Source organism: Sturnira hondurensis, unplaced genomic scaffold, assembly GCF_014824575.4.
Source record: "Sturnira hondurensis isolate 20B ecotype Veracruz unplaced genomic scaffold, ASM1482457v3 Scaffold0014854, whole genome shotgun sequence".
Taxonomy (NCBI): domain Eukaryota; kingdom Metazoa; phylum Chordata; class Mammalia; order Chiroptera; family Phyllostomidae; genus Sturnira; species Sturnira hondurensis.
Window position 1 is genome coordinate 10643389 of NW_028087485.1, and position 282203 is coordinate 10925591.

Below are 282203 nucleotides of genomic sequence, written 5' to 3' on the forward strand. Positions count from 1 at the left end.
AAAGTACAGAGTTATCCAGCCCCTTCCACTCCGACGATTTGGAACGGGTTTGCACTTTGAGAGGAGAGCTATAGGGAGCGCCAAGCAGGACTGTATCTCCAGCCAGATCCCTTTCCTTCCCCAGGAGGTCCAGAGTTCTGAAAAAATACTTGCTCAGCTCAGCCCTCCAGGAGTACTGCTTCTTTGTTGGGCTGGGGGGGTTAGCTGTAGGGTCTGGGTCTGAGCCGCCCGGGCGCAGTGACGCCCCTGAGCTCTGGGCTCAGACTATGGACTGCCCTCTCACCGGGTCCCCAGATTCTAGTTCCAGGATCCGTTCCCCGTAACTCTTGAATCAGTGCTTTCTCTGTCTCCCATTGGTGGTGAAGGTGTGAAGGACGCCGAGAGCTACTGTTGTCGCTGAAAGCTGCCCCCAGCGGGGTTGCACTCTCGGTGCAGCCGCTTCACCTGTCCTTTTATAAAGAAAACTGCTTCCCATTCATTATCTCACCAGGCTTCGGTCACCTCTGCAAGGTGGGCAGGTCTGTGCTGTCACTCCACTTTAAAGATGAAACCAAAACCCTGAGGAGGAAGCGCCTTGTCCAGGGTCAAGAGAGTTGGAATAAAAAAAAACTAAAGCATCCTGGTTTTCCCAGAATTCTTTCCACACTCTCTCATCCCCCAATGCAGCAAGAAGATAGAGGCAGGCAGCAAGGAAGGACCAAAGCGGGTCAGCTTGGGTGAGGGCCTTCTTCTTCCTCAGCCTGCTTGGGGAGGAGATAGCTGGAAGGATCCACCTCTGCTAATAGAGCCACGTGGCTACGCGCCACCTCGGACCGCGCTCGCTCTCCCCCTCCCCGCTTTGTTAGCGCCTCTGCGCCTGCGCAGTGCGACAAATCTGGCGCTGTCCCCTTCAGCACCACGCGGAGCCGGCGCCGCCCCTCCCCGCGGTGAGCCCTGCGCGTCCCCCGACCACCCAAACAGACCCCTTCTTCCTTCCGAGGTCACCATCTGCCTGCCCTGGCTTTCTCTAGGAGAGCAGTTGCCATAGTAACTCTAGTGGCCCGTTCTTAAAAATAGATGGGCCTCCTCTTACCTTGGCCAAGGGCACAAGGGTTGCCTGTTCCCTTCTACCTTCAGTTCTGGCGTCATCCTCTCCAACATCTTACCCTTAGATGGGCAGGACACCTAACTCAGGCATCAAGGAAGTTCTTCCTGAAGTCTGACTAACATTCTTCCTACTGCATCCTGGGCGAGCGGTCAGGGTTGCGTCCCATGGACCCAAGACTCAGAACCCCTGAGGGTTTGAGGCGTTGTACCCTAAATCTGTCTTCCATTAACTGATGGTCTCCTGGATTTAGGGGGCGGGTCCCGTCTACACCCATACCGTGTGCTTGGCGCGGCCGCGTGCTCGTGGGGGCGGGAGAGCGTGTGGCATGTAACAGGTCATGTGGCAACCTCCCAGGGACACGCGTGGGGTCTGGAGCAGGACATGCGTGTGAAGCTGGGTCCTGCGTGAGACTCAGGGGGCCGTGGGGTGAAAGGGACGTGGACACGATTGGGGCGGGGCACGTGAGGGTTGGGGAGCAGAACCAGGGGTTCCATACGTCCTCCCCCTCGTCAGGAGCGGGTCTCAGGTTGGCGGGAGAGCCCAGCGGGGATCCAACGTCCCGAGCGGGGGTCAGCCTCCTGGGCTCAGGGCCCTGGGAGAGGGCGGGGGTTGGAGGGGTGGGATTAGCTCTGCCAGAGCTGCGCTTAGGAAGGAGGAGGGGGGACTGGGAGGCGGGCGGGCGGGCCTGGAGAAAGCGGGAGCAGGCGAGAGCTGCGCTACCTTCACAGCTGAGCTGGGCCCAGCCTCTCCCCTGCCTCTCCTCGGCCCCAGCTCCAGGCGAGCAGCGGTGAGTACTGAGGCAGCCTGAGCCCCGGCTGCGCTGGGGATATGCTGGGGCCCCACCGAGCTTTAGTAACCTGAACCGCAGGGTTGCTTCTCCTGACCTCTGCCCTTACCCTGCATTACCACCAGAGGCCCCTTTACCCCTTTATGGTCCTTCCTGGGCTGGACAAAATCGCACCCCTGGGGGAAGAAGGGGAGGAGAGGGGTCTGGTGCAGCCTCCCCTCCAGAGACCATGGATTGGTGGGGGTTGGGAGAGAGGGTGTGTGTCCCTCCTTAAGCATGGGTGTGAGTGTGCGTCTGTATCTGTGGCTGTGACCAGCAGGTCTCTGTGTGCCTGTGACCATTGGAGAGTGAGGGCCCCTGCATGTATATTTGGGTATCTCTTTGTGTGTTCCAGTTTGATGACAATGTGTGTGTAAATCAAGCATGTGCCTTTCCATTACACACATATTTGTTATGACAGTGAGAGTGTGTGAGGGTGTGTCTTCGAGCAGTGTGTGCCTGTGTCTGTGTGTACTGGAAGGTGTAGCCTGTACATGTGTATTTGTCCCTACACATGTGTGTGCATGACTGTGTGTGTACCTGTATTAAGGACAAAAATGTCCCTTTCCCATTTATCATGTATGTATCAGAGGTAGTGGCCTCTGCTCAGGTCTTTTTCCTCCCCTTTACCCTATGCCTCTCAGCCCCTTATGGTCCCTAGATAATCCCCCCCCAATTCTCCTTCCCTCTCTTTCTGGGGACCTGGATTGGGGCCTCCACGGAGGAACTGCAGGGGGCTCATGGCTGAGTGACAGTGCTGGCTGGCTGACACTCCTGGGCCAGAGGGTGGGGGTGCTAGCCTTTCCCTTCCCCCACCACAAGTAGCTCCAAAATGCCACAGGGACTCTGGGCTCACTCGACTTCTGAAATAGCTTCTTCTCTCCTCCCAGGGTGATGCTCAGGGCCCCCAAGCAAAAGGAGAGGATCCAGGGGCCTATTGTGTGTGGGGGGGCAATTTTTTCTTCTCAGGCCTCCATGAAAGTAGCCCAAGCAGGAGGCTTGATCATCCCCAGGGGTGGGATCAAGGATGCCATCAAGGTGGGCTAGGCCCCTGGTGTTCAGTGGCCCAGGGCAGCTTTCCCCTCCGTGTCTCTGCTCTCCTGCCCATCCAACTCCCCAGCAGTTCACCCCCTGCACCCCTTCCTCTCTTGCAGGCCTCTCTGAAGAGCATGCTGCCCCCTCACTCCCCGCCTGGCCTCGCCATCCCCGCCCCCCCAGCCTGACCCCCGGCCCCAGCATGGCCCAGGGTGCCATGCGCTTCTGCTCGGAAGGTGACTGTGCCATCTCCCCGCCACGATGCCCCCGCCGCTGGCTCCCCGAAGGCCCTGTGCCCCAGAGTCCCCCAGCCAGCATGTATGGCAGCACAGGCTCCCTGCTACGGCGGGTGACAGGTTCAGGTCCCCAAGGCCGGGAACTGGGACGTGTGACAGCACCCTGTACACCTCTGCGTGGCCCCCCTTCACCCCATGTTGCTCCCTCACCCTGGGCACCCTCTTCACCCACTGGGCAACCTCCTCCAGGGGCCCGGAGCTCTGTGGTCATATTTCGCTTTGTGGAGAAGGCCAGCGTGAGGCCACTGAATGGGCTACCTGCTCCTGGAGGCTTGAGTCGGAGCTGGGACCTGGGTGGGCTCTCTCCTCCCAGGCCCACTCCAGCCCTTGGGCCTGGCTCCAACCGGAAGTTGCGGCTGGAGGCATCCACTTCAGACCCACTCCCAGCTGGAAGAGGCTCAGCTCTGCCTGGCAGCCAGGGCCTTTCACACGGGCCACCAGCCCAACCTCAGGTTGGGGCAGATGGCCTTTACTCCTCCCTCCCCAATGGGCTGGGAGGGCCCTCTGAGCACCTGGCCACATTGTTCCGAGGACCTGCTGACACTGGACTCCTGAACCAGGTACGCGACCTCCCTTGGGCTCCTTGGAACCCCAGAGACCCAGTGAAGGGACCAGACTTGGCTCCTTGGCAGTTTGGGGCCCATGGGCTGTTCATCGAACCCTTCAGTCTACTCTAAGTCTGTCCCTTTCTTGCCCTCTGTCTCTGCACCTCCATCTCTGTCCCTGTGTGTTTTCTTTGTTTCTGTCCCATGTTCTTGTGTCTTTGTACATCTGCCTTTATCTCTGGGTGTCTGTGTCTACCTCTTCCTCCTCGGCTTAGGTGGACACCTGGCCCTCGCCCCGGGAAGTCTCCTCTCATGCCCAGAGAATCGCCCGAGCCAAATGGGAATTTTTCTATGGCTCCTTGGGCCCCCCCAGTTCAGGTAAGGCCAGGGCCTGAGGTAAGGGGGACAGGACAGGCCTTCTCCACAGCAGCTGAGGTGTGGTGGGGAGCCTTCCTTCAAACCTCCCCCTACCCCTTCCTGTACTCCTGAGTCAGCTAATGCCTCTCCAGGCTGCGATCTTTCCATCTGTGTTAGGATGGTGGGGAGGGTTTGGGGAATGGCAGCTGGGCTGGGCACCTGCAGGAAGCTAAGCAATGGAGGGATGGGATGGCAGGATATGAAGAACAGAGAAGAGGCTGATCTCCCTCAGGCCCCTTAAAATTGTCTGACAAGAAGTTGATTTGAAATGAGCTCCACTGGTACCGGGAACAAGCTGAGTCTGTAGCAGGAGCAATGGCGGCCCGGACAGTGAAAGGACTTCTTGCCAGTGTGAGGCAGTGGGGCGAGTTCCTTCCTAGGACAGAGTCAGGACAGGAAGCTGACCTGGGTCACCTCCTGATTGGGATGCCTGTGTATACTGCAGGTGCTAAGCCCCCAGAGCAGGCCCCCCCATCTCCACTTGGGGTGGGCTCAGGGCAGGGCTCTGGGGTGGCTGTGGGGCCAGCAACCAAATACTCCGAGACCGACCTGGACACGGTGCCTCTGAGGTGCTACCGAGAGACCAACATCGACGAAGTGCTAGCTGAGCGGGAAGAGGCTGACTCAGCCATCGAGAGTCAGCCCAGCTCTGAGGGCCTGCCTGGCACTGCCCGCCCACCTGTCCCGCGTCCGGGTCCATGCCTCGGTCCTTGTCCCAGCCTGGGCAGTGGCAATGAGGACGAGGATGAGGCAGGTGGAGAAGAGGATGTGGATGACGAGGTGTTTGAGGCCTCGGAGGGGGCCCGGTGAGTGGGGGAGCGGGAGACGAAAGTGGCTTGCTCCTTCCTACTGGCCCGGAGGCAGAGCTGGGGTCAAAGGGACCATGAGAGAGATGAGGGTGGGGTTAGGTGGGTCAGGGCAGCCAGGTGCCAATTGGCTGGTGCCAATAGGGCAGCACAGCAGGAGTTTCTGGACAGAGGCCTGGCAGAATATTGGCGCTGTGGGGGCATCAGCAGGAACCCAGGAGATTAGAGGCAGCCAGGAGAAAGGAGAAAGGGGGTTCTAAGGAAGGATGGGGCTGAGTGAAAGACCAGAGGCCAGAATCAAGCCTCTGGGGGTGTGGGAGCGTCAATCCAGATCCTAGGTCTCGGTGGGAGAGTGGGGAGAGTGGGGGCTTCCCTCTCCATCTCACACCCCGCTGCAGCTTGGAGCCTCATCTTCTTCTCCTAAGACGCTGCCAGAAATAGAAATGGGATGGCAGGAGGGGAGAGGATCAGGGAGAAGGAGGGGAAAGGGAGATTAGCAGGGAGGGAGAGAGAAAGGGGATAGGGTGCTGAGGATGTGCAGAGATGGAGTACCCCACGGGGCACCAATAGCTTGGAGAACCTGTGGTAGGGAGCCCCTACCCAGGCGGCTGTTTTTTAGGGAGGGGGCCTGTAAAAAGGAGATGATAATCCCCCTCACAGAGTCAATATAAAAGTCGAATGAAATGCTACCTGAGAGCTGTCTGTAGGGCCCCCGATAAGAGATTCTTCCTGTCCCTACAGGCCAGGCACCCAGATGCCTCACCCAGGGCCTCTCAAGTCACCTCTGCCCTTCCTTCCTGGGACCAGCCCTTCGGCTGATGGGCCTGACTCTTTCAGTTGTGTGTTCGAAGCCATCTTGGAGTCACACCGGGCCAAGGGCACCTCCTACACCAGCCTTGCCTCCCTGGAGGCCCTGGCCTCACCTGGCCCAACCCGGAGCCCCTTCTTCACCTTTGAGCTGCCGCCCCAACCCCCCGTGCCCCGGCCTGACCCCCCTGCTCCTGCCCCACTTGCCCCTCTTGAACCAGATTCTGGTACCAGCTCTGCTGCAGATGGGCCTTGGACCCAGAGAGGGGAAGAAGAGGAGGCGGAGGCTGCAGCCAAGCAGGCCTCAGGGAGGGAGCCCCCTAGTCCCTGCCGCTCAGAGGACAGCTTTGGGCTGGGGGTGCCACCCCTGGGCAGGTGAGTGATTCCTTTGGTTTCTCAGACCTAAGACCTCCAGGGCTTCAGCAGCAGCTGTTCAAAGGAACAGAGCCTGAGTGTAAAGATGTAGTTTGTATTACTGACCCCTGGAAGGGGTGGTTAGGGGATGCAAATGTCCTGTTTTCCCACTTGGAGGACTTTCCACTGGCTATGGGGAGGGGGCTTACAGCCTGCCCCCTTGGTCTTGGATCCAGTGACTTGAGAAACCATGATTCAGAATTAAAGAATACCCAAGGAACACCCTCCTCTCTCTCCAGGAGGGTGCTTCCCTCCCCAAACATAGCCTCCAACCTGCTTAGAATTCTTGTGACCTTTCCCCCACCCAATTGAGGCTTCTCCCAAAGATGCTGCCGCCAGCCTCCTAACACCTCCCTCCTATGCCACCTCCCCCTCCAATCAGGAGTCTCTCACCCTTCTCCAGGAAGTCCATTCATCAGTCTAACCTTTCTGTTCTCCCTTCTGCCAGCTACCCTCTCAGTCATGGAAGCCATGGCAACAGGAGGGGGTGGCCAGGGAGACAGGGTTGCCTAGCAACAGGAGTTTCCGGCCTCTGTCTCTGGGTGACAGGTGGCTATGCAAGGAGAGCAGCTGGGGTGGGAAGGGAAGGAGAGGAGGAGATGGGAGATGAGGGGGAGCCCTGTGACCCCCAGTCCCCTCTACCCCAGAGCCTCCGTCTTTGTGCGCAGCGGAGGGCCAAAGAGGAGGCTTCTTTCCCGAAAAGGCGGGAGGAGGAAAGACACAAGAGCAGTAAGGCGTCCCCACTGCCCTCAGATCCGTGCCTGTCTACTGTTCCTCCCTGACAGCCTCTCTGTGCCACCCTTGTCCATGTTCTTAGAGACAGAAGACTATGTTCTGAGTAGGGTCAGTGTGGTGATGGGAAATCTGTGGCTAACAACAAACTTAGGGAGCTTTGGGGAAGCAGCCAGATCTCTCACAGTAGTAAGATGGGTGTGGGTTAGACTTGAGACAGGACTCGACACAGAGAGGTGGCAATGATGGAGGGAACCTGTACAGTCTTCTCTCTGGAGAAAATGTCCTCCCCGCGTTCCAGTCTCCCCTTCTCTGTCCTTCTGCCCTGGGGACAGAGGAAGGGGCTAGATGGCCCCTGAGAACCTGTGCACCTCAGAGCTGATGTTCCGCCCTGGCAGTGAACCACCCTTGAGCCAGCTGGTGTCTGACTCGGACTCAGAGCTGGACAGCACGGAGCGGCTAGCCCTGGGAAGCACAGACACCTTGTCTAACGGGCAGAAAGCAGACCTGGAGGCTGCACAGCGCCTGGCTAAGAGGCTCTACCGACTAGACGGCTTCAGGAAGGCTGATGTGGCTCGGCACCTGGGCAAGAAGTAAAGCCGCTGGGCTGGGACTGAGGAAGGGGGAAGGGAGACACATCTGTGGGCAGCACCTCTACAACCCCTCTACCTAATGGCCCAGGTTTTGAGGTAATCCCCCACTTGGCCCCCCTGACATATCCCCTTGAGATGCCACCTGTCTCTCTGCCCTGCCCACAGCAATGACTTCAGCAAACTTGTGGCTGGAGAGTACCTCAAGTTCTTTGTCTTCACGGGCATGACTCTGGACCAAGCTCTCAGGTGGGTGTTGAGCCATCTAAGGGCAGCCCCAGCTCTCCAGGCCTGCTGTGCAGGGCCTCACCTCTGCCTCCTCCAGGCCCCTGCACCTCCCTAAGCTGCCCTGACACCACCCTTCCCAAGCTGGCTGGGCATGCATGGTCAAGAGCCAGAGCTACCTGGTAAGGGGACCTTGTGTGGGGTGACATGCTCCTTCCCTCCTCTCCAGGGTGTTTCTGAAGGAGCTGGCCTTAATGGGTGAGACCCAGGAACGGGAGCGTGTGCTGGCCCACTTCTCCCAGAGATACTTCCAGTGCAATCCCGGAGCCCTGTCCTCAGAGGGTGAGGAGGCCAGGGGCAGGGCTTTCCCAGCTGGTCGCCGAGGCCAATGGGTGCTGTGTGTGTGGATGAGGATGTATGCAGGAAGGAACGAATGCGTGAGCTTGCAGGCCCGTGAGCAAGCCTGTGAGCAGACAGTGCTGACACAGCTGCATGGACATGGGAGTGCGCCTGTGGGCAGGTGTCCTGTTAGGGTCTAGCCAGCATGTGTTGTGAAGAGGCAGGTGACAGGTATGTTTGCATACCAGTGGTCACATGTGTGTGCAAAACAATGCTTGACTTGAGTAGGGATTCTTTTTGGCCACACTGGTCTGCATAACTGCGTGAGGCCGACTTGTTTGTGTTCATGCAGAGATACAGGCATGCGGGTGTTGTGGGGCAAGCAGTGGGCAGCCCCCAGCACCTGAGAAAGCTAGGGAAGGTGGCCTAGAAAGAGAGTGAGGTCCCTTCTGAGAGAGCTGCTGAAACAGAAGTCTTTAGTTGGGGAACCATTCACTAATGGGCTTACGAAAATGTGGTTACGGCACCAGGGGTTCGGAAAGCGGGGAGGAGTTGGGAGTCTGGAAGAGGCAGCTGGGATAAAAGCCCCTCAGAGATGGTGGGGCCTGAATGTCAACTCTGCTCTAGACGGCGCGCACACGCTGACCTGTGCCCTCATGCTACTCAACACGGATCTCCACGGCCATGTGAGTGGGGTCTGGCGGGAGGGAGTTTGGAAAACAGACCCTGTCCAAAGACTTCCAGGTTTACCGGCCTCTCTCTGTTCCCTCACTTAGAACATTGGGAAGCGCATGACCTGCGGAGATTTCATCGGGAACCTGGAGGGGCTCAACGAAGGCGGCGACTTCCCCAGGGAGCTGCTCAAGGTGGGGGGCGGGGCAGGGTACAGGGAGCTGGAGGGGAGAATGGGGCACTTGGCGGCGGTGTCCGAGGAAAGTGAGGTGAGGGGCCTGCCCGGCCCCCAGCTCACACCTTGGGACTCTGGACTCTCGGGACTCAAGTCTGGGTACCTCCCCTTCCCCGTAGCCACACCGGCAGGCTCTCCGGAACATGCGCACTGGCGTGCAGTCGCGGCTGCGCATAGCTGGGGGAGGGGAGGCGGCTCTCGAAAACGCGTGATCTGGCAGCCCCGGACACTGCATTTGTCTTCATCACTACCCCTCCTCCTGTGTTCGCTGAGGACGGGAGGGGTCCCTGCGTGGGGTGGGGGGCACACAGGTATACCACTTGCCTCCTTTGCCTCCACTCCCCTGCCTCAGGGGTCACAGTCACAGAGGCCATCCTGGTACCACAAGAGACACCAGAGGAGGTATAGGGGCCTGAGAGGGACAGAGGCTTTTCCAAGTTGTGGCAGAAAGCTAGCGCCAAACTGGGACTAGATACTGTACTTCCGGCTCCCTCCTACGCAGACTCAAGCCCAGGCCCCTTGAGGCGTTGGTTACCGTGGGGATGGTAGGATGCAAGGAGGAGGGGCTTCTGGGTCCTGTGGGTTCTCTCCTTGACAGGTGATGGTTTCATTCAGGGAGCTGGACTCACTTGAAACCTTCAGGGCTGGCAAAGGGGTCTGTGGGCCACCACATAAAAATGGCTGCATAGGAGTGTCCGTGGGCTTGTCTGTGAGCTTGGGCTGTGTTGGATTGCTGAGTTTGGAGGTGTATCTGACTGGGCAGTCCACTGTGAGTTGGGGGTATGCCTGATTTGGGTCATATATGTATGATTTAGGTTGTGGGCAAACCAGGGGAGTTTGTCTGTGCTTGGTGTGCTTGTGCTTTAGGGCTGTGATTTAGAGTGAGTCTGAGTTGGGGTGTAGGTTGGTTGTTTCTGTGGTTGTGGTGTACATCTAAGAATTGGTTGTCTTATGGCTTGTGTCTGTGAGCCGAGTGTATGTGAATTAAAGACTGACTTTCGAGGTGTGCATCTGGATTCGTAGTGTCCACGAGCTGGGGCGAATGTGGATTGGTGCATCTGGTTAGTTGGGGTGTATGTTAGTAAACTGGGGTGTGCGAACAGGAGTTGGGGAGGTAGAAGCGGTTCAATGAGTTGGATGAGACCATGCTATTCCAAGGCTTTCTCCGTCCTGCGCCGCCGTCTAGCCTCGTGGCAGATCCTGGTTCAGTAAAAAAGGGCCGCCAGGAGGCGTTCCGGCCTCTACTCAGCCTTCCCCCCGTAACCCTGACGAGGAAGGAGGGAGCTCTAGACCCTACAGGGTCCGCCTACCTTCACAGCACCCGCCTCCCCCGCGGAGGGGCTCCCGGCGCCAAGCCCCAGCGCAGCCCGCCCCCACACAGGTGCTCCTCGCCAGCCTCTCTGGGCCCCTCCCCCGTGGCGGCGCGCCCGCCAGCGCCGCCGAAGGGGGCCCCTTCTCGGTCCGACGCCTCCATTTTGCGCCGTCCCCGCCCCAGCCTTCGCCCTCCCCTCCCCTCCCCTCCCCTCCGGTCGGCGCCCCCCTCCCGCTCGCCGAGCTGCAGAGCCGCCAGAGACCACAGCGCCGCCGCTGCCGCGCGGTGCTGCGTTGGTGGGAGCCCGGCCGGGCTGCTCGCTCGGGCTGTCGGGGAAGCCGTCCGCGGGCCCTCCGGGCCGAGGGCGGGCGGGGGCATGGCCGGGGGCCGCGGCGCGCCGGGCGGGCCAGCATGATCAGCGTCAACAGCATCCACAGCAGCGCCGGGCGGCTGCGCTCGCGCTCGCTGTGTTCTGTGCGCTACGGGCGCACCCACCGCGGCGCCGAGACCCTGTGCTACGGCTGGCCGCAGCGCTCGCGCAGTCTCAAGCCCGTGCTCTACACTGACCTGGTGGTCAGCCGCCTGCAGAGCCGCAAGAAGAAAAAGGCGGTGAGGGCGTTGGGGCTGCGGCCCACGCCAGGCTGTGGGGGGACGGAGGAGGTTGCCGAGGGTGGCGAGGCTGAGGGGGCGGCTGGAGGGAGGCACCTTAGGCTGCATGAGCAGAGGGGGACATCGCTGGGTCTGAGGGGGGAGCCCATCAGGGACGGAGCCCATGGGTAGCCAGGGGTGGGCATGGACTGGAGCGGGGAAAGCACAGATCCTCTGACCAAGGTGCGCATCTCGAACCGAAGGGCCTTTGGGTCTTCTAGATGGGTGCATGACTTTGGGCTCACGGATGGGGTTCAGGACTTTGAAAGGAAGCTGTGGTCGGGGGCCACAAGGGGTGCACTGGAAGGCTGGAGACAAGGATTGCAGGTTGGGTGTCGGTGGCCACTTCAGCCTCCTGGCCAGAGTTGAAGAGTGAGGGTTTAGAGTCCAAGCTTTGCTGGGTGTGTGCTGGGTGTGTGCTGGGAAGCTGAGTGTGCACAAGCCTGGGTTACGCTGTGTGTGTGTATGGGGTGGTGGTGGTGGAGGCTGTGGGGTGTACTCAACCCTGGACAGGGTGTGCCCATGTGGTCTGTTTGGCATGGCGGCGGCTGGGAGAGAGTGAGACCTTGGTGTGTTGGGGGTGGCTGTGTCCCATCACAGAGAAGGCACCGACGTCACCACTTCACCCAGCTCACACGCAGACAGCATCACATGCCATACGCTTAGCCCAACACTCACATGCTGGGGACACACCCACTCACAGATGGGGCTTTGGGAAGCACCCCCACAGTGGGAAGTACTGGTGTGGACCCGTGTTGCAGGCCACTCCCAAGAAGAGGGGTACCCTATGCTACTAGCCCCCTTCTCTCCTCTGACCACCCCCCAAACCCAGGCTGTCTGTACTGAGGGGTAGTGACTGGTTCAGGAACACAGGAGGAGTTTGGGTGTGTAGGGTTTGGAAGCTAAAACTACTGTTTAAAAGAAAACTTTAAAAATTTTTAATGATTTTTAGAGAAGGAGAAGAAGTGGGAGAGAAAGAGAAACAAGCATCGATTTGTTGTTCCACTCACGTATGCAGTCATTGGGTGGTTTTTGTATGTGCCCTGAGGGGGGATGAAAGCTGCAACCTTGGCGTGTGGGGTGATGCTGCAAACAACTGAGCTCCCCAGCCTTTCAAACTAATGCTCACAGCCCACTGACATGAAGTTTGGGCGTGGGCTGGGGGCCGGACCACCCTGATGTTTGGCCAGGCCATCTGGGTTAGGGGTGGGTCTCAGCCTGTCCCGAGGTTGGGAGCCAGAGTATGTCCTCATTAGCCAAGGAAGGTGGGGGTGACAGAGTGAGTTCCCATTCCTGGGCCTCAGTTTCACCGTATGCTCTGTGTGGTTTCATCCTGGGAACAAGCATCTGTGTGGGAAAAGGAGTGTCTTAGGCTGCTCATTTCCATTTTCTCCAGAGCTGTACTTCTCCCACCTGAGATCTGAGCTGGACTGCCTCTTAACGATAACAACAGTAGACGGCAGTAGTGGCTGCCATTTACTGCGCAGTGGTCACGTGCCAGGATGCCCTGTGCTGGTTGCTTGCCTTTCGTTAGACCCGTGTTGCCGTGTCTCTTCTTCCCCATGGATACTTGCTTAGAGCCCTGGAGCTGCAGTGGCGGAGCTGGGCCTGGGTCTCAGGACTCTGCTCCAGATCCTGTGTTCTCCGTGATCGCAGCCTGCTGCCCTCTCCCCCAGTTCTGTCTCCTCCCCCAGGTTGAGAGGGAGGGCTCCGAGCTCTGGCACTGGGGTACCTGGGGTGCACCTTCCTCCAGGACTGACCCACACTGCCCTGATTTGTTCCTCCCTCCCCAGGCCTTGTACAGCTCCATCAAGAATGAAAAATTGCAGTGGGCCATGTGAGTCCCGGGGCTGTGTGGTGGGGGGCAGGGCTGTGGGGAAGGGCTGCCTGGGGAAGCGGAGGGAGTGGCGGTGGTGAGCTCTGTGTCCTGGGACTGTGGGGCAGGGGCGGTAGGTGAGGCTGTGAGAGGCAGTGCAGCAGCCTCACTTCCTTCTTTGGAGATGCCTGCTCGGACTTGGAGCTCTGTGTCTTGTCTCTGGGTGGGTTGTTATGACAAGCTGGGTTGGGGTGAGTAGTCACTGTCATCCTGCCTGAGAGGAGGGGCGCTGAAAGGGAGGTGCCTTGGCAACCCTGTGGGAAAGCAGAAGTCTCTGGCGGCAGGGCCCTGAACCAGTAGCGTGAGAGTAGCATGAGAGCCACCTCTTGGGTCCTAGAGAGCCCATAGCGTCACAGAACAAGGGACTGCGTTATCTACTCTTACAGCATCAGCGGAGACAACTCAGTCAGTCTTGGAAGAGTCCAGGCTGAGAGAGAAGGTCCAATTTTAGCCTTGGTCCCCTGGTCTGAGGGTAGAGCCCTCATCCCAACAGTCTGTAGATCGCTCATGCTTCTGGTATGTGCGAGAGTCCAGTCACTGCTGGAGCTCCCAGAGGGTCGGGGCGCTCCCAGCGGAGGCAGAGCTTAGCACCAGGGCAGCGTGCAAGAGCCTTCTTGGAGGATTGGGACTTGCGGGCAAGCCTTGAAAGAGGGGGAGCATTTGTTTGGGAAAAGAAAGTGGGAAGTTGGTATTTGGGAGGTAAACACGTGGTGGCTGAAATGAGTGTGGGATGGGGCGACCAATAGAGGCGGGCCTGGTTGGAATGGAGGGTGGAAGGAGAGCGTGTTGGCGGGGATGGATCATGGGCTGCGTGTGGGAGGCACTAGGGAGCTTGCAGGTTCTTGAGCAAGGAGTGACCAGACAGAATCACACTTTTTAGATGACACGTGACAGAGCCTGCTGACCAGGATGTACTAGGGGACCACCAGGAAGCAGCTGCGTCTGCCACCCTTTAGCCAGCAAGCTGTGAGCTGCTGCTGGGTGAGGCTGAGGCAGCTGAGTCAGACGTGGGTCTGTCCTGGTGGAGGAAGGTGTGAGGTTTAGGGGAGGGGTGTGTGTTCAGAAATGGAGAGGATGGGGCTGGTTCCAGGGGAGGGGAGGAAGGGACAGACGTGGCACTGCCCTTGGAACTCTAACCTTCGGGAGAGGCCGTGCTGCTTCAAGGAGCCCTGGTCTGAGTCAGGACACACAGCTACCTTCTGGGGGGCCCTGGTCTGAGGTGGGAGCCATGGCTCCAGGTGCCTCAGGTGGGGAGCCACACCCTTCAAGAGTGGCAGTTCCCCTACCTCCAGCTCTGCAAACACTGGAGGAATTTTCCTGGGTGGGCAGAGGCCAGGATCGAAAGGGGGGTGTGTGGCTTCATAGCCAGCCCCTTCTGAGGTGATCACACCTGCAGAGACGAGGAGGAGCTGAGACGCTCTCTGTCTGAGTTGGCCGACCCCAACCCCAAGGTCATCAAGAGGGTCAGCGGGGGCAGTGGCAGCGGCTCCAGCCCTTTCCTGGACCTGACTCCCGAGCCTGGGGCTGCTGTCTACAAGCACGGGGCCCTGGTGCGAAAGGTGCACGCAGACCCTGACTGCAGGAAGAGTACGTGGCCTGATGGGTCTGGGGAATGGGTGGGAGCGGGACTGTGCAGGTCCTCCTGTGACCTGTCTTCCTTCCCCGCAGCACCTCGGGGCAAGCGGGGCTGGAAGAGCTTCCACGGGATCCTCAAGGGCATGATCCTCTACCTGCAGAAGGTCCGGGGCCAGCCCAAGGGGTGGGGGTGAGCTGGCTCGGGGCAGTGTGGCTGGGTTGGGCAAGGCCAGGCTGGGGCTGTGGCTGTGGCCACAAAAAAAGGTGCACCCCCACAGGAGGAGTACCAGCCAGGGAAGGCCCTGTCGGAGGCTGAGCTGAAGAATGCCATCAGCATCCACCACGCGCTGGCCACTCGCGCCAGTGACTACAGCAAGAGGCCCCATGTCTTCTACCTGCGCACAGCCGACTGGCGGGTGTTCCTCTTCCAGGCTCAGTGAGTGCCTTCCTCCTGCCCACTCCAGACCCCTCCTGTCCACTCCCAACTTGCTCCCCCTTGTCCCAGGACTGATTTTTCCTTCTCAGGCCAAATCCCAAGCCAGGACTGGCAGTCCTGGAAGGAACCCTGGTCCCAGGTCCCAAGTAGCTGTGCTGTCTCCTCAGGAGCCTGGAGCAGATGCAGTCCTGGATCACTCGCATCAATGTGGTGGCCGCCATGTTCTCTGCACCCCCCTTCCCAGCCGCTGTTAGTTCCCAGAAGAAATTCAGCCGCCCTCTGCTGCCTAGCGCTGCTACTCGCCTCTCTCAGGTACTCCCAGCTCTGGCTACCTGGCCAGGGCGATAGCACGGGGCAGGCCAGGCAGAAAGCACTCAGGGCTTCAAGCTACAATTATGCAGATGTCCCTGCACCAGGACACTGGTCAGGTGTGGCGGTGGTGGCAACTGGAGGCTGAGCCTCCACTCCACAGGCACTTCATTCATCTTAAGGAAGGGACACCTTTTAAATAAAATTTGCACAGAAGTACTCTGTGTGCTAGAGAAACCCTGACCATGCTCCCCCTGGCCTCCAGGAGGAGCAAGTGCGGACCCACGAGGCCAAGCTGAAGGCCATGGCAAGTGAGTTGCGAGAGCACCGGGCTGCCCTACTGGGCAAGAAGGCCCGGGGCAAGGAGGCTGAGGAGCAGCGGCAGAAGGAGGTCTACCTGGAGTTTGAGGTGAGTCTCCTGGGGCACCTCTCTCCATTGGCAGGACCTGTGTCCCAGCAGAGGCTCAGACTAGTGGCTGAGGGTGTGGACTCCCGAGAGGGGGACCAGCTGGGTGACCAGGGCAGGTTATTTACCGTATTTTGCCGTGTATAATGCACACTCTTTTTGCCCAAATTTTTGAGGGAAAAATAAGAATGCGTATTATATGTGGGTAGTACTATTTCTGTATCTATATACATGTTTTTAATTCTTTTATTTATGCTTATGCATTAAAGTGTAACCCTAAAAAATAATGGTATCCATACACAAAACAATACCCTGGAATATGATAACCGGTTTTGTTTGTAAATATACATAAATAAGAAAATTGAATGGAAAATTAAAACAAAAGACTTTTTTCCTGAAAAGTTTGGGCCAAAAACGCAGGTGCTCTTTGTATGTGGGAGCACGTTATACGCGGCAAAATACAGTGCCCCCTCTCAGCGTTCGTTTCTCCTCGCGGGACAGCGAGAATATTCTGCACTCACAGGGGTAATGAAGTGAGAGGTCTGTCGAGTGCTGTTTTCCCAGCTCTGGTAAAGGCTTGAGAAACGTGGGCTGTTAACACTGGCAGCCTTGAGAGGGCCTGCAGAGGGCCACCACACCTACTAGGGCGCTGTGTCACAGTCTTTGGGGCTTGGGTGGCTTCAGAAGCAGGCCAGAAGCTGTCATCTCCCAGCCTTCTTCAGAGTCCCTCCCCGGTCCGGGTGGGGTAGACACGGGGTGGGAGGGGCAGGGGGTGCAGGGCTGGCTCATTGCCCCCGCCCCTCTGCCTCAGAAATCCCGCTACGGCACATACGCAGCACTGCTTCGGGTCAAGCTGAAGGCAGGCAGTGAGGAGCTGGACGTGGTAGAGGCAGCACTGGCCCAGGCCGGGAGCACGGAGGACAGAGCACCCCCACTTCACTCCAGTCCCTCCCTGCAGCCCAATACCTCCAGTCAGCCCCGGGCTCAGTGTCATGGTTCAGAGCCTCGGGCAGGGGCAGGCAGTGGACGGCGGAAGCCCTGAGTTGGGAGTGGGAATGTGTGGGGGTGCCCACTGGACACCTGCATGACATGGCCTTGCCTGAGCCCGGGCCGGCCTCGGGCCACCCGAGGGCCCCTTGGCCCAGGGCCCTACCGCGCCGGACGCGGTGTCCGGGGCAGTGCAGGGCTAGGGCATGGGCCTCGGGAGCCTAGGATGAGGGCCCCTCTGAGACCCCCTTTTTGTGATAATGTTTTGCACTTTTTCCTACTAGGGGCTGGGGAACAGGGGCCAGGGCCTCTGGACTTTTGATGCTTTTTTTTTGTGGGGGAGGCCTGACAACATTTCTGCTTTCTGCTGAGACCACCCTCACCCCTGACACCAGCAATCCCCCTCCGTCCTGGGCCCTGGCTCAGACACAGGCCAGGAGTTGGGGCTGAGCTGGCTTTCCTTCCTCCCTCTCTGAGGGCTCACCTCTCTCCTTCCAGAGGCGGAGGAATGTGTCCATGCCTAGGCCCCTATACACAGGCCAGGACAGCATGGCCTTGCTTTCCCTCCTTCAGTGGGCCCTGCCCTTTGTACAGCCTCCACCCCCATTAAAACTGCTCTGGACTTGCTGGCTGGACTTCCTTTTCTCTCCAGTGCCTAGCTTGGGGCCAGCGTAGGACAAGTCATGGAAGGGCTGCCATAAGTTGGGGAGGGGGTGAGGCTCCCCCCTTTCCCATGAAAATCCTTTATTTATCCCAACTGAGGGGTGGACACGGGGTGTTAAATAAGGACTAGAGTAGGTAGGGATGCTGTACAGAGGGGCCCAGGATGCGGGCTGGTAGACAGACGGCAGTTCAGTGCACCTGAGGCTGGGGGTGCCCATGGCAGAGCCCTTCTGGAGGCTCAGGGGGTGAGCCTAGCTTCTCGGCCTCCTGTTCCACTGACTGGCTCCCGTACGCACTGTCCACTTTCACTTCTGTTGGGGGAATGGACACAAGGAGCGGGACAGGGAAGAGTCAAGGCCTCGGGTCGCCCACCCCGTAGGCCCAGATGATCTTCTAGGTAGGACCCCTTTTACCTGTGCTGGGCAGTTTGTCTCGAGCCTCAGGACCCCTCAGCAGCCTTACTCCCTCCTCTAGGCCCATGTCAGACAGAGCTTCCAGCAGGCCTCCCAAGTTCCCACCAGCCAGCTAGAGAGGAGGAAAAAGCATGAGAACCAGTTACAGTTAGGTGTGGGGTCAGGAGCCCTGGGGCCAAGGAAGCACCTGGGATCTGAGATGGGGAAAGCAGCCAGGGGACAGGTCCAACTGACCTTGTAACTGCGCAGGAGGCTGCCACTGGGCGAGGCTGTCTTTCGATATGTGTCCACCAGACTGCGCAGCCCGAGCCGTTCTGCCAGCTCAGCCCAGCTGCCCTGAGCTTCTGGCCCATCTAGCAGATGCTCCAGGTTCTGTAGGACTGTGTCCTCGAGTGGCAGCTCTGGCCCTGAGGGGGACACACACAGAGATGTGCCCGTCACCTCCGGAGGTGGGTACGGGCACCACTCTTCCCCCACAGTAACTTGCAGACAGGGCAGGTCCCTTCCCATGTGAGCAGGGGGCTGGGAGCAGGCATGAATGAAGAGATCTCACCTGCACAGCTGGGCGGGGTCAGGGGGCGTGCCACGGTGTCCTGAGCAGCATTTAGCAGCAAGGTCTTCACCTGGAGAGACAGTCTCAGCCTTGACTCCTCCCACCCATACTTAAGCCCAGGTACCAGAAACTTTGGTCCCCACCCCTAAGCCCAGATGCCCGGTTCCCAGGTACTTCTAGTCCCAGGCTGGCCTCACCTTGGAGCTGCGAGTGAGGTCAACAGGCGTGTGGCCCCGGAAGCTGCTTCGGGTGCCCCTCTCAGGCTCCTCAGAATCTGAGTCGCTACCGGAGGTGGGAGGTGAAGGCAGGGGGCACAGGGGCTCCTCGTTCTCTGCATGGATGTCAGCACCTAGGGGATGGAGGTACCACGGGGCCTCGAGTTCAAGACTGAAAAGTGGGGGCCCTGGGAGGTACCTCTTTTCTCCTCCCCGTCTTGTTCACATGCCCCTGAGGGTGAGACTAACCAGCCTTCAGAAGGAGGCGGGTGAGGGTTGGGGATCCCAGTCCAGCTGCCAGGTGTAGGGGTGTGTTTCCCGCAAAGGTGCGAGCATTCACGTTGGCATGGAGCTGCGGGTACAAGGGAGCGGTTGGTCACAGCGCCGCCTGCCACTGCCCTACTGCCTTTGTCCTCGGCCCCTCCGCAGTCCTCATTCTCACCTTGGTGACCAGATGGGTGACCAACCGCAGCTCCTCCATCTCTGTGGCTAGATGCAGGGCTGTTCGCCCCCCCTGCCGCTCTGCAGCCTCCACTTCAGCCCCATTGTCCACCAGCAGATCCAGGCACTCAGGGCTTCGGGCACGTACCGCCAGGTGTATTGGGTACAGCCCTGAGGACACAGGATACTCTCCTTACAGCTGTGACCCCCCTAACCAGCTGATATCCACACCCTATGTCCACTCCGGGCTCTCACCAGTTACCCTCCCTGGTCCCTACCCTTGCCCCTGACCCAGATGAGGTGAAGAACTCACCCTCAAAGTCTGGCATGTGCAACAGCTGGGACATGGTGGGAACCCCGCTCTGCAGTAGTGCACCCAGCAGGTCCGGGGCGCTGGCACCTGCCCGCAGCGCCAGGTGCATCGCTGAGTCTCCATGCCGGTCCAGTAGTGCTGGGTCTGCACCTACCTGCAGCAGGAAGCTCACCACGCTGGTCTGCCCAGTGATCACGGCCAAGTGCAAGGGTGTCTGGGGATGTATGCAAAGTGAGCCAGGACCACCCACGGCTTAGACCCATTTGTCTTCCAATCCCCAGCCCCTTGCCAACAGGGGCCCCTAACCTGGTGCAGGTGGTTGGTGAGGTTGACCACACCGAGGTGCCGAGCATGGTAGATGACATGGGCTATCTGCTCGATGACACTGGTCTGCCCGTGAATAATGGCCAGGTGCAGTGGCCTGTGGGTTGGGGAGGGGCACTCTGCTTTAGCACACCCAGCTGGTCAGAGCATCTTCTACCCTGAAAACCTCACAGCCTTCACTGTCTGCTTGGAGGGGCCTGCTGAGCCTAGACGTCTTCAAAGGCAATGCGGCATCTGAACTTTATCCTTTCTGAGCACATTTTGAGGTAGATAAACACGATTATTGTGCCCCTTTAACACTTGACAAAGCTGAAGTATAAAGATATCAAGTACCTTGAACAGTACTAGTACATCACGAGCCCGGACTTGAAAGTGGGTTTGTTCAACTCCAGAGCACCCCACGACCTTCCATGAATCACCGAACCTGAGTCACTAAACCTCAGACCCGGACCCTGGGAGCCTGTTTCCCCCACCGCCCGCCCACCTACGTGTCTCCGTTCTCGTCCTGCGCTGTCAGCAGGTGGCGCTGTCCCGCCAGCAGCGCACGCGCATCTGCTGTGACGCCGTAGTCAAGCAGGGCTTGGGCACTGCGCCGTGCCAGGCCGAACAGGCGCGCGTTGTACTCTCGGGCTGTGGGCGACAGGGGACGTGGGGCACGGGTAGGTCCTCCTCCACCAGTAGGTCCTCCCTCCCCTGAATTCCGGGGGCTATACCTTGTTGTAGCAGCTCCGGAGTATGCGGTTTGCTCTGGGAGGTCTCGGGGGACGCGCAGGGCTCTGCTGCTTCCTCCCCAGCATCCCCGGGCGACCTGGCGGCCATCTGTGCCCCACCCCCGCCTCCCGGGTAGCAGCCCATTGGGGCCGAGCCGGACTGGTAGGGGCTGTAGGCCAAGGAGGAGGGGAAAAAGCCGAGGCTGCCACCTGTGGAGACAAGCAGTCAGTGGGTAGGAGGCATCCAGAACTCTCCCAGATCACCTCTCCCACTTCTCCTTTTACCCCTCCGTCCTCTATCATCCTTCTCACCACCAGCCCTCTCACCTCCTCCTCCAGCTCCTCCATAACCCCCTGCTGAGCCTCCAGAGCCTCCACCCATGTGGGAGCCACCACCAAAGGGCTGGGAGAAGGTGGGCAAGGCTTTCCTCCGCTTCCGCTGCACCTCCTCCTTGTCTGGAGGCAGAGGGAAATGAGATGTTAGAACCCCAAGTCGCGGGTCATTTAAGAACCCTGTCCCCAGGTTGGTATACATCCTTTCCCCCAAAATCTTCAGGCTAGCTCTTAGAGACCACCTCTTTCTGGGACCTTCCCTACTCCTAACTTGACTCATGGGTGCCCTGATCTAGTTCTTGGGACTTTCCAGCCCAGCCCCCATCTTACAGCCCCCCTGGGATCTTTAGGCCAACTCCACCTTCCACCAGAGGGTAATAGGTGAACTGTTTGGAGTCAGAGACGTCCCCGCCACGCTTGCGCTTCAGTTGCAGGAACACAGTCACAGGGCGCTCAATCTTCATCTTGTGATAGGGAGGTGTCCGGAACACAATAGCATACTGAGAGGGAGGACATAAGGTGTCATCAAGGCCTTGGCCTAGATGGCCCCCCCAGCCCTGGCCGTGTCCCTAGGGTACCTGTTTATGAACATCTGTGGGAGAGAAGTCCCCAAAGGCCTGCCATCCATTCTCGTCATCCTCATAGAACCGAACCTCAATGTCATCTGCAGGGAAAACTGAAGTTTGGCCACAGCACCTAGTGGAGTCTCCAAGGCCTTGTGTCCTGAAGTTGCCCTGGTTCCCAGTCCTGACACCCAGCACTCCCAGCTCCCAGCACTGGCTCCAACCTCACCTTTCTGCACCTTGTCGCAAAGCAGATAAACCTCATCTCCACCCCGCACAGAGCCGGCTGTCTTGTCCATTCGAGAAATCTTCAGATTTGAGGCCCCAGGAGACTCTGTGGGGGGGGGAGAGATCAATTACTTGAGATGATATAAGAGTCATGGCCCAGCAACAGAGATAGGTGCTTTCAGGCGTCATCTGAACAACGCTAAGAGGTAAATAAGCCACTAGTACTGTCATTTACCCAAGACAGAAGAAGCCATACTCAGAGAGGGAACATGACTTGCTTGAGATCCTTCAGCTCATACGTGGTGAGGCCAAGTTCCAACCCAGGCCTAACTGACTCCACAGCTTGAGGTTGCTTTTCATGTTCCCTCTGACACCCAGGTATCATGCCCCAGGTCATCAAGGTACTCACTGCTATCGTGGATGGGCTGGGAGATCACGGGCTTCAGGGGCAGGGAGAAGGAGCCGTCACTGGCCCGAAGGAAGGCAGAAAAGCGCAGCCGCACAATACTCAGATCCATCACCTTTTTCAACTCCTTGGCCTCCTGCTCCAGCTCCCGCCGCTCGGCCTCTGTGTGGTGGGCATGGTGTGACCTCTGGATTCTTCCTCCTTCTCTACTCCTTCCATGACCACCTCCCGGGACTTCCTCCCTGCCCACCATACCCGTAAGGCCCTGGGGCCTGGAGCGGAGTCTCTGCCTCTGAAGTTTTTGTATCATAATCTCCATCATGTTCTTCTTGGTCACATGCAGGACGCCTAGGTTGTTAAATCTGGGTGGGGGAGGGAGAGTCAGAAGTATTGCAGGCAGTTCTTTCCTCCTGAGGCACCCGCCCCACTGCTCTACTTCCTCTAGGAAGTTTTTCTGGTTTTCACTTGGGGCCTTGGGTTCTGGGGCCAACTTAAGTCTCTCCCTTGGGTGAGATGCTAGGCTCAGAGAGGTAGGCTGGAGCCTAGGACTGGCAGACAATGAGGGGCATGCCAGTGGGAGCCAGGGGTAGGGGGCACCTACTGGGCAGTCATGTCCTTGGGCCCCACAGACACGGCGCAGACCCCCAGTTCCGAGCACTGCTTGCCCACCAGGCTGTGGGCGTGAGCACGAGGTGGGTCACTGTGTGTTACCAGGTCCACTTCGATCTTGGCTGGTCCCTCGTAGTTACAGATCTGGGAGGGTAGAGGGTTGTCAATAGGACCCCTGGTACACTGTCCACTATCCCACCCTCAGGCACCATCCTTGCTCACCTTCACGGTGGGATAAGTCTTCCGGCCCTTTTCACTGGAGGCACCTGGCAATCCTCCATGGGAGGGGCCTTCACAGCCATATCGAAATCGGAAGCCTCGCTGAAGGTCCCAGGGTAGAGTGACAGTGTGACCAGGAGAGATTCCCCCCACCCCTACCCCAGAGCCAGCTACCCCCTCTGCCAGCAGTGAGCGTAATGACTGGTTAGTGTCCATCTTGAATCATGGCTATCCCAACCCAAAGTGGCTTCTGTGGTCAGTGACCCTCCCCATGGCCACCCAGCTACAACAACCCCATTTGCCTCCAAAGCTGAGCAGCCCCATACCATCCCTTCCACTCACTCACCTGCTTAGGCTGTTCCACAATCACCAGGTAGGGTCCATCAGCTGAGGACAGAGGGGCCTTGCTGATCCAGGATCTCTGAACCCCTCCCCAAGGCAGAAGGCACATGCTCCTCCCTCTCCCACCCTCTAAGGCAAGGGGAGGTTAGAAGATTTACTTACTTGTCTCTGGGGCCGGCTCCTTGGGCTCCATCATGGACTGGTTGAATTTGAAATCATCATATTCAATAATGCCATCCAGACCCTAGTTTGGAGGCAGATGGGGCTGTCGGCTGATTCTGAGCCACCCCCAGGGCCCTCCAACTCCCAGCTCTCTCAGTCTCGGTAATCACCCCCTCTCCTCCTCAAGCCCAGAGCTCCCATTAGAAGCAGTCTGCAGACAGAGAAATTGACTAACAGGCAGGCCGAGATCATCTGAGGGCATCACAGGTGTAGGGGAGCAGAGAGGGGACTCCGGCCCATCGGCAGACAAGCAGACAAACACAGTGGTGGGGCAGCCGACTGGCTCTGGGGCCAGAAGTGACTCACTGGGCCGTAGCAATTCTCCATGTCTGTGGGCTAGGCCCAGTGCTGTCCGGTGGCTCCGGCCGGGTTCTCTTTCCCAGAGTTTCAGGCGTCCGCCTTAGGTAGGAGGGAGTGGCGGGAGAGAAACAGATCAGGTCCGGAGTGGGGGGAGAGGGGGCCCAGATTTGGGGGAGGGTCGGATCTCCTCCAGCCACCCGTCCGGGTGTGGCGGGAGAGATCCGGTGGAGGGCGAGACCCGAAGCTGGGCTGGGCCGGGGAAGGGGCAGGAAAGTTAGAACAGCTTAGGAAAGTCCCGAAAATACCAAGGGGAGGCGGGGCCGGAGGGGGCGGGCCTGGAAATGACGCAACTGTCCACGCCCCTGCGGCGGGAGGGGCGCCAGGTCGGCAGTGGTCGGTGGACACCCTGAGTCTTTGCGGGAAGAGGGGCATCCAGACCCAGGGAAGCGCCGGTGGAAGTTAGGCCCCCCTCCTCCCTCCAGGGCAGGTGTCCGGGACTAGAGGGTCTTTCGAGGCCCGGGGAGGCTCCTAGTCGTGGACGAGTCCCGCCTCCTACCCTCTTCCCCTCCCCCACCCAGGAGCAACCTTGGGATTTTCTACCCAGAGGGAGGCCATGGCTGATTCACCCGGGGGCTTTTGAGGGGACATTCCTGCTGTAAGATGGCCTTCTCCCCGAAGGCCTGTAGGCGGGGGCTCTTCCTATTGGGGGGCCCCGGGGTTCTGCCCCAAGAGCCAGTCTCTTGGGGCCTGGGGCGGCGTGGGGGGCGGGGAGGAAAGGTGTTTCTCCTTCTTGGGATGGACCCTTCTCCCCAAAACACATCGACACTGGTTGATTCCCACACGCCTCTACCCCAGTCCCAGTGTGTAGTACACGTGTATCTCTATCACAGGTTTACAAATGTATTTCGGCCCATGTGCTGGCGTGCGTGTGGTGTGTGCGTGGCATCAACATGCGTGTGCTACAGGCGAGCTTGATCTTCTCAGTGTGAACACGTTTGAGTTAGTCTTGATAAGTAAGGGCACAGGTGAATATCTTTGAAGTTTGTACGTGAACACTATGGGTCCAGGCACCTGTGAACGGGTGAGCATGTTTGTGTGTGTACGTGTGTACGTGTGTGCGAGTGTGAATACATGGACGATGCTGTGCATTCGGCGACCACGTTCGGGCCCGCGTGTCTTTGTACAAGAATGTCGAGCTGTGTATCCTGGTATCTTGTTCGTGTGCATCCCCTGCGTGTGTGTTCATTTGCCGCTCTCCAGTCCTGGGGCTCCGTCAGTTACCGGCCCTCCCGCCCTTCCCGGTGTCTCGGCCACCCAGGGGTTTGAACCCGGCCACTCACCGCGGCGGCGGCTCCGGTTCCGGCTTCTCTCCCGGCCCGACCCACCTCGGACGGGTCGTGACACCTCTTGGGTCACTCAGGCTCCAGTGGGGAAATCCCCATTTCCGCCCCCGGGAGGGGGGAATTCCCGTGACGTTTCCTACGTCACGCCCCCTGCCCTTTCTCTTTGGCTGAAAGTTTAACTCCGTACGCCCACAGCCAATCAGGAGCGACTAAGGCGTGTCCTTTAGGGGAAAGTATTCACCGGGCGCGGGGAGTGGAGGTGACTGTCAGAAGGCGCGGGCTCTCGCGGGGAGAACAGCTGAAGGTGGGATAAGCTAAAAGAGCGCAACCCCCGGCCCAGGGCCCCGACTCCAGTGTCCTTACTCATCCAGGCCTGCTTCTAACAGCTGGCAGCCCCCACTGCTACTCGGCTTATGCTGTGCCTAACGCTTGGTCACTTCTGAAGCCGGGGAACCCCAAGAGGAAGCTGTTGGACCCTAACCCTCCGATCCCCCGCCTGGAGCAGGGCCCAGCTACCGGGAAGAATTAGGGGAAGAGGAAGGAAGTTGTCGTTGCAGTCGTGCCAGAGCGCCACCTGGCGGCCTCTCTGGAGCCGCAAGGAGACTCCGTAATCATCCTGCTTCTTTTTCTTTATGTGTGTGTGTGTGTGTATTATATGTTATATATATAATTGATTATGCTATTACAATTGTCCGTTTATTCCCCTGCACCCTGCATACCTCCTCCCACCTGCTTTCCCCCACCTTTAGTTCATGTACGTGGGTCATACTTATAAGTTATTTGGCTTCTCCATTTCCTATACCATTCTTAACCTCCCCCTATTTTCTACCTACCATTTATGCTACTCATTCCCTGTACCTTTTCGCCCCCACCTCCCTCCCACTCCCCTGCTGATAACCCTCCATGTAATCTCCACTTCTGTGATTCTGTTCCTATTCTAGCTGTTTGTTTTTGTATTTTTTAGCTTTGGTTGTTAATAGTTGTGAGTTTGTTGTCATTTTACTGTTCATATTTTTATCTTTTTCTTAGATAAGTCCCTTTAACAGTTCATGGGCTTGGTGATGGCGAACTCCTTTCACTTGACCATATCTGGGAAGCACTTTATCTGCCCTTCCATCTAAATGATAGCTTTGCTGGATAGATTTATCTTGGATGGAGCTCCTTGCTTTTCATGGCTTGGAATACTTTTTTCCAGCCCCTTCTTGCCTGTCAAGTTTCTTTTGAGAAATCAGCTGATACTCTTATGGGCACTCCTTTGTAGGTAACTGTCTCCTTTTTTCTTGCTGCTTTTAAGATTCTCTCCCTATCTTTAATTTTGGGTAATGTAATTATGATGTGCCTTGGTGTGTTTCTCTTTGGGTCCAATTTCATTGGGACTCTCTGAGCTTTCTGGACTTCCAGGAAGTCTATTTCCTTTGCCAGATTGAGAAAGTTCTCCTCCATTATTTTTTTCAAATAAATTTTCAATTTGTTGCTCTTCCTCTTCTCCTCTGGCACCCCTATAATTTGGATGTTGGAACGTTTAAAGTTGTCCTGGAGCTTCCTAAGCCTCTCCTCATTTTATTTGAATTCTTGTTACTTCATTTTTTTGATTGTTTATTTCTTCCTTCTGGTCCAAACCATTGATTTGAGTCCCACTTTTCTTCCCATCACTATTGGTTCACTATATATTTTCCTTTATTTGACTTTTCATAGCCTTCATTTTTTCCCCTATTTTTGTGACCACACTCAACCATTTTTGTGAGCATCCTGATCACCAGTGTTTTGAAATGTGCATCTGAGAGGTTGGCTATGTCTTCATTGCTTAGTTCTTTTTCTGGAGCTTTGATCTGTTCTTTCATTTGGGCCATTGTTTTTTTTTTTTAATTGTCTCAGCCTGCCTGCTATGTATAAGGAGTGGAGCCTTAGGTGTTCACCAGGGCGGGGCCACCCCCATGGCTGCCTCATGGAGCTGTTTGTGGGGGAGGGGTTGAGAGGGAACGCCGGACCTTGCTCTGCTCTCTGCCAGTTTTCAGTCAGTTCCCCTGCTTCGCACAAGCAAAGTGAGCCCCTTCTGGTGCTGATTCCTGGATGGTTGGGTTTGTGTGCATTCTAGGACCCTGTAGGTCTCTCATATGAACTCTTCTGTAAGGCTGGGAGTTTCTCCTGCTGCCTCCTCAACCCCCACAGGTGTTTTCAGTCAGAGGTTTGAGGCTTCATTTCCCCATGCTGGAGCCCTCAGTTGAGAGGTCTGTCTCGCTCCCCAGTTGTTCCTCCCGGTTTATCCGCACGCAAACATGGGACCACCTGCTCTGTCAGTTGCCACCTTGCCTGCCCTTCCTTCAGCCTCTGCCTAGTGGAGAGTCCTTGCAGAGAGTCCTCCCCACCTGGCCGCTCATCTCCATCCCTCCTACCAGTCTGGATGCATGTTCTTTCTTTAGCTCCTTGGTTGTCAGACTTCCACGCAGTTCAATTTTTTGGCAGTTCTGGTTGTTTTTAAATTTGTTGTCCTTCTTTTGGTTGTGTGGGGAGGCAAAGTGTACTAACCTAAGCCTCCATCTTGGCTGGAAGTCCTGATTTCTGCCTCATCCTCAATTTCTAACTCCTGTGGAAGAGACAATCTGGATCTAAAACTTATTCTATAAATGGCAGGTTCACAGCAAGCCAGACTTTCAGACTTGACTGAGCCGAGGGGTTTAGGAGCTCTGCACCTGGAAAGGCTTTGCTCATCCATTACAGAGATTTGGAATATTAGAATTGAAAAGGCATCCATAACCTTAATAGTTCAAATCTTGTTTGATGCAGGAGATTGCCTTTTGTTTAGGAGTGCCCAGTGTCTGCTTGTACACTTCTAGTGACAACAAGGTCAGTGCAGGATTTTAAAAAGCACTGACTCCAAGTCTAGGCATCTCTGCTTAGCAGAGTTTCTCTTCAGGAGGTGCCATGAGTAACCCCCATTCCTGGAGTCAACCTACTCTGGACTCCAATCCAACCCAGGATGTTGTTTTAGATCTTTTCTGCAACTTTCCCCGACCTTCTTAATAATGAAATTATAGGTTATAGGTCTACACTAGCTCTGCATAAAGGGAGACTATTACGGCCCTGGACTTGACCTCTCTAATTCCTATTACTTCCCCTTCCTCTTCATCTTGCCCACAGATGGAATGCGACAGGTTCTATATTACGGTAGTTTAGTATAAGTTTTTGTTCTTCCTCCCAACAACCTTAAGAGATAAATATTACCTTCTTTACTGATGAAGAAATTAAGTCTCGAAGAGGTGAAGTAATATAGCTAAGAAAGAGAACAAGAATTCAAAGGTAGTCTGTTAACTCTAGGATGAGAAGTTTTTTCCCTACAAATTTGTATAAAACACAAAGAACCGAGAGAATAGTATAATGAAGCCCCTTGTCAATCCATAAGTCAGCTCCAACAATTCCCAATGTTGGCCTGGAAATTTTAACTGACTCAAAATTTATTATCAGTTGCTATAGCCTCAACTATCTGGACTTAAGAAAACTTTTCCTTGTTTGTTCCAGTAATTCCCAACCTCATGATCATGTTTTCATATGTAGCCCTACCAGTTGGCCCACAGCAGAGGCACCGTAAACTCACTCTGTTCATTCACCAAGTGTTGAGGGCCTACTCCAGAAAACAATGTCCTTATCTGCAGATAAAAATCAAGGTATAGTATGTCCACTGGTGATAAGTGCTATGAAGAAAAATAAAGTAGGTAAGGGGGTAAAGAGTGAGATGGATTTTGTGTGTAGCAGGCGGGGAAGGTTTTTCTGGTTAACATTTGAAAAGTGCAGGAGGGAATTACGTGGGTACCTGGGGGAAGAACATCCAGGCGGAGAAACTAGCAGTGTAAAGGGCTGATACAAATGTCTGGCATATTTGAGGAACAGCAAGAAAACTAGGTAGGTGGGACAAAGAAAGGAATTTGGATTTTATTCTGAATGAGATGAAAAGCCATTAGCAGATTTTGAGCAAAGAGGGACAATGATATGACATGTTTTAAAAAGAGATATTTGGTTTCAGTGTGGAGACTAGAATTCAGGAGGGTGACTGGTAGGCCTGTGGTGGCTTAGACTTGGGTGGTAGTGGATGAGGATAGTGGTAAGTAGTCACATGTTCTAGGTACATTTGAAAGATGGAAACAACCAGATTTGCTGAGCAACTGAATGTCTAATGTGAGAAAACAGGGGGTCGATTTGGCATAAGAACCTAGAAGAATGGAGTTGTCTTTTAGGTATATGAGGCAGACGGGGGCAGGAGCAGATTTGTAGGGAGGTAATCAAGAATTTTTCCTTTTAAGTTTGTGTGGCAGGCTATGAGGCATACAAGTGGAAACCAAGGGGGTAGCTGGACATGAAGTCAGTGTGATGAATGCTATTTCAAGTCTTGACAGTGAACAGCAATACCCAGCAATTGAGTGCAGAGAAAGGACTTGCAGACCAGGACTCAGCCCTGGGGCGTTCTAATGTTCAGAGGCTGGAGATAAGGAGGAGCCAACACAGGAAATTAAAAAGGCATAGCTAGTGAGGTAGGGGAGAACCAAGGAAAACCAGTGTCTCAGAAGCCAAGTGAAGAATATTTCAAGGAGGGGGTGATAAATTGTTTACTTGAACTGAAGTTTTTTCTCAACTGAAGCTCAGGGGCTCAGAGATTCTGCTTCCTTAAGGCCAATGGCCTCCCAGGCAGTGAGCCCTAAGCAAAGGTAAATACCCAAGAGCTGATATAACCATACTTTTTGATGTTCCTATTTATTTTTTGGTGGGGCAGGGGGAGGGGAGGCGTGTGTCCATTGTAGCTAATTCTGTGTGGTTGGCCCTTGAACGATGCAGGGGTTAGGGACACCAGCACCCCCCAGTAGAAAACCATGTGTACCTTTTGACTCCCACAAAACCTAATGATTCATTCACTCTTCCTGATATTCTTCTTATGTGCGTAGAAAATTCACATTTTCTATTCATATAATCTATTCTTGGTTGTGTGCATCTCTTTCCATTTTCTAATGAATTCTTAGTTCACTAGGTAATATAGCTTGTTTCTTCAGATGTTAAACCCTTCTATTTCTCCTGAGGCTACAAAAAAATGTATGTATCGATGTTCCCGACTTACAATGGTTCAACTTAAGATTTTCCAACTTTATAATACTGTGAAAGTGATATGCATTCAGTAGATATCATACTTTGAATTTTGCGTTTTCTTCTATTCCCAGGCTAGGGACATGCTTGCTAGGGACATGTATGACACTTGCTGCTGCACAACAGCAGCAAGTCCCAGCCCCCATCAGCCACGTGAGAATGAGGGTATGCAACTGATACTCTACAGTGCATTCCTTGCGTCAAATGATTTTGCCCAACTGTAGGCCAAGGTAAGTGTTCTCAACATGTTTTAAAATATGAGGTTTAGTAGCCTGTGTGTGTGTATTTAAAGATTTATTTTTAGAGAGAGGGGAAGGGAGGGAGAAAGAGAGGAAGAGAAACATCAATGTGTGGCCACCTCCCACATGACCCCCACTGGGGACCTGGCCTGAAACCCAGGCATGTGCCCTGACTGGGAATTGAACCAGTGGTTTGCAGCTGGAGCTCAATCTACTGAGCTAGACCAGCCAGGCTTTTTTATTCCTTAAGCTCCATTTATTTATTTTCAGGGAGGGAGAAGGAGAGAAACGTCAATGTGTGGTTTCCCCTCATACACCCCCAAGTGGTGATCTGGCCCACAACCCAGTTTGAATACCATGTGCAGACTGGTATTCAAACTGGCGACCCTTTGGTTTGCAGGCCAGCGTTCAATCCACTGAGCCGCACCAGCCAGGGCCCAAGGCATCCTTTTCTATTGATATACCTGAGGGAGGCCCAGAGGTCCAAACTCCCAGCAACATCCACGTGGTTGTGCTGAGCAAAGGGAAGCCCCAGGTGCTGAATGATCACAAAGCCACCTGGGGCCCAAATGAAGAGGGTGAGTGCTCCTAACTCTCTATGAGGAGGTCAGCTGGTAGTACAACAGGGTACCACTCTCTGCCCAGCCTTCACCCACATGGGGGTGGGGCCATTATGGAGGAGGAGCCAAGATGATGTAGATGCTTTAACTGGGAAAGCTTAGTATATAGCATTCTGCATCCCAGCCATAGTACCGAAGCCCTGCAGGGGCCATATGTACACTCCCACCTCACCTGATGCAAAGGGAAGGAAGGGGAGGGGTTTTCCAATCACACTTCAGTGACTGAGATGGATGGAGGCTGTGGGCTGGAAAAAATAGTCCCTTCTCAGTTTGGGGCCAAAATGAATGCCCAGTGCCCAGATACACATGATCACAGCTGTGGGCAAGATGGCCTACCTCCTAAGCCCCACAGGCTGTGCTCCTGGACCCTGAGGCACATCAGAGGGGAGACTGCTGAATTAACTACAGCTTGGCTCAGGTTTCCCTTTGACCTCAGCCTGTGTTGTCTCAGGTGTCGCCCTTGGAGCAGTTGAGAAGAGGACCACTGCCCAAACGCCTGGCACATCCCTGGTGACAAGGGAACACTGCTGAGCTGATGGTGGTGGTTGGGCAGCAGCAGTGGGAAAGGGATCCTGACCTCAGCCTCCTGGTGGCCAGGGGCCACATGGGCCAGACTGTTGCTAGGTTCAAGAGTGTCACTTCTGGTCATGCAGGGTCCAAGGCCTGGGGATCCTAATAACACAGGGCCCACAAGTTCAAGAAAGAAACCAGAGGGAAAGGCATTGATGATGGTACTAAGACATTTATTACATCATAAAAAGTCCATTGTTGTCCTGTTTTTTCCATATGTACATGCTCCTGTGGGCAGTCCCCCGTCCAGCCCCATCTGCCCACCTTCCATGGTGCCAATCATCTCTCCAAACTGACCAACTAATTAATAAAAAAGGAAGAATTGGAGGAGGTGGCCCAGGGCTGATGGGAGTGGTGATGGGAGAGGGAAACAAAGTGCAGAGTGGTTAGCTTGGCTCTCAATGCCTGACCACGGGGAGAGGGGAGGAGGGCACGAGGACAGGCACGGCAGGGCTGGCACAGTGATGCCTCCCCAGAGCTGCCAGGCTGCAGGCGATACCTGAGTGTGCTCTCAGGTTGGACTCCCAAGAATGGAGAGCAGAAAAGAAGGTCCTGCAGCCTGATCGTGGGTCCCAGGAAGGGTTACAAAAGTTTTTTCCAGATCCTCATACTAGTAGCAGCGATATCTTGGGCTGGGCCTGAAGAGTTTGTGGCCCCTGGGACAGCTGGAGGTGGGGGGCAGGGACAGCCTGGTAGTCCTGGTCCTGATTTCTGAGGGGCCTGTTTTAGTTGACCTCGGAGGTGGTCATGGGGTCTGTAGGGCGGGGTGTGGCCAGGAGGGGCACTGGTGAGGTGGCTTCAATAAGAGCAGGGTTGAGGATAATGGGCAGAGTCATGGGTGGCACGCCCACCTGTAGTGGGGAGGCCAAGGGCTGCAGGATCAGTGGGGGCTGAGCCAGGGGTGAAGGCCCATCTGGGGTAGGGCTCAGCCTGCTGGGGCTACACGCCACTGGTGATCCAGAGGAGCTGCTGTTGCCAGGTCGGGGGCCCTCGGGCTTCTCAAAGTCTACAGGGAGAGTAAGGTGGCTGCAGTCACTCTCTCATCCCAACCTGTACTCCTCCCTGTTGCCGTGAGTGAAATAGTTGGGAGTCTCCCTTGAAAGTCATCTGAATGCCCAGCTACCTTATCTCTACCCTTCTTTGCTGTACTTCTAATCAAGTTAGTTTTGGTCTGGTCTTTATTTTCAGCATCCCTGAATGGCAACCTCTGCATATTCTTCAAGTCCCAGACCCAGCCTCCTTTTCCCAAGCCTGAGACATCTCAAGCAGCTAGCTCATCATGGCTTATTTGGTCCTGCCATTTATGAAAGGAAGAGGCAGCAAACAGGATTCCCTGGTTCCCCTCTTTCCCTGGCTCACAGTCCATGCTCAGCAGCAATTCCACACTACTCTGGGCCTCTTAGGCTCCCCGTTTCCTGCTCAACACCCAGCAGGCTGGACCAGAGGGACTCACCACAGGCCCCCAGTTCAGAGGGCATCTCTGGGGGAGGTGGATGGCCAGGTATCCTGGTGTCCCCAGCAGCAGGAGTCAGGTGGGCTGAGGCCAGAGGTTTCTGGCCATGAGGCTCCATAGGCATGGGGTCTGGGGATGGCAAAGAATAGAGATAGCAACTCGAAGTGCTTTTTTTCAGGCAAAACCCTGACTACCCACCAGTTTTCCCACCCACATAGAACCCAGAGAACTAGTGAGCTCCAGACTTTGAGGAAGTTGGGCTGAGCCCCCTACCCTGGATGACAGTCTGCTTGAAGAGCTCATCTCTTAGGTGGGGCAGAAAATAGTCAATCCGCTCCCAGGTGATTTCCCAGAGGGCTGAGGGGCTGCCTCCTCGGGTATCTGCACTGTGGAAAATCTCTGCTGTGTCCATCACCAGGAGCATGTTCTTCAGAGACTCAGGGATGGCCTCTGACTACAGGTGGCAGTGGGTCCATGAGAACAGGAAAGAGGGCATGGGGGAATATGGTTAAGAAGGATGTAGCCAAAAAGGGGGAAACAGTAAGTCTTCCCAGCAGGTGGGAGAGAAAGCAGGCAGCAGAGGTCAAGATGAGGTAGAACGTACCAGTAAGTCACTGGAACCTGCGTGCATGTACTTGTCCATGAAGTCCAAGATGGTCAGCCACAGGGCAGCAAAGGTAGAGAGTGACAGCAGTGGAGACAGGTGCTGCAGGAAGACCTATGGCCCACCGGCCCCTTTCAGCCAAGGGTAAGGCAGGAGCCTTCGATACTCCTCTCCAGGGCTGGGAGACAAGCCTGCCCTATCTTGTATGGGAATCTTAGATCAGATCCCTCTGAATCCCAGAATCCTCCCAGTTGCTTAAGTATTGCTAAGTCTCATCAGCTGGGGTCCTAAACACCTACTTGCATCTCTTATGTCCTACCAAAAGCCTTGGCTTCCTTCCTTGTGAAAAGGCAGGAGAGTGAGTGGGTACACGGTGGTAAGGAGTACCTTAGAGAGCAGCGTGCAGGCCCTCATCCGGGTCTCCTCCATCCCACCCACATCTGCAGGGCTGATGTTCTCCAACAGCTTGGTCAGTAGAGGAAACAGCACCTGGTGGGTAAATTGCCAATATCTTCTAGAAGGGTCAGCTAGCAGCCTTGCCCCAAGGAAGCCAAGGGCTGGGGTGGATGGGTACTGAGCAGAAGGGAAGGTATGATACAGGCTGAGGGTTGACATTAGGGGCTCTTCAGGCTGTCTTACTTGCCTTGTCTTAAGGATCTAAACTTGACCTTAAGACTAGAGGGAAGTCCTACCTTGTTGAAACAGGCCTCCCACTCCAGGGCGTCTAGCTTTTGCAGATCATGTACCAGTAGTGCTCGCTGCAGGTAGGTCAGTGCCTGCATTCGCACTTGGCGCCGGGCATCACAGCACAGGCAGGCAATACCTGAGAGCAAGAACAGGCTCAGGATCCTTCAGGCATCCTGGCCCTGGTACTTCCCAAGCTCCAGGCCCACCTCTGCCCCTGCCCTGCCTGCTCCCCCAAGGTTTACCCTGCAATAAAGGGCACCAGCAGTGGGCCCAGAGGGTGCGAGAATCTGCTTCGATTTTCTGGCCGCATGTCTCCAGGTGGCGCTGCTCCTCCGCCCATGAGCTGTAGATAGAGGCCGCCCGAGTGTGCAGGGTGTGCATCAGGTCTAGCAGCTGGGGTCACAGAAAGGGCAGGACACGAGTGGGGTCAGGTCTGGTGAAACTCCCTACCTGCACTGTCCCTGACTGAGTCCTTGAGGGAGCTCCTAGTACCAATGGCACCATACTCTCCACTCCCTTCTTGACTCCATGAGCTAAGTGCCCGCCCAGTCCTGGCCACTGTTTACTTAAGTTGGGTATTACTCCTAATTGAGGAGACTTGAGGAGGGGTACAGGCTAAGTATTGAATAACACTGAATTACATGATGAGAAATATACTTCCTTTTCAATTCTTTCACACCTGATTATAGATAAAACCTCATCAAGTTAATCTCATTTTAAAAATAGAACGAAGGCCTGACGGGCGTAACTCAGTTAGTTGGAGCATCACCTAGCACACCAAAAGGTTGTGAGTCAGGTCCTGGTTGGTTGGTTGGGGTGTGTATGAAAGACAATCAATTGATGTTTCTCTCTCACATCACTGTTTCTCTCTTTCCCTTTCTCCTTCCCTCCCCCTCCCTCTAAGATCAAATAAGAAAAAACAACTAAAGAAACCAGAAGCACACCTCAGGCTCAGAGGCTTTCATGGGAAATAGTGTCTGGCTAGAGTTAATACTTTTCATCATTTTTCTAAGGCTATTTTCTATGCCTTAAATAGACACAGGATAACTCTGGGAGTATTTGGCTCCACTCAGGGTGCAAGTCCCTGAGTGGAAAGTGGAAAGTTTTCCACCCTGGTGGCAGTGGAAACTGGTGGCAGTGGTTGCCTATGGTAATTTAGTGGCTCAAGGACAGGAATAGAATGGACTGACTTATCTGTTTACCCTTTTGTGTGTTTTGAACTTTGTATCATGTGCATATATTACCTACTCAAAAAAAACCTGTTTAAAAACTAAGCAAATAAAGACTTATAAGCGGGGAAAGTGTGGAGGGGGTGCCGGAGGACCTGGGCCCTTCCTCTCAGTCCTGGCTGTCCCTGGCCCGTCCATGCTCATGGTCATGTGCAAGGAAAGAAGAGGAAGTAAAGGGTGCCATACTTACGTCCTGACTGACCTGTAAAGACACCGTGTGGTAGCTGGCAGGCACGCCTTCATCCTCCTCATCGTCGCTATGCCCGCCTCGAGTGGCATGCTGGCTAGAGGTTCGAGGCCGCCGAAGCACTGAGCCCTCCTTGGATTTCTTCTTGAATCGGTTCCCTTTGCTGTCATATTTGTGACTCTTGCCACGTTTCTCTTGGGACTTGCACCCTGAGTGGAGCCAGATCCAGGTCACATTTCCACATCCATGGGCACAGATGGCCCGACTTTTCCTCCCTGTCCCCTGTATATGGGCATAGCTATTCCCCAGTTGCCCCTCCATTGGGTGACCCACCGCCATTGAGACTGGCCTCCACAAAGATGCGGAGAGTCTTGATGCAGAGCTCAAAGTTGTCGGGTGTGATGTGGGCAGCATCACGTACGATGAAGGACAGCGATTCCACACACTTAAGCAGGGACTTAGTGTCATGTGGTCCCAGGTCCAGCCCCACTGTTAGACTGTACTGATTGACCAGGGGTGAAGGGCCTGGCTGGCTGGGCCCAGTCCTGGGCGCTGGCCCTGGCTTGGAGTTATCGATGTCATCCTTCCCCACCTGTAAAGTACACAGACGGCTGGGAACCCAGGCTTGACCTGGATCTTCCCCTGGATGCCCTCTCAGAGGACCAGGAAGCTTTCCCACAGGCCAAAGAAGGAACTCTCGTCCTCTGTCCCTATGGTCACTCACCACTAACCAGCCGCTGTTAACCATGTCAGCATCTGTGGCTGATCGGTGGATCTTGCCAGGCCTGCCATGGTCAGTGTAAACCTCCGAGTCGGAAGTGTACCCTCGGTCCAGGTTCACATCATTTTGGTGGTAGGACGGGAGCTCACTGTCTGACTGGGCCCCTGAGCCAGCAGGGAGAAAGGCACAGTCACAGTGAGGATGGGATGTGGGACTGAGGACATAATCTCAGCTCTCAGAAGTAAGGTGCTGACGATGCCTGCCCTCTCCTGTCTCTTGGTCTGGCCTAGTTTCAGCCCTGTCACTAGAGGGCTGAAGGATGGTCTGGACAGTTTCTCTCTTGACCAAATAGGGCAGCAGGCTAATTTGGGTCCCTGATGGCCCTTAGTAGCAGCTGTCAGGGGAGGGAGGCAGTTTCTCACAGTCTCTGAGAAAACAGTCCTCAGGACAGTAGTAAAGCCCAGAGCCTTCTCTGCGCTTACTGGCCTTCACGCTGTTTAACCTGAGTATGTGCTAGGGAGAGGCCAGTGGGCAAAGAAGGCTCTGGAAGCTGCAGGCAGAAGCCCTGGGTATTTAATCTGCTGAACACAGTAACCTGTTTTGTTTTCCTGTTTCAACCCCTGGAGCCATAATGGTTCGTCTGGCACTGTGGGTCTCCCTGGGAAAGGGCTTACCAGCGTCAGGTGCATCCACCCTCGCTGTGGCCTGCAGGGCAGCCGGAGGCTTTACGCCGGAGCCGATGCACTCCAGCAGCGTGAAGATGGTGGCCCAGTCATCACCTGAGTGGATGTTGGCTGCGTTGGTCTTAAGGAGTTCATGGAGCCCAAAGGCTACCTGGTGACTGACTCGGGACAGCACGTTGGGCTTCATTAGTAGCAAAATGCGCAGGGAGAGCAATACCTGGGGCAGGGCAGAAAGTGGGAAGTGGCGACTCTTGTGTAGTCTCCTTTCCCACCAGTCTTCTTAGGCCAGTGAAGACAGTATGACTAGGACTCAACTTAGGGTACAGCCACTGGCCTTTTCTTTTTTTCAATGTATTTTTTTAAATGAATTTATTGAGATAATTAGACTTTGGTATGTTTTATAAGAAATAACACAAAGAAATCCTTTATACATTCTGTCCAGTTTACCCCCCAATGGCAACATTATGCAAAACTATAGTATAATACCATAACCAGAATACTGACATTGATACAATCCACTGATCGTATCAGGTTTCCTCAGTTTCACTTCTATTCATGTGTGTATTAGGCTCTACACAATGCAATCGCCTGTGTAGGTCTGTGTCCACCACTAGTCAAGAGGCTGAATAGTTCTAACACCACAGACCTCTCCTGGTCTCCCATTACAACTACACCTGACTCTTTCCTGTGCCCATCTGTAATGCCTGGCAATCTGTCCACAACTTCTAAAACTGTTATTTTAAAACACTATATAAATAGAATCAGATAGTATATAACCTTTCAGGACTGGCATTTTCCACTCAGCATAATTCCAAGTTGTTGCATGTATCAATAGTTTGTTGCTCTTAATTGCTGAGCATTAAGTACTCCACGGTATATACGTACTGAAAACCATCTGAGCCAATTCCAGTTTTTGGCTAATACAGTGAAAGCTTCTATGAAAGTTCATATATAGATTTTATGAGAATGTAAACTTCCATTTTTCTGGGACAAATGCCAAGAAAGCAATTGCTTGACTGTGTAGTAATTACATAGTTTTATAAGAACCTGCCAATAGAGTAGTTGTACCATTTATATTCCCACCAGCAATGTGTGAATGACCCACAACCTAGCCAGCATTTGATATTTTCACTTTAGCCATTTTGATAGGTGTATAGTGATATATCATGGCAGTTTAATTTGCATATCCCTACTAGTTAATGATGTTGAGCATCATGTAATACCTTCACATGTGTATGAAGTGGGAACCAAAAAAACCCAGAATTTATTAAAAATTGTGTATCTAGGCCTGGCTGGTGTGGCTCAGTGGACTGCACGCTGGCCTGTGAACCAAAGGATCATTGGTTCAATTCCCAGTCAGGGCATATGCCTGGGTTGCGGGCCAGGTCCCTAGTAGGGGGCATGTGAGAGGCAACCACACACTGATGTTTCTCTCCTTCTCTTTCTCCCTCTCTTCCCCTCTCTAAAAATAAATAACATCTTTTAAAAAATTGTGTATTTATTCTTACATGTTTAAACTTTAGTGACCTTCAAAGTAGTTTCCATTTGATGGAAAAACAGTTTTGAGTTTTAGCAGTTCCACTGCTCAAAACAGTTCTGAACTTTTCGTTTTTGATGCCTTTTATTATTTCTGCCATTTTTTAAAAGATTTTATTTATTTATTTATATTTAGAGGGGAAGGAGAGAGGGAGAGAAACATCAGTGTATGGTTGCCTTTCGTGCGTCCCCTGCTGGTAGTTGGCCTGCAAGGAACCAGCCTGCAACCCAGGCATGTGCCCTGACTGGGAATCGAACCGCGATCCTCTGGTTCGCAGGCCTGCGCTCAATCCACTGAGCTACACCAGCCAGGGCATTTCTGCCATTTTTTGTTTGTTTGTTTGTTTCATCTCTTCCACATTGTAAAACATTTCCCTTTGAGGACTTTTTTGAACCAGGGAAAAAAAACAAACAAAAAAGTTGCTTAGGGAGAGATTGGGTGAATGGGGGAGCGGGCACTGCTGAACACTTAGCACAATGTGGGCAGATGTGCTGGTAAATCACCCATCATGAAATGGGCAAACACGTGTTGAAGAGCCTTAAAAAAATTTACTATTGAGTGCGGGCCTGCGAACCAGACGATTGCGGTTCGATTCCCAGTCAGGGCACATGCCTGGGTTGCCGGCCAGTTCCCCGCAGGGGCCAGTTCTCAGCAGGGGATGCACGAGAAGCAACCATACATTAATGTTTCTCTTCCTCTCTCCTTCCCTCCCCCTCTAAAGATAAATAAACAAAATATTAAAAAAAAATTTACTGAAGCCAAACACAGCCTCTCACAACACGCCAGCTGGTACACTGATACAGATGGGTTCCTAGAACATTCACTTAGCCAGGGAAGCCTGTACTACAAGGGTCTGCCCTCTAGAAGATAATTCTGTGGTGTTTTTTTATTGTTGCCCCTTGTACTTACCATCTGTATACCTTCTTCAGTGAAATGTCTGTTTAGATCTTTTGACCATTTTCTAATTTGCTTTATTGCTGTTGTGTTTTGAGTTCTTTTATATTTTATTTTTTAAAGATGTTACTTATTTATCTTTAGAGGGGACCCCCTTTAGAGGGGAAGGACAGGAGAGAAATATCAATGTATGGTTACTTCTCGTGCGTCCCCTGCGGGGAACTGGCCTGCAACCCAGGCATGTGCCCTGACTGGGGATCGAACCTCGATTGTCTGATTCACAGGCCTGTGTTCAATCCACTGAGCTATACCAGCCAGGGCTTATATTTTAGATACTAGTCTTTTTTCAAATACGTGATTTGCAAACACATGTTCCTTGTCTTTAAAAAATTTTTTTTACTTATTTTTTAGAGAGAAAAAGAAACATTAACTTATTGTTCCACTTATTTATGTATTCATTGGTTGATTCTTGGCAGAACAGACCCAAATGAAGCAGGTCCCTTGGGCTCTTACAGAGCACCACAGTCACTGGTTGATTCTTACATGTACCCTGACTGGGGAATCGAACCTGCAACCTTGATATATCGGGACAATGCTCTAACCAACTGAGCTACCTGGTCAAGGCTGTTCTTTGTCTTTTCATCCTTTTCACATGGGCTGTCATAGAGTAGAAGTTTTTACTTCTCCTTCATATTGATGAAGTCTAATTTATCAGTTTCCTTTTATAGATTGTTCTATTGGTGTCAATTCTAAGAACTATTTGCCTAGCTCCTGAAGATATCCACCTATCTTTCCTCCTAAAGGTTTGACAGTTTTACATTTAAATCCATGATCTACTAGTAGGGACCCAAAAAATCCAGAATTATTTCTGGAAGATGGGTCCCCTGTAGTACAGGCTTCCCCTGCTAGGTGAGTGTTCTAGGAACCCATCTGCATCAGTGTAACAGCTGGCGTGTTGTGAGAGGCTGGGTTTGGGATCAGTAAATGTTTTTTAAGACTCTTTCAACATGCGTTTGCCCATTTCATGATGGGTGTTTTACTTGCACACCTGCCCACGCCATGCTGAGTGTTTAGCAGTTTTTGACCAAAAATGACATGACCCCATGCCCCACCTTCCTTGTTCACCCAATCTTGCCCTGAGCAACTTTTTTTTTGTTTCCTTGGATGAAAAAAAATGTCCTCAGAGGGAAACTTTTTACCAATGTGTAAGAGGTGAAATAGGGCAGAAACACTAAAAGGCATCAAAGTCGACAAAATTCAACAACTGTCTTGAGCAGTGGAAAAAAGACTCCATCGGTGTACTGTATCAAATGAAGACTGCTTCGAAGAGGACTAAAGTTTAAACATGTAAGAATAAACACACAATTTTTAATAAAGTCTGTTGTTTTGGGGTCACCCCTCATATTTTGAGTTAATTTTTTAAGAAATGTATTTATTTTTCAGCTGGGGAGGGGGAGAGAGAGAGAGACATACTGATGTGAGAGAAACATCCATTGGTTGCTTCTTACACGCCCCCAACTGGGTACCTGGCCTGCAACCTGGGCATGTGCCCTGATTGGAATTGAACCAGTGACCTTTTGGTTCTCAGGCCAGTGCTCAATCCACTGAGCCACACCAGCCAGGGCTGAGTTAATTTTTTTATAAGGTATGAAGCTTTAGTCAAGATTTATTTGATTTTCCTCATTATGGATTTCAAATTATTCTGGCAACTGAAAAAGGTATCCTTCCTCACTTGTTTTTTGTACTGTTTTGTATTGTTTTTTAAAAATTTGTTTTTGTACCTTTTTCAAAAAAATTAGTTGAGCATCTTTGTGTGGGTCTATTTCTGGGTTCTCTCTTCTGTTCCAATGATTTATATGTCTATCCTTCCATCAATACCATACAGTTTTGATTATTGTAGCAATATAGTAAGCCTTAATATCACTTTCTTCTTTCTCAAGATGTTTGGCTATTCTAGGGCCTGTTCTTTTCCACCTAAATTTTAGAATAAGCATGTTTGTGTCTACAAAAACTCCTGCTGGCATTTTCACAGGAGTTGCATTAAACTTATAGTTCAATTAGGGGAGAATTGACATCTTTACTACACTGAATCTTCTAATCTATGAACATGGTATGCCCTTTCATTTATTTGATTTCTTTCATTAGCTTTTTGTAATTTTCAGCATACAGATCCTGTACATGTTTTATTAGGTGTATTTCTAAGTATTTCATTTTCTTGGAAGCACTTATAAATAGTATTGTGTTTCTGGTTTTATTTTCCATATGTTCACTGTCAGTCTATAAAATGTGATTAGTTTTTATGCGTTCATTTTATATCCTGGAACCTTGCTAAACTCACTTATTAGTTCTATGCTGGTTATCTTTATCGTTGGGCCAGGAGAGTTCAGGAGAGTCCTAAGCATGAGAGAAAACCAGGTATAGGGCTGGGACTGCACAAAGCAGTGCCATGCAACACTCAGAGCAGATTTATAGGAGCCAGTAAAGGTGCTGAGCACCGACTTCATAACTAAAGGCCATTCCAGACTCATCCCTAATGCTGCCTGTTAGACGGCCCCAGCCCTAGCTGGTAACTGGGCTCATGCTATGGGAACTAAATGTACTCCCTGTGCCAGGCCATATCTACACTGACACTGTGACTTTAGTCCCTTGTATGTCTTCCTGCCCTACCAGCTGTACTCTGCTTACCTGGCCACTGATTTCTTCTCTCCGGAGTAGCCGAATGGCCAGGCGTAATAGCCCCACCACTGCCCGATCCACAAGAAAGCAGAAATCTTGTGCCTGGACACACAGGTGGTAGAGATGGTCTCGAACAGTCTGCCACACACAGCCCACACGGTCCCTGAGGAACATAAAGGATGAGGATAGTCTCAGCTAGAGAGGCCACTGGGCAATGAGTCTCCATTTCTGGTTCAGGCTAGGCCTTTTAGGGCTCATTATACCCTAGGCAGACTGGTAGAATGAGCAAGCTTCTCCACTGCCTACAGCTTCATGTGCTTCTTGCCCCTGGAGCCCACTCAGCAAGATAGCCCTGGGTTTCCATTCTTTTGGAGTAAGCCCAGTGTGAAGCCTGCCTAAAGATGACCTTCTACCTGTTCTCCAGCACAATCCTCAGCAGCATCTCCAGGCAGAAAGCAGCATCCTCCTCATCATATGTCTCTTCATCTGGTGTCACTGAGACAAGAGCCTAGAGAAGAACGACAGGAAAGCAGGCAGCCCACTGGCCCTGCCCTGACAGAGACTGAAGTGTATACTACTGTGCCCGTCTCCCCTCACAGACTCAGCCAGCCCTTCCCTCTCCTCTTCATTCTGTACCTTCATGAGCTCCTGCAGTGACTCCAGCTGGAGAAACTTGCTCTCTGTGATCATCTTTTCTGGGTCACATTGCTGGGGCACAGAAGAAAAGGAAGGGGTCAGTGATAAGGGCTGGAGTGAAGAGAACTTTCCCAAGAACCGGGGAGAGAAAGCAAAAGGAGTCAATTCTGGTCACAAGACCTTAATGATTCTGTTCTTCAGTTCACAGGGCATCTGTCCAGTAGGAAGGGGCCTAAGGCTCAGTCATCAGCGGGTAGGCAGGCAGTTACCTTGATACAGTCCAAGGCCACTCTCTTAGCCTCCTGGTTCTCAGTAGAAGGGCCCCGTACACTAGACTGCTCGGTACCACTTAGTGTCAGCCAGCTCACAAAGCTCAGCACAGTCGATTCTCCTCTGTAGAAAGAGAGTACAAATTCTGGTGAGCTCCAGAGTCCTGACCCTCTCTCCCCAAGGCCTCTAGCCTCTGATCTGCCCTCACCGGTTTGATGGTGTCTCTTCCCGCAGTAGAGAGATCTTGCCATTTGGATCCACGAAATCTTCTACCTGGAAAAGCAGGTCAAGAGTAATTTCTTTCTACATGCCCTTTGCGTTTCCTGCTTCCCCATACAAAGTGGCTTTCTTCTTATAGCTCTCTTCCCTACCCCACTGAGTGGCCCCTCCATATGGTGAGTCTTCCTCGACAGCTATATCCCCACTCAAGATCTGTTCCCGGTAAGCTTCAGCAGGCAGCAGGCCTAGTGCGACACTCAACCAGTTCTATATATCAACAGCATACACTCTTGCAGCTCTTGCCTTGTTACTGTTGATTAGGATCCTACCAAGAATTACCTCCACCATAGCCTTTGGCAGCAGCTGGGCTCGGAAGAGCTGCAGCATGGCCTCCATGATATTTTTCCAGCCCTCCCGAAGGATGTCTCCATGACGATGGGCCAAATGGAATACTGTCTTGGCTGCAATGTGAGCTTTAGGGTTGCTTCCAAACACACTGGGCAGGTTCTCAATAGACTGGAAAAAAAAGATCAGAAGGTGCTAAGGGTCTGGCAAATGTCCGAAAAGGAGAGCCTCTTAGGCCTCAACCTGTGGTTCCCTGAGGGTCCTTCTGCTGGCTCTGCTTCAATCCCCCATGCTAGTGGGAAGGGCCAACCTGGATGAGGCCTTCCCCACTACTGCATCTCTTCTCCCATTCCCATTGCACGAGGCGATGCTATTCTCATCATAGGGTGTGCAAGACAGAAATGACCTAAGCTCCCAAGCTCTACTGCAGTCAAGGGGGGGGAGTGGAGAAATATGCTGAGGGAAACCAGCACTGAAGATGAGAGTAATCCATGGTTAAAAGAGAGGTCTTCCTTTCCAACTCCAGGTACATAGTTCCTACCCCTGCTCACCTCACTGCTGAGCGCTGTGAATTTGCACAGAGAGATGATGAGATTGTCAAACACATCGCTGAGGCCATAGTGGGCGGAGATCATGGCGCACTTCCTGTAATGTCACCCCATCCCAGAAAGAGAGTCAGTGGGAGGCCAGGCAGTCCTTCCAAGTGCCTGAGGAGGCTTGCTTGGGGTTCTTCCCCCATCAGTCCCAGGAAGAAACTTTTTACTCTTAAGCTTGTTTAAGACTGGGCTTTACCAAGCTTTAGCCTCCCTCCCCAAACTCAGGAAAAACCCACTCTAAGGAAAATAAGAATAGGTTAAGGTGCAGGGGTGGTTAGGGGGTGGAGGGATTGTGCCAAAAGCAAAAAGGACTCATGGACATGGACAACAGCGTAGTGATTGTGGGGGGAGGGGGTTTGAAGGGACTAAATGGAAATGAAAAAATATATAATATTTTTTAAAAAAAGAAAATAAGAGCAGGATTCAAAGAGGTATGGAGGCAACCGTGTTAGCTCAGAGAGGTGGAAAGAAGTCAATTCTAAGGCCAGAGGTGGGCTACCTGAAGCCTGAGATGGCTTTCTGGATGATTGTCTCCTCAAGGCTTTTGTCAAAGACATAAGAGAGAGCAGCAATAGTGGGGCCCCAGGTCATGGTGAAGAGGTCAAGATCGTAGCTGCCAGGAGGCACACGTAGGAATATGCCCTCTGGGGTGGCGCCTCGATGGAGCAGTACATTCCACACATAGTTCTCCCGGACCCAGCCTGTCTGCTCCTCCGGCATCACAATTTCCTCGTTCCTGTCGGGAGGTAAGGTAAGGAGTATGTGCACTGCTGTGAACCTGACCGCTCACAAACTAGGACAAGGACTTTGCTGTGGTGCTCTCCATCAGTGAGAGGTCATTGAAACTAAAGTTCAGGGGTCTGCTTCTCACCCACCACGGAGAAGAGAAGAGGCATCCCATAACTCCCCGTGATCTCAAGGACCTATCTCTAAGTGGTGGGTGGCCTTTAGTTCTGTGGTAAGATGTCACATTCTATCTCAGCATGAGAGAATGAGCAATGCTCTCTACCTTTTCTGATCTGTAGTAAAGAACTAAGTGTCCCATCTCTGACCTCTGATCCAAGCCTCACTCTCCGGTGCCCACACTGAGTTCTCTACCAGCCCCAAAACACAACTTGGGAGCTAGACAGGAAAACCCAGCTGCTCTGGCTTCGGGAAATGAGGACATGATGCTCCACGTAGCAGGAGCCATTTGGGTCCTTAAAGTACTAGAGTCCCAATATTGTTTAGGCTTGAGGAAAAAATGAGTTGGGAGAGACAGCGCTGCCCAACTAAGTCCCAAGGCCCAACAGAGGGCATGAGTCACTGCAGTCTAATGTAGCTCTAAAAATCTGGGAAAGGGAGAGGTGTGTTTCCACTTAACAGAGATGCTGCACCACCCTCCACACATACTCACTTGATGGCATGGTACATATCCTCCAAAATGTCTTGTTCAAAGTCCTTGCCTCCATTCACACCTTTTAGGTTTTTGCGAAACTCCTAGAGACAGACCAATAAGCTTTCCCCAGCAGGTGTCAATGCTAAAGCCCCACCCAAGGAATTCCCGAGTCTGCAGTAAATAGGACTTAGGGAACAATTAGTGAAAGAACCCACCTCCCCACCCCCAGTTCCTCTTCTGGACTGGCCAGCCCTCCCTGATTCCCATGGATAGAACCCTGTTGACCATGCCCACTGGATAGCTGTCATCTCTGCTATCTCCAAAGCTTGGTGGATCTTCTCTGCTGTGGCCGGAATCCAAACTTACCTCCAGAGTCATGGGTGCATTCTGTTTGCGAACATTGTGGTTGTGCTGGTCAGTATTAAGCATGATAACAGCATAGGCCAGGGCAAAGCAGGCATCACTATTGGCAAATGGGGAGCCATTACAATTCTGAAAAAGCAAAGACCCCACCTGTGTCAGTACCCTTCTCTGGCCAATTAAACCCTCACCACCAACCCATGGGTCAATGCTGACACAGAGGGGAGGTACCACCCAAAAAGCAGATAACCTCTTGCCAACTCCTAACGAAAGCTGGACTCTCTATGGAAAACTCACTGATGATACTCTTAGCCTTTTAGGAGACAGTAGCTGGGTCCTTTAGTTGAAGCCCTAGAATCCCTCAGTCAAATTAGCTTGGGAGGCTGGGCTCAGCCCCAGGCACTCCAACTCACCCTCCAATGCTCTGTGAATGCCTCCAGCAACCTCTGGATGACTGGCGCTTCCCCAGGCAAGCGGAAGGCTTCCAGATAGAGGCGAAGAGCTTCGTCCAGCCTAAGACCCTGGAAGCTGAAGGTGCTACAAGGAGGGGAAGAAGGATGAAGATGCTGAATATATGTAAGCTGCAAATGTTGGGCTCTCTATTAGCCACAGTTCTTCTAACCTTTTCCTACTGGAATTGAGCAGGCTGAGGGCTCTCGCAAAGGAGAGGTATCTCCTGGCCATTTCTAACACGAATCAGGACTTGACAACTCTTAACCTTAGTACTTTTCACAGCACACTCTTGCCTTTCTTAGAAACCTCATCCCCTGAAACCCAGAACCTACCCTGTGCTCAGGGACTCTGCTCCACCCTGGCTCCCAAAGCTATCCTGATGGAGACTCTTCAGGTTCAACAGATAAAAGTGATGAGAAGCGGAAGAGTATGCGACCTGGCCACCAGCAGGAACTGACTGAGAATGCTTTGAGGGAAGGATGCTCTCCTCAAATGATCCCCAACTATATCCCACATTTCTTGCAGCTGCTTTACCTCACAAAGCTCTCCAGCAGGTCAATGTTTTTGCGGTCACTCACAAACTCTCCAATCATCTTCTTGTCCAACCGAGGGTTTTCTCGAAGCCACTGGGCTACCTCTGTGTTGTCCATTGGGATGGTGAGCAGGCCTTTCTCCTGCAGAAACTGGATCCCTTTCTTTGGTTTCTGGTTGAACTGCTCTGTGCCAGTGATCAGAAGCTGGAAAAGAAATACAAGACATGTCAGAAGCTGCTCTGCCCCTAAACCAGACAAGGACAGGCTGGACTTCATCACAGTCCACAGCCTGTCACCTAACAGGCTCCTAGAATGTGGGAATGTGGTTCTAAGTGACTCCAGAACCAAGGCTGGATCATACTGCACCTGGCTTTCCTCTATCTTCATGTCTTACTAGAATAGGCTGAAGAGCTCCTTTTGAGTGCTCAAGATGCATAGGGCAGCCTTGGACAAGGTGAACTAACTGTGATGATAACTTTTTGTCTCTCTAGTTATAGCCCTGCAATCAAGGGCACACATAAACCGAAGTCATTTAGGTTAGCAATGAGAGGAATAAAGAGTGAAATGGAAGGTGTTAAGAACCCGCCCTGGCTGGTGTGGCTCAGTGGATTGAGCACGGGCCTGCGAACCATACGATCGCGGTTCGATTCCCAGTCAGGGCACATGCCTGGGTTGTAGGCCTGTTCCCAGCAGGGGACTCATGAGAGGCAACCATACATTGATATTTCTCTCCTTCTCTCCTTCCCTTTCTCTCTAAAGATAAATAAATAAAATCTTAAAAAACAAAACAAAAAACCTTAAAAAAAAGAACATAGAGACAACTGTAATTGAACAATAAAATAATTTTAAAAAAAGAATCACCACCCCCTCAAATAAAAACAATAACAAAAAAACACAGTTATTTAAACTTTACTAAAGCACCAGAATTAATGTCAATTTCCCTTTATTGCCAATCATCACCCCACAGCTTGAGATGACCAGACCACTAACCTTCAGTGGGCCACACAGTACCAGCTCCCGAGGCCCCTGTGACCACCAGTAATACTTGGCTCTTAGTTACAACAGCAGTTGTCCAGGAGTGTACAGTAGGGTATGGACTAAGAACCAACCCGCCCCCCAAAAACCAAAAAAAACCCCAACAAAAAACCAGTTACTTGAACTTTATGAACTAAGGTCACAGTTATAACTTAGTCCATACAGTAGGACTAAATGAACTACATGGCTTTGGAGTAAGGGAAGGGCTTCAAAGGAAACCGGGGGATTGCTGAAGTCCCAACAAGCCCAAAGATTAGCCTTAGGAAGCAAGCAGTACAATGAATGAGCCACTAGTCTGTCCATCGTCCCATTGGAAAGAAACCCTACAAAGAACACTCAGACTCAGTATGTACCTTCTTTTTGTTTTTAATTTGAATTAGTTCCCGTGGATCTGGCAGGAAACAGGAAAATCGAGGTGGCTTCCGGGTAAACTTTATGTCAGCTAGAAATGGGAGAAAGAGAGGGAAAACCCCATAAGACCTCTTTTACCAGGAAGTGACTTTTGCAAATTGCTGATATATTCTACAGTGAGAAAGAAGAATGCCTCAGAAATTTGCTTGTCCTCATCAGTCTTCCACTTCCCTAGAGGACCTATCTTGTCGAACCCCAAACATCTTCTTTCCTCTCTCTGGGTCTGAAGGCATGGTGAGCAGCTAAGGTTCACTCATGTACTACCCCCAGCAGCTAAGGTTCACTCATGTACTACCCCAGAAGAGATTCTGCTACTCCACCTCTGCTCTCCACCAGGCCTACCAGTGAAGGGGGCTTAGGATCACAGACCCCCAGTACCCACCCCCAGAGTCACCAGCTTCCTCCAGATCACTGCCTCCTGGCTTCCCATGCTCTGCTGGCCGCCGCCCTCCGCCTGAGCCTGGAAGAAGCAGGCCTGGGGTGTCTGGGGCCGTGCCTGCAGCTTTCCCATCGCTGGCTGTTCTCCCAGCTGGCAAGAGAGAAGAAGATAAGTGAAGACTAATGGAGTAGGAAGCCAAGTAGAGCTGCAGGAGAAGTCCAGTCCCTGGCTAAGCAGACTGCTCCCACATAGGCTGCCAGTCCTAAACAGAACAAACTCAAGCCCAAACAAGTAGTCACTATCCCAGGTCAGCCAAGCATTAGATTATATAATTTAATAAATTTTATCCAGTCACTTTCCTCGATCTTTTGTAACCCCAGTCTCCAGGGGAAATTTGAGAAGATGAATTAGAATGGAGTCAGATACTGGGGCTTGGGGAAGGTAGGACCTGGAACTTCTAGGGACAGAAGTCCTATATCCTTTCATCTATGTTTTCTTTTCTCTCCATAAGCAATTCCGTGAAAAAGCCAAAGTGTAGAGGAGGAGAAGGTCCACGAGTCCTGCTAACCTGCCTGCCTGGCCTGTAATTCAAAACACCAAAGCTTAAAAACACAGAATTGGGAGTATGCCAGAGGAAGTGATATAAGAGCAGGAAAAGGATTCAGAGTAGAGAAAGGATAAGCATAGAACCCTGAGATCCTCAAAGAAGGAAATGCCTCTTACTATTGCTGACTTCTCGGGTACCATCTACTGCCTCATAGCTGGGCCTGGCTGCCTCTTTCTTCTCTTGCTGGATAAGGTTGTTGAGGACTTTAGCCTGACAGTGGGCCTCTGTGCTATCAATCACTGTCAAGAGGGCATCAAGAGACAGTAGGTGCGTCGTATAGAGCTGACCAGACACAGGAAAGGCATTCTGTAAAGTAAACAGGTCCAGTAGACTTGAGGTTAGAATACTTTACCCTTAACTGACCCCTTCCCCGAAATCCCCAACTTCCTATAACTCCTAAATTGCCCTGAGAAAATGCCTTTCTTCCTCCTGTTCCCCAATTCTCAAGTGATTCCCCTCCCTGTATGTAGCATCCTTACTACCATCAGAGAGATTTCTTTAATACAGCCTTGTTACTACTAGCCCGTCATAAGGCTCAGCACCTTGGACAGCAGCTTGGTGAGGTCTTCAAAAAGGTTGGAACAGTAGTAGTCACAATCATAGTTGATATACAGCTCAGTGACAAAGCTGGGGATGTGCCAGAGCTGCACAATGGCCTCCAGTGCCATCTCTTTCATCTCGTAAGGCATCTTGGGGTTCTCCACAGTGATGATCTCCATGAGCTTTTTAATGTACATCTGGCAATAACCCATTAATTGCCATTTGGGCAGGGAAAGGATTCAAAATAGGAAGAGACAAAATTGGACAAAAGAAAAATGTTAAATAAGAGGCAGAAGCCCTGATAAGAGCATGAATTAAGAGACAGTTTACAGATATTCTATCCCCTAAATACTTCCCCTCTTTGGCCTCCATGTCAGGGGATAAGGCCTGGCTCTCTATCTCATGCCTGATCCAAACCCAGTCACCAGTTGCCCTTTTTGTACTCTCTATGTGAGCCTGACCTGGCCCTACCTAGGGTCCTTTTTGCCCGTTAGTGGTAAAGTCAGCCTGACCTGCCTGCCAGTGCTGCAGAGGAGAGCTGTCAGGCAGAAGAGCTGCACCAACTCACGGTGAGACACCCTGCCAGTCCTCGTATTTGGGTTCTCCCACTTTATAGCCAGTCGATTCTCTCTAGGGTCCTTTTAACTTCAACTAAAGAGGCTGGCCAATGAACCAAACTAGGGCAGCCAGAAGCATCCTCCTACAGCAGCCCCTAAATCCCCTCCCGCAGCATAACAGAGCTGGCCCCACTGAAGATGGCACGCACCTTCCTGTATTTTTTATTCTTCTTCCAAAGTTGAGAAACTCACCTCCAACTGGAACTTGAGGTGTTCCCTCATGCTCTCAAACAGTAGGAAGCATACTCGCAGGGAAGCAGCATAAAGGTTCAGTCGCTCTATGCTGAGTAGCTGGAGACCAGAGTAGGACAGGCCATTAGGTTTCTGAACCTGACTATGGCCTGACCAAGAGAAAAGCAGGGGAGTACACTGTGTGAAGTTTCCACTAAGGTCCTGTGCTCTGAGGGGATTTTATATTTAGCCATTCCTAAATTTCCCTTTGGCTACAACAGGCCCCAGGAATGAATGGAGTCATCTTGACCATGGCTACTGGACAAATGGGGAGGAAGGGTACTTCCTGGATCCTACACTCTTTTTGTGAATCAGCCAAACCTCCACACCTCCCTATGCTCCCCTGCCCTTGAGAGACCCAGAGAAACAGCCAGGGGCTCTCAGCCCCTCTAGAAATCCAGTCTTACCTGGAATAAGTTGCGGCACATCTCATCCTTGATGAGGCCCAGGAGGGTTTGGCATTGGGCTACAGGGGCTGACTCGAGAGCCACTGTCAGCAGATGCAGTCCCATGTGGATCATGACCTCCGAGTTGTGGCGGTCATGCAAGTTGGTGAGGGAGATAAGGAAGCGGAAGAGTTCGCGGATGCAGGGAAGACCATAGGGGACCAGAGCTGTACCTGGGGAAGGCCGGGAGGGAAGTGGGACTCCTAAGAAATGACTGGTTTAATAGCTTGACCTAACTTGCCTTGCATTTTACAAGGCAATTTCAGATTAGAAAACAAAATGTTTTCTTTTGGAAAATTTAGGAGACTGGCCTCATTTACTGAAAGGGATTAGACGTGATGATCCTACCTTTTCGTTAAAAGCTTTCTATTTTCCCCCTCAATTCTTATTGTCCCTCTCTGTATAAGAGAGCGAAGGGCTCTGTCCATGCCAATAGCCCTCAGGCTTGATTCCATTTCCTGACTAGAACTAGCAGCGGGTCCCAGTCTAGGCTCAGGCAGCTTAGTGGATTGGATAGGAGAGGTGAACAGGCAGAGCCTGCCTGAGAGCACTCACCTTCTTTCTGGGAGGACTGTGTAAAGCGCACACCCCGGGGATTGACGTAATCCATGTCATGGACTGAGGCAGAATCAGAGTGGTCAGCTGGGGATGTGCACTCCTCCAACACTTCAGGGATGGACTCCATTGATGCTGATTGGGTCTTTTCCACCTGGGCCCCTTCCTGCTATGACCAGTAGCAGGGCAATATAGGAAGAGGGATGAAGCAAGAACAACTTGGAACTTACTACTTTGAAATATCTGTCCTCCAAGTGTCTCTAGTGGACTGTAGCTGTAGGGCCAGCTCAGTGGGCTATGAATCAATGGGAAGAGTATGATGAAGGACTCCGAAAACATCTCCTGAGGCATCATTGACCTATAATGACTCAAACCCTAGAGGCAACAGAGGCTCTCAGATGCTTGGGATTTAGATCATCACCTTCCAGAAAAAGTCATGGCCAGCTCCCTTACCTTTGCTAAGGACTTTCTACCTATATGTATAACTTGAGAAATTCTATGAGCTACCTCTCAGGAGTCACATCCTAGGTTTTTTAGGCAGCATAGCAAATTCTAGAAACAGGAAAGAACTGTGCTCCCTACCCTAACCTGCTTTTGAGTTATAGCCTAAATAAAGGAGCCAAAGGATCAAGCCAACTCCCACAGTGGAAGACTAGAGAGGGACCTTTAGAAATTAAGGCCATACCTGGGGGTCAGGCTGCTCAGAAACCCCTAGCTCACTGCTGCCAGGTTCTGTAGCTGTGCTGTACCCGGAAGAACCAGGTTGCTCTAGGTCAGTGAGGTCTTCTTTCGAAGTGGTCTGGGAGGAGAGCTCCAGCCCACTGTCTGTAGATGGGCTGACCACTGCTGAGGCAGCTTCGGAACTTGCAGAGGAGATGGGAGTGGGAACATCGATGAATGGCATGCCACCTGCCAAGCAAAGTGAGACTTGATGAAGAGACTCTGTGAGAACACCTACCCTTTGTGGTACCAGAACTGTTTCCTGAACTGTATACTAATCCTGGAGAGAGGAAGAAGCTTTTCTTCTTCTTCTTCCTCTTTAAAAAAATATTTTATTTACTTTTTAGAGAGAGAGGGAGGGCGGGAGAAAGAGCAGGAGAAGAACATTAGTTGGTACGCCCCCACCTTGGGACCTGGCCTGAAACCAGGCATGTGCCCTAAGAACCCACGACTTTTCAGTTCGCAGGCTAGCACTCAACCCACTGAGCCACAAGAGCCAAGGCTCTTCTCTATCCTAATCAGAGAAAGCAACCAAGGGTACTCACCAGTGAGGTTAGAGGATAAGGTGGTTCCATTAGAGGTGGGCAGCTCTGAACCTGGTATAACTTTGGTCACATGGCGTGGGGGACGGGGGGATCTCTTCTGTTTCTTCCACTTGGATGAATCACTCATGCCTCCTGCTCTCATTTTCAGCTGGAAATATCACACCTCATTAGCACTGGTATTCAAACTAAAACTCTATCCCTAGAAATCTCCCTTCTTTTAGTTCTACTCATCCCTAGGAACAGCCTATACCCTGCATCTGTTCTAAAGGAAGAATCTAGACCATCAGAGCGCATTCCTACCCCTCTAACTCGGCTTCTACACTGGCCACTTTACAGCCTGATATCCTCCACGTGGAAGGTTACACTCTCCTATTAGGTTGGTCACTCATAGTGCCAGCCCTCACACATTGGTCTGCTTCCCTGAGTTCTGGGTGGCAATCCTGAGACCTATAAATGATGCCCAACCCCCTTGCAGAAAGGGTAAGGGGCAGGGACTCCTCTACCTGGAGCTTTAAATCTGCAAGTCGTGCACTCTTGGGCTTTCCTCCTCTACTACCTGTGGAGAAGCCTCCTACTCCTAGTTCTTATCCCACTATGAGGACCTACTCCTTCCCAGCCAGACTCTTAGCTTTCCTATTGCTTCACGAACAGAGTCTAAATCTTAAAATACACCCTTTACTCCCTAGATTTTCTGCATCAAATTGGCCAAAGGCTCATTCTTCGAAGTAAAAGAAAGAGTGGCAACTCGGTTGGTTTGTGGAATTAAGGAGGAGGGTCACGTCATGCTGTTGTGCTGCTCTCTGCTGCTCCAATATTTTTATATGTCAGTAGGACTTCCTGTCCTTCTCACTGCAGGGTCTTTCTAGAAGCAATTTATGTTTTCAGATAAAGCTACCAATTTCTTAGACCCTTTCTCCATTCCATTTCCCTCTGTCTTGCTGAATTTCTGGTCTTCCTATAGCTTTCTTTTAGTCACAAAGGAAAATCTCTATCACCTATTGACTACCCTAGGATATAAGTTTTTATGCATTTTTCTCCACCCTAAGTTCACAGTAACTTTGACTAGGCACACATTGTTTTCCTAGTCCTGATGCCTTTTCAGTGAGGATTGGAAACCAGTCCTTCTACAGAGTTGCACCAAACTATTCCTAGACTGCTGGACCATTCCTGCAGTTGCTGCACTGGGCAACAGCAACTCTCTTCCAGGAACCATTGGAATGACTCTAAAGATGGTGGAAATGCTTTTCCTTACTGTGTCTTTCTAAAGGCTGAATATACCTATATCATCCTTGGCCTGTTTAGTTTCTTCTGATATTTGGGGGATAGGCTTCCTTCCTCAACCTCCCCCAAGTCCTCCAGAACCTGGATAACCTTTGATCCCTTACTTAGAAACTACATAATTCTTCCTCCCCTACCCATAAAGGAAAGACAGTCCAGGGGCTGAGCTCTGCCCCTAGCTTTTAATAACACAGCAACAGCCTTTGATGGCCACTTCTTATCTGTCCATCTCCAAAATGCCTATAGTCATATGCCTAGAATGGAGCTTCAAATACTCTGAGCACTGTGGCTAAGCAGGAAATAGGACACTATCTCCAGGCTCATCTGGGTCAAGTTCATGATAAAAAATGTTCTGGAGGCAAGAGTCAGCCAAACATAGACAGGTAAGAAGCCCAATGAGAGAAAACAAGAACTTCCTGGCTTTATTGGCAATTGTCACTGAGCTCCAAAAAGTACTAACTTCTGGATCTACTTTTATGAGATATCCTTTCTCTCCAGGCAACCCCTCTTACCCATTTCAGGGGCTCTAAGTAGTCCTACTTCCACTGAGAAGCCAGTCACTCATTAAGATTCCTTCCCATGATAGAATCAGTCTTTCCTGTTTTCTTCTCTAGCCTCAGCAAAGATAGTTCCAACCTGATCATTTCAGTGAGTGTTCTCTGCCCCCTGGCTGGACTAGGGGCCAAAAGGCTGCCAGCGCTCACATATGTCTCAGTCCTTAAAAAGTATAGCTGTACTACCAGTTCTAAGGTCGTAAGGTGGGGACAGGGTGGGCAGTAGATGTTCACAGAACCCTTATCACCATATGCGTGTAATTGTATTTCCAAAGGACAGTATAAGTTTTATAAAAGGGGAGGTCCTAGATTAATAATCATGGCAAAATGCTGGGTAGCCAATGAAGAGACCTACAACTTGAGATTAGGCAAGCACACAAATGGAACCTGTGGCAACGCATGCAAAGAGAACATAGGCCTATGGACCACTCAGCTAGGTGTACACACATACGCACACTTCTTTTTATCTTCAATGACCTGGATGTCCAAAACCATATTGCTAGCATGCACACTACTGCGATAGATAGCCTAGAGACCCCATACCTTCTTCTCTCTCTCTTCCTTCTAAGGCAGGGCTATGGGTCTTAGAGTAATCTTTAGCTTGGACCTTTCCCTAAGCTCCTCTACATCTTGACTTTTAAAAGATAGAGAGCATCTTTGCAGATTCCAAAAATTTCCCAGTGCCCTGGGCTATTCTGGACCTGGCTCCTTTCCATTCATGTAGTTTTAAATGTTGGAGTGACCACTTTAATGGTAACACCCTCCCCACAAAAGACCCCAACTAGATGAACTACCCTTTCCCCCCAAACCCAGTTCAAGTGTTCAGATAGAGTTGGAGACTGTGCTTAAGCTCTCTATGCTACCTGTGAGACAGATAGCAGAAAAAGGGTAGAAGAGGGAAGGATCTTGCTTGGAGGTCCCTCATAGCTGCCCTAGAAATAGTAGATATGAAGCCTACGCATAATACATCAGTAGGACCCAGTGTCACTATCTGGGCTCACTATATGGTATACTACCAATTCAAGGATTCCTTCTGCCTCCAGGCAACTAGATGCCCCAGGAAAATGATCAACACTGCAAAGCTATAACTATATGCAACTCTTCCAAAGCCATGCTGTGTTACTAGGGAGGGGTAAGTATACTCTACACAATGGAAATGGAACCCAGATGTTACGTACAAAAAAGAAAATAAACACTTAAGTAAATAAATAAAAAGGGAGGAAGGAGGGAGAGGGAGAGAGACCTTGAGGTTCTTAAAGAGTAGTACCCTCTCTAACTGGTTCAAGGCTTTGGTCTGCTCCCCACTATTTAGCTCCAGTTTGTTGAGGAGACATGGAGAAATCTGTGAAAGACAGGCAAACGAGCGATTTAAACAGAGTGAAATAAACTCAGACACACGCCAACAGGGCACAGGGCAGGAATGGGGATGGATGGCAGGGGAGAGGGGAGGGTCAGGTGCATGCACCAAGCAGCCAAGGGTCATCTCCATGGGCAGAACCTCTTAGGGCCGAAAGCAGAATCTTCATGGGTGGCCTGTGAAGTCCAGGGCTTCTGTTCAAGATAGAAAGAGGCCATTCTTCTGACCACCATTCTTCTAGCAGTTTGAGAACCTTCTGGAGTCAGGCTTGATTTGCTTGTCAACAGAGACTAGCCCAAGCATGAGCCCAGTCCAATCCAGCATTTGGATGGGATTTGGGTCATAGACTCTCCAGGCCTCCTACCTGCTGACAAAGCTGGGCCTTGAGAAGACGGAAGGTCTTTCATCTTTATCAATATACATTTTTAGCCCAACCTGATGAGCCTCATCCAGTTTTTTAGGAAGGACTGGCTTACCAGCTTATGTAGTGGGCCAACAAGATAGGTTGGACAGAAAAGATTGGGGAAGGAGAGGTATCTGGGAAAGAATACATTTCTCACTAAAGTTGTGATAGCTATTTCTAGATTCTGAACAGACCTGTCTAAGCAAAAGTATGTTTTTGCTACGCAAGGATATCCAGGAAAATCCCCATAGCACTGACGTTGGGAGATCAAGGTTTGGATGATGAAACACAGGTCATACCTTCTTCATGTTGGTCCCCGCAAAGTTCTTGGGTTCTTCTTTAAACTGAGGTAACCTATAGTACAGAGAATCCCATGGACTATCAACAGGAATATTAACCAAACTCTCCCCTCCATGCCAACCACAGCCCAAAGATGCTCTGGAGCAGCCCAAGAGCATGCCTGCCTCTTAGAAACAGCAAGAAGGGAAGGAAGGGAGGAAACAGGCTAATTTCAACCTTTTCAGAGCTTCATCAAAGAGCTACAGGAATTGGGGAAGGTATGACACAGACACTTTCTTAAAAAGAAGGTAGTCATCAGGGCAAAGTAACTATGTGCCCTTGGAGTGTGGAGGCTCTTTTCATCCTTAAACTGACTGCTTCCTGTTTCACAGAGCAAGCAAGTATCGCTGAAAGCCACAAGATGGGGAGAGGGCAGTTCATCAAAACCCCAGGAGACTGGGCATGGAATGAGAAGTAAAAGGCAGGTTGAAGTTTCAAAACCAGGAAATTTGAACCAGAGAAGTAAGAAACTCTTTGCAGCAGAGTTCAGGGGCAGATTTAGTCTGTAGATAATAAGGATTATTATTTATAGATCTAAGAGCAAAAAGAAATCCCGGGAAGAGGCCTTTTTTAAAAAAACTTTTTTAGAGCAATTTTAGGTTCACAGCAAAATCAAGTGGAAGTTACACTGATTTCTCACATAACCCCTGTCCCACACTTGCACAACCTCTCCCATTCTCAATATCCCCTGAGGGGTGGGGGTGGGCTTTAAAGCCCTTACCTCAGCTCTTCTCACAGTCTATTGAAAGGAGGTGCAGGAAACAGAGTTAGGCATAGTACAAAAAGACCTCCTATGTCCTAAAGTTGAGGGCCTTAACTAGGTAACCAACAGTCTTGGTTTGCCTAAGACTGAAAGGTTTGAGGGTAATATGGGACTCACGGTGTTAAAATCAGAATAATCTGGGCAAACCAGGATTGCTGGTAACCCTAGCCTTGGTCTTTCCTCACAGAAATGGGGTTGAGCTCTAGGAACCTAGCAACCTGTTCTAGGCTCCCTTGATTCTGGCTTCCTCTCTGGGTTCCCTTTCCCAGCTGCTACCTATACAGAGGCAGACCAAAGTCTGGGAAACAGAATGAGGTCTGTCAGCCTAGATCAAATAACTCTCTGCCTCCTCCAGGGGCCAAGCTGGTTCCCTCCTCCTTCTCCCTTGATTGGTAACCCTGGGCCCAGAGAAATACCCCCATCCAAATTCCATTGGCCTCTCAGGTGGCTGTAGGGTTGGCCAGGTCCCTGAAGTGGCTGTGTGGAAGCAGGCAGGCTCAAGAGGCCTGGGCAGCAGGGCTGAAGCAAACAACAGCAGGTTTACCTTGTGAAGAGCAGCTGCACCATGTCTACGAGAGTGTGCTCTGCGGATTTTCTCAATAACTCTGCACAGGCAAAACAAATAACACAGGTGTCATTACTTGCCGTGCTATTATCAGGAGGCTTCTCAGAGCAGACTCCCCTCCAAACCTTGTTTACCAAGGATTATGCCAAACTTATTAAAACCAGCTCTATCCAGCACAACCTGGCAGCCATAACTTCACTGACCCACTAGGTGGCACTACTGAGTCAAAAAAGGGGTGCAAAGATGTGTTCTCAGAGGTTGTAGGTGGGCAATCCCAGAAACCCGAAGGGAAGGAGATTTGGTGCCTTGGCTGGGTTACTCAGAGATATATTCTAATTCTTGCCCTGGTACAATGGGCTAAGTTCTCTATTCTAGTTGCACAACAAACAGCCAAGTACAGACAGACTTCTAAACCCCTATAGTTTCACAAGATAGGTGATGGAGAAATCCCAAGTTTTCCATCTCTCTGGGTTCAGGGACAGCATCCTCTATGCATACTCACAATATCCCCAGAAATGGTGAAGGGCCCAATATTCAAGCACCTACCACTGAGCCTCATTTCAAAGCAGATCCGGAAGCAAGACTGCATAATCTCACATACAGATTCATTAGTCAGGTGGGCACCTACTGGCGTCAGCAAGAGAGTCCGCAGCACCTATCAGGAAGAAAGAGGAGATACTATGATAACTAAGGCAGGCAAGGTGAAGAAGGGTGTACCTGAGGGGGGCAAAGCTGCCTCCTCTTCCTCTACTCTCTTACAGAAGCACTTGGGGTGAGAAAGAGAGGTTAGCGAGAATGCTGACCTTACTTTTAGTCTGGCAGGGGGATGTCTCCAGAAGCTTGTCTTGGGAACTGTGTCTTTCCTCTGCATGACCCTGACACAATTCATCCTCCTTCCCAGCCCTAGCCCAAGAGCCCAACAGATGGATGGCGCAGATACAGGCTGCCAGAGGTACAAGTGTATTAAGGGCTTCCGGTATTTTGATATTGGTTCATTTAAAGCTTTTAATTATTTTCCTTACAAAGAGCTCTTACTTTGGGTACCTGAGCTGCTTGACTGGAAACAAAGTAGCTCCCTAAGCCCCAGTGGAGTCAAAACATAGCTTCACACTGCCCACAGACTACCAGATCGGGGTGAGGAGAGCCGGTGGCATCAGCTCCTGGCAGCTAGCCCGATTGCTCTTCCCCTCCATTTACCTGAAGGATTTTCATCAGGACAACCTCATCGCTGGCAGGATCCGTGCCCACAAAACGGGCGTGGGTGACAGCATCTGCCATGTTCTCCATGCCCTCTGCTGTGCCCTCATGAGTGGGATCTGCTCCAGTGAAAAAGGAAAGACTGACTAAATGATATGGAGAGGAGAGAGAAAAAGCAAGATATCCTGTCTAGGGACAGCTTTCAGAGACTGTGGTTTTCTCCTCTTCAATTTCATAACCTGTGGTTCCTTGAGCCACCTGAGAATTTTTGCCTACAAACGACTTAAATGAGCTCCTTAGCATAAACTCCACTGCGTAACAGAGTGGTTCTCAAACTTAAGCATATATCACATCACTTGGAGGGTCTGCTAATAATACAAATTGCTGGACCCACTTTCAGTATGTTTGAGTTAGCAGGTCTAGAGCGAGGCCTGAGAATCTGCATTAGTAACAAGATCCCAGGTGACACTAACACTGCTGGTCAAGGGATCACACTTTGGTAATCACTGGTGTAAAGCTACTCATTTCATAGAAAAGGGGCCTGGAAATATGAGTTTTGGGCCTAGGGCAAGGACTGAGTAGGGCAAGACCTTTGAATGCCAAGGTATCAGCCTTTCTCTTCTCATGTGTTCTTCTACACATCCATCTCTGGTTGTTTGTGGAGTTTTATGTTCATATGCCACCGAGGTAGGGAAGTAGAGGGAAGAAATGGACAGTCCCTGCTGCCAATGCTCATATTTGGGTGCCACATTACATCAAATCAGAGACCTCTTCATTCTTATGTAAAACAATATGACACAGAGCAAGAATCCTGTTTGACCAGCTTAACTAAACAGGCCTTAGGAGAGAAAAGGATCAAATTTAACAGGACTGGGAGCTGGCTACTCGGAGAATAGGAGGGAGGGAGAATTTTAACAGTGAATAGGAAAAAGGGAGAAGCTAGAGGTCAGACAACCTGCACAAGGCTAGAACCTAACACAAATGCTGCCAAGAGGGGAACTGCTTTACTCATATGTTAAATATCCACAAGGAAGAGCCACAGAAGTGGCCTCCCTTCTACAAGGGTCCTCAGAACTATCTGGATTGTCTTTAAAAAGGGGAGCACAAGTAGGGAAAGAGGGGGTAGGGACATGATGAAGCTTTTTGAATGACAGAAGTGGCTTTAGAGGTAGCATGGTATAATGCAGGAGCACCTTCTAGTTTTAAGTGGTGGGGATTTTAAGAAATTCTTAACATTTTCTTTTTCCTGTTACCTGAAATTAGTAGAGTTCTTGATCCCAAAGCTCAGGGAATGGCTGAGAAACTAGAACATTTCTCTTGCAACAATAAGCCAGAAGACTTTCCTTAATTGTGAGCTGTTATCTTTTCTGTCTCGGTTGGTCTCTGACACTTAGACTGTTTTGGTCCTATTTATTGGGTTTGCCAAAAAGTCTATATGGCTTTTTTCTGTACGATAAAAGACCCATTTTTCATTTTCATCAATAACTTGGTTGATTTGGATATTTTGAGTATGTCGGCTACCTCTTCTGTGGTATAACACTGATTGTTCTCAATTAATGTCTTGATTTGATCGCTATCAACTTCAACTGGTCTACCCAACCATGGAGCACCGTCCAGCGAGAAATCTCCAACACCAAACTTGGCAAACCACTTCCGACACACTAGATCAGTCACAGCACCTTTTCCATACACTGTACAAATCTTTCTTTCGCATTTCAGTTGCATTTTTACCTTTCTTGAAATACTAAAGCATAATATGCCAAAAATGTTGAGTATTTTCTTCCATCTTCAATATTAAATGGCCACAAAAAATTCACCAATTTTTATAAGTTTTTAAAAAAAAATACACGCTGATATGATGGCTGTCACAGTATGATCTAACAAAATTGTTCTGAATGAAGTTAAAGACAATTAAGTACTATTAGAGTCATCTTATGGAAAAAAAACAAACCAAATTTTTTGGTCAACCCTATACAAAATGCCTCTACTCAGCATTAGGAGTGGCTACTTTAGAGGCCATGCAAAAGGAACCCAATTTCATGATGATGGTGAACCAGCTCCTTCCAGTCACCTCAACTCTCCTTGTTTCTCCCAATTAACATAGAACATCCTACAGAGGCATAACTTGCCTTACTATATTTCTCTTCATTGCACTTCACATATGTTGCATTTTGTAGAAAGGCAAGACCCTCCACCAGCAAAAAGATTACGACTCACTTCATTGCAGTGGTCTGGAACTGAACACAGTATCTCTCAAGGCTCTTGCTGGAATCTTCTCTCTCAGCCCTGCCTGACAGTCCTTTTTCAGCCTTCCAGAGACCTTTCCTGGACAGGAAATCCAGGTCCGTCTCACTGTTGCATGGGGTTTCCGAGCTCAGTGAATGACAGTCTTGTTCCCATTGCACAAGGCTCCTGAGGGCCCACTTCTTCCCCTCCTTCAAGTATCTTTCTTATTAAAGTAATTTAAGGTCTACCAAATCTTTTGGTAGCTCTTATTCTCTGAGCTTGAATGAAATAGCAAAGTTAATTTTCTAAAAAGGCAAATAAGAGTGACAGGTCTTTAGAGCCATGTGCATGGCCTACCAGCAAGCCAGGCAATCAATGCCACAAATCCTGGTTGGGCAGCTGTGTGGAGCCAAATGAAAAGTTGGTTCTTGGAGTAAAACCTAAAATAATCCTAAGAAGGCTTAGGCCATAGGATGGAGGTGTAGGGGGTAGTTTCTTTTAGAAAGACACCTCAAACAAAGTAGTGTTTGGCTTGGGCTCACTTAGCAGACCTTAGAATTGGTCTGCTACCCCCCAGGACCCCTTAGAATGTCCTTTCTTGGCCACTCTGGAGCACACTAATCTCATCTCCTTTGCATTCTGGCTTTCATACACTCCTTCCTGCTCCTTTTCTCATGCCCACTGCAATCACCACCTCCAGCATTTTCTTTTCCCACCACAGGAAACTCCAATGACCAGCTGGCTTGAGGTCTCCAATGACCAGCTTGTCTGCCAAGTCCAGGAAGGGGAAAGTGTTACATCAACAGGACAACAGAGGGAAAAGACACAGAGGGCAGCTGCTGGAGGCTGTGAAGAGAGATGACCTGCAGGTGGTGCTCAGGACAAGGCTGGAAGTAGCTGGGCCTGATTTTGGCTTAGGAAAAGTACCAAGCTAGGACCAGGGGTCTGGAGAAGCTGGTGTACCTACTCAGAAACTAGCTGGTACCCAGGATTCCTGTTCAGGAGGTATTCAGGAATACCTCAGCCAAGCAAACCCAACTTTCTCGAAAAGATAAACAGTTTTCTTGCTCTAAACTGAAGGCCCTTTTTCTCTCTGGCCAGCTTCTGTCTGAGTGCCTCTTTTCTAGTCTCCCTACTTAGAACAAAGACAGCTGCCTGTTTCTATGTTCCTTACCCTTGCACAAGGGCTGTCAATAGGGGAAAAGAAATTCAGGGTCCTGAGAGACAAGACCAACTAAAAAGGAATCCAAAAGAGACACCCTAAACAAATTCGGAGATAAACAATAGACAGGATAAAATATTCAGGCTACATTGGAAAAAATATTTGTAGTACTGATAGAGGCAATGGGTTAGTATCCCCACTATGCAAAAACCTCCTATAAATTGATAAGAAAAACTCAGTAAAAAATAGGCAAAAGAGAAGAAATTCAAATGTTCAACCTGAAGGAAATAAAAACAACCAAATACCAGTTCTCACCCACCAAATTAGCACAAATAAAGCATACTGATAGTATTCAGTGCTGGTGACAGTGTGGGGAAATGGGAACACTCCAACATCACTGTTGGAAGTGCGAATGCTGTAATCTTTTGGGAAAGTAACCTGGTAGTATCTATGAAAATGTAGTAAGCACCTGGCCTTTTAATCCAGAAATTTCAAGTGTAGGAATGTCATACAAAAGGAAAATTAATAAATAGGATATATAAACAAGGATTTATTTCAGCATTTATAATGGCTCAAAATAGGAAACAACCTGAAGAGTAAGTATTAGTCAATAAGACAATGATTGAATGGACTGTATTATATTTGTACTATGGAAATTATATGGCTACTGAAAAGAAAAAATTTGATTCAGGGGCTGAGGAAAAGAGAAAATGGCATATTACTGCTTAATGATTAGAGGGGTTTTGGAGTGAAAAAGTTTAGGAAATAGATGGTACTGATGGTTGCACAACATTGTGAACGTAATTAATGCCACTTAATAATATACTTAAAATGATTTTAAAATGACAGTCTTTTGACTGTCATTGTATTTTGTATTAAAATATATACAATAAATACTTCTTTGTATTTTTTGTCTTAAAATATATACAATATTATATTGTATATATTTTAAGACAAAAAATATACAAATTTCCAACTGCAAAAGTAATAGGTTCTGGGGATGTAATGTACAGCCTGGTTCACTATAGTCAACAATGCTGTATATTGTATTTGAAAGAAGCTAAGACAGATCTTAAAAGTTCCTGTCATAAGAACAAATTTGTAATTATATGAGGTGATAAATATTAACTAAATTTATTGTGGTAATCATTTCACAATGTATGCATATATCAGATCCTTACGTTGTATACCTTAAACTAATACAATGCTATATGTCAGTTATCTCAATAAAACCAAGGGGGGGGGGATCAGATAGACAACTATATAGTGCACATTTTTCTAAGTTAATACTATTAAGTAAAAAGAGATATGTAGCACATAATCCTACTTTATTTTTATTTTATTTATTTATTTTTAAAATTTTATTTATCTTCAGAGGGAAGAGGAGAGAGGGAGAGAAATATCAATGTATGGGCCCTGGCTGGTGTAGCTCAGTGGATTGAGCGTGGGCCTGCGAACCACACTATTGTGGTTCGATTCCCAATCAGGGCACATGCCTGGGTTGCAGGCCAGTTCCCAGTATGAGAGGCAACCATACATTGATATTTCTCTCCTTCTCTCCTTCCCTTCCCCTCTAAAAATAAAAAAATTAAAAATTAAACAAAAAGAAATATCAATGTATGGTTGCCTCTCGTGGGTCCCCTGCTGGGAACTGGCCTGCAACCCAGGCATGTGCCCTGACTGAGAATTGAACCGCAATCCTCTGGTTCCCAGGCCTGCGTTCAATCCACTGAGCTACACCAGCCAGGGCAATTTTTGTTTTGTTTTTTAAATGGTACTCTGTATTTTTATAGATTTAAAATTTTTTATTTTTATTTTTAGAGAGAAGGGAAGGGAGGGAGAAAGAGGTGGAGAGAAACATCAATGCGTGGTTACCCTTTATGTGACCCCCTACTGGGGACCTGGCCCACAACTCAGGCATGTGCCCTGACTGGGAAATGAATGGGAAACCTGTTGGTTCACAGGCCAGCACTCAATCCACTGAGCAATACCAGCCTGGGCTATTCTCTATATATTTATACACATGTAGAGACAGGTATAGAAAGATTCAAACCAGTCTATTAACATTATTTACCTAAAGAAGAAGTAGCATTGAGAAAGACAGAAAAAAAGTCCATTAAATTTTCTTTTAGATACCTCTTATTATTTATCTTCTTTAAATAAGCAAGCATTACATTTAAAAAATAACTTTAAAAAGAAACCAAACCAAACCGCCTATGGCACCCACCATATCCTTCGCTCCCTCCAAAGCCTAAATAAATTAAGAGTCCCAAGAAACCTCCTTCCTTCCCACCCTGCAAAACCTGAGTCAATTAGCATGACGAGCAATCAATACTCCTATTTTTCTTCTACAAGGAAGCAGATGACTGAGAAAAGAACTTTCCAGTATCACCAGCTCATTGCCTAAAGCCTGACCAGCCCAGGAAAGGCAGGAAATGAAGTGCTGCAGTCATCCAAAAAGCCAGAGTTCTCACCTATAAGCGCATAGGACAGGAACTTGTTGACGGAGGTGAGCGCCAGTCCAGTGATAGGGCCAGTGGTATCTTCAGAGCGAATCACTTCCAGAAATGGACGAAGGAACACATTGGGCTCAACTTCTGAGAGTTCTGCAAGAAAAGAAACAGGAATGAACAGGAGCCATAGACTGTAAAGCTAAACCCTAGAAAAAGGTCCTTTCTATCTGTGTCATGAGGCTCCAGTTCTTCACTGCTGGATCAAACTCCCTCCCTCTGTTTTACCTTGAGTGAAATCAGACACGGTATCATTTAATTTGTAAAAATTTTAGTATGTAGATCTAAAAGATTAAAAAGCTTAAGAAACCAGAGTATTATTATCATGGTTTAAAAATTATCAATAAAATGACAGCGGACTTTATGTTATGTATATAATACAACAATTAAAAAATAACAGTTATTTAATATCATCAAATATTGCTGGGTCAATTTTTCATTGCTGAGTCCATTTCCACACTCACCCTCCCTAGTGATATGCAGGTAAACCTCATTTTGGGTACAGCTAATGTGGTCAAAGAGATTCCACGGTGAGCTTCCTGTCTTTGTTTTCTGCTGTTATGATCCCAGTCACTTCTCTGAGAGATAGAGAATGTAGTGCCTCCCAGGAAGGTGAGGGGTAATGCTGAGGTTTATAGAACCTTGCTAAAAAAAAAAAAAAAAAACACAAACAAACAAAAAACCTAAAAAGAACAAAAGGCTGCACAGCACCTAACTAGGGAGGCGGTTTGTAATTTTAAGGTCCTAACAATCCTTCAGCTTTCTTTCTGCCTAGAGCAAGCAGAGGGCTAACTGCCCAGAGATGAAGGACAATTCATAATCTTTATTTTACAGATAAGAAAAGCAAGGCTCAGATAAAAATACATGATTGGCCCCAAATTACACAGCTGATAAAAAGCAAAGCTGGGACTTGAACTTAGCCTATACAGTATATGGTTCCCAAACTTGTACAACCATTACATGTGTTCTACCTAATTAACAGCATATACTCCTGAATTTAGAAGGTCTTGCTCCCTATCCTACTTTGCCCACAGTTTAATTAGTTTTTCTAGAGTATGCTATGCTTTTATCGTTCAGAGTCCAGCCTTTTGGAAAGGCTTCGCAAATAGGCCACAAAGATTTAGGGACAAGATCAAGGCTGCTCACCTTTAGAGACAAAAGGAAGCTAGCTTTCCTAAGCACCTTCATTTTCATGTAAATACAGGGAGCTTCCCACTTAATTCCTACTACCACCCACCCCTGGGTAAACATTCCCTGGGCCCCGGCTGCTTCTTAGATTAATGCTTTAATTAATTGGCAGGTTGAATAGCATTTTCCAAGCTTGTCTGCACAGTGATCACATCAGCTGTATAAAACCTGCTTCTTATCCCCCACTAGCCCCACCTAGAGCTGTTCAATTTGCAGGGGGAAAAAAAAAAACAGAGAAAAACCTTTGTGTGTCAGGAGACAGAGGATTGAGATGTAAAGAATAGAAATATTTGGAAAAACCAAAAATTATAAAATATTTTTATCTTAATAGTTTTAACATCTTAAATACTTTTTAAAAAGCACATTAAAACATTTGAAATCATCTAGTGTTGCTGCTTTAGGAACACAACTGCATTACATACAATTTGGTCTGTCATTCAAGAAATGGTCATACAAAGGGTAGACCCCAAAATCCAGAATTTATTTATAAAAAATTACGTATTTATTCTTACATGTTCCACACTTCAGTCACCTTCAAAGTACTCGCCATTTGATATAATATATCTGTTGAGACATTTTTTCTACCACTCAAAACAGTTTTTGAACTCATTTAATGCCTTTTAATGCTTCTGCCATTTTTTGTTTCACCTCTTCCACATTTGCAAGATATTTCCCTTTGAGGACTTTATTCATCTGGGGAAACAAAGAAAAGTTGCTCAGGGAAAGGTTGAGTGAAATGGCAGGGGGGTCATGCCACTTTCAGTCAAACACCATTGAACACTGAGCACGGTGTGGGCAGGTGCACTGGTAAATCCTCCATTATGAAATGGGCAAGTATGTTGAAAGTCTTATAAAAAAATCACTGAGGCCGAAAGCAGCCTCTCACAACAATACCAGCTGGCACACTGATACAGATGGGCTCCTAGAACACTCACCTAGCAGAGGAAGCCTCTATGTACTACAGGGGGTCTACATGCCAGAAGATAATTCCAGGTTTTCTGGGGGAGTCCCACCAGTATTTGGTATATTTGAGATATAAAAGTCTACATGGAAAAAAAATTAACTGAGAGGTGGGAAAGGGTACAGATCTTCTGACCTTTCATACAATTGCTATTACTATACTTGTATCATGTCTTCTTTCATGTTGAGAGACCAGGGCACTTTTATAGGCATAGCTTGATACTTTTAGAGTAAGTGCATTCTGCCTTTTTAATGAAAAAATTTTTTAACTGCCTCTTTTGGTATAGAGAGGTCAATAAATTTTAACACATACATAGATCCCTGTAACCACTGTGGCCATCAGGACGCCGAACAGTTTCATCACCCCAGAAAACTCCTATTATCCCTTAGTCACACCCACCAAAACTGTCAACCACTGCCCTTTTCTCCATCACCATAGTTTTATCAAGAAGGTCATAAAAGTAGAATCATACAGTATGCAACCTTTTGAGACTTTCTTCTTTAATTCAGCATGATGACTTAAAGATTTTGTCTAAACTGTTGCATAGATCAATAGTTCTGTTTTTATTGCTAGGTAGTATTTTTTGCATGTATGTACCCCAGTTTGTTTATCCATTCACTAGCTGAAGGACATTTGGCTTTGCCAGTTTGAGGCAACTATGAATAGAGCTGCTATAAGCATTGGTGTACAGGTTTTTGTGTGAAAAACACTGGTAGCTCTACGTGGTTTAAATTTGCATTTCTCTAATAGCTAGTAACATCAAGCATCTTTTTTATATGCTTATTTGCTATTCATGCATCTTTTTTGGTGATATGTCTGTTCAAGTCTTTTGTCCATTTTTAAAAAAAATATTTTATTTATTTATTTTTAGAGGGGAAGGGGAGGAGAGAGAAAGAAAAACATCAATGTACGGTTGCTTCTTGTGCATCTCCTGCTGGGAACTGGCCCCTGTGGGGAACTGGCCTGCAACCCAGGTATGTGCCCTTACTGGGAATCGAACCTCGATTGTCTGGTTCACAGGCCCGCACTCAATCCACTGAGCTACACCAGGCAGGGCCTTTTGTCCATTTTTTAACTGAATTGTTTCCTTCCTGTTGAGTTTAGAGACTTCTTTATTTATTCTGGATTCAAGTTTTTTAGTGGCAATACAATTATTTACAAATATTCCTCCCAATCTGTAGCTTATCTTTTCAATTTATTTTTTAAGATTTTATTTATTTATTTTTAGAGAGAAGGGGAGGGAGGAGGAAGAGAGAGAGAGAGAAACATTAATGTGTGGGTGCCTCTCATGTGCCCCCTACTGGGGACCTGGCCAACAATCCAGGCATGTGCCCTGACTGGGAATTGAACCAGCAACCCCTTGGTTCTCAGGCTGTTGCTTAATCCACTGAGCCACACCAGCCAAGACTAGTATTTTCAATTTCTTAAGAGCCAGTATCTATCCACAGAGTAGACATTTTTACCATATTGTATACTATGTAGTTTCACCGTAGTGTATAATATGCACTTTTTTGCCCAAATTTTTGAGGGGGAAAAAAGGATGCACGTTATATGCAGGTAGTACTAATTCCATATCTATATAAATATTTTTAATTCTTTTATTTATGCTTAAGCATTACAAGTGTTACTCTACAAAGCAACAATGATATCCATAGGCAAAATAATACACTGGGATACGATGACCAGTTTTGTTTCTAAATATAAATAAATAAATAAATGATTAAAAAATTAAAATGAGAGGACTTCTGGTCAAAATGGAGGTGTAGGTGGAAACACTGTATCTCTTCCCACGACTAAATTTAAGAACAACAAAGATTTAGAAACAAAAACATAACCAAAGCAAACAGAAAATTAAACTGTACCAAAGTCTGACAACAACAAATTGTTCATCTAGACCTGTAAGAGGGGTGGAGTCTGAGGCTGGCAGAGAGGGGTCCCGGCAGGAAGAGGCAGTAGCTGGCAGAACTGGGTGCGGGGAGGAAACAAGCAAACCCAGTGAGGTGCGCAAGGTGGTTGTCACAAGGCAGTTGACCTCGGACACACTTTCGCACACAGATAAACCAGGCAGGTTTAAAAACGGTCAGTGAAATAGACCCTGCAATCCAGGGCCCCAGTGACAGGAAATAAAGCCTAAAAGCACTGACTGGAAAAACTTTCGGGCACTGAGGTGCTGGGAGAGGCACCCAGCCTCACAGGAGAGTTTGTTGGAACCCAAAGGATCCTAGAATGTACACAAGCCCACACACCCGGGAACCAGCACCAGAAGGGTCCAATTTACTTGTGGGAAGCTGTAGAGGGGACCAAAATCCGAGAAAGTGCAGAACAAAAGCCACTGCTCCCTCCCTGACCACACCCCCACACACAGCATCACAACCCAGTGACCTGGGTTGACCCTAAGCCTTTGCCCCTCATACATAACAGGCCCAAACAAACCAAAACATTATGGCTCAAGCAGAAGAACAGCTCAAAGCCCCAGAGCCAATACTTCTAAGCGACCAGGAGATGGCCAACCTATCAAATGCACAGTTCAAAACACTGGCGATCAGGATGCTCACAGAACTGGTTGATTTTAGTCACAAATTGGATGAAAAAATGAAGGCTACACTAAGTTAAATGAAGCAAAATGCACAGGGAACCAATAGTGATGGAAACAAAACTGGGACTAAAATCAATGGAGTGGACAAGAAGAAAGGAAGAAACAACCAAACAGAAAAGAATGAAGAAACAAGAATTCAAAAAATGAGGACAGGCTTAGGAACCTCCAGAACATCTTTAAACATTCCAATATCCGAATTATATAGGGGTACCAGAAGGGAAGAGGAACAGCAACAAATGGAAAACTGATTTGAACAAATAATAAAGGAGAACTTCCCCAATATGGCAAAGGAAATAGACTTCCAGGAAATCCAGGAAGCTCAGAGAGTCCCAAAGAAGCTGGACCCAAGAAGGAACACACCAAGGCACATCACCATTACATTAGCCAAGATTAGAATGAAGGAGAGAATCCTAGAAGCAGCAAGAGATAAGGAACAGTCACCTACAAAGGAGTTCCCATCAGACTGTCAGCTGATTTCTCCAAAGAGACCTTACAGGCAAGAAGGGGCTGGAAAGAAGTATTCCAAGTCATGAAATCCAAAGACCTATAACCCAGATTGCTCTATCCAGCAAAGCTCTCATTTAGAATGGAAGGTCAGATAAAGTGCTTCTCAGATAAGGTCGAGTTCAAAGAGTTCATCATCACCAAGCCCTTATTATATGAAATGTTAAAGGGACTTATCTAAGGAAAAGAAGATTAAAAAAATGAACAGTGAAAGGACAGCAAACTCACAGTTATTAACAACCACACCTAAAAAAAAAAAAGAAGCAAACTAAGAGGACAGCTAGATCAGGTGCGGAGCCACAGAAATGGAGATCAAATGGAGGGATAGCAACAGGGGTGTGGGAGGAGGAGAAGGGGGGAGAAGGTACAGAGAATAAGTAGCATAGATGGTAGGTAGAAAATAGATAGGGGGAGGGCAAGAATGGTAGGGGAAATAGAGAATCTAAAGAACTTGTGACACATGGACATGAACGAAAGGGGGGGAATGTGGGGGGAGGGGTGTGCAGGGTGGAGGGGAATGAAAGGGGGAAATGGGACAACTGTAATAGCATAATCAATAAAATATATTTAAAAAGTGAATTAAAAAAAGAAATTATTCCAAAAAAAAATTCTAAATGAAAGATTTTTTTCCCTGAACGTTTGCACCAGAAACATGGCTGCACATTACACACGGCAAAACATAGTATTTTCGATGAAGTTCAGCATATCAATCTTTTTCTTTAGTGCATTGTACTTTTGGTATCTAAATATTCTTTGTCCAACCCCAGGTGACAGATTTTTCTGGGTGTTTTTTCCCTAAAAGGTAAACAAATTTATGCTTTCCATTTATATCTATGATAATCTACTCTACTTTGAGTTAATTTTTATATAATGTGTGAAGTTTAATTCAAGGGTTTTTTTTTTTTTGCATGTGGATGTCCAATTTTTCCAATGCCATTTATTGAAAAAAATGATTCTTTCTTAGTTGAGTTGTCTTTGCACCTTTGTCAAAAATTAGTTGCTACATTTGTGTGATGCTATTCCTGGGTTCTCTATTCTGTTCCATTGATCTTTATGTCTAACTCTGTGGTATCACCACACTGTCTTGATTACTATAGCTATATTCTTTCTTTTTTTTAATTTATTGATTTCAGGAAGTGAGAAGAAGGGCGAAAGAGAGAGAAACATTGATTTGTTGTACCACTATTGACGCATTCTTCTACATTGGTTGATTCTTGTACGTGCTAACTGGGGAACCAACCTGCAAACTTGGTGTATCGAGATGATGTTGTAACCAACTGAACTACCTGGCCAGGGCTACATAGCTTTATTCTACTTCTTAAAGTCAGGTAGTATGATTACTCCAACTTTATTCCTCTTTTTTTTTAATACTGTTTTCTATATCCTTTCCCTTTCAATTTTACGATAAACTTCTTTATAAGAAATATTGTTGGTCATTTGAAAGGAATTGCACTGAGTCTATGGATCAGTTTGGGGAGGATGACACCTTTCCTAAGTTGTGCCCACCAATTCATGCATGGTATGTCTCCATTTATTTAAATCTTGATTTCTTCACCAGTGTGGGCAATGCAGTTGCCCTGTGACTTCTGGCTTTTATGTATTTTGGCAGTCAAAGATTCCAACTACCTAATTTGACAGATGAGCTTGGGTATCATATGCCTGGCTATTAGCAGGAGTGAGACTAATGATCCCTTGTTCACTGACTGGATTGTATACTGTGTGAGGCTCCAGAGAGTTCTCTATGGGACTTTCTCCAAGTCTCTGTATGATATCACACCTGTCTCTTCAAGCCTCGTGACAACATATTGAGCTCTTTCATCTTAAAGAGTCGATTAGAAAATTAAACCTACCAATATATAAGAATAATAATAAAGGTCTGTCCAGAAAGTATCCAGTCATGTAATATGAAAAAATAGAGACATTTATTGAAGAAGATATAAGATATGAGAAACACTGAAGATAGGATAATGACGCCTCAGTTCACTTCAAAGTAGGTACCTTGGGACCTCCCAGAGTTCACCCAGCATCCCTTCCATTGTTCAAAACAATCTACGAAATCCTTTGTTGGAATCGCCATCAGCTGCCCTGTCGTATTTTCCTGAATCTCATCTATGGTCTGAAATCTCGTCCCTTTCAAAGGTGATTATAGTTTTGGGAAAAGCCAGAAGTTGTAGGGTGCCAAATCTGGGCTGTAGGGTGCTGAGTCACCTGGGTGATTTGATGTTTCACAAAAAAACTACACAAGACATGATGCATGAATGCATTTTGGTGAAGCTACCAATCACCAGTTGCCCATAGCTGTGGCCGTTTTCATCGAATTACTTCTCATTAACCAATGAGAACTTCGAGGTAGTACTCCTTATTAATTGTTTGGCCTGGAGGGGTGTACTCGTGATGGGCAACACCTTCCCAATCAAAAAACACAGTTATTACGGTCTTGACCTTCCTGCAACTTTGCCATGCCTTCTTCTGGCATGGCAAACTAGGCAACTTCCAATGGGACACCTGGGCCTTTGTTTCTGGATCATAACCATAGACCCATGATTCATCTTTAGTTATGACCTTCTTGAGGAAATCTGGTTCACTGGTAGTGGTTTGAGTCAAGTCATTAATAATTGCAGCATGATGTTTCTTCTGCTCTGGAAGCAGAAGCCGTGGAATGAATTTTGCCAACGTGTTTCATGACAAGATCCTGTGTCAAAATCTCAGACACAGGAGTTTTTGGAATCCCCAGATCAGCTTCTAGTTCTCGCACTGTCAGTTGCCGATCTTTGTTGACTTCAGCCCATATACATTCAACATTCTCGGGTGTCCTGCTTATTGCAGGCCTTTCAAAATGTGGATCACTTTCAACAGATTCTCAACCATCTTGGAAGGTTTATGCCATACTTTCTTTTGTGCTCCACTCATCGCATTGTCCCCAAAAGCCTTCTGGGTCATTCGAACAGTTTCAGTGGAGGAATGTCCAGGCTTAATGCAAAATTCAATGTAGATTCATTGTTCTACTTGCTCAGTCGTTTTGAATGTGACAGCCACACAGTACACAGGCTCACTCAATGGTGTCTATCGCCCCCACTGACTAGGGCAGTGAAGTTGTCATTGTTCATGTATGTGCATTCCAGTCCACTCTCCTTGGCTGCCAGGTTACACTAATGTCAGGCAAACCGTTCTTATTGTATTAACAATGGCTGGAGTTTTCCTAGACAGACCTGGTATACTATGTGCCAGGTCCTGTGCTCAGCAACTATATACATTATCTCATTTGATGCACATAAAACACATAGCACATGAAATAAATGTGCAATAAATATAACTAAGACATTACTATTCTAGTTTTGTAGCTCTAGAATTCTGGCCCAATGTTCTTAATAAGGTACTATATAAGGTTCTTAAGATTTAAATAAATATCAAAAACTTCAAAGGTGAGTCTTTTATCTTTGACTACTTAAACCTTAAAAGAGATACAAATTAAAGATGTTATTTATATATGGAACAATTTAAAATAGGTTTTTAAATTTCTGAGGGTTTCAGCTTTATCCAAGGTATACATAAAAGTTGTCAGAGAAAGTAATAGAGTTCCATTCTAAAATCAATGATCGAGTATTTATCCTCCTTTTAGAAGAGATAAAGATAATAATAGCAGCTACCATTTATTATCTTATACCATGCCATGTGCTAAGCACTTAATACACTTTCTCTCTTCATAATTATCCCCATTTTGAAGATGAAAACGAGACTTAGAAAGGATAAGTAGATCTGCCCACTAACTAAGATCATGTAACTAATAAGTGGTGAAAATGGGAATCAAATCTAGATTCATCTGACTCCTATCTGTTTTCCTAGCCATTAAACTCTACTGCTTCCTAAAACCAGAACAGAAAAGTTTCTGGTTTCCACCTCCTGGCTTAGCCTGCCTGGGGCTGAGATTCAATTGTCTTGATCTTCTTCAGAAGAGTGAGAAGAGCTATTTGAGTTTTTCTGGGGAAAGGTGCCGTGATGCTGCTCATAGGAAGGAGGATGAGTAATTTTACAACCAAGGAGACATCTGACACCACTGCCGAGCAGTCAAAACTCCCACCCTGGAAGGCTGGCAACCTCAAGGCACAAACAGTCCAGTACACAAAGAGTGCAGGTCAGGTAGAGGGGTGCTCTGAAGGTGATTGGTTCATGTTCTAAGATGGGAAGAAGAAAAGAAATGGGTATAAAAAGGGTAAATAAACTCCTCACTGGAGAAAGAACACTTGAAATCCTTTTAGTACTAGGCCATCTGCTTCTAAAATCAAATCCAGGTCCAAGTTCTGGCTAGTCAATGACAAATAAGAACAAGTACAAGAATTACTAAACCATTTTCTGAAGTAGCTCATAGGCTACTTCAACACAAAGCAAAGTGAAAGCCCTTTAGAGATGTGCTGGTGGTGTTCTGCTCAACACCAAAGAGGAGGGAGCTCAACTCTTTATATTATTATAACTCCCTATAGTATTACTACATTAAAACAGAGAAGTCTCAGTTTGGCCCAATGTCAGTTTGAGAATCTGCAGACATCCCTCAAGTCTTCTGTCTTCTCAGATGATGAGGTGACCTGTCCAGAAGTGGATGAATCCTGACACAGTTTTCTCTTTTCATGTCAGAAATGCCACCCACTCCAATATGTCAAAGGCCTCACCATGTGGCATCAAGCACTGCCCTTAGACAAAAGGAAGCACTTCCTTCTTTGCCTACAACGGGGCAGGCACCAGCCTCCCAGGAGGCCTGTGTTCTCCAGCCTGTAGCAACCTTTTCTCATTTGGGCAGCATTGGGCTGGCACATTCCTGGGCCAAAATGCACACATAAGCTGCTTTCCCTCATAGTGAGGCTCTTCACTCCTGAGTGACTCTTATCAAGGGTGGTTGGGCATTCTCAATTGGATTATGCTGACAAGGAAAAAGGCCTGTGGTATATTATTTCAACACCATTTGGCTCCAGAAATGCCTATCTCAACCCTTTCGCTCTCAGAGCCTACTTCTCCATTCTTGCTTTCTAGACTATAGAGGATCATCAGTCTGCTCCCAACCTAGCTCCTGCAAATATTGGCTCGTGTTTCTGAAGACAAAATATGATCATTCACAAGGTGTCGTGTATAACAGACTAATAAGTCAGAGCATGATAACAACAGAAGCCTAACTCCTTTGTAGCCTTCTTGACATTTCTGTATCCAGAGACATAGGACAAAATTATTTGAGCACAAAAAGCTTTTTGGTTTTTGGCTTTTCTGTATATGCCTGCGTATTCCATTTAGAAGAAAGTGTTAGATTCTCATGTTCTAATTTTATAATACGCTATACCCAGGAATATTTCTTATAAAAGTAAAAGTAAGATTGGGAACTATCCCCACATGGAATTTCTGAGATACTGTAGGTTTGGTAGGAAGAAGCTGTGCACTTTTTGGTCACTGGAGGACATCATGAGTAGTGGTCCAAACGAGGAACAAAACTATTTATTGGTGAAGCCAGAGGCCTCTGGAATATCTGTCACACCTTCCATACTTTTATTTCTTCAATTTCATACTTGCCCCTGAATTATCTTTGATAAGCAATTTATAGAAAGGTCATGTTCACAAGGTCCCAACCTAAGCCAGGGATGACAGAAGAACTCCTCCCTCCCTAGATATGTAGGCCAAAAATGTTCAAGATAACCAACAAAGAAAAGGGTATCTGGCAATTACATATGCTTTCTGGCTTAAACACTTTGTCACAGCCACCTCTCCTTAGTGAGAAATAGGAGGATTTTTCTTCTCTGGGATTGAAATCCCTGAAAGCATGTAACAGTCTACAGCAGGCTGCTTTCAGTAAATCTCTCCTCCTGAATTCCTCACTTTTACCATCTCCTTCTCATTGAGTAGGTCCACTCTGCTCTGCCTGAAGTCAGATTTACCCTTTACTTTCAGAATATAAAAGAGGCACTTAAAAGCAGCACACATGTGAAAAAAATTAGTTTGTTTTACGACTTTTCCCAATATGATGCATGAATCCTGACTGGAATCAAAAAGAGCTTCCCAACTTTGGCATTCCTGTTAAACAGCCAGTGTGGCTTGCTGTTAGCAGCAGCTGTCTACCACCCTTACAAGAATCCTACTCCACTGCCTAGAACAAAAAAAACTTAATTTGTCTCAGATATCAGCAACAGCTACATAGATTATTAAGTGTAATTATTATACACAGATAGTTTCATCTTCCCAAATAACCCTGAGAAATAGTATTACTGTTTTCATTTTTTAGATAAGAAAACCAAAGCTCTAAAAGATTAAATGACTTGCCCAGATTATGTAATAAGTGGGAGAGGTAGAATTTAAACCCAGGTCTGTTTTGGATTCTAAACAGTGCATTATGTTTTTAAATATTATACCATGCTATTGCTACAAGTTTACTACTAGATATCTTAACTGCATTACTTGGATAGAAAAAGAAAAAGAAAAGAAGAGAAAACCTCAACTATCCTAGAACTGAAGTTTCTTCTGCACCATTCCTCCTCCTAACCAATGACTAAAATACTGCTTTTGAGCTTAGTACTGCCATATAAATTAAGCATCAAGTTTGCCCAAGTTCCCTCCTAACCCAAGAGGAAGATAGAGGCCCCTTTAACAAGGCCAGTAGGATTAAACAGGCCCACAGGGACTGGCCTCAAACATATCACAGAGGCTCAAGGACAGACTGATCCATGTGTCTTACTGAGAGCACAAGTTTGACGCGTATCAACTTTAAACACTAGTTCACCTCCTTCTAGAGGAAATAGGCACATATTGAAAAGAAAGCAATTAGATAGTAACATACAGGCAAACCAGAGCTCCTGTGGTTCTTTACTCTGCCTTGCCATTTTCTACATGCACTTTATAAGACAAAGCCCAAACTTAAGCAGGCAATTTGAAAGCCCAGGAAAAATTAAAAACTTCTGTTTCAGCCCTGGCTGGTGTAGCTCAGTGGATTGAGCACAGACTGTGAACCAAAGGGTCTTCGTTTGATTCCCAGTCAGGGCACATGTTTGGGTTGCAGGCCAGGTCCCCAGCAGAGGGTTTGAGAGAGGCAACCACACATGGATGTTTCTCTCTCTCTCCTTCCCTTCCCCTCTCCTCTGTCTAAAAATAAATAAATAAACTCTTAAAAACAAACAAGCAAAAACTTCTGTTCCTATACTTTAAAACAGGAAAATACACTTCAGCTTTATGCATTCATTACACCTGGAGCACTTTTCTAAAACAACTTACTTATTTTTAGAGAGAAGGGAAAGGAGGGAGGGAGAAAGAAAGGGAGAGAAATACTGATTGGTTGCCTCTTGCATGCCACCAACCAAGGCCTGGCCCACGACCCAGGCATGTGCCCTGACTGGAAATCTAACTGGCAACCTTTTGGCTTGCAAGAAGACGCCCAACCCACTGAACCACACTAGCCAGGGCTGGAATAACTTTTTCAATGCAAATTCTTCTTTCACAGTCTAGTACAAAACTTCGTTGCTCAACAATAGCAAGAAGAGATGACAATTACAGTTTTATTATCAATTACTACCCTGTCAGGTCTCCTGTAAGGGCCCTGAAGGAAAGTAAGAGGAAATAAAAAAAGAGCTAAATTCTGAACTGACATTAGCAAAATATACAGATGATGGAAAAGACTGAAGGGTCAATAGCCAAAGCTTCTAGAGAAGAATCCAAGAATCCCTAAAGAATATCAATTATGGGACTGGTAGGCAACCTCCCTGTCTCTTAAGTGTACAGAATCCTACTTATTCACCTCTCTCCAACAGCTGCAAATGGTTTCTACAGCAGTAAATTCTTAGTGACACTAAGACAGGAATCTTATTTTGCTCCAACCAGCCCTTATATTAACCAGCTCAAGAACTTCATAATAAAGGACATTTCCCATTTTACTTTACTGATGGGAAAATGAAAGCATCAGAAACGTAACCCATAAGGACCAGAACCAATACCCCAATCACTTGCCTCTAAAGATACATCTGTGAGCTGAAGAAGGAATAAATTTGCTTTGAAAGGTGCCCAGAGAACCTTCAAGACAGCTCAATCTGGAGAAGCAATCCTGAAAGGGTTGAGAAACAACTTCAGAAAATATGGGACAGCCCTGGCCAGTGTGGCTCTATTGGTTGGAGTATCATCCTATAAACTGAAAGGTTGTAGGTTCGATTCCAGGTCAGAGCACATGCCTAGGTTGGGGGTTTGGTCCCTGGTTGGGGTGCCTACGAGAGGCAAACAATCAATGTTTCTCTCCCTCTCTTTCTCCCTCCCTCCCCCTCTCTCTAAAAATCAATAAGGATGTCCTTGGGTGAGGATAACAACAACAAAACCATGGGCCCTGGCTGGTGTGGTTTAGTGGATTGAGAGCTGGCCTGTAAACTGCAAAGTTGCCGGTTCCATTCCCAGGCAGGGGCACATGCCTGGGTTGCAGGCCAGGTCACAGTTGAGGGTGTGTGAGAGAACACCACTAGATGTTTTCCCCAACACCTGTTCCCAACAATATCTTTCTCTCTCTGTCTCTCATTTTATTCCAACTGCGCACAATACAAAAGCTGCATTACTCTGGTAAAGCTGCATTACAGCCCAGGATGTACCAGTTAATGTTTTTTATAGCCCACATGCCTCCTTGTGATGGATGGCTACTTTCTAATGAAATACTTTGTATTTAATCAACTTACAAATAATGAGGCCTTGGCTGGTGTAGCTCAGTGGATTGAGCGTGGGCCTGTGAACCAGAGGATTGCAGTTCAATTCCCAGTCAGGGCGCATGCCTGGGTTACAGGCCAGTTCCCAGCAGGGGACCCACGAGAGGCAACAATACATTGATATTTCTGTATCTCTCTCCTTCCTTTCCCCTCTAAAAATAAATAAATAAAATCTTTAAAAAAAATAATGAGTACTCCACTACATGGCATTAAAAACAAACCCAAATTCAGAAAGACCCAGAAAGAAACAAGGGACAGGAACAAGGATGATTCTTGGAAAGAAAGGAGGAATCCAAGACAGAATCCTTTGTAATTCCTTCATTCCTAAAGAAGGTACAGCCCTAAAGAGAATTTGTATCTAAAAAGGCACTGATATCAACATACGGTGTTGGAACAATTGAACACTTGTATGTTAAAAAAAAAAAAGAGAGAACCTTGCTCTAAGCCTCATACATTATACAGATATTAACTCAAGCCCTGCCCAGGTGGCTGAGTTGGTTGGAGCATCATCCCCTACACCAAAAGGTCACAAGTTCGATTCCCAGTCAAGGCACCTACCTATGTTTTGAGTTTGATCCCTGGTTGGGGTATGTATGGGAGGCAATCAATTAATGTTTCTCTCTCAAAAATTAATTTGCAATCAATTAATGTTTCTCTCTCAAAAATTAATTTAAGCCCTGGCTGGTGTGGCTCAGTGGATTGAGCGCCAGACTAGGAAGCAGGGGATCGCTGGTTCAGTTCCCAGTCAGGGCACATGCCTGGGTTGCAGGCCAGGTCCCCAGTAGCGGGCGAATGAGAGACAACCACATGTTGATGTTTCTCTCCCTCTCTCCCTTCCACTCTCAAAAATAAATGAACAAAATGTTTTTTAAAAATTAAAAAAAACATAACCTTGGGTGAGAATTAAAGAAGAAGGATGAAAAAGGAAGAAGAAGAAAGGGGAGGAAGAGAAGAAGAAAACAGGACAAATCTCTGTGACCTGGAATTGGGCAAAGAATACTTAGATACTGAAAACATAATGCACAAAAGAAAAAAACTGATACACTGGACTTCATCAAAAGTAAAAGTGTCTGCTCTGTGAACAATACTGACTCTTAAGAAATCAAAATGACAAGCTACGGATTGGGAGGAATATTTTAAATAATTGTATTGCCACTAAAAAACTTGAATCCAGAGTAAATAAAGAAGTCTCTAAACTCGACAGTAAGGAAACAATTCAGTTAAAAAATGGACAAAAGACTTGAACAGACACATCACCAAAAAAGATACATGAATAGCAAATAAGCACATAAAAAAGATGCTTGAAGCCCTGGCTGGTGTAGCTCAGTGGATTGAGCGCGGGCCTGCGAACCAGACGATTGCGGTTCGATTCCCAGTCAGGGCACATGCTTGGGTTGCAGGCCAGTTTCCGGCAGGGGCCAGTTCCCTGCAGGGGATGCATGAGAAGCAACCATACATTGATGTTTCTTTTCTCTCTCCTTCCCTTCCCCTCTAAAAAGATAAATAAATAAAATATTTTAAAAAAAAGATGCTTGATGTTACTAGCTATTAGAGAAATGCAAATTTAAACCACATAGAGCTACCAGTGTTTTTCACACAAAAACCTGTACACCAATGCTTATAGCAGCTCTATTCATAGTTGCCTCAAACTGGCAAAGCCAAATGTCCTTCAGCTAGTGAATGGATAAACAAACTGGGGTACATACATGCAAAAAATACTACCTAGCAATAAAAATAGAACTACTGATCTATGCAACAGTTTAGACAAAATCTTTAAGTCATCATGCTGAATTAAAGAAGAAAGTCTCAAAAGGTTGCATACTGTATGATTCCATTTATATGACTTAAAAAAATTTTATTGATTATGCCATTACAGTTGTCCCATTTTCCCCTGCCTTCATCCCCCTCCACCCAGCACACCCCTCCCCCACCATTCCCCCCTTTCACTCATGTCCATGTGTTACAAGTTCTTTGGATTCTATATTTCCCATACTATTCTTGCCCTTCCCCCTGTCTATTTTCTACTTACTGTCTATGATACTTAATCTCTGTATCTTCTCCCCTCTTCTCCTCCTCCCACTCCCCTGTTGCTAACCCTCCATGTGATCTCCATTTCTATGGTTCCACTCCTGATCTAGCTGTCCTCTTAGTTTGCTTCTTTTTTTTTTAGGTGTGGTTGTTAATAACTGGGTTTACTGTCCTTTCACTGTTCATATTTTTATCTTCTTTTTCTTAGATAAGTCCCTTTAACATTTCATAGAATAAGGGCTTGGTGATGATGAACTCCTTGAACTTGACCTTATCTGAGAAGCACTTTATCTGACCTTCCATTCTAAATGAGAGCTTTGCTGGATAGAGCAATCTTGGATCTAGGTCCTTGCCTTTCATGACTTGGAATACTTCTTTCCAGCCCCTTCTTGCCTGTAAGGTCTCTTTTGAGAAATCAGCTGGCAGTCTGATGGGAACTCCTTTGTAGGTGACTGTCCCCTTATCTCTTGCTGCTTCTAGCATTCTCTCCTTCATTCTAATCTTGGCTAATGTAATTATGATGTGCCTTGGTGTGTTCCTTCTTGGGTCCAACTTCTTTGGGACTCTCTGAGCTGCCTGGATTTCCTGGAAGTCTATTTCCTTTGCCAGACTGGGGAAGTTCTCCTTTATTATTTGTTCAAATCTGTTTTCCACTTGTTGCTCTTCCTCTTCCCCTTCTGGTACTCCTATAATTCGGATGTTGGACCATTTAAAGATATCCTGGAGGTTCCTAAGCCTCTCCTCATTTTTTTGAATTCTTGTTTCTTCATTCTTTTCTGTTTGGTCATTTTTTTCTTCCTTCTTGTCCACTCCCTTGATCTGAGTCTCAGTTTCCTTTCCATCACTATTGGTTTCCTGTGCATTTCCCTTCATTTTAATTAGTTTAGCCTTCATTTGTTCCTCTAATTTGTGACTAAAATTAAACAGTTCTGTGAGCATCCTGATCACCAGTATTTTGAACTGTGCATCTGACAGGTTGGCTATCTCTTGGTCACTTAGAAGTACTGGCTCTGGGGTTTTGAGCTGTTCTTCTTGAGCCATAATGTTTTGGTCTGTTTGCACCGTTATGTATGAGGGGCGGAGCCTTAGGTGTTCACCAGGGCGGAGCCACCCAGGTCACTGGGTTGTAAGGCTGTATGTGGGGGCAGGGTCAGAGAGGGGGAACGGCAATTGTTCTGCTCTCTTGGATTTCAGTTCTCTCTGCTGCTTCCTGCAAGAAAACTGGGCTTCCTTAGTGCTGGCTCCTGAGTGTGTGGGCCTGTGCACCCTCCAGGACCCTGTGGGTCTCTCTAACAAACTCTCTGTGAGCCTGGGAGCTTCTCCCAGCACCTTGACCCCAAAAGTTTTTCCAATTGGTGCTTTTAGGCTTGAATTCCCAGGACTGGGGCCCTGGGTTGTGTGGTCTATCTCAGTGCTCGCTCCTTTGCCTGATTTATCTGCGTGTGAATGTGTGACTGTGGTCCACAGGTGCCTTGTGCCCTCACTGGGTCCGCTGGTCGCCTGTGATCTGCCAACCACGGCCTGCGCCTGGGTCGGTCCAGCCACTTTTCCCTGTGTGACCCTGCTCTGCCAGCTGCAGACTTGCTGACTCGCTGACTCCGCCCCTCCTACCGGTCTGGCTGAATGGTTCGTTGTTGTTGGACTTCGGTACAGTCCAATTTTCTGTGCTTTGGTTGCGTTTTGTCACTAAAACTTTGTTGTCTTTAAACTTGGTTGTGCGAGGAGGCACAGTGTTTCCACCTATGCCTCCATCTTGGCTGGAAGCCTTATATGACTTTCTTGATGAAACTATGGTGATGGAGCAGTAGCTGACAGAAGTTAGGGATGGGGTGGGTGGGCATGACTGACTATAAAAGGAGTTTTCTAGAGTGATGAAACTTTTCTGTATCCTGATTACCATAGTGGTTACAGAGACCTATGTATGTATTAAAATTCACAGAGCTGTATTTTTTTACCATATGATAATTTCAAAAAAGAAGTATTGAAAGAATATTAATCTACCAATCTCAGCTTATTCATACCAAGAAAAGCTCCCACATAATGCAGTATAAAACTAGGCCCTGTCTTCCAAGATGGAGGCCTGAAGATAACCAGATTAGGTTTAAGGGAATGGTCACCTGCAAAGTAGACCTGAATTCAGAAACACACTTTCCCCTCAAGACTTTGTAGAAAGGCTAGACTGGCATGGGGAGCCCATTTCTTCTCTCCCTGGGCTCTTCTAACCATTATTAGAAAAGATTTTGAATTGGAACCTAGCCTTTTGAAACCTTCAGTTGAAGCAGCCATGTAAAGACAGATCACATTTCTATCAATTTCAACCCCACTGAGCACAGTTAAAGAAACTACTGTTTTGGTATAGTTTGGCTTTCAGAGCTCACAACCGAACCTTCAGTATCTTACTTGAACTTCTGGTCCATCAGAATTAGTCCCCAAGGCCTAAGTAAGACAGAGGCTTTAAAAATATAGAGAAAGAATTTACTGAGGAATAACTTATCTCCCATAATATTTGACACACAGGATACCAAATCCTACCTAGCTAAAGCTCTTGGTGATATTAACATTGCTAAGGGAAGTGCTGACCTCTACGTCATACAACTTCAAGGATACAGAGGGTAAGAAGGAGAGTGGTGAAGGGCTTTCATCTGGCACACAGATTAACTGTTCCATGCTCAAAAAGCATTTGGGCCACAAAAGCTTCTCTCCTAGATGAAGATGTTCATTTACTTGCTTCAAATGTACCAAGTCATAATATATACAATATTATGCACCATGTCCTGCAAAAACCACTAATCCGGCCTCCATTAGATTAGGTCTGAATTCTGCTGGCTAAGTCCCAGCCTCTCAGGGGGCTGGCATCAAATAGGGAGGCTGGAGTAGGGTTTCAAACACCTGTTTCAGCTTTTTAAGTGTCCGCTTTAAGCCACTGTGCTCTGGCAGCAGAGATCCTGATGACGTAGGTTCTCTTCCCCTGCCAAATCCTCAACTTAAAGAGCCTAGCCCCTAAGGAAAGGAAAAGATAGACTGTGAAGTACAGCCACTTTGAAGAGCTGTTTCTTTTAAAGTTAAACATATATCTACCCTGTGACCAGCAATTTTACTCTTAAGTATTTATCCAAGAGCAACTAAAACATATGTTCACAAAAAGACTTGTATAAAAAGGTTTAGAGCAGCCTATTCATAACAAACAAGAACTGGAAACAATCCAAATGTCCTTCAATAACAGAATGAGTAAATTCCCTTACATTTTATCCATACAATTGAATATTACTCAGTAACACAAAACAAAAGAAAAAGAAATAGTGATATATGCAACAACATGGATAAATTCCAAAAAACATGCTAAAGTAAAAAAGAAGCTAGATACAAATCCTCTATGATTCCACTTACATGAAATCCAAAAACAAAAGCTAATCTATCATAATAGAACACAAAAAGTGGTAAAGGGGAAAAACTTTCTGGGGTGATAAAAATATTTTTTATCTTTTTTAAAGGTACTATATGGATTTATACAATTATTAACATGTAGCAACTGAACACCTGAAATCTGTGAATTTTATTTTGTGTTAATTAAACTTCAATTTTTAAAAAAAAGAGAGGTGGGACCTGGGGTAAGCCTGCCCTACTTGGCATTATTTGGAGAATTAAGTTATAGAACAGAAGAAACCAATTTGCTTCCCCACTCACCATTCTGGAAGCAGAGGCTGAATAGACAGCTGAGCTGCCACTTCAGTGCCCCTTGGGCAACCTTTGGGGAAAGAAGAGATTTTTAGGTGGTAATCGATACACTCTCAATGGAGCCCTATTGCTCCCCAAAGGAGTGTCAACGAAATGTCTTCCACAGTGTTCACTTCCCCATTGCTAAACGTATAATCAGGGTTCCAATTAAGAAGAAGAAAGTTTACATATAACAAAAGATAAGCTCTCAGGACTTAAGTCAGAGAGTATTCCAAAAAGTAAATTATAACTGTAATAACAGCCAATTCAGAGCTCTAGTTCCAGAACTTCCACTGCTGTCATGAGGCCTTGAACAAGACAGGAGGCCTCTAAAAGTCAGAGTTCTTTCTCTATAAAACGGACAAAATGGCATCTATGTTTCATTTTAGCTTTACCACTGTATGATTTTATAACTCTTACAAGTTCCTATGGCCTCCAGGATCCGAGGAGGAAGACAAGCCTTGTAATCCTTCTCAGCATTATTATGGAGACTCATGCTTTAGCTTAATGAGAACCCCCAGAGTAGTGCTGCATACCATGTGAAATGATCTCTTCCCTCTAACACACTTGCAGAATTAGATTAAGGGAGAAAAGCAATAAATCTAAGATGTGAGAAGCTGCTTACATCACAAACCCAAGGTGGCTCAGGATAAAAGAAGAGTAAATACCCTTAAAATCCAGTAGGAAGATTGGAGAAGAAAACAAATATGTATCAAATGCCTACTATGTATAGGTATGCACTTTATTAGGCACCTGGAACACATCATCTCATTTAATCTTCAAAAGGCCCTATAAGACAAGTTTTTATCTCCATTTATAGATGAAAAAATGGAGGTTCAAATAGGTCAAGTAACTACTCAAGCCCATCCAATGGTGGACATGGGATTTGAACACAGGTCCATTCAGGTCTAAAGTTATGCTTTTTCCACAACAATTTGGCAGGAAGTAAGTTGGAAATCTTAAATCTCCGAAGGGATCCTGTGAAATCCTAGCATTGTCTTCTTACGAGTAACTCATTTCATATATATTGACAGCCTTTGGCACTACACAGAAGAAAGGGTTAAACCTACAGTTAGGAAGAGGAAATTCCCTGGAAAATCGAAACACATGCTGTGGCTCTGACTAAATTTCACACTCGTTCTATTAAGCAACATCCATAGTGTGTGAGAAAAGATTCTTTCCCCCTCCGGTACCCTGCCCCCCATCCTTTATGCATTCCATCACCTGCTGCCTTCCTTCAGACTAAGCTGATGGGCAGAAGGGCAGGATGATTGACTATACATCTTTGCTTGGTGCATATTTAAGCCAGAGGTTAATAAACCCAGGGTAGGAAGAAGTGTTATGTGAAAAAAGAAAAGGAATAACACTTTCTTATTTCTACTTGGACCAGCGTAGGAGAGAATACTTTGACAAACCACAATGGAAAGGATTGGACTTGAAGGATTGGACTTGTGCTGGGGAGGAAGGGCACGGCTGTCCTTTCTGGAGAGTAGGCAGAATTCAGAACAAGGCCAATTTACAATTACCCCTTGTCTGGTATCCCATGCTCAAGTGAACTCTGTATTTCTGTCCGGGACAGCAAATTGGAAAGTGGAAACATTAGGGTCTATTGGGTGTGTTGTTGTTGTTTTTTTAAACCTCTGCCACCACCCTTCAACCAGACTCCTGCTTATAACAATGAATACAGTGATTTGGTACTAGAAGTTGACTGGATAAAAGATGCTTGTGGGAATCTAAGAGTCTAGAGTAGCTAGCTAGTATAAAAGAAGGAAGAAAAGGAAGAAGACAACTGAACAAATGCCATCATGACAATTAGTCTCCAGAGACAGTCCCACACAATGCCGCCCTTGAGGTGGAGCTTATGTTTGCTCCCCTTGAATGTGGCCTGTGACTGCCTTAACAGATACAATGTAAACAAAGTAACTTCCACACCCAGATTGTAGATCTGTACTGCCACCTACAAGGTCTAACCTACTCTATCAGAGAAAGAGGTCATAAAGACAAGCCCTGGAGATACAGGCATCACTTCAAAGGAAGCTACAAGGTGCCAGACATCCAAGCCACAGACACAGTTGACTACAACCACAGAAGAGACCCCAAGTAAGACCTTTAGAAGAACTCGCCAGATGAGCCCCAGTCAGCCAAGAATTGTGAGACATATTAAGATGGTTGTTTTAAGGCACAACAAGGTTTTGGGATGGTTTGTTATGTAGTAATAGGTAACTGAAAAAGCTGGCATTTGTTGAAAACAGAGTTACTAGTTCTTTTGTACTGGTCATATAACACACACTACATTGTAGGGATATGGGAGAATCAATCCAGTTTTAGGAAAATAAAGGAAATTTATAATAGAAGGAAATCCCATTCCATTAGCAATTGAAAATTTTAAATGCCTAACAATAAACCTAAGGAATTTATGGCACATAAATGTGGAAAAGAAAAACAAAAAAAATTTACTATCATCACAAAAAAAGTCTTGAATAAATGAAGAAGCTGTAACATGTTCTGGAAAGAAAGGCCAAATACATTATAAAGATGTCAATTCTCTCTGTATTAACTTGTTTTTGAATCAAAATCCCAATGGGAATTAAAAATTGGGAGGGATACCTCAGGAGTGAGGAATACCAGCCCCACACCAGACCACCCAGCCCAGGGTTCCAGTGCCAGGAAGCTAAGTACTCATAACTTCCGGTTGTAAAAATCAGTAGGGGTTGGGGCAACATAAGAAACTGTGGGATTCTCAGACACTCCTCCTAAAGGGCCTGCAAGGGTCTCAGGACTTACACAGACTCACTCCCTCAGGGCTCTAGCACCAGGGCAGCAGCTAGAAGAGCACCAATAACATATGGTGAAGAAATGAAGTGTCTGGCATCAGGGTGAGTGCTGGGGGACAGCTTCCCCAGAAACAAAACACCAGAGGCCAGGCAGCAGCCATTGTCCCTCTTCTGAGCCCTCTCCCACACAGAGCCACAGAATAGCAACCATATCTGAGACTCCATCAACCTGGTTTACATGGGTTGTCCCACCTTGATGGTTACCAAAGGCTCTGGCCCATTCAAATTACAGGTACACTTACCTACAATAGGCCATGCTGCTAAGACAGGGAGTTTAAGAGTCAAGTCAGGAACACATATGAAGGACCCATGGACAAAGACTACAGGGCAGGGGGGAGGATTAAATGTCAGGGGGTAAGGCAGGGGAGAGTAATGTGGGAAAAATGGGGACAGCTGTAATTGAACAACAATAAAATTTTTTTTAAAAAAGGGAGTCAAAGCAACTCTACCTAATATATAGAAACAAACACAGGAAGGCTGTCAAAATGAGAAGACAGAGAAATGTGGCCCAAATGAAAAAACAGAACAAAATCCCAGAAAAAGAACCAAACAAAATGGAGATGAGCAATCTATAAGATGCAGAGTTCAAAACACTGGTTATAAGGATGCCCAATGAACTTAGAGAAAGAGTAAATGAACTTGGTGAGAACTTCAAAAAAGAGATAGAAAACAAATTCACAACTATCCTAGTCAGGGCACATGCCTGGGTTGCAGGACAGGTCCCCAGTTGGGGCACGTAAGAGGCAACCAATCGACGTACCTCTCGCACATCGACGTTTCTCTCCCTCCCTTTCCCTTTCTCAAAAATAAATAAAAATCTTTTAAAAAAATGAGTAAAAAAGGTAGAAAATCGCTGATCTAAAAAGATAGAAACTGGAAATATCTATACAGCTCTAAAATTAATGACTATGATTTATAGTTCTTAGGCATGCCAAGTGTTCCTACTTATTAACTGAAGAACAGTTTTAAGTCTGTAGCTCACGAAGGATCTAAATGGTGGTTCTGTTCCTAATGCTGTTGAATAGTCACTGACACTGGGATGAAACAGAGTATGAAGAAAAGGGAAGAGGACAACTGTAATTACCAAGAAATATAAGTAGGCCATGTCCTTACCTAAACTACACTCAGTCAAAAACTAGGGAAGTAAAGCCTCTCGACAGTACGTTCTAAACAAAATGTAACTGACAAAAGACAACCGTTCTTCCTCATTTGGATCTAAATTGGAGTGTCACTTTAAAATAAAGTGGAGCCCTGGTTGGTATGGCTCAGTGGATTGAATGCTGGCTTGCAAACTGAAGGGTCATTGGTTCAATTCCCAGTCAGGGCACATGCCTAGGTTATGGGCCAGGTTCCCAGTTGGGGGTATGCAAGAAGCAACCAATCAAAGTGTGTCTCTCACACTGATGTGTCTCTCCTTCTTTCTCCCCCCCTTTCCCTCTCTCTGAAAATAAATAAAATCTTTTTTTAAAGGAAAAAAAAGAAAGAAAGTGCAAAAAAGGAATGGCAAAGAAAACTGAGGAGTACAGCAATAGAGAGGATTACCAATGCCTACCTTACAGTAAAGTAGGAAGCACTACTGTCACCATGAAACATCAAGATCCCAATTCTGGGTTAGTTCTCATCCATTGATTGGCTCAGGGTATACAAGGTATGTGCTTTGAAGGTAGTAAGAAAACCAAGATCATCCCAAGAATCTATGCCTGGTTTTCTCACAATGCTCTTTCTCAGTTTCAGCAAAAACCATCCTTGATTTCTTTCTATCAGAATTAATCTCTTCCTTCTTGGTACTTCTAGAGTGCTGCTGTTTCTAGAGTGCTGTTGCTTTAGTTTAGTTTAGGATTCTGTTTTATGGAATAACCAGCTGTAGTCTGTCAGCTCCTAGAAGGCAGAGAGGGACAAAGCTTCTTTGGTTTTGTATTAATAGCATCTAGTTGAAGACCATGGACATAGTACTGTTCAACCAATGCTTTGGAATTAGTTGAAAAAGGCCACAGTCAGAGGGAAGTACTAAAGAAATCCATTTCCCAATTTTCCTATCAAAGATTTCTTGTCATTTCCAGGAAAAAGTCATACAAAGTAATGTTTACAAGGAATTGGGTAGCATCCAAACAGAAGGTCCCCCCATATGTGACCACTAGCTGTTGGCCAAGAGTGAAAATTTACAGAAGCAACATCTCTGAGAACAGGCTGCCAATGGTGATGGAAAGCAGCCCAAACTTTGAGGTGGCTGTACTGGGAGGGGCAGAGGAGGGGAGGCCATTTTGTGCTCTTTGGGGAAAATGTTAACGAGAGGTTTTACAAATGTCAGAGTTGTCTGATTAAGCGAAGCCAGCTAGGTAGATGTTTTTCATATTAATGCCATGTCCGCTAAAAGAGCAAAGAGGGAGAGGAAAAGGAGATTTGAGAAAGGAAAACGATGAACCTCAATTCTTTACAAAAGAAATTATGTGTCTGCTAGCTTGGGCAAGTATATCAAAGAAGAGAACTGTTGTACTGCAGGCTTGGCTGCTCTACCTCCTTGACCCTTTCAAACAGAAAAATTTAATCCCTGAAGCCAGGAGAGGAGACAGACCAGTGTGCCGAGTGTCCTGCTTCAGGTATCTACTGATTAAGAACTCAAAAGAATCTAATCAAGTTTAGTCATGGAGAAAGTTTTATTTCAATAGTTATTTTAAAACCTAAAGAAAGAAAGTCATTCAAATAATTGACATGTTTAAGGGAATTCTTCCTCCTTAGTTTGGGTATATGTCTTTAAAGTTTTTATAGATTCTACCATGTAAAGGCTAGGAGTGGGGAAATGCTGTTGATCAGAGAGCTCTGCCTCCTTTCGCCCTTGTTTCTCCCCAGCCCAGCCTGCAATTGTGTCCCAATCAACCAGCATTAATATAAATACACAGAGGTATTTATTTGCTGCTGATTCTGCCTGGCTGTATTCAGACTCGATCTCCATGTGTATTTAATAAATCACACTAGTTAGGTGGACAGGATTAGTTCCAAGTCACCTAATGACTATATCATGAACTCCAGCATTAAAAGGATTAATACTAATCTGAGCCATTGCAGTTCAGTGGAAAAGGCCAGTTCGTTCTCCAACAGGAGCTGCAGCTGGCAAGAAATCCTCAACAAGACCAGGAAGATTAATGAGGGTTTCTACATTCGACCTGCAAATCTTCACCTACCAGGGTGTAGGGTAGAGAATTCCAGCCCAGACGACCTCATAAATAACCCATAATATCACAAGTATTTGGGGCAGCTGAGCCCCAGCAAGGAAGGGCAGCCAGCCCTCTCCATCTTCTGTAACCCACACCACTGAGATGGCACAAGAATTTTACAGGACCACACAGTGGCCAGTTTTGTTTTCTGTCATGTAAGGGCCCACACCTCATAAATTCATTAACTGCAGTTTGGACTTGTGTGTACTCAGGAGAATATGAAGCTTCTTGGGGTAGTGTCTTTTCTAACAAAGTAGGAAAATAACCTGGTCTCCACAATACAAGACGCCTGCTTTAAAGTCATGAAATCTTTCCTTTGCCTAACAGCACAATTCCTCTTCATTAGCATCCACAGCTTGCTACTCCTGTGTAAGCCTCTGGAGTACACATTCAGAACTACTTTCTTGGTCCTGACAAAGTAAGCACTGACTAGGAAGAACTACATCCATAGGACATAATAGGAACCTACATTTCCTTGGCCCTGATTTCACCATTAGGAGACTACCAAGTTGAGCCTAGCCAAGCCTCAGATCTCCACAGGGTAAGGTACATCTTTGCCTTAACCAGCTTAGGAAAAAGCAACAGGCCACAATTAAACTCAACTCACTGGAAACCTCTTTCTTTCTCAGAGACTGCAGGAACTTGAGGAAAACACCATGAGCACAGTTGTTTCTTCTAGAGAAACCAAAGAGAAACAGGTGTTTCTATTTTGTTGCATCACAGATTCACAGACTAGGATTGCCAAAAGAATGGTTTTACTCCCGTTAAAGACCCTTTACACTGCATAGGCAACAGTGGATCAGCCACTAAGATTCTCTCACAAGGCATACAATTGCCAACTAAAATAGTCAGGTATCTATGAACTAAAAGCTAAACTTCAATAACATTAAAATATAAGTGAACCAAAGACTTGGTGCCAGGTTATCAGGTTTATAAATGCTTGCTAAGCAATCTAAGCACAGAGCTGCCATGACTACAGCTGAGAAGGGAAGAGACCCATTAAATGTATCATTCCCACTCAACCCCACAGTAGAAAAGGGGCAGAAAGAGATTTAACATTTTCTAAGTTTGTAAACATTCCACCATAACAAGGAACCAGGTCTAAAAGTGGGGCCCACTCAAGCTCTTCATTAAGTGAAGGAGGAGCTAAGGGAATTATTAAGTCTGGATTTCTGATTTCCAGTTAAGATGCAATGGGAGAAAACTCACTTGCTGGGAAAATGCCCTGATAAACTAGGGAACCTATAAACTCAATACTCAGTTCCACTGGTGTAGTTCAACTTGGAGAAATTCACAGGGCACAGGAATTGTTTATTCTACAAAGACAACAAAGACAGTTCAGTTGAATGGGAACAGAAGAAAATTAGATCCATACCTACAATTCATGTTTTCCTGATAGCCAGGCTGGTTAGCATGAAGTTCCTAAGGGGTTGATGGGGTTAAATGACAGGAGCTTTATCACCCTAACCAAATTAAAGCCCCTAAGTTCCCTTCAGAATAGCAACAGGACATCATCCTGGAGAAAAAGATGTGTATATGCAGAAACTCTTCTTGATAATTGCAAAAGGCTCAACTGTTTCTCTCTACCTACGTACCCTGTACCATTTCTTTACCTTCCTATCCCTGCAAGACCCCTCCTGGTTCCAAGAAAATAACCATCCCACATATAGAGTCCAAAGCCCTCTTTTCAGCCAATCAGCCCAACTTAAGGCTCAAGCCAGTGGCCTCACAACAGCGAGGGACATTAATCAGAAGTGTTACCATACTAAGATCACATGTATACACCACAGCAATCTGCTTCGACACAGGGCTGTCAAATCTTTTGGCATCTCTGGGCCACATTGGAAGAAGAGCTGTCTTGGGCAACACATTAAATACATAAACACAAAAACTGATGACCAAAAACAAAAGTCTGTGCATAATTTTTGTGATATCTGCCACCACAGATATGCAAAAAAGTCTTCACATAATAACCCTAATTATGCAGCAGCCCTTTCGATAATCTTTTAAAATCATCAAGCAGGTCCCAAGTTTGTGAACTTTAATATAAGAAATGTACATATTTAAGTAATAAAACTTAGTGATAAAACTAAGTAATGTTTTAAGTAAATTTACAATTTTGTCTTGGGCCACATTCATAGCCATCCTGGGCCACGTGTGGCCTGCAGGTTGGACACCCCTGGCTTAGAGCTGGAGCCCCAATAAAGACGAGGAGTATTTATAGTACTTAAGAGCTCCTCTGTCCCTTGCCAGAGGGACATTCCTGTCCTTCTAGCAAAGAAGTCCTCAAACCATAAGAGGAAAGATGCTCCCCGGACATAAGGAACTTATGTTGCAAAAATCTACGGGAAGGGGACTTCTGAAACCAGCAGCAAACTTTCTTTCCTCAAAACACTCCAAAAAAGAGCACCCTGCACACTGCTGAGTCCCCAGGCCGTCATGTACACAGGAACGGGGCCATCCAGCAGGATGCACCAGGCTCCAGGAATGCTGAAGTCTACATATTTGCCATTCAACACCAAAATGGCTTTTCAAGTTCAGTCAGCTATAAATGTTGCTTTGTTTTAATTTTCCACTGAACTTCCTGGAACCTATTATCCAACTGTCAGAGATGTATATTTAGTAAGAGCAACATGGCCTCTTTGCCACTGCCCCACTGCTCATGTCACTTCTAATAAATAGAAAATCACCCCTTCCTCAAGGCCACAAACTGACCAACTCTCCCCTCCTCGGTACCTGCAAACCTCAAATTTCTCTTAGGTTAACTCCACTACAAGGTTTCCTAACAGTCCCAGGAAAACACTCTAGTGCTTATACTCACCAGAATACAAGCGTGTACGCATGCTTCTATTTTAGGGGAGACCAGTAGTAGAAATGACCTAACAGAGACCAGAAATCTAACACAGATTAATAGGAATCTCAATCAATACAAGCATAGCTGACTTTGAAATATTCAATGCTAATGTAATATTTAACAGGGAAGATTTGAAAAACTAAAATCAGGGCTAAGAAGAATAAGCAGGGCAGGTGTATGACTTCAATTTCCCCTCAGGAAGCTAGTTTGAAAATATAACCTACTTTTGGTCAGAACACCAGGCACAACTTTTTCCAGTCTGTCAGGATACTTTTGCCTTTTTGAGCTACTGACACTTTTTTACTCTGACATTAAACAGTAGTAATAGACCAGACTTGAATAACAAACATGTGTACCCTACCACTTTTTCAATTCACCACTTCTGTCAACTACAAATTTGCCTAAATCCTGTAAATATCCATGTGGCCTCTTTCCAATTTCACAATATCCAACACAACTCTTTAAGCCCAACAAAATACATATATATATGTATATATATATTCCTATAAATATATATCTAAAATATAGGTTGTCATATTTTCCTAAATTATACAAATGTAAACCAAGAATCACAAAATGAGATTTGTCTATAACACATAAACACAGAATAAATTAAACTTGAATTGAAGGCAATTTCTAAGACTAACCTAGCACCACTAAATTAGCTTCTGATTAAAGCTTTATAACCACAGATCTAGAATAGGGAGAAAATCCAGGAGAACAAAATACAGCTTACCTTTCAGTCTAAAAACTAATAACTAAGTTCCAGATCCACAAACAAGGACACAAAAAATCATAACTTAGAAAGACCAAAAATTCTCAAAAGAATAAAAAATGGCAGCCTAACTTAAATAAATATAGTGCCCCAGAGCTGCCGTGGAAGCAGCCAGGGAAGGTGGGCAAGCAACATCTTACAAAGGAGGATAATGAGGCAAAGCTAAGAAGGCCACAAACTGAACTGCCTAAAGAGAAAGAGCAAACTTCCTTTTTACAGCCTCTGGAGCCTGACTCTGACAGTGGGGAAAAGTCGGTATTATCAGGGGAAACAGTAGACTGCCTCTTGCCATTTCATTTTAATGATCTTACACTAAGTTCCCCAAAGCCCATCTTATCAGCATTAACAACCAAAATAATATATACCCTTGCATCCAAATACTTAATATTTACTATTTCAACTACTAAGAGGGGCTCTGAAGATCCAAGATCAATTGCAATCAATAACTTTTCTGAGACAAAAGTTTGAATACTCACTGAGGCTAATTTGTACCAGTAAATTATTTAGCTTACGAGTAAGCCTGAAAAAACTGCTCAGCAGCTACAAATTTAAGCCCATCCTCCACATTCTAAGAAACTGTTAACATACATAACATCATTAAATATACAGCTCAATGAATTTTTACAAACTTAACCATCAGCACCCAGAACATTACCAGCACCTAGAAATTCCTATCATGACTTCTTCCCGTCAAAATCCCTCCAAAGGTAACCATTATCTTGACTTTTAATACCACTGATTTGCCTTACCTAATCAATAAAAAGCACTTAATATATAAATGGTATCACGTAGTATGGACTCCTTTGTGTTTGGCTCCCTTTACTCGATATTACTCTAAAAAATTTCCTTTGTGTTATAATACGTTGTAGCTCACTAAATTCTACTTTCTGTGTAGTATTCCATTGTGAGTCTATACAACATGTTTACTTATCCATTTTATTTCTCTTTTAAACATATTTTATTTATTTATTTTTAGAGAGAGGGGAAGGGAAAGAGAAAGAGTGGGAGAGAAACATCAATGTGTGGTTGCCTCTCATGTGTCCCCTACTGGGGACCTGGCCTGCAACCCAGGCATGTGCCCTGACTGGGAATCGAACCGGCGACCCTTTGCTTCACAGGCCCATGTTCAATTCACTGAGCTACACCAGCCAGGGCTACCCATTTTATTTCTGATGGACATTTGGACAGTTCCTCTTCTTTAACTTTTATGACTAGCATTGCTATAAACATTCCGATACACATCTTTTGATGAACGTATGTATAAATTCCTGTTGTGCATATCTCTAGATATGGAATTGCTGGCTTACAGAATATAAGGGTATTGGTTCATTTTAGTCATTCTACTCTATGTGTGTAGTATTCCATTGTGGCTTGGAATTTCTCTAACAACTAATGAAGTTGAGTGCCTTTTCTTATGTTTATTGACTATTCAGATATACTCATTTGTGAGGCACCTGTTCAAGTCTGTCCATTTTTCTGTTGGAAAAACCTGCCCTTATTGATCATATACATTCTTATAGAGATGTTTTGTTTGTTTGCTGAGTTTGGTGATTTGTGAATATTGCTAGAAACATTCCTCTCAAAAATCAGGAGTGTACTGTACCTCACACATATCTCTATCATTCTCTGGATAAAACTCAAGTCCAAATAAGCTCATATTCCTATTTCTAACCAGTAGTTCCAACTTCTGACTCTATCATCCTGAGGCCCTCAACATCTAAGAATAGCAGGAAGCACTAAAGTGCCAGGTTCCAATAAGAGCTACAAATCATCTTCCCAATATAACAGGGACAAAGTGTGGGGAAAGAGGAAGAGAGAAAGCAATACTTTTCCTGGGATGAAAGTCCCTACAGCACACAGGTCTGATTAGTAAATGGAAATTCTAGATAGCCTCTGAATAGAATCCTTTTCCACCTTTCAAAATAATTTTCAGCTTAATGTCAGCTAAATTTAGTAACTACTCCCATTTGTCCATGGCAAGGAGATTCTTGGCTGGCTTTCCATGGTCATTACAGGCCTTCTCATGGATCCCTGAAATACGATGTGGCCATCAAAATGTCAGCACTTACCTGCTGCCCACACTCTAGACATTTGGTCTAGCTCTCAGGTCAGTGACTGATAACATGAGGAAATAAGACTAGCCTCAGATCTAATTCAAAAACAAACACCAGGTAATTCCTATGTTCTTGATAATATAAACTAATAACGATAATGATAGCCAACTCCTTGACCACATCAAGAACTACCTAAAGTGACAGGACCTCCAGAGCAATCACACAACAGTGGAAGAAAGAGCATTAACAGGAGCCTCCAAGTAGTGAAGCAGCAGTAATTCTGCTGATAAAAATTACCATGCTCAAAAACCTTCAATTATTTCCCACTTCTAACTGAACTAAAAAGAATAATAGAATTTTATAGAAATACCAGGAGGCTGAATTTTTTAGTGAATTTTGTGACTGTATGTAGTGAAACTAAAGTCAAGAGAGAGGTTAAGCCACTTACTCAAGATCACACACATAATTATGACAAAGGCCAATCTGTATTTCAAGTCTTCAGATTTCCAGTTAGGTCTCTTTTCATTATACCTAGGGGCCTTTCCCTCTGTTGGCAGTTAAGGCTCTCTATAACATGAATCCAACATACTTATTACCTTTCACTCCCACTGGATTCCTTGCTCTTACCCACACCTTGCATTGTCCTACCTCCATCCTTTCTGCAGGAATGCTCACCTTTTACTCTTTATCTGACCAGAACAGTACATGACACTCATTAAACGTGATTATCTTTGTATTCCACAAAGCACCCAAAAGTGTCTGGCATACAGAAGACATTAAACAAAAACTTATTGAAGTGACCTTTAGAAGAGAAACATGGTTGAAAGGACTTCAACTTCTAAAGCTAGGAAAGAGATAATGTTCATAATTACAAGTGCAGTGGTACCTCTTAATACTATTTTACTAAGGTGACTGAGTTTAAAGCTAACACTTTCTCAGGCACGTGGAACCAAGAATGCCAATTCATAGAGAAAAGGAAGTCTTAACACCAGGGATGGAAAGAAACTAAGGATGACAGGATAGCTCCACCATTTTACTGGTGAAAGTAAATGAAGCACAAAAAGGTAAAGTTGCTTGCCCAAGTTCACAGGGCTTTCAAATGTAGAATGTAATGATCCCTTTGAGATGCTGATGAAACATGAATCTTCTCCCCAGAAAAGTGTGTATGCATACGAGGTCTGTCTGGAAAAAGTCCAGCCATTGTTAATATAACAAGAACAGTTTGCATATCAGTGTAACCTGGCAGCCAAGGAGAATGGACTAGAATATGCATATGTGAACAATGATGACTTCACTGTACTAGTCAGTGGGGGAGGTAAACGCCATTGACCAAGTATGTGTACTGTGTGGCTGTCACATTCAAAATGATCAAGTGAATAGAGCAACGAATCTGCATCAAATTTTATGTTAAGCTTGAACATTCCTCCATGGAAACTGTGCAGATGATTCAGAAGGCTGCAGCTATGGGCAACTGGTGATTAGCAGCTTCATAATGACAATGTGCCCTCTCACACCTCACATCTCATGCAGAGGTTTTTTGGCAAAACATCTAATCACCCAGGTGACTCAGCCCCTCTATAACCTAGTTTTGGTACCCTGTGACTTCTGGTCTTCTCCAAAACTAAAATCACCTTTGAAAAGGAAAAGATTTCAGACCATCAATGAGATTCAGGAAAATACGATGGAGCAGCTCATGGCGACGGGAAGAACTGTGTGAGATCCCAAGATGCCTACTTTGAAGGGGACTGAGGTATCATTGTCCTATGTACCATGTTTCTTGCATCTTGTATCTTCTTCAATAAATGTCTCTATTATTCACAGCATATGGCTGGATATTTTCTGGACAGGCCCCATACACACAATTTTACATAAATTTTTTTAAATTTTATTTATTCTTTTTCTTTTTATTATATTTTGATTATGATATTACAGTTGTCCCATTCCCCCCCTTCACTCCCCTCCACCCTGCACACCCCTTCCCCACCATTCCCCCCTTTCACTCATGTCCATGTGTTACAAGTTCTTTGGATTCTATATTTCCCATACTATTCTTGCCCTTCCCCCTGTCTATTTTCTACCTACCATCTATGCTATTTATTCTCTGTACCTTCTCCTCTCTTCTCCTCCTCCCACTCCCCTGTTGCTAACCCTCCATGTGATCTCCATTTCTATGGTTCCACTCCTGATCTAGTTGTCCTCTTAGTTTGTTTTTTTTTTTTTTAGGTGTGGTTGTTAATAACTGGGTTTACTGTCCTTTTCACTGTTCATTTTTTTTAAATCTTCTTTTTCTTAGATAAGTCCCTTTAACATTTCATACAATAAGAGCTTGGATGATGAACTCCTTGAACTGGACCTTATCTGAGAAGCACTTTATCTGACCTTCCATTCTAAATGAGAGCTTTGCTGGATAGAGCAATCTTGGATCTAGGTACTTGCCTTTCATGACTTGGAATACTTCTTTCCAGCCCCTTCTTGCCTGTAAGGTCTCTTTTGAGAAATCAGCTGGCAGTCTGATGGGAACTCCTTTGTAGGTGACTGTCCCCTTATCTCTTGCTGCTTCTAGCATTCTCTCCTTCATTCTAATCTTGGCTAATGTAATTATGATGTGCCTTGGTGTGTTCCTTCTTGGGTCCAACTTCTTTGGGACTCTCTGAGCTGCCTGGATTTCCTGGAAGTCTATTTCCTTTGCCAGACTGGGGAAGTTCTCCTTTATTATTTGTTCAAATCCGTTTTCCACTTGTTGCTCTTCCTCTTCCCCTTCTGGTACTCCTATAATTCGGATGTTGGACCATTTAAAGATATCCTGGAGGTTCCTAAGCCTCTCCTCATTTTTTTGAATTCTTGTTTCTTCATTCTTTTCTGTTTGGTCATTTTTTTCTTCCTTCTGGTCTACTCCCTTGATTTGAGTCCCAGTTTCCTTTCCATCACTATTGGTTTCCTGTGCATTTCCCTTCATTTTAATTAGTTTAGCCTTCATTTGTTCCTCTAATTTGTGACTAAAATCAAACAGTTTTGTGAGCATCCTGATGACTTAGTGTTTTGAACTGTGCCTCTGATAGGTTGGCTATCTTTTGGTCACTTAGAAGTACTGGCTCTGGGGCTTTGAGCTGTTCTTCTTGAGCCATAATGTTTTGGTCTGTTTCTGCCTGTTACGTATGAGGGGCAGAGCTCAGGTGTTCACCAGGGCAAAGCGACCCAAGTCACTGGGCTGTGAGGCTGTATGTGGGGGCGGGGTTAGAGAGGGGCAATGGCGTTTGTTCTGGTCTCTCTTGGATTTTGGTCCCCTCTGCTGCTTCCTGTAAGCAAACTGGGCCCCTCTGGTGCTGGTTCCCAGATATGTGGGCTTGTGTACCCTCTGGGTGCCTGTGGGTCTCTCCAACAAACTCTGTGAGCCTGGGAGCTTCTCCCAGGAGAAAACCCCCGAGAGTTTTTCCAACTGGTGCTTTCAGGCTCTAATTCCCAGCACTGGGGCCTTAGCCTGCACAGTTTGTCTCACTGCTCGCTCCTTCACCCGGTTTATCTGAGTATGAACGTGTGACCGTGGTCAGCCAGGCACCCTGCGCCCTCACTGGGTCCACCTGTTACCACCCCATGCCTGGGATCTGCCAACTTCCGCCTGCTGGCCTGTCGGTCCAGGTGCTTTTACTTGCGCTACCCCTCTCCACAAGCTGCCAACTCTGCCCCTCTTACCAGTCTGGCTGAATGGTTCGTTGTTGTCGGACTTCTGTAAAGTTTAATTTTCTGTGTTTTGGTTGCATTTTTGTTACTAAAACTTTATCTTTAAACTTGGTTGTGTGAGGAGGCACAATGTTTCCACTTACTCCTCCATCTTGGCTGGAAGTCTCAATTTTACATCTAATTTCAGGGTGTTTATTAAGCCCATGAATCCCATCCCAAGACCACAGGTCAGGATGTCTGATTTCAATCTTTCTTAAGTCAATATATTGTATAAAATTTTATAAATTTACTTACAACTACACAAGGAGAACCTTTTTCTTATACTTAATTCCCATATCAACATTTTGTTCCAGGCACTGATGTAGGCCCTGTGAGTGGAAGTGGGCTGGTGCAGCATTGGCTCTGCCTGCCTCTCCCCTCACTCCCGCAAGGTGTGGAACCCACTGGCTAAATCCCATTGGACGTCATATTAAAAGCTGGTACCTCTGTACCAGTTCTCAAAATATGAGGCAATTCTCCTGGCATCAAAAGCTCCAGAGAGCCTGTAAAACCCCACAGCCTGTGGACTTCATGCTGGATGCCATTGTGGACTCTGAAGGATACGGAGGGGCAGAGAGGGGAAGCAGTCTGACACTTCTCCCCAAGGGATGTCAGGACCAAGGCCTATCATACTGAGGGGATCTTCTTGGGCTAGGAAGAGAGTACCCTGCTCAAGAGACTCCTGCAAGAGCATAGCAGCATCTTCAGGCTCAGTGTGTCTCACACCACAAAGGAACCAAGGCCCAAAAAAGGAGAACAGCAAAGACTACTATTTTACTTTGTGATCAGGGAGGTAATGCAGCAAAATGTGGGTGTGTTTAACATAAAGTAGACTGATCTGAGGCCCATCTTTGTGCAGCCACCTTCACTGCAAGTTCAGGGGCAGAGGATGTGGCAGCAGAACATGAAGATAGAGAAGAGCCTGGCCAAGCGGCTGGCCGCTGCCCCAGCAGACTTGGAAAGCAGCAAGAGCTCGGCCTGTTTGACCTGATCATCATCAATGATAGCCTAGACAAGGCCTACTGGGACCTGAAGGAGGTGCCCTTGAGGAAATGAAAGGTCCAAGGGGCTGGCTGCTCCTGAGGATACCAACAGCTGTGTCTTCCCTGGACAGGACCCTGCACCCACCACAGTGGCCAAGGTGTCCCTGACCAGGTGGACCTGCCTGCCTCTCACCTTGCTCTCCATGCCCATTTCTCGGTGCTCCCTGACCAATCCTACTCTCCTGTGTGAGCTGAGCAGGAGTCCTAATAAAGAACTGCTGGTTAGAGTGTCAATAGTTTTTTTAAAAGGTTATGTTCCAGAATTCTAATATTCTAAGACATAGGAATTCCTTTTTCATTTTACTTTACCCTTCTCTGAATATCTTTCAGATCTCTCTCAGATGCTGCAACCAGAACTTCATAGGGTACTTTAAGGTGTTGGCATGCTACAATTTTGTTTTCAAATCCTGTAGAACAAAGCCCACTATTATAAGGACCTCTTTAACAACAGAGCAAATCAGAAGCCAATGTATTCAGAGAACAGTCTACACTCCCTTTCCCTATAAAAGGTTAAAGACTCATATATAGTTTATATTTTCCCTCTTAGCATATATTGGCTTAAACTTAAATCTCATATTCCATTTTTCTATTTGTACATGTTTTTGTAGTTATTTTATTCCCATTAGAAGAACTCAATTTTATGTGAAGATGGAGACTTCATTATATGCTCTCTAAAGGCAGTAGCTGTGAAGTCAAAAAGATCTATATTGAAATTCTAGTTCTGGTGCAACCATGGCAAATAAACTTCTCTAAGTCTCAGTTTCCACATCTGTAAAATAGAGATTTTAATAAACATAACTCAAAAAATAAAAACAATAATAACCATAACTCATAGGCTTGCCTCAGAATTAAATAAAATGTATATAAAACATTCAGATAAGAATAGCTAAAAAAATTTTGAAACAGCTAGGTACTGAGAGGGTACTTGCCTTGTATATAAAAATGTGTCATAAACAATAATAATGTTAGACAGCCCTGGCTTGTGTGGCTCAACAGACTGAGTGCTGGCCTGAAAACTGAAAGGTCACTAGTTCAATTCCCAACCAGGGCACATGCCAGGGTTGCAGGCCAGGTCTCTGGTTGGGGGCATGTGATAGAGCAACTGATTGATGTATCTCTCGCACATCAATGTTTCTCTCCCTCTCTTTCTCCCCTGCTTCTGGTCTCTAAAAATGAATGAATAGTGCTTGCTCTGGCAGCATTACACTAAAACTGGAACGATACAGAGAAGATTAGCATGGCCCCTGCGCAAGGATAACACGCAAATTCATGAAGTGTTCCATATTTAAACATAAATAAATAAATAAATAAATAAATAAATAAATAAAAGTGAATGAATAAAATCTTTAAAAAAATGTTAGACAGAATTCAGAGTACGTGATAGAGAATTAGGTCAAATGATCATTAGTGCTCTTCCCAATTTTAATGTTACACCTTAACCTGGGGAACCCTGCAACTGTACAGTATGAGTTGCCTGAATATATCAGAGGAGGAAGCTTAGAGACACCATAATCCTTAACCTGTTCTCATTCAGGTATAGCAGCATCTGTATGGCAACACCCTGGGTTAAATCAGACAGCTGAAGCAGAACGGAGTCATCAAGATTATCTATGACTTTAGGAAGGCTGCATAAGGATTTTCTAGCAAAAACATGATAGATATCAAAGTCATTTTACACGAGTCATATATGGCCAATTGATTTTGACAAACATGTGAAGACCATTCTATAAATACAGGATAGTCTTTTTTACAAGATATCCACATACAAAACAATGAAGCTGGACCCCTACCTCACACTATATACAAAAATTAACTCAAAATGGATCAAAGACCTAAATTAAATGTAAGAGCTCAAACTACAAAACTCTTAGAAGAAAACATAAGTGTAAGTTTTATACCAGGGTTTTTCAGCCTTGGCACTAATAATAGTTTGAGCCAGATAATATTCTGTGCACTGCGGGATGTTTAGCAGCATTCCACCTGACCTCTCTCTGTTATATAACAGTAGCACACCTCTCTCCCCAGTGTTGACAACCAAAAATGCCTCAAGATATTGTCAGATTTCCCTTGGGAGGCAAAATCACCCGGCTCAGAATTAGTATTTTAGACTAAATAATATTCCTTATACTCCTAGACCCTTACAAAATTACCAATGTCTATGCCACGATGACCTGAATGGTTATTTCCTTAGTAGACAAAGTTGAAGAGCTTTTCAGAAAAGTCATTTAGCATTCCATAATCCATCATTTGAGATGATCTCAGAACACTGATTAAGACTTTAGTCCCATTTTGAAAACAGTCCCATTTTGAAAAGTTCCTTCCTAATGATTTTTTTTTTTAGAGGGAGTGGAAGGGGGAGGAAGGGAGAAAGGGAGAGGAGGAAAGGAAGGGAGGGAGGGAGATAGAGAGTGATATGGATTTGTTGTTCTACTTATTTATACATTGATTTGTTCATTCTTGTATATGCCCTGACTGGGGACTGAACCCGCAACCTTGGCACATTGGGATGATGCTCTAACCAACTGAGCTACCCAGCAGGTAGAAGTTTTAAGAAGTTCTAAGTCCAAATTTTAAGAAGTTCTCAGTCAAATCTTTCCATTAAGAGGGCACAGATCAGTATAATGATTTTTTTGGTATGCTGTTTTTGATAACAACTTCATTAAGATATAATTCACGTACCATATCCCTTTATAATTCACGTACCATTGATCCCTTTAAAAAACATAATTAAATTTTTTAGTATATTCAGAAATGTGCACCTAATCATGATGATTTTTAAAACTGCTGATCTTCTTATATTTTATTTTTAAATATATTTTATTGATTATGCTATTACAGTTGTCCCATTTTCCCCCTTCACTCCCCTCCACCCTACATACCCTCTCCCACTCACATTCCCCACCTTCAGTTCATATCCATGTGTCATACTTATAAGTTCTTTAGCTTCTACATTTTCCCATACTATTCTTGCCCTCCCCCTGCCTATTTTCTACCTACCATCTATGCTATTTGTTCTCTGTACCTTTCCCCCCTCTCTCTTCCTCCCACCCGTTTGTTGGTAACCTTCCATGTGATCTCTATTTCTGCGGTTCTGTTCCTGTTCTAGTTGTTTGCTTGGTTTGTTTTTGTTTCTGTTTTAGGTATGGTCATTAATAATTGTGAGTTTGCTGTCATTTTACTGTACATATTTTTTATCTTCTTCTTCTTAGATAAGTCCCTTTAACATTTCATACAATAAGAGCTTGGATGATGAACTCCTTTAACTTGACCTTATCTGAGAAGCACTTTATCTGCCCTTTCATTCTAAATGAAAGCTTTGCTGGATAGAGCAATCTTGGATCTAGGTACTTGCCTTTCATGACTTGGAATACTTCTTTCCAGCCCCTTCTTGCCTGTAAGGTCTCTTTTGAGAAATCTGCTGACAGTCTGATGGGCACTCTTTTGTAGGTGACTGTCCCCTTATCTCTTGCTGTTTCTAGAATTCTCTCCTTCATTTTAATCTTGGCTAATGTAACGATGATGTGCCTTGGTGTGTTCCTCCTTGGGTTCAACTTCTTTGGGACTCTCTGAGCTTCCTGGACTTCCTGGAAGTCTGTTTCCTTTGCCAGATTGGGAAATTTTCCTTTATTAGTTGTTCAAATAAGTTTTCCACTTGTTGCTCTTCCTCTTCCCCTTCTAGTATCCCTATAATTTGGATGTTGAAACGTTTAAAGATGTCCTGGAGGTTCCTATACCTCTCCTCATTTTTTTAAATTCTTGTTTCTTCATTCTTTTCTATTTGGTTGTTTCTTTCTTCTTTCTGGTCTACTCCATTAATTTGAGCTCCAGTTTCCTTTCCTATCACTATTGATTCCCTACATTTTCCTTTATTTCAGTTAGCATAGCCTTCATTTTTTCCTCTATTTTGTGACCAAACTCAACCAATTCTGTGAGCACCCTGATTACCAGAGTTTTGACCTGTGCATCTGATAGGTTGGCTATCTCTTTGACGCTTAGTTGTATTTGTTCTGGGGCTTTTATCTGTTCTTTCGTTTGGCCCTTTTTTTTTTTGTCTTGATGCACCTGTTATGTAGTGAGGGGCAGAGCCTTAGGTGTTCACCAAGGAGGGGCAACCCAGTCACTGGGTTGTGACACTGTATGTGGGGGCAGGGTCCAAGAGGGAACAATGGCATTTGCTCCACTCTCTGCTGGATTTCAGTCCCCTCCACCTCTTCCCCCAAGCAAAGTGGGCCCTTCTGATGCTGATTTCCATGTGGGTAGGCTTGTGTATATTTAGGACCCTATGGATCTCTCCAATGAATTCTCCTGTGAGGCTGGGAGTTTCTCCTGCTGCCTCAATCCCCACAGGTGTTTTCAATCAGAGGTTTGAGGTTTTACTTCCCCACACTGGGACCCTGGGTTGTTCGGTCTGTCCTGCTACTCAGTTTCGCCTGGTTTATCTGCATGCAAATGTGGGATTATCTGGTCCAACAGCCGCCTTGTGTACCTCGCCCCTCCACAATTCACTGCCTTGCTGGGTCCACCCACTGCAACCCCATGCCCGGGGTTTGCCAGCTGCTGATTTTTTTGCTGAGACCCCTCTCTGCCAGGCCACCCGACTCCACCTCTTCCACCGGTCTGGATGAATGTGTCTCTTTTAACTCCTTGGTTGTCGGACTTCCACACAGTTCAGTTTTCTGTCAGTGCTAGTTGTTTTTTTGTTTCTAAATTCTTATTGTCCTTCTTTTGGTTGTGTGAGGAGGCACAGTGTGTCTTCCTATGCCTCCATCTTGGCCGGAAGTCCTCTTATATTTTAAACCACTGTTCTAACTAACCACTCACCATAACTCCCAGGAAACTAAAAACCAAAACCCAAAGCAAAGCAAATCAACAGACTAGTCACACTGGCATTGACTCCTCACAATCTAGAAAAAAGTAATGTTCCTTATAGCAATCAATGACTTAGCCACATATATATATATAAGAAAGACAAACTATGAAAGAAACAAATCAAATGATAAAACTTTGCTTGAAATTTAGTGTCCATGCTGTAAAGAAGTTAGGAAAAAGGTAAGTCATTCCTAAACCAAAGTTCTATACCAAGAACCCCATTTTTCCTCTTTCCTGAATTCCAGTGTCATTAGTTAAAATTTATATAATTCACAGACCAGCAAGTGCTAGTAAGACTAGTAAGTAACTACTGTAACAGGGACTGTGAGGTCAGAATCCTTTTTACTATCAATGCAACTTGTTTTGATTCAGGGTCTCAGCACTTGTACAAGACAACCAACTTACATGACGGCAAGGTCAAGGATTCACTTTAGAGCCTCTTTTTCACTGTAGCACAACTACAATGCCACTTTGACTTTAACTTTTTTTCCCCTTTAGCTCTTGAATAATGCTTGCCCTGCTACTGTCAGTGTCTAATCCAGAGACTGGCTGGTGGGAGGAAATGTTTCTGGAAGCCACAGCTGTTATACAAACCAATTATCATCTTCCAAGTATGAGAACCACTTCCAGCTCCTTCTTTGATCAGTTTGCTCAATCAAAATTTCAGATCAGATGTGAAGCCAGAGAAAGGAGCTATGGCTTCCAAAACCAAAGCTATTTTGTTGAAGAATAATATCAAGGGAACTGTACGCACAGCCCAAAAAGAAGCCAGCTGCAACACACTCCAGAAACACTAGACCTAATTGTCCCCTGCCTTCCAGAAGTCCTCAAGTCCCTTGCTGAGTCATGTGAAATCACATACTCCATCTGACTCATGGTTACTCATTGTCCTCACTGTACACTAACTGTACCTATGCAGATGGTATAACAGTTTATTCCATTGTCCTTTCAATGAATGTCACTAAATTTAGTATCATACTTTTAATTATAAAAATAACAATAAAACAGTCATTTAGTCATACACTACATATCAGGTACTGTGATAAACACTTTAGATACATTATCTTATTTATAATTTTCACAATGATCTTTTTTTAAAATATTTTATTTATTTTAAGATTTTATTTATCTATCCTTAGAGGGGAAGGGAAGGAGAGAAGGAGAGAAATATCAATGTATGGTTGCCTCTCGTGAGTCCCCGCTGGGAATTGGCCTGCAACCCAGGAATGTGCCCTGACTGGGAATCGAACCGCGATCATGTGGTTCACAGGCCCGCGCCCAATCCACTGAGCTACACCAGCCAGGTACAGTGATCTTATAATAAAGGTTTTATTACTATCTCCATTTTCCCCATTTTTTTACTCTTAATTTATTTTCTAAAGTGAACATACAATAAATTGACTTCCTTCTTTTTTGGTGTACTTTGTTATTAGTTTTAACATATAAATAAAGTCATGTAACCACCACCACTATGAGGATACAGAACAGTTCTATCAATTCAAACATTCCCTCAATTGCTCTTTTTTGTAGCACACCTTGTCCCCACCTCTAATCTCTGGCAAACATAATATGTTCCTTGTCTCCATAGTTTTGCCTTTCCAGATGCCAAATAATGAAATCATTCACTTGGCATAATGACTTTGAGATTCATCTAAGCTCTTATGTGTATCAATAGTTTATTCTTCCTTATTGCTCTCTTATGGTAGTATTCCATAATGTTTTCATTTTACAGATAAGGCAGCTGAGGTTCATAAAGATTAAGTAATCTACTGAAGGTCACAAAGGTGAGGACAGTATTTAAGTCCAGCTCTAGAGTGTGACTCTAGAATCCATACTCTTAACTACTATGCTATAATATCCCCTATTAGTTGAGGCTCTCAGATGAGAAGTCCATAATGCTGATGTAAACATGTAAGGATCTTTTAGAACAACAAAATAAGTGAGTTCCATGTTTACCAAAAAAGAGGCTGAAAATAGTTCGTCAAGACTTCTAGCCTTCTGCCACGGCCCTCACCGGTGCTGAAGGGCAACTAAGTCTCTGGGTTGTGACGCTGTATGTGGGGGCGGGGTCAAAGAGGGACTCTGGCGTCCTGTCCGCCGCCTGCCGCCACGGCCCTCACCGGTGCTAAAGGCACATCATAATTACATTAGCCAAAACCAAAATGAAGGAGAGAATCCTAGAAGCAGCAAGAGATAAGGGGACAGTCACCTACAAAGGAGTACCCATCAGACTGTCAGTGGATTTCTCAAAAGAGACCTTACAGGCAAGAAGGGGCTGGAAAGAAGTATTCCAAGTCATGAAATCCAAAGACCTACAGCCAAGATTGCTTTATCCAGCAAAACTTTCATTTAGAATGGAAGGACAGATAAAGTGCTTCTCAGATAAGGTCAAGTTCAAGGAGTTCATCATCACCAAGCCCTTATTATATGAAATGCTAAAGGGACTTATATAAGAAAAAGAAGATGAAAAATATGAACAGTGAAAGGACAGCAAACACACAGTTATTAACAACCACACCTAAAACAAAAGCAAACCAAGAAGACAGCTAGATCAGGAGTGGAACCATAGAAATGAAGAACACATGGAGGGTTAGAAACAGGGGGGTGGGAGGGGGAGAAGAGGGGAGAAGGCACAGAAAATAGCATAGATGGTAGGCAGAAAATAGATAGGGGGGAGGGCGAGAATAGTGGGGGAAATATAGAATCCAAAGAACTTGAGACACATGGTTATAAACTAAGGGGGGGAGAATGGTGGGGGAGGGAGGGTGTGGGTGGAGGGGATTGAAGGGGGGGAATAGAACAACTGTAATGGTATAATCAATAAAATATATTAAAAAAAAAAAAGACTTCTAGCCTTCTAGCCTTGGCTGGTGTGGCTCAGTAGGCTGAGTGCTGGCCTGAGAACTCAGTAGGCTGAGTGCCAGTTCAATTCCCAGTCAGGGCATATGCCTGGGTTGTAGGCCAGGCTCCCAGTACAGGGTACGCAAGAAGCAACCACACACCGATGTTTCCCTCCCTGTCTTTCTCCCTCCCTTCCCCTCTCTGTAAAAATAAATAAGTAAATAAATAAAAAGACTTCTAGCAATGATTCCAAAGCTCTAAGGGGAGCATGACATGGAGGTAAGAGCATGAGCTATCATCAGTGAAACAGGCCTAGGTTTAGAATCTCAGTTCACCACTTAAGTATGAGACCTTACATAAGTTCTTAACTTTTTGAAACCTTAGTTTCCTCTTCTATGAAATAAGGATCATATTGTGTTGAAATATTCTTGGAAGAATTAAATAAGATGATATATGTAAAGTTCCTGACACAGAATAATATTACCTTGTCCTATATTGAATAAAACCAATAAAATCAGGCCAAACAAAAAACCTACTAAATATACAAGTCAGTGTTTATTAAGTGCTGAAAGACGTAAAAGGCATGGCCCCTAAATACAAGGAATATATATTCTAGCTTAAGAGACACTTTCCTAAAAATAGAATCCATGCCATTATATAATATACTAAATAGTGTGGCTGGATCTATAAATAAAATATAGAGATAGCCAATAGCTTTAATTTTCCATTTATTTGTTTTTTAAATAAGAATGAAGCCCTGGCTTGTGTAGCTCAATGGATTGACTGCAGGCCTGTGAACCAAAGAATCACAGTTCAATTCCCAGTCAGGGTACATGCCTGGTTGCAGGCAGCTCGCAGCAGGGGACGCAAGAGAGGCAACCATACATTGATATTTCTCTGTCTCTCCTTCTCTTACCCTCTAAAGAGAGAAAAATCTTAAAAAATAAAGAATGAAGACTCTGGTATGGAATCTATCCATCTTCTAGTCTAGAACAGTTCCTAGGCAGAGGTAAGGGCAAAACCTTTACTAGTCAATATCTAGAACGTATTCTAAAAATTGCTAGTTCCAACTCTTTCATTCCAGGTATCTGTATCAATTTCAAAATGGTATTTTGCATAATTTTTGACACCGGGGAGGAAGAAAAACACACAAAAGCCTAAGTTCTATGACACTTGACAAGCGACTGGTTCTTTGGAAAAACAGGTTGTGCTTTAAAAGGGTTATTGAACTGAAGTCTAAAAGAACTCAAATTCTCTGCTGAAAGGAATTGTGTAAGATCATTTCCTTCCCTCCTGCCTCTTTTTGGTCTTAGAAAATATATAAACAAACAGGTGCAGGGTAGGAAGGTAAAACTAGGAGAATAAGCTGGTATGGGGAAAAGACTATTAACATCTATCTACAAGACTTTTTCTACTTTCTTCTGGTGCTTTCTATAAATCCTCTTCCTTCAACTGATGTTTACTATGTGCATCCTGCGAGTACAGCAGTAACTCTCTGAAAGTCAGCTCAAGTTTATTAGGCTTTTAAATTAAACATGTAAATAAAACATATATTTTAAAAATCTGCCCAAATCCCTACTCCCCAACTTAACCTGGTAGCAAAATGTAGTCACAGCTCTACAGCAAATCATTTTATCAAGGCTCTGTCACAGCTACTTAGCAACACATTCACCACAGTTGGCAAGTCTGTATATCTATGCTACTGGCTTAGTGCTTTGGAGTCAAAAAAAACCCCAACAACCCATTTTTTTAAAAAATTAAAGTTCACACACAGAAATAGTTTTCAGTGGGAATGAAATCTCACTTGCTGATCAAAGAGAACCAAGGGGTTCATTTCTCCAGTCCTGCCTCATCTAAAGTTGTATGCTTATAACTTGCCTAAGCTCTGCAATTCCTTATCATCCTAAGAAATACAACCATCCCTAGGTCTGGATTTTTGTCACACTTTAAAGCTGAATCTTTTATCCCTATCACCTTATAAAAAGAGAGAAGCCAAACCTCTAGCCAGTATTTTAAAAACAAAGAACTAAGGTTAAGAAACAGAAAACTGCCAGGCAAAACCATAATCCTTTTTTCTTATTTAAGTCAGTTAGGCAATTTTCTCATAAGAAATAAGGGATATAGAATCAGGAGACCTGAGTTCTAGCTTTCCCCACGAATAAGCTGTGTGGCCATGGTCAAATCATAATCACGCTGTGCTTTAGTTTCTTTTCCTCTAAAATGTCAAGGCTGGGCCGACAGGGCTGCTCAGTTGGTTGGAGCTTTGTTCCAAAATGCCAAGGTTACTGGTTCGATCTCCAGTCAGGGCACTTACAAGAAGCCAACAATAAATGTATAAATAAGTGGAACAACAAAACAATGTTTTTCTCTCAATAAATAAATTAAAAAAAACAGAAATAAATATTTAATGAGTACACAAATGAATATTTAACAGAATACACTAGATAAATGACTGTATATAATAAGAAATTTTTAAAAAGAAACCAAATAAACACCTATTTAAGTGAATATACTATTAAGAGTCTGGTGACAATCTTTAAGCAATACAGGTAATAGAAGTGCCTTTGTTCTAGCCTATTCTGGATTTCTTTCCTTCTCATTCTAATTCTCCTATGCTAAGGTGACCAGGTTCTGAACTACATAATTTTTAAAATATTTATTATAAAAAATTTCTAAATTATATAAAAGCAAAGAGGCTAGTATAATGAATCTCCATGTACCCCAAACCCATTTTCAATAATTAGCAACTCAAAGCTCATCTTGTTTTTTTATTATCCCCTCTCCCTTCCATCTTATTTTGTAGCTGATCCTGCACATATAATTTTGACCATGACCATAACCTCACTATCATCACATCTAAAAGAGTAACATTGCTTTAGCATCAAAATTTTAGTTAGGGCTCAATTTGCAACTATTCAATTTCTATAACTCTCATAAACTTTCATGTTTGTATGAATCAGGATCCAAATATGGTCCATATATTGCAAATGACTGATACATGGAGCTAAAAACAGAATTGAATGACTTTAGCTGGGCATAGCCTTCCCGTTTGCCACAGTCCACACTGCTCCTTATTGGGCCTGTGACATTTTTTGAGTTTGGGTTACTGGAGGATCTGAAGTCTCATCCAGTTCTACTATACCTTGATTCTTGTAAACATTAACACAGCGATAAAACAAATGAGTGAAACATTATGCTTAAAACTGAAAAACCAAGAAGTAGCAATATAAGCTTGTTAATTAGAAATGTAGAAGTAAATGCCAAGAGTCTGCTAAAAGAGATGAAAGGGGCTGCCTCTTAAAGAGTAGCAGAAGATGAAAAAAAGTATTTTTTTAAATAGTGTCAATTCTTTTTTTTAAAGAAGATTTTATGCATTTATTTTTAGAGAGAGAGAAAGGAAAGGAGAAAGAGTGGGAGAGAAACATCGATGTGTAAGAGATTTGGTTGCCTCTTGCATGCCCCAACTGGGGACCTGGCCTGCAACCCAGGCATATGCCCTGACTGGGAATCAAACTAGAGACATTTTAGTTCACAGAGTGGTAGTTAATTCACTGAGCTGTACAGGCCAGGGCAACAGTAGATACTTTTTGAAAACATTTTTTAATTTTTCAATTACAGTTAACATACATTATTATATTAGTTTCAGGTGTACACCCCATTGATTAGACATTAAATAACTTACTAAGTGATCATCCTGATAAATCTCACCTATCTGACACCATACATAGTTATCAGATATTATTAATTAGGTCCTGCTATTGTGGCTCAGGTGGTAGGGTGTTGTCCCGCAAACTGAAAGGTCTCCTGTTCCATTCCTAGTCAGGCCACATATCTGACTCAACCCACACAACTTGTGGGTTCAGTCCCAGTCGGGGTGCATATGGAAGGTGACCAGCCGATATTTCTCTCACATATTAATGTTTCTGTCCTTCTCTTTCTCCCTCCCCTCTCTCTAAAATAAAAAAAAAATTAAATATTACTGACTATATTCCCTAGGCTCTACTTTACATTCCCATAACTATTCTGTAACCACCAATTTGTACTTCTTTTTTTAAAGTTTTTATTTATTTATTTCTAGAGAGAGAGGAAGAGAGGAGGAGAGGAAAAAAAGGGAGGGCAAGAAACATCAATGTGTGGTTGCCTCTTGTGTGCCCCCAACAGGGGACCTGGCCAACAATCCAAGCATGTGCCCTGACTAGGAATTAAACCAGACACCCTTTGGTTCACAGGCCTGCACTCAATCCACTGAGCCACACCAGCCAGGGCAATTTGTACTTCTTAATGCCTTCACATTTTTCATCCATTGCCCCTAAACCTCCCCCTATCCAGCAAATGTCAAAATGTCCTCTGTATCTATGAGTCTGTTTCTGTTCTGCTTTTTTGTTTTTAGATTCAATTGTTGATATATGTACTTATTGCCATTTATTATTCATATTTTTACTTTTTTCCCTTCTTTTCCTCAAAGAAGACCCTTTACATTTCATTTAGTACTGGTTTGGTGGTGAAAAACTCCTTTTGCTGTTTCTTGTCTGGGAAGCTCTATGTCTGTCTTTCTATTCTAAATGATAGCTTTGCTGGGTACAGTAATTTTGGCTATAGGTCCTTGCTTTTCATCACTTTGAGTATTTCTTGCCATGTCTTCCAGCCTGCAAAGCTTCTGTTGAGACATCAGCTGATTTATGGGATTAAGTCTGATGGGAGCTCCCTTGTAGGTAACTAGCTTCTTTTCTCTTGCTGTTTTTAAGATTTTTTGTCTTTAACCTTTGGCACTTTAATTATGATGTGTTTTGGTGTGAGTCTCTTTGTGTTCCTCTTGTTTGGGACTCCCTGCACTTCCTGGAATTGTATGTCTATTTCCTTCAGCAAGTTAGGGAGCTTTTCTGTCATTATTTCTGTTTGTCCCTCCTGACAATCTCAATGTGGCTTCTTCTTTAATTTCCTGGTTGTAGGACTTCCATTCAGCCACACTTCATGTGGTTATGCATGATGGTTGTCCTGCAGTTTAGATGTAATTTTGATGTGGTTGTGGAAGAAGGTGAATACCACGTTTACCTATGCTGCCATCTTTTAAAAAATATTTTATTTCTTTTTCTTTATTTTTAGAGAGAGGGGAAGGGAAGGAGAAAGACAGGGAGAGAAATATCAATGTGTGGTTGCCTCCCACATGGCCCCCACTGGGGACTGGGCCCACAACCCAGGCATGTGCCCTAACTGGAGATCAAACTGTGACCCTTTGGTTCACAGCCCGTGCTCAATCCACTGAGCTACACCAGCCAGGGTTATGCTGCCATCTTGACCAGAAGGTGGAAAGAATAGATTTTGAGGACTGTTATTCCACATCCTCATGCCTAACTCACAGGAATGTTGTGAAGCTTAACTGAGATATATTTATACATCTTCATGTATATATTAATATATGAAATGTAAGTTATTTTAATGAGTAAAAATTTTTAAATCAAAGTAGAACATATTCACTTGAAACTCAGGCAATATTAATCCATTTTTAAGAATTATCAAAAATTTTAAAAGACACAAAAATCTTGGAATCATTTGCTTTGAACTAAATGGTGATTACAAAATTATATAACCAGGTTGAAGCACAGTTCATCTGAAAATTGCCCTTACTGGCCAATAGCAAGACAAAGGGAAATTGAAAAGTTAGACTACCTCAACATGCATGGAAGCAAATAATGAGTATATTTTCTTTTTAAGAAAAGATTATTTATTTATTTATCTTTAGAGGGGAAGGGAAGGAGAGAGGGAGAGAAATATCAATGTGTGGTTGCCTCTTGTGCGTCCCCTGCTGGGAACTTGCCTGCAACCCAGGCATGTGCCCTGACTGGGAATCGAACCGCAATCCTCTGGTTCGCAGGCCCCCCACTCAATCCACTGAGCTACACTAGCCAGGGCTATATTTTCTTTTTTAAATTACATTCTGTAATATTCCAACATCAAAATTTTCATTATAAATAAACTGCAATGACATTTATATAAGAGTAGAATCCCTCTGAAAGTATTTCTAAACTGTGACGAGATTGTGAACACAAAGAATCCTGGGACTTTAGGGACATTAGAGATTATTTGGTGTACTTTTCTCATTTTAGAGATAAAAATTGATAGCCCAGAGAGAACACTAGAAAGTAGGACCTTAGAAAAAGTTCTAAGAGTCTGGGCCTCTAACTCTCTGTAGAGATCAATGAGAATGACTAGGCATAGCAGTGTATAACAGAGATGAAAAAAAAAAGATTTTGCTCAATGGTGAGGAAAATGACATGCTGGGTTACCAGCTCTATCTTTCACGTGGTCAATCTGTCCTAGGCATGGTGCCATGACAAAGGAATACAGGACCTTTCACTATTTAGAATTCCACTTTCTTACTTAGGAAGCTAGATACCATAACTAGTTAAACAAATTGCAAATCCAGACTTTTCATTCAGTCATCTCACTCTGAGAGAAATGAGAAAATGAGACCGAACTGACCCATATCAGCACTTTTCACTTTCTGAGAGCTGAAAACAGTAACATTTCCTCCAAAAATCCTAATGTCTCCTCTTCATGGCCAAAAAATAAGTAACTTGGGGAAAACAATAAAGGTAAGCTAATTCTTATTTTAAAGTACAAAGCTAAACCTTAGATTATTTATAGATCTGGTGTCAGCCTTGTCCTCATCTCCCCTCCTTACACCTTGGACTGCCTCCTCTCACACAGGGAGGATCCCATGCACACTCTGAGCCAAAACTTCTCACAGGATCTCTCATTTCTACACTTCAAATGCAAATAAACTAGTTGATGCCCAAGCATCTCTTTGTAAAGATTAAAAATACCTCTACCTACTTAGGTTTCAAATAACCCATAGTAATAGAAGGAAAAACACACTGGCAACAGAGATGAAAATATAAAAAAAGCATTATCCAAATATGAAAGTTGCTCATACAAATCTATAAGGACACTATCCAATTTCTGTCAAATAAGTGAACGAGAATTAAGAACAGATCAATCACACAGGAAAATATTCAAAGAATAAATTACTTGAGAAAATACTAATAATTAAAAAATCTAAAACAAATTATAAAGGTATTACCTTGTCAACTAAATTAGCAAAAATAAAAAATGTTAGAAAATTCAAATCAAATATAGCAGAGCTATAAAACTCAGTCATTCTACTACTGGGAGTATTATTTCATGAAAATAATTAGAAAGAGAAATAATGTTATCAGCACAAAGATAATTAAAGTTCACTATATATAATTAATTGAACATTTAAAAAGAATAATTAGCCTATGGCATTCTAGTTTGACGTATTTTAAAAAAGATTTTATTTGTTTATTTTTAGAGAGTGGGGAAAGGAAAAAGGAGAGAAAGATCAATATGTGGTTGCCTCTTGTGCAACCCCTACTGGGGACCTGGCCCACAACCCAGGAACGTACCCTGACTGGGAATCAAACTGGTGACCCTTTGCTTCTCAGCCTGCACTCAATCCATTGAGCTACTCCAACCAGGGCTGATGTATGCTTATAGTGCCATTGAAGATGATAAATATGTAGGTAAACTGTTGGAAAATTCTATATTAACCCATTTGCCATTTAGAAAAAAAAAGTACAGCTCACTGCCACTACTAAAAACAGAATGCTATAAATAGAATGATGTCATTTGTTTCCAAAGGCTATCAATATACTAGAGCAATGCAAAAATAACAACAAAAGTGAGATACTTCATGAGTAAGGTTAGGACTGTAATCTGTGAGTTACCTTGGGGTAAATGCTGCAGCTACAAGTGCTGCCAGTGAGTATTCTTGGGCCAAATGGGAAATGGGTTAAATTATGCTAAATGAATAAAAGAAACAAAAATGAAGATTGAATTATTTAAATTATATATATAGGATTAAAGGCCAGTGAGTTAAGTAAATAGCGATTTTATGGAGAAAAGTTTTGCTCTTATTTGACTATTTTGTTACTTCTGTTGGTGTCCAACCTTTTGCATCTCTGAGCCACACTGGAAGAAGAGTTGTCTTAGGCCACACATTAAATACAATGAGATATGTAATCACAAAAAAAATCCCATAATGTTCTTTTTAAGATTTTATTTTATTTATCTTTAGAGGGGAAGGAGAGAGGGAGAGAAATATCAATGTATGGTTGCCTCTCATGCGTCCCCTGCTGGGAACTGGTCTGCAGCCCAGGCATGTGCCCCGACTGGGAATTGAACTGCCTTAGTTTGGTTTGTAGGTCCATGCTCAATCCACCGAGCTATACCAGCTAGGGCTCCCATAATGCTTTAAGTAAATTTATGATTTTGTGTTGGGCTACATTCAAAGCCATCCTGGGCTGCAAGCAGCCCATGGGCCGCAGGTTAGACACCCCTGGTTGTCTTCTGTAGACTTAAACACAAGTTTGGATCCTCTCTGGTTCTGTAAGGTCTAAGCCAAAAAAGCATTCATGGATTTTCCCAGGTATGAATTTGCTACTAGGTCAGTCAATGGCAACAGGAACATGAGACCAGAGTTCATTCACAGTTTCAAGCTGTTTCTTAGGAAGTCCAGATTCTAAAAATCTAGATTCAGATTCTCCGGATTTTAGAGAAAGGAAACTACCTCTCCCTTCTAACCTCACAAGGGCTGAATGAGTTCAATTTCACAACAAAGATTTCTGTTATTAGGTATAGAGCTTGGTGCGCACCAAGGTTGGGAGAAGATGTCGATGTAACAGCACAGCTCACATCGGCAGGACAGTGCCCGATTACCTCCAGGATCAACCTGTGCATTCTACATCATCATGACTGTAGACCTGCTTGTCCTAGAAAAGTGAAGAACAGTAGATAACTCTTCAGGCTTTTATCTGACTGGTATACAAAGAACCAAATGAAACCCTCAAGTAACAGACAAATAATTTTGTTTTAAAATATCTCCCATGTACAAGGAATTTATCTCCATTTCAGAGCTCCTTAGAATTCAAGAAGAGCTCATACCATTATATATCTCAGTCTGAAAGATCAATGGTGATCCCATTACTCTGGTCAACCTAGTCTATTTGCACCAAATTTTACAGGATCAGTGGTAAATGGGTCGAGGAAATACAAGATTACTTGAATCCAGCTAAGAGGTTCTCATCAGAGGGTTCCTTGGACCAGCTACTACAGATGCCTCCTTGAAAGGAAGAGAAAAAGAGAAGGGGTCGAGGTAGGGAGAAAGCTTATTGGCTTGCTTTAGGCAAATAAAAAGAGAAGGTTTTAATTAGTGCTTAAGGCTGAGATGGCCTTAAAAATGACATAAAGAAAAATATACAGGGAGTTAACAGTGAAGGGAAGGAAAACAGGACTCAAATCAAAGATTTGGAACAGAAAGAAGAAATAAACATTCAACCAGAACAGAATGAGGAAAGGACAATTTAAAAAAAAAAAATGAGGAGAGGCTTAGGAACCTCTGGGACAACTTTAAACGTACCAATATCTGAATCACAGGTGTGTCAGAAGAAGAAGAGAAAGAAATTGAGAATTTATCTTAACAAATAATGATGGAAAAGTTCCCCAATCTGGTGAAGGAAATAGAAATACAAGTCCAGGAAGTTCAGAGAGTCCCAAAAAAGTTGGATCCAAGGAGGAACACACCAAAGCACATCATCATTACATTAGCCAAGATTAAAATGAAGGAGAGAATCCTAGAAGCAGCAAGAGATAAGGGGACCATTACCTACAAAGGAGTTCCCATCAGACTGCCAGCTGATTTCTCAAAAGAGACCTTACAGGCAAGAAGGGGCTGGAAAGAAGTATTCCAAGTCATGAAAGGCAAGGACCTAGATCTAAGATTGCTCTATCCTGCAAAGCTTTCATTTAGAATGGAAGGGCAGATAAAGCACTTCTCAGATAAAGTCAAGTTCAAGGAGTTCATCATCACCAAGCCCTTATTATATAAAATGTTAAAGAAACTCATCTAAGAAAAAGAAGATAAAAACTATGAACAGTAAAATGAAAACAAACTCATAACTACCAACAACTGAACCTAAAAAACAAAAACTAGGCAAACAACTAGAACCGGAACAGAATCATAGGCATGGAGATCATTTGGAGAGTTATCAGTGGGGAGAGGAAGGGGAAGAGTGGGGACAAAGGTACAGGGAATAAGAAGCATAATGGGTAGGCACAAAATAGACAGGGGGAGGTTAAGAATAATATAGGAAATGGAGAAGCCAAAGAACTTATACGTATAACCCATGGAGCGGAATAAGGGGGCTGGGGTGCTGGAGTGAGAGGGATGCAGGGCAGGGAGGAATAAAAGGGAGAAAAAAATGGGGCAATACTAACAGCATAATTAGTAAAATATACTTTTAAAAAAGTGGTCTGCTACCCAAGATATCACTAAAAACTAAGCAAGGCTAAAGGGGCTCTAACGGAAGGAATGAATTCTCCGTCTTCTCCAACACTAATCTAAGGATTGTCGTAGGCAAAGAAGCCCCATCAGAAGGATCCAACAAAGCTCCCTCCCACTAATTACATCATCTGTCTTACAGCCATACACATGAGATGAGCAAAGGATAGGCTTCACATGCTAGCCACTAGAAGGGTGCTGTACCACATCAGAGCAGTCAAGAGTTAAATTTGAAACAGCAAACTTATCCCTAGAGATATAGGCCTGGTACTAAGCTGAGATTCACAAGATTCTCCCTGAGTTTTCCTTACTTCTAACTGCTGGGATAACTGATGCTCACTGAATTCTGATATTTGTATGAATAAAAATGAAGGGATTTAGCAAATCTTGTTCCTGCACACAGTTGTCAAAAAAAAAAATCTGACCTTTACAACAGGAAAAAGAGGGGGGATTTAAAGATTTAAGGAAGAGGCAGTAACTGTCTGATGTATAACAAACCTTTGAAAAATTATGAAGCAATGAAAATCCCCTACAGGTCCCAACAAAATGTGTCCAATTTGCATTCCAGCAAAGCTTTCCATACATACCATTTGGCTGCTGTGTGTACTTCCAGGCAAATAAATCTCAAGGAATAATTCCACTGGGACCTAAATCTGATTTCTGATATATTACTGCTCCACAACTCCAAACCAGGCTCCACAAACTGCCTTTTCGGTTCCAAATAACTAAATCAAAGTCATCCTGATAAGCTTTGAAAACAGGCAATGTGAGGAGTGGTTTAATGAATGTTACAACTCAACCTATTATAGACCACACCGCATTATTGGAAGAGAGAAAGAAAGAAAAAACTCCCATTCTTGTACATCCCCAAATCTCTTGAGACCAAATCCAGACATACCTGTCATTCAACCACACCTGACTGTAATATAAAGCCTTATTCAAAGCCTGACTTTGATCAAATGGTTAGGATATATTTGCAATTCGAACATGGGGGTGAGGGGAAGATACAGTACAGACTACAATTTTCTGTTTACTTTGAAAACTGGCCCAAACTCATTTAAAAAAATTGAAGCAATAAACACTGAAATATATTCTGACTTAAAATACTGTAAGGGGAAAACACAGTGAACAATACAGTAGCAAAAATTTTTTCTGTAAGTCAGAAAAATTGACCATCCAACACATAGAGAAAGCCATGTTTAAGAAAAAAAAGGAAAACTAGATTTATAGCAAAAACTTAAAAACTAGAAGTTCAAACATCCTAGATCCTAGTATCAATTTCCTCCTTCCACCAGAAGAATATTCACAAAATAAATTTAGATAAGACACGCTAAAACATTAACCATAGTGACTACTATTAGACAAATCACAATATACAGACACAAATGGGAACTGATGGCCTAAAAAAAAGAGAGGGTAAGTAAAAAGCATTTAGGAATTCAATAATTTGATGGAAAAGACATCAAAATAAGAAACTATCCTGCCAGATAGCAAAGAAATGGGAACATTGGTTTTAATATCTGTATGTAATCTCACATAAGTAGTAATGGAATAACAACTGAAATCAGTTTATATAGCACATTTTACAGAACCAGTCACTCAGGAATTAGAATTAACTCTATCTCCAGAAAATTAATTCAGCAAGCATGAAAATAAACTGGCAATATGCAAGCAAACTGAGCCTCCTGTATAGTCAGCAAGACACTGACCACTAACCATATGATTCAGTAATTCCGCTTATAGGTATATAATTTTAAAAAATAGAAAACAAGTACTCAAATATATACACACACACATTCCTAGCAGCACCATTAACAATAACCAAAAGGCAGAAACAGTCTAAATGTCCATTAGTAGATAAATGGAATAAGACAAGCTGTGGTATATATACACAATAGATTATTCACCATAAAAAGGAATAAAGTACCGATTTAGGGTATAATGTGGACGAACCTTGGAAACACTATGCTAAGTCAAACAAGCCAGATACAAAACATCACACACTACATTATTCTGTTTATATTAAATATCCAGAATAGGTAAATCCATAGAGACAGAATGCAAACTGATGGTTTGGAGGGAAGGAAGAAGGGAAAGCAAATACTTAATGGGTACAGGCTTTCTTTTTGTGGTGATGAAAATGAAGTAGCCCTGGCCAGGTGACTTGGTTGGAGCATTGTCCCATACACCAAAAGGCTGCGGGTTCAATCCCCAATCAGGGCACATGCCTAGGTCGCAGGTTGGATACCCAGTTGGGACACATACAAGAGGCAATGATTGATGTTTCTCTCACACTGATATTTCCCTTTCTCTTCCTCTCTCTAAAATCAATAAACATATCCTCGGGTAAGGAGTTAAAAAAAAGAAAGAAAATAAACTAGGTAAAGATGGTGGTCGTGCAACATTGTGAATGTACTAAATGCCACTAAACTGTTTATTTTAAAACAGTTAATTTTATGTTTTATGAATTTTACCCCAATTTTTTTAAAAAAACTCTTGAAAATGAAAGTAAAGAATTTTTTATCTTTAATTCTATTTTATTTTTCTAAAGTGCTTTAACAGCATAAGAGCTTTGCTTCTGGGAAACCATAAACAAGCTTCTGTTAAAGCCTGTGGTGTAGCTTTCGTAGAGATAAGAAGTCACCTCAGCCTACAGTGCAAAGGGATCACCCTGGATTCTTGCAAAAGTGAAATAGACCTGGTAGCTTTCCACTCACCCAAATTGGTTGCTCTGAAAGCAGAAATGTCAGGAAGCCATCTCTGTCTTACATTCCCACTGGAGGCTTACAGGATCCAAATTGCTTTAGCTAGCCACAAACTCCTCCTTAGAGACTCTACATCTGCTGAGTCTCATATGAAGATTTCATGTTATGAAAGACCACAGTAAGGAATTTTCCCCCTCCTCCATTATAGCTCAATGCGAAGTTCTCTAGAGACACAGGTACTTAATCTCTCTCATATTTGATTCTAAACATGACTGATTCTAAACTGAGACTGAGATCCTCCCCAGTCTTTTTCCCTAACAAAGGACAGTTTAAATCTCACCAATGGACAGGATTTTCTGGTAGAAGAACTTCAAATAGTCATTCTTCATATTGTCACTGTCTTTCACATTATCAAAGCAAACCATTTTCAGAGTTTGAGGTCCAATCTATGATGTCCAATACCTACTGTGATCTTTGCTCCCTTTAATAACCTCCCACCCTCCTGGAAGAAGGCTTCAGTCACCCATATCTTTAGTTCAAAGATTCCTACAATTGGTGGTTTAAAATATCTACCCTGCCCTCAACCCACTCCAAGATGCCATGAAGATGCACAACATAACACAACTTCCTAAAGCTCTTCCTCATTGTTTTACTCACTGCTATTTTCACAGCTTCTTTTTGGAGAAAAACATCAGGTTTTTCCCAGCCACAGAGTCAACAAAAGAGGGCAACAGTGACTCACTACCAAGGGTTCCCAAATCAGCCACTAGGCCCACAGATACATATCATAAAAACACCAACTGAGAAGTATGCCCATTCCCATTAATTAACCCCCCCCCCACATAACCACTCTAATAAAAGTGGTTGTTAATAGTGTCAATAATCTGCTTACGCTGTCAGCTTAGGTTGGAGCACTTTAAGTTTCCCTTTAGGATACAAGTAAAATTCTATAACTACTTCTTAGGCAACAGGTGTTATACCCTCCCTTAAGATCTGTACCCTCTACAGCTCCCATCACCCTGAGATGACCTTTTAATAGTATCTAGAATCATGGGTATTAACATACTACACTTTATCTTCTCTCACCCTCCCTCTCACCCAGCCCTCTGGGTACAGCATTCAGACCTAGTAATTGCCATGTCTTGTTAGATTTTTAATTTTTCTATTACCTCTCAGTATTACAGTTCTTGAATGAATTGCCTAACCCCACCCCAGAACTTCAGCCTGCCTGACTAAACACCAGAACTAAAAAACTCATGTGCTTTTGCCACAGATAGTTTCCTTCACACATACCAAAAACAGCCTGGTTGTGTTAGTGTGTATGTCATGTTTGCAGTGGACGTTCCTATCGAACTGGGGTGTCTTAATAACGGGGACACGAAGTTTGCTACTAGAAAACGTAACTGGAGAGGCAGCCCAGGATTGTCTGGGATCATCTCCTTTCGTAGACAAAGAAGTACAAAGAGAAAGTGCATTATGATTAAAATAATAGTTTGTATCCAGGTAAGAAAGAATTGTACAGAAACAAGCTATATTTACCTATCTCCTGTTCCTCTTCTGCAAACTGCCCACCTGACATTTACCTATAGTTCTGCCCTCATCAACATAAAAAGCAAATTAATAGTTATCTCATTGCCTCTTTCATATATCATAATCACATTTTAACAGAAGCTTTTACTAACTGTATAACCTTGAACATGTCACTTACCCTTTCTAAAGCCTCAGTTCCATCTTTAAAAGGGGGATACGTAACAAAAGCCCAGTTTATTTTGTAGGCTGTTATAAAAGGTAAATGAAAAAATACATGTAAACTGTCACAGCCAAGAGAAGCCTAAGGAGACATGACAGCTAAATGTAATGTGGTGTCCTGGACATAATCCTAAAACATAAAAAGGCCATTATGTAAAAACCAAGGAAATTTGAAAAAAGTATAAACTTTAAGGCCACAGTAATCAAAACAGCATGGTACTGGCATAAAAACAGACACATAGATCAATGGAACAGAATAGAGAGCCCAGAAATAAACCCTCACTTATATAGTCAATTAATTTTTGACAGAGAGGGGGGTGGGCTGGGACAGGAGTAAAAGACAGAAAACTGTACTTGAACAATTAAAATAAAATAAAATTTAAAAATATTTGACAGAGGAAGCAAATACATACAATGAGCTAAAGAAAGTTTATTCAATAAATGGTGTTGAGAAAATTGGACAGATATGTGTAGAAAAATGAAACTAGACAACCTTCTTATACCACACACAAGAATAAATTCCAAATGGTTCAAAGACTTAATTAAGTGTTAGACCTGAAACCATAAAAATCCTAGAAGAAAACATAGGAAGCAAAATTTCAGACATTGCTCATAGCAATTTCTTATTGGCTATATCTTCCCAAGGAAGGAAAACAAAAGAAAAAATAAACCAATGGAACTATATCAAACTAAAGAGCTTTTGCACAGCAAAGGAAACAATCAACAAAATAAAAAAAAACAACCCACAAAATGGGAAAACATATTCACTGATACACCTGATAAAGGGTTAATATCCAAAATTTATAAAGTACTTATAAAACTCAACACCAAAAAAACAAACAAGCCAATTAAAAAATGGCCAAAGGCCCTGAATCAACATTTCTCCAAAGATGACATACAGATGACCGATAGATATGTGAAAAGATGCTCAACATCATTAATCATCAGACTTCCGCCAAGATGGAGGCATAGGTGGAAACACTGTGCCTTCTCCCACAACCAAGTTTGGATACAACAAAAGTTTTGGAGAACTAAGACACATCCAGAGACCAGAAAACCGAATTATACGGAAGTCCGACAGCTACGAACCGTTCAACGGGGACGGTAAGAGAGGCAGAGCCAGCAGCGGAGCAGGGTCGGGAAGGACAGACCTAGGAGCGCAGGCAGCCCGGACCTAGTCGGGGTGCGGGGCAGACTGACCAAGGTCGCACATTCGTGCGCAGTGAGACGGACCACGCAGGCCCCAGGGGGCGAACCCAGTGGTGGAGGGCTGACAGCGGTGGCACACTCGTGTGCAGTGGAGCGGGGCGCGTGGCCCTGGTGACGGTGGTGGCTGCGGTGCTGGTGGGGGTCGCGGTGGCGCCAGGCGCCGGAGGGAAGCCATTGTCCCTCTTTGACCCCGCCCCCACATACAAGGTCACAACCCAGCGACTGAGTTGCCCTGCTCCGGTGAATACCTAGGGCTCCGTTCCTGCTACTTAACAGGTACGAACAGCCCAAAAGATGGTGCAAGAACTCAAAGTCCCAGAGCCAATAACTCTCAGCGACCAACAGATTGCCAGCCTCTCAGAAGCCCAATTTAAAACACTATTTATCAGGATGCTCACAGAATTGGTAGAGTACAGTCACAAATTAGAGGAACATATGAAGGCTAAACTAATTGAAATGAAGGGAGATGTCCAGGAAACCAATAGTGATGGAAAGGAAACTGGGACTCAAATCAATGGAATGGACCAGAAGGAAGAACGAAACATCCAACCAGAAAGGAATGAAGAAATGAGAATTCAAAACAATGAGGAGAGGCTTAGGAACCTCCAGGACATCTTTAAATGTTCCAACATCTGGATTATAGGGGTACCAGAAGGGGGAAAGAAAGAGCCATGAGTGGAAAACTTATTTGAACAAATAATAAAGGAGAACTTCCCCAATCTGGCAAAGGAAATAGACTTCCAGGAAATCCAGGAAGCTCAGAGAGTCCCAAAGAAGTTGGACCCAAGAAGGAACACACCAAGGCACATCATCATTACATTAGCCAAGACTAAAATGAAGGAGAGAATCCTAGAAGCAGCAAGAGATAAGGGGACAGTCACCTACAAAGGAGTACCCATCAGACTGTCAGCGGATTTCTCAAAAGAGACCTTACAGGCAAGAAGGGGCTGGAAAGAAGTATTCCAAGTCATGAAATCCAAAGACCTACAGCCAAGATTGCTTTATCCAGCAAAACTTTCATTTAGAATGGAAGGACAGATAAAGTGCTTCTCAGATAAGGTCAAGTTCAAGGAGTTCATCATCACCAAGCCCTTATTATATGAAATGCTAAAGGGACTTATATAAGAAAAAGAAGATGAAAAATATGAACAGTGAAAGGACAGCAAACACACAGTTATTAACAACCACACCTAAAACAAAAGCAAACCAAGAGGACAGCTAGATCAGGAGTGGAACCATAGAAATGAAGAACACATGGAGGGTTAGAAACAGGGGGGTGGGAGGGGGAGAAGGGGGGAGAAGGCACAGAAAATAGCATAGATGGTAGGTAGAAAATAGATAGGGGGGAGGGCGAGAATAGTGGGGGAAATATAGAATCTAAAGAAGTTGAGACACGTGGTTATAAACTAAGGGGGGAGAGGGTGGGGGAGGGAGTGTGCGGGTGGAGGGGAATGAAGGGGGGAATAGAACAACTGTAATGGTATAATCAATAAACTATATTTAATAAATAAATAAATAAATAAATAAATTTGCTGGGTCAGGGAAAAAAAAGAATGTAAAAAAAACCATCATTAATCATCAGAGAAATGCAGATTAAAACCACAATGAGATACCATCTCACACCTGTCAGAACAGCTACCATCAATAAGTCAACAAACAAGTCCTGGCGAGGATGTGGAGAAAGGGGACCCCTTCTGCATTCCTGGTGGGAATGCAGACTGGTGCAGTGGCTGTGGAAAGCAGTATGCAGATCCCTCAAAAAATTAAAAATGGACATGCCTTTTGACCCAGCAATCCCACTTCCTGGAATACATCCAGAGAAACTCAAAACACTTATTTGAAAGAACATAATCACCTCTATGTTCATTGAAACATTATTTACCATCGCCAAGATATGGAAGCAGCCTGAGTGTCCATCAGTGGATATGTGGATAAAACAACTATGGAACATTTGCACAATGGAATACTACCCGGTGGACCTGGAGAACACCATGCTAAGTGAAATAAGCCAGTCAGAGGAAGACAAATACCATATGATTTCACTCATATGTGGAATCTAATGAACAAACTGAACTAACAGGCAAAACAGAGACAGACTCATAGATGGAGAGCAGATGACAGCTGGTGGCGGGGGACTAAGGAGTGGAGGGATTGAGCAAAAAGGAAAAAAAACTCACGGACATGGATAGCAGTGTGGCAATTGCTCGGGGGAAAGGAGGTATACAAGGATTAAATGGTAACAGAAAAAATACAATAAAAATTAACTTTAAAAAAACTTTAGTTATTAATACAACACATCAATATTGGTTCATTTATCGTGACAAACATACCATACTAATATGAAATGTTAATAATAGGGAAAACTTGGTTTGGAGAATATGGGAACTTCTTTACAATAAATCTAAATCTATTCTAAAATTAAAAAGCTATTTTAAAAAGTAAAAAAAACATGCAAAGCACTTTATAAATTGTAAAGTTCTAGTCAATTGTAAAATAGCACATAAATGCAGTGGGCTTAGTCTTTGGCGTAGATTGTTAGTAAGCAGGCAGCCATTTTAAGGAGCTAAGACACAGAGATGACTTGAAGGGTTAAGTTCTAGTACAGAAGAGTCTAGCCCTCAGAAACATCCCAGCTGTTTCCTGCCAGCTGGTGTCTCATGTCTAACTTTCAATAGAGTTGATTTTCTTTGTATAATTATTTTTGTCTCAACCTGTCTGTATTACTGACAGAATGGTTACTTTTTAAAAAGAGACTCTATGCAGGTATATGCTTTAACCGTAAAAAGTGAACTAGAAGGCATAGGTGTGGCTCTTTTGTTGGGTCCATTTCCTCATTGGCTGAAATAGATCTGGGAATAGATCTACTCCCAACTTCAAATGTCCCAGGCAGACACCCAGAGATAGAACAGGGCAAGTGTACCCAACCCCTGCCAACTCCTATTCTACCCTTAAACAAAAAGAAGACGAAGAAAGCAAGAGCCCCAGAAGTGCAGGAAATTGTTTTTCAGACGAAAGACAACACTTCCTTTCCCAGAACAATCCATCTCCCACACTGACATCCTGCTCCTGCTATATTTACTCAACCCAAAGCTGCCGATGATATACTTCCAGCTGCACTCCTGCCACATGGTCCTGTCACTCAGCCACAGAACTCAGAGGGGAATCTGTCCAGAAGACAGAGCCTAGAAATCACTACACACTAATCCATGCTTCCTCTATCAGTAGCCTTCAGAGTAAAGTGAGACAAAATATGGACAGTATTACTCCCTGTTTATTTTGGAAGTGGCTGGGGAGACAAGAGGTACTTCATTTTATATAGTTGCTAATTTTGACTGCTCTCATGGTAGCCAATGGAAGAAGCTAAACAATGAAAGGATTGAAATGGGAAGTTAAAAATAATGCTGTTAATGCCAGCTACCCAAAAAGCATGACTTAGTAGCCTCTTCCATCCCATCCTATTAGGATAAGGCTATCAAGTCACCTTATTACAGGGTAAATTCTTCAGATCTGGGTAGATGGATCCAAAGAGTCAAGAATGGGACCATTTCATTCACCCTATCTCACACTACCCTATAACACACTCTACTAGAGGGGGGAATGCCCAAACACTGGACTGGCCAAAGGTAAATTTTAGAGCTGACTCCCATTTTCCTATTTTAGCAGCTCTGTATTCTTGCTCCTTCCCACCTACATCTGTACCCCCAGTCCCAAGTCCTTTTCTTCTGCTCCTTTCTGTTCATTCCTCCATACTTCCTACCTTTCTAGTTGCTTTTCTTTTCTTTCCCTAGTTATCTTTTTTCTATTTATCATGGGCAAGATTCCCTCAACAAAACACAATGCTAGTTAACAAGTCTTCAATAGTAATATCATATCATTTAGCTTACTCTCCACAGTAGTAACAGCAAAGAACCTAAGGCTCAAGAGCAGTACCTCTTTCACCTCTTCTTTTATTTTTTTCCATTTTATTTATTTATTTTTTAGAGAGTGGAAGGAAGGAAGAGAGGGAGAGAAATTATCAATGCGTGGTTGCCTCTAATGCACCCCCTACTGGGGACCTGGCCTGCAACCCAGGCATGTGCCCTGACTGGGAATCAAACCAGCAAGTCTTTGGTTTGCAGGTTGGCACTCAATCCACTGAGCCACACCAGCCAGGGCTCACCTTTTCTTTTCTTAAGAATGCATAGTCATGCATATTGATCAGACCCTTCAAAAGAATGAAAGGAGAGGCAAAAGGAAAAATACAGAGAAAAGAGAGAGAAGGAAAGAAAAGAGTGATAGTAAATAAGAATGGAGAAATGCTTTTTCTTCCTTTTTTTTAGCATTATTCTCTTAAAGCTCCTGGACAGTTTAAAATTACACATTTTAGAAAGCTAACATAGAGGTTCTTAATGAGCCCTATCACACTTTTAAAATAGATTTGAAAATAAAGGTTGAGCCCTGGCTGGCGTAGCTCAGTGGATTGAGCACAGGCCTGCAAACCAGAGGATCGTGGTTCGATTCCCAGTCAGGGCACATGCCTGGGTTGCAGGCCAGTTCCCTGCAGGCCAACTCCCAGCAGGGGACGCACGAAAGGCAACCATACATTGATGTCTCTCTCCCTCTCTCCTTCCCCTCTAAAGATAAATAAATAAATAAAATAAAATAAAGTAAAATAAAATAAAGAAAATAAAGGTTGAAATATGATAATGAATTCATATTGCCATCCCATCCCACTTATTAAAAGGAAGGAGACCCCTGACTGGGATGGCTCTGTGTTTTGGGCATTTTTCTGCAAACTGAAAGGTCGCTGGTTTGATTCCTGGTTGGGACACATGCCTGGGTTGCAGGCCAGGTCCTCGGTTGGGGGCATGCAAGAGGTAACCAATCAATTTCTCACCCCCTCTTTCTCCCTCCCTTTCCCTCTCTCTAAATATAAATAAATAAAATCTTTAAAAGGGGGGAGAAAAGAGAGAGAGAGAGAGAGAGAGGGAGGGAATCAGTTTCACATGGTTAACCCCACTCTGGCTTAAAGAAGCATTTATGCTGTTCATTGAGTGGAGAACAAACTGCCATTGGGTGATGTTGCCATATTCTAGAAAATTACCAATTTTCAAAACTCTTTTTAGTTACTGTTTTTTAAAACAGAACCACTAAAGCCATAAAGAAATACAGACCTTTAGGCATGCAATGCAGTTTCTTAAAAAGAAGACAGACTGTTAACCCAAGCAAGCCAGGAAGAGAGTTCATGTCCACACCTAAGGACAAGTACTTTAAGAACAGGTAATTTAAGCGATCATTCAAAATTCACCATCACAGCAACCTGAAAGTAGTTCAGGCAAAAATCATCAATGTATGACAAATTGTGGGGGGAAAGTTTAATGAGGAGCAAAGTATGATCTTAAAGTGTCTTCCCAGATTGCTTACGAGTTTCAAAGGAAAAACAGTATCTATTGAGTGGCAAATAAAGTAACATCTTGATCAAAACTAACATCACCAATGAGGGTATCTCCACATACATTCTGAGGACACCATTATCAGTAGTGGTATGTAGATTCATGACAGACACACATAACCAGAACCTAGTCATGAGGAAACAACAGTCAAACTCCAAATGAGGAACATTCTGAGGAATGAGGAGGAGAAAGAAGAAAGGAAGAAAGAAGAAAGGATGAGAGAAAGAGAGAGAGAAAGAAGGAAGGAAGGAAGGAAGGAAGGAAGAGAAGGAAGAAGAACCTGGCCTGTGTTCATAAAAGATGTCAACAGCACAAAGGACAAAGAAAGGCTGAAGAATTGCTCCAAATTAAAGGAGATTAAAGAAAACTGACAATTAAATGCAGTATGTGATCACTGACTGAATGGAGAAAATTTTTTTGAAGGTAGACAAAAATTTTAAATGTATCAGTTGGGACAACTGACAAAATTGTAATATGAATGATAAAGTATTATAACAATATTCAATTTGTTAAATTTAATAACTGTACTAAATATAAATTATGTAAAAGAATATCCTTATTCTTAGAAAATATACACTGAATAAAAGGTCATGATGTATATGACCTATTCTCAAATGGTTTAGAAAGAATTTTACATACATATGTATGTGTGTGTATAGAAAGAGAATAATAAAAACAGTTCATGAAAAGGTATATGATAGACCTCCATATTATTCTTACAACATTTCTATAAATTTGAAATTACTTCTAAATAAAACTTCAAAAAAATTTAACCATCTGCCCTGGCCATATGGCTCAGTTGGTTGGAGCATCATACTGTACAGCAAAAAAGCTGTGGGTTTGATTCCCAGTCAGGGCGCATGTGGAAAGCAATCAATCAATGTTCCTCTCTCACATAAATGTTTATATCTCTCTCACTCTCAAATCAATAAAAACATAACCTCAGGTGAGTATTAAAAAAAAAACAAACCTCACCATTAGTTAGTTGACCTAACTGAATGTCCCAACATCAATTAGATAAAGAGGAATTGTGGGTGAACTCGAATTTTAGATAACACTAAAGCAACCTCTGGTAGGGGAGTAAGTCAACTCTTTCCTTTCCCGGGAGCTTAGAGGAAGACACTGACCAACATAAAATACAGTATTTCCTGCTCCCTGCCTTCTGTTACTGCACGCACACAACCCAGTTTTATTGACTCTTTAGCCTGCAGCCAACCTAGAACCCTTCAGGAGCCTGGCAATGTCTTCCATTCTCCAGGTACCAAAGTGCAGCCACTGTTCATTTCCTTCCTTGTAATAAACCTAGAGAACAAAATGAGTCTTTAAAACCTCTGAAATGAGACTGATTAAGATGCTAATCTTAGGCTCACCTGGGAGGATTAATGAGCCATATTTGGATTCAAGTAACAGAATCCATTTCCCTTGACCACTTTTCCCACAATGCTTCTGTCCAGGGCTGAACCAAGAACATCTCTTCCTGGGCCAGAGGGAACCAAGATCTTTTGGTCACAAGGCTCTGGTCACAAAAAGTATTTGGCTATAGTAGGTATTAATGAAATGCCTTGTATTTCCATTGATGGAGACTTATACCAGAAAAAAAGGAGGCAAAGGAGAAAGAAATGCACTTTAAATTCAGAATGCAATAAGCTATTAAGAAAATGATAAGTCACAGGTCTTTTTGTAGAATACATCCACTCCAACTTTCTCTTTTAGAACAACATTAACCACCATTTAATTGCTTCAATGCCTCACTATCTCTTTCAGCCTTTGAAAATCCTAGGAATACTTTTCCTAAGGAAAAAAAGGACATTTCTTAAGGGCATTCTCTCTGACAACCCAAGGTTCCCAAGGTCCAGTCTAAATACAGGTGCTTTATCTGAGATTCAAAAGATAAATATATGATGGGATATTCAACTAATTTGAAGTCAAGACCTATCCAAAGTTACACAAGTTTTTATACTTCTTTCCTAGCAGGAGTTCCTCGGGCTAAAGATAATGGGTTGCTACTAAAAAATGTTCATGTTATTTTTGAACTGGGACTATTAGACCTAAGCTATAGAAAGAACTTTCCTTACCCTTTTAGCACCTCAGCTAGCTATTAAAATCTTTGTTTTGTGCTCCCAGACTTCAAAATCCTAACAATTGTGCCCAAAGTGCAAACCTGAGAGGGCTCAAATGCAAAACTAAATTTTATTTGAAAAGGCAATCAGACATTGACATTGTTGACCCTAAACAAATAGCCAGATATTTCTCCAGCAAAATGGGTTTATCTGGCAACAACAAAGAATAACAATTCAGCACCTACAGTTTTATGGTGGACCACATGCAAACCTAAGAGGAACAAAGAAGAGGACCCCTCTTTTATGGACTTGGGAGTCTCTTGGAGGAAACTGAAAGTTCTAAGCACAGTAACTGTACTTTTCATTGGCTGAGTTACGGCAGTCTGTCATTGGCTGAGCTGTTAGTGGGTAAGGAGGAATCTTTTCTTCTTCCTGCTGTATAACAGTAGTAACACTTCCTATTGGAAAGGCAAGGTACATCTCCTCCTGTTGAGGTTAGTAGGGGCACTGAATGACATGTGTGACAGTTCTCTCTTCTAGCCCTCCATTATATTTTAAATGAGGTTCTTGTTTACCAATTTTCACATCTTATCCTACAGTAAATTTTAGTGAATTCAGTTCTGAGATGCACAGACTAATTAATCAAAAAGGTGAGTATAAATGGACTAATTGAGCCCTAAGACATCCAAGACCTTTAAGCATCTAATGAAACCATCATGCACTCAGTTACTATCAGGCAGAAGGTAGGGCAGAAGTGGGGGTGTGATAGACAATGCACACAAACACCACTGCTGTTCTTCGGACCATCCTAGAACCTCTCTCAGCACACAGGGCATACAATGATTTCCTGAGGTCACATGTGGACGCTGGGCAGACTCCAAACCAGTGCCAGCTGTCCACTCAAATTCCAGAGCTACTCAGATCACCAGCCCACCCAACTAGAAACTTTAGGAGGACAGGAACTATGTCTGCCTCCTTGAAAATTAGGTCCTTAATACCTGGTTCAGTGTGTGGCACACATTCAGTGCAAAGAGCAAAGTTCCTGAAGAAGGTACAGTTTTGAAGTTTTTCCAATACAAATGACCCCTGCCTCAACCCACCAAAAGGATTCAAAAGGACAGCCAGGCCATGTTTATGATGACATGCCACCTCCCTTTCCCTGGACAAGTCAGCTTAACACCATATAAAAGGGATAAGGTACAAAATGCAAAGTGACTAGTCAGTCATAATTACATCCCTAGTCCTTATTTCCTTGAGGAAGAACAATATTCTCCAGGACTGTTATGAATCAAATGGTCTCAAACTAATCTCTGCCTTAAGAAAGCTGATTAATCCAGAGAGAAACAACCATATAAATAGAACTGTTTCAGATGTAAAAAAGACGGAAATCCTTCCATCTGCAACAACATGGATGGACCTTGAGGACATTATACTAAGTGAAATGTCAGAGAAAGATAAATAATATATGATCTCATATGCAGAATCTAAGAAGAAGTCAAACTCATAGAAACAGAGAGTAGATTGGTAGTTGCCAAGGGGCTGGGTGATAGGGGAGATGGGAAGAAGGTGATTAAAGGTACAACTATGGGGTCTGATATACAGCATGATGGTAACTACAGTTAACTACTGTATTATATATTTGAAAGCTGCTAAGAGAGTAGGTCATTTTTTAAAAGATTTTATTTATTTTTAGAGAAGGGGGAAGGGCAAGGGAAAAAGAGAGGGAGAGAAACATCAATGTGCGAGAGAAATACTGATTGGTTACTTCTCAAGTACCTCCAACCAGGGACCTGGCCCACAACCCAGGCATGTGCCCTGACCAGGAGTTGAACCAGCGACCTTTCTGTTTGCAGAACAATGCCCAATCCACTGAATCACACCAGTCAGGATGAGTGCAAATCTTAAATGTTCTCACCGCCCGCCCCCTTCCACACACATACACACACACAAATTGTAATTATGTTACATGATGATTGTGTTAACTAACCTTACTGTGGTAATCATTTCTCAACATATACATGTATCAAATTATCACCTTAAACTAACACAGTATAATATGTCAATTATACCACAATAAAGTTGGTGGGATGAAATAATAGGTAATAACAGGGAAAGAAACACTTTACTGAAATCAAAATTAATAAGGATGAAACCCAGGTGCAATGGTCCTAAAGATAAAGGGGGCTAAGGTACCTTCAAAGAGTCCTTGGCAGAATGCCAAGAATATGGTAGAAGAGGCACCTGACTCAACACTTTTTTTTGACCCCTAGCCCAAGAAATAACATTGCAGAGAGACAAATTCAAACTAGTGCTAGAACAGAAGTAAATCACAAGCTCTCTCTACCAGAACTTTCTAATTTTTTTAACTGTGGCCTACAGAAATACAGTTTACACTGCAATGAATACAGTTTACACTGTAACCCAGAACACATACATGTCTCTAATTGAAACAAAAGCTTCCCAAAATAGTACTTATCCTTATTATGTGATGCACTAATTCTTTCTATTCTATTTCTTTTTTCCCCTCTCTAATGCCGATAGCTTGTACCAGAAAGCAAAGAAGTGTTCAAGGGGGTCATAATCAAAGGGACACAGAAGCTAGTTTGAAGGGAATCTCACTGGTCAAACTTGGAATGATTGAGCACCAAAAATTATCATAAATGTAATTAATTATAAAACATTGAATAAACAAATATTCACAAGTCCAAAAAAGGGGGAAATCCCTCATTTACCAACATGGGTGGTCATTAACACTAACTCCTTACTTTGAAGATTAGCAATTAAGGGAAAAGAATTAAGCATTTCCACTGACTTTTTAGGAGAAACTGTGGTTCATCCTTCAGTGTATGAAGGAAAAAATTCTTCACAAAGAACGCCAGCTAATAAATGTAGAAAGAATGTCAATTAGAAAATCATCATTCTTTAACCTCTACTGAAATAAATGATTCTGGTAAAAATTCATCAGTGGATGATTATTAGGTAAAAGAATATGACAGAGCAGGATATTCAGAAGGTGCCAAATTATTACTTCACAGGATCCTTACTAATTACAAACAGAAAAATATTTTGCAATGAGAGATATGGCAGTCACCACCAGAAGCAATTAGTAAAACTTAACGCCACCAATACTGGGGATAACCTGACAGTAAGTGGTGATACAATATAAGTACACAGTAGCACCTAATGACATATTCTTGCCAAAAAAGTTTAACCTGAATCAAATTAAGCCTTTAAGCCTAACTTCTAGAATATAGAAAATATATGGGATAGAGAAACAAGTAAAATGACACCACAATGACAAAAACAAACCCAGAATGTAGAACATTCTAAAAATAAATGTGTCCTGGCTAGTGTGGCTCAGTGGATTAAGTGCCACCCTGTGAACCAAAGGGTCTCCAGCTCGATTCCCAGTCAGGGCACATGCCTGGGTTGCAGGCCAGGTCCCCAGTAGGGGGTGCATAAGAGGCAACCACACATTGATGTCTCTCGCTCTCTTTCTCCCTCCCTTCCCCTCTCTCTAAAAATAAATAATAAATAAATCTTCAGAAAAGTAAATAAAATACATAAATGCCCTAGTTTCTTCAAAAAGTCAATGCCAAGAGGAAAAAAAAGTAGAGAAAACTGTTTAGATTTTTACAAGTATACGAGATATAACTACCTAATGAGATGACAATTGTGCATGGATTCTGGCTTATGAAACCAACTATAACTACAAAAGAAAATTTAGGGCCGAATGGAAAATTTTTAAATATAGACTACATATTAGCTAATATTGGTAAATTACTGTGAAGTATCTTAGAGGTATGATAATGGTACTATAATTATGTAGGGCAATGTCCTTATTTAGGATGCATGCTGATGGATTCAAGGGTGAAATGTCATCATGTCTGCAACTTATTTTCAAATGGCTTATGAAAAAATACATATACATATGGATAAAGCAAATATGGCTAACTGTTAAAAATTTCCACTCTCGGACTTCCGCCAAGATGGAGGCATAGGTGGAAACACTGTGCCTTCTCCCACAACCAAGTTTGAATACAACTAAGGTTTGGAGAAACAAAGACACAGCCAAAGGACAGAAAATTGAATTATACGGAAGTCTGACTACATCTAACCGTTCAATGGGACGGTAAGAGGGGCGGAGCCAGCAGCGAGCAGGGTCGGGCAGGACAGATCCCCCGACCTAGATGCGCAGGCAGCCCGGAACCAGTTGGGGTGCGGGGCAGACTGACTGAGGTTGCACATTCGCGCACAGTGAGACAGACCACGCAGGCCCGGGGAGGGGGGCGGGGNGCGGGGCGGGGGGGGGGGGGGGGGGGGGGGGCGAGGGCTGGCAGCGGTGGCATACTCGCATGCAGTGGGCCCGGTGACAGTGGCAGCTGCAGCACCAGTGGGGGCCGCAGCAGCAGGCGCAGGCAGGACACCATAGTTCCTCTTTGACCCTGCCCCCACATACAACATCACAACCCAGCGACTGAGTTGCCCTGCTCTAGTGAACACCTTAGGGCTCCGATCCTGCTACTTAACAGGCACGAACAGCCCAAAAGATGGCGCAAGAAGAACTCAAAGTCCCAGAGCCAATAACTCTCAGCGACCAACAGATTGCCAGCCTCTCAGAAGCACAATTCAAGACACTGTTTATCAGGATGCTCACAGAACTGGTTGATTATAGTCACAAATTAGAGGAACATATGAAGGTTAAACTAATTGAAATGAAGGGAGATGTCCAGGAAACCAATAGCGATGGAAAGGAAACTGGGACTCAAATCAATGGAATGGACCAGAAGGAAGAACGAAACATCCAACCAGAAAGGAATGAAGAAATGAGAATTCAAAACAATGAGGAGAGGCTTAGGAACCTCCAGGACATCTTTAAACGTTCCAACATCCGGATTATAGGGGTACCAGAAGGGGGAAAGAAACAGCCACGAGTGGAACACTTATTTGAACAAATAATAAAGGAGAACTTCCCCAGTCTGGCAAAGGAAATAGACTTCCAGGAAATCCAGGAAGCTCAGAGAGTCCCAAAGAAGTTGGACCCAAGAAGGAACACACCAAGGCACATCATAATTACATTAGCCAAGATTAAAATGAAGGAGAGAATCCTAGAAGCAGCAAGAGATAAGGGGACAGTCACTTACAAAGGAGTACCCATCAGACTGTCAGTGGATTTCTCAAAAGAGACCTTATAGGCAAGAAGGGGCTGGAAAGAAGTATTCCAAGTCATGAAATCCAAAGACCTAAAGCCAAGATTGCTTTATCCAGCAAAACTTTCATTTAGAATGGAAGGACAGATAAAGTGCTTCTCAGACAAGGTCCAGTTCAAGGAGTTCATCATCAACAAGCCCTTATTATATGAAATGCTAAAGGGACTTATCTATGAAAAAGAACATGAAAAATATGAACAGTGAAAGGACAGCAAACTCACAGTTATTAACAACCACGCCTAAAACAAAAGCAAACCAGGAGGACAGCTAGATCAGGATTGGAACCATAGAAATGAAGAACACATGGAGGGTTAGCAATAGGGGAGTAGGAGGAGGAAAAGGGGGAGAAGGTACAGAAAACAGTATAGACAGTAGGTAGAAAATAGATACGGGGGAGGGCAAGAATAGTGGGGGAAATACAGAATCTAAAGAACTTGAGACAAGTGGTTATAAACTAAGGGGGGGAGAATGGTGGGGGAGGGGGTGTGCGGGTGGAGGGGAATGAAGAAGGGGGAAGAGAACAACTGTAATGGTATAATCAAAAAATATATTTAAAAAAATAAAATAAAATAAAATTTCGACTCTCAGTGTGGGATGTGAGTGGTCACTGTGGTATATTATTTGTTAGTATGTTTGAAATTTTTCATAATAAAAATTTGAGGAAAAATGCTGTGCAACCCTTTACAATATCACCACAATGCACTAATGGAATGCAACCTTCAATCTGAAAGATGCCACTGTGGTCCATGGCAGGATAGTCACAATGGTGTCTTAGCTTTCGCATTACGTCAGTTTGAAGCCAGTTTTCTTAAACCTGCGTTTGTCCAAAACGAAGAATGGATCTTCGTGAAAAGGCTCATGTGGGGTAAGGCTTCTAATTCTGCAAGCCCTTGTCAAGAGTCTCCCAAATTTTATATTTTTTTCTTGCCAATTAATAACTCACTTTTTTTGAAAAGTAAGAATAATCAGTAGAAAAATTCCTACCAATGTCAGGGAACGATATTTATCCTACTTTTAGAGGAATTTTCCCAAATCAGGGCATATAACATAGAAGTCCCTTTGATCCTTTTCCTCTACAACTAATGTCCCCAACTACCCTTGGCCTCCAGTTCCCAAGCTGCTTTCCAGGACACCTGGAGCCAAGCTGCATGGCTGACTGCAGAAAAACCTTTGCTCCCACACCACATCTGGCCCTGCCTTTCCACCAAATCAAATGCCAATTTATTACCCTCTGATGTACAGTCTATCAGTCCACATCCTGGATGCCCCTACTTCACACTGGGCCAAAAATCCAAGGCAATAATGTGAGTTCCACAAATGGGCAAGTAATTGCTCAATAGGCATGGAACGAGGAAAGGTCAGTTGTGATGAGTACACATGTGGCAGCCCTTTCACAACCCAACCTCCAGTAGTATTAGTGCTAACAGAAGGCTGGTATTACAGAAGAGATGCAATGAGAAGCCAGCCAACAGGCACCCAGGAGTGCTTGTCCATCTAAGTCCTTCAGGATCTCTCAAGACCAAAGTGATGAAACAAAGGCCTCAGAACTGTGAAGGAGCATTTTATCACCTAGAAGCAAAATGGAGAGCTTAAGGTAGTCACTGTTCTCCACTTACCACCCTTTTTTAATGAGGTGATCTGGGCTGAAATGATATAATCTCCATGTTGTTGTATGTATATCCAGCTCTATCTTTTAATGGGTGCCAGGATAGAAAAAACAAATGCACTCACTCTTTCCATGAACATATTCAGTATCACTTTAGAAACCGAGGTGACCAATTAAGCATCTATGAACATAAAGAGGTGGTCAGAGGAGCAAGGCTGGGACAAATAACTCTTTACTGTCTCTCCTAACAAAACTGCACACTGAATTTCAAACATTTGGCTTCTGAAACCCTCCTGGCACTTGCCCTGAGTTTGAGTGGGTGGAAAAAAAGAAAGGGACTCTGCCTGCCTCCTTGTTAAAAACAAAGCAGCAGCTGGCTTTTCCTCTTTTTACCCATCTGACTGCTGTCGTAGCAAGTTGGGCACACACCCAGAGAATAATTTCAGGCCTCTAAAGAGGTGACTGTGCTAAAGAGAATAATGGCAATGAGAACAATACCAGCAACTTTAACACCCACCGCAGGCCACACTATCACACTGTCCCTACCCTTCCTTAACCTCTATTAGAAATTGGGTTCCTTTGCCTCTGTCTTTGAGAGCCAAGCTATTAAGAATGACTCCCCGCCTTTTTTACAACCCCCTTTCAGATACATATAGTGGAAAATGCGCCACTAGTTCTGTGCCAGCGGACTAGTTCTGATGTTTGAGTTTGAGTGTTAGGAAGAGAAAAGGGGGAGCTGGACCCATAAGGAGCCAGATTATGCAGAGCTGCATTTTCTCAAGAAAGTAATTTTCTAACCCCAAAGATAAATAAATGTTTGGAAGAACTTCTTTGTTTAGAAATGTCAAGTGAAGAGGGTTCAGATCATTTGGGAAAGGCCCTAGTATAAAAAAAAAATGACAAAGTCAAGTCATCAAAATACAGGCCTCTCGGAGCTACATTATTTATATAGATAACACCTGGGGAATAAAGAGTCACAGTATTTTTACTCTAACTGTGCTAAAATGCCCACAAGTCTGAGGCCAATTAAGCTACCGAGATTCCAAGATGCTGAAGTCAGTCTGACTCAAACGAAAGTCATATCCTAATGAGTTACTCAATAATCTCCAAATTAATATAGTCTTATATTTTACTATAGAACAAGAAAAACAAAAAGGGCACTGGAAATAAATACTTACATGTTTGTCCAACCCTGCCTCTTCTAACACTCAGCCCATTACATGAATTTGTCTGCCAATTTTTATTAACTTGGTTCTTTTAGCCTCCACTTAACAATTCATAAGCTCAATTCCAAGTAGGACAAAGCTCATTCTTCTCATACTGATTAATAGTGATATATTGTTTACTCTACTATTCCCCAAACCATAAGTAAGACCCTACCAAAAAAAAAAAAAGAAGAAGAAGAAGAAAAAGAAGAGCCCTGGCTGGCGTGGCTCAGAAGATTGAGCACCAACCTATGAACCAAAGGGTCACTGGTTCGATTCCCAGTTAGGATACACAATTCCCAGTCAGGGCACATGCCTGAGTCACAGACCAGGTTCCCATTGGGGGGGTACACAAGAGGCAACCACACAATGATGTTTCTCTCCCTCTCTTTCTCCTTCTCTTCTCCTCTCTCTAAAAATAAATAAATAAAATATTTTTTAAAGTGAAAGTATGCATTCACTCAGTATGGGAGATGATAATTCTAGCAAAATTTTTTTCAAGTACTATCCCTTTACTTAATCTTTTCTATACAGTGAATACTAAAATTTCTCTTCCTTATACCCTCCCCATCTTCCAATTGAAACATTAAAATTCAGGTATGAGGCATCCTTGGAGAGTTTCACTTCTACTTAGAAGGCTATTTCTAAGAGGCCTAGGCCAGACAAATGTTAAGTATTAGTTCCTCACAGGTTGGCATCCGGACTCTGTTTAAATGTTCTCTGCAAACCTCTGGAGGTTATATGGATTCAAACCTCCTAGCTCAGACTCTTAATTCACAAAGCTTGAGATAGACAGTATCTTACAGGTGTGTTTGTCCAGGATAAACTATATTTAAATAAATTCCTGATATATCCACTTTCTCCAGGCACCTGCTTCTCTCTCTTAAACTCAAATACACCATATCTTGCTGTCCAGGTAAGCTCAATAAAGAAATAGCCTATCCCTCAGAGTTACTCCAAACAATCCACCAATGTCTTTGGGAATATCTAAACTCTCACAAGAATGGTTTTACATGAGAAAGTCAAATTAGCAAATGGATAAGCTATAATTTCTGTTCATTTCTTTGGCTTGTTTCATCAGCAAAGGTAAGAGTAGGAACAAGAAAAGATGGCAAGAGATTACTCTCCTTCAATATCATCCACTGCATACCTGGTAGGGAACCATACAGCATAAAGGACACAAAGGTTATCCTGAAATGGTCATCTAGAGCTACTAGTTTTGTAAACCAGAGGCTATGAGGGCAGGAAGAAAGTTTGCCTGTTTGTCAACTGTGACAGATCCAAGCCTAAGTGCCTAAGCAAAAGGCCTACCACATAACAGATAGTCAATAAATATCGGTTAGAAGCAATTCAATAAGCCAGACCTAGAAGGAATCCAAATCTTGGTGGATCCCAGAAAGATGTCCAAGAAGCTAAAACAGTTCCATAATTATTACATGTGCTTATACTGGACCACAAGATCACATTAGTCTTATGCTGAATACCCTCATTCCCCAGAGATCCTCATAATTTAAAAGGCCTGGGGTTAAAGTTCCAAAGGCAAACTCACTACCCACCCCAACACCACCCCCAACATACACGCCACTAAGAAGTCTTCCTCAAGCCCTGGTCCTGAAGGCTTTAAAGTCATTAAGAGGTGATTCCTGCCCTGACTGGTGTGGCTCAGTTAATTGAGCATCCTTCCACAAAGCGAAAGGTTGCCAGTTCAATTCCTGGTGAAGCTCAAATGGTACTGAGGCTTGCAAACACTTGTCTAGTCTGGGAACAAAGAAATCAAAGACCACAGACCATGTCAGCTAGGATGATTCTTTTAAACTATCTACTCTCTTCAGACCTAAAACCAAGAGTAATATCAAGTATCCTGATATTTCATTTTCCCTTCCATCCCCTATCCCATGCCACAGATCTTACCATAAAGACTAGCTATGAGACTGAAGATATCTCTTTGCAAGAACCCCCCACAAGATCTCTAGAAGGACAAAAGGAAAGTGTCTTTGGACTCTAAGCCCATGGCAGGGCTTAGGCAGATGTAAGGGAGAGGCAGTGGTCCTTCTGCCCCTAAGGCCAGGACACCCCAGCCCTGCAGGCAGCACAGAGTTAACTACCCACCCGCTTTGAGAAGCACAAAGGTACATCACTGCAACATGCCTAACATTTACATTGCCTCTCTCTGCTCATTAAACAGGTTTTGGTTAAATAATGAACAAACTGTATTACAGACTCCGATGAGAATTCCAAAATTATAAATCAACTGGGAAAGCCCAAAGGAGCAGACAGACAGGGAGGGGGGAGAAAGATAATATTGACTAATATAAAGGGCGCAGCTTGACAGTGGATATTCCTGCCACACCTGATCAAACACATTCTGTGGGGGGAGGGGAAAGAGAGCAAGAGAGGGAAGATGGGACAAGACAGGCTGAAATTTGCAACCGGAAAAGATTAAAATGGATTCTTTGGGGATAGAGAAAATACATAATATATATTACTATAAATGCAAAACTGTACTAAAAGCTAACTCAAATGTCAAAGATTACAGCTTGAATAAATTTAAATATAAAAGCCATGTGCTTCTGGAGTTAATGAGAGAGACATAAGAAGACAAACTGGGCCAGGAGGCTGAACTGAGCCTTATGCTGCCTTTGCTGGACAATGGGTTTAAAGCACAGCATCGAATACAGTAGAGGCCTCCCTCCATAGTTCTGAGCCCAGAGAAAGACTTGGTAAACCCTATCACTTTTCCAACCTACATTCAAAAGCTGTTTTCAAAAATTAAGGTATAATTCACATTCCATAAAATTCACCCTTTTGAAGTATAAAATTCAATGTTTTTTAGTATATTCTCAGAGTGCTACAGCCATCACCACTATCTAATTCCAGAACATTTTCATCACCCCAAAAAGAAACCTGTACTCATTCTCCACACTCTATCTCCACCCCTGGCAATCACATAGCTGCTTCAACTTCTTCAGAATAACCTCCTAAAAGGATTCATAAAAGGGGCAGCAGTCAAGACTCACTGGTGGTGAGCAAAGACTTTATCCAAAGTAGCAATACGCAAACTTTGCTCTTTGGCACCCTGTATCTTCCAAGTGCAACCTTGTCTTTAGATTCGGTATTAGAGTATTCTATTACTCTAAATGCTACAGAGCATGAAGTCATCATGCAGTTTGGGCAAATACTGACTCCAAATGTGGTCCAGAGATACATATCAGTGAGAATAACAGGTATGGACTTATTTCCTTCATAATGCTCTCAGATAACATTCCAGAAGGAATAGATAGTGCTCACACATTTAAATGATCCTCTATTTACAAGAAAAGGAAAAAAATCATTTTGGTTTTGACAATGTCCAATGAAGCACCTATTTCCAACAGTACTATCCTTAAACAACTAAGCCAGGAGAAAGCCTAGAAAAATGCAAATAGAAAGCCTTTGTAAAAACAGACCATGCCCAAGTCAGTTTCATGAATTAAACTGAGTGGAAGTCCTAGAATTCCTGCCATACCTCCTCCAATCTAAGTAGTACACCATTTCTAGTCACATAGCAAGAGCAACCTCATTAGTTACTCTCTCCAAGTTCAAAACCCTTTCCCAGTCTCCAACCATTAACAGGCTTCCAAGAAAGCAGTCCTCCTGACACTGCCAATCAGAAAAATCTGTTTGTTTCAGTAAAAAAAAAAAAAAAAAAAAATTGGTCATGGATTGCAGAGTCCAGGACCACAGGGGCAGCTGACCCATAAACCTGCTTCTAGAAGCCAGCATTTGTGGGGGGTCAGAACCAATCAAAAGGCCATGAAATGCTCTATTTCGTGTCTTTTTCTGTCATTTTCTCAGGTAGGTCATACGCTAAAACCCAAGAACAAAGAGGCAACCTTGGCAGGCACAATTTCAACACCTGCCACACTGCTGGCCCCTAGAAAATACTTGCACCTTCTTTCTTTCTCCAGAGGAAAGCTTGGTACAACCCAGGTATGTTCCTAGTACCACTAACAGAACTAGCTTCTCAGCACATTCTGGTTTTTATTAGTTTCACGCAGCAGATCATCTGGATGCCTAACCCTAGGGTGTAAGAAAATCAGGCAGCAAACTCAACTTGGTAGTTCTTACATGGTCTATCCATCCCCAAGTCCTGGACTTTACTACTCACCACAGACGTGAGTTCAAATCTCAGGATATGTCAGGAAAGAGAAAACAAGTATGGAATACGAATTGGCTGGCAAACAGGAAATGCGGCTGTCAGGACAGCGGCACCACCTCAGCTCCTCAATGTCCACAGGGTGCCCAAAAGGCCTGCAAGGCTAGTCCGGTCTAATCTCAGCCATTTTAGGGTGTTCCCAACCAATACAACAATCCCAGGCTACGTATAAAATGTTTGCCCAGACTGATGGGGTGGCTCAGTTGGTTGGGCATGGTCCCACAAAGCAAAATGTTGCAGGTTCGATTCCAGGTTAGGGCCCATGCCTGGGTACATGTGAGAGGCAGATGATCAATGTTTCTCTCTCACACTGATGTTTCTCTCTCTCTTTTTTCCCCTCCTTCCTCCCTCTCTAAAAATAAATAAATAAAAATTTTAAACGTTTCCTAAGTGTTTCCAAATAAATTCACTTGTTTAATCCTCTTAACATCTCTTAGATAGTACTCTGAACTCTGACCCACCAAGAAAGGTATAAATATCTACTCACTATATTTTCTTTCTTATTTTAGTATGTAAGCTGTATCTGTAAGGCAAAAAAAATAATCTGTGCAAGCAGCCAACTCTTTCTAAAGCATCGAAGTCACTTATAATATAAGCCATAAAGTAAGAACCTGGCACCTAGTTGCAACATTCACCCTGCTAACTAGCCAACAACTATCTCCTCTATACTTGATCCTTCTTGGCTAACATTTCCAACGCTTTTTAATAGCTTGGCATTTGTTCCTTTAAAGAAAACGCATAGAGAATCCTTAGATAACTTCAGCCAATGTTTAAGAAAGTAAAAATGAATTATTTTTCTCCAAATATCCTTTTACATTTCTCATGAAAAGGAGGAAATGTATTTGTTTATAGTTATTTAATTTACATAAGTCTAAAAAACAATTTCAATTGTGGCCTTAGATATGATACTAGCTAAAACCATTCCAGGAATATAACATTTGTGTTTTACAGTCAACACAGCAATACAGCTCTGAAGCTTTCCCATTTAGTCTCTATCACCCCCCAACCCCCACCTTGAACAACCCAAAGAAAGGTATTTAAAAAAAAGGTATTGAGGCTTGCCTCCCCCTGAACATACATATACATACATATATAAGCTACTTCCTATGTACATTCTCCTCCAATTGCATGAGCAGAAGCAATACAAAACAGGGTACTAAACCAGGCATTAGGGACCAGAATTCTAGTTTTCACTCCACCCCTTAGGATCAGTGTGAAATCAGCTAAATCACTTAAAAGGTCTCTGGGCTTCAACTTCATTCATAAAAAGGGACAATATATGCCAACCCACCCTTACAGGGCTGTGTAAGAGTTCAAAAAGGCAATAAACATGAAAGTGGATTTTAAAATTCTAAACATCCTGGCTGGTGTAGCTCAGTGGATTGAGCATGGGCTGCCAACCAAAGGGCTGCCGGTTCAATTCCCAGTCAGGGCATATGCCTGGGTTACAGGCCAGGTCCCCAATGAGGGCCATGTGAGAGGCAACCATGCATTGATCTTTCTCTCCTCCTGCTTCTCTCTCCCTTCCCCTCTCTCTAAAGATAAATATAATCTTTTTAAAAATAAAAAGTAAAATAAAATTCTAAACACATACACAGAGAAACCCCCCAAAAAAACAGAATTATCTTCTGGAGGTCAGGTCTCTTGTACTACAGGCTTCCCCAGCTAGGTGAGTGTTCTAGGGATCCATTTGCATCAGTGTACCAGATGGCATTGTTGTGAGAAGCTGTGTTCAGCTTCAGCGAAATTTTTTTAAAGATTCTTACATATCGGGAAGGGAGGGAGAAGGAGAGGGAGAGAAACATTGGCCCGCAACCCAGGCATGTGCCCTGACTGGGAACTGAACCCAAGACCCTTCGGTGCATAGGCTGGCACTCCACTGAGCCACACCAGCCAGGGCACATTTGTCCATTTCATGGTGGGTGATTTACAATAGCACCTGCCCACACCATGCTGAGTATTCAGCAGTTTTTTACCAAAAATGACCCTGGTGCCCTACTCTCCCTATTCAGCCAATCTTGCCCCCAATTGACTTTCTTTGTTCTTTACCCAGGTGAAAAAAGTCCTCAAAGGGAAAAGTTTTGCCAATGTGGAAGAGGTGAAACAAAAAATGGCAGAAGCACTAAAAGGTATCAAAATCGACAAGTTCAAAAACTGTTTTGAGCAATGGAAAAAACATCTCGATAGGAGTATTGCATCATATAGAGAGTACTTTGAAGGTGGCTGAAATTTAAACACGTAAGAACTTTTTATACACAATTAGGCATTCATTATTTTTTTTTATAAATAAATTTTGGGGGGGGTTGGGTCCCCCTCAGTAAATATTACATAAGCTCATTCTGATTAGGGAAACAAGGTAGGAAAAAAAATCACATATAGACTGAAGAAACTGCAGTAGAGAAAGCTAAGGTCCTAAAAGTGACAATGACTTTCTGGAAGAAAAAGGTTTTGTTGCAAATACTAAAAACTTTATTTATGACACCATGAGGTAGACATAGAAAGTAGTTAAAACAAAACAAAACCAAAAAAATTAACTAAAATAGCTTATAAATAATAAAGGAAACTTATCACTGCATGAATGCTGATTCCCCACTGAAGTGGGACGCCCTTTTCCTAGAGACTCTAGGAAAAGGACCAGAAATACAGTAAACCAGGAGCAATCGACACCCAAGAGTCAAACCTGGATTGCAACCTTCTTATATATCACTCATTCATTTAAATATTATCTATGTCTGCTTTTGAACTACAGTGCAGATCTGAGCAACTGCACAGCTGAGATGGCCTGTAGAGCCTACAATACTTACTTTACAGAAAAGTCTGTCCATCCCTACAATAGCTTTTTACAGAAAAAGTTGTCTAGCCCTGCAGTAAATCAAACACGTGTTTTTACTATTTCTTTTTTAAACCAGGATAAGTAGTCTACATAGATGTGAGGACTTACCTGTTATATTGTTTAAAACCTCCTTTAGGTGACTGAAACTATGCAGCAAAGGATCCCGTTCTTCATCCTGTAACACATACGTATTTTTTTTTAAGTCACTGTTGGATAAAGAGGAAAAGGGAAATAAAGGACAGATCAAAGGCTCTTTCTCCGAAGCCAACCAGAAAACCCAGTAAGTTTTTCTTCTTAGGAAAAAAAGCTAGCTATACATTTTTCCAGTTCCTTAATCTCTTAATTCATAGAGGTCCTCTGTGCTTACCTAAAATAGTAAATACTGAAACACTACTCAATACCATGACCACAGCACTAGAGCCACCACTGATTGCCAGGTCCTTCATATTTGCTATGGTCTGAATGTTTGTGTCACCTCAAAACTTAAATGTTGAATTACCAATGTCCAATGTGATGGTATCAGAAGGTGGGGTCTTTAAAAGGTGGAAAATTAGGTCATGAAGGCAGAACCCTGATGAATAAAATTAATGCCCTATAAAAGAGGCCCCAGAAAGCTCCCCTGCCCCTTCCACCATGTTGAGGACAGAATGAGAAGTCTGAGACTCAGAAAAGGGCCCCCACTTGACCATGCTGGCATCCTGGTCTCAGACTTCCAGGCTCCAGAACTGTGAAAAATAAATTTCTGTTGTTCATAAGCTACCCAGTTTGTGGTATTTTCTTACAGCATCCCAAACAGACTAAGACATGTGTGCTATTCTATACTCTTCTCCTTCATACTCATTATATACTCACACATATTCACTTCAAAGACATTCCTAACTCCATCTTATTTCTAAAACAATCTATTTTTATAAATGAGCATGAGAAATTTCTAAATGACAGGTTGGAAATGTCTAAATTTGTTTTTTACAATTGTCCCAAAAAGTGTTTTGTACATCTGCACAAAAAATATCCTTGAGCCCTGGCTGGCATGGCTCAGTAGATTGAGTGTGGGCTGCTAACCAAAGGGTCGGGGATTCGATTCCCAGTCAGGGCACATGCCTGGGTTGCAGGCTAGGTCATCAGTGGGGGCCACACAAGAGGCAACCACACATTGATGTTTCTCTCTCTCTCTCTTTCTCCCTCCCTTCCTCTCTCTAAATATAAATAAATAAAAATAAAAATAGGTTTAAAAATATCCTTGAACATATGTATACAACAAAGAAGCCACCTTTACAGCAGGTAAATGTCTTATTCATCTGATTGGCAAGATATGGCCTACATTATGATATAGAAGCTTGCTGAACTCCCAAGGAGTACCATCACCAAGCATATTCCATGTATAAATAACTAAACTAACTTAAATGAATTTGACAGCCCTAGGGAATTAAAACATAAGAAATCTTTCTGACATTTTTAGGCATTTTAAAGAGATCCCAAACACTAGCTTAAGTTGTTCACAAGAACAGTTAGAAATAGAATTGTATCAGGCCCTGACCGGGTAGCTCAGTTGGTTAGAGCGTTGGTCCCAATATGCCAAGGTTGCAGGTTTGATCCCCAGTCAGCACACAAACAAGAATTAACCAATGAATATATAAATAAGTGGAACAACAAAGCAATATTTCTCTCTCTCTCTCACTCTCTCCTCACACCCCTATAAATCAAATTTTAAAAAACTGCTTTAAAAATAAGGAAAAGAATGGTTTCATCTTTTGGCTCTTAGAGGAAAAAAGGCAGCCTGTAAATTTGACACTAGTTGGAATAAAACACAAGGGTCCTTGATATCAAGATCAACTCTGATTTCCTACTATTCTGATTATTACTAGGAAATTGATTACTGTTTTAACCTTGCACAGATCGGTGACCAAGCCTTCTACCCATTCCTCACTTACCAATGGAGTGTGGGTGCTCCATCGGGCATTTCGTTTGATGGCCCCAACCACAATGTTAATCTCCCCTTGAATGATGTAAATATTCTTATCCACCATCCTGGCAAACCTACCAAAACAGTTAAGAAAAAGTCTAGTTAATATTTGCTTATCCAGACCATATCCACACTTAAATCTGTAGCTGGTAAGTTTAGAATTACAATTTACCTTTTCAGTACCAAGATTTCTGGAAGTTTAAGATAGAATTCAAAAAGCATCAATCCAGGAAATTTCTCAAAGGCACCTCAACAATCTCTAGTAAAACGTCAAATTCTTCAAAGTTAATTGTCCCAAAAAATCTCTCCTATAATGCCATTAGGTATGTAGATACATCTGTGTTTTAAAGATATTTTCAGATCCTTTATTCTTTTTTATCCATTCAGTAAATAATGAAGGTTCAAGCTAAAAGAATGAAGGCTGATAGAAACATAGCCTTAGATTGGAACCATGGTCACAGTGTCAACTTACAGACCACATTAGTTCTGCCAAATCAGCTCCATAAAACCGGACAGCAGCAGTGATACAACCTTAGAAAAGTTCTGAAAAGTCCAGTTAATTTGTTTTTAGCAGGAAATCTCTAACAAACAGACTGAAAGGTAGATTCTTTTTAAAACTGCTTCTATATGAATTTCTCAAAAGAAGCTGAAAAACTATTTTAGTATTTTAAGTGCTCCCAACTTAATTACCACTTAAATACCATTTTCTTTGATGCCTAGAACAGCACTTAGAAAAGATTTAATTCTCTCCCCAGATGAAATATATATATATATATATATATATTTAAATTTCTTCTTGGCACAGGGAAACCCTAGAAGCATGTTAAAACCAACTAACCACTTTCCATTATTTAGAACCCCTCCTCAGAAGGACAAAATTTGTTTAAAAAATAAAGGGGGGAAAAAGGTGGGGGTGGGGGTGTATACAGTTAGACAAACATTTAGATCTGGCTAAAGGAAAGTTAAATAGTATGGCTCTTAGGGTACGTGAAAGAATTCCAGAAACTATTATACATAAAACATCTTTCAGAATGCTAAGTATACAAAACAAATTAGACATGGAAGGAGCAGTCAGACACATTGAATGACCACTAATGTAAAAACAAACCCTCTTGCAGAAAAGGCTAGATTTTGGGGTTTTTTCTTTATTTCTTTATTTTTATTGTTGACAATATTGCAGATGTCGCCATTTTTGCTCCACTGCCCCTTCTCCCTAGATTTTTAATTTAAAAGTATTCAATATTATCCTGACTGGTGTGGCTCAGTGGGTTGAGTGCCAGCCTGAGAACTGAAAGGTTATCAGTTCGATTCCCAATCAAGGCACATGCCTGGGTTGCAGGCCAGGTCCCTGGGTTGGGGGTGTGAAAGAGGCAACTGATCAATGTTTCTTTCCCTTTCTCCCTCCCTTCCCCTTTCTCTAAAAAGTAAATAAAGTCTTTAAAGAAAAAAACACTTTGCTACTGATTTATACTTAATTTGCCTTAAACACACACGCATGCACACACACACATATATATATTTTTTCAATTTGCCCTGGCTAGGTAGCTCAGTTGCTTAGAATATTGTCTTGATACATCAAGATTGCAGGTTTGATCCCCAGCCTGGACACATACAAGAATCAACCAATGAATGCATAAATAAGTGGAACAACAAATCAATGTTCCCCTCTCTCTCTCTAACATCCCCTCTCAAATCAATAAATAAAAATTAAAATATAAAATAAAAAACTTTAAATGCAGGCCTGGCTGGTGTGGCTCAGTGGACTGAGTGCCAGCCTATGAACCAGAGGGTCACTAGTTTGATTCCCAGTCAGGGCAAATGCCTATTTTGCTGGCCAAGTCCAAACAAGTCCTCCCAGTGGGGGACACATGAGAGACAACCACACATTGACGTTTCTCTCCCTCTCTTTCTCCTTCCCTCCAACCGTCTGAAAATAAATAAATAAAATCTTTTTAAAAAATTTTAAATGCAATATGTAACATACAGTGAGATATAAAGAGTAATATAAAGGCTAGTATTCAGTTTAAGAGTAGTGCAACACAAGTCTCTGTGTGTTCTCCCTAATCATATCCTCCTCTCTTTCATTCACAGGTCCCACTATTCTAAACCTGATGTTAATAAACTTTTATGTTGTTTTATACTTTTACTTCCTTGGTATGTATCTTTTTTTAAAAATATTTTATTTATTTATCTTTAGAGGGGAAGGGAAGGAGAGAAGGAGAGAAATACCAATGTATGGTTGCCTCTCGTGAGTCCCCTGCTGGGAACTGGCCTGCAACCCAGGCATGTGCCCTGACTGGGAATCGAACCGTGATTGTGTGGTTCGCAGGCCCACGCTCAATCCACTGAGCTACACCAGCCAGGGCTCTTGGTATGTATCTTTTAAACAATATATAGTATTATCCTGCATTTTTATACTATATGTGACTAATATATTGTAAATATTCTGCAATTTGCCCTTTTCCCTGGAAACATTATGCCTGTGAGTCATCCATGTTGTTAAGTGTACTTAATATATTTTATACAGGTATATACAGATATATAAATACAGAATAAAAGGTCTTGGGGGATGTAACCCAACCTCAATAACCATAGTTATTTTTAGAGAATGTATTTTGAAATCTAGGTATAATCAGAGAATATTCTAGTCTTATCTATAATGTGTCAATTTTTTTACCAGAATGTATTACTGTACATTTCTGCCAATAAGGCATTTACAGAGTTCGGTGGGATCTAAAAGAAAACTAAACCAGAGATACACAGAAAAAAATGAATCCTGCCCTGGCTGGTGTGGCTCAGTGGATTGAATGCTGGCCTTCAAACCAAAGAGTCACCTATTTGATTCTCAGTCAGGCCATGTGCCTGGGTTGCTGGCAGCGTCCCCTGTGGAGGGCGCATGAGAGGCAACCACACATGGATGTTTCGCTCCCTCTCCTTCTCCATCCCTTCCCTCTCTCTAAAAATAAATAAATAAAATATTTTTAAAAAATGAATCCAAGTAGCTCCATTAGCATATTTTGCACAAGACAGGGCCCCCAGAAAGTGAGAAGTACGAAAAATACTATAATAAAGGGAAAAAGAACTCGTACAAATTTTGTCCAGGCCCATAACACCTCCCCCAATCCATAAAGGAATCCAACATAAGACAAAATTTATTTTATTCATTTATTTATTTTAATCCTCACCCGAGGATAAGTTATATTGATTTGAGAAAGAAGTAACGATGTGAGAGAAACATCAATCGGCTGTCTCGCTTACATGCCCTGATTGGGAATCAAACCCCACAGCCCTTTGGTGTACAGAATGATGCTCCAACCAACTGAGCCACCCAACCAAGGCAAGACAAAATTTATTTTAATGACAATTTAAATAAATAACTAGCTTAGTCTCAGAAAACAATCTGCTTTCCAAATGGTCTAGACACACAACAATGTTCTCTTCCTGAGAAGTTCAAAGATGAGAATATACAACTTTTCTTCGGAGGAGGAAGGGAACTGAGAAGAAAAAGAAATTTGAAAATAATTAAAAGCATCGGTAAAGATAAAATCTCTATTATCCCTCCTTCCTTAAATTATTTAGGCAAGATGAGTATGCTCTATATCTCTGGAAGGATTTTTAAGAGACTCAGAAGCTGCCTCCAGAAAAAAGAACTAGGGACCTGGCTGGTGTAGTTCAGAGGGTTGAGCACTGGCCTGTGAACCAAAGGGCCAATGGTTTGACTCCCAGTCAGGGCATGTGCCTAGTTGCAGGCCAGGTCCCCCATGGCATGGCACTTGAGAAGCAACCACACACTGATGTTTCTCTCCCCCTCTTTCTCTCCCTTCCCCTGTTTAAAAATAAAATAAATAGCCCTGGCTGGTGTAGCTCGGTGGATTGAGCACGGGCCTGCAAACCACATGATCGCAGTTCAGTTCCCAGTCAGGGCACATGCCTGGATTGCAGGCCAGTTCCCAACAGGGGACTCACAGGAGGCAACCATACATTAATGTTTCTCTCCTTCTCTCCTTCCCTTCCCCTCTAAAGATAAATAAATAAAAATCTTTAAAACAAAAAAATATATAAATAAATAAATAAAATAAAATATTTTTTAAAAAAAGAACTGGGGAACTGCGGAACAGGTGATAGGAAGACTTACTTTTCTCTGTATATTTTGTATCTTTTTAATTTTGTGTTACATACATATATTACCTAATACCTATTTTAAAATTTCAATTAACTGATTTTTTAAATAAGTAGTCTATTTAGAAAGTTTTTCATTATTCTATCCATAAATGATTAAAAGCAACAAAGTTAATTAAATGACGTTTACTTCATTCAATCAGCCATTCCTTAGCTCATGCTAAGCAAAATGCTAGGCACAGTCATATAGAATTGACCCTGTATTGTGACCAACCCACAAGAAATTTATAATATAGTAGATTAGATAAACCACATACATATACATACGAACTACCATATGTAATACCAATGCATGAGTGACACATAGTGTTACAGGAGTGAAGCAAAGAATATTATTTCTGGCGGGAGCCCTAGAAAGGCAACTGAAAGACAGGATTCAGGAAGTTGAAATTATAAGGAGAGAATGGCGTGAGTAAAGGCTTACAGGTAAGAAAATTTGGTGTGTATTTAGGGGATCGTGATTATTCCAGACTGGCTGGAACATTATTCCTAGGGAAGTAACTGGAGGTAAAACTAGAAAAGCAAGTGGGGGCAAACTATGGAAGTCCTTCAATATAAGGTTATTGTGCATATTCTGCACAAGACAGGGTCCCCAGAATACCTGTCATTGTACTTCATTGTAAAAATATTTCAGGGGGCCTAGAAAGGGAATTATAAAATAAAAATACTTAATTTCCCTTTCAAATAACTAAAAGAATGAGAGAAAACACTGATATTGAAAAACAACAGTAACAAGTAAGCAACACTGAACTACAAATTGCAAACAAAGTGTTCATGGGACTAACTGATAACTATTAAAATCTACATGCTAGCCCTGGCTGGTGTAGCTCAGTGGATTGAGCACGGGCCTGTGAACCAGAGGATTGTGGTTCGATTCCCAGTCAGGGCAAATGCCTGGGTTGCAGGCGGGTTCCCTGCAGGCCAACTCCCAGCAGGGGATGCACAAAAGGCAACCATACATTGATGTTTCTCTCCCTCTCTCCTTCCCCTCTAAAGATAAATAAATAAATAAAATATTTTTTTAAAAAAATCTACATGCTATTTGGGAAGCTTCCTGGAGGAGATAAATTTTGAACCGGGATTCCAAATGAAATAATCAACCTAACATTTGATCAAAATTCATTAGGCACCAAATGCTAACAACTTTCTAAGCTAGCAAAGATCTAAGCAAAAAAATATTGTCTTAAACTTCTTTTCTTAGGGGAAAAAAACAGCTAGGGAATAAAAAAGGAATTATTTTCAAAGACTATGCAGAGTTGCCTAATCTCCCTCCAGCCTCTGAGCACTTATCTCTTCACCCAGGCAATCGTCTAAAGCAATCAGTTCTTCAGCTTCAAATGGGAAGCTCTGATGAACCATTTGCTGTCAGGTACCTGATGGCTCAGAACCCCTTGTCACGAGGTCACAAAGACCTGTGGAGACCACATATAAGTGTGGCAGAAAAGAACTTAAGGTTTCTCTTGTACCAGAAATAACACAAGAAGGAACCACCAAAAAATTCACACTAACATCCCTGTCACATAAAGCCACTGACCCAGAGACTCTGAGCAACATAATTCCTGTATCCTTTGAAAGACCTGTCTGTTTAAAGCTGAATCTGTAGCACTCAGAATGATGCTTTGCAGCATCCCTGCTACTCACCCCAAGAGAATCCAAAGAGGAGCTACTGTATCAACCGGCAACTCCCTCTAGATCCAAACAAAAGCAGGAGAAACAGAAACAATAAAGTGGACCCTTACTTCATGGAATACCAAAAATTCTATTTCAAATGAACTAAAGACTTAAATGCAAAAAAACCCCCACAAAACTTGAAAACTTTTAGAAGATAATATTTAAGAACATTTTCATAATCTCAGCATAGGGGAAAAGTACCGAAAGAGGAAACAAAAAACACAACCCATTAAAAAAATTGGTAAATTAAGCCATGTTAAAATTAAAGATGTTTAGCCCTGGCTGGAGGCTCAGTTGGTTGGTTCTGTACACTAAAAGGTTGTGGGTTCAATCCTGGTCAGGGCACATACCCAGGTTATGGTTCAATTTCCAATGTACAACCAATCAATATTTCTCTCTCACATCAATGTTTCTTTCTCTCCTCTTCTCTCTCGAATCCATAAACATATCCTCAGGTGAGAATTTTTTTTAAATTAAAGACACTTATTCAAAAGAGGGAACCATAAAAAAGAGGGAAAACATAAATTACAAACTGGGAGAAAATATTTGTAACACATACCACTAATAAAGAAGCAATATTCATAATATAAAATAACATTTAATAAACTAAAGAATAGATATATAGCCCTGGCTGATGTAGCTCAGTGGATTGAGCACTGACCTGAGAACCAAAAGGTCCCCAGTTTGATTCCCAGTCAGGGCACATGCCTGGGTTGAGAGCCAGATCCCCAGTTGTGGGTACACGAGAGGCAACCACACATTGACGTTTCTCTGCCTCTCTTTCTCCTTCCCCTCCCCTCTCTCTAAAAATAAATAAATAAAATCTTTAAAAAAATAATAGATATATAAACTGCCCCCCCCAAACTAGCAAGAGACACGAGTGGGCGTTTTACAGAATAAGGAAATACAAACAGCAAATAAATAAATAAAAAGATTATGAGCTTCATTAATAATCAAGAAAATTACAGAATAAGATTATAAAATGAGATACCATTTTATACTCCCAAAATAGCATAAAAATTTTAATATGACAGTACTAAGAATTGGTAAAAATGCAGACCAAGTGGCTGGTAAGTATGTAAATTTTGATACAACTCATGGATAATAATTTGGAATTATCTTACAAAGTTGAAAAACTTCATATCCTATACTTCAGCAATAACACTGCCAAGACTATACGCCAGCAAAACTAACAAAAATTTAGACCAGTGGCCAGGGGGAGAGGGGTGTCAGGAAAGGGCATACAGGTGGCCTCAGTTTGGGTGATGTTTTTTAAGCTGGGTGGAGGATATTGATGCCCCATGTATGCTATATATACAAGGTTTGTCCGGAAAAAGTACAGCCATTGTTAATATAACAAGAATAGTTTGTGCAACATCAATATAACCTGCAATCAAGGAGAATGGACTACAATGCGCAAGTGTGAACAATGATGACTGCACTGTTCTAGTCAGTGGGGGACATAGATACCATTGAGTGAGCCTGTGTACTATTTGGCTATAGTATTCAAAATGACTGAGTGGAATAACAAATCTGCATCAGCCCTGGCTGGCGTAGCTCAGTGGATTGAGTGTGGGCCTGCAAACCAAAGGATCATGGTTCGATTCCCAGTCACGGCACATGCCTGGGTTGCAGGCCAATTCCCAGCACGAGAGGACTCACGAGAGGCAACTACACATTGATATTTCTCTCCCTCTCTCCTTCCCTTCCCCTCTAAAGATAAGTAAATAAAATCTTTAAAAGAAATCTGCAGCCCTGGCTGGTGTAGCTCAGTGGATTGAGCACAGGCCTGCGAACCACACGATCGCGGTTCTATTCCCAGTCAGGGCACATGCCTGGTTGCAGGCCAGTTCCCTGCAGGCCAACTCCCAGCAGGGGATGCACAAAAGGCAACCATACATCTATGTTTCTCTCCCCCTCTCCTTCCCCTCTAAAGGTACATAAGTAAAATCTTAAAAAAAAGAAAACTACATCAAATTTTGCACTAAGCTTGAACATTCTTTAGTGGAAACTTTTCAGATGATTAATTCAGAAGGCTGCAGCTATGGGCAACTATTGATTGGCAGCTTCATCATGACAATGCATCCTCTAATGCATCACATCTCTTGTAGAGTTTTTTGGCAAAACATCAAATCACCCAGGTGACTCAGCTCCCCTAAAGCCCACATTTGTCACCCTGAGACTACTGGCTTTTCCCAAAACTAAAATCACCTTTGAAAGGGAAGAGATTTCAGACCATCAGTGAAATTCAAGAAAATATGACAGGGCAGCTCATGGAGATAGGGAGAACTGTGTGAGGTCCTGAGGTATCTGCTTTGAAGGGGACTGAGATCCTATGTACCATGTTTCTTGTATCTGGTATCTTCTATAACAAATGTCTCTATTTTTCATATTACTTGACTGGCTAATTTCTGAACAGACCTCATATTCTTTATATATATAAAATACACTACCAAAAGTTTCTTCTTTTTATTTATTTTAACAGTATTTTTGTTTATTTTTTTAAGATTTTTTAACTTATTTTTAGAGAGAGGGGAACGGGGAGAGAAAAAGAGGGAGAGAAACATCAATGTGTGGTTGCCTCTCATGTGCCCCCCACTGGGGACCTGGCCAGCAACCCAGGCATGTACCCCGACTGGAAATCGAACCGGCAGTCCTTTGGTTCACAGTCCAGTGCTCAATCCACTGAGCCACACCAGCCAGGGCCAAAAGTTCCTTCTTTTTAAAGTTATGGTCTTTACTGTCTCTCTGCATTTGCACATGCCGTTCCCTTTCCATTTTTAACCTTTACCCCAACTCTTGACCACATGGTAAAGCCTTACTCATTCTATCCAAAACTCAATGTAAGAGAGTATATCACAACAGTTACAAAAACAAGCTTAAGAGTGAATACAGACCTGAGCTCCAATCTTGACTGTTACTACCTATATGATCTTACTTAACCAAGTTTCTTAACTTCTTGAGCCCCAGTTCACAGTTCTTCTTTACAAAATGGAGATAGTACCTCCTCATCCAGTTGCTGTGGGGCCTAAATAAAACCCTATAAAGCACCTAGCATGGTACCAGGGATAGTAAAACCCAAAACATGTTAGCTGTTACTATGATAATGCCAGCTGTTTAGTCTTTCCTAGCCAAGCCCCTCCCCCCAAGAGTATTACTACTCCTTTATTGTCACCCCACAACATTGTACATAGCTCTATTTAAACATACCTTATCCTCATCTATAATTATTTTGTCTGTCTTTCCCATAAGCCTATGAGCATCTTAGGAAGAAACCATGACTATTCACCTTTTTATTCCCAATGTCTGATATATAGTAAGAAAAATGATAAATATTAAATGAACAAATAGATAAATGAACAAACACCAAGACTGACTCTTCAACAGTGGTGCAGCTACAGCCACCTCTTGTGAAAACAGTGACTTCATAGAAGACAAGGACTCTAAGTCAGGCAAACAAACCTTTCTGCATCTTATTATTTGTTTCTGTACCAAAAGTTACAAACCTTCCATACAAGCCATCCTAGAGACAAAAAGAATCCACATTTACCCACCAGCCAAATCATAACACTTCCATTCTTACATCTATCTTCCTGAAGTCTCCTCATGTGCTATTTGCATGTTCACATTTCTTAGGTGAAATACAGTCCAACAGAGGTAATGCCTGCTTGAGTACACCTGGTAGGGTAATAACATGATGGCGTAATTTATAGTTTTAATTTGAACATTTCACCTAAAATGTCATATGGTGTGCTTGAATGTGATAGTTATGTTACAGATTTATTGTATTTTTGCCATGTATAATGCATACTTTTTTGCCCAAGTTTTTGAGGGAAAAATAAGAAAGCACATTATACATGGGTAGTACTAATTCCATACCTATATAAATGTTTTCAATTCTTTTATTTATGCTTATGCGTTAAAAGTGTACCTCTAGAAAGCAATAAAAATATCTATATGTAAAATAATACCCTGGAATTCAATAATCAGTTTTATTTCTAAATATAAATAAATAAATAATTTAAAAATTACTACAAAAGATTTTTTTCTTGAAAGTTTGGACCAAAGATGTGGGTACTCATTATACATGGGAGCACATTATACATGGCAAAATATGGTACATACCTATGATTTTTTAATAAAAGATTTTTTAAAGATTTTATTTATTTATATCTAGAGATAGGAAGGGAAGGAGAAAGAGAGGGAGAGAAACATTAATGTGTGGTTGCCTCTCACATGGCCCCACTGGGGACCTGTCCTGCAACCCAGGCATGTGCCCTGACTGAGAATCGAACTGGAGACCCTTTGGTTCACAAGACCAGTGCTCAATCCACTGGGCTACACCAGCCAGGGCACAATAAAAGATTTTGCAATAAAAACATGGGTATTATTTGTGCTGACCCTGTATATAATTCTTTACATTATTGTCAATTCTTCATACATGTTTCTATATTGTTTTCTTTGGTTCTAGCTGTCATTAGTAGACCATTATTTAAGTTATTTTTTTCCTTAACTGCTTTTAAAAGTTGTCCTTAACAAATCAGACATTAGATTCTCCAAAGGCAAAGACTTAAGGGTTTTTTTTTCTTTTTCGTATGATTTTGTGTCTAGCATAGAGCTCTGCAAACCAAGAGAACATTGATGGGTTTTCTGAGAGGGTAGAAGGTACCAGGAGCTGAACAACCCTCAGCTAGCCCTTCCAAGATTTACCTTCACTCCACTTCTCAAACGTTCCAGAGGAACACTAAAGATGCAGAGTTTACAAGGTTTCCAGCGCTGGCTGAGAAACACACGATAGTTGCACTTTATTGAAAGTAACCGAGAATTACTGTACTAGGAAACCTACTGGGCTCAAGAAATTTACACAAAGGGTGGAAGAAACAGAAAGTCAATCCAGGAAAAAAGCTGGTGCCCTGACAGAACAGGACTGGAAAATCCTCCCAAACCTGATGATAATCAGGTGACCAATGTACCTCAGCTCTGTCACGGCACTTTCTCCTTCTAGAGATTCTGAGTTTACTCCAAGAACTATATTGCAAGGTGAGCCAGTAAGATATAGCCAAAACTGTTCAAAGACGTTCCTTCTGCCAAGTAGAAGATGAAAAATAAAACAAGGCTCTCTCACTCATCTGTTAAACACTCAGGGCACCCACGGTATGAGGGTGACAGTGGCTGAGGAGGACAAAGATAACAAGTTAGTCTGAGTGCGTATATAATGAAGACTGCAGTCTCACAAGTCCTGCCCATCTTGTATAGCAGGGGTCATCATCCACTGTCATGGGGCAAAATCCAGTCCACAGACATATTTTGTTCCACCTGCAAAGGTTTTTTTAAAAAGTAACTAGTTGCCAACAATTTCAAACCCAATGATCTAACTATCCAATTTCTTCTCAAAAACAGGAAAACTGGCCATATTGTGTCCACATTCCAGTACAACTGCATTATATCCTAATACATTCTCACCTGGCTCACTTCCATCATTTACCTGCTTGATACTCAGGCATTTGAGTTCGTAATCCAATCCTGGTTTACATAGTGGCAGCAAATCGTTACTCCCATGATCACTTCCACTGCAATTGGGACTCCAAATCCCCACACTGCTCTATTATATTTTCATTTAATTAAACAATTACTGTTGGACACACTGACAGAAAAGAGGAACAATAATAGCTGAACAGCTGCCAATTTACATAGCTCTTCCAGCCTGAGGGTAAAATAAACCTTCCCTGTCCTTCAATTCAGCCCTACCAATACCCCAATAACAGCATCATTCTAATTTGTCAGACTACAGGAACAGACTGTGATCAAGCAACACAAGTGGCGTACAGAGGCTACAATAATCCTTCCACTGAGTACTGAATAAATGTTGCGGGTGTCCTCAAAAGCAGGAGCTGTGTCTTCTTCCACTCTAGCTGCCCACAGTAGCTAATCTAAGTACCTTGTCAATGAAGTTATTACCTAAAAGTGGTAGTCATTCTGCCTTCTGGAACACATGAAAGTGAAATAGCAGTGGAACTCTGAGAACTACAAATTGAACTAGGATTGGTGCCCAGCTACTTATGAGAAGTGTCTGCAACCTGAGTTCCCACTGTGCCAATGAGCATCACTTTAAGATTAGAACATACAGTCTACCAGCCACCTTTTTAAAAAGCTCAGACCCAAGTCTTGAAAAAGTACACATTTTCTGATTTGGGGTGGGGATAGGGGTGAAAAACTATTCCTATCTAGAAAATGACTTTTTTTTTAAGTAAAAAATGGGAAAATCTTTCAACTCAACAGGGCTTAACAGGGTATATCAACCCAGATGAGCAGGGCTGCCCCATCACACCTAGATACTTCCTGGGCTATGTCATTTCATTAGCCTCTTTCAACTAGTTTTCTGAAAATTCTGCAACTTATATCATCAACTTAAAGTGCAAATAGTTGCCTATACCATTTCCAACCCACTTATTTTAAGTTAATAAATGTTATCCCAACACACACACACAATTTCAGCAGGGGAGCAGGCATTAGGTAGAAATACAGTTCAGTCAATCTGGATTCTAGATAGCTTTCCCTTCTAATGCAATGAGGTTTTGACTCCTTGTTACTACCTCACCATGCACAAGTACTGACTGTCAGGAGCAGAACCATGTCACAACTTTGGATCATATACTCAAACTAATACTAGGTACAGATAACATTTACTGAGTGTCCACTATATGCTGAAAGGCATTAGACTGATACGGCTTTATCCCTACTACATCCTCTAACTAGGCCACTGCACATACCAGTATATGCTACTGTTTTTAAGAAGTGAGTAAGCTGAACAGAGCAATCCCAAAACAGAGCTTTTCCATTGTATCCTCCACAGGGCCCAGAGCAGTGCCCTGTGCACCTGAATTAAAGGCATACAAATTTCTTCCCTGGCTGAATAGCTCAGTTGGTTAAAGCACTGTCCCCAATATGGCAAGGCTGCAGGTTCAGTCCCTGGTCAGGACACATATAAGTATCAACCAATGAATGCATAATTAAGTGGAATAATGAATTGATGTTTCTCACTTTCTCTCTAAAATCAATAAATTAAAAAAAATTTAAAGGCACACAAACTTTTATGTTGTGCATTTAAAAACACTATCTACACTATTACTCTGTTCTAAGTTACTCTTTACCCTTGGGGTACTTTAAGGTTTACAATATAGCAATTTATCAAATGCCATCACCGTGCCATAAACTATACTTTTTGGGGTTATGTTCCATCATTCACTCTGCTGTCCTGACCCTACACTTTTAAACTGCCTGAACATCTCTTATGACTCTTCTTATCCACTAAAAATAACAGGCCAATAGCACTAAACTTCACCACTCTTCAAATCCCTCTCTGCTTTCCACCAAATATGTCATCAAAGAGTGACTTCCTTATGATTGACCCTCATCTCTTTAGGCCAAGAGAGGAGAAGACCAGGGGAGAAAATGCTAATCAAAAATATACACCAGGAGACAATGTCTGTAAAACATATTGTGTAAAATAAGAAACAAGCTCATACACAGATCCAGACTGGCATTTGAGCTGCCCTATGGGAAGAAAGCCTCTCAGAGCCCAGGTCCCCACACTGCTGGCCTCAATCCCTGCACACCTCACTACCAGAGTCTAGGTCGCACGGGTTCATCACCCAATATTAATGAAGCAGTTTGGCTGAGTTACTGTGGCAGTCACAAAGAAGTGGACGCTGTACACAATCTGAAGAGACTTTCGTATCTAAGGTCTAAAAATCAACCCTGAAAAGCAGATGTTGCACAAAGCTCTTTAGAGTGCAAAAAGCTCAGGAAGGGAGGAGCTAAAGGTTAGGTTAAGTCTGGGAATACAGGAAAAAAGAATTCGGGCATCTGCAAGGGATCAGAAATCAGAGCTTAAGTCGCCCCACCTGCGACAGGGGCCTGACCTTTGCCCCCTACATTCCTCCCAGTTGCCCTTCCACAACAATCTCTCCATTGCCTTAACCCTGCCGCTGCGCACTTAACCCACCCCGGCTCGTACGATTTAAAGGTCCTCCTCCCCTTACTCCCTACCACGATGTCAGAGCGGCCTTCACGACCCTGGAACTCTGAGAAGAGACTTCGCTGACCTGTCAGCGGATCCAAAATGGCGGGGCCTAGTCCCAGGACCCGCAGCCGCTGCTCATGTCCAGCCCAGGCTCCGAAGGCGTCTCCAAGCGGCCCTCCCGGCTGTGATGGTAGATGGGAAAAAGGAAGTAACCCTTTTCCTGAAAGTTGAGGCTGTAGTCAGGGGCCGCACAGTGGCCGGTAAGACTCGGCCGGAACGGGTGGTGGAGCCGGCTACCTTCCCTGTCAGCTCACTGACGTGGTAACTAGCCTCAGTCTATCCCGCTGCCTGGTAACTGCGCGAGCCCTGCCGCGCACAGCCAATCATAACTTTGCACCGTGAAAAGTGGCACTCCAGCTATCCAATCGAAGAAAGAAAATTGGCTTCGAGAGGTGGGTTGTGCCTAAAGAGGTGAGATTACAAGAGAAAGAAAAGTGTAGGTAGGAGACAACCAATGGATATAAGGACTCTCTGAGTGACAACAATAAAAGCCAATAAAAGAAGAGAGATTGTGCTGGGCGGTTGGAGAGGTGGAGTTAGCTAGAGTTCGGTTGCAATGCAACTTGGCAATATCTGCTGGGCATTATGGGGAGGAAAGCTATGATTTGTTGGAAAGGGGGCGGGGTACATTTTGAGACCCTGAGCAAGCGACTCTACTCCCTTATCCCTGCCCTGGCCGGGCCTTTCTCTCTCTATCAAAGTCACCTAAACTAAAATCGTGCCCTTTAAGGGAACATTTCAAAACGAGGCAGCTTCTGGGTTCCCTCCATACTAGGCCCAGTGTCACAATTTATTCCATCCTCCCCTTGCACACTCTCCCCACTATCCTGTCTGGCTTTTCATAGATGTGTCTGTTCCATTCCAACTCTGTTTCTGTGTCCCATTCCTATCATGTAGAAATAGAAAAACTGAGAGGTGGCAGAAACATTGAGTATCTAATTCAGGTCTCTCTCTTTTTTTTTTAACTCAATATTCCAGAGGAGGAAAGCATCCCCAACTCCCTCCTTCCTTCCCTCTACCTAGCCCCAAACCGGGATACTTCCCACCTCCTCAGGTCTCTTTATTTTATACAGCAGGAAACTGAGTCCGAGAGTGGAAAGATGGACCCCATGTTTGCATAACTATTTACTGGCAGAGCAGAGAGACTAACCTAGGTGTCCTCACCCTCAGTTCAGTTTTCATTTTCACTGCCTTTCACTATCTCTTTTTTAAAAAATATCAACCATAATTCTTTTTTTTTAATGTTGTTCAAGTACAGTTTTCTGCCCTTTCCCCCCCCTCCATCCCCCTTTCACTATCTCTTATGCCCTAGTCTATCAGGCTGTGAATTCCAGCTCTGCCTCTCATACTAAGCCTTGGACACTCTTTAACTACCAACAAAGCTAATCACACCGGTTAGTCCACATCAATAGTGACAGGAAGCTGAAGCCTTTCCTGTTTGCCTTAGAAATACTAAGAAGCCTAAAGGCTAGATGCTTTAGCATCTAGGTGCTTTCACTCACCAGGTGCCTCTCCTCCTGCAAAGAGATGTCAGAGGTTGCTAGGATATTTACAATTACCTGGAAGTGAGAGTGTGTAGGAAAAGGACAGGGGGATGGGTTTTCTCCTTGCAGATTGACTGGTGAAATTTCCTGCGTTTTCTGGAATAGAGCCCAGGATTCCCTGCAGACCTGAAGAAACTGCTGGGAAGCAGTGAAAAAATGATACAAACTCTCTTCCAATTTTTGCATGATCCAAATCCAGGGAAGTGCTATACCTAACCCCATAGAAATGTAGTCTCAAAACCAGACATCCAAAGACCATCTGTGTGCTAGGATTCTCTAATTAGAAGAACTCATCAGACTTGACATCAGAGATGCAGAACTCCTTAGTAGCTCCCTGCACCTGTACATTGGGCTCCTGGTCTCTGGGTCTAATTGAGGATCTTGCCTCTTTCATCCAAAGAGAGGAGAAGATACAACCACCATAGCACTTCTTTCCAGGGCATCCCTAAGCCATTATCCACTTTCATCTGAATATTGGGATTTGGTCTCCTGGGTCTATATCAGATTAAGAGGTCCTAAACAGCCAAAAATTGGAAAATCCTTCAAGTGGGCCAAAACTCCCTACTCCCCCATCTCCACTCCCACATACTTCCAAAAATTAATCAGCCTAAAATCATGAATGAGATTGTGTGTTAGAGATGAGGAGGAGAGAGATGACAATGTCCTAGCCCCTCCTAACCTCCATCGTAACTTACTTACCAGTTAGAACATCTCCCTCTTAGATTTCAGTGTAGAGTTCCTACATTATTAGAAACATGGGGCGGGGGGAGACATGGTACTTGTCCTCCTAAATCTTAGCATCATAGGGGGCGACATGGTCACTTCAGTACAGAGGGTATGTACAGGATAGTTGTGGGAGCATGAGGCTAGCCATCTGGCTAACTTGGGAGTTCAGGAACAGCTTCCCAGAGAAAATGAGGCCTGAGTGGAGCTCAAGAGGATGATTAGGAATTGACCAGATGAAGACTAGCCAGAAATATGTTACTGTCAGAAGAAAAGCCAGAGGTGTGCAGGAATCTACTAAGAGATTGGAGATTAAGATAGAGTCAGATCCTGAAAGTCCTGTATGCCAGACAAGGGAGCTTGACCTTTATCCTGAGGGCTCAGGAGCCATTGAAGGGTTTTAAGCAGAGACATGACTGGTCAGATTTATCTTAGGAACACATTGCATGACTGGGCTTAGGCCCTCAAGGGCACTCAAACAACCCAATCTGACTCCACATGTTCCTTGGGACATCTGTCCTATTCCTTGCAACTTTCTAACTAGCAAGCACCAAGGCCACACCTTGCCCACAGAACTGAACCTGGTATCACCAAGGAAAAACTAGCCCTGTTAAGGCTGGAAGAGCATAGCTTGGGCAAGTCAAAAGTGCAGACTCAGAGGTGAAGAGTGTACTGCCCAGGCCTCTGAAGAGTGCCCAGTCCAAGCCCTGAGATTCCATGAGAGCCTCCTTTAACTTTTGGGGATGCGTGGAGGCAAAGGAGTGATAGTTACTTCTCCAAGGTCACCCAGTGATGGTGTGCTTGGTGGCAGGGTTAGAATGATGCTTTGGTTTATTTCATTCCAAACTCTCCTTCCTCCACAAAGTCGCCTTCCTTAGAGGAGAGAAAAAGCGGGGAGAGGGCGGGAGATAGCCAAAAACAGAAAGGAGAGAAAGATGTGAAGGAAAAGAGGAGCTGAAAGAAACAGACTTTCAAAGAGACAGAGGAGGGAGGAGAGGGACGAAGAACAGGAGCAAAGCGGTGGACGAGAAAAAAGAGGAAAGAAAGGCGAGACGTAGGAGGATTGGAGCAGACACAAATGGGCAGAGAGACAGACAGCGACAAGTGGAGAAAATCGCCGGAACTTGAGCGGCAGCGAAGTCTGAGCTCTGAAAACCGCCGGCCTCTCTCGGCCCGTGCGCCCTCCCACCTGGCACCCCGGCAGCCCTATCCCCGGCACCGCTCCACTTCTCTCGGGGTGGCGGCCTAGCCCCACCTCTCCACTGGAGGGTCGGAGCTCGGTCGGGTTGCACAGTCTACCCTACGTTGTCCTGTCTGGCTCTCCCAAAGCATTTTTGCTGGAGCGCGCTTTCAGCCACGTGGGGAGAGGCGTGTCCTTGTTACTGAGAAGACCCTCCGATTGGTCAGGGGGCGGGGTTCTTGGCAGTGCGCTAGCCGGACTCCACCCCAGAAGGCGGTACCTGAAGATTCACAGCTGGAAAGGGTGGAGCCCGGGAAGCGCAGCTGGAAGGGGGCGGGGCCCCACGGGCGAGGCTCAACGCTGCGGGCTGGGGGCGCCCTGGGCTTGCCATAAAGTGAATGGGCGCAGGAGACGGGTGGCAGTTCGCGGCGAGGCTCACTCCCTCAGCTAGTCCGGGAGCGTCCTAGCGGAGCGGCGGCCTGGGCGCAGGGGGGCGGCCCCCACTCCGGCCGGGTGCCCGGCCACTGGCCCCTGCCTGCCCTCCAGACTGCGGCCGCTGCCGCTGCCGCCGCTGCCAGGAGTCTGCTTGCTGCTGGACTCACTGTGAGTGCTTGACCCTGCGGGGGACAGGAGCTCAAGGGGCCAAGGGGCCATGGCTAGTTTTAAGGGTCCCTAAAACGGGACTTGGGTCCGCTAAACTAGGGAACGGTGCCTGGGGGACGGGTCGAGACTGCGAGAGCGGTTTGCAGACCCAGGGCCAGGACTTAGGGAAAGGGAAATTCAGCGTCAGAAGTAGGGCTACAGAAAAAAGGGAGACTCAGAGGCACCGGAGGGAAACCGGGGACATGAAGCCAGGACAGGGGCTCCGCGAAGCAGGGAGTAAAGAGCCGGGAAACCATTACCAGAAAGCACCCTGGAATCCGAGGGCTCGAGGGGCAGGCAGGCAGGGAGCTAACCGGGTTACTGAGGGCCTGAACAGTGGGGGGGGGGGGGGGGGAGNGGGGGGGGGGGGGGGGGGGGGGGGGGGGGGGAGCTGGCGGCGGCTGCCCAGTATGAGGGCAGTTGTCGGCACCCGACTCCCCTCCGCTGGGGCTCAGACTCGAGGGACCAGGAGCAGGCGTCTAGTCGCACACGCTTCTCTTCTCAGCTGCTTCTCAGTTGCGATAGGAGCCTTGTAGTGAGAGGCTGGCCGCGACCAGGTCAGATGGCCGCTGCCCGGGCCGCAGGGAAGTGGCTGGGCAACCAGAGTCACCAGACAGCCGATCTGGCGTTTCGGGCTTGGGGTGTCAGGGCTCTCATGGGTCCCGGCCTGGGACCGCCACAAAATCGGACAGAATGTCCGCAGTGCACGGGGCTGGGATCGGACAGAATGTCCAGGCGGAGAGGTGGGTCTCTCTGGAGCAGGCGCTGTGTCGGGCAGCGGTGGACAGAATGTCCCTGGCCGAGTGGCATGTCCATTTACGCGTCAGCGCCTGCCCAGCTGCTGCGTGTACAGTGGGGTTCGCTGTAGTGGGTTGCCTCAAATCCCACTTTGCAAACTTGTTTCTGCACCTAGGGGCTGTGAGGCTCAGGAGCAGGGAATGACAGAAAGACTGCAGCCTGGCCTTGGGGTGGAGTGGTAGTGGGGGAGGTTCCCTCTCTCTCTAACTTGGATCTGGAAGTCCAGATCCAAGTATCACCTGGACTTCCAGAATCCAAATGTAAAGAGACAAAGCCGATGATAGGACTGCTAGTGGAAATCAAGACCAGAAAAAGGAGGAATAGACCACAAAGAGCAATGGGAGGGCAAGAAGGCACCCAGCACAAGCCCGTCAACCTCAGTTCCCTCATAAATTCAGAGGCAACCCCTAATTCCAACACAGCTGATCAGACACCCGCAGACTTCTTGCCTGGGTAGAGGTGCCTTCTCTGCAGAGACCAGGAGCTCAGGCCTGAAGAGAAAACTGCAGCCCTTTAGCAAAGCAAACCCTGTGGCCTTGTTTCCCTTTTTGCTCCCTCAGCCCCACTAACCTGAAAACCACTCTAGTGGCTGGGAAGAAGTAGAAACGGGGAGGCATTGAATCCAGACACTTGGATCCAACAGGAAGTCTTATGGGCCCCCCAGCTCTGGCTGGGAAGGAGGTCTCAGCCCTACCCAAGTGCCCTGTGTGCTTTCCTTGTAGCTGGGGGAGAGTTACCACCTAACCTTTAACTAGCCAGCCCCCAGTAAGGGTGAAAGGAACAGAGTGGAGAGAACTCCCCCAATCTATGTTAGTGAACAAAACAGTCGTCCTGGAGACTAAATTTTCATGGGAACAGGTGCAGGGTGATTGTGTTTAGCGATGAGTAAATAATCTAAACAAGTGGGTCTCAACTTTTCTCAACCTCCACCCATGAGTGACATAGAATATATATTCCCCTCACTCCCACCTCCATTTCTCAATCTCAAAGTTTGCTTATCACCAGCTGGGACATTGTTACTCAAGCTCTTTTGTTCCTTGCCCCTTTTTGATAAATGTGGAGTCAAATCCCAATATCCCACCACATTCTGATACCCTCTTCAGGGACTTGTGCTTCCATTACCTTGTGCAAATCACGATTATGGGTGAAATGAAAGGCTCCGAGTCAGAAGGGAATAGGGAAGGCATTGCAGATGGTTCCCTGAGGACCTGAGCCCAAAGTTCTGCTTTTATCAAAAAGGCCAAAAAGCAACAGCATTATAATGAAGATGATTGGAAACAAAAGGAAAAACTTTCTCTCTGTCTTGAATAAAACTATGTTGCTGAGTGCACATCCAAGTCACTGGCTCTAAGGGACAATGTCATGGGCCTAGAAAAGGGTCAGAGAATAGCTGGCAAGAGGGGAAGCCAGTGGCTGCTGGAGAGAGCAAACTTCAAAGTGTAGGCCTCTGGAAAGTGAGATGGGGGAAATTCACAAAACAATAAAAGGCATAGATAAGCGAAAGACTTGTTTGCTCCCCAAATCCTGAAACTGGAGATGAGGGGGCCTCTTAGAACTCGGGACACAGTGGACATCCAACTTCCAGAGTGAGGAAGGTAGAGGCAGGAGGTAGAAATGGAATCCTTCGGGGCTTGGGAGGATCAGTGCGTGTCAGAGCCATAAATGGCTGCTGGAGTGGAGGGGGCAAGAAGTGGAAGAAGAGCTCAGTCCCTAGTCTTCAATTTCTTCAATATGTGTAAGCTTAGGCAAATTCATCTTCTTAGGGCTGAAATGGGGACGGTCATTTCTGCCACTTACCACGGTTGTAAGAATTAAATGAAATCATATGTATGAAAGCCCTTTGCAAATGGAAAAGCACCACAGAAACAAGAAGCATTATTGCCATTATTATGCCCAAACTGTAGAATCTTTGCTTGGAATGGGTGGTGTCTCAAGTCTTAGGTCGGCCAGATAGCATCACTGATCCAGCCATAGAAAGCTTCTCAGTGGTGGATGGAACACGTACCTTAGGCTTCAGATGTCAGCCATTACCCCTGCTCCTCTCTGAGTAGAGTTCAAAGGCATTCCTCACAGGCTTAACCCTTCTGCCAGGCCAGATATGCTCACCTGTTTTCTGCCTGCCTGCCTGCCTGCTGCTCACAGATGTGGACATGGACCCCAAGACCCAGTCCAGGAAGGGAGGGCAGGGGAAGCAGACAAGCTGAGCTGGGGTGGGCATGAAAGAAGGAAGGAGCCACCTAAATCTCTCCTCCATTTACTCTAAATCATGCTCCCTAGAGTGTGGGGAAGGAAGATGGCAGCTAACCTGAAAGATCCATTAGGTCCTGAGCTTGGGGGTTCAGAGTATCTGGCTCAAGGTGACCGGCAGAGACCCATGATCAGAGTGATGGGGAGAGAAAGGAAAAGATGGGGGGTGGGATGTGCGGATTTCGAAGAGTCCCTTTCCTGTCTCTCCCTGTCCAACCTATTCTGCTCACCAATGACAAATAAAGGTCCCAAAGATGCCGCTTTTATGTCACTCTCCTGCCTGTAAGCCTCCAGTGACCCCCACTGCTTAGACCCATGCTTCTCTTTAGGGGGCTGGGGTGGAGGAGCAGGACACTGCAGGTGAAACAGGGCCTATTTTTCTTCCTGGCACTATGCTGTCATCCTGGCACTATGCTGTCATTTGGAAAGAAAACTTTAATTGTATATTTAAATAAACATAATAACTTTAAATATGGAATATAATGCAAAATTCACTTCAATTCTTAACATAAGGCTGGAGATCTCAAAGAAATTTCATACTGGTGGTAGCTGGTTTTGGTTGTGCCCCTAGTTTCCCAGGGTGATAGTTTCTCTCACTTGTCTTAGTGGGTTTGTGGGTTTTTTGTTTTGTTTTTTGTTTTTTTTGCTTTTATGGAAAAGCTGGAGACGCTCTAGCCTAGAATGTATCAAACCCGAACCACCACCCTTTGCCCCTCATTGGAGACTCCCCCAGCCTGACCCATTTTTCTCTGATGATTTTGCATTGCCCTGAGACCCTGAGACCCTGGCCAAGCTAGGCTCCCTGTTGCCCTCTCATTTCCTGCCTCTCATTTCCAATCCTGCTCCATTATTCAGAAGCCTCTGTTACTTCTCTTTCTCCAGAATTCCTAGCTCAACTACATGCTACAATCTCTGAGCCCCAAAACATACCCTTACATGGGCTTTCATTTCTCTATCTCCCATAATCTGAAAACCAGGCTCATGAAGCCCATCATTTCATCCTGTGCTCTGTTTCCCTCCCCAGATGCAGGGTCCTAGCACTTATGGTCCGTGCCTTACCAGTCTTGGAGATGTGTCTTAGAATTTAGCACTTGCTAAAGCAAAGAAAAAGAAAGGGAGGGAAGAGTGTGGAGGTTCATTTCTCTGACCCCTGATTTACCTCTTAATGAATTAAGCGCATCAAATTATTGTTGCCTCCACCCTGGCCAGTGTGGCTCAGTTGGTTGGAGCATCATCCCGAAAGGCTGGGAATTCGATTACCAGTCAGGGCACATACCTAGGCTGTGGGTTTGATCCCAGTCAGGGTATGTATGGGAGACAACCAATCAATGATTCTGTCTCATTTCAATGTTTCTCTGCCTTACTCTCTCTAAAATCAATAAACATTTTTAAACATTCTTTTTTTTAAGATTTTATTTATTTACTTTTTAGAGAGAGGGGAAGGGAGGCAGAAACAGAGGGAAAGAAAGTGTGGGGGATACAGTCACCTCTCACACACACCCAGCTGGGAATCTGGCTGGCAATCCCATCATGTGCCCTGACTGGGAATTGAACCGATGATCTTTTGGTTCACAGGCCAGCACCCAATCCACTGAGCCACATGAGTGAGGGCAATACATATATTTTAAAAATTATTGCTGCCTCCACCTGAGAGTTTGGGTTTTCTCTTGGGGTTGCAAGCCTTGTCTGCAGGTGTCTTCATTTGTTCCCATTTGTCACTGCAGTTCAGGGGATCAGACAGTTTGGGTGCTCAGCCTCAGTAAGGCACGTGGGGCCTCACTTCAGTTTCAGGTTTATCCGATGGTTTAGGGCCCCGTTTACACCTGTTTGCCACTTGCTGCTTGCTGAGCCACAGCATCACAACTCCATCCCCTTTTATCTTCCTCTTTATCTTGTCCCTGTAAGAGAAAGTACTTTGGCTCCAATGTGTGCTTCCTGCCTTCGGCGTTATTATTGCAACTTCTTTGGGGCTTCCTGGCTGTGGCCCTGGTTTACTGCTTTGGCTTCAGAACAAAAGTGGGTACACATGGCAGCTGCCCTCTTGCCATGAACTTGTGTCCCTCGGGGCGACCATGGCCTCCCCACTATGGCCTCTCTGGCCTGTGATAGTCTCTTAGTTTCTGCTCCTTACCTTAATGTATCTCAGATATTTTGTTTTTGCTGCACCTTATGACAGCTTCCTGTAATTCTAACCTGTACTTCTGAATCGGAGCACACCTGTAGGCCCTCCCTTCTCCTTAGGGCTAGAATCGCCACCCTGACACTAATGAGGCTACACATCCCCTGCAGGGTGTATCAGAAAGGCTGGAGGTGGGACAGGCAGCACCTCTCGAAGCACCATGGTTATCTCTTGGCTCTCTTTGACCCTTCCGGGTAGTTCCTACCAGCATCAACGAAACCTTTGTCTCCTAGACTTCCTGCTTCTCCCTGTCCACTGAGTGAGGTGAAGTCCCTGGCCTCAGTCCCAACTTCCCAGCTTCCTGACCTCCAGCAGTTTGGGGGAGCTGAATCCTCAGCCAGCCTGTCTCCAGCTCAGACAACCACTTGGCACCCCCAGCCTCTGCCCGAGCAGCCTATCAGGGCGCAAGTCTGCTGGAGGCCTGTGCTCCCACCCTCTGTCTTCCTGTCACCTGCTTGGCTCTAGTGTTCTTTTCAGTTTCACAGTCGAGACCCTTCTCATCCTCATCCCCTCCGTCTGCCATTACTAACCCAGTCAGGAGCGTGAGGCTTCATTCTTTCCTTTACCAGTCCTTGGTCCCCCAAAATGGCTCTCAGCTTGCGTTATTCTACCCATTTTTGCTGTTATCTGATTGACTCGGTTCTCCTTTACGTTCAGGACAGAGTGCTCACAATGCACATCTGCATCCCTTTTTTTAAAGGTTTATTTCTCTCTTTTTTAAAAGTATTTTTATTTATTTTTAGAGAGAGGGGAAGGGAGGGAGAAAGAGAGGGAGAGAAACATCAATGTGTAGTTGCCTCTCATGCCACCCCTACTGGGGACCTGGCGGGCAACCCAGGCATGTGCCCCGACTGGGAATGTCCTGACTTTGGTTCACAAGCCGGTACTCAATCCACTGAGCTACACCAGCCAGGGCTGCATCCTCTTTAAAATGCGGCATACTCACCTCTTTATTCACCAGAGAAATTCTTCACTGGGAGATACAGGGTCTAGGGAGGTGAACCACTCAAGCAAGAGCAGAGATGAGGATGCAATTGTACTTATCACTCTATCCTTGGTGACTTACTCAATGCCCAGCTTATAGAAGATGCCAAATAAACATATCTTCAATGAATAAGAAAAATATATACTTGGATAGAGTTGCACCCCTACCCACTTTTACGCATTATTTTTTATTTTAACCTTATAATAATACTGTAAGTAGATATGTAAAGGATTATGATGTCCCTCCTAGAGATGAAAATCGTATGCTCAGAGAGGAAAAGTAATTTGCTAAGAACACATAGCTAGTAAGTTGGGGGGCCAGGACATGAATCAAGATCTTTTGATTCCAAGCCTAATTTCTTTGGGCTATTCCAGATTACTTTCCTAGAAGGGGCCGGAGTGATTTTTGCCCCCCACCCCACTCCACCTCATCCCCTTCCTCCAGCATTCTCCAGCCATCTCCCCACGCAGCTGAGCAGACTCTCCCCGGAAGCCACTGACTGTAGACCACCCCGCCAGCTCCTTCGGCCTCCTCCTACCCACGGAGTCCTTAGTTCCTGGGACTGAGAGCTGAGGTTCAGAGGGGCCAGGAAGGGGAGGGGGAGGGTAATGGCTGGCTCCAAAACAGCCAAGGCAGCTGTCCCTGTCACAGAGAAAGGAGACTGTGTGACAGTGTGTGTCTGTCTACTTGAATGTGGGAGCACATGTGTGGGAGAGTATGTGTTTGTATGCCTTTAGCTCCAAGCCCAAGTGCTTCTTTTGTCTGAGTGGGGGCCCATGTGTGTCTGCATGTGTGTCTGTCTGTCTCTGGGAACACGCAGCCTGAACTCTGCTTTCTCAGCTTCATCTTTTACCCTGGCCCTTATCTCTCCTCACCCTGCCTCCCTCTGCTGAAATAAAGGGTGAAACCAAGACACAGGTATGGAATGCTGGGGGAAGGGGCGTTTGGAAAATCAGACGTCTGCAGCAAAAGCAGACAGGAAGGATGAATGGCAGTGGCGGGATTTAGCTTTCCCTACAGGCAAACCCAACTCTCTCTCTTTCCCCATCTGTGTTGCTCCTGTGGCCCCTGGAGAAGTTGGGGGCACAATTTGCATTTTGAAGGTATCTTTTAAAAAAAAGATTTTATTTTATTTTTTATTTCATGTACTGGGGGTTACACTGGTTAATAACAAGTAACTTTCAGGTGTGCAACTTTATAGTATATCTCTATGCTCTATTGGGCGCTCACCACCAAAAGTCTAGTCTTCCCCAGCACCAGGCTTTCGACACCCTTTACCTTCTTCTACCTCTTGGGTATGAAGTAAGAGGATACTTCAGAGCACTCCCTTTTCCAGCTCTCAGTTCTAAGCCTTCCCAGATATTTGGGAAGAGCTACTAGTTAAGGCAGCCACAGGTCCCTCCCAAGGGCATCTCCCTTCCACTGGAGCATTGTTGAGCCAGCCCCAAGCCTCTGACTGTGACCTCAGACCTGAAAGGGGAGAGGTAAGCTGAGTACCCCACCCCTCTCCTGACTTCTCTCCTTCCTTTCCAGATTTCTTTCAGCTCTGCCTCTTCAACCCTAGGAAAGGGTCCAAGGTCTGGGACTAGACCTCTGCCTGTGGAAAGAACAGGGATTATTTCTCAACTCCTACCTTGATCTCTGCCCCATCCCAACCTTCCTTGAGAGGTGGGGGTCGGGGGCAGCTGTCACCTCTGAGCTGGTTGAAGGGGACATTACCATGTGCACATACAGGCCACTGCCCATCTGTGCCTCCCTGAGAAAAGCTCCTAATAAATTCAGAGCAGCCAAATGACACACATCTCTCTTCAGGGTAGTCTACAGCATTAACGCCACCTTTCATAGCCTGTGTTAGATCTCTGTTGATGGGGACGTAGACGGACTCCTCTCGCCCAGCCCTTTGCCACTGCTCCTCTGTCCCAAGCCTCCTCTGGTTCTCTGACCTAGAAGCATCCAGAGTTCCTGAGTCCCACTAGTGCCCCCTTTCCTTCCCCCTACCAGCAGGGGCCTGGGAGAGCCAGCGGGAAAGAGAAACCTGCAGGGGAGACTTGAAGGGGAACCCAAGCAGGCTCCTGGGCAAGGACAGGCAAGGTTTGGAATAGGGAGTAAGTGTAGCAAGGTGGATTTAGAAGCTCCCATCAACTGCCTGGGGTGGGTCTGGTAGGGGCTGTGCGTGAGAGTGGAGCAATGACTGGTGGGAAAAGTGTCTGGGCAGGCACAAAGCAGACAAAGCCAGAATATGTAGTGATTTTCAACCAAAAAAAAAAAAAGATTTTATTTATTTATTTATTTTTAGAGAGACAGAAGGGAGGGAGAAAGAGAGGGAGAGAAACATCCATGTGGGAGAGAAACATCGATTGTTGGTTGCCTCTCTCACGGAGCCAACTTGGGGCTGGGCTGAAACCCATGCATGTGCCTGACGGGAAATTAATCCAACAACCCTGTTTTGGGGGGGTGGCCTCAAAGGCTGGTGCTCTATCTACTGTGCCACACCTGCCTGGGCTTAACTTATTTTTGATTCTGGAATCCTTTCTTCAAATGAAACCTCTCCAGAAAGCATGAAAACGAAACAACAAAAACAGACAAAAGCGGGGCTGCTCTGGCTGGGACAGACCAAAGCACAGCCAAACTAGTGTCCCATCCCTGAGGCTCGTCCTGAGTTTCAGTGCCTAAGGGGGGTTCTGGGTAGGGCCCCAAAGAACACAATTTGGAAGAGCAAATGATGAAACAAGTAGTAGATTCAGAGTCTCTCAGACCTGGTTCACATCCCAGTTCCACCACTTACAAGCTTGTGACCCTTAATCGTTACTTCAGGACTCATTTTTCTCACCTGAAAAAGGTGATCATATTTTTAATATTGAGACATTCTTTTTTAAAAAAAGATTTTATTTATTTACTTTTAGAGAGTGGGGAAAGGGGAGAAAGAGACAGAGAGAAACATCAATGTGTGGTTGCCTCTTGCACACCCCACAATGGGGGCCTGGCCTGCAACCCAGGCATGTGCCCTAACCGGGAATCAAACCGGCGACCCCTTGGTCCACAGGCCCATGCTCAATCCACTGAGCTACACCAGCCAGGGCTGAGGCATTCTTGCAAGGGGACAGATAATGAGATAAAGGCATACAGTCAGTACTCGTAATTGACAGCAGTGATTATCCTAGTGGGAGAAATATCATGCCTGGTTCAAACTCAAATTTGCCTCAGTGGCGAGGTTCTGGCTGCATCTCAGGCGTGACTGGCTGAGGGGCACGTGTAAATTGTGGGGCTACTGGGTGTTCGTGTGAGATGGAACTGAAGTTTTTGAGGATGTAGTGTATAGCATGTGGCATGCAGTGGTGTGAGTTTTCACTAATTCAATAAATATCTGGAGCAACTGTGCACAGGCACAGTTCTAGGTGCCCAGCAGTGAACAACAACAACAAAAGTCTAGCGTGCATATCTGTGCATAAAACCTGTGCGTATACACCTTCTCCCCCTTAGACTGCTGTTTCCCCATTCTATCCTCTGGTACCTCACTCAGGGGTAGCTTTATGGTGGTGGCTGAGGAAGGGGATAACCTGTGGGGAAACACTTCTGGGGACCGGATAACCTGGAGATTTTATCCCCAGGGATCTGTTCTGTGTCTTCTCTTCCCTCCGGAGTCTTCTCTCCATGGAGTTCGGCCTACTCAGCGAGGCGGAGGCCCGGAGCCCAGCCCTGTCGCTGTCAGATGCGGGTACTCCCCACCCCCAACTCCCAGAACACGGTTGCAAGGCTCAAGAACACAGCGGTGAGCGCGCCCCCTTCTGGGAGTAGGGGAGATAAAGATTCAATCCCTAATGGGGGTAGAGCCGGGGTGGGAGTAAGGGGCCGCTGTAAAAGGAAGGTACCCCAGCCTGGGAATCCCTGTGACTTGCCCCACCCGGCCCCAGACTCGGAGAAGGCCTCGGCTTCCCTGCCGGGCGGCTCCCCCGAAGACGGCTCGCTGAAGAAGAAGCAGCGGCGGCAGCGCACACATTTCACCAGCCAGCAGCTGCAAGAGCTGGAGGCTACCTTCCAGAGGAACCGTTACCCCGACATGAGCACGCGCGAAGAGATCGCAGTGTGGACCAACCTCACCGAGGCACGAGTGCGGGTACGCGCTTCCAGATCCGCAGCCCTCACTCCGCCCCGGCCATTCTCTCTTGGGCAGCTTAGCAACTGACAGAATCTGCGGCCTGTGTTTCTGCCCTGCCTGTCGTATCCTCTGGGACCCGAAACGTCCCAAGACCCCGGACTGCTGCCCCATACGGCTTTCTTTCCACCAACTTTCTATCTCATTCCACCCTGTTACTCCAGGACTTGCGCTTCTCATCCCCTGAGACTATCGCTTATTCTCTTCGTCTCTCCTCCTTGGCCCCAACCTACTGCAAGCCCCTCTCGTCGCCCACTGCCTCTGTTCTCAGCTCCCTGGCTCCGTGTGTTCCTTGCAACCCACATTCCCATCTCCAGCCCCCTTATCTTGTATCCTCATTGCCGCCCGGCTTGAACCCGGATCAGGGTGGTGCAACCTCCAGCCGCGCTGATCGGGTCCGGGAAGGCTGGGCCCCCAGCCCTGACAACCTTTTCTCCCACTCCCGCAGGTGTGGTTCAAGAACCGGCGCGCCAAGTGGCGGAAGCGCGAGCGCAGCCAGCAGGCGGAGCTGTGCAAGGGAGGCTTCACGGCGCCTCTCGGGGGGTTGGTGCCGCCCTACGAAGAGGTGTACCCCGGCTACTCTTACGGCAACTGGCCACCCAAGGCGCTCGGCCCACCGCTCGCCGCCAAGACCTTCCCCTTTGCCTTCAACTCCGTCAACGTGGGGCCTTTGGCTTCGCAGCCCGTCTTTTCACCACCCAGCTCCATCGCTGCCTCCATGGTGCCCTCGGCCGGGGCCGCCCCAGGCACGGTGCCAGGGCCTGGGGCACTGCAGGGCCTGGGCGGGGGGGGCCCCGGGCTGGCTTCGGCTGCAGTGTCCTCTGGGGCAGTGTCCTGCCCTTACGCCTCAGCCGCCGCAGCTGCAGCAGCAGCCGCTTCCTCTCCCTACGTATATCGGGACCCGTGTAACTCGAGTCTGGCCAGCTTGAGGCTCAAGGCCAAACAGCACGCCTCTTTTAGCTACCCCACGGTACCCGGGCCGCCCCCAGCAGCCAACCTCAGTCCGTGTCAGTACGCTGTGGAAAGGCCCGTATGAGTGGCCAACCTGTCGGTCATCCCCAAGGGTGAGGTCGATCATTCACAGCCTCCCTGGACTGGGGTCGTCTTGACTGGCTTGATCCCGCCCCGGGTCCGAGAGGGACGGTGGGGTAGCTGGGGATAGGGAGGCGCCAGCTCGGGAGAGAGACTTTCGTCTCCCAGCTCAGAGGGGTAGACTGGGCCCTCCGCACGGTCCAGGGACCTAGCGTCCCTGGGACTAAGGCCAGAAACAGGGACCAGTTCCCCGGGGGCCAATTCACCCTCGGCCCACCCCGACTTCTCCAGACTCCTCCTTTCCAATTTATCATTTTCAAAGATAAATGAAATAAATGTGCGCGGACTGTCAAAGGCCTGATGTTTCAGAGTTCCAGTTGAGCCCTCTCCCCGCACTCTCCCGCACATGTGAACGAGACCTTGGTGTACAGGAAAGACACCTTCTTCTACAGTAAAGGCCCAACTTCTAGGGCTTCAGTGCCCCTCAGCCGCTAACACCAGGATGGGAAAGTTCGAGGACACCTAGAGCAGGGGGGCGCACGCGTGTTTGCGTGTTTGTGTGAAAGGCCTGAGGACTAGCTACTAGGCGGGCGTGGGCCAAAGCTGGTGCTGCGGCGCCACCTTGTGTTCTCACAGACGATAACTGGAAGATCTTGCCTGGAACACTTACTAACAGGTGTCACTTCTGCAATTTAGGAAACCTATGACCTTAGATTAAGTTACTCCGCCTTTCTGTACCTATTTCTCACTGTTCCAATGAGGGGCTTGAGCCTCTAACAGCAATAAAATTCTGATCCGTAACAGACATTTATTAAGTGCCTACCAGGCCTAGGGTTCTTATTGTCTGCATGTGTGCCTCCCATCCTTGCCCACATCCTTAGACTTCCGGCCTACTTATCATCCCACCGCCAGCAGCCATCTCCCGTCAAAGCAGACCCCTTCTTTCCCCAACTTGTCAAAACCCCCAAATCTTGCTGAAATATTTAATTTAAAAATAGAGCAAGAAGAGGAAGGTTTCTGTATATAAACATAAATAACTCAGCTCTGGAGATCCTTCAGTCCCAGCCTGATCCCCAGGCCTGCTTGGCCCTCACATTAAAAATAGAAACATCAAAGTACTAGATCACACCCCCTTCCTAGTGTTTGTGTTTCCTGTCTGTTATAACGTCCTGCCACCTTGGGGGATACAACCTAATCATTCTCCCAGATCTAAACCATGCCCCTCAGTGCCCTGAGGAAGAGAGACCCTGGAGCTTCTTCTTTTTTCCCCAAACTTTTACTCGCTCTTGGTCTTGGCTTTAACCTTGGGCGTTATGTAGGTTTGGTAGAAGAAGTGAGCAAAGAGGATGAAATAGGCCATGTATATGATGACGGACCAGAGTAAGTGTTCTATCGTAGTGTGGCATCCCTGTTCCTGTGTCCAGTTGTAAGCCAGGATGACGACAATGGTCCCCATTAGCATCTGCAGGATCTGCAGGCTGGTGAGGAGCTTGGGAAACCACCCAGGGGGCTTCACTTTGGCAGCCTTCAGAGTGTAGTAGGTATACATGATGGAATGCACACCATAGTTCATGGTCATGAACCAGCCTCCTGCAGCCACCTTGTTCTTCAATCCAAAGCTCGAGAACACTAGCACCGTGCTGTGGTGGAACCAGTGCACCACGATGAGCGGCCGCTTACGAAGGATGATGAAGGCTGTGTCTCCTGGGAGATGGGGAGTTACAGCTGGCATACCACCCAGTGTCAGGACCACCCTCCACACCGAATATGGGAGCACAGGGGGAATTCTCAGGGTTGGGAGAGGTGTCTTTTTGGCAGAGAATCTGAAGAGGGGCTTGGGTGAGAGGTGTTGTTAGGACCTCACAGCTGGGAAAGGGACTCTCCATGTGATGGGTGAGGGGGCCCCTGAGGAAGGATGCTGTTGACTGGGTGCCAGAGAGACAAAGTCTTGCCACTCACCAAGTTCAATGATCTTGCTGAGAACAAAGATGCAGGACCAGAATTTGACTACGGATTCTTCTAAGAAGTTGGTGAAGCACACAGTTTGCTTTAGGCTATCCCTAAGTACCAAGGCCCCCATATAGCCCCACATCCTCACTGCCCCCAGGATACTGAAATGGGACAGAGAAAAAGAGGGTAAGTTCATTCCCAGACACCAGTCCACCCTGCCCCTTCAGCCTGGTCAGGGCACTGCCCCAAGCCCTGCCACTTTCCCACCCTTCGGGGAGTCATGACTTCTGAGATCCTGGTGCCAATCTGGTAAGTCCAATCAGTAATCTAGAGGAGACAAGAGCTGGGAAAGGACCAGGGAATGCTAGAGGATGGGACTGAAAGTTGAGTTAGGGGACAGAGTTCGCAGGATGCGTAGAAGCCTATGAAGAGATGGGTGGCAGGGTGGGGGAAATTGATGGGGGAGAAACTATGGGAAGGAGGGGCTAGGGAAGTTATTGAAAGGTCTTGGGAAAGGGTTTTAGAGTCTGAAGAAATCTGTCAGAAGTACGCAGACTCCATGAGCACAAGAGGACTCCGGGGAGAACAGAAACTGTCAGGCTGGAGGCTGCGGAAGGAGAGAGACAGCTGGGGAGGGGAGCTAGAGCTGAGAGAATGGGATAGGGAGAGCTGGGGGGCAACTTGGGGAGTCAATGCAACTGAGATTTCTAGAAAGCTTTTAGAGCTAGAGCTAGGGTCTAGGGTGTACAGGATAAGTGAGGAAGGAGTGTCTTACCTGAAGATCGCAAGGCTAAAGGACCAAAGGATGAGAGGCCTCTGCAGGTTGAAGCCCTTCCGTGACTTCATGTAGTTCTGCCCCACAAAGATGATCAGTAGGTAGATCAGAGCTATGGGGAATGAGACTGCCCTGGAGGGCAGAAGGCAGAGGGGATGGGCTCTTGAGTGGGTGCTGGTTATTGAAATGCCCACTTATCTAAGTGAGTGTTCTGGGTTGGAGCCCTAGCCCTGCCACTTACTGGCTGTGTGACATTGGAAAGACTACTTAGTTCTCCGAGCCTGTTTCCTTATTTGTAAAAAGGAATAATACTCCTCCCCTGACAGTGTTAATACAGAAAGTACCTACGACATTGCAGGGGCTGTGTCCAAAGATTTTGTGATTATTGCCCTCTCATTGGGGCTGGGAAGTGGGTGATAACTGCTGGTTGGTGCCTAGAACCAACCCAGGGCTGCGGTCTAAAAGTGTGGTCATAGCCTCCACCCAGTTGGGTCGGGGCAAACTGGCCGCAGCCCGCACGCAGCCCACGAACACCTCTGAGTAGTCTCTGGGCAAAGCCAGAGAGCCTGGGGAATTCTGGAAGAGCTCGTGACCTTGCCTCCTTGTCCGCGGCAGGGGCGATGGATGGAACACTTGGCGAACAACACGATAATTGTGAAGGGCGGGCTGTCCCCGGACACCAGCACAATGTGCGAGGGAGCGCCCAGCCATCCAAAGCCACAACACACAAAGAAGAATCATTTAGAGGCTGGTGGGGCTGGGAGTTTCAATCAACGCCACCCCTCAGAGACGGTTTCTCACTAAACTCGTTACCTTTGGTTGCTGTCTCCTCTCATATTCCTCACCTCATCCTCTTACTGCTGCCCTCTCTCTTCCTTCCCGCACCGCCCCCTTCTTTCTTCGAGGTCTAATCCCTTTGAGGTGCCACATTACCTGCACCTCTGAGAACGGAGGTGTGGGACCAGTGCAGGAAAGCCCCATACCTTTGTTTTTGAAGGAAATCATCGCGGGCAGTGTCTCCCCCACCCCCCAAACTGCAGTGATCAGGATCCGGCCCCTGGCACGGCCCTTCCCGCGGTCTCACCAGTACTCGTCCAAAAAGGGACTTAGGTCCGCTAATATCTCGAAGTTGTAGGGCTGGAGCAGCTCCTCCGTTTTCTCTGAAACATTCATGACTGTGCCTACTGCCGTTCTGCAGACGCTAGGGTCAGGAGCTTGGCGAGCCGGCCGAAAGGTTGGGGGACCCAGGATGCAGCGCACCTTGGGACGGGACAGAATGGACCCAGGACCCAAGGAACTCCGCACCAAGGCGAGGAGCGTACGATTCGGGGACATGCACTGCAGACTGACCCCATGCCCCGCAGCCGCCGCTGCGATATATAGCGCGGAATCACAAAGCCGCGGGCCCAGGCTGTGCGCGGCCGCCTCCCTGCGCCCTGCCGTGATCCAATCTCGACCAAGACACGCCTCTGTCCCGCCGCAGTTCGCTCTCTGATTGGTCATCCTCACACACAACACACACACACACACACACACACACACACACGCGCGCGCGCGCGAGGATCGTAGACCCTGGACACGCCCGTTCCCATCTTTTCCTCCCCCAACAGCTCCATTCTCGCTTGCTTGGCTTAACCCGTATGGCCTTTCCAGGTCCCCGGACATGCTAATCTTTCCCTGGAATGGCCAACCTCAACCTTTGCTTTAGTTTGTCTTAATCCCGACCTACTTAGCAGTGAGGTGAAAGTGGAGGTGTCCTCAGCCCTTGGTGCCCTGACCCAGAAATGAGAATGCAAGTCCTCCCAGGACCCCTCCCCACCCGCTTTACCCCGCCACCTTCTTGAAACCCTGGAAAACCGTGGCCGGGGTTGAGGATGAATCACGCCGGGGAAGTAGCAGCTCCCCATAGTCCCCTCTACCTCCTTCAAATCTGAGGTTGTGGGTGGGAGGGAAATGGATGTTAATGAATTTTATTGTTGAGGTTATTGGTGTTGATGTTTGGGAAGGTGGTTGTTGAGGCTGCTGTGGTTTCTTTACAATTTCCTGAATTCCTGAACTGCTCCAGCCCGACACACAGTAATAACCCTGGGGAGAAAATGGGGTCACCCTCCGGGTTTCTGGGATTGTTGTCTTAAGGTTTCCTGACGGCGTCCCACGGTGCTCCGAAGGGGGGCAGGGTCCTGTTCTTTCCCTCAGTCTGTGCTTGTCTAACCAAACCTACTTTTTCCTTGTCTGTCTACTCAGCCCCGAAGAAATAATATTTTAAACTTTCAAGGCCTTACTTGTCTATTGCTTATTTCTCTCCTAGGTCTTATGAAAGTAAGGAAGAACTACAAGACTTCATGGCAGTTTTCTTTTTCTTTTTTTTTTTTAAGTAGTTTATTTATTTATTTTTAGAGAGGGGAAGGGGGGAAGAGAAACATCACAATGGGGTTGCCCCTTGTGCGCCCCCTACTGGGAACCTGGCCGGCAAAACCCAAGCATGTGCCCTAGACTGGGAATCCAACAGGCAACCTTTTGGCTCTCAGGCCAGTGCTCAGTCCATTGAGCCACACCAGCCAGGGTTCAATGGCAGTTTTCAATGAGATGGGGATTTGCAAAACAAGCGCTAAGATAACTAAATATACAATATTTATAATCAAGATGTGGCTATAAACAGCTACATGCAGTAAAGCCTAGAGGCTCTGGAGCTAGAGGACCCAGGTAGGAATCCCAGCTCAGCTTCCTTGGCCTCGGCAAGTGTCCACGGAAGGATCAAGTGGGAAGCCCTGCCCATGCTATCTATGTGACTCTCAATTGTATTCCTTTGTATCTCATCACCTCTTACCTGGTTACAGTAGCCTCTACCTTAGTTGTGTTCACTGGTTGCATCACCTCCTTCTCCAATACAGTGCTTCTCTCTGTTGCATTAGAGCCAGACAAGAATTCCCACACCTGACTAATTGTGAGATTCCTGAGCCCCAACCCCAGAGATTCTAACCCAGTAGTTGGTCCCAGACCATACTTATATTTCTTTTAACTTTTTTATCCTCTCCTGATGACATTTCTTCATTGCTTCCTTTTTAAAAAGATTTTATTTACTTATTTTTAGAGAGAGTGGGAGAGAGAAAGAGAAGGAGAGGAATGTCAGTGTGTGGTTGCCTCTCACACACTCCCTACAGGGACCTGGCCCCCAGCCCAGGCATGTGCCTGGACTGGTGATTGAACCAGCGACCTTTTGGTTTGCAGGCTGGCACTCAATCCACTGAGCCACACCAGTCAGGGCTCATTGCTTCTTTTAGAGAGAGAAGAGAGAGAAACATCAATGTGAAAGAGAAGCATTGATTGGTTGCCTCCCTTACACTCCTAGACTGTATGTGCTGGGACCAGGGATCGAACCACAACCTCGGTATGTGCCCTGACCAGAAATCTAACCTACAAGCTTTCAGCTATGGGATAACATTCCAACCAACTGAGCCACACCAGTCAGGGGCCAGACCATACTTTTAAAACCACCACTTTCTGATCTGGTTGGTGTGGCTCAATGGACAGTGCTGGCCTGTGAACCAAAGGGTTAGATCTCAGTTCTCAGGGCACATGCCTGGGTTGCCCACCAGGTTTCCAGTAGTGGGTGTGCGAGAGGCAACCACATATTGATGTCTCTCTCCCTCCCTTTCTCTCTAAAAATAAATAAATAAACTCATTTCTAAAAAAAGAAATATAATTTCTTTAAACGTGGATAATGCTACTTTCCTACGTAAAACCCTTCAGTAGCTCTTGATTGCTCCATACATACCTTGACACTCAGAAGGTGATCAGCATGTGTTTGATGGATGAATGAACAGAAGAATGAATATTAAAAGAATAATACCATTGAGGTGTTACAAGACATGGATTCAAATCCCAGCTCCACCATTAACTAGTCATGTGATTTTAGGCAAATTACCTAACCTCTCTCTGAGACTGTTATTTCAGTAAAATGTAGATAGTCACACTTGTCTGCCTACCTCACGAGGCTGAGGTCAGTATACAAGTCAAATAATGTAAATGAATGTATATTGTGGCCCTGACTAGTGTGGGTCAGTCAGTTGGGTGTGGTCCTGTAAAGCAAAAAGTCTCTGGTTCAATTCTCAGTCAGATCACATGCCTGGGTTGTGGGCCCAGTCCCCAGTCAGGAGGTGGTGTGAGAGGCAACTGATCAATGTTTCTCTCTCTCTTTAATTTTTAAAGATTTTATTTATTTATCTTTAGAGAGGAAAGAAAGGAGAGAAGGAGAGAAACATCAATGTGTGGTTGCCTCTCGTGAGTCCCCTGCTGGGAACTGGCCTGCAACCCAGGCATGTGCCCTGACTGGGAATTGAACCGCAATCGTGTGGTTCGCAGGCCCGAGCTCAATCCACTGAGCTACACCAGCCAGGGCTCTCTCTCTTTTTTTTAATTTTCTTTCCACTTTATAGGGCACCTTTCAACAGATGTGGATTTCCAAACAAGAATACGAAGAAGGAGGGAAGCAGTGCATAAAAAGGAAATGCCCTTGAAAAGTATTCCCACTGCTCCACCTTCCTGGCTCCTTACATTTCATAGCTGTAGTACACTCAGGAAAAAATGACTACCTTTTGTAGAATATTTATATATTTTTGCATTTTTCAATTTCCACTTAAAATTTTTAAGACTTTAACTGGCTGTATAAAATTAGGTTGTGCTGTCCTTGAAATGTACTTATTCTTATTACAAGCATTTTATAATTTTGTATAAATGTCTATTTTCTCTAAATATTTTGCTTTCAGTCAAAGGCTTTCAAACTCTGCTTAGTATATTAATTACCAGTGGATTGGTAGAACTGCTTTTTATTGATAAATAAAATTTATTGCCTATGATCTCTTTACCTTAGGCTTGCAATTTAAATAAAAATTACTAGAAGTTCATTCCAGAAGTACACTTGTGGACTGTTGTGTTGATTTGCTACTTTAAGTACTAACTGTATGTATCAGTATTTTCAGTGAAAGTACTCATTGTTTATTAACAGCAGTATCCACAACTTTATATCCTATGAATAATGGTAGTTAAAATGTAACCAAATTGCCTTTGCTGTATATGTTGACATTACTTTCCCACTCAAAGATATGTGATATTGCAGTCTACTTAAATGTCATAATTTGTAAAATGAAAACTTAATCTGAATTTTATACATGATTTTTAAAAGCATGACTATTTCCAGAGTTAGCATGCCATATTAACACTCAACAGAGCTGTTTGACTAAAACTACAATTTCTTTATAAACCACAACAAATAGTTACTTTTCTATACAGATTGTTATCTAAGAAAAACAAAATGGTAAATTAAGAATTCAGACATCTTAAACAAGACTTGACTTCCGGGCTTCAGAAAGATGTGGAAACTTTTCCTGAAGTTGTTCTGCTTTCTTTTTCTCTAAATATTTCTTCCTTGCTTGGACACGGGCTTGTTTCTCATGTCTCAGTCTGTCAAAATGCTTCGCATAAGGCATTGCAAAGAATTGTTTCCTGTTGTATCTCTTATTTAGGTGCCAAGGTATAGGCCACTGCTTGAACTTGTGCCAGGTGATTCCCCCAAGGATGTCTTTTCTCCAAGCACCAAGTCTTTTTTTTGACCAGTCTGAAGAAGTCTTAGGGCATCTTCTTGTTCTTGCACAACTTTATCCAATGCATCCATGGATTCTACTACCCTTTCTAACCGCTCTGGACTTGGCATTGGTAGTATCTGCCATTTGGCCTTCTGCTGCAGAGTTAGAAGCATGTTTCTTTCTTTCAGCAGAACATACCAAAGTTTATGCAAATCTTCACTACTTTTGTTTCTTAATTGCTGACAGGTCCATGCAGCTCCAAACTTGACTTTTTCTTCCCCCCAGTTCTTTGGGTCATCAAAAAATTCTTCTAGTCCTTTCCTTAACAATGTGGTATGAAGTATTCTACAATGGTATAAACGTGTGACATTCGGTGTATTCTTAAGCAACAAATTAAGATAAAACCTTGTGTCTGCCGGGGCCTGAGAACTTATTAACGACCTGAAAGTCTTTAGGATGTCTAATGCTTTTCTGCAAAGAATACCTAAACTGGCTGCAGCCATTTTTTTCGCCTAAGCAAACTGCGTTTTCGCCACTAATTCAATGTTTCTCTCTTACATCAATGTTTCTCTTCCTCACTTTCTCCATTCCTTCCCCCCCTCTCTAAAAATAAATAAATAATCTTGCCCTGGCTGGCGTGGTTCGGTGGATTGAGCGCCAGCCTGTGAACCAAAGGGTCTCTGGTTTGATTCCCAGTCAGGGCACATGCCTGGGTTGCAGGTTGGGCCCCCAGTTGGGGGCATGTGAGAGGCAACCACACATTGATGTTTCTCTTGGTCTCTTTCTCACTCCCTTCCCCTCTCTCTAAAAATAAATAAATACAATCTTTAAAAAATAAAATTAAAAATTAAAAAAAGGTACACTGTGGACTACACACAGAAATGTCAAGGTGAATTATTTTTGGAAGGTTTACAAATGCATATAGAATATGTAGACTCAGCCCTGGGTTCGCTTCAAATGAAGATGTTTTACATTGTCATTTCTTGTGAAGTTTAATGGTGAGGCCTGGTCTGGTACCTCTGTCATATAGATATCGTTCTCATACATTTTTTTTCTTCAATAAGAGTTTATTACTTCATTACTTTTATAATTTATTGACTGATGCCTGTTTCCCCCACTAGTACTTGAGCTCCATAAATGCAAACAATTATGTCTATTTTGCTCAACATCATCCTTCCACTGGGCATATAGTAAGTATTCTGACACCATTTGCTTTATGAGTGACTGAATGGATGAAATCCTCAGCCTATAATTCTGGGTAATACTTTTTGTTTTTCCAAGATAACACAGAGGATTATCTCTTGGCCTCAGCTTTCTCATCTGTAAAATGGGGATGATATCCCCCTCCGAGGCACATTTATGAAGATCAAAGAAGATCACATATATTAAAGAAAAGCCCTGGCTGGTGTGGCTCATTTAGTTGGAGCCTCGTCCAATAAACTGAAAGGTCCAATAAATCTGTCAGGGCACATGCTTAGGTTGTAAGTCGGGCATCTGATCAATGTTTCTCTCTCACATTGGTGTTCCTCTTCCTCTCTTTTTATCTTCCCTTCCCTCTCTCTAAAATCAATAAGCATGCCCTTGGGTGAGGACTTTAAAAATTAAAAATAGAATAAAGAGCATTATGCAACGTAAAGTGTTAAACAATAGTAATTATTACCAAAAAAGTGAATTTGCACAAATTTCAACTTCTCTTCAATAAAACTCAACTAAATTAACTAAAAAGGAGAGCCATGATGTGGTGACTGGTCTCACAACAATGTGAGTTTACTTAATGCTGAGGAATTGTACACTTAGAAACAGTTTAAGAGCAACAACAGAAAACCTTCAGGACAACAGTCAGGGTCCTGAAGTAAGCCCTGCGTTACTCATTATTCCTCAGTCCCAGGATTCCACATCTTCACTGTAATGGGACAGTCACAATTCCATAAAACAAGTACTGTATTTGTAGGTTTTTCTACCCCTTTTATCTCTCCCCAAATTATTCCCTCTCCCCAGACATTTTTTTTCTCACCTGGACAAATCTTACCCATTGTTCAGCCCCTGCTTGAAGTCACTTGCCCTGCAAAAGCCTACTGTTTCAAAAAGGACCAGCCCCTCCTTACCTTGTCTTCTACCCACTGGATTTTGCCCATTCTGCCTGCCAATATTGTGCTTCTACCAGTTGAGTATACTCTGTCATTTATTTCCTGTATTATTCTGGCTCCCTGACCCTATCCCCAAATGGTCATTTTTGTTAGGTCACTCATCATAGAGGGAAGCACACAGCACTCAGCACATGGTGGACACTCAAAATATGTCTTGATTTGAATTGAATAGGCACCTAAGAGGAAATGCAAACACTAAACATACATGTTTTTAAGAGACTCAACTTCCTTAGTAATTAGGGAAATGCAAATTAAAGACTATGTATAGTATGGTCCCAATTAACAGCTATTAAACTGTGTAAAAATTAAACACCCAACGCTGGCTGGTCAAAGCTTTGGGAAAGATACATTCACACCTGGCTAATGGCCAGACAAACTGACATAATTCTTCAAGAAGCACACTTAAGTAACACCTAGCAAGAATCAATTGATATCCTTTGACCCAGTCCCTCACCTAGGAATTTAAAACTCAGTGAACTAGGCCAAAAGAAAAAGGAAATCTGTATGTGCCAAAATACTTAAGTCAGACTTCCACCAAGATGGAGGCATAGGTGGAAACACTGTGCCTTCTCCCACAACCAAGTTTGAATACAACAAAGGTTTGGAGAACAAAGACACAGCCAAAGACCAGAAAATTGAATTATACGGAAGTCCAACAACCACTAACCGTGCAACCGGGACGGTAAGAGGGGCAGAGCCAGCAGCAGAACAGGGTCGGGCAGGACAGATCCCCCGACCTAGGTGCGCAAGTGGCCCGGACCCAGTCAGGGTGTGGGCAGACTGACCGCGGTCGCACATTCGCCCACAGTGAGACGGACCACGCACGCCCCAGGGGGCGAGGGCTGACGGTGGTGGCACACTGGCGACGAACAGCCCAAAAGATGGTGCAAGAAGAACTCAAAGTCCCAGAGCCCATAACTCTCAGCAACCAAGAAATTGCCAGCCTCTCAGAAGCACAATTCAAAACACTGTTTCTCAGGATGCTCAAAGAACTGGTTGATTATAGTCACAAATTAGAGGAACATATGAAGGCTAAACTAATTGAAATGAAGGGAGATGTCCAGGAAACCAATAGGGATGGAAAGGAAACTGGGACTCAAATCAATGGAATGGACCAGAAGGAAGAACGAAACATCCGACCAGAAAGGAATGAAGAAATGAGAATTCAAAACAATGAGGAGAAGCTTAGGAACCTCCAGGACATCTTTAAAAGTTCCAACATCCAGATTATAGGGGTACCAGAAGGGGGAAAAAAACAGCCACGAGTGGAACACTTATTTGAACAAATAATAAAGGAGAACTTCCCCAGTCTGGCAAAGGAAATAGACTTCCAGGAAATCCAGGAAGCTCAGAGAGTCCCAAAGAAGTTGGACCCAAGAAGGAACACACCAAGGCACATCATAATTACATTAGCCAAGATTAAAATGAAGGAGAGAATCCTAGAAGCAGCAAGAGTAAGGGGACAGTCACCTACAAAGGAGTACCCATCAGACTGTCAGCAGATTTCTCAAAAGAGACCTTACAGGCAAGAAGGGGCTGGAAAGAAGTATTCCAAGTCATGAAATCCAAAGACCTACAGCCAAGATTGCTTTATCCAGCAAAACTTTCATTTAGAATGGAAGGGCAGATAAAGTGCTTCTCAGATAAGGTCAAGTTCAAGGAGTTCATCATCACCAAGCCCTTATTATATGAAATGCTAAAGGGACTTATCTAAGAAAAAGAAGATGAAAAATATGAACAGTGAAAGGACAGCAAACTCACAGTTATTAACAACCACACCTAAAACAAAAGCAAACCAGGAGGACAGCTAGATCAGGAGTGGAACCATAGAAATGAAGAACACATGGAGGGTTAGCAACAGGGGAGTGGGAGGAGGAGAAGGGAGGAGAAGGCACAGAAAATAGCATAGATGGTAGGTAGAAAATAGATGGGGGGAGGGCAAGAATAGTGGGGGAAATATAGAATCTAAAGAACTTGAGACACATGGTTATAAACTAAGGGGGGGAGAATGGTGGTGGAGGGAGTGTGCGGGTGGAGGGGAATGAAGGGGGGAATAGAACAACTGTAATGGTATAATCAATAAAATATATTAAAAATAAAATAAAATAAAATACTTAAGTCAGTGGGGCTTAATAGAAACCCGCCAATAAATGATTAAATTATTAGATACTAATATTACCAAACAGTTTGTAGATACCATAACATAAAGAAACATGAAACTGGACTTCTGGCCAACATGGAAGCATAGGTAGATACACTTTGCCTCCTTGCACAACCAAAATAAGGACAACAACAAATTAAAAACAAAAAAAGAACTAGAACTGCCAGAAAATGGAACTGTATGGAAGTCTGACAACAAAGGAGTTAAAGAAACATTCATCCAGACTGGTAGGAGGGGTGGAGACAGGCAGCCAGGGCAGAGAGGACCAGATGGGTGAGGTGGTTGCTGGCAGCCCCACACTTGTGTGCTGATAAACCAAGAGAAACAACTGGGGAGCAAAATTGACCAGGCAACCCAGGGTTCCAGCATAGGGAAATAAAGCCTCAAAACTTCTGGCTGTAAAAACCTGTGGCAGTTGACACAGTAGGAGAAACTCCCAGCCTCACTGGAGAGTTCACTGGAGAGACCCACAGGGTCCTAGTACATACACAAAACCACCTACCCAGGAATCAGCACCAGAAGGGTTCGATTTGCTTGTGGGTAGTGGAGGAAGTGACTGAAAGCTGAGAGCTGAGCAAGTGGCATTGTTCCCTCTCTGACCCCTTCCCCACAGACAGCACCAAAATGCAGCAAGGTGGGTTGCCCCGCCCTGGTGAATACCTAAGGCTCCACCCTCTATGACTCAACAGATGCACTGAGACAAAGAAATATGGCCCAAATGGAAAAACAGATCAAAACTCCAGAAAAAGAACTAAGCAACGAAGAGATAGCCAACCTATGAGATGCAAAATTCAAAACACTGGTAATCAGGATGCTCACAGAAATGGTTACATATTATCACAAAACAGAGAAAAAAGTGAAGGCTATGCAAAGTGAAATAAAAAAAAATATACAGGAAATCAACAGTGAAGGGAAGGAAACCTGGACTCAAGTCAACAATATGAAGCAGAAGGAAGAAATAAACACTCAACCAGAACAGAATGAAGAAACAAGAAACGAGAATTTTAAAAAATGAGGTGAGGCTTAGGAACCTCGGAGACAACTTTAAACTTCCCAACATCTGAATCATAGGGATGCCAGTGAAGAGCAAGAATTTGAAAACTTATCTGAAAAAATAATGAAGGAGAACTTCTCTAATCTGGCAAAGGAAATAGACTTCCAGGAAGTCCAGGAAGCTCAGAGAGTCCCAAAGAAGTTGGACCCAAGGAAGCACACACCAAGGCACATCTTACCAAAGTTACTCAAGATTAAAGATAAGAAGAGAACCTTAAAAGCAGCAAGAGAAAAGGAGACAGTTACCCACAAAGGAGTTCCCATAAGACTATAAGCTGATTTCTCAAAAGAAAACATACAGGTGAGAAGGGGCTGGAAGGAAGTATTCTAAGTCATGAAAGGCAAGGACCTACATCCATAATTACTCTATCCAGCAAAGCTTTCATTTAGAATGGAAGGGCAGATAAAGTGCTTCCCAGATACAATCAAGTTAAAGGAGTATGTCATCACCAAGCCCTTATTCGAAATGATAAAAGAACTTATCTAAGAAGAAGATCAAAACTATGAACAGTAAAATGACAACAAACTTGCAAATATCAATAAATGAACCTAAAAAAAAGCAAATACAAATATATACTAAGCAAATAACTAGGACAGGAAGAGGATCACAGAAATGGAGTTCAGCCCTGGCTGGTGTGGCTCAGTGGATTGAGCACGGGCAACCAAAGGGTTGCCAGTTGGATTACCAGTCAGGGCACATGCTAGGCTGTGGGCCGGATCCCCAGTAGGCGGCACGTGAGAGGCAACCACACATTGATGTTTCTCTCCCTCTTTCTCCTTTCCTTCCCTTCTCTCTAAAAATAAATAAACAAAATCTTTTTTTAAAAATGGAATTCACAGGGAGGGTTATCAGCAGGGAGGGAAAGAGAATGGGGGAAAATGTACAAGGAATAAGAAGCATAAATGGTAGGTACAAAATAGATAGGGGGAGGTTAAGAATAGTATAGGAAATGGAGAAGCCAAAGAACCTATACGTACGACCCATGGACATGAACAAAGGGGCTGGGGAATGCTGGTGCAAGGGGCTGGTGCAGGGCAGAGGGAAATAAAAGGAGAAAAATGGGACAACTATAATAGCATAATCAATAAACTGTACTTTTAAAAAAGAAACATAAAACTGTGTTTGTAAAACAGTGTGAAAGGAAAACAGTATTGAAAACTATAGCTACCCCATTATTTCAGTTTTCTAAAGTAATGATGTCTCTAAAGTTTAAAGCCGAAAAGAAACACTAAGATAGGAAATCATTTGATGTGGTAGGTGAGGATATAGAAAATAATTTACAATATTTTTAAATTTTCCATTCAAGACATATCTTTTTTTAAGTTTGTGGGTTTTTAAAATATTTTATTTCTTTTTTTATTTTTAAGGAGAGGGAAAGGGAAGGAGAAAGAGAGGGAGAGAAACATCAATGTGTGGTTGCCTCTCACATGGCCCCCACTGAGGACCTGGCCTGTAACCCAGGCATGTGCCCTGACTGGGAATTGAGCCGTGATCCTTTCATTCACAGCCTGTGCTCAATCCACTGAGCTACACCAGCCAGGGCTATCTTTTTTTTTTAACTGATTGATTTTAGAGAGAGAGAGAGGAAGACAGGAGGCAGGGAAACACCAATTTGTTGTTCCACTTATTTATGCATTCACTGGTTGATTCTTATATGTGTGATTTTGGTGTACCAGGACAATGGGTAGCACATTTTCATATTGTTTTATAGTTCCAGGGTGATCAGCTGCAAAGACTGGCTGCAATTATCATGGAGGACCAGCTGTGCAGGGGCCCACCCCATAGAGCAGGACTTACTTAGTGGTGCTCTGGTGCCTGCTGAGTCTACCCCTTGAGTGTGTGACTTGTGGAGGTGGGCCCGGTGGTGCTTCAATGTGGTCTGAAGCTGTCCATGGGTTTACTGGCTCTGGAGCCTCCTAGGAGGTACATACCGTGGTCAGCCACTGCCTGTGTTCTGCTCTGGGCCATCTGGCATGAACTGGAAAGCAAACTGCAGGTGGCTGCTACTTGTGCTGGGTCTAGAGTTGCCCAGGAGAGGCCAAGCTGTGAGCCAAGGCCAGCTGCTGCTAGTAATGGGCCTGGGGTCACTTAGTGAGAGGTAGAAGGTATACTGAGGCCAGAGGCTATTTGTCTGAGAGATTTTAGGGAAATCTGAAGCATGTGCCAAGAAAGGCCATTTGTATGGAAAAGCCACTGGAAACAGCTTGACTGGGCCTGCAAGTTGGGTGGGGCAGGGTCTCAAGGAATCACCAGGGCAGAGTGAACAGTGCTAGCCAGGTTGATGAAGACTCAGTTATGGTGCCTGTCTGCTGGCTCTGTGGGTGAGGAAAGGAACAATGGCTTCTGTCTGGGAGAAAGCTGCCCCTCCAGATCTTGCCCTGATGCAATTTCAGTTCCTTCCTGCATTCCTATGCTGCCCCAGCTCTGGAGCTCAAAGCAAGTGAGCTCAAGTGTGGGAGCCCGCCAGGCCGCAGGGAACCAAGGACAGAGCCCCCACTGTGAAAATGGTGGCGGGACTTGGTTTCTGGTCCCTGGAGCCGGCGGGTATCTTGACATCTTCCGGACCTTCTCCTTCTCAGCCTTGAAGGAAAGAACAAGGTCTTGGCATGTGCGTCATGTTCCAAGGAAGTGATAATCTTGAGGACACTGCTATCTGTGGGCTAATGTTCTCAGGATGTGAGAACATCTTGCCCTCTTGATAGCTTTCGGGAATGTACAAACTTTTGTAAAACAGCATTGTTCTCAGGCCACTGTAGTTCTGCATATAAGCCAGCAGTTCCTTGAATAAAGTTGCCATATGCCAGCAGAGCTATGGTCCTCTCCATTCTTTAGTCCACCGCCTCACCTCGCGATCCACCCTTGCTGCTGCGGGCAGCGGCACTCAAGTAAGTCTGTGTATGGGCCTTTAAAGAGAAATGTTGGGGACTCCCAGAGCCCTCAGTCTCATTCAGCCACAACCCCTGCTGGTTTTTATAGTCAGAGGCCATAGGGACTTCTCTTCCTGGCACTGCAACCCTGGGCTGGGGGCCTGCTGTGGGGCTGAGATCCCTCACTTTGTGGGGGACCTCAACAGGTGAGCTAGCCTTCCTGATTTTTACCCACTACACATGGGTGTTGAGCCAGGCTGTTCTGTTTCTGCCCCTCCTGCCAGTATCAGTGTGGCTTCTTCTTCATATCCTTACTTGAAAGACTTCCATTTAGCTAGATTCCAAGTGGTTCTCAATGATGGTTGTTCTATAGTTTAGTTGTCATTTTTCTTAAGTGCTTGTTCTTAAAAAAAAACTTTTAAAAAAGATTTTATTTACTTATTTTTAGAAAGAGGGGAAGGGAGGTAGAAAGAGAGGAGGACAAACATGAATGTGTGTTTGCCTCTCACGCAAACCCATACTGGGGACCTGGCCCACAACTCAGGCATGTGCCTTGAACCAAACTGATGCCCCTTTGGTTCGCAGGCCAGCGTTCAATCCACCGAGCCACACCAGCCAGGGCTAGTTTAGTTGTAATTTCGTTGTGGCTCTGGGTACCACATTTACCTATGCTGCTGTCTTGACCAAAAGCCCAGCTCATTCTAATTTCAAAATGTCACTTTACTGTAAACTAAATATCCATATCCTTGTGAACCTTTTTCTAGATTCTCTGCATAATTTTTCTGGGAGGGTTTTGTGTGTAACAATAAAATAGGTTTAAATTACTACAGCTTTAGAGGTAATTTTGATAGCTGGTAGTGTGGCAGGTGAAAATGAGGCCTTTTCAAGGAACTGCAAGGAAAGTGTTCCAGGGACCCACATGTGGGAGGACAACGCTTACTGGCAGGTACATGGAAGAAGCTGGAGCAAACACAAAGGACTGTCCTGGATTCAGCTTCAGTGTCTCCCACCTGCCATGGAAAACATGCAGCCTTGTCCTCATCAGGCCCAGTACAAGTGACATTATCCAAAAATTTTGTGCCACGCTGAAGCTAGTCCATATCTGTCCCCATCCAGAGAGCTTACTCTGTTCCCTGCTGTGCTCCGCGGCTGGTGCTGTGCACAGGCCCATGCTCCGAGTCCGCATGGCTGCCGAACCCCAGGTGGCTGTTAGGGCCACATGGCTGCTATGGAGAGAGAATGCCTGAAGGAACAGGGTACAAGCGAATATGTTACGGTGGGGGTGGCGAGGGTGGGCAGCGAGGTGACTGGAGGGTGGAGGGAGGGCTTTGTTAAGCTGGTATTATACTATCTTGGGCTTGGGAAGGACAGGGCACACTTTTAAACTAATCGACCTCCCAGTCTTTTGTGGGCTGCTGTTGGTTCCTCCCCCTAACCAATCCATTTCCTAGATCTTCTGAGGTCCTATGTCCCTTGTCCAATCTGATCTCTTTCCCAGGCTAGACAGGACTTTGGGGTCATCATCTTAGTTCCCACAGCTACTGTCAAAGTAGAAGTACCTCGCCCTGTGCTCTACTGGACATGCATCCAGCAGAGCAATTTGCCTTCTGTTGTTTTATCCCTCCCCTGGGAATCTGCAGAAAAACAGACCAATTGTATCCTGGGGTGATTGGAAAGCCTTCCTCTCTCTACACAGGAGAAGGAGGGATGCTAATCCCCTTGGTGGGAAAATGCTGTGATTCCCTATGGTACATATGAATGCTGCAACTTCCTAGCAAAATAGGCTTATTATCTGATTCGGCTTCCAAATTTATTAGTTTTGATGTCTGATTCCCTTTGCTCTCTCTTTTAAATGAATATCTAGCTACCCAAGCTAACATAACAGTAGGACCCATTCTTCTTCACCATTCTTTGTCAGATTTTCTTGGCTCTCCTTGCAAATTTTCCCTGAAGATAAACTTCAGAATCAGTTCAATTTCGTATAATATGCAATTTAGTTTTTGTCCCAGCTTTTGATTTTGATTTTTTTAAATTTAAAGATAAACAAAAAGAATAGTAGAATGAAAACCTGTATACTCTTTTTCAGATTCATCAATTGTTAACATTTGTTACATTTGCTTTATTGCTCTTTTTGTCCAGCAGTTACACCCCAGCTGTTGAAAAGAAAAAGGCAAACCAGAACTCCAATACATTGTAAGTGAGATTGCAACACTGTATGGACACTTAGGAAACAGTTTGACAGTGTCTTACAAAGTCAAAATACACTTGCCTTATGACCCTGTAATCCCAATCTTATATATTTACCCAAGAACAAACGTGTGAATGCATGACCACACCAAGACGCATATGCAAATAGTAGTTTTCATAATAAGGACAAACTAGAACACCAAATGGCTATCAACTGGCAACTGATTTCAAAATTTATTATGCAATATTACTCTCTACTAAAAAGAAATGAGATATTAATATGTGTGACAACATGGATGAACCTCAGAAACATTATGCTAAGAGAAAGAAGTCAGCCCTGGCTGGCGTAGCTTAGTGAATTGAGCGCAGGCCTGCGAACCAAAGGATTGTGGTTCGATTCCCAGTCAGGGCACATGCCTGGGTTGCAGGCCAGTTCCCGGCAGGGGACACACCAGAGGCAACCATACAATGATATTTCTCTCTCTCTCCTTCCTTTCCCCTCTAAAAATAAATAAATAAAATCTCTAAAAAAAAACTTCCAAAGCTTGTTAAAATAGATGAAAATTAATGAATCTTTTTTCATGAAATTATACCAAACTTATACATAACTTTGGAGGCATCTAGAAAAAAGAATTAGGCACTCTGCCTGGTGTGGCTCAGTGGACTGAGCACCAGCCTGTGAACCAAAAGGTTGCCAGTTCAATTCACAGTCAGGGCACATGCCTGGGTTGTGTGCCAGGTCCCTGGTTGGGGGTGTGTGAGCAGCAACTGTCTGATGTATCTCTCACACACTGATGCTTCCTCTTCCTCTTTTTCTCCCTCCCTTCTCCTCTAAGAGTAAATAAATAAAATCTTTAAAAATAAACAAGGATCGCGGTTCGATTCCCAGTCAGGGCACATGCCTGGGTTGCCGGCCAGTTCCCAGCAGGGGACACACGAGAGGCAACCACACATTGATGTTTCTCCTTCTCTCCTTCCCTTCCTCTCTAAAGATAAATAAATAAAATCTTTTAAAAAATAATAAAATATATAAGTAAATAATAAAAAGTAAAAAGAATTAGGCAACTTAGTAAGAACTGATTTGAAACAACAAGTTGAGGTATACAGAAGTTAAGTAATGGGTCTGAGATCACACAGCTGGCAAGGAGCTGTGAGTGTCTGAAGGCTCCATGCACCCTTCAAGCATGTAAGGGAAAAAAGATGAAGTTGATGAGTGCTTCTTGTGGACAGAAAGCAAGAGTAACAAGAAAGAAAGTGAGGTTATGCTGCTGGCATGCCCACTCAAGGGCCCTTGGTCTGAAAGGCTGAACTGAAAGGACTAGCAGAGAGCTGGTCTAGGGGCCCAAGACCTAAGGATTGTGTTGTGGGAGTTACACTTTAATCAGTTCTCCATATTGAATCGAAGGGAAATAAGCCAGGTAGGCCATTGAGGACTTCCTGGCTGACCTAAGACATCGGGAAAAGTGTGACACTTCCAACCTCAGATGCTCTGCCTCCACTCAGGGTTATAAATTTCATGTGTTACTTTCAGAGGCTGAAAGAAGGTGAAAGAAAGGTCTTCAGAGAAAAGAAGGAAAGTGGGGAAAGAGCTGAAGGATATGCACACAGCGTAGGGTCTGTGGTGGAGAAATCGCCTCTATTGCATCCTGTCTGTGGTTTCTGGGAGGTAATAAGTGCAAGAGGACAGGTGCAGGATGTAACAGGGTGTTGCTTCACTACCTGAATATCTTGACAAACTGCTGTTCCCATTTACCTCCAGGTCATCTGACTAGGAGACGAAGCCACTGTGAGCCAGTGTCTGGATCTTGACACTTCTTTCAAATTACTAGGCACTTTTCCTAGTATCATTTCCAGTAATTCCATTTTCACTGCCTCCTTGGGACACCCCACCTTCCTGATCCCTCCAACTCCTCTCCTGCATATCTGAGAGCTAGGAGAAGAGTAAGTTCTGTCCCCAAGGCAGGGTGATAGATGGTCTAGTACATTGAGTCACTTGCTCCAACCACTTCGGAACTTGATACTACATGTAGACTATAATTAGTTAGCATGAGTCTGAACCTTGTGGGTTTTTTTCCCCCTTAGACTGTGTGTCCTATCTTACCCAATTTATGAGGACTTTTCTTATACCAGTCACGTCTGTCACACCCTCCAATCTATCAAAACCTCAAGGTTCTACCTCCAAATACATCTATTGCTCTCAACCACCCCCATCTAAGGCAGGAAATGAATTGCACACTCAAATTAGGTAACTCTGGAAAACTTTATTAAAGTAATAAACTGGTGTAGGGAAATACAAGTGCACAGTGGTGACAGCTATGGCGCTGGCAGGCCCGGGGGAAGGGAACCATCTGTAGAGTGCAAAGAGAACATCGTGAACGGGGCTATCTTACAGGAGCTGTGACCTTTCATCAGGAGATACAGTGACCACAGCAACCCTGCACGTTGGAAGCCAGGGTTTTCCCTGATCTCAGTCTCCTCCTACCCTCCAATCTCTTACCAGTGCTCTGCGTTGGCCAAGTTCAACCAGAAGAAGCCAGAGGGTTCAGTCAACACAGAGCAGGATAGAGAAGGATAGACTAGACCTGGAAGAGTTAAACAGAACACCTTTACCCTGAATTACTGCAGTCACCTTAACCTACACTCTGATTTCTTCACAGCTGCCAAGCAGTCTTTTCTTTTTCTTTTTCCATTCTATTTATTTACTTTTTTAAAGAGAGGGGAAGGGAGGAAGAAGGAGAGAGAGAGGAACATCAAAGTGTAGTTGCCTCTTTCACACCCCCAACTGGGAACCTGACCCGCAATCCAGGCATGTGCCCTGACAGGGAATCCAACTGACAACCCTTCAGTCCACAGGCTGGTACTCAATCCACTGAGCCAGGGCTCTTTTATTTTAAAGTTGTGATGAAATATATATAACATAAAGTTGCCATTTTAACCATTTTACGTGTAGACTTCGTGGCATTAATTACATTTGCAGTGCTCTGCAACCAACACCGCTCTGCATCTCCAAATCTTCTTCATAACCCCAAACAGAACCTCTGTACCCGTGAAACATAATTGTGGACTCTTCTCACCAATAAACTCCTGGTGATCTCTAATCTACTTTTCATCTCAGTGCATTAGCCTGTCCTAGATATTGCACGTGAGTGAAACTGTGCAGTATTTATGTTTGTATCTGGCTTCTTTGACATAGCATGATGTTTACAAAATTCATCCACGTTGTATAATGTATCAGAACTTCATTACTTTGTATGCCTAACTAATCCCACTGTATTCATGTGCTACATCTGCTTACCCACTCATCTGCTGATGGGCACTTTGGTTGTTTCCACATTTCGGCTAGAATGCTGCTGCTATGAGCACTGGTGTACAAGTATTTGTTGGAGTCCCTGTTTTCAGTTCTTTGGGGTACATACGTAAGAGTGAAGCTTCTGGGCAATCTAGGAATAATATGTCTAACTTTTTGAGGAGCCCCAATGTAACCTTTTAAACATATAACTTGATGTTATTTTCCTCTTCAAAACCCTTTAATGTTTCCTGATTTTAAAACTTATTAAAAGTTTTAGGACTCCCGCCAAGATGGAGGCATAGGTGGAAGCACTGTGCCTTCTCCCACAACCAAGTTTGACTACAACAAAAGTTTTGGAGAACTAGAACACACCCAAAGACCAGAACACGGAATTATATGGAAGTCCGACAGCTACGAACCGTTCAACAGGGACGGTAAGAGAGACAGAACCAGCAACGGAGCTGGGTCGGGCAGAACAGATCCCCGGACCTAGGCGCGCAGGCAGCCCAAAGCCAGTCGGGGTGTGGGGCAGACTGACCAAGGTCGCACATTCGCACACAGTGAGACGGACCATGCAGGCCCCAGGGGACGAACCCAGTGGTGGAGGGCCGACAGCGGTGGCACACTCGAGTGCAGTGGAACGAAACGCGTGGGCCCGGTGACAGTGGTGGCTGCGGTGCCGGTGGGGGTCTCAGCAGCAGGCGGCGGAGGGAAGCCATTGTCCCTCTTTGACCCCACCCCCACATACAATGTCACAACCCAGCGACTGAGTTGCCCTGCTCCGGTGAAAACCTAGGGCTCCGATCCTGCTACTTAACAGGCACGAACAGCCCAAAAGATGGCGCAAGAGGAACTCAATGTCCCAGAGCCAATAACCCTAAGCGACCGGGAAATTGCCAGCCTCTCAGAAGCACAATTTAAGACACTATTTATCAGGATGCTCACAGAATTGGTAGACTACAGTCACAAATTAGAGAAACATATGAAAGCTAAACTAATTGAAATGAAGGGAGATGTCCAGGAAACCAATAGCGATGGAAAGGAAACTGGGACTCAAATCAATGGAATGGACCAGAAGGAAGAACGAAACATCCAACCAGAAAGGAATGAAGAAATGAGAATTCAAAAAAATGAGGAGAGGCTTAGGAACCTCCAGGACATCTTTAAACATTCCAACATCCGGATTATAGGGGTACCAGAAGGGGGAAAGAAACAGCCACGAGTGGAAAACTTATTTGAACAAATAATAAAGGAGAACTTCCCCAGTCTGGCAAAGGAAATAGACTTCCAGGAAATCCAGGAAGCTCAGAGAGTCCCAAAGAAGTTGGACCCAAGAAGGAACACACCAAGGCACATCATAATTACATTAGCCAAGACTAAAATGAAGGAGAGAATCCTAGAAGCAGCAAGGGATAAGGGGACAGTCACCTACAAAGGAGTACCCATCAGACTGTCAGCGGATTTCTCAAAAGGGACCTTACAGGCAAGAAGGGGCTGGAAAGAAGTATTCCAAGTCATGAAATCCAAAGACCTACAGCCAAGATTGCTTTATCCAGCAAAACTTTCATTTAGAATGGAAGGACAGATAAAGTGCTTCTCAGATAAGGTCAAGTTCAAGGAGTTCATCATCACCAAGCCCTTATTATATGAAATGCTAAAGGGACTTATATAAGGAAAAGATGATGAATAATATTAACAGTGAAAGGACAGCAAACTCACAGTTATTAACAACCACACCTAAAACAAAAGCAAACCAGGAGGACAGCTAGATCAGGAGTGGAACCATAGAAATGAAGAACACATGGAGGGTTAGAAACAGGGGGGGTGGGAGGAGGAGAAGGGGGGAGAAGGCACAGAAAATAGCATAGATGGTAGGTAGAAAATAGATAGGGGGAGGACGAGAATAGTGGGGGAAATATAGAATCTAAAGAACTTGAGACACGTGGTTATAAACTAAGGGGGGGAGAATGGTGGTGGAGGGAGTGTGCGGGTGGAGGGGAATGAAGGGGGGAATAGAACAACTGTAACGGTATAATCAATAAAATATATTTTTAAAAAAACTTATTAAAAGTTTTATATTATCAAGTTACAGCAATCAAGACAGTATGATACTGCCCTGGCTGGTGTAGCTCAGTGGATTGCGCACAGGCTGGTGAACCAAAGGGTTGCCAGTTCGATTCCCAGTCAGGGCACATGCCTGGGTTGCAGGCCAGGTCCCCCGTGGGGGGCTTGTGAGAGGCAACCACACACTGACGTTTCTCTCCCTCTCTCCCTCCCCTCCCCCCTAAAAAGAAATAAATAAAATCTTTTTTTTCTAAAGAAAAGTTTTTTAAAAACCCTCTAGAACAACTAAAGAAACAAATGTTGACATAGAGCTAATACATCAACAGTGGAGACAAAATGGAATCATGAAAAGCATTCGATCCAAAGGAAACAAGAAAAAAGGAACAAACTACATATGCTGTGGGATGGGTGGTAGACTTATCAGGGTGATCACTTTGTAAATTATGTAATGTCAAGCACTATGCTGTACACCTGAAATGAATATAATATTGTATGTCAACTGTTTTTTTTAAAGATTTTATTTTTAGAGAGGGGAAGGGAGGGAGTAAGAGAGGGAGAGAAACATCAGTGTGTGGTTGCCTCCCACATGCTCCCAACCAGGGACCTGGCCTGCTACCCAGGTGTGTGCCCTGACTGGGAATTGAACTAGAGGTCTTCGGCTTGCAGGTTGGTGCTCAACCCACCGAGCCACACCAACTAGGACAGTACCTCAATATCTTAAACAGAGAGTTACCTTATGACCCAGCAATTCCACTCTTAGGTATGTAACCAAGACAAGTGAAACAATCTGATATGACCCAGCACATCACTGGATAGATTACAAACAATTATAAGAAAATGATAATGTGCCCTGGCTGGTGTAGCTCAGTGGATTGAGCGCGGGCCTGCGAACCAGATGATCGCGGTTCGATTCCCAGTCAGGGCACATGCTTGGGTTGCAGGCCAGTTTCCTGCAGGGGCCAGTTCCCTGCAGGGGATGCACAAGAAGCAACCATACATTGATGTTTCTTTCCTCTCTCCTTCCCTTCCCCTCTAAAAAGATAAATAAATAAAATATTTTTTTAAAAAAAGAAAATGATAATGTGCATTGCTGTGACTGTGGTAATGATTTCACAAGTGTACACATTTGTCAAACTTCACAAAATTTATACCTAAAAATGTGTGCAGTTTATTGTATGTCAATTAAACCTCAATAAAGATGTGAAAATGGTAGAGAAAAGATAACTGACTAAGGCAGATATAATAACAACGTATTTTTTATCTTATGTTGAAGTGAAATGTGTGACAATAGTAACACAAAGAAGAGGGTGGGGGAATGGAAGGCTTTTATATTATACATTAATTAAAGAGTAAATGAAGAAATAAAATGAACAATAAAAAGAAGGCTGAAAAATAAAACAGGTTGGAAGAACAGAAAACACATAGTAAAGTGACAGATTCTGACCTAACTATATTAATAATTATTTTAAATATAAATGGTCTAAGCACATCAGTTAAAAGGCAGAGATTATCAGACTGGATAGAAATACAAGACTACGCTGTTTTTAAAAAATCTACTTTAAATATAAAGACACGAATGAAAAGTAAAAGGATGGAAAGAGACAATACTATTCAAACACTAACCAAAAGAAAACTGGGATGTCTATATGAACATCAGACAAAACAGGCTTCAGGACAAGGAATAGTATCATAGATAAAGTGGGGTTTTTCATAATGGTATGTTATATTGAGAAGACATAAGCATCTTCAGTGTGTAGATACCCAATAAAAGAACTTCAAAGGGAAGAGAAAGCTTAGAGAACAGAAAGGAAAAACAGGTAAATCCATAGTCATAGTTGCTTCAATGCATCTCTGTAACTGAACAATAAACAAAATAATCAACAAAGATGTAGCAGACTTGAACGCTATCAACCAATTTATCCTAGTTGACATTTATAGAACATTCTACCCACAAAAACAAAACTCTTGTTCTTTTTAAATGCACATGAAACAATCACCAAGGGAGACCATATGCTGATCCATAAAACAATCTCTATAAATGTAGAAAGATGGAAAAAATCAACATCAGCCCTGGCTGGTGTAGCTCAGTGGATTGAGCGGGGGCCTGCGAACCAAAGAATCATGGTTCAATTCCCAGTCAGGGCACACACCTGGGTTGCAGGCCAGTTAGTTGCCAGCAGGGGACACACGAGAGGCAACCATACATTGATATTTCTCTCCCTCTCTCCTTCCCTTCCCCTCTAAAGATAAATAAATAAAATATTTAAAAAATCAACATCAGGTGAACTTTTTTTTCCTGTTTGGGTATAACAAACAAGAAAAACAAATAATAAAACTTTTTGAATATACCACAGAATATCTTTTTGAATATACCAAGAATATACCACAGAATATCTTCATTACCCCAGGATAAGAAAAATTTTCTTAAACACACAAAAACACTAATTTTTAAAAGAAAAGTTTAATAAATATGTCAGTGAGAAATCCAACAGAGAACATACACTCAAGTTGAAGTAGTCTGAGAAAAGGTCCTTTGTAAAAGGATTATTTATGGAGGTGTGGATAAAGGGGAATATAAGGACAATATTATGACTGAACGAAAACAATGAGACTGAGCGAAAACAATGAGATTCAGGATTCCTGAAGGAAAAAGTCTATAGAGGAGAATTCCTGGATTAAAGACACAGCACTCTGGAGCTAGGAAAAATAAATACCTACTCTCATTCTTCATCTCCTTTTGAATGCCTGTGGGGGGCGCCCCATCCACCAAACCCAACCAGAAGCCCACAGGTACAGAGCCCAGTAACAGCTCTTTGAGGTCAACCTCCCCAGAAAGACAATGGAGAAAGGTGGAAAGTGTATATGGGGAGACAGATGGAAGGTATCTGGCATAAATGACTAAATAAAAAGTAAACTTTTTGTTCACCAAAAATACAATAAAGATATAAGGGGGATAAATGGTAATGGAAAAATACAATAAAAAAATAAACTTAGCCCTGGCTGGTGTAGCTAATGGATTGAGCGCCAGCCCTTGATCCAAATGGTTGCTGGTTCAATTCCCAGTCAGGGCACATGCCTGAGTTGTGGGACAGGTCTCCAGTAGGGGGCGTGCAAGAGGCAACCACATATTAATGTTTCTCTCCCCCTCTTTCTCCTTCTCCTCTCCTCTCTAAAAATAAATAAAATCTCTAAAAAATAAATAAACTTAAAGAACAATAAAGTAAAGGAAGACACAGAACTGAAGGAAATTTTTACACAGCAAAAAACAAAGGAATTCTATCCAATAGATACAAAGAACTTCTACAAGTCAATGAAAAAGACAGACAACCTGATAGTAAAATGGGCAAAAGACTTAAGCAGACACTTTCAGAAGACAAAATTCCAATAGTCAATAAACATATGAAAAGGCATTCAGAATAATTGGTAGTTAGGAAAATCCAAGCTAAAGCCACCATAAGATACCATTCCACACCCAGAGATTGGAGGAAAGTTTGACTTAACGGCTTACCAAGTGTTGGGGAGAACGTGGAATAAGGGGAACTCTCTTGAGCTGCTGGTGGCAATGTAAATATTGTAAATGCCTTTGGAAAACTGGCATTATCTAGAAGATTGAAGATACACTTACTCTGTGATGAGCACTTTCCTGTCTAGATTTAAACTCGGAGAACTCTTGTATATGTACACCAGTAGACACTCACAAGAATGTTCAGAGCTGCATCACAACCCGACTGCCTATCAACAAGTAAATAAAAAATGGAAATATCTTTTTCACAACACATTTGCCACCAGAGCACAGATGTGAAAACCCACAGCTAAACCGAAGCCAAAATGGGAGAGGAAAAGACTCATATCTACACCATTGCCATTGGGCAGGTAGATTCCAGCAGGTTTACCATTTCTGGCCATCTGATCTGTAAATGTGGTAGAATGACAAATCATTTTGTGTGTGTGTGTGTGGCAGTTTTTAAGTTATTAGTTTTTAAAATCAGTACATTTTAGCCCTGGCTAGCATAGCTCAGTGGATTGAGCGCGGGCCTGCGAACCACACGATCGTGGTTCGATTCCCAGTCAGGGCACATGCCTGGGTTGCAGGACAGTTCCCAGCAGGGGACTCAGGAGAGGCAACCATGCATTGATACTTCTCTCCTTCTCTCCCTTCCTTCCCCTCTAAAGATAAATAAATAAAATCTTTTTTAAAAAATCAGTACATTTTAATGGAAACAACTTGACCAAAAATCTGTCACAAAATTTTGAGACCCATTAAGACAAAGTTTAGTAAGAAAACTTTGTTTTAAAGAGGAAATGGAAGTATTTTTTGGACTATTACACATCAGTAAAATTAGCCAGTCACAGGAGAATAGGTACAGTTTAAAAATTGTATAAAACAGGTGCTGGCTGGTGTAGCTCAGTGAGTTGAGCACGGGCCTGGGCACCAAAGGGCTGCTGCTTTGATTCCCAGTCAAGGCACATGCCTGGGTTGTGGGCCAGGCTCCCAGTGGGGGGTGAGGAAGGGGCAACCCCAATTGATATTTCTCTCCCTCTCTTCTTCCTTCCCTTCCCCTCTCTCTTAAAAATAAATAAAATCTTTAAAAAATAAAAATTATGTAAAACAAAATGACATATCCCTTAGGGAGATATATATGTCAAAACTATAAAGAAATATGCAAATGATAAACATCAAATTCAGGATGCTTCAGGAGATGAGGAAGAGAGGAAAACAGAGATGATCGGGAAAAGGGCAGGAGTGAAAAAATTAACATCAGGGTGAAGTTTTTAGGGCTTCTCTGTGCCAAGGGCCATCTTATATTTCTTGGACTATGGGATGGTTTGGGAGCACATCCCCAGGTAGGAACACTGACAGTTCTGGAGAGAAAGTGAGCTGCCTGGAGTTGCCCGTGAGCCCAAGGCAGGGCAGGGACCAGAATCCGGAACCCCATAGTCCTGCTTCTCACTATGCTGCTGTCTGAAGACAACTCACTGATGAGTCCCCACTCATCAGTGACCTCTTCGCCTGACCTCTCCACTTAGCTCCAGTAGCACGAATCTTCACGGACTTCTCAGCATTTCACTTACGTGTCTCAAAAAGCACCTCAAACTAACATCCTAAGCCAAGCTTTGCCAGTGTTCCTCACCCCCACGATGAAGGCCACCACTGTTTTTGGGAATATCTAAGTCATTCATTTTTTTTTTTTACACTGTACAACACCCTCTGGTGCTCATAGCCCATAGATAAGGAGGCTGGGCAATGGTTCAAGGTTGCAGTTTACTCTGGCATGGGTACACTATGAGAGATCATTCTGAATACTCTTCTTCACTGATCCCCACCTCCTACCTCACCAACCAAGTTCTGTCATATTTATTTCTCAAATATTTCTCAAGTCCATCACCTCTCCATCTTCTCCATCGCACCAGCACTTTAATTCAAAACAACCTCTCACCTGGTTTCATGTACCAGCCAAATGGCTCCAGATACTTTCAGTCTATTCTCCCAGCAGCCAGATTAGGCTTCTCAGCATGCAGATCTGATCATGTCACCAACCTTTACCTTTAACACCATTCAGGGATGCCGACAAGATATTCATTTTTTAATCCACATCCGAGGACATTTTTTCCCTGCTTTTTAGAAAGAGAGGAAAGGAGAGAGAGTAACATTGATGCAAGAGAGATACATTTATCGGTTGCCTCCTGCTTGTGCCCAGACTGGGGATTGTACGCATCCAGATTGGGATCGAACCTGAAACCTAGGTATGTGTCCTGACTAGGAATCAAACCCACAGCCTTTCAGACAACACTCTAATCAACTGAGCCATACTGGCCAGGGCCTGACAGGATATTTAATTTCACCTGATTACTGTACTGATAATCCTTTTAGATGCAATAATAGAATTGTGATTATTTATGTTTTTAAGTTTTTAACCTTTAGAGATCCAAATGTAAATTATTTATGGATATAATTAAAATCTTGTTTTCACTTCAAAACAATTCACTGGGAAGTGGGTGAAGAAAGGTATGCTTTGGGATGTTAGGGATGAAACAAGCTAGAGCCTAGATTGATGAAAAACTTGAAAAGAAGATGGGGGTTTAACCCTGGCTGGGTAGCTCATTTGGTTAGAGTATTGTCCTGATATGCCAAGGTTGTGGGCTTAATCCCCAGTCAGCGCACGTAAAGGTCAACCAATAAATGCATAGATGAATGGAACAATAAGATGACATTTTTCTCTCTCTTTCTTAAATAAATCAATTAAAATTTTTTTCTTTAAATGGGATTAGCCCTGGTTAGTGTGACTCAGTGGATTGAGTGCCAGCCTGTGAACCAAAAGGTCGCCAATTCAATTCCCTATCAGGGCACATGCCTGGCTTGCGGGCTGGTTCCGACTGGGGGCATGTGAGAGGCAACTGACTGATGTTTCTCACATCGGTGTTTCTCTCCCTCTCTCTCCCCCTCCCTTCCCCTCTTTCTAAAAATAAATAAAATGTTAAATAAATAAAATCTTAAAAATTTTCTTACGGTTCCAGCAGGGGACGCATGAGAGGCAACCATACATTGATATTTCTCTCCTTCTCTCTTTCCTTTCCCCTCTAAAGATAAATAAATAAAACATTTCTAAAAATTTCTTAAATGGGGGTTTATTATACTATTTATCCTCTCTCCTTTGGTATATATTTGAAATTTTCTCTAATAAAAAACATTTAAGGCATATGCATATATACTCACTGTCATGGACTGAATGTCAGTGTCTCCCCAAATGTGATGGTTTGAAGAGGTAATTAGGTTTAGATGACCTCATGAAGCAGAGCCCCTGTGACAGGATTAGTGCCCTCATAAAAGGAGACCAGAGAGCTTGCTCCCTCTCTCCCTGACATGTGAGGATACAGCAAGAAGCTAACTGCAAGCCAGGTGGAGAGCTCTCACCAGGAACGAAATAGGCCTGCATCTTGATCTTGGCCTTCCCCGCCTCCAGAACTGTGAAAATAAGTTTCTGTCACTTAAGCCACCTGGTCTGTGCTCTTTTGTTGTAGCAGCCCAAGCTAGCATACTCAGACACCCTTCAGTTCTTCCCATTGCCTTCAGAATAAAGACCAATATCTTAAACATGCCTTACCAAGGCTCTGCAGGCTCTGGTCCCTCCCTACCTCTCTCTAGCCTTAATCTGACATGGCTCCCCTCCTCACGCTGCCTGTCAGCCTCATACACCTTCTGTCACAGCTTGGCATCTCCATCAAGCTCCCTCTCACCAAAAGGCCTTTGCATGTGCTGTTCTCTCTAGCTGGAAAAAACACACCACCCTGCTCATCCTCACCACCTTTACCTAAGTAACTCTGACCCACAAGTTTCAGTTGGAACATCACTTCCTCCATAAAGGCTTTTATTGCTGTGGTGGCTGTGTCCTACTTGCGTGGCACAGTCTCAGATTACCCCCTGCTCATTTCAGCCTAATTATTAACAGCTCTCCCTTTCCCTCTCAAACTACCCCAGCTGAGATGATAAATTCCACGGTCACCCCATCTGTGAGGAAGCCCTCCATCACATGGGTCAGGTGCCCTTCACTGTTCTCATAGTTCTTTGCACCTTGCCCTCATTGCCTTGAAGTTTACATTGACACATTTCTTTTTTTTTTAAATATTTTATTTATTTATCTTTAGAGGGGAGGGGAGGAGAGGGGAAGAGAAACATCAATGTATGGTTGCTTCTCATGCATCCCCTGCTGGGAACTGGCCCCTGCCGGAAACTGGCCTGCAACCCAGGCATGTGCCCTGACTGGGAATCGAACCGTGATCATCTGGTTCACAGGCCGGCACTCAATCCACTGAGCCACACCAGCCAGGGCAACACATTTCTGAGGATTCCTATCCTTGCCCCTCATTAGACAAGGTGACCTTTGCTTGCTGAGGCTGTTTTTTGGTTCACTCATGATTGTGTCAACACCTCACACAAGATCACACGTTATGCGCCTGGCAGAGTGAGCACTAGTATTTGCTGAATGTACGCATTTCCGTGTCTGCCAGGCTAATTTATTGAAATACTCTGTACTCTCCTCACCTTCAAACCCACTTCCAAGGTGGAAGGCTCGTGTTTGTTCTCCTCAATCCTGAGCTCCATCAAGGGATTATGCTGAAAGAGGAGGGGAGAGAGGGAAGGCAGGGAAAAGTGCTGAGACCTCTGAGCACTCAGGCCTAGGAAGGACATGGGGCTGCAGGTTACATACGCAGTGAAGACCTGTGGTTTGTGCCCCTGGTGGGGACTCCAGTGCCCTGTAGAACTGAGGGGGGAGTTCCGTGGTGAACGTCCTCTACAAGCTGAGCCGCCTGCCTTGGCTATCAGGTTGACAGGTGACCTCCCACAGATACCCGGGACTAGAGAGCAGAAGGGCCTCCTCTGTCCACCCTCCAGAACAAAGGTCCTCAAATGAGGGCCTGTTTTACTCATCTCGCCGCTGCTATCCAAAAACTCATGGCAGGTTCTCTGAGTCTGCTGAAAGTAACTAGAATAACAATGTCAGGCTGCAACTGAAGTCTAGTCCAGCTCCTTGTAGTGGACAAAGCTCCACCTGCTGGCCTCTTCAGTACCTGCAGACTGCTTTTAAGCAGGCTGCAGGGAGCAGAGGGTGAGAACTCAGTGTAAGAACTTTGCTTTCCTGGCAGCTGTATTAGCACCAGAAACACTGCACTGAACTATCAACCCCTTAAAGTACCCAAGGGGACAAAACAAAGTACTAACCTCTGACTTGGGTACCACAGGTCATTGTCATCGAATCTTCAGTCAGACTTAGCATTATGTTGCCCCTACCTTCCACACACCCTCTTGATCCATCCTAAGGGCCCTCTTCCCTGACTGGAAAAAAAGTCTTCTTTGCATGGTATGTACCTTCCTCACACCTAGTAAGCTGTTACTCTCCTCAGAACCCTGGGTCAAGGTCAGTCAGCTCTTTTCTTGCGTGTCCCCTTTGGGGAGCTACTCTGTCCCTTTTTGACAGGACTTGGCATGCTGCACAGAACTGTTCCCATGTCTAGCTCCCCCATTACACACTGAGCTCTTTGGGAGTCCCATGGCTGGTACACGGCAGGCAGTACACAATACAGGTAGACTGATTTTAAGACATAGGGAGACCCAGGGTCTGTTCTCCATGTGCCACTGTCTCGGTTTTATCAAGCCTAGCAAGTCATTTGCTACTCAGCTATTTCCCCAGTTCTCAGTGAGGGGCGATTTTGCCTCCAGGGGTATCTGGCATACCTGCAACACTCTGGGATGTCCAAACTGGGGGATGCTACTTCCATCTAGGAGTTAAGAGGCCAGGGATGCTGCTACACTTTCTCCCACACACAGGACAGTCCTTCACAACAAAGAATTATTTGGTGCAAAATGGCAAGAAGGCCGAGGTCGAGAAACCCCAACTTAGTTCACGCCAGCCTAACAGGGCTGGCTTGCAGTGGGAATAAACAGTGGACAACACAAGCCTACAAAAGTGTGTAGTAGTCTCCTGCCATGTGCCACTGTGCGGTACACTGCAGAGGGCATGCGCCATCCTGTACGGGATTCACTGAACTTGCGGACTTCAGCCGTAGTGCTAGAACCCATCAGCAATAGGTGGGAATTCCAGAATCCTCACAAAACTAGTTTCTAAGAAATAAAACCAATTTTGCATATCAACCTTTGGCATCATGAATGAAAATGACAAGCAACAAACAAAACCCATTACCCGGATATAGCGATGAACTCTGATACGACCTGAGCTTCTGCTGTAACGGCACCTTGCACATCACAAGGACACCAAGGAAAGTTGTTTCAGAAATTCTTTTATTGACAGCCTCGGAGTGCTTACTGCATGCCAGGAACTTTGCTAAGTGCTTTAGATAAGTCCTTTCAACCCTCCAGAGTAGTCAGATTTTACAGCTAAGGTAAAAAAATACCCTCACTTGAAATATGAGCAAGTAGACCCAGATGTTAGGTAATTTCCTAGTAAATGCTTTTAGACAATTTGCTAAACTGCCTCATCTGTGGAACACCTTAACTGCATATATGTAGCAGGTTCAGATTTGCGAAGCCTAAGGGGAAGGCAAGTCTGTTACGTTAAAACACAAAACAAAAAACACAACACTGGGAAAGGTTGTATTTATAAAATGCAAAAGAAAAACCAGTTAAGTCACAGCTTTCTTTTTATGCTTTTATTTTTAAAATCCTCACCCGAGGATATATTTACTGATTCTGGGGAGGGGAAAGGAAAGAAAGTGACAAACATCGAAGTGAGTAACGTCGATCAGCTGCCTGCCTCCTGCATAAACCCCAACCAGGGAGTGGACCCACCACCTCTGGTGCCTGGGACGACGCTCCAACAGAGCCATTCGGCCAGGCCATAAACAATCAACAGTAAACTTACAAATTATTCACTTAAGAAGAAAAGGTAACAGAGGTATATTATATTCCATATTAAGATGAAAAGACCTGAAAAACAAATATTTGCAATCTAAGACATGGGCAGATTACTAAAGCAACCTAAACGTGTACCAGTGAGGTCCTGGGTGAAGTACCTTACACTGTTTCCATGCGATGGGGTGCCACGCAGCCACTGCAAAGAAGCTGCTGTGTTCGGTCACAAGATGAGCTCCCCAGCTGCAAAACACCGTGTACAGCGAACCATCCCACTTGTGTAAAGAAAAGGTGAGAGGGTGCACACAGTACAGACAGACAGACAAACTCTAGGAGACACATGAATCAAGCCCCCCCGAATGGGTCTAAGAGATGGAAATTTAATTTTCATTTTACTCATTTAAGTTTAACAAGTACATTAGCAAATGAATTATGAAAAAGTACCAATTCATCTTTCCAAATACTCTTAGATCAGCGGGTTTCAACACTGCTTGCTTTTTAGAATCACCTGGGCACTAGCACCCAGCCCCACCAGAGACCAGGGTCTGACTCAAGCAGCCTGGGGTGGGCCCCTGGACACCAGTATTTTTAGAAGTGCCCCCAGTCGATTCTGATTTCCAGACAGTGTTATGAAATCACCTATCTGCACCAAGAGTTAGCAAACTTTTTCTGTAAAGGGCCAGATGGTAAATACTGCAGGCTTGGTGGGTCACATGAAGTCGGTCATAGTCTTTTTCAAAGCCCTTCAAAAACATAAAAACCATTCTTAGCTCCCAAGCAATACAAAGACAAGCTATGGGCTGGATGTGGCCCATAGGCCACTGTGCCTACCCCCAATTTAGCCCCCACACTATTTGAACTATTGCCTGGAAAAGGCACCATGAGACAAGATATGGCCAAGAAGAGCCAGAAAGCTGTGGCCAAGAAGGCTTAGCAGTGAACTCACAGGTCTGACCCCAGCCCTCTAACTGGCACCCAAGTTGTTCTGGTTTGAATAGCAGGTGGGAGGGCTTCAGGCTCACAATAAAACTCCCAAGACACCGTATAAACCAACCAATTTATTATTTTATAGTAAGATGTATAGCTTTTACCATGCAGACTAAAATACCCACGTCAGCATGTACAGTACATTTCCTTCCTAGAGGCAGTTACATGGAAAACAAGGTTATTATCAGGTTATTTGACAAGTGTGAAATCCAAACTAGGGAAGGTTAATTTTAAGACCTACACCTGGTCCATGAAACTGGGCCCGCCTTCCCACCACAGGGACAGCCCAGCCTTCAGTCTGTGGACTCTGCCTTCCCATCTCGCTCTGACTGAGCACTGCCATCACGCCCTGCAGCTTTCCGGTCGGCCAGCTTAGCCTGGGAGTCACATCTCCGCCCAGTGGTCTTTCTCATCACCTCCACTGCGACTGGTGGTGGCAGCTCTGAAGGGCGCACGTCAGTGGCTCCCATGGACCAACTACGAGACACAATAATCCTGTTCGGATGCTCCCCCAAACCCGCTCTACTCAAGTGTTAGCACACACATGCAGGTGCCCCGGAAACTCACCCGGCTAACGTAACCTAATTCCTGCTGATGATTGAGATTTTTAGTTTTTCTTCTTTTGCTTTTTTCATCAGTGATTCCCCACCATGTAGGAGTTAATGAAACTAATTTTTGTCACCACTGCTACCAAGACAGACATACCAAGTGGTTAAATTGTTATTTTTTCCCCTCTGAAATGTTAAAACAGAAATCAGATGATGCAGTCCTGATTACCACTGTTAAGGGTCAAGTCATCAAAACCAGCCTTTGAACAATAAAAAGTTTATGCTTTCAAATGAAAAAAAACAGTTGCAATTACGCAATTGTTCAAAACAAGTCTTCGAACAATAAAAAGCTTATGCTTTCAAATTAAAAAACAGTTGCACCTATGCAATTATTACATAGTTGCAAATATCACGATGTAATAATAAAATAACAAAACAAAATATTCAGACTGATTCCACGACATTCACATTACACCATTATTTTGCCTGTAACAATACAGCAAATTTTATCTTCCAAAGTAGCTAACTAAGTTCATGCTGGCTGGACACTTCAGTCCTAGACCCCAGGAATGAGGATGAACTACACCACGCATGCTTAACATACATATACATTAACCATTCTTAACTGCCCCTCACCAGGGCTGATGGGTAGGAGGGATGAAATGCGGACATATACACTCATACAGGCAGACTTCTCTGATCACAGTTCATACACATGACTTTTATCATGTCTTGGGCAATAGCTTTTATCTGTGGGAACACACCTCTGAAAATCACAACAAAAAATCAATAGGAAGTGATTTAATTAATATAAAATATACAAATTTCTCAGTACGAAGACTTCCACAGAACAGTGAGAAGGGGGTGACAACTAAATTTTTCTTTAAAAAGAGCACACTTTGTCCTTGCTACTCAACACTCCAAACCTATACAAAACTACGAACACAGAAAAGGACCAGGGAGGATGTTCCGATGCAGTCCTCGGACCGATTCTAGACCCTGTCCTCATCAGTACCTCCCAGGTCCATTGGGGAAAGTCAGTAGTCTCGGATCATCACCCTGCTTCGCTACTGGGATGGCCCTTGGTCACTCGCTGTCAAACTTAATTGAATTAACCTGGACAGAGATGGAGCCTCCTCTGTAGCTGCCCCGCTTCTTCTTGGTCTTCTCATGCCGGAAGGATTTGCCTTTGGTGAACTTCAGGACCTGATTGGCTCGTTCCCCCCAGTCTCCAGCTGCACCTCGCTGGTGAGTAGAGAGAGGTGCTTCACACAGAGAAGGACATCAGAGCCCTATTACATTACTCCCCCTATGCAAGGCCTAAACCCAGAGAACTTCCTACTGTCTGAAGCAAAAGTGTCTGCCAGCCCCCGAACCACCTCCTCACTGAAGATCAGAGAACCTGCCCTGACTGGTATGGCTTGGCTGGGTGGGCATCTTGCCACGAATTGGAAGGTCACCAGTTTGATTCCAGGTCAGGGCATATGCCTGGGTTGTAGGTTCAATCTCGGGTCGAGAGCATGTACGAGAGCCAACCAATCAATGTTTCTCCCCCTCTTTCTCCCTCCCTCCTCACCTTGGCATCAAAGGAGTTGTCTGCCACCCGAGCATCCACCTCGATATCCTCCTCCCTGACCCTTCGGAAGGGGGAGGACGCCCTTTTTTCTGCCTGGAGGAGAACGGAGTACAACATTAAAGACGGAGTGGCCGGGTAACAGAGAAGCCCTCCTGTGACACACACATACATGTGCATGTGCCAGGCCCAGCAGAGTGCTGTCACGACGATCCCAGAGTCTTCTTCCTGCTCTTTAAAACACCCCACTCTCACTTCTGAAATCTAACATCCCGTTCTCTATTTTCTCCTTTGTCCAAATACATCTTATATGCCCATGTTGCCTCCGTCTTTGATACTTTCATGTCTATGTGAATTCACCATGCATATGTATTAAAATTTTATTTCTTCCTGTTAAAAAACAAATTAAAAAAATATTCCTGCCTGGTATGGCTCAGTGGATTGAGTGCTGGCCTGTGAAGCAAGGGGTCGCTGGTTCAATCCCCAGTCAGGGCATGCCCCCCAGGTGGGGGGGGGGGGGTGTGTGAAAGGCAAGCAGTCAATGGATCTCTCAAATATCTTTCTTTCCTTTTCTCCTCTTTCCAACTCTCTAAAAATAAACAAAATCTTTTAAAAAATTATAAAATAGAGGCTAGCTCCTGCCCTGGTTGGTGTGGCTATTGACTGAGTGCTGGATTGTGAACCAAAGGGTAGACGGTTTGATTCCCAGGCACAGTAAGTACCTGGGCTGCAGGCCAGGTCCCCGGTTCAGGGCGTGCAAGAGACCAATCGATGTTCCCCTTACATGTCAGTGTCTCTCTCCTTCTCTTTCTCCCTCCCTTCCCCCCTCTCTAAAAATAAGTAAAGTCTTTAAAACAAGTAAACAAATAAGTAATATAATATAATAGGAACCTAAACAACAAAACAAACAAGCAAGCAAATTGTAACCAGGAACACTGAGAGAGAACAGGCTGACAGTGGCCAGAGCGCAGAGGGGAGGGAAATTTCAGAGGAAAAGGGAAGGGTTTACAGTAACTATGGGTGCGGGGGTGGGGTGGGCTGGTGGAGAAATGGGAGGGAGGCAGGGAGGGCTAGGATGAGAGTAAAAGACAGAAAACTGTACTTGAACAACAATTAAATTAAAAAAAGAAAAGAGGAAAAAAAGAAAGAATAAATAAATAAATAAAAATAAAGCTAGCTCCTGAGAGGAAAATAAGATGGCTCACTTTCTTCCTCTTTGGAAATGTGTTGGGGGTCTGAGGCTTTATCTTCTTGGATGGAGGGGTCTCTGTTTCCACGGCAGCCTCATTCTGCTTCCGCTTCTTTCCTGAGCCTACAAAACAAGAAGCCAGACTCAGGAGACCAGCTTCCTCTTCTTCTACCCAGGCCACCACACTGAGGGCCTGCAACTGAAACCTAGTCCTTTTGCCTCCTCTCTCTACCCCACCCCCTAAGAGTATGCATCCCACCCTGACTCTGGGGGGAAACCCAGGGACCAGCTTCTTTGGATACAGACCTGGCTTAGAAACCGCTACTGCGGCCTTTGTCTTCTTATCTCCCTCCTCCTTGTTGCTATCCCTATTCGCTTTTCCATTCTGGACAGTCAGTGCAGAGTTGCTGGTTTTGGGGGCTTGTGGTCTAGGAGTACCCTTGCCCTTGGGCTTCTCTTCTTCCTCCTCCTCACTGGAGTCATCAGAAGAACTACTGCTGTCCTTGGCCTTTACTGTCTTTGTGGAGGCTGGCTTGGAAGGGGCTACAGCTCCCACTCTCTTCTGTGGCTTCTTTTTAACTGGGGGTTTAGACGTCTTCTCTTCCTCCTCCTCCTCACTGCTGGAGCTGTCTGAATCAGAGCTGCTCTCCCCACCACCCTGAGAGGCCTGCGTGGCAGGCAAAGAGAGAGCTGCTTTGGCTGTCACCTTGGACTTAGTGGTGGCCACAGTCTTCGTTACCGTCTCCTCTTCCTCCTCTTCCTCACTAGAACTGCTCTCCTCCTCGCTGGAGCTGCTATCTGCCTTTCTGGTCAGAGGCTTCTGGCCGCTGGCTGCAGGCTGCTTGGGAGTTGAGGCTGATCTAGCTGCAGGCTGCTTGGGAGTGGCGGCTGCCTTACTTGAGGGATTCTTGGTGGTACTGGCTGGCTTGGCAGGAGCTTCATCCTCAGAACTGTCGGAGTCTAGGCAAGAAGAAGACAGAATGAATGGCTCTTCAAATCAGACTCAGGAGAGCCCTCAGAGCACCCACCGCCCCGAGGGCTGCCACACGCCTTACCTGAGCTGTCTGAAGAGCTCTCTGCCTTCTTCACCGGAGCTGGTTTAGTGACTGCTTTAGAGGTGACTGCCTTAGCTGGCGGTTTCTTTTCTTCTTCAGAGCTTGAATCTGGAGAGAACCTATACATTAGGCTGGGCCCAGAGTCCCAACCCAACCAGGAGCAATAAAAAGAAAGCTATGCGGTCCACAGAGCTTTAGCTGTCTTGCTTCAGTGAGAAGAGGGACAGAGCAGGTGTGTCTTCTGATTCCTCAAACGCTCCTCAGACCCACTCACCACTGGTGATGACTCACCAGACTCATCGCTGCTGTCGTCACTGCTCTCCTCAGGCTGCTTCTTCTCTGCAGCTTTCTTGGGAGCTTGGGTTCCCAGGGACTTCTTGGGTGGGGGAGCAGAAGGCGGGGGCACTGAACTATAGGGACCTGTTTAAAAGGGAGAATGTGGTGGTTTTAAAATATGTACCCAAATTCCTCAGTACCTTTCCTTTTCCTGGATTGGAGCTTCATCCCGTCCCTGGAGTGTGGGTTAGAATTAGCAGGGGAGCTGACATGTCATTTTCAAGTCTGGATTATTAAAAACAACATGCTTTTCTCTTTCCTCTGAGAGAAACCAGCCTTCACTGCAAGCAACTCTACAGAGACTACACATGGTGACTAGAGGTCCTTCTGAGTGTGAGTCCCGATCACAGTCATGCAGCGTGACCCCTCCGTGTCCAGTCACCTGGTTTTTTCTTCATGGGCTTTTTCTGTTCCTCCTCCTCCTCTTCCTCACTGGAGGAGTCCTCACTGCTGGAACTCTTCTGGGTAGGGGTGGCAGTTGCTTTCACTGGGGCCTTGGCCACTACTTGCTTTTTAGGTACAGTCTACATCATACAAGAAAATTAGTTACCACAGGAGAATGTTGACCCAGCCAATCCTACCAGGAAACGGAAACTGCCCCATCCACTTCCAGTCCCCCCTTCCCGGGGAGACGTTAGGGACCAGACCTTCTTAGAGACAGCCGCTGCCTTTTCCTCCTCTGAATCTTCGCTGCTGCTGCTGCTGCTGCTGCTGCTGCTGCTACTAGCTGCTTTGCCGTTAGCTACTTTAGGTGTTACTCGAGCCGGTGTGCCTAGGAAAAAAGAAACAGTGTAAAAAGAAAAAGAAACAGTGTAAAAAGAATAAGAAACAGTGTAAAGTATCGAAGAAATTAAAGGAACATAAAAACTGCCTTCCTATTAGCTCAGAACTTAGGAGGCTGTCAATTCTCTGGCCTTCAAGCACCATGAAGGAGACTGCGGTGGTTCACTGTGGCAAAGGATGTTTTTCCTGCCCAACTTCAGGAGTTAAAGTATTCTATCTTTTAAAATGGTATGATGCAAATAATTCAAATATGTCCTTTAAGTCTTTTACTGCAACTTCTAGAGAAGCTCCTATAAATCATAACCTAACCTTCATCACAGGAAAATTACAGAAAAAAATAAAACTTCTCACTTGTACTATGAAATGAAGGCACAGAAAGAAAAAATGGGAGAAGCACAGAGAATAGAGGTGTAAGTGGTCACAGTAAAACAGGGTTTGTGAGAATATAAAATGCCTATGCAATGCAACTAAAGAATGAAACCGATACTATTTTTAAAACATACTTTCCCTCACTACAAACTGTTTCTCTAGTTACTAGCCCCAAATTATAAATCTTTTGCTCATTAATGGCTTTTTAAAAATGTAACATTAATCAGTACCTCTAGTTCAACACCAGTACCACTTCACCTTTGTGATATATCAGCGATTTAAACACCCATCCCCAGAGCCAGCTGGTCCCTGGCCTGGCCTTTTGGAAAAAGAAAGAATGAATACCTGGTTTCACTGGGGCTTTAGCCTGAGCTTTAGCTGCCGCAGGTGTTGTCTTCGGCGTCTGGTTCTTTGGTGCCTCATCCTCTGAGCTTGAGTCAGAATCGGAATCAGAGCTCTCAGCCTTCTTAGGGGGAGCTTTGACTGCCTTGGGTTGGGGCTTAACTCCCTTCTGTGAAAACACACACAAGGAGGAGAGTCAGCAAGGGCTTCTGGGTACCCAGGGGCATCCTAAGGTAAAACATTTCCTAGGCTCCTCTTATTTTTTAGGGAGAAAGGGAAAACTAAGCAGGGCAGTATATGAAAAGGATAACAAAGTCTTAGGAAGAAACAAAAAGTTCAGCCCCATGGTCTATTGGCCCCGTCCCTGCCATTCCCTGTCTGGAGCTCCCAACACTGTCTACAAAACATGCTCCCTCACTCCTGGAGTCCTAGACAGTGTCCCAGAAAAACCCAGTACCTCTAGGGAGGCAGGTGAGTTGATCTCTAGATTCAGAGTCTATCTTCACCCTCACGTGCCCTTTCCTGTCCTCGTACCTCTATCACCTCTCTGAAAGGTTCCCAGACTTTCTGCCCCTTAATAATTTGTCCACCACCAACCGGGGCAAAAGCCAGAAGCCAAGATTGTAGGTTTCTTCTCTCTGATCCTTTAAGTGACCCTTTTCCTTCCCAAGTTGCAAACCTGGACAGGCCTTTTCTTTTTGTCCTCTTCCTCCTCCTCCTCACTGGATTCTTCACTGCTGCTACTCTCCGATGCTTTGGCTGCATCCTTTCCAGGATGCTGAGGCAGACTGGTGCGCTTGGCAGGTACAACTGAACAAAAGCATAGGTACCACTAAGAATCAGCTACGTAGGATAGGCAGATTACAAATCCTTTGCCTGGAACTGCTAACCCCAACTCCTGCCCTGCCTTACCAGCCTTCTTAGCTGGAGGCCCTTGGGCTTTTTCCTCCTCGCTGCTGTCTTCACTGCTGTCACTGGATGAAGCCTTCTTAGTCACCGGCCCATTTGCTTGTAACTTCCGTTTTGGAGCCTTGGTGGACCTGCTGAGGTAGCTCAGGCTAACTCCTAGGTGACCAGGACCTTTCCAAACCAAGAAACACACAACCCAGCCCACTTGGGGGAAGAAAACAGCCAGGGTGGTACAGGGAAGACTTACTTGAGCCAGAAGCTATAGATGTCCAAGAGGGAACAGGCATTGGCATCCTGCTGGGTCTGTCAGAGAGAAAAAAACGTTTAAAAGAATTTAAAGAGTGACCTGTTTCATACCTCTGATGGTTCATTTAAATGTTACAATTTCATATGACTTCTCCTACTTATACATATTAGGGGAAAATATTCTACTTATGCATCTTCCAATATTTGGTATCAAAAACTTAGGCTAGTCTGAGTTTCTGTCACCATCTGTTCCTCACCTGTCAATCCTATTTATAAAGCCTTTTTAAATATGTGTCCCTTTTACTCTAGCAATGTTATTACCTAGGAATTTATCTTTACCTGTGAAACAAGGGCACAAACATTTATACTAAAGAGTGTCCGCTGTCATGTGGTTTATAATATCAAATCATTGGAAATCAGCTTCCAAGAGAAGACTGGTAAAAAAGCTATGTCATATATACAGTACAGAATTTCATCCAGCTACTAATCACACTGATAGACATGTTTTTTTTTAAAGGTTTTATTTATTTATTTTTAGAGAGAAGGGAAGGAGAGAGGGAGAGAAACATCAATGCGTGGTTACCCCTTGCACACCCCACACTGGGGACCTGACCTACAACCCAGGCATGTGCTCTGACTGGGAATCGAACCTGTCACCCCTTGGTTCACAGGCCAGCACTCAATCCATTGAACCACACCAGCCAGGGCAACACTGATATATGTTATTAACTGGTACAATGAAAATGGCGAGGCACTGCAGTACACACACACACACACACACACACACACCAGTGCAGGCTCAGAGTCAGATGTGCAGAGATGTAAAATTCACTTTTGGCCAGTTACTACTGGGTGACCATGAGCAGACTGCTTAATTTTTCTGAAACTGTTTTCCTCTGTGTAAGATGGAAATAATAATACTATACATCATATGTTGCTGAGAGGGTAAGAGAAAAAGCATACAAAGGGTTTACCATCTGGAAATATCATACGGCCCTTTCTAAGCCTGCTACGGAGATTAGTTTTTGCCACATTAAAAAAAAGAAAAATCCTGGCCCTGGCTGGCATAGCTCAGTGGATTGAGCCCGGGCCTGAGAACCAAGGGGTTGAGGTTAGATTCCTAGTCAGGGCACATGCCTAGGTTGCAGGCCAGTTCCCAGCAGGGGACACATGAGAGGCAACCACACATTGATATTTCTCTCCCTCTCTCCTTCCCTTCCCCGTTAAAGATAAATAAATAAAGTCTTTTAAAAAAATCCTGATTCTGAAACGCCCAATTTCATCCAGACCATTGAAGAAAACGCTCTTTGCAGCCTCCCTCCCTCACAGTCAATTCCAAAAAGTTCCAACACGAAAGCAGTTGTATCTGATCCCATGGCAGTCTGTCGCAGCTCAAGGAAGTTCTTTTTGAGGCTGATTTGACTCTCTCCTTGGGCACCCTGATTCTGCCACTAAGAAAAAAATCTATCTCGTAGTCAAAGACCAGGACTGCCAAAGACCCTCTACCTTCTCTGGAGGCGTCTGCCCATGCAATCATGTCTGATTTTCTTGAGACTTAGATTCCAGACCTTTCACATTCTTGGTCATCTTCATTTTACATGTCTTCAGAATATCCTAAGGTACCAAAACTATGATAGCAGCTTTTACTCATTGACGTTTTCTGACCACTAGGCACTAGGATTGGCACAAGGCACATATCATATTCCTGAAAGTCACAAAAATCCCATGAAGTGGATGGCGACATCTCCACAGAAATAGAAACAGACTCAGTTTAAGCACACTGCCCTGGTCATACATCTTTAAATGAATGGCAGAGCTTGGCCCCAAACATATACGTATTTGATTCCACGAGTCAAAGGTCCAAGCTCACTACTATGACTGCAGAGTAGGACTCTGATGCTCAATGCTGCTTCAGTATAACTAAAAGCACAACCCTGCCTCTACTCTCCTTCATTTTCTTTACTACCGAAAACCCCACCCTTCTAAAGCAGTTTTTTTAATCTCTGAGTCTCCACTAAATTCAATTGAGTCAAAGTCGAGTCACGTTTTGCACCAAAGTAAAGCCAAAAGTAACCAGGAGCTTCCAAAGCCTCCGATGGGACAGGATAGTCCCCCAACGCACTATACCAGCCACGTGATCTGGGCCACGCGGGTGCCACGCTGCCGCTACTGCGCTGCTCACCAGCAAAAAAGCAACAGGACTCAATCAGCATTACCTACACAGACCTCGCGGACTCAAGGCTTTCTCTGGTCACCACCGAGAACTCGGCACAAAGGCCCCGCAGACACTCGGCTGGCGGACCCTTACGGACCTCTCTACCTGGAAAGCTAAGCATGTCTGGGCCCGGAGTCCTGTGGTCACCCCACCCCGGCTCATGCTCCAAGCCCGGGACTCACAGCGCCTGTTGCCTTGGCGAACTTATTGGCCACCTCTGAGAGCTGGTTATCACGCAGAAAGCCGAGCACGAGAGGATACAGATCGCTGGGAACCACGCGGCGCAAGCCAGCGTCCGCCATCCTCCGGGCAATACGCGTCACTACCGTTGCCTACGCACACGACTCAAGAACTCTGGGACCCCGAGAGGTGGGGACCAACCCAAGTGACGCTATCGCGCCGCGCGGGTGCAAGCGGAAGAGGAGGGGGCACAGCGGAAGAGGCGGTTGCACTTTCCAGGGCCGTCCGGCCTTCACCTAGAAGGCGGAGTCTCGACGAAGTCTAAGATTTGCTTTCCCACGAGCGTCGCCATCTTGGTAAGGGCGGAGTCCACTCTTTCACTATGTAAAGTAGCCTGACGTCAGGGGTCACGCCCTCGGCGTGGCGGGAAAACACCGAACTTCCGGCGCCAGGTTTTTTTGTTGTTGTTGTTTTGGTTTGGGTTTTTTGCCTTACGGCAAACACGTTTTTCTCCCAGCCGCCGTTTCCCCGGCCCTACCTGGGACTCGCATTTCAGAGAAGTGAGTGTACCTACGGACTCTCTAGACTTGGTAACAAGATATCCAGACCGCCCCTTACCGCGCTGCCACTGGATTCCCACCCTTCATCTTCAGTGTCTCCCTCACCCACAGCGACCTTTTTCTCATATGCCACCCCAGCCTCTCTGGACTCCTTTCGCTTCTTAAGATCCTCAGATCATCCATGGTAGAGATGGGGCGTTGATTCCCCAAACTGCCCCTTCCCCAGTCATGTTTTGCCCATGCAACCCTTCCCCCCACTTATTCAGACAGAAGTCAGCTCCACGAAGGTAAAAGGGGTTGTACAGTAAACCTGAATGATAAAGCACCACAGTCCCGAAAATAACACTTCTACCGTCACAGTTCCTACAATGAACTCTTCCTATGGGAGAACTAGAAACTCCCTCTCCCTTTGTCATGGATACTTAGAATATTCAAATAACCCGGCCTGCCAGGTCAACTTCAAATTCTATAATTTTTTAATTCACATTAGCGGCAGACCTTCAATCCTACATACTATACCTTGACTACTTCCCATCACCAATGCCCCTCTGGAAGGGTAAGGATGCTTTTTCAGGGGACACACATCCTTACGCATTCCCCTCTCCTAGATATAACTTCTATATCTCCCTCTGCCCCAGAGGTCTATTCATTTGTATTCATTCTTTATTTTTTGAGATTTTATTTTTTAGAGAGGACAAGGAGAGAGGGAGAGAAACATCAATGAGTGGCCGCCTCTCGCATGTCCCAAATCTGGGACCTGGCCTGCAACCCAGGCATGTGCCCCAACTGGGAACCAGCAACCCCTTGGTTCACAGGCCTGCGCTCAATCCACTGAGCTATACCAATAAGAGCAAGATTTTATTTTTAGAGGGGAAGGAGAGAGGGAGACATCAATGTGGAGTTGCCTCTCAGGCGCCCCCTACTGGGAACCTGGCCAGCAACACACTGGGAATGGAACCCGTGACCCTTTGATTTTTCAGGCCTGCGCTCAATCCACTGAGCTATGGCAGCCAGGGTATATGTACGCATTCCTTAAACATTTGAGCAACTGCTCTGTGCCAAGCATTGTGCTCAAACTAAAATGGTATATGTAAACCCGAGTCTCAGTTCAAAAAAACTTTACTTGGAACAAGTATGAGCTTCCCTTAATATTAAAATGGCTTCCAGCCCTGGTTTGTGTGGCTCAGCAGATTGAACGCAGGCCTGCAGACCAAAAGAGGGACGGTTCTCTTACTGGTCAGGGTACATGCCTGGGTTACAGGCCAGGTCCCTAGTTGGGGGCATTGCCAGAGGCAATAAATCAGTTTCCTTAACACATCAATGCTTCTCTCCCTCCTTTCCCCTTAAAAAATAAAATCTTAAAAAACAGCCCTAGATGATGTGGCCCAGTGAATTGAGCATGGGCCTGTAAACCACAGGGTCACTGGTTCCATTCCCAGTCACGACACATGCCTGGGTTGCAGGCCAGGTCCCCAGAAGGGGGCATGGGAGAGGCAACTACATATTGATGTTTCTCTTCCTCCCTTCCACTCTAAATCTTTTTAAAAAAACCTTAAAAAATATAAAAACTTAAAAAAAAATTCTAATTAAAAAAAAAAACCTTCCAAAAACAGCAGCATCAGCATTCCCTTGTTTGAAATGTAGAATCTCAGGCCCCAGAAGTCAAAAATCCCCTTTCTAAAAACATCTCCAGCCCTGGCTGGTGTGGCTCCGTGGATTGAGTGCTGGCCTGCAAACCAATAGTTGCAGGTTTGATTCCCATTCAGGGAACATGCCTGGGGTGTGGGCCAAGTCCCCACTTGGGGTTCATGAGAGGCAACCACACATTGATGTTGCTCTCCCTCTATTTCTCCCTTCCTTCCCCTCTCTTTAGAAATAAATGTTTTTTAAAATAAAATAAAAAGATCTCCAGACCCAGCTGGTGTGGCTCAGTGGACTAGGCATCACCCTCAGACCAAAAGGTCACTGGTTTGATTCCCAGTCAGGAGACATGCCTGGGTTATAGGCCAGGTCCCCAGTTAGGGGTGTGCAAGAGGTAACCAGTCAATGTTTCTCTCCCTCTTTCTCCCTCCCTCCCTGAGCTCTAAAAAATAAATTAGTAAATAAGCAATGAAACATGCTGTTTACAGAAAAATAAAATAAAAAGAACTTGAGCCCTGGCCGGTGTAGCTCAGTGGATTGAGTGCCGGCCTGTGAACCAGATGATTGCAGTTCGATTCCCAGTCAGGGCACATGCCTGGGTTGCAGGCCAGTTCCTGGCAGGGGCCAGTTGCCAGCAGGGGATGCACAAGAAGCAACCATACATTGATGTTTCTCTTCCTCTCTCCTTCCCTCCCCCTCTAAAGATAAATAAATAAAATATTAAAAGAAAAAAAAGAACTCGAAGAGATTCAAGTGCCCTTTAAAGTTTGAGAAATACTGCTCTAGATGACTGATTTCACTAAACACTTGAGAAGCCAAGTTTCAAGTCCAATAGGATTTGGTACCTGACCAAAGAGGGGTCCTAGGAATTCAGTGGAGGTAAATATGATGCTGATTGTGTTGGAAGGAAAAGTGAGTGTGTCTGGCACCAACGCCACAGAAAGAAAGAAGCACAACAGCACTCAGGAGTTCTAATTCATGTTTATTAGTCTGCATAGTGACACAGGCCTCCAAACCCTGGGGGAACCCCTCAGCCTCATTCACCTCACACAGGAATGCAAAGTAACTTGTTTTCAATGCCTGTTATAAAAAACAAATACCCTTTAAAAAAATCTGATTTAACACAATTTTTATTTCACTTTTTTCATTTCTTTATAAAACAGTCCTCATCTCACTAGCAGCTCTCTCCCCTGGAGTGGGGGAGGGGGGTGGAGATGGCTGGACATCTCCAAAGAAAAGGGGAAGGGGGAGAAGGGCCCAGGGTTACCTCCTGAGGTTCTTCTGGGCCTGTTTCAACAATGTGTCAAAGTCAAGAGAATCAAATTTGCTCTTTACGGGAGCAGGGTCAAAGTCTTCCCGGTTGGAGTCTATAAAGGTAGAGAGAGACAAACATCAAGGTCTTTGATCACCCTTGCCAACCACAGGGTCCTGATGGCCAGCCACCTCCCAACCCAATCATGATTTTAAGTCACCCCACCCCTTAGGTTCTTTGTGCATCAGATGAAGTCAAGTCTGCCTAGCCCACTCACAAAAGGCTGGGAACCCTTCTGGGAAAATCAAGTACACCAAAAAGCCTCAGGGCCTCCCTCCACTCACCAAGATCAGAATAGCTTCTCTTGCAGAACTGCCTTCGGCCCCCAAAGCAGAGATCAAAGGGCTGCTCATCTGCCTGCCTCAGCTTGTGACCACTTTCGATGGCTGCGAATGCCTCCTCAGCATAGCGGTAAGTGACGAAGCCATAGTTGTCACTAATGGGGAGGGTGAGGCAGAGGCTACTTGGACACATGCCACGGAGAAGAAACAGCCTCCTGGGGTACATAGAGGGACTGAGGGGATTCTTCTCATTCCCCAAACAGTCAGCCCACTGAGTGGGAAAATGAAGTTGTCCGACACTGACTACCACACCCAAGCGAGGAGGAAAGACAAAGAAGCATCAAGGTCCATGAATGGGACAGAAGAGAGATCCTGACCTTAGGGCCAAGCTTACCCTTGGACACGGAAGTGGATGGTGCACTCCTCAATCTCTCCAAAAACAGAGAACCTCTGTTTTAGCTCTGACCGAGTCATACGGCCAGGTATCTTCCCAATGAACACCACTCTTCTCTCTTCCTATGTAGGGTCAAGGAAAATTCACATCACCGTGAGCCAGAGCCAGAGCCACAGACTGCTCTGTGAGCACGTGGGTCAGGGGCAAGCTCCCTCCTTCCATGGCCTGTTATTCTACTCACTATTGCACGCTCCTTCTGCAGCACTCTCTGCCTTTGGTAATGGTCATGTGAACGATAAGAGCTGTACCTGACAAAAGAAGGTGTCATCAGCCCCCCAGACATAAGAGAGCTTAAGTCTCAGAACTTTCAGGCACTTGTACCCCAGATGCACTGCCTCCCTGAACACACGCTCACCGCCGCCTCCTGTCACTTCTTCGGCGGGGGGATGGGGAGCGGGACCGGCTTCGGGAACTAGATGATGAGGATGAGGAAGATGAGGAAGAGGAAGAGCATCTTCGGGAGCGTCCAGAGGAACTGCAACTGGACCTGGAAAATAAAGGGGCATGTAGGAATGCTGGAAGTGGTGCGGGTAAATTCCACTTACTTCACCTTGGGGCAGTCCTGCCTCCCGATCAGGAGGTTCAGGACTAAAGGCAAAGGAGAGCTGAAGAGGTCTAGAAAAACTTCTCACAGATGACCAAACTGAAGCCTTCATAAATTTCATATGTATCTGGAATGTTTTAGTGTTTTGGCATAGGTCATATTTATTTTCAATTATACAATTTTTAAAAATTGGTAATATTTAACAAATCAGAAAGAAAAAAAATAAACCAACTCAAGAGATAATAGCCTCCTTATCTAAATGGGAAAAATTGGGGTCTGCTACCCCAAAAAAAGTACTGCCAGGAAATGGATGAGGCCACAGGGACACCCAAAGGAACTGCCCAGACTCTTTCTTCAACAGAAGATTAAAAGGCCTGTGTGCCATTAACCCACAATCCTACCAGGAAAACACCAGAAATGAGGACTGATACAGTGTTCAAAGAAATCGACATGGTCAAGACCAAACCCTAACAGCCTCCCCATGGCAGGTCTTAAGGAAGCAGACCTTGGGATACCCCAGACTTCAAGAGGGCAGAAGCTATTTTCTTAGCTTGCCTCCTTCAACAATCTAGGGAAGTGGAAGAAGACAAAAGCCAAAGACACAAACAGAAGTCTTAGTGCATGAAAATACCAAACCTGGTGTGTAAAAAGCTTTCAAAATAACAGAGGAGAGTACATGAACCTCCTAAATGGAGAGGACCTAATAGGCCATCAGAGCTCACCTTCGCCACCTCTTGTGTGGGGGGGAGAGGGACCTGGACCGGGACCGGGATGAAGACGACGATGAGGATGAGGAAGATGCTTCACTGGTCCGGTTGGACCCAGAGCTGACAGAACTGCTGCGGCCACGATGGCCCTGCCAGCCCCGGCTTGGGGGACTGGCTGACCTGCAGGCTTTTCGATAACAACGTATTGGCCGCTGCTTGACTGAGGGCTCAGGGGGAGTCCTAGTGTTCATGTCATTCCGGCTGGGCGAGGCCTCAGGGGACAGCAAGGCAGATGGGGCAAGGCAAGGGGCTGGAGAATGTGCCTGCTTGTTGCTAGTCCTGTGATCAAGTGGGTCCTGGGAGACAGCTGAGCCTGGGGTCAGGGGGACAGCTGGGCCCAGGGACAAGACAGGTTTGATGGTGATATCCTGATGGCGTTTGACGTTCCATCGGGAGCCTGCCTCTGGAAAGACTAAGGCAGGCGTCTTTTTTGGGGGGGTCCTGCTCCGGACACAATAGTCATGATCCCCAGAGCCCACATGAACTGGACTAGGGCCATGGACCCCTTCTTGGAGGCGGGCTGCAGCTGGATGTTTGGCCTCTGTAACTCCTTCAGGCTTCAGGGTTCCCTCCTGGGCGGTGGACTTAGGAGATTGGACTTTGGCCAGCAGGGAAACAGCAGCCAAGGGCTTCCATAACTGGTGGGGAGGGGTAGCTGGAGGGGTGAGCCCTGTGAGGGGAGGGAGGATGGAGATAGCAGGGTGAGATCCGATTCTACACTTCCAAACACTGTGTATTTAGGCTCCAGAGAACCCCACCTCACAAAGTATACCAAATGTCCACAGCCCAACCTCGCCAACACTGCTCCTTCCCCCACGTTCCTCATGTTGGGGACCAGCAATAGAAACCCAACCAGCCAGGGCCTTCCTGAACCCCTCAACCATTCACTGCTCCAATCTAAGTACTGTCCAGGGCCTGCCTGGTCTACCTCTGCATACATAGACCTCTCTACCCTACTCCAGCACTGTCTGCCTTTTGGCTGCATCTTGCCTGGACTAATGTAATCATCTTCCGATGATCCCCTACCTTGGGGATCATAACTATCCACCCATCTTCTACCATCCTGCTGGACAGAACACCCAAAAACCAATTTGGTAAAGCTTTTTCAATTGCTTCTTCAATGAGCAGGATAAAGTCCAAATAACTTACATTACATTCAAAGTTCCCATAATCTAACCTCCTACTTACCACTCTGGCTTTATCTCTTGCTTTAGCTCTGCCCCTGCCCCCAACCATGATCAGACACTACATTATAGCCAAACTAAACCACCTGCAATCCCCCCAAAATGTACCAGGCTGACTGTATTTCTTCATTTTATTCAAGATGGCTCCATCTACCTAGAATGCTCAATTCCCTGAACCTACCTGATTGGTATCAGTAATTTTCTTAAGCCTGTTTCAGAGATTATCTTCCATACTATCCTTCCCTGACTGCCCCCTTCAGATCCCACCATAACCCATGGAGGCTTCTTTAACACACCACCTCTGCTACTCAACATACTCATTTTACACGCTTGCCCCTAGACTGTGAGAACCTCAAGGACGAGGACCAGATGTCTGTATCCCCAACACCTACCCATGCGTGGTGCAGAACAGGCTCTACATTTGCTGCATGAACTAATCAAAGGCAGAGTTCCCCACCCTGAACCCACCTGCCACGTTGGCCAATTCTGGGGCTTGTAACCGGTCTAGGGGCCGCTTCTCCTGGGGAGGGTCAACGCTGCTGGCAGGGGGGGGAAAAGGGAAAGCCTGGTTCATTCCCTCCTTGACATCTTGTACATCTGCTTTCCTTAGAAAGCAAAGCAACAGGAAAGGGGTGTGTGCAGAGAAGAATGGGATGCACACCTGCCCCTATCATTCTACTCCAGCACCAAAGGAGTCTTGGTAACCAAACTGTAGGTTGGGGCTCAGCTCAGCTCTGCCCAATGCCAGGAACCTCACCTACCCAGCTCAAACCAACCCAAAAATCAATGTGGAGAAGGATGTGCTTGGCAGAACAGTATGGGGTACTATGAACAAGAGAAATGAAAAAAGGCCTCTCAGTACTGAGAGACTGCAGAATAATGAGGTCCAGGGTGCCTGTGTCCACCAAGGAGTCAGGGAAGCCCTAAGCATGAACATTTCCCCCCACTTATTTTAAACTATTACCAGTGTTCAGCAAGTTTAAAATTTGCTAAATGAGCCCTGGCTGGTGTGGCTCAGTGGATTGAGCATAGGCTTACAGACCAAAGGGTCATCGGTTTGATTCCCAGTCAGGACACATGCCTGGGCTTCAGGCCAGGTCCCCAGTTGGAGGTACATGAGAGGCAACTGACTGATGTGTCTCTCAAGCATCGATGTTTCTTTCCCTTTCTCCCTCTCTTCCCCTCTTCCTAAAAATATATAAAAGCTTAAAAAAAAAAAAACTTTCGTTAAATGCAAGAAAAATCCCCAAAGGCATGACCTGCCAGAAAACCAAAGGTACTCACTGGTACACATCCGCCTACCTTTCCCCCCAAACTAATGCCCAGTAGTGATGGGCTGAGCATGGGAATGGGAAAACAGGGCAAGACTCTATAGCTGATGAAACATCCGTGCAACAGATGTATGGTCCTGGAGCACCAGCCGGCTGCTGACCAACAGCTGTAGGGTAACTCATTCACACATCCCCAGACTTACCCTGAGTTTCCTACAGCCAAGCTGTCAGCAGGAGCCGGGGGAGGGCACTCCTTTTTGGCTGCAAAGAAACCATACTGGTTAAAAGCCCAACCAGATGTTCCAAATTGAGGAGGTGTAAAAGGGCTGGCTTTGAGACCCAAAGGAGGAAAATCCACTTTGCCTACATATCCCACTGGGTTCTCCCCAGAAAGATCCATTCTCTTCCAGGCCCAGAAACATGCACACTCCCCAATGAATCTGAGATGGAGTCCAACCTTCTAAGCCTGAATAACTAACACAAGGGTCTACGTGACCCGCCTAACTTTTTAAGTCTTAGAGCCTATTCTTATATTTTATCTGAATTATAGATGCCCATTCCAATTCAGGAGTCATTTCTGCATATTTCTGTCCAGTTAGACCACAAGCTCCTTGAAAACAGGATATAGCATCCTCCACAGCAGAGCACCATGCCTTGCACTGAAAAAGCTGAACTACCCACTGCCTTCTAAATACTCCACCTTCAATCACTGCTATACCTCTGCCTTTATCCATCACAAGCCATCCCACGAGATCCTGTCTTAAAGTCTAGCTTGAGAGTTACTTTCCTCTAGAAAAATGTCCCCAAACAATCCAACCCACAAGGACCTCCCTACTGGTTTGGTTTACTCTTCGTATTAAGTACCAGCTGTACCCTCTCCCTGGCTTAGACTGCTCTAGTAGCTGAGACTGCCCCTCCCCAAGTTTAAGTGACTAGAAACTGGGCCCAAAGGAAATATCAACAAAGAGGTTGGAACAAAGCTACCCAGGTTCCCTCACCTTCTGATTTCTCAAACTGCTCCAGCAGACTGGACAGGTCCGATGCCTCAATTCCTGCAGAAGCACACAACACAGGGCTGGAAACCCACTCCTATCAACTGAGTATACAGGTCCCAAGAAGTCCCTAATCACTTCACTTCTTTAATGACCCCCCTGCTCACTGTACTAAGTAAATCAAAGGTAACAACACAAAGCAGGAAAAAATTAAGCCAACCCAGACTCCACCTCTCAAAAACCCTCCGAAGAAACCCAAAAGCCAGTCCATCTAGGTGCTTTATCTTGATCTATGGAGGACATTGCACGCCCAACTCCCATGCCCTTCTTCACGCTACCTGAACTGCCTGGCACTCACCAATCTCACTGATGAAAGCCTGCACCACATCCTCAGGACCCTGGGTACGTGGGGTTGGCAGGAAAGATAGTTTCCTTAGACGAGCTGGGTGAACAGCAGGCAACTTGGTGACAGTGCTCTGCCTGGGTGTGGGGACAGCTTTGGCAACAGGAGAGAGGGTCTTCTCCTTGGACATTGTCTCCTGGGTCTCAAGTTTTAGCATCTCTGATGCAGGCTCAATAGCCACACTCTCAGCAGACAGGTGTAGTGAAGCCTTATTCTGTGGGTTTTGCACTGGGGAGCACACCTTGTGTTTCAGATGGGGAGATCCAGGCACTGGCTTGACCTCCACCTTGGTGGACTCTATCGATGGAGCTCCCTGGCCAACTGACCCAAGACTGAGAGAAGCCACTGGCCCAGGAAGTACACTTTCAGCAGGGTCATCTGGGATGACACTGGGCTCCACTTTGGGTGGGGGAACAGCTCTCCCAACAGAGGCTAGAGGCAAAGGTGGTGGGGGTACAGCAGACCAGAATGGAGGATGTCGCAGCCCTGTGCCCCACCCCAAGGGCCCATAAGTACAGCTAGAACTATAAGGTGGGATTGGGGCAGAAGGGGGTACCCAAGGCACACTGCAAGTGGGGGGAACTGTATAGGTGCCAGGAGTACCAGACACAAGGGGCACTGTTGGTGGGGGGGGCAGACAAGGATAACCAGGAGACACCGGGGGATAACAAGGCCAAGGTAGTATAGGGGCATAGTGAGCATAAGAATCAGGTGGCACTGACCCCACAGACATTGGGAGGCTAGGAGGCTGAAAGGGTAGAGGGGGCAGACTGGGGACCCCTTGCCCACTTGCAGGAGGGGGCAGCATGGGGGTTATGCCCACCCCACCTGGTGGAAAAGGCAGAGCAGTGGGCATTGTGGGGGGCATGGACTGCACAGCAGGAGGTGGAAATCTTGCTGGCAGTGGCATTTCTTGGGATGGCACCTGCTCGGTGGGAGTTGAGGCCACAGATTTGCTTGCAGGTGGCTCAGGACTAGAAGCAGCAGGGCTGGGACCCACAGGCACAGAGGAAGCCTCAGGGCTTCTCTGCAGAGCTGTCTTTTTGGCTGGGGCTGATGGGATGACAAGACAAGGAATGTCTGCCAGCCCTGTGGGGGTCTCTGGGAGGCTCGGCCACTTCCCAGATGGGGGCTGGGAATTCCTTTCTTCTGCCTCTGCTTGGCGTTGCTGCCTTCGTCGCCGGTACTCAGATAGGCTAAGAGGCCGAGGTCTAGTTTCCTGGGTTGTGGCACTGGTACCACCTTCCACCTTCAGAGGACCCATGGCCTCCCTGACTTCAGGAATGATGGCCTTTGGGGGGTCCAAGGATTCTGACTCCAGGAGCTGAGGAGCTGGACTCCCCTGGGCTGACGACACTGCACCACGTCTGGGATCAGTTGGCTTAGATTTAACTAGCACAGGGTTAACTGGAGCCAGATCGTCAGAAACAGAGTCAACTGGTGCTAGGTTGGCTGAGACAGAGTCACCTGGTGGCAGGTCATCTGAGACAGGAACAACCACTGCAGGGTCAATTGCCACTGAGTCAGCCAGAACTGGCTCAGTCAACACTGGGCCAGCTGGGAGAGTGTCAACCAGCTCTGAGTTGGCTGAAGCAAGGTCAACCAGTGCAGGGTCAACAGATACAGGGTCAGCTAGAACATGGTCAATCGCACTGGGATCAGCTTCAACAGAATCAGGTGGCATGGGGTCGGCACAAGCAGAGTCAACAAAGGAGAGATGGGTTGGAACAGGGTTGGCTTTGTTGGTGTCACCCAAGTTGGGGCAAAGATCTAGAGGACCTTCTTTAGCAGGACTAGCTTGTCCAGCACTACTCTCCAAGTTCCCAGAGCTAGGCTTCTCCAAGGAAGCTGCCCAGGCCCGAGCCCAGGCCCGAGGCTTCCCTCTACCACGGGGAAGCCCAACCTCTCCTTGAAGTTCCTCCTGAGGCAAACTGCCTGTCTGAGAGATCACCTCTGTAGCCGTAGTAGGTTGCCCACCAGAGGACGACCTCAGCCTCCTGGCATAGCCTTCTATACAGGCTGTTGGCTGTTCCTTGTTCTTCCTCCTCCTGCCCTTTCGAGCTCTCTGGGAACTCAGCACTGCATTGGCTGGTGGGTTTTTAGGCCCCTTGGGTGCCACTGGCTCCATGACCTCCCTGGGCTCCAACAAGGCTGACTCCAGCTTTTCCTCTGAATCCAGTGACAACCCCTCTTTCCTAGGGCAGAGGGCTTCCTTGGGCACAGCAGCCTCTGTCTCTGACTCTAGCGTAGGCAGGAGCAGCTGCAAGGCCGGACTGGCCTCTAATGAATCATCCAGGAGAACAGGCTGGGGTCCAGCAGGAATCTGATGCAGCACAACTGGGATCTCTAGGTCACTGCCGGCTGTGGCTGCCTGGCCCACAATCTCTAGCACCACACAGTCCTCAGGCAGTGTCAAATCACCTGCCTGCTCCTGAAGTTCATTTTCTAGTGACGTCAGGTGGGTAAAGTTGGGCAGGCAGTATGGGTGCATGGCTCGCACCAGCTCACTCAGGGAAGAGATGCTCTTGTCACCAGCTGCCTGCACTGCCATCTCTGCTGCTACTGTTTTATCTTCCTCCTCGGGGCAGGCCAGGTGCATGGGAAAATCCGGGATTCCGCTCATGGAATTGTCATGCTCCCCAGCAAGCATCTGGCCGCTGAAGCTGGCTACCTCCTCCTCTTCTTCCCCATCACTACGCTGTTGAGGAGACGGGGACTGGCTCCTGCGGGGTCTGGATCTTGGGGTTCTCCAGCTAGGTAGTTTGGGGGAGGAGGTCTCCAAGAAGGATGGTGGAGAAAAGTCCCAAGGGTTATCTGTGAGAGATACCTCAACCTGCAAAAGAGAAGTCATGGAAGGCATTTTCTCCGACACATTCCTCCCCCCTGAGATTCCCTGAGGCTCCCTAAGTCAGGCTTACCCCACTCACCTTACTACTGCCTGTGCTGGATCCCAGCGGGTCAACTGGGGTGATGAGGTCACGGTCTGAGGGTGTTCGAGACAGGGTTAGCAGCTTGTGCAGCTAAGAGGGAGAAAAGGACCTGAGATGAGTCTTTGCTTCAGAACTATGTGAGTAGGTCCACAGATATACTTAGCACCAACCACACAACCCTCCTCCTGGTCCCACACTCACAGAGGGGCCCTCCCGAGGTGACACAAGCAACTCGGAGTCAGGAATGCTGTCAAAGGGAGACAGGTTTTCAGAATCTGCATTGTCCAAGATCTCCGTCAGAGCTGTGAGCAGTGATACTTCATTCTGGTCCTCCAGCGATAACCTGCTCTGCTCCAGAAAAACAATAGGAAAGTCCGACACCAACATCCCAAATGACCTACTGAGCCACTAAGAGCTAGATGCCAAGAGAATCAGTTTCCCAGGCTCTCAGTTTTGCTCCATTTACCAGGGACAAATTTGAGTACAAGAAGGTATAAGTTCCTATCTCATTTGCTGCCATCTACTACCTTTCTAGGGTCAACAGAAACCTGTCAAAATTGAGTCTTAAACTTATGTTTTAAAAACTCCTTCCACCCTCAAGTTAAAAAATGAGATGCTGGCCCTGGCTGGTGTAGCTCAGCGGATTGAGTGCGGGCCTGCGAACCAGAGGATCGGGGTTCGATTCCCAGTCAGGGCACATGTCTGGGTTGCAGGCCGGTTCCCTGCAGGCCAACTCCCAGCAGGGGACACACGAAAGGCAACCATACATTGATGTTTCTCTCCCTCTCTCCTTCCCCTCTAAAAGATAAATAAATAAATAAAATCTTAAAAAAAAATGAGATGCTCAGCAGACAACCCTTGGTTAGGCTGGAATTGAGCTCCAACAGGGATCAGACCCTCTGGACATGTAAGTCAGGGGCCCAGGCAAAAGAAGAGGCCTTGGACTACAGCTCAAGCCTCCCAGGTCATCCTTAAGTGGGACATAATTTGGCAGCCTGCAGGCCAACTCTCACTTAGGGATACAAAATACACTTGGATGACTCAGGTTGGGTATCTGTGAGCCAAGGGTCTGGGAGAACTGAGCCACTGAGCCATAATCTCCCCGTGCAAAGCTTCTGTCTGAAGACTTACAAGCCTGGCTCTAGCTCACCTCTCCAAGACTCCCAAAATCCTCAATGAGGGAGATGAGGGAGGCATCCATGTAGCTCTGCATGGTCCCCAGGAGTGTCTCATCCTGTAGCATCAGCTCTTCCATCCCCAGGTCCTTGTCCTTCAGACAGGGTCCCAGCCGAGACAGACCGACAAAGCCAGAATCATCCACCTCTTCTTGCAGCAGCACCTGTGGCAAAAGGGGGATGGTCAGAAGGACACTGTGAAGGCTGCAGGATATGGGCCCTCTGGGGAAGCTGATTGATACGCTCCGTAAACTAGGAGCCTAGCCCTCCACCAGTGGCCCCAGACTTCAGCAGGAACCCCACCACAGCCAAATCTCCAGACTTGGTGGGCAGAGAGAAGTGCAACTCATGAGCCAAAGCCCCAACTGAGATGGCAGTGTTCAATGACATTCTAAGGGGGAAAAATGTTAGGCCTATATTCAGAAACAGAGGGAGCCACAAGGGATTATTGAACTGGGGATTTAAAACATCAAGAGATGTCTACTGGAAGTGTGAAGGCAGACAGTCTGAAGGGCAGTACTCATAGAAGATCAGGAAGCAGGCAATTTCAGATACCACCTTACCTCCCTCAAACCCTCTTACACTTCTCTTCCCTGCTTAGCTCAAGTCCCACTTTCAAGAAGACTCTTGAGGGGACCCCAACTCAAGATGCTCTGTCCCCTGAATTTACGTTTCCGTATCACTCACTTTTCTGGCGATGATATCCTGCCCCCTCCCCAGCCCATGACATTCCTTGCATCATTACTAAAACTAGATTCCAAGTTCTTTGGAGGCAAATAAAACAACCCTTCATAATCGATTAGCTTTTATATTCTTGGCTTTAGAAGAGTTTACAGTCAGCACGCTTCCTGGTCATCCGTGATGCCTAGTATAGTGTCTTATACACGGGTGATATTTGCACTTAACTCACACTTAAAGAAAAAATTAGAAGTGTTTATTGACTTTAGAGAAAGAGGAAGGGGGAGAGAAAGAGAGAAAAACTGATGTGAGAGAGAAAGACTGACTGGTTGCCTCCAATACATGCCCAACCAGGAATTGAACCCATAACCTAGGTATGTGCCCTGGCCGGGAATCGAACCCACAACCTTTTGGCATACTGGGCAACGCTCCAACCAAGCCATGCCGATCAGGGCACTTACTTTACACTTTTATTTTCAAAGCTCTACATTGTGCCACCTGATCTCTCAAGGGAAGTCCTAAGGGAAAAAAAAGTCTCTCTCCTACCCCTACCAGGTAAGAGCAAAGGATGAGAAAGCTTGATTCTGTAGATGGAAAAGCCCCACCCCACCACTTCCCTGAGAACCAGCAATGCCTTCTGCCTTGTTAGGTAGGGAGTCACCCGTCCAGGCCTGTCAAGCATGTGGGTGTGGGCAGGGCCAGAAGTGGCTGGAATGGGGCCGGCAACGCCAGAAGCCAGAGGCCAGAGGCACAGGTATCTTCCCAGTAGGAAATATGATGCAAAGCTGGAGAACAGGAACAAACATGGACAAGTCAGCCCCTTCCCCTTCTGCAGCAAAGGGAAATTCTGCTCCTCTTCCAAGGGAGGGGAAAAAAAAGCAACAGGTGTAACAACACTCTATATCCATCCTGCTACCAAGGGTGCCATGGGAGAGGAAGGGCTGGATAGGAACTCTTTAGGAAGCCAGGCCCAGAGAAGAAGTGAAAGGTGGCAGGTTTTAGGCACTAACTCCTCCCAGACCTTCACAATCCTGTAATTACAACCAGCAGCTGAATAGCACCTGGCTCAGCACACACTCTGAAGTGAGCAAGGAGGCCACATCTCAACTTGCCCTGCCACTTACCTGGCCCAGAATCTCAAGACAACGACCAGCTCTACAAACCACTCATCACCTCCAACAGACAAGCACTGGAGCCCCAGTCAGAGACAATCCCTCTTCACCTGACCTCACCCAGCACTCAATCCCCACAGAGAAGAGCTCCCAGAGTACCAAGATCATCTAGGGGCTAAGCCCAGGCTAAAAGTAGGGTTTTGTCCCTGCATGGTTTAAAACCAGCTATAAACTCTTAAAAATTAATCTGATCACTTCCAGAGGCCCTCCCTAAATCCCTTCAATGGTATCTTACTACTCTTGATATTAGGTTTAAACTCCTTAATGTGGCCTACTGCGGTCCTGGTCTTCCCCAACAGATTTCTGCTCCAGGGTGCCCTCTCTCACCCGTCCCCCTGTCTCTCTACACACCAACCATATAGGTCTCTCAGTTTCTCCAGTAAGCCATGCTCTCTCCCACCTCAAGGCCTTCACTTATAATTCCCCCTGATGAAAGCGTCCCCCACCTACACACAGTCTTTGAGTCTCAGCTTAAAACGTCCTTTCCCAGACCCTACAAAGTAGACTACTACTACTAATTATATCATCTCAAATATGCACTTTCTTATTGTCTGTCCAGCCTGATAAAAAACATAAGACTCACCTTGGCTGGTGTGGCTCTGTTGGTTGGAGCATTGTCCCATACACCAAAAGGTGGCGGGTTCAATTCCCAGTTGGCACACATGCCCAGGTTGCCCATTCAATCCCATCGGGGCAGTACAAGAAGGCGCATCTCAACTTGCCCTGCCACTTACCTGGCCCAGAATCTCAAGACAATGACCAGCTCCACAAATCATTCATCACCACTTCCAACAGACAACAGCTATTTCTCTCCCTTCCCCCTTTCTCTTTTGCTACAAAAGCAATGGAAAAGTATCCTTGGGTGAGAATAAAATAAGATCCTATAGGACAGGGCCCATGAGTAGTTTACCGCAATATTCCCTGTGTCCGAACATAATGCTATCTCAGTAACAAGCAGGTCGACTAACTTCCACACATGGTTCTTGGGGAGTGGGGAGCAGAACAGGGCAATCTCTCCATGAGAGCCTCTCCAACCCCAAATGACCACCCAACTTGGATTACAGCTTAGATCAAGAATTCTTCCTGCCTCTCCCGCAAACCATAGGCAGCACCACTCCTACAAGATGTGCCCTCTGAGAAAAGGAAGGAAGAGAAGGTGGTAGCTCCCAAGTTAGGGACTCAGAAGCCATTCTCTCCTGCGCAAGGGCCTGGACTGGTCTATTGGAAGTGACATGACCGGGCAGCCTGCAGCCCAACTTCCATCGACAGAATGACAAAAAGCTCTTAAGGTCTTGGTCTCTTTGCTTAAGAGTTCAAACTAAGTCCTGCTAACCTCCACTTGGGTTGGGAACTTTTGAGAAGCCCTCTACTGAGGAGTGAGAAAGTAACTTTTAAAGTATGGAGAACTGAAGGCCAAGAAAAAAAGATTCTAAAAGAAAGAACCCCCTCGCCATCCAATAAATGTTCACCTAGTGTTGTTCTCAAATTGCCTCCAACTTTTCCATCCCCAGAAAAAATCCCGGACACCCTTACGAAATGACCACCCCAGTTTGTATCAGTTCACAGGACCAAGGCTTAGCTGCCTCCTCAAAAGAGATGCTGAAGGAAAAAGTAAGAGAAGTTGAAAGGACTATTCTTCCCCTTCCTTAAGCTTGTTCCCTGTACATATTGACACTCTCCATTCCCCCGGAATCAAGAACGAGGCAGGCCCTGGCTCAGTAGATTGAGCGCCGGCCAGCGAACCACGCGATCGAGGTTCGGTCCCCAGTCAGGGCACATGCCTGGGTTGCCGGCCGGTTCCTAGTGGGGGACTCACAGGAGGCAACCATGCACTGGTGCTTCTCTCCTTCCCTTCCCCTCTAAAGATAAATAAATAAAATTAAAAAAAAAAAGGAACGAGGGATTGCAGGCAACCAAAATGCCAGTGCCCGTGACTCACAACCCAGCCCAACCAAGCTGGTCAGGCAGAGGCCGCCACAAGCTCATTCCACAGCCCTTCACAAGCTCATTCCACAGCCCTCTACCCTTCCCAGCACACCCGGCCATCGGCCATCCGCACATCTGGAAAGTCCTTCACCATCCGCTGTCTTAGAGGCGCCGCAGACCAAAGCAGGAGTAAAAAAACCTCCAAGGCTCTGAGCAAAGTTGACTCTAGCAGCCCCTACCCTCGTTCCCGGCCAGGGGCCCCCCAGCCCCCAGGGTCGGAGATGGCGGGACAAGCTGAGACACACCCAGTTCCCGGCAGTGCGGCTCCAGCGCCGATACGAGACGCCGGGCAGCCTGAGGCGGGAGCCACGTGGACATCCCCTCCCTGTCCCAACGTGGACCCGCGGCCCCCCCAACCCTGAGCCCAATCCACGTGGGTGCCGGGGCCCTCTGGAGGGGGAGGGGAAGCAGAGAAGTTCTCTGGAGAAAATCGCTCCCCCAAACCACGTGGCTCCAAAAAGGCACTGCGGCGCGGGGATAGGGGCAACCCCTCCTCGGCATCCTTAGAGGGAGGTCTTAGCCTTCAACTCCGAGCCCGATTCTCTCACCGCCCCCCCAATCACGGGCCACGTTGCCAGCACCGAGCTGTGCTCCTTGCTGTTCCGCAGGAATGGCCGTAGGGATCCTTGCCTCTGCCCGCATCCTATCAGCAAAGGGCCCAGTCTACTCGGCCCAACCTGTCTCCCAGAGCCACCCGGCACAGACTCCGGAGCGCTTCCTCCCTTCCCTGTGGCGTCCACGTGTCACCGCCCGGCACACGCCGCTTTGCTGCCAGCCGCGGGCCGGCCGCCAGCCTCTCACCTGCTCCCCACCGCTCACAGTGCCTACAGTCCCATACGGCGCTTGACTCCGACTTCCCTTCCTGCTGCCGCGAACTCCACCGCCAGGGTCGGGGCCAGGGCCCCCACTCGGAGGCGGCGCGGCTCGGTCTCTCCGTCCCCGGCGCGCCGCCATCTTGGCCCCTGAACACTCAAGCGCAGCTCTGATAGCCGGCGCCGCCTCCAAGTCGCCTGCCTCGCCCAGCCGGTTGTGGGACGAGAACTACAACTCCCGGAAGACACTGCAAGACTACGAATTCCAAAAGACCGTGCGGCGAGACCCACAGTCCCCACGCACAGTTGCACCCGGAAGGAGGGCAGCGGCCTCACTTGGGATCCTGGGAAAGTAGTCGCTTTAATGGAGCCGGACTGGTACTTGCTATAGGCGTACGTACTGTAATGCTTCGTTTTTCTATGTGGGATACCCAGTTAGGGAGTGCGGGGTAATAAGGGAAGAGTTAACTTTGCGCATCTTTTTATTTTCTTAATCTGAACAACTGTCAGAACACCCTCTTTTGTATGATGCTCTGTTATACTGTGCTTTTTTTTTCTTTCACTAAAATCCAAGTGTGCCTGTTTTGAAACAGCACCCCCTAGTGGGCACGCGCATTCTAGGCTCTAATCCTCACCTAATCTCCTACTGCGGCACAACTGCGAGTTTAATTGTAAAACACTGCGCTCTCAGCGTCTCGTCGGGACGCTCCAACACCCGGGTTGGCATCTCTTACCTAATGTCCTGCGATGATGCAAACAGATCATCTTACTGCCCTCCGGAAATAACAGGTGTTCTCCTGCCTTGGTTTTTCTGTCTTGGGTACTCGAACCTCGAAACATCTTTCATACACTATTTTACCCAGGAAAGCCTTTTTTGATCATCCCAGCCAATCGTGATCCCTTTCTGTATTTCTACAGTCGATCACTATCTCTACTATTCTTTCTTGCCATTTAGAAGATACTTCATATTGTTTTCCTATTTTTTAAAGTTTTTTATTACAAAGTTTAAAAATCATTTCAAAGAATGCGAAACTATATGAAGTAAAAAAATACACTTGGCCTGCAGATTTAACCTTTGTCACCTTCAGTGTATATTCATCCACGCTTTTCCTATGAATCTAAAAATCTATAGGGTTACAGATTGGTCTTCTTCTCTTTTTTTGGTTGTTCAAAAATAGAACCTGCCCTGCTGGTGTTGCTTAGTGGATTGAGCACGGGCCTGCGAACCACACGATTGGGGTTCCATTCCCAGTCAGGGCACATGCCTGGGTTGCAGGCCAGTTCCCAGGAGGGGGACTCAGGAGAGGCAACCATACATTGATAGTTCTCTACTTCTCTCCTTCCCTTCCTCTCTAAAATAAATAAAATCTTTTTTAAAATATTAAAAAAAATAGAACCGTTCTATGTCCTGGCTGGTGTGGTTTAGTGCAGCGGTCCCCAAACTTTTTGGCACCAAGGGCCGGTTTTTCCATGGACGCGGGCGGGGTGGGGGTGGGGTGGAGCGGAGGGGGGAAACTGGAGGCGGAGCTCAGGTGAGCTACCCTGGAGGCCCAATTCCTAACCAGCCATGGACTGGTAGCAGTCCGCCGCCCCGGTGTTTGGGGACCCCTGATTTAGTGGATTGAGCGCTGACCTGCAAACTTAAAAGCTGAACCTAAAGGTCTCAGATTTGATTCTCAGGGCACATTCCTGGGTTTCCTGCCAGGTCCCCGGTTGGGGGTGTGACAGGCAGTGGGTTCATGTTTCTCTTCCTCTCTTTCTCCCTCCCTTCCCCTCTCTAAAAAATAAACAAAACCTTTTTTTAAAAAAAGGACTATTCCATATGTATGGTTCTACAACTTGCCTTTTTTCCCATGTAACACTGTTAGTTCATTCATTACTCAAATATTTACTGAGATCTTAGTACCCCTTCCATTATATGGATAGATATATCATTTGTTATATTTATTTCCAGTTTTTCACTATTACAAATGAAGTTACAGTGAACATTCTTGTACATGTATTTGCACTTTTGTTTGGAATAGTTTCCTTAAAAAGAAATTGCTGAGTTAAAGATGTATGCATTTAGGCCCTGACTGGTGTAGCTCAGTGGATTGAGCGCGGGCCTGCGAACCAGAGGATCGTGGTTCGATTCCCAGTCAGGGCACATGCCTGGGTTGCAGGCCGGTTCCCTGCAGGCCAACTCCCAGCAGGGGACGCACGAGGGGCAACCATACATTGATGTTTCTCTCCCTCTCTCCTTCCCCTCTAAAGATAAATAAATAAATAAAATATTTTTAAAAAAAGATGTATGCATTTAAAATTTTGGTGGATAATGCCAAATTGTCCTTCAGGAAGGTTGTTGCATCATCATACATTCCCACAGCCTCCACTGGGTAATCATTTGGAATGTCATTCCAATAAGTGAAAGGTGCAGGTTCGATTCCCCTCTAAGGGCACATATAAAGAATCAAACAATGAATGCATAAATAAGTGGAACAATTGATCGATCTTTCTCTTTCCCTCTCCCTTCTTTTTTTTTTAAGATTTAATTTATTTATCTTTAGAGGGGAAGGGAAGGAGATAGGGAGAGAAATATCAATGTATGGTTGCGTCTCATGTGTCCCCTGCTGGGAACTGGACCACAACCCAGGTATGTGCCCTGACTGGGAATTGAACCGCAATCGTGTGGTTTGCAGGCCCATGCTCAGTCCATTGAGCTACACCAGCCAGGGCTCTCCCTTCTTAAAATCAAATAAAAATGTGTGGGGGTGGGCTGGGTGGATGAGGGGGTGAAATAATTGGAACTGTAATAGCATAAACAATAAAACATAAAAAAATAAAAATAAGCCCTGAATGGTATTGCTCAGTGTTGAGTGCTGGCCTGTAAACCAAAGGGTTGCCTGTTTGCTTCCCAGTCAGGGCACATGCCTGGGTTGTGGACCAGGTCCCTGCTTAAGGCATATAAGAGGCAACCACCCATCAGTATATCTCTCCCTCTCTTGCTCCCTCCCTTCCTCCTCTCTAAAAATAAATAAAATATTTAAATACATATATGTATACATACATATGTGTATGTATACATATATACACAGGTGTGTGTGTATACACACACACACACACATTCCTACAAAAATTTCATGAAAGGAGAGGGCCTCTCTTATAGACTAAATTGTGCCTACCCCACCCCCACACCAGGCAAAATTCATATGTTGAAGGGGCATACTCCCAATATCACTGTATTTTGAGATAGAGCATTTAAGGAGGTAAAGTTAAATGACATCATAAAAGTGGAGGCCTAATCCAATAGATCTTGTGTCAGAAGAGGAAACAAAACCTGCAAGATAGGGAAAGAGTTCTCACCAGAAACCAGCACTCCCAGCACCTTAATCTTGGATTTCTAACCCCCAGAGCTGTGAAAAAATAAATTTCTGTTGTTTAAGCCATTTAGTCTGTGGTATTTTGCTATGGCATCCTGGGCACACAAATGCAACTGTGTTTCAGTTAGTTTCATAATCTTTTAGGTAAGTTAATTTTGTCTTCCCAAACAGGCTTTACAAGCCACAGATTCAGCTGTTGCTGGGTACTCCATGGTTAGAACATAGACAGATATGCTACGGTTGTGGGTTCGATCCCTAGTCAGGGCACATATAAGAATAAACCATGGAAAAGAAAAGGAAAAACCAATGAATGCATAAATAAGTGGAACCAATGAACACATAAATAAGTGGAACAATAAATCTATATTTTTCTCCCTCTATAAAATCAATTTTAATTTTTTTTAAAAGCCACAAATTTAGAAACTGAATCTGTTCACAATTTTCTGTATAAAATAATCCTATGAGGGCAACAATAAACTTAGTTTCTAATAAACTTAGAAATAATTTGCCTATGAGAAATCAGTAAGAATAGATACATAATTCTTCATCTGTGGAAGAAACATACTTTAAGAGATCACCTATAAATGTTGGTGATTTGGGTATGAATTATGGTCATTATCATGGTGATTAGGCTTTGGGAAGATTAATTTTAAAGAAGGCAGAAAGTTGTGGCATTTTTGCTTTGTTCAGCATCTGACAAAACAAAATATTCACCTAAATATGCTGTCTGCATGGAATCTACTCAAAAAGATAAGAATGTATCTCTCAGCCCTGGCTGGCGTAGCTCAGTGGATTGAGCGTGGGCCTGCGAACCACACAATTGGGGTTCGATTCCCAGTCAGGACACATGCCTGGGTTGTAGGCCAGTTCCCGGCAGAGGACTCAGGAGAGGCAACCATACATTGAGACTTCTCTCCTTCTCTCTTTCCCTTCCCCTCTAAAGATAAATAAATAAATAAATGTTTCTAAAAAAAGAATATATCTCTCAGTCTTTTTTAAAATTTTTTTTCATTTTAGAGAGATGGGGGAGGGAAGGAGAAAGAGAGGGAGAGAATTGATTAGCTGCCCTCTGTAGACACCCCAACCGGGGACCAAAACTGCAAGGACCATGTGCCCTGAGCAGGAATCAAACCGTGACCTTTTGGTTTGTGGGCTGACTCCCAACAAACTGAGCCACATGGGCCAGGGCATATCTCTCAATTTCAGTGCCACTGAGACAGGTGTTGTGGCTGCTACTCTCCGTGGCAGATGCATTCCTAAGGGCCATGAAGGAAAGTCTCAGAGACATAAGCCACCAAATATTGGCACTTCCAGTCACATGTCCTTGCCCAATTCCATGCTCACCAGACTGATCTGATTATAATAACTGACTTCCCATATCATTTTCTATGGGGAGAAAGAATGGTGATCAAGAGAGACAAAACTCCAAATTCACATAGTCTGTATTTGTCAGTATCAATTAACACATCAGCATTCTGGTTTATTCAGTGCCTACTACATGCCAGTGGTAGGCACTGGAAATACAGCAATAGCAAATCAGACAAAAAAAACAACAAAAAATAAAAAACCCTCTCTAATGAAGCTCACATTCTAGTTGAGCAACAATCTCCTAGTAAACAGTCAAAAATAATTTCAGAAGGCTTTATTAGGTACTATCAGAAAATAAATGGGATGGAGAGAGTAAAAGATAAAAAGGAACAATTTTATTTATTTAGAGGAAAAGGGAATGAGAAAAAGGAGAGAAACATCTCTCACACATGCCCTGACAAAACCAAACCTGCAATCTAGGTATATGCCCTGACTGGGAATTGAACTTCCAACCTTTTGGTTTGTGGGGCATCGCCCAACCAACTGAGCCACATCAGCCAGGGCAAGAGGGAACAGTTTTATATGGTGTGATCAGGTAAGGTCTCTGAGGGGGAGATATTTGAAGTAAGATCTAAATCACAAGGAAGACCTTCCATTCAGAGGACATTTTGGCCCTGGCTGGTATAGCTCAGTGGATTGAGCTCCAGCCTGCAAACCTACAGGTCACCAGTTGGATTCCTGATCAGAGCACGTTCCTGAGTTGCAAGCCAGGTCCCCCAATTGGGGGTGTGCGAGAGGCAACCTTCTTTCTCACATTGTTTCTCTTCCTTCTTTCTAAAAAATAAATAAATAAAATCCTAAAAAATAAAAATTGAAGCCTCTGTTCAACAGCCATTGAAGGACTGAGAGCTCTTCAATGTTGGTTGTCCTACCAACAACCATGTGAGTTAACTTGGAAGCAGATCCTGTAGCCCCAGTCACACCGTGAGATGGCTGCGACCTGGACGACAACTTGTCTACAACCTTGTGGAAGACTGAAGCCAGAACCACCATCTCAATGACTCCTGAATTCCTGACTCTCAGAAACTGCCTGAGATAATAAAAGCTTGTTGTTTTAAATTCTAAATTTGAAAGTAAAGTGTTACCCAGCAAAAGATAATTAATATACCTGAACTGCAGTTATTCTACTATGTATCTTCAACCCTAAAACAATGTCCCTTCTAGTGCTTTTAGACTCAAAACCCACGTTTGGGGAATGGTTTATAGTCCTCAGCTTTGTTGTCACGTATCATGGAATCCTTGCAATATCCCTGGAGCAATTAGAAAAGCAGGAATCAGTATTCCCATTATTATGAAGAAGAAATTGGGACTAAGATAGGATTGAGTTGCCCTGGCTGGTCCCAGCACCCCAAGATTGCAGTTTATCCTGGGTCAGAGGACATACAAGAATCAACCAATGAATGCATAAATAAGTGGAACAACAAATCAATGTTTCTCTCCCTCCTCTTCCTCTCTTTCTCTCAAAAAATCAATCAGCCCTGGCTGGTGTGGGCTTAAGTGGATTGACTGCTGGCCTGTGAACCAAGTCACTGGTTTGATTCCCATTCAGGGTACATGCCTGGGCTGCGGGCCAGGACCCCAGTGGGGGCCATGTGTGAGGCAACCACACATTGATGTTTCTCTCCCTCTCTTTCTCCCTTCCTTCCCCTCTCTCTAAAAGTAAATAAAAAATACTTTAAAAAAAGATTTTTGCCCTGGCTGGTGTGGCTCAGTGGATTGAGCACTGGCCTGTGAGACAGGGGGCTACCGGTTCGATTCCCAGTCAGGGCACGTGCCTGGGTTGCAGGCCGGGTCCCCAGTGGGGGACACGTGAAAGGGGGCCACACATTGATGTTTCTCTCCCACACTTTCTCCTTCCCTTCCCCTCTCTCTAAAAATAAATAAATAAACAATATTTTTAAAGATTTTATTTATTTTTGGAGAAAAGGGAAGGGAGGAAAAAAGGGAGAGACACATCAACGTGAGAGAGTAACATCAATTGGTTGTCTTTCCCTATTCCCCCAACCCAGGACCTGGCATACAATTCAGGCATATTCTCTGACCAGGAATCAAACCAGTGATCTTTTGGTCTGCAGGACAATGTCCAGCCCACTGAGCTACACCAGTCAGGTCAAGAGGAACTTTAAAAAACATTTTTTTTAATTTACTGATTCTAGAGAGAGTGTGGGAGAGAGAGAAAAACATCGATCTGTTGTTGCACTTACTTATGCATTCACTAGCTGATTCCTGTATTCTTGCACTCAATGACTGGGGATCAGACCTGGCAACCGTGGAGTATTGGGGCAAAGTTCTAACCAACTGAGCTACCTTGGGCAGGGTCCCTGAGGAATTTGTTTAGATTGCAGATTCCTAGATCCCCTGCCCTCTCGAGATTAGATCTCTTCCACTGGAGGGTGGGGCCTTCTACATATTCAACAGGTTTCCTGGGAGTTTCTTACACACTTTGAGAAACTCTTTCGGCAGAGAAATGAAGAAATGGTGATGGTAGATGGTCAATGGACAAGAGGGAAAAGAGTCACATGTGGAGGCAAGGGAAGGTAAACCCTATCATATAATTCTTACCATTCGACAAATACTACTGGACACATACTTGGTTCTAGGTACTCTGTTAGGTGCTGGGGACACAGGCATTAGTGACATATATCATTTATTATCATGATGGAAAAAGAATAGTCATCCTTGAAAGACCAATGCCAGTAAGAATTTGAGGGAGTTTAAGGGGTAAAAAACAAACAAACAAACAAACATGGGAGAAGATAGAGAAGGCCAAGGTTAAGGTCAGGAGAGGGTTAGATGGGACAAGTTCTAGGGGCTGGAAAAAGCAGGAAGCCTACCCTCTCTTGGAGTGAGAGTCCAGTCAGTTGCCTCTACTGTTTGTCTCTCTGAGGGGCTCCTCTTCCCATCTGCTCACCTCACCTCTCCTCAAGTACCTCCCACTTCTTCATCCCATCTAGAATCCACCTTGTACTAATAAATGATATTTACAAAAACTGGAATGCCAACCACTGCATTATTCACTTTAAGATTTCAACTCAGAAGAAAAAAAACCAAAACAAACTGGGTGTTCATATCCAGCCATCCAAATCAGCTAAGCCATCCTGGCTGGGTAGCCCAGTTGGCTGGAGCATCAGCCTGACAGGCCAAAGTTGCAGGTTGATCCTGGATCAGGGCACATGCAAGAATCAACCAATGAATGCATCAATAAGTGGAACAAATCAATGTGTGTGTGTGTATCTCCCTCCCTTCCTCTCTAAAAATTCAATGAAATTTAAACAATTTTTCAGTTAAGCCTCCATCCTCCAGGACATGGTAATTAAATTATAGATTCTGTACATAGGCTTGCCGCCTTCTTACCACACCCCAGGTCTATCTGCCAGGTATCCATGACTTCTCCTCCCATTTTTTGCCTGCACCACAGTTTCCAGAGCTGCTCCAAAGATGTTCTCTTTCCCAAGGTCTGGTCCATACTAGCAGTAAGGCAGGGAGAAGGGCTTAGTACTTAGCTGTGTGACCTTAGGTGAGTTACATAACCTCCCTTACTGGTTCTGTAAGGAGCTGGAACCATTTATCTTGGTCACTCATTCAACACAATACTGAGATTTTTTTAAATTTTATTTATTTTTAGAGAGAGAGGAAAGGAGAAAGAGAAAAACATTGATTTGTTCCACACATATATTCCTTCACTGGTTGATGCCTGTATTGTATGTGCCCTGACCAGGGATTGAACCTGCAACCTTAGTCTATGGGGTCAACACTGACCAACTGAGCATCTAGCCAGGGCTTTTTTAAAAAAATTAATTTATTTGAACCAAATTGAAGGACAATGGCCAGGAAGCAAGATCTCAAATGCTCTGTGGGAGATATTTTCTTAAATGCAAGAAGCCCACTAGATTAGCTAGAGTGGGAGTGGAAGGGGTATCTTCCTAGAGGAGATGAAGCTGGAACTGAAGTTTAAATGAGGCATTAACTAGTTAGTAGGCAAAGAGGAATAAGAATGCTTTCTAGCTGTGGCTCAGTGGCTTGAGTGCCGGCCTGTGAACCAAAGGGTCACCAGTTTGATTCCCAGTCAGGACATAAGGGAGTCATTTTATGCTTGGGTTTTGGACCAGGTCCCAAGTGGGGGCATGGAGGAAGCAACCACATATTAGTGTTTCACTCCCTCCCTCCCTCCCTTCCTCTCTAAAAATTAAATAAAATCTTTGAAAAACAAAAAAGAATGTTTTACAGACAAGTCATATTTATTAACCTCTCTAAATCTCAGTTTTGCTTGTTCAATGGAGGTAATAGCACTTTCTTCCAAAGGTCATCAGGAGCAGCGCAAGAGATCTCAGGGTATCGAACACCTAGCATAGTGCCTGGCACATGGTGTGTGCTCAAGAAAAGCTGTTTTTTCTTCCTTGCCTTCCACCTTCCACAGGCATTAACATAGGAGAAGGCATTCAGATCAGGCAAAGTCTCCTACAGGGTAGACTGTAAGTCCCTTTGTCCACCCAGGTAATTGGTGATTACTATGGAATCTGGCCAAGCTAGTTGTTTGGAATGAGTGGCCTTAGGGATAAAATGGTCACAGGATTTGGGGAAGGCAAATTCATGAACAGCAGAGAGTGAAAGCGGTCAGGGCAGGTAACCCCTCTCCTCCACTCTACCTCTAATGTCCAGCCAATCCAGCCCACTCCCCACACTGTAGAAATAACAGATAACTTCAAAGAAAGCAGAAAGGGGCTAATGTATGTTGAGTACTGACTACATGGATGGCCCTGGGTTAGGTGACCAGGCATACATTACCTAGTTTGATTCTCAAAAATTAACAGAAAATAAAGCTTTGACAGAAGTCAGTTGTCCCAGGTCACTTTGCTAGTGAGGGGCAAAGCTGGAATTCAACCCTAGGTATTCAAAATTCCAGATCAGTGTTGTTATTTTAGGTTCCCTTTACCCCCTCTGGTGCTGACTGACCCGCTCTCTGGAGGAGGAATATGGGGAGGAGATAGTCACAGGCAGGGGATACTGTCAAGGATACCTGTATAAGTGCGGATGACATTAATCCCTGCCCCTCCCATTCCCACTCCCTCTCCTGAAAGTGGGGATAGGGAGCGGAAGGGAGGGGAGAGGTGGGCGGGGAATCCACAAAGAAGATGGGAATGCTGAAGTTATGTGGCTTTACTCACAGCTCCCCTCTCCCATACTCTCCTAAACATACGAGAGAGGGTCCCCGTCCCTAGGAAGGCCGTCTTCTCAACCCTCAGATCCTCATCCTCCCACCAGTTCAAGCTTCTTCAGCAAAAGCTAAGGTGGGAAGGATCTCTTAAAACTTAAGCCTCCACATCTGTAACCCTCCCCCAGCCAGTCCAGCCAGCTGTGCAGACTCTGGGTAGGAGGAAACCTTCACAATCAATCCCATCCTACGTAACAAAGGGGAGCAGGATCTCCTACCCAGTTTGAGCCACATGCCCTAGGGAGGGGAATACCAGCTCAGGCCCCCAGTGGCAGCTACTCCTGGAGCCCACCCTGAAGCTTAAGAAAGAGAAGCTAGCAGCTGGGGACCCCCCGGAAGGGAGGGGGCCAACTCTCCTTTCCAGACGGCTCCCCTCCCTCCCCCTGCTAATAGATATTTCCTGTTTATGAGGCAGCCAAGGCTGAGCTTTTGGGAAGGGACGGAGAGGGGAGGAGCAGTTCCCCCTCCTTTGGCTGGGGAGTCCTTGAATAGTGCCTGAAGGTTGGGAGGCTCCTCCCTGGGGAAGGAGTGTTCCTTACATTGACCGTCCAGATCATCCTTCCACACTCCCCACGCCCACAGTGGCCAAAGGCCCTACGGGTAGGGGACACTGGAGGGGTCTGCTTCCAGGTCTCCCCGGTCGCCAGGCCTTCAAAGGAGAGCGGCTTCCAAGCGAGGGGCGGGAGGCTGGGGGCGGGGTGGGGGAGGCCGAGACTGGATGGAGAAAGGGGGAAGGGAGTACAGTGTCTTGACTGATGAGTCAGAGCCTGCAACGGGGGGAGGACAGCCTGCTCATTCCCACCTCCCCAGTCCAACCAAGCGGCCATTCCGCTGCCCCCTCCTCCCCCCAAGCAAAACGCAGATCCTGGGCCCTTAGGCGGGGAAGGGCAGGAACCCCACTTAATTAACCCTTTTAGCTCTAGTCCCAACCGGTTTAACAGGCAAGGGAGGGGTAGTTAATTTAGAGAGGAGGTGAGTAGATGGGTTGCTACAAGAATTAGGATAGTGGTCCTTTTCCCACCCAGGTTGAGTTGGGGGAGGGGGAGCCCATTACAAGGATCCCGAGTAAGACTGCGGTCGCAACACAGCATGGGTGGGGGGTTGGGGGGTCAGCAGTCCTTCTTCCCTCTCAGTTAGTGGCTGGGGTGGAGAAAGAGCTACACCTCAAAGCCCACCCAGGCTCCGCCTCCCCGAGTCCCGGCTCCCGCTCCGGCTCATTTACGGCTCCCAACTCGGCAGCGCCGGGAGAACAGACACACAGTGCGGGCCTTCGTTTCCTATCCCTCCCCCTCGCCCTCCTTCTCTGGGGTCTCTGTCTCCGTCTCCTTTTTTTAAAAGCTGCGTCACATGCTTGCCGTTCCTTGAACGCACCCAGCCCCAAGCAGCCCGCCCGCGGCGCGGCGCACGCACGTCGTCGCTCGCTCGCTCGCTGTGCGCCCGCCCGGGTCACTTTGACACCGCTCTCCCCTCCCACTAGCAGGCAATTAGCATATTAATAAAGCCCGGCCCAGCCCCGCTAAGGCCGGGAGAGGGTGCCTACGATAGCGGGAGGGAGGAGTGGGAGACGAGAGCGAGCAGCGGCGGCGGCGGCGGCGGCGGCGGCGTTGGCAGCGAGAGCTCACAGACACGCACACGCGCACACACAGACACACACTCGGGGGACGCACACCCGCGCGCGCACACGCAGAGGCAGCTCGCCTTCCTGCCTGGCTTCCTTCCTGTCTGCTCCGCGCCTGACAGGCTCCTCGCTGCAGCTAGGGCCCGCCCGCATAGGGCAGAGGCCGGGCCTGGCCGGGCCGGCGGCGAGGGCAGCGGGGGCCGCAGGCGGCGGCGGCGGCTCATGCCCGGCTTGTCCCCGCGCGGGGCGGGCACCGTGACTCGGCTGGGCCCCCAGCGGCGGGCGATGTGAAGATGTCAGTGGGCTGTGCCTGTCCTGGTGAGTGGGGCGCACGGCCGCCCGGCCCCTCCCTCCCTTACTCTCTCCGCGGATCCCTCACCCCTTGTTTGGCGAGAACTTGTGTGTGGGGCGTCGATGGCATGGCGGAGGTAGGGGGCTGTGAGGGGTATGTGGGACCTCAGTCTCGGGGGGAAGGGTTTTCCCCAACTATGTAAATGCGCAGCAACCTGGAGGCGCGGGGTGAGGGTGCTGGGGGTAGCTTGTGTGTAGATTTGGGGGGGGGTGCAGAGGCTACTTGAGGAGGGGTTTGGGGGGCTTAAATTCCCAGAATTCCAGGGTGTTAGCCAATCAGAAGTGAGTCTAGACTTTTGACCCCCCCCTCAGGTCACCATAGAGTTGTGATTGGCTGGTTTGGGTTGCCCCCCCCTGCCCCCCGCTGCCTATTTCCTCTTAGAGATCCTGTGACACCCCCCTCCAGGCTGTTTTTGAGGACCGTGTTTTGGGGGAGGGATTAATTGGGGCCCATCTTCCCCCACCTCCAAATTTTCCTGCCTGTTGCCAGGGAAGGTTGGCTCTCTGGAGGGACAGGAGGTACTCCGGGAGGGGCAGATAATTGGGCCCTGGGGTCTGGCATCAGCGCCCTGTGGGAGAGGGAATGTGGCAGCCCCAGGCAAGCTAGGGACTAGAGTGATTTGTGAGAGTTGAGTTGAGGGGAGCAATGCTTGACCCCAAATCGAGAACTTAAGAACTTAGGCTCAGATCCCTACCTCCGCCAAACAGAGCTCTTGCCAGTGACAGCCTGGATCTGAGTTCTTTCCTGAGGAGGGGAAGGCTCTCCCTGCCAAGAGGAAAGAGAGGCAATGTGATTGTAGAGGTAGTTTTCAGAGGACCTCAGAACACTGTCCATCCACATCCCCAGGACCCTGGCTTCTTACATTTCTTTTTTTTTAAATTGACTTTTAGAGAGGTGATGAGGGAGGGGAGAGAGAGCTAGAGAGAGGGAGGGAGGAAGAGAAAGAAACATAGATTTGTTATTCTACTTATTTATGTATTCATTGATTGATTCTTTTATGTGCCCTGACTGGGGATCAAACCTGCAACCTTGGTGTATCAGGTTGATGCTCTAACCAATTGAGCTACCCATTTGAATTATTTGCAGGCCCTGCTCCTCTCCCAGGCTGAAGTTAGCTTTCTTCTTTTCTTCTGAAAGTCAGGTGTCCCTGACTTTCTAGCTTGGTTTGGGTCTTTTGCTCTTCTAGATTCCCGGTTTTCTGGGAGGCCCATACCCTACGAGTGACCCCAACCCCAGTCCTCAAGGGAAGCTGCCAGTGAGGAAGCTTCCTTGAAAATCATGTGACCCAGGCCACGCTGGTCTGGGCACACACTTAAAGTGCCTGCTGAGACTGATGTTTCAGGGGCCCAGGGTCCAGAGGGAGGGCTAGTAGAGCCTGAGGATCCTGGAATATCTGGGTGTGGGGACCCCTGGCTCCTGCTGCGGAGGGTGGGAGAGAGGACAGGGAAGAGTTTACTAAGCTGGAATCTTGCCTGGTCCCATCATTCCTCCTCATAACCAGCTTGGTGTGCACATTTGTGTGTGTATGTTTTTCAAAGAACGGCTCCATGCTGGGTACCCTGGTTGGATCCGTCCATGCTCTCAGTCTACCCCATGGCCTTGATCCTCCACTGGTTCACATGAGCATAGTAGGAACTAAGGTTCTGAACAGGCTAGGGGCCCAAGACTTACATTTTGAATCTTAGTTCCTACAGATAGTGGGTAGGAGGTGTGTAGAGGGGTTGTCAGGTTGGAGAGAGGTTGGCCCTGAAGTTGGGGCAGGGTGCCTGTGTCCAGCAGAGAAGGGAGAAAGTTTCCTCCTCAGCCTGTCTGGGAGCAGCATGGGGCCAGGAATAGGACATGTGCACAGGGGTGTGTGTGTGTGTGTGTGTGTGTGTGAGTGTGTGTGTGTAAGGGCATCTTCAGTTAGCACCTCAAAAGGCATGTTCCATTTGTGTGTCTGGTGGCCTGGTTGGGGGAGAGGGGGCAAAAGATGGCTAAGAGCAGGGAATCTTTTTACCCAATGTGAAGAAGTCTCATGGGTCAATGCCACAGAGGATGGATAGAGGTTAGACTTAAAGGAGAAGGCTTGAGAGTGGCCTGGGGGTGGGGAATGGTAGGAATTGGGGTAAGAGAGGGGACCAGGCTTGTATGGGTGGGTGGGAGCATATGGTTGAACACAAGGGCATCAAGGCAGCATGTACAGTCCAGGTCCAAAGACCCCTCCCCCAACTGGAGCAGCTCTAGGGTGGGCGCCCAGGCGCCCTGGCAGGCCGCCCGCCTGCTGCCTGCCTGCCTGTCTGAGTCTCTCCTTTGTGCTCTGCTGTCTCCCAGCTCCTCCTCCTCCCCTAGCCCAGCAGAGACAGCACATGCCCCACACATGTGACTGAGGGAAGCCAGAGCACACACAAACACACACATGCACACGCAGAAGGACCACCACAAGATATACACATACACACCCCCCCACCTCCCATGGTGCTCCTGGGGTGGGGAGTAGCACCTGGGCCTTTGGTCAGGAGCAGATAGTACTTCTGCTAAGGGACATCACCCTGGGTAGGGCAGGTTGCTGAGGGGGCCAGGGCCTGTCTGGGGCAGCATGTGGCTCAGAAGGGTTAAGGCAGGGAGGAGTAGGGGGAGGGGAGGAGGCAGCAGTGGTGGCGGCTGGGAGCCAGGAGAAGAGGATGGCAGAGCGCCAGGCCAACGGGAGGCCGGGCACAGACAAAGGAAGGGGGGCAGGCACACTGGAGGCCTGGGTCAGGGAGCCCCAGGGGCCCGGGCAGGGGGCAGTGCGTGGTACCTTATCCTGAAGGCTACTGCCCTTCAAAGTCCTCACCTCCAGAAGGAGTGCTCTCTCTCTACTCTTTCTTCATCACCTTTGTCCTTCTTTGATGCCCCCCATCCCCACCCCAACTATTAGGGCTTTCTAATTCAGACTTGCTCTCTTTAGCTGGACCTCTCCTGCTCCTGTGAAAGTGGGGGAATTAAGTCAGAACATAGAGAGGGGTAGACTTGCTAGAGAAGGAAGTAAGAGGGGGTTCATTTCGAATGATACTCCAGAGTCCTAGTACGTACGTTGGTATTTAAGGTCCCTTCCCCCCTAAATTTGAGGAGACAGACTGGGTGGAGGTTCTGCACCCTGAATTGGGGGGCAGAAGCCAGAGCACACACCTATCCCCTTCCCATGTAGACAGTCATTTTTGGGCCTGGAGTGGCCGTTCTTTGGAGGGGAAGAGAGTAGGAATCACTGCAATGCCCCAGGGCTGGGCTTAGGTGGATAGGGTTAGAAATCCAGGGCCTCAGGCCTTTCTGTCCTATTATAATCTGTTCTAGTTAGGCTAATATTTGGCCCTATGTGCTATACTTTTGAGATATTGCCTATGAACACACTTTGGAAAGTTTAAAGGCACCAAACAAATGACAGGAATTGTCAGTAGTGGAGGTGTGTGTGGTTATCTTAGAGTTGGGCTGCAAACCTGGGTCAGTGAGAATGTCTCAAGTCCTGGTGTAGGTAGTATGTTGGACGGTCTGGCTGAATGCCAGAGATTTTGGTGTGTTTGTGAAAGCCTGGGTGTGTCAAGGCCGGGCCGTGGTAGAGAATGGTGTGCAGGTTTCGGGAAGGGTGGCAGTTTATGGGGTTAGTGCCTGGGTGGTAATGCATTGTCAGGATGTGTGTGTAACAGTCTGTCACAGGTTCAGGAGGTATATAATGCACTTTTGGTGTGTCTGTTGGGGTTGGGGCATGCATGTCACTAGTCCCAGTGTGTATGGATGTCAGGGTCTAACACAGACTGTATATGTGTGTGCATCTTGGGTTTGGGTTTATTTAAAGCTTGGGGTATGTATGTTTCAGGTACTGATTTATGTGAAAGTGAGATGTGTTACTTATATGTGGAGGGTGTTCACAGAGCCAGGTTCACAATGCAGCAACATTCTTACTGCACAGCCAACTGGTGTGTAAGTCAGGAGGAACCCTGTCCTGGGGCTTGAACGTGAGTGAACGTGGCGGGGTGGGCAGGGAATAGGGAGCAGCGACTCAACCTGCAGTGAACTAGAAGGTTATATGCTGCCCCCTTCTGTGTGTGTGTGTGTGTGTGTTTCTGTGTTTCTTTTTTCCTGTCTGTCCAGGGAGTAGGGCCTGGACCACTACCCAAGTTTTAGAAATACCCCCTCTCTTGGGAATCCCCTTTGCATTGGAGAAGAGCTCCTACCCCAGTAACCACACACCTTTTTTCCTGGCGTGGTGGGGAGGATTCAGCAGCAGACCAGGCCCCCTTCTGGGGATCCTTGGTTGGGCGAATTTGCCTTCACCAGCTCTGACAGCGCCTCTTTCCCCTGCACCCACGTGTCTCCGGTGGTGGTGGCTGTGGTGGGGGAAGGAGCTGCCTTAGGGTGGTGGTGGCTGTGGTGGGGGAAGGAGCTTCCTGTTAAGGCAGATGAGGGCTGGGAACTCGGCTGGGTTGGGGGCCCAGGAGCCTGGAGTGCACCCCTCCCTCCAGTCAGGTGTTTATAGGCTGAAGTCAGAGTGTGTCTCTGTCAAAAACAACCCCCTGGAGTCTCCCTTCCCCGCCCCCCAGATAGTTGCTCTGGGATTTCACCGGGGGCTGAAGCCTAGGGTGGCCAGAGAGACATGGGGCATGTTTGGGAGGTGGTTTGTAGGAGTCTCCAGAGAGGAGAGCACCCTCCTCCATCCCTGCCTGTAGCTTTGGCTTCCCTGCTCACTCCTCTGTTCCCCTTCTCACCATACTCGAGGCTTGGAGCGAGCATTTCAGTTCCCGGTCCCCACAGGCCTTCCCTCCTCCCAGGTCTCTCCAAGCCCAGTCTGTTTTGTTTCCATCTCTCCATCCCAGTCTCTCCCAGTCTCTGTCTCTCTTTTGTTTTTCTCAGCAGTCCTCCCTGCCTGCCTGCCTCTCTCGCTCCCGCGCCCTCCCTCTCTCTCTCCCTCTTCCTCTTCCCTGGCCGGGAGGGGGCGGGGCCGGTGGGGGCAGCTCCACCCTCTGCCCGCCCTGGGGCCTCATTCTGAGAGGCTCCGTGAGCGAGCGGGGAGGGAAGGAAAGAAAGGGAGAAAAGGCTGGGAGCTGGTGGGCGCTGCGTGTGTCTGTGCGTGTACGATTGTGAGTGAGTGTGAGTGCCGGACCCTGCCTGGTCTGCTGCCCCGGCAGAGGAGCCTGGTGGCCTGGGGAGGGCAGGCGGGCTGCTTGGAGGTAGAGGCAGTGCTAGGCGGCGGCGGGTAGAGCCGAGGAGGAGGAGGAGGAGGAGAGAGGAAAGAGCGGAGCAGCCATTGTTGAGGGAAACCTTGCAAACAAAGAAGGCTCCAGACTCCCCGCGGCCCCCTGCCCCCCAGGCCGGCCCCCTGGCCCCCGGTCCCCGGCCCAGTGGCCATTGAAACTTTCCCCCGGGGCTGTGGCCGCCACGGGGCAGACCAAGGCTGTGCGTGCAAGTCTTTGTGCGGCCCACGGAGTGGAGCTCCCGGCCAGGCCTGCCCGTCCCACTCGGGACATGAGCGGCTGAAGTTGGCCCCCCCCTCAGTCCTCACCCCTGCCAGGGCCCTGGTGGGCTTCCAGTCGCTCCCGCACCTCTCCTGGCCCCCTCAGTTCTCCCAGGTAAGTCTGAGCACCTTGCAAGCCTGTAGAGGGTGGGTAGAAGGTCCTGGGTCTGGCCCTGGCCTGGTATGCTAGCAGGCTGGGGGAGAGGTGCCTCAGCTTAGAGAGGCCAGGGCTCCCAGGCCTACTGACCTCTGGTCAGCCCCAAAAGGAAGGCAGGCTGGTTACCATGGAAATGCCCAGCTGGAGCTGCTCCCCTCAGTCCTAGGATGCAGCTTCCATCCTGGGAAAACTTTACTAGTTCTGGGCTCTTCCTCTCTTCTCCTTCCTAAGGGTTCCCAGATTGCTGGAGGTGGAAGGGGGTGCTATGTCTGACTTCAAGGCTGGATGACATAGCCCTTTCACCCCCACTCCCACTTTTCCCCTCTACCCCTGCTGTTGAGGACAGGCAGCAACAGGGACAGATGGTCTGGGTGATGTTCCCTCCCCTTCTCTTCTCACTCCCAAGCCCTTGTGCCGGAGCTCCTGGGAGTTGCCGTACCTCTGGAGAGATGCTGAGGGGTTTTGCGTCCATTCACTAGAGGTGTAAATCAAGGCCGTAGAGCTTTGGATTTTTGCCCCTCAGAAATGTTCCCTGGGCCCTTTTAGTTGACTAGTGAGCAAAATTGAAGCTCTGAAACTTCTTTCAGAGTTAGAGAGGAATCTGGGTATCCTGCCTCACTTGTTTTTAGGATCTTGAGCTGACACATTTCTTCAAGTGGCCCTGAAACTGAGGGGCAAGGGCTGTGATGCTTTTGGGGGAAGGATGGCCTTAGTCAGGCCCAGGTCTGATCATCTAGACTCTTGGGTTTGCTGCCCAGGCCTGGCCCCTGGTGAGCTGCATGAACTGTGGCTTCCTGTACGTGGACTTGGTCTACCCGTCGGTGGAGTGTGAAGACTTGGGGGTGGTGGGATTCTCTCTTCCTTGAGGACACAGGCTCCTCGTTCAGTGCAGACAGGCATGCGAAGGCTGTGTGTGCCGTTCTGGGAGCATATGGATGTGGCCTGCGAGAGCTCATGCGTGGGGCGAGGGCCTGTTTTGGGCACAGCGATCCTGCCTGGGGCTGCTGGGTTCCAGCCCTTGGTCGGCATGTTGGGGCGAGCTCAGGGTAGAAGCCTGCTCAGCAGGATGAGGCACACACATGTGCAGGTACACACAGGCTCTGACTCTTGGCACCTTCAGGGACTGTGTAGTGTAGGCCTCTCTGGGACCCTCCTTTTGCCCATATTGTGAGGAAGATTCCCTGGGGAGAGAATTAAATGACAGACATTGGCACAGGGTCTTCCTTTGTCTCTTCCCCCTGGGGAGTAAAGTAGATTTTGTGTCTAAATTGGGAAGGAGGCTAAGACACAGCTACCCTTCCAAATACAGCTACCCTTCCAAATGCAATCAAGTTGGGGGGCCATGAGGAAGCAACTCTAACTGGGGTCAGGACCTTTGGAATGGTGCCTCAGTTTTCCCTCATCTTGGAGGGTGGGGAACGATAGCATTGCAGGGGTACTTGGCTCATACCCAACTGTGAATCTAACACTCCTCCCAGTCAGGTGATACAGTAACCAAGAACTGCATACTTCTAGGTGAGGGTAGAAGGGACATCCCACACATGCACAGGTACAAGTAGAGGTCCCTGTCCAGTTACCACTACCTCCTAGACTGAGCCCCTTGGAACCTTGCCTCCTTCCCAGGCCTCCTCTTTCCCTTTTGTAAATAGAGTGAGATCCAGTGGAGGCCCCTCTACCTCCCTCCTGCACTGTAAGTCTTAGAAGACAGAATGGGTTAAGGCTTTGGGTTTCTCTGGTTTGGAGACAATACCAGACTAGTGGTGGGTGTGGGAGAGGGGGTCAGGCTGATAAGGGAGTGGCCGTTGGTGGGGGGCGGTCAGAAAGCCCAACTGGTTATCTGGTGGGTGGCACCCAACAGGCATACACCCCCCTTTTATCTTTCTATCCCCTGCCCTCCTGAGACCCTGGGTGTGGAGAAGGGGCAGGGAGCTGGCCAAATCCCCTCTTTTCTCCCACCACTTGATCTCCAGAGGTCAAAAGAAGGGTGGAAATACTTCAGGATATGGGAACCAGAAGGTCTGGGCCCAAGTCCTTAGCTCTATGACCTTGGCAAGACCCCTTGAGCTTTCAGTTGTGTCATCTGTAAAATGGGAATATTACAGTTGCCGCTGCTGCTTCACACCATGGTGGTGATAATTGGACAAAATGATGTAGTCGAGCCCTGACTGGTGTGGCTCAGTGGGTTGGGCGTTGTCCTGCAGACTGAAAGGCTGGTTCCATGCTCAGTTGGGGCGCATACCTGGGTTACAGGCCATGTCCTGGTTGGGGGCGTGCGGGAGGCAACCAGTTGATGTTTCTCTTGCACATTGATGTTAGTCTCCCTCTCTTTCTTCCTCCCTCCCCCGTCACTAAAAAATAAATAAAGTTTTAAGACTATACTTTCAGGGATCATTTTCTATAGTCCGTTCCGTTACTAGAGAAGTTTCTCCGAACGTGTAGAGCACCGAACCACGAGGAAGAGGTGCAGTGTTCTCTCCTGGGCGTGAAGCCGGCGTTTGGTGTTGCTTTTGCAGCTGCCAATAGCCATCGATGATCGTTCTTCTCTTCCTTTGGGAGAGTAAGAGGGAGAGAACGCAGTCTGCGTGGTTTCTTTTTTTAAAATAAGTAAATAAATAAATAAATAAATAAAGTTTTTAAAGACAATAATGTAGTTGAAAAGGGGGTTTATTAAAATTCGATTCTAATGTTTGGGTATTTATTTATTCTGTAGTATTGGCATTTCTTCCCAGCTTCAGTCCTGTCATCCAGGCCTCAGCCACATGAAGAAATAAGGTCTTGGGTACTGGGGCTGGGTACTTCTAGTTTCTTAATAACACAAGGTTGGAGCCAGATTTGAAAGCAGAGGTAGGTGCTCCTTAGGGTAGTCCCCCTCCCCTCGTTCTCCCCTAATTCTCTCTGGCTCCAGGAGACCAGTCCCTGTTCACCTAGCCTAGCTAACTTAGGGAGAGTTCCGAAGAGGGACTCAGGTCCCCTTTTTTCTTCCTTTGCCTTCTAGGTTGTTCCTCAAAGTCATTCAAGCTGTACTCACCGAAGGAGCCCCCGAACGGCAACGCCTTCCCCCCATTCCATCCGGGCACCATGCTAGATCGGGATGTGGGGTGAGTCTTACTCACTTCTCATCCCTTTTCCAGATGGAATCCTGCCTAAATAGGGGAGGGAGTTACACCCCCCAATAATTCCTGTCTTCCACCCCCATTCTCATAGCCTCTTCCCTTACACAGCCCAACCCCTATGTATCCGCCGACATACCTGGAGCCCGGGATTGGGTAAGTGGAGTCCAGTGGGGTGGGAGGTACTTTCTGTTACATGGGTGAGGGCAGACGTGGGGAGTCTGGGGAGGCTCTGCTCCTGCTAACCTCCCTTCTTTACTTACCCCAGGAGGCACACACCATATGGAAACCAAACTGACTACAGAATATTCGAGCTTAACAAACGGCTTCAAAACTGGACAGAGGTACCCAGAGGAAGGAAGAGGGAGAGGGCCCTCTGGGCACCCCAGTGGGATGTCTTCTGATACACACCAATGCCTCTCCCTGTGCTCTTAGGAGTGTGACAATCTCTGGTGGGATGCTTTCACAACTGAGTTCTTTGAGGATGATGCCATGTTAACCATCACTTTCTGCCTGGAGGATGGACCAAAGAGATACAGTGAGTGGCCTCTGGGGGTCCTGCCAGTTCTGCTGTGGGAATGTATACCTCCTGTGTGTCCTTCCAAGGCCTGGGAGTGGGTATTTGTTGCAGGGTATCTGTTTTGGCAGGAGTGACATCTGCCTGACCCCCTTTGAGGTCCTACTGTTCTGAAGAGTCTGTCCCTTCTCTACAGCCATTGGCCGGACCCTGATCCCACGCTACTTCCGCAGCATCTTCGAGGGAGGTGCTACGGAGCTATACTATGTGCTTAAGCACCCCAAGGAGGCATTCCACAGCAACTTTGTGTCCCTCGACTGTGACCAGGGCAGCATGGTGACCCAGCACGGCAAACCCATGTTCACCCAGGTCAGCAATCCAGATGGATGTGGAATGCTGAAGCACCTGAGCCCGATTCCCTTCCTCCTTCCCAAAATGTACTCAGCTGTTCCCCAGGGAGGCATACTGGGGCGTGGCCAGATAAGAACGGGGGACAGAGGTGTCACAGCATTCAGGAGGCATTTACTGAGCTTGTATATGACCGTATTCTGGGCCACAAGGGTGTGCACACCAGGGAGTAAGAGCCTGCCCTCGTAGGAAGCTTGTATGAGGGCACATGAGTGTATAAAACTGCATGGGAGAGGGCAGGACTGGTTAAGCGTTTCAACTCAGTTTGTGGTGTGTGCAAGGGTCAAGGGTGTAACAATTCTGTGAGGGGATGGTCCGTGCCAGTTGTACACCCAGATTTAGGTGTAGGTGGCAGAAGTGTATGTGGCGGGAGAGTTGTAAGCAAAGGCAGAACAGGCACACTTTCGTGTGGGGCGCGCAGGGGCAGAGCTGTGACAACCTTGTCTCTAGGTATGTGTGGAGGGGCGGTTATACCTGGAGTTCATGTTTGACGACATGATGCGGATAAAGACATGGCACTTCAGCATCCGGCAGCACCGGGAGCTCATCCCCCGCAGCATTCTTGCCATGCACGTGAGTGTGGGCAGAAACCAAGGCTGAAGGGGGAGGGCAGGCCAGTGGGAAGGGCAGAATAAGGTCTCGTGTCCTGACGGTGACCTTAGAGGGTTAGAGTTTGTCCACCTGAAAAGTGGATTTCATAATAGTTTCTCTTCTCTTTCAGGAGTGTCACAGGCTCAGATGATAGGGCAGGTGAGCAAGTGCAACCCAGGTGCTAGCATTGTTGTCTTTCTCCTCCCCTAGGCCCAGGACCCCCAGATGTTGGATCAGCTCTCCAAAAATATCACACGGTGTGGGCTGTCCAATTCCACTCTCAACTACCTCCGAGTGAGTCTGGTCACTCAGTCTCTGCCCCCTCCCACTGACTGAGCTCTGTGTCTCTCCCCTGACAAGCCCCCTCCTGGTCTCCCCACAGCTGTGTGTGATACTCGAGCCCATGCAGGAGCTCATGTCCCGCCACAAGACCTACAGCCTCAGCCCTCGTGACTGCCTCAAGACCTGCCTTTTCCAGAAGTGGCAGCGTATGGTAGCACCCCCTGGTGAGTGCCTTGGGCCTGTACCTGCTTCTGCCAGGACCTGATGCCATCCCCCAGGGCTCTATCTTCTATCTGTCTCCTTGTGAAGCCCCGTCCTTGCTTTTAAGTCTGCAAGACTGGCATCAGGGTAGGCTCAGGCTCCTTAGGAGCCAGAATGGGGAGCCAGGGCCCCAGCACCCGGCTCCACCTGAGTCTCCTTTTCCTGGCACAGCGGAGCCCGCCCGGCAGCAGCCCAGCAAACGGCGGAAACGGAAGATGTCAGGGGGCAGCACCATGAGCTCTGGGGGCGGCAACACCAACAACAGCAACAGCAAGAAGAAAAGCCCAGCCAGCACCTTCGCCCTCTCCAGCCAGGTACCTGTAAGCATCTCGGCTTTCTTCTCTCTTCTGGGCTCCCCTACTGCTGACCCCTGACCCTTGACCGTATCCCAGGGTGAGCTCACCAGCAGGCCTAGAAGCAGAGACAGTTTTCCTAGTGTGTTCTGCCAGGATGGGCTGACTCCTGTCACTGATGAGAGTCCTTGTTAGTCACATGTGTGGTTGTGATCACACAGACTCAGACATAGTAATACAGATGTGAAGGGAGAGAGTCAGCCACAAGAACACACGGACGTTCAGGACAGACAGCTTGGGAGCACACAGACCATCGGAGACACAGACACTCACTCGTAGAGGGACGTGCATCCTCACTGTGTGTGAATCTAGACTATATGAACATGCACACACCTGCCCCACTGGTGTTTTTGATCTGTTCCCTCTCATACATGTGGACAGAAGTTTAGGAGCCCCCTAAAACTACGGGGAGATGGACTGGGGAGCTAAGGGAGTAGATTGACTTTTCCCCAGAATCTAGTGGATGTGCATTACAGAGCGTGGTGCTCTGCAGTCCTTCAGTGGGAAGGATTCGAGGGCTGAGGGTGTCAGAGGAGTTGATGTTTTAAATTGGGGTATGAGAAGGGGGTGGGGGTGTTGAGTTTTCTGGGTGGGTATTGGGGCTCTGGGGGTTTCTGCTGCCCTGGGCTGGGCGAGCCCCTGCCCCGATTATGTTTGGGGACCTCCGCCACTCTCAGGATGTGATGGTGGTGGGGGAGCCCACCCTGATGGGCGGGGAGTTCGGGGACGAGGACGAGAGGCTCATCACCCGGCTGGAGAATACCCAGTTTGACGCAGCCAACGGCATTGACGACGAGGACAGCTTTAACAACTCCCCTGCCCTGGGCGCCAACAGCCCCTGGAACAGCAAGCCTCCATCCAGCCAAGAAAGCAAATCGGAGAACCCTACATCACAGGCCTCCCAGTAAAGGCTTCACCAGGGCCACCCAGCGCTCTGCCTGTCTGCCCCACCCCTTGAAGCCCCAGGGAGCAGAAGACAGAATGAAGAGACTGAGCATCTAAAATGGGCAGCCTCCATCCACCCACTTCAGGGAGGAACTGGACTTACTGGGGGCAGGTGCCAAGATTTGCCCCGCAGTGGCTCTGGGCTGGGCCTGGCCTCTGCAGAGCCTTTTGGGGGCAGGAGGTACTCATGTGGATGTCTGCGTGGACCCTGGGCCTCTGAGAAATGTCCTGACCACCCCCAGAGCATTTGCCTCCATCCTCACCCCATGGGTTCCCCATCCTCCTGACTCAACCCCCTTCGAGCCTGGGCTGTCTATCCCCACAGCCCTTAGGGACTTAAAAGTTATGGCGCTTGGTTGAGTGCCCCTCCCCAGACCCTCCCCCTAGGTGGCTGGAAGTAGAGGGGTAAAGCTCTGGGCTCCTCCTCTCTTCCACCACTGATCCCAGCTCCAAGTTTTTAAAAAAATAATATTATTAAAAATGTAAGTTAAAAAAATTACTCATGTCCCCCCTCTTCCCCTTATTAAAAGTCCAGCTACCTCCCTATGCCTGGCAGATGCGAGGCTTGGGGCCCAGGTGGAGGTGAGCGCATCGGTAGGGTAGGGGGGTATACGTTACCATTTTATATAGTTTGAGAGCTTCAGACCAAGGAGACACTTCGCCATCTCTCTTCCCTTTTCCTCTGGGGTAACTGGAGTTGGGAAGGCATGCCATCGGGTAGGGGGCCATTGCTTTGGAACAGCTCCCAGCTGTTGTCTCTGTTTCCCCATCCTCCAGGACGCTCATATCTCCTTCAGTCCCAGCACCGCTGCCCCCTGCTGTCCCCCACCCTGTGTGTATATTCGTTACAAGCCCTCCACTGAAGCAGCTGTCTTGGATGGGGGAGGGGGAGGCTCCCTCCCTTGGGGAGTATGAAGGGAAGGAGCAGCCCAGTTTGTCACTGTGTTTTTTGTTTTGTCTCAGTTGGGTAGGCATGGCTTAGGGGAAGGGCTCATCCACTCAGATTGCAAATCTAGTCCTCCCCTGCTTTCCACAGTGGGGAGGGAGCCACTGAGGGTGTCCCACCTCTAAGCAGGAAGCAGTAGGGCTCTGTTTCCCAGCTGAAGTAGAGGGTGCTCATCTTCCCAAATCCCCTCTAGTCCTTGTTCTCATAGAAAGGAGGGGAAAGCTGCCAGAACCCTCAGCTGTACTGCAATTGGACATGTGGAGGTTTGGGGCCCAGGGTGAAGCCAAGAGAAGGGTCCCGTGAGTCTGGGCCCAGCTCTGGCTTTGTTGCCTTTTCCTGTGGCGAGTTCCGGAAGTGCTAGTACCACCTATCTTCCCAGTCTTTCTTCTGGATTCTGGGGCTCTTCCCACTCTGTTTCCTTCACTCTGGTTGCCACTGCTGGAGGGGTGTTGTGTCAGGAGCTGAGGGAAGGGGTGGGGAAGAGGGGTGGCCCACCCCAACTGTAATGCCTTTTTTCCCCCTCCATTTGAGTCATGTATGGTACCGATCAATAAAGAGACTTTTCAGTTTGAGCGTGTCTTGGTTGGTCCTTGATGCTCAGTATTGACTCAGCCCAAGACAGTCTTTCCCCTCCCTCATGCAGTCCTAAGGTCTGCCATTGGGGAGGAGGTATGGATTGGATTTAGAACTCCCCTTCACTCCCATCTCACATGCCTCCTTATTCTTCTGGTGTTGCTCCTCAGGTGTCCTAGCCTGGCCCCCTCTCCCTCAAAAGTTCACTTCCCACCCCACACTGTTCCTCATTCCTGTTATGAAGGCAGGTGACCCTCCTGAGGCAGGGTTCCTGGGATGGCCCCTCCTGGCTTAGGCTCTTGGGGGTGGGTGGGAAATGGCATCCTTGCCTCAGTACTCTGAAGGACCTTGGTGGTTAGAGAGCCTGGGAGGCTCAGTCAGTGAGATTCCTGATCCTACGGGGGAGGCCCAGCAGCCCAGCTCACTAGGGGGAAGTCAGAGAGTAGCGGGATTGTCTGTCTCCTTGCTGACTTTGGATGCGGGCACAGAGGGAGAGAGGAGGACACAGGCTCCTTTCCAGGTAGTTACTCCTGCTCCCCCACTCCTTTCCTCCCCTGCTGTTAAAGAAGAATGGCAAGACAGACACACTACTCTGAATTGGGGGTGGGGTCTCAGCACCTACAAAGCCCCCTATCCAGTGTCCCTCATTCTCATCCCAGGCAGGGGAACCTGAGGCCTCAGGCTATTTCCTTACTAAGGTTTCTCGGATCCAGAGTAAGGCCTCATGGACCTGAGCCTCTACCCTCACCTCCCAGCTGGCAGAAGAAACCAGAGGACAGGACTTCATGGCCTGCCCCACCCCCTCTCCAATTCAGTAGTGACCTTGGCCCTGCCCTGCTGCCAGCCTAGCTCCTTTTCATTGCCCCAGTGCCTCAGGACCCCAAGGCCTACATTTGCACGCACACAAACACACTACTCTGCAGGCCTGAGCTGACTGAAGGACATTTGCCAGCCAGCCGCTACCACCAACTCCCCGTGGGAGTGCTAGGTAACACTTACGTGGAGTGTGTCTGTCCAGCACTAGGTGTACATCTGGCCTTTTTGCCTAAGTGTGTGCCAGGGTAGGTATGTATGTGACTGCTGAGCTGGGAGAGGGCTTAGATATATGTGTGTAATGGAACATGTGTGAATATGTATGTGGGATAATGTATGCAATTGTTTATGGTATGTGTCTTGGTGGATTCATTCCTTCAGCTAATCACTGAGCACTCTCCAGGTGCCAGGCCCAACCTAGGTGCTAGGAATACGGCTCTGAACCAGGCAGAGAAGGCGTGGTTGCTCGGGTGTGAGTGGGAGGCTACAAATAGAGATGAGGCTGTGGTGTTAAATGTATGGCTTAGCAGTGTGATTGTGTTGGGTCTGGGGGCTACTCGGGCAGCAGTTGTGTAACTGTTTTGGGCATTTGAAGGTTCACAGTGTGTGTGTGTGTGTGTGTGTGTGTGTGTGTGTTTGAAGGAAGTGGGGGGTCAAGAAAAGTGAACTGCCAGGCTTGGACTTTGCCCTGCTTGGGGAAAGGGGCTGTGTCAGAGAGACAGGGAGACACTTTTTGAACTCAGGAAACATGGTGGCCAGCGACTTCCTCTGGAGCCCCTAGGTCTGGCTCCTCCCTTTTTGCCCCAGCAACCTTGCTGAGGAAGGCCCTCACTCTGGAGGAATCTCTCTGGTAGGGAAGGGCAGGCCATTCAAGGCCATCATGCCCTCTGTTCCCAGGTGCAGGTGATGGCCCTACCCCAGGTCCCAGTGTGATACTGGAAAATTTGTTTTAGCCCAGCCAGGACCCACTGCAGACCCCTAGTTCAGCCTGGGTTCAGTTCCTCCTTCCCCATGTTTCCTACCCCAGCCCAATCCAGGCTGACCGCTAGCTCCCTTTTTTAGGACTGATAAGTCTAGTCCCTCTTCATACCCTCTTCATACGTCCAGCCCCTCTTCATACCCTTACCCAACCCCAGCCTACCCTCTAACCCCTTTCCCCAAAGGTTAGACTGCAGCCCAGCCAGCCCAGCCCACTTCAACCTGATCTCAAGTCTCATCCCCTAAAGTGAAAAGTTCTAAACTACCCTTTCAGGGCCTCCCCACATCCACCCCTCTTCTTCTTTTTTTTAATTAGTGAGTGAGGCCTTACTTTGGGGATTAGTAGAGTAAAGGTAAAGGTGTAGGATTAGGAGCTACAGCCTGGATAAAAAAGGAAGATGAGGGCCCTGGCTGGTGTAGCTCAGTGGATTGAGCGCGGGCCTGCAAACCGCGCGGGCCTGCGAACCACGGGATCACGGTTCGATTCCCAGTCAGGGCACATGCCTGGGTTGCAGGCCAGTTCCCGGCAGGGGCCAGTTCCCAGCAAGGGATGCACGAGAAGCAACCATACATTGATGTTTCTCTTCCTCTGTCCTTCCCTTCCCCTCTAAAGATAAATAAATAGATATTTTAAAAAAAAAAGGAAGATGAGGGCAGGAGGTGCTGAGGATGGCCCAGGCACCTTCTGGGCCAGGCTGACAGAAAAGGAATGCGTAAAAAGAAATTTTGAGTCAGCGGCCCCCTACCTCCAAGCTGAGTTTCAAAGATGCTGTTTTTGGCCCCTGCTGGGCACAGCTTCCAGTACCCAGAATGCTTACAAAAACCATCTACCATGTGGCCACAGCCCCATCCTCTCAGCGTCCACCAATGAGACTCCTCCCCACCCCCACGCTGAGGTCTTCAGTGAAGCAGAACAGGAAATGGGTGGGAGACTACACACCCTGCAGTTCCCACCCTGGGGCGTAGGGGAAGAGGAGTGGGAATGGAAGCTGACCCACACCTCCAGGTTCCTACTCCAGCCTTGGGAAGGAGCCATTTCCTATCTAAAACCTCTTCTAGGTTTCTGCTCTCATGAGGAACACTTACGTGATGTTTTTATTCCTATTTCCTATCTTACATTGCAGAGTTTTTCTTGATTCTATGTTTAGGTATAATCTCTGAAAACTAAGGTTCCCCACCTCTGAAACCCAGGCAGAGAGTTTATATGGGATTCACGTGAATAAAGTTCAAATACTTGTTGAGTACCTGCTGTATAAACTACTCTGCTCATCATTCGTTCAGCCATTCAAATTCCAACTACATTTAATGAGTGTCTACAGCATGCCAGAAGCTGGAGATGCAATGGTGGACAAGACAGCATGGTACATACAGTTGGGCAGGGAGGCTTCGAACAAATGGTCACATAGGAATGTAATTACAAGTTAAGACCTAACTGAAAAGTGCAGCATAAACATATATTGAGAGCCCTGGCTGGTGTAGCTCAGTGGATTGAGCGTGGGCCTGTGAACCAGACAATCGTGGTTCGATTCCCAGTCAGGGCACATTCCTGGGTTGCAGGCTAGTTCCCAGCAGGGACCAGTTCCCAGCAGGGGATGCACAAGAAGCAACCATACATTGATGTTTCTCTTCCTCTCTCCTTCCCTTCCCCTCTAAAGATAAGTAAATAAAATATTTTAAAAAAACATATATTGGGGAAACCTCACTTAAGCTGGTTGGTAAAGGAAGGCCTCTCAGCTGTATCTGCTGAGACTTGAAGGATGAGGAGTACTACTTAGCCAGGTGGAGAAAGTGGAGGAACAGACCCTCCTGCTGGGACGTGCTTGGCAGGTTAAAGGAACAGGATAGCAGTAGGTCCTGAGCCTGGCGAGCAAGGGAAAACGGTGGTGGGGAGAGGCTGAGGCCCGATGAGACAAGGCTGTGGTGTCGAAGATGAAGACGATGATGACGATGACAGAAAAGATAACAGATAATGTTCACACTAAACCAGGTTTTGTGAGAAGTCCTTCATATCAATGACATCCCATCCAAGTGCTAACCAGGCCTGACCCTGCTTAGTTTCTGAGCTCAGACCAGATCGAGCGCGTTCAGGGTGGTATGGCCATAGATGGCACCAATGATCTCAGTAAAAGCCGTCACAACTCCTTGATGTAGATTCTGTTATTATCTGTCATTAACAGGAAAGCACTAAAGGCCAGACATGGGGAATCTAAGGCCAGCAAGGCAAGCAGCTTGCCCAAAGTCTTGGAGTCAGCAAGACTTTTGAATTATATCCAAACATAATGGGCTGTCACTGAAGGGGCTAAGGCAGGTCACAATGAAGACCTGGTCCCTGCCTTCTAGAAACTTCCAGAGCCAGGGAAATCAGACCCTGCCACAATTTGAATAAAAAGCACACACCAAGGAATAGGATTAAAGTGGGCAAAGTGCTAGAGACCTATAGGAAGAGAAGTTTGTTGTGACCGGAGAGATCCAGGAAGGCCTCTTGCTGAAAGTGAAATGGACTTGTGTAAAGTGCTTGTTGGAGGGAGGCGGGCCTGTGGCAAGTGGTACTGGCAAGGACCAGCTCTCTAAGTAGAGGGATAGCTTGAGGGAAGGCACTAAAGCAGGAGGGTGCAGGGGGAAGACGATAAAGCAAGTGTAGCTGTAGCAGCCAGGGGTGCCCTGGGAATGAGAGGTGTCGGGGGTGGGCACACTGCTGGACGAGGGAATCAGCGAACCTGACTTCCACAGTCTTCCTAAGTGGCAGAGAGTTTTGAATGACAGGCCGAGAAGTTTAAACTTAATTTTATAGGGAGTGGGAAGGCACCAACAGTAATTGAACAGAGAAGTGACTTAATTAGATCTGGTTTTAAATAAGATTAGTTTGGCATGGTGTATAGGACTGGAGAAGATTTAGGAGGCCATGAAGTAAATGTAAGCAAGTATACTTAGAGGAAAACCACATAGAATAATATTCGTCAGCCTTCTAGGAATATGCGTGGGGAGGACAAACTTGAAAGTTTAAATACCATAGAAGAAATCAGAAAGAAAAGAGTGAATTTCACCTCAATAAAAGAGTGACGGATTTGGCTACCTACAGAGTAAATTTACAACTTTGGTAAGTGTGTGTATAAATAAAAAACAGCCCTGGTTGGTGTGGCTCAGTTGGTTGGGAATCATACTGCAAGGCAGAGGGTCACCAGTCAGGGCTCGTGCCTGGGTTGTGAGTTCAGTCCTGGTTGGGCGTGTGCGAGAGGTGGCTCATTGATGTGTCTCTCACGTGACGTTTCTTTCCCTTTCTCTTTCCTGTCACCTCTCTCTAAAAATAAATAAAATAATTAAAAAAAACAGATTTCCACCCCCACCCCCACCCCAAAAAGAAAGGCAGGCACACTGGGAGATATATTTGCAGCAAATATGATGAGTTACAATCTTGTTGTATAACTAATACATGCAAAATAGGTTTAAAAAAGGAGGATCCTGAAGACAAACGGGTGAAGGACAATTTCAGAGGAGGAAGTACTAAGAATAATATAAAAACATAGTAAACAAATGATTGTATATTAAAATAACATAGCTGTTTTTTGGTTCATTAAATTAACAAAGATATTTTCCCTAGTAAATTAAATATATATTATAACAGCTCTATTGAGATATAATTCACATACCATACAATTTACCTGTTTAAAGTGTACAATTTAGGCCCTGGCTGGGGTAGCTCAGTGGATTGAGCGCGGGCCTGCGAACCAGACGATCGCAGTTCGATTCCCAGTCAGGGCACATGCCTGGGTTGCAGGCCGGTTCCTAGCAGGGGCCGGTTCCCAGCGGGGGATGCACGAGAGGCAACCCTACATTGATGTTTCTTTCCTCTCTCCTTCCCTTCCCCTCTAAAAAGATAAATAAATAAAATATATTTTTTTAAAAGTGTACAATTTAATGACTTTTAGTACGTTCACAGTGTTGTTCAACCATCACAAGTTTTTTTTAATCATCTACCCAAGGACATGTTTTCATTGATTTTAGAGAGAGAGGAAGGGAGAAAGGAGAAACATCGATAGGAGAGAGAAACACTGATCAGTTGCCTCCCGTATGTGCTGGGACTGGTGCCCCAACTGGGGACCAAGCTTGCAGCCTAGGTATGTGACCTGGCCAGGGATCAAACCTGCAACCTTTTGGTGTATGGGGACAGCACTTTAACCAGCTGCAACTGAGCCACCCGTCAACCAATAGGGCACCTCAACCTACTTTAAAACATTTTCATCACTTCAAAAAGAAAATCTGTACCTGTTACCAGTCACTCAATGATTTCCCCCACAATCTCACCTCCAGTAATCTCCTTTGTGTATGTATAAATTTGCCTATTTTGGACATGTTATAGGAATGCAATCATACATATGTGGTCTTTTATGACTAGCTTCTGTCACTTAGCAGAGTGTTTTCAACTTGTGTTTTCAGAGTGTTTCCATGTAGCATGTACCAGTATTTCATTTCTCTTTATTGCCAAATATTCCATTGTATAGATAGATTACGTTTTATTTATACATTTGTCAGCTGATGGACATTTGTGTTGTTTCTACTTTTTGGCTGTTATGAATAATGCTGCTATAAACATTCATGTGCACATATTTGTTTAGACACATGTTTTGACTTCTCATTGGTATATATACCTGAGTGGAATTGCTGGGTCATATGGTAATTCTATGTTTAACATTTTGAGCAAATTCCAGACTGTTTTCCAAAGTGGCTGCACCATTTTGCATTCCCATCAGAAATGTATGAAGATTCTAATTTCTCCCTATCTTCCCTGACATTTGTCATTGTCTGCCTTTTTTATTATAGCCTTCCTGGAGTATGGGAAGTGGTGTCTCATTATGGTTTTGATTTGCATTTCCCTGATGACTAATAATGTTGAATAGCTTTTCATGTACTTATTAGCTATTTGTATATCTTTGGAGAAATGTCTGTTAAAATCCTTTGCCCATTTAAAGCTTTTTTAATTGATTTTTTTTTAGAGGGAGAGAGAAAAACATTGATTTGTTGTTCCACTTATTTATGCATTCATTGATTGCTTCTTATATGTGCTCTGACCAAAGATTGAACCTGCAACTCTAGTTATTGGGACAACACTCTAACCAATTGAGTTACCCAGCCAGGGCCCTTTGCCAATTTTCATTTATTTTATTTTTTAAGTATTTTCTTTTTTAAACATTTTATTTATTTTTAGAGAGAGGGGAAGGGAGGAAGAAAGAGAGGGAGAGAAACATCATCGTGCGGTTGCCTCTCACATGGCTCACATTGGGGACCTGGCTTGCAACCCAGGCATGTGCCCTGACTGGGAATTGAACTGGTGACCCTTGGGTTCACACCTTGCACTCAATCCACTGAGCTACTCCAGCCAGGACCCTTTGCCCATTTTCAAATTAAGCTGTCTTTGTACTGAGTTTTAAGAGTTATTTATATTTCTAGATGCAAGTCCTATCAGATATATGATTTGCAAATATTTTTTTCATTTTGTGGGTTGTCTTTTCACTTCTTTGAGGGTGCCTTTTTGAGCACAAAAATGTAAACTTTGATGAAGTCCAAATTATCAAGTTTTTCTTTTGTCACTTGTGCTTTTGGCATATTTGGTAAACTTTGTATTGAAGTATAACATACAGAAAAGTACACATATAATAAATGTACAACTTAAAAAATTTTCTAAAACTGAATGTACTCTGTAACCAGTGCTAAGATCAAGAAATAGAACATTATAGCTCCCCAGAAACCTTTCTCATGACCCTTCCCAATAATTTTCTTCCGTCCAAGGGTAACTACTGTTCTGATTTTTTAAAGTATTTTTAAAAGGTTTTATTTATTTATCTTCAGAGGGAGAGGGAAGGAGAGAGGGAGAGAAATATCAATGTCTGGTTGCCTCTTGTGCATCCCCTGCTGGGAACTGGCCCGCAACCCTGGCATGTGCCCTGACCGGGAATCGAACCACGATCCTTTGGTTCGCAGGCCCACGCTCAGTCCACTGAGCCACACCAGCCAGGGCATACTGTCCTGATTTTTAATACCATGATTAGTTTTGCCTGTTTTTTAAAAAAATTATTTCTTCACTTTAGAGAAAGAGAGACAGAGAGAAACATCAATTTGTGTTCCACTTATTAATGCATTGATTGGTTGATTTTCACTTGTGCCCTCACTAGGGATTGAACCCACCACAACCTCTGCATATTGGGATGATACTCTATCAAATCAAGCTATCTGGTCAGGGCTTGTTTTGCTTGTTTTTTTAAAAAATATTTTTATTGCTACGAGAGAGAGAGGGAAACATTGGTTGGTTGTCTACCATACGCACCCCTGACTGGGGATCGAACCTGCAACCTAGGTATGTGCCCTGACCAGAACTGAATCCACAGCCTTTTGGTGTGTGGGACAATGCTCTAACCACACCACACCAGGTGAGGCAGTTTTGCCTGCTTTTGAAGTATGCAAACAAAATCACACTAAAGGGGAAAAGATTTTCTTTTTTTAATTGAATTTATTGAGGTGACAATGGTTAATAAAATTACATAGGTTTCAGGTGTACAATTTTATTGTACACCATTTGTATATTGTATTGTGTGTTCACCACCCCAAGTCAAGTCTTCTATCACCATGTATCCCCACCATACCTCTTCTTCTACCTCCCCTACCCACCAAGACACAAAGATTTTCAATGATCTTACCCATGCTGGGAAGAATGGGAAGAGACTAGAATCTCATATACTTGGAGTATTCTCTCAGAAAAGCAACTTGTGTTAATGTGCACGCTGATTGACCCACTAATTCCATTTCTGGGAATCACAGCATTACTTACATTATAGAAAATGTGGAAACTCTAGAAGGTGATGGATAGGAAAATGACGTGATTAACTAACTTCAGGACATCCTAACAATGGAACACTACATAGGCATCAAAATGATGTTTACCAAGAGGTTAAAAGAATGTGAAAAAACACTTATGGTAAATGTTAGCTGAAAAAGTATGACAAATTATAATATGAAGTGGCTCCAATTATGTAAAGGAGACTATTCATAGGAAAAGAACCCGTGGAAAGATAGTACAATGGTGGTAATAAGATGATTGAATTCTAGGTGTCTTTTTCTTTGCCATTTTCAAACTTCCTTTAATGTACTTACGGTACCTTTATAACAACCAATACTAAGCATAAAAATGAGACAGAATCCTGGTAGAAAGTAACAAAGGCTGGAAGGAGGAGTAAAGATACAATTTGGCAGTTTACTGAATCGGAGGAGTGGGTGGGAAGGATGGAAGGCAATGTCGAGATATGGAGGAACTGAGAGGGTGCTGGTGCTGTGAACTAACACGGGGACCCCTGGAGTAGCCAGAGCACGATGGTTTGGAACGTGGCTTCTTGCTATAGACGGCCCTGTTTTGAACCATGGCCCAACCTTTTACAGGTGGTTAACTCCGAACAAGTCATTTAACCTCTTTGAGCTTGCTTTCTCATCTCTAAAATGGGGATAATAAAAGCCCCTGTCTGACAGGGTTGTTAGGAGGATGAATCAATAATAGAGAGTTTAGTAAATTCAGAAATAGTCCCTTCAGCCTGGCTGATGTAGTTCCGTGGATTGAGTGTGGGCCTGTGAACCAAAAAGTTGCTGGTTCGATTCCAAGTCAGGACACATGCCTGTGCTGCAGGCTGGGTCCCTGGTTGGGGGCGTGTGACAGGCAATCACACATTAATTTTTCTCTTCTCCCTTCCTTCCCTCTCTCTAAAATAAATTTAAACAATTTAATTTTTTTTTAAAAAAGAGAGAGAGAGTCCCTCTACCTCCTGTCTTCCAACCAGCTCATTGCCAGGAGGTCAAATGCTCCGAAGTCCACAGGAGTGGGAAAGGGTGGGACCCTAACATGGGATGTGTGGGAGGATTGGAGTGGAGAAATGAAAAGTTAGGAACTTGGAAATTGCAAAACAAAGACGCTAGTCTAGCAGTAAAGCAGAGAGGTTGTGGAACACCCACCCCATCAGAGCTCTCCTGTCCCTTGTCAATATATCAAGATGCTTTCTGGATGGTGTAAGGAGTGCATGCAGGAGACTGTACCCGTTTGCTTAGCAGGTGCTGAATTGGGTTCATTCTGCATTGCCACTCTGCATCCTGAGCCACCTAGACCCAAACTAGCTGAGAGCATGAAAAATAGGGACAGCCAATTGGACAGCTGCAAGAAGATAAGGGGAGCTCTGTTTGCTGGTCTGGCCTCCAGAGGCCACCTCTGTCACTGCCCCTCCCTGTCCCTCACAAATAGAAGGTAGGATGTGTTAGTAGCTAACCAGATGTCTGGCTGAAGTGTAAGACCATATTCCCTTCTGCTCTGCTCTCAGGTCTTGAAATGTGAAGCTGGCTACATGAATTCTGCAAAGGCTATTAGTTCCATCTGTCCAGTCCCCAGCACCTGCCCACCCACTTCCTGCTGGCCATGACCCTGTTCCTCCTATATGTTCACCTTTGCTTACCCAATGCCCACCTCTCATGTCTGAAAGCTGGGCCCTCAAGCTGGGAACCACCTCTGGTCTCCTCAGGAAGATCCCCATCCTAACCTGTGACCCCTCTTTACCTTATGCAACTTGCTCCCAGTTTGACTATCTGGGCCCCAGCTTCCAGAACTCCCCAAACCCCACCCTTGTCCATGTCCTGGCTGCTCTCATCTGCCCCTGACACCTCTTCATTTTCCTCTCTCACTCCTGACCCCCCCCATCTCCATCCATCCCTTCCTGACTTTCACACTTCCACCTCTTTCACCACATTCTCCTTTCTTGACTTTCTCCACCTCTCTCCACATTCTGACCTGGACTTGAGTTTCCTCTCCTTCTCCCTCCTGTGTTGTCTTCCCAGGAGCTGGAACACCTGCAGTTTCATAAGCAATAAGCAGCTGTATGAGGCCTTTTCCTACAGCAGCTACTCCCTCAGAAATAACAAGTACAACCTTCTCTCCTCCCTTAAGTTCATCCTCCAGGCACAGAGTGGACTTAACTCTCCCTCCACCCCAGGAATTTCCCTCTGGGCCAATCCCAGATCCCATCCCCAGTCCAGAATCCCAGTCCCCCAGAGAGCCTGGGTCACGCCCAGAGGAGTGTCAGATTCCAGGCACCACAGTCACAGCTGATTGACTCCAGCCCACCCAGTCTCATTTCTCTGTATCTTCTCCCTGGGGATCATTTCTGGGCAGGAAACCCCCTTCCCTCAAACTTTCCCTTACTCCTGGTATCCTGACCCTGTTCCCTCTGCCTCCTAGGACATGGATATAAACACTATCCATGGATGGAAGCCCATCGGAAAAGTCTAATCCAACCTGCTGGGCAAGGTGGAAACGGTCTACAGTGGGAGAGGTGGGGTGCTCTGGTGGTTTGTCACCACCCTGTTTCCCCCAGACTTCAGGCCCCTGCTGGGGAACAACATGTGGATTGTCTTCCATGTCCATTGTGTTTTTTCAACACCACCAAGCAATTCTCTGATACCAGCTGGGTATCCTACAAGTCAACTCAATTCTGACACTGTCTACCTGGAAAATAGTATCAGATCCCACAAGTTTAGGGTGTCATCCTACAAGAGTGACCCCCACTTCAGACACCAAATCACATACAAATTGAATATTCCCATGACCCTCTCCACGGTTTAATTTCCTAGAGTGGCTCACAAAACTTAGGAAANCACCCTGTTTCCCCCAGACTTCAGGCCCCTGCTGGGGAACAACATGTGGATTGTCTTCCATGTCCATTGTGTTTTTTCAACACCACCAAGCAATTCTCTGATACCAGCTGGGTATCCTACAAGTCAACTCAATTCTGACACTGTCTACCTGGAAAATAGTATCAGATCCCACGGTTTAATTTCCTAGAGTGGCTCACAAAACTTAGGAAACAAGTTTACCTACTAGATTACCAGTTTATTACAATGAACATTAAAGGATACTGTTAGAAAGAAACAAAAGGCTCAAAATGGAGTCACTTGTGCCAAGCCCCACACTGGCAAACTTAATTGCAGTTTCAGTCTCTCTCAGAAATGAGACTTTTAAGGAGTCGACCTGTAATTACCTATGGATAGACGCCCCTCCTTCCCCCTAAGGAAGGTAACCTGCCTGAAGCAACCCTTCCCTTTGTTTATGATTTCCTTGTCCCACCCTTTCTGCCTATAAAGGCCTTCATTTGACAGAGCTCCTCAGAGCCCCTTTGTATGCTAGATGGATGCTGCTCCATTCATGAGTCATTGCATAAAGCCAATTAGATCTTTAAATTTACTCACTTCAATATTTTTGACAATATGAAAGAATAGCCAGATGAGGGATACATAGGGTGAGGTCTGGAAGGGTCCCCCATGGAGTTTGGGGTTTGCCACCCTCCCAGCACATGAATCTGTTCTGGTTCACCAACCTGGGAGCATTCCAAACATCATCTTTTGGGGGTTTTATGGAGGGTTCGTTATATAGGTACAGTTGGTTAAATCATTGGCTATTGGAGGTCAGGGTTGTAGGAGTGAAAGTTCCAACTCTCTGATCACAAGGTTTGTTCTCTAGCAACCAACCCCCCACTTTAGGTGTTTTCCAAAAGTGACTGCATTAAAATAAACTCAGGTGAGGATGAAACGGGTTCATTTTGAATACCAGGACACATTTATTACTCTTATCATTTAGGAAACTCCAAGGGTTTTCGAAGCTCCCTGCCAGAAGTGGGGACAACGACCAACTACAGGAGTGGGCAAAAGTTATGAGTACGCAGTCCTGCCTGGTGTGGCTCAGTGGATTGAGTGCCGGCCTGCGAACCTAAGGGTCACCTATTCCATTCCCAGTCAGGGCGCATGCCTGGGTTGTGGGCCAGGAACTCAGTGGGGGGCGAATGAGAAGCAACCACACATTGATGTTTCTCTCCCTCTCTTTCTCCCTCCCTTCCCCTCTCTCTAAAACTAAATAAAGAAAATCTTTAAAAATATTTTAAAAATTATATGAGTATGCAAAACACAAAGTTTATTCTTGCATTATTACTTAAAAAGTATTATTTACTTGTATCATTTGTCTTATTATTGTTGTTACTACTTTGTATCCTTACTTATGATTTATCTTTTAGGTAATGATGGCTGGTAATTTAACCAATGACCAACAAAAGTGGATACTTAAACAATACTGGAAAACAGATGATGCCTAAAAGCTTCAACAGAAATGGGCTGAAGAATTTGACACATCTTCACCAAGTAGACAGACAACTTACAGAACATGTGATAAATTTGATAAAACTGAGTCCATCTGTAATGCTCCAAAAAGTGATTGATCAGTCATTATTACCACCCAAGAATATGAGGTGTTAGTGAGTCAGGCATTTTTTATGAAGAGTCCCCAAAAAATCAAAACAAAGAGCTTCTACTGAGTTAGGCATTTCCCATCGATCTTTGAGTCATCTACCGCAGGGTTTAGGTTTGAAAATGTAGCGGCCAAGATTGCTTCATGGGTTCTTAGAAGAGGATCGGATCGCTGTTTACAATTCTGCGGAGTGGTTCTGAATGAAGAAAGACAAGACAACTGAATGAAGAAAGGCAGAACAATGGCGTCACTGATAAAATTACGTGGTCTAACAAAGCTCTTTTCAAACTGTCAGGTGCAGTGAACCAGCACAGTGGTGTCTACCATACAAGAGAAAATCCTCGTGTAACCATAGGACAGTTGAATCAGCTGGGGAAGTGCCGTCTGGGTGTGTCTTTCATGTAAAGGGGGACTCAAACCCCTTTTTTCCGTACTAGTGTTACATGTGACCTGTATCTACCATGCCAAGGGACACTGGTTTGCCACAATTACAGAGATGGTTTGGTAATGATTTCTTCTCCTTTCAACAAGACAGAGCTCCTGCACACTGTGCTGTAAGTTGTGAGTTTCTTGATGAACAGTTACCCAACAGGTGGACAGGTTGACAAGGGCCAGCGGCGTGGCCACCATGATCACCAGACCTCACCGCAAAAGACTTTTTCTGGGGTGTTTTAAAGATAAAGTCTTTTCACGAAAACCACGTACTGCGGATGATATGATTTGCCTCATAAGAGGAGCATGTCAAGAAACTGGTGACAATAAAGAACTCTGTGCCAGAGTGTGCTTGAGTATAGCAAGTAGACTACAAGCATGTGTAAATAACGAAGGCTGGCAATTTGACCACACACGAGATTGTACTTAAGTGCACTGTGTCCTTCTTTTGAGTTAATAAAGCTATTGTTTGTAATAATCATAACCTGCATGTCTTTTTCCATAGAAGCAACTCTAAGCCTCCTTTTGCCAACTCCTGTATACATTTCTTATTGTAAATCATGATATCACAGCATCAGAAGCTCAGGCTAGAATCCTTGTCTGAGTTGATTGAGAGTGAGAGAGGGATGGGTTTGGGGAGTGGCTGTGGGTGGGCGACCCAAAGTAGGCTCGGCAAAAAGCAGGCCCACACTGATAATGGTCAGGGTCCTCGAGCTGGAAGAACAGATGCTCAGGAGGGCAGCATAG

General features: G+C 45.9%; 9 protein-coding genes, 1 long non-coding RNA gene, 2 other non-coding genes and 1 pseudogene across 34 annotated transcripts; 7 read left to right on the top strand and 6 right to left on the bottom strand.

Moving 5' to 3' along the window:
- The first annotated feature begins 1810 nt into the window (after positions 1–1810).
- Positions 1811–17202, top strand: PSD (pleckstrin and Sec7 domain containing). The gene is made up of 17 exons (XM_037064049.1): positions 1811–1874; positions 3068–3804; positions 4065–4167; positions 4652–5012; positions 5754–6194; positions 7364–7558; positions 7724–7804; positions 8010–8122; positions 8747–8805; positions 8896–8985; positions 12780–12823; positions 14259–14449; positions 14531–14601; positions 14716–14873; positions 15041–15185; positions 15448–15591; positions 16400–17202. Exons 2-17 carry the CDS (start codon positions 3151–3153, stop codon positions 16628–16630), a joined length of 3081 nt encoding a protein of 1026 aa, XP_036919944.1. The 5' UTR covers positions 1811–1874; positions 3068–3150; the 3' UTR covers positions 16631–17202.
- A 71-nt stretch (positions 17203–17273) lies between these two features.
- On the bottom strand, positions 17274–24875 carry NFKB2 (nuclear factor kappa B subunit 2). Of its 5 annotated transcripts, XM_037064053.1 has the most exons (23): positions 24770–24875; positions 23436–23528; positions 23070–23151; positions 22912–22952; positions 22569–22667; positions 22339–22490; positions 21993–22099; positions 21741–21899; positions 21333–21437; positions 21119–21204; positions 20902–21040; positions 20535–20663; positions 20211–20417; positions 19986–20127; positions 19480–19594; positions 19174–19387; positions 18862–19031; positions 18669–18771; positions 18402–18553; positions 18205–18274; positions 17886–18058; positions 17652–17763; positions 17274–17552 (listed from the first exon to the last, which is right to left on the bottom strand). In XM_037064053.1, exons 2-23 carry the CDS (start codon positions 23454–23456, stop codon positions 17428–17430), a joined length of 2703 nt encoding a protein of 900 aa, XP_036919948.1. In that variant the 5' UTR covers positions 23457–23528; positions 24770–24875; the 3' UTR covers positions 17274–17427. The 5 variants fall into 5 exon arrangements, with proteins under 5 accessions (XP_036919948.1, XP_036919947.1, XP_036919945.1 ...); XM_037064052.1 differs by lacking the exons at positions 23436–23528; positions 24770–24875 and adding an exon at positions 23305–23418 and having other exon boundaries at positions 20538–20663; XM_037064050.1 differs by lacking the exons at positions 23436–23528; positions 24770–24875 and adding an exon at positions 23305–23418.
- Positions 24876–31484: 6609 nt separating this feature from the next.
- Positions 31485–163859, bottom strand: GBF1 (golgi brefeldin A resistant guanine nucleotide exchange factor 1). Of its 8 annotated transcripts, none has more exons than XM_037064061.1 (40): positions 163604–163859; positions 149617–149722; positions 147794–147860; positions 65194–65325; positions 59332–59450; positions 58681–58789; positions 58114–58174; positions 56767–56821; positions 52876–53023; positions 52296–52519; positions 51611–51776; positions 51017–51228; positions 50571–50669; positions 49764–49958; positions 49338–49527; positions 48618–48764; positions 48178–48266; positions 46791–46993; positions 46217–46340; positions 45810–45935; positions 45462–45544; positions 44565–44801; positions 44021–44114; positions 43464–43640; positions 43114–43178; positions 42905–43028; positions 42636–42707; positions 42413–42507; positions 42009–42162; positions 36884–37109; positions 36213–36373; positions 35822–36080; positions 35504–35697; positions 34315–34465; positions 34078–34208; positions 33773–33874; positions 33386–33499; positions 33055–33235; positions 32782–32910; positions 31485–32334 (listed from the first exon to the last, which is right to left on the bottom strand). In XM_037064061.1, the coding sequence occupies exons 2-40, from the start codon at positions 149710–149712 to the stop codon at positions 32054–32056; spliced, it is 5592 nt and encodes a 1863-aa protein (XP_036919956.1). In that variant the 5' UTR covers positions 149713–149722; positions 163604–163859; the 3' UTR covers positions 31485–32053. The 8 variants fall into 8 exon arrangements, with proteins under 8 accessions (XP_036919956.1, XP_036919953.1, XP_036919954.1 ...); XM_037064058.1 differs by having other exon boundaries at positions 35492–35697; XM_037064059.1 differs by having other exon boundaries at positions 35492–35697; positions 48178–48263; positions 51611–51779.
- On the top strand, positions 100523–101543 carry LOC118999477 (guanylate kinase-like; annotated as a pseudogene).
- On the top strand, positions 102596–102700 carry LOC118999552 (U6 spliceosomal RNA). Its single transcript, XR_005069132.1, has one exon. It is a non-coding gene; the product is annotated as a U6 spliceosomal RNA (small nuclear RNA).
- Positions 163860–167448: 3589 nt separating the features above from the next.
- PITX3 (paired like homeodomain 3) lies at positions 167449–179664 on the top strand. 2 transcript variants are annotated; one of them, XM_037064067.1, is made up of 4 exons: positions 167449–167631; positions 177488–177648; positions 177791–177993; positions 178481–179664. In XM_037064067.1, the coding sequence occupies exons 2-4, from the start codon at positions 177531–177533 to the stop codon at positions 179066–179068; spliced, it is 909 nt and encodes a 302-aa protein (XP_036919962.1). In that variant the 5' UTR covers positions 167449–167631; positions 177488–177530; the 3' UTR covers positions 179069–179664. The 2 variants fall into 2 exon arrangements, with proteins under 2 accessions (XP_036919962.1, XP_036919961.1); XM_037064066.1 differs by having other exon boundaries at positions 177519–177648.
- Positions 179665–179684: 20 nt separating this feature from the next.
- ELOVL3 (ELOVL fatty acid elongase 3) lies at positions 179685–183199 on the bottom strand. The gene is made up of 4 exons (XM_037064064.1): positions 182874–183199; positions 181790–181921; positions 181024–181175; positions 179685–180768 (listed from the first exon to the last, which is right to left on the bottom strand). Exons 1-4 carry the CDS (start codon positions 183122–183124, stop codon positions 180341–180343), a joined length of 963 nt encoding a protein of 320 aa, XP_036919959.1. The 5' UTR covers positions 183125–183199; the 3' UTR covers positions 179685–180340.
- Positions 183200–186543: 3344 nt separating this feature from the next.
- LOC118999480 (39S ribosomal protein L47, mitochondrial-like) lies at positions 186544–187897 on the bottom strand. The gene is given in 2 exon segments (XM_037064068.1): positions 186544–187391; positions 187394–187897. Coding segments are annotated over 2 exon segments (747 nt in total). The 5' UTR covers positions 187875–187897; the 3' UTR covers positions 186544–187125.
- A 146-nt stretch (positions 187898–188043) lies between these two features.
- On the top strand, positions 188044–193549 carry LOC118999541 (uncharacterized). Its single transcript, XR_005069127.1, has 2 exons — positions 188044–188084; positions 193438–193549. It is a non-coding gene; the product is annotated as an uncharacterized LOC118999541 (long non-coding RNA).
- A 20995-nt stretch (positions 193550–214544) lies between these two features.
- NOLC1 (nucleolar and coiled-body phosphoprotein 1) lies at positions 214545–224567 on the bottom strand. 3 transcript variants are annotated; one of them, XM_037064071.1, is made up of 14 exons: positions 224241–224567; positions 221845–221900; positions 221601–221731; positions 221368–221498; positions 220692–220857; positions 219842–219966; positions 219577–219718; positions 219150–219278; positions 218859–218966; positions 218110–218763; positions 217820–217926; positions 216618–216710; positions 216158–216286; positions 214545–214970 (listed from the first exon to the last, which is right to left on the bottom strand). In XM_037064071.1, exons 1-14 carry the CDS (start codon positions 224358–224360, stop codon positions 214950–214952), a joined length of 2112 nt encoding a protein of 703 aa, XP_036919966.1. In that variant the 5' UTR covers positions 224361–224567; the 3' UTR covers positions 214545–214949. The 3 variants fall into 3 exon arrangements, with proteins under 3 accessions (XP_036919966.1, XP_036919965.1, XP_036919964.1); XM_037064070.1 differs by having other exon boundaries at positions 214545–216286; positions 221601–221728; positions 224241–224566; XM_037064069.1 differs by having other exon boundaries at positions 214545–216286; positions 224241–224566.
- A 2838-nt stretch (positions 224568–227405) lies between these two features.
- PPRC1 (PPARG related coactivator 1) lies at positions 227406–242591 on the bottom strand. Of its 4 annotated transcripts, none has more exons than XM_037064074.1 (14): positions 242390–242591; positions 237728–237916; positions 236779–236925; positions 236575–236667; positions 233603–236480; positions 233251–233304; positions 232456–232513; positions 231450–231520; positions 229753–230467; positions 228842–228973; positions 228668–228734; positions 228427–228548; positions 228036–228187; positions 227406–227806 (listed from the first exon to the last, which is right to left on the bottom strand). In XM_037064074.1, exons 1-14 carry the CDS (start codon positions 242540–242542, stop codon positions 227703–227705), a joined length of 4935 nt encoding a protein of 1644 aa, XP_036919969.1. In that variant the 5' UTR covers positions 242543–242591; the 3' UTR covers positions 227406–227702. The 4 variants fall into 4 exon arrangements, with proteins under 4 accessions (XP_036919969.1, XP_036919968.1, XP_036919967.1 ...); XM_037064073.1 differs by having other exon boundaries at positions 231450–231517; positions 236566–236667; positions 242390–242590; XM_037064072.1 differs by having other exon boundaries at positions 236566–236667; positions 242390–242590.
- An 11337-nt stretch (positions 242592–253928) lies between these two features.
- LDB1 (LIM domain binding 1) lies at positions 253929–280925 on the top strand. 6 transcript variants are annotated; one of them, XM_037064081.1, is made up of 11 exons: positions 253929–254275; positions 262929–263031; positions 263155–263199; positions 263312–263387; positions 263479–263581; positions 263757–263929; positions 264419–264541; positions 264770–264853; positions 264942–265065; positions 265274–265416; positions 266133–267918. In XM_037064081.1, exons 1-11 carry the CDS (start codon positions 254251–254253, stop codon positions 266361–266363), a joined length of 1230 nt encoding a protein of 409 aa, XP_036919976.1. In that variant the 5' UTR covers positions 253929–254250; the 3' UTR covers positions 266364–267918. The 6 variants fall into 6 exon arrangements, with proteins under 6 accessions (XP_036919976.1, XP_036919973.1, XP_036919975.1 ...); XM_037064078.1 differs by lacking the exon at positions 266133–267918 and adding an exon at positions 280795–280925 and having other exon boundaries at positions 254024–254275; positions 265274–265422; XM_037064080.1 differs by lacking the exon at positions 266133–267918 and adding an exon at positions 280795–280887 and having other exon boundaries at positions 254024–254275.
- LOC118999550 (small nucleolar RNA U3) lies at positions 262303–262520 on the top strand. The gene has a single exon (XR_005069131.1). It is a non-coding gene; the product is annotated as a small nucleolar RNA U3 (small nucleolar RNA).
- Positions 280926–282203: the final 1278 nt, after the last annotated feature.

Excerpts from the sequence above, each read along its gene's own strand:
- NOLC1 (XM_037064069.1), bottom strand. The coding sequence starts at position 224,360 with ATGGCGGACGCTGGCTTGCGCCGCGTGGTTCCCAGCGATCTGTATCCT. Across the intron at positions 219,967-220,691 it reads TAAAGCCCCAGTGAAACCAG|GCACACCGGCTCGAGTAACA; the intron begins GTATTCATTCTT and ends CTTTTTTCCTAG. Across the intron at positions 216,711-217,819 it reads CATTTCCAAAGAGGAAGAAA|GCAGAAAAAAGGGCGTCCTC; the intron begins GTGAGCCATCTT and ends GTTCTCCTCCAG.
- PITX3 (XM_037064067.1), top strand. The coding sequence starts at position 177,531 with ATGGAGTTCGGCCTACTCAGCGAGGCGGAGGCCCGGAGCCCAGCCCTG. Across the intron at positions 177,649-177,790 it reads CAAGGCTCAAGAACACAGCG|ACTCGGAGAAGGCCTCGGCT; the intron begins GTGAGCGCGCCC and ends ACCCGGCCCCAG. Across the intron at positions 177,994-178,480 it reads TCACCGAGGCACGAGTGCGG|GTGTGGTTCAAGAACCGGCG; the intron begins GTACGCGCTTCC and ends CCACTCCCGCAG.
- LDB1 (XM_037064076.1), top strand. The coding sequence starts at position 254,251 with ATGTCAGTGGGCTGTGCCTGTCCTG. Across the intron at positions 263,032-263,154 it reads ATGCTAGATCGGGATGTGGG|CCCAACCCCTATGTATCCGC; the intron begins GTGAGTCTTACT and ends TCCCTTACACAG. Across the intron at positions 264,854-264,941 it reads CCACTCTCAACTACCTCCGA|CTGTGTGTGATACTCGAGCC; the intron begins GTGAGTCTGGTC and ends GTCTCCCCACAG.
- GBF1 (XM_037064055.1), bottom strand. The coding sequence starts at position 149,712 with ATGGTGGATAAGAATATTTACATCATTCAAGGGGAGATTAACATTGTG. Across the intron at positions 46,994-48,177 it reads AAATTAAAAACAAAAAGAAG|CTTCTGATCACTGGCACAGA; the intron begins GTACATACTGAG and ends TTTCTTTTCCAG. Across the intron at positions 33,875-34,077 it reads GGGAGGCCTGTTTCAACAAG|GTGCTGTTTCCTCTACTGAC; the intron begins GTAGGACTTCCC and ends TTTACCCACCAG.
- PSD (XM_037064049.1), top strand. The coding sequence starts at position 3,151 with ATGGCCCAGGGTGCCATGCGCTTCTGCTCGGAAGGTGACTGTGCCATC. Across the intron at positions 4,168-4,651 it reads CTTGGGCCCCCCCAGTTCAG|GTGCTAAGCCCCCAGAGCAG; the intron begins GTAAGGCCAGGG and ends TGTATACTGCAG. Across the intron at positions 14,450-14,530 it reads AGACCCTGACTGCAGGAAGA|CACCTCGGGGCAAGCGGGGC; the intron begins GTACGTGGCCTG and ends CCTTCCCCGCAG.
- ELOVL3 (XM_037064064.1), bottom strand. The coding sequence starts at position 183,124 with ATGTCCCCGAATCGTACGCTCCTCGCCTTGGTGCGGAGTTCCTTGGGT. Across the intron at positions 181,922-182,873 it reads CCCTTTTTGGACGAGTACTG|GGCAGTCTCATTCCCCATAG; the intron begins GTGAGACCGCGG and ends TCTGCCCTCCAG. Across the intron at positions 180,769-181,023 it reads CAGCAAGATCATTGAACTTG|GAGACACAGCCTTCATCATC; the intron begins GTGAGTGGCAAG and ends CCCATCTCCCAG.
- NFKB2 (XM_037064050.1), bottom strand. The coding sequence starts at position 23,331 with ATGCCCTCAGATGATCTCGGCCTGCCT. Across the intron at positions 22,100-22,338 it reads CCCAAGGACATGACTGCCCA|ATTTAACAACCTAGGCGTCC; the intron begins GTAGGTGCCCCC and ends TCCCCCACCCAG. Across the intron at positions 18,554-18,668 it reads CCGCCTCCTTCTGAAGGCTG|GTGCTGACATCCATGCAGAG; the intron begins GTTAGTCTCACC and ends TCCATCCCCTAG.
- PPRC1 (XM_037064072.1), bottom strand. The coding sequence starts at position 242,542 with ATGGCGGCGCGCCGGGGACGGAGAGACCGAGCCGCGCCGCCTCCGAGT. Across the intron at positions 236,481-236,565 it reads GCAGTAGTAAGGTGAGTGGG|GTTGAGGTATCTCTCACAGA; the intron begins GTAAGCCTGACT and ends TCTCTTTTGCAG. Across the intron at positions 233,305-233,602 it reads GGCTTTCATCAGTGAGATTG|GAATTGAGGCATCGGACCTG; the intron begins GTGAGTGCCAGG and ends GTGCTTCTGCAG.